The sequence below is a fragment of the Balaenoptera ricei genome, chromosome 11 (assembly GCF_028023285.1).
Source record: "Balaenoptera ricei isolate mBalRic1 chromosome 11, mBalRic1.hap2, whole genome shotgun sequence".
In the NCBI taxonomy this organism is placed as follows: domain Eukaryota; kingdom Metazoa; phylum Chordata; class Mammalia; order Artiodactyla; family Balaenopteridae; genus Balaenoptera; species Balaenoptera ricei.
This window is the reverse complement of record NC_082649.1, coordinates 94,168,698-94,457,055: the sequence shown is the minus strand read 5'-3', so window position 1 is coordinate 94,457,055 and position 288,358 is coordinate 94,168,698.

Sequence of the window (288,358 nt, the reverse complement as noted above, 5' to 3'; positions counted from 1 at the left end):
GATAGTTGTAAGGATTAAATGAGTTAATGCATGTAAAGCTGTTAGACTAGTACTTGGCACATAGTAAGCATTAAACAAATGTTACCAATGTGGATGAAATATATCAGCTGTTGAATACAAGAGTTCATTTTTTACCCCAGTACAATAGAATGAGAATGAAGCTCACAAAATTTTTGCTGTGTAAATGCTGCAACGTATCTGCTCCTTTAGGCAGAATAAAAACAGTACTATTGAGGCTTCCGATGTGTCAGGCCCCAGAATGAACACTTTATGAGCTTCATCTCATTTAAACCTCTCAACAATCCCTTGAGGTCAACACTATGTATCTTTCAGAATAGGGTAGGTTATACTGTAGTAGCAAATAACACCAAAATCTCAATGTCTTAATGGAACAAAGATTTCTTTCTTGTTCACAATATGTTTCCAGTGCAGATAGATAGGAATGTTTGCTAATCACTGTTATTCAGGAAGATAGGTTGATGGAGGATGGTGCTGTCACCTCAACACAAATCTTTAGAACCAGCCATGGCAGGGGAGAGAGCCAGGAGAACGGAGTGCTGACTCTTCAGTACTTCTACACCAGAGTGACACGCGCCACTTCTGCTTGAATTAGCCAAAGTCAAATGACCGTGTATAACATCAAGGGGTAGTATGCCCGAAAGAAGAGGAGAGACAGAAATCTTGATGAGCACACACTGATATTGTTCCTATTTTTTACATAGGATAAGACTTCGAGGGGAAAAGTAACTTGTTCAGTGTCATGTAGTAAGTGGAAAACCATCATTCCAATATTAGACTCTCTGACTCTAAAAGCATTGCTTCTCCTCATTGCACTTATTGCCTGCCTAGGCCAGTGACATTCTTGTTGAAGCCTATTGTGGGTTGAATTGTGTGCACCAAAAAGTCTAACCCCCAGGACCTCAGAATGTGATCTGATTTGGAAATAGAGCCTTGGCAGATGTAATCATGTTAAGATGAGGTCATACTCCTTTAGGGTGGGTCCTATTCCAATATGACTGGTATCCTCATAAGAATAGAAAACAGAGACACAGACCAACACACAGGGAGAATAGCACGTGATGATGGAGGCATAGTTAAAAACGCCGAGGACTGCCAGCAGCATCGGGAGCTAGGCAGAAGCAAGGACAGATGCTTTCCTGGGGCCTTCAGAGGAGGCTGTTGACAGCTTGATTTTGCACTTCTAGCCTCCAGAATCGTGAAAGAGGAACTTTCTGTTGTTTAAAGCTACTCAGTGCCTGGTACTTTGTTACGGCGGCCCTAGGAAACAAATACAGAGCCCATTCTATAATTGTGTGATTTGGATCTTCATTTTCACATTGTTTGTTTGGCTCATGTGTCCTTTGTAACCAGCCTGGGTCATCTCAGGGGCTGTCTCCAAGAAGCCTTCCAAGTGGGCCCTGTGTCATGTCTCACTCTTTGTGTCTCTAATGTCTCAGATAGTATCTGACACTGAATAGGCATTCAATAAATGCCTATTGAATGAATACAATAGAGGTGTTTATTTTCCTTACTTTGTTTTCCCAGGATATTTATTTCAGACTTGAGAGATATTGAGAGTTTATCAGAGGACAGTTCATACATTGGTTCCCCTTTTGAAACTCTTAAGCACAGGGACCAGCCTTAGCTTCATATACAAAGCCTCTTGTGGTTTGATCCACACTGGCCTCTAAGACTGGATTCTCCAGGAAGCAGACGTCAGATGGAATTTGGGGCTCAAGATCTTTAGTGGAGAGCAATGTCAGTGAAAAAAAAGGAAGGGGAGCAGTATTTAACAAAAGAAGTGAAAGGTCAGTACAGGCCTCGACAGATCTTCAGCCAGCCTACCTATCAGGGGTGTCTGGAGGAGTCCTGCCCATCAGAGTATCTCCTGTCGGGCCGGAGTGACTGGGCCTTTAGACCCTGCAGGCTGCCTCCGGAATAAAACCTCAGACAAAGCACTCTCTGCAGCTGAGGCTGACCCTGGAGTGCTGACAGCTGGAGGCCGGCTGCAGACTGCCCTCCTGCTGCTGAAGAACAAATCTTTCCTTAAAAAGCAACCTGAGCAGCCCATCTCCTCATCTCCTACATCCACCTCTCTGGCTTCATCTCACACCACTTCTCTTTTCCCACCGTCACCTTCAAACCACCTCTCTTCTCCCAACCCCCCCACATCAGAGTAACCACTTGCAGATCTTAAAAAACTCCTGTTTTCCACCTCCATGCCTTCACATTACCTTCCCCTCGCCCTGGATTGCCACTCCTCCATCTCTCTTCCAGCAAACTCTGTCTTAGTCCCCAACACTCCAGATCCTATCTTTTTAGGATGGCTTTGCTGACCTCACCTCTTTTTCTTCTTTATACTCCTTAATATTTTGTAACCCCATCATAACTGTGCTTATCACATACCAGCACATCAGCTACTCATTGAACCGTAAACTGTCCCAAAAAAAGGACTTTGAATGCCAACGCCATGGCACTTGCGCCTAGTCTGGTGCCTGGCATATATAGGCAATTAATACATATTAATTGGTGATGGACTGACTGAAACATACAGGATGAAACACAAGTGGCCTTGTGATATCAAGAGAGGGATCATTTGGCTTTACTGTAGAAGAACTCAAACTAAAATGAGGTATTTATTATCCTCTTCCACTTGACTTCAGACCAGCCAGTGCCAGCATCCTGTGAAATCCAGTTTTAACACATCAGCTCCTCACAGACCTGAGAACCCACACAAGAATACTATGAGACGAACAGGGAAGATGTGTAACTTATAGAGGATCAACTTACCCAATGGATGGGTAGTGTAAACCAGAGTCTAACTGCAGAGCGGAATGTACCCAAAGGACTCTTCCCTGGAATAGACTGGCTCTTTAAGCTGCTAAAAGGCTCCAAATGTAGCTGCATATCAAAAGTCAGGGTTTAGAGAGACTTAGTTGGTCTAATAGACATCTTCTGCCTTTGTCTATATAGTGCCAATTTATCCTTTATCTGAAACAGCCCCGGTTCTCCTTTTTCTTTCTTTCTTTCTTTCTTTCTTTCTTTCTTTCTTTCTTTCTTTCTTTCTTTCTTCCTTCCTTCCTTCTTCCCTTTCTTTCTTTTTCTTTCTTTCTTTCTTTCTCTTTCTTTCTTTCTTTCTTTCTTCCTTCCTTCCTTCCTTCCTTCCTTCCTTCCTTCCTTCCTTCCTTCCTTTCTTTCTTCCTTTCTTCCTTTCTCTCTCTCTTTCTCTTTCTTTCTTTCATTGAAGTATGGTTGATTTACAATGTCATGTTAGTTTCAGGTGTACAGTAAAGTGATTCAATTACACACACACACACACACACACACACATATACATACAGATTCTTTTCTCATATAGCTTATTACAAAATATTGAGTATAGTTCCCTGTGCTATACAGTAAGTCCTTGTTGATTATCTATTTTATTTTTATATATAGTAGTGCGTATATGTTACTCCTCAATTCCTAATTTATCCCTCCTCCCCACCTTTCCCCTTTGGTAACCATAAGTTTCTTTTCTATGTCTGTGAGTCTATTTCTGTTTTGTAAATAAGTTCATGTGTATCATTTTTTTAGATTTCATATATAATTGATATCATATGATATTTGTCTTTCTCTGTCTGACTTATTTCACTTAGTATGATAATCGCCAGGTCCATCAATGTTGTGGCAAATGGCATTATTTCGTTCCTTTTTTATGGCTGAGTAATATTCCATTGTATATATGTACCACATCTTCTTTATCCATCCATCAGTGGACATTTGGGTTGTGTCCATGTCTTGGCTATTGTAAATAGTGTTGCAATGAACATTGGGGTGCATGTATATTTTTGAATTACGGTTTTCTCCATATATACGCCCAGTAGTGGGATTGCTGGGTCGTATGGTAGTTCTATTTTTAGTTTTTTAAGGAACCTCCATACTGTTCTCCATAGTGGCTGTATCAATTGACATTCCCACCAACAGGGCAAGAGGGTTCCCTTTTCTCCACACCCTCTCCAGCATCTATTATTTGTAGACTTTTTGATGATAGCCATTCTGAGTGGTATGAGATGATATCTCATTGTAGTTTTGATTTGCATTTCTCTAATGATTAGTGACGTTGAGCATTTTTTCATGTGCCTTTTGGCTATCTATATGTCTTCTTTGGAGAAATGTCTATTTAGATCTTCTGCCCATTTTTTGATTGGGTTGTTTGTTTTTTTTGATATTGAGCTGTACAAGTTGTTTGTATATTTGGAGATTAATCCCTTGTCGGTTGCATCATTTGCAAATATTTTCTCCCATTCTGTAGGTTGCCTTTTAGGGAACTATTCTTCTCTCATTTGCATCCAATCCTCAGGAGACTACCAACCAAGGACTCTACCCTCCCCCAAATACAATGAATAGTTTTGCAGAATCTAGTCAAAGCAGTGGGCATCAGTTCTGGGAAGGAGAACTTGTATCCTGCTAGTCGTTAGGAGGATAGACGGTAAGATGGGGGCTGCTGGAGGTCATCAGGACACCAGGCAAGTAGAGCTGCTTGAGAGGAAGGCAACAGAAAGAACATCAAAGACAAAGGATGGAAAGAGAGAAGTTCTCAATGACATCATTAAGAGCATCGGGATTTAGACTTGCTTGAATGTAGCATAATCATCAAATTTTTAATTAGCAAGACAGTAAGTCCCCATTTTTGGTTACAGCCAGTTTGAACCAGGTTCCTGTTCTTGAAGTTGAAAGTTTCCTCATCAGACACAATCTTGTCTTTTCACTTAAATTTTCAGGTGAAGTGAATGGGACTCCAGAGTGAGAATCAGTGTTTGGTCTACTATATCTTTGACTAAGCTCCGTACTTCAGAACGAGAACAAAACAACTATTTTATGTCATTTGCAAAGTGAATTTTGTCCCTGAAAGTGACAAAAAAGTATACGAGAGGTTTTTTCTGTCCTCAAGCAATTCACAGTTTAGCTGGGGAGATAGGCTTAGAATACGAAATACGGAAATATGCAAACAGGACAATATAAAGGTTTAAGTCTCAGTAGTCAGGGCACAAATTCCGACCTCTGGTAACCTTGGCACTTACCCTCTGGTAGGGCTGGCAGCAGACTCATAAGGTTTGTATTTCCACCAACGTGGTTGCTAGGTAGCTTCATCTGGAGTGATAAGTGGTGACTCCTTCAGCCTGGTGATTAGGTTTTTCCAGCCTGGGGTTTAATGGAAATTAATAAAGAGGTATATTGGGGTGCCTTGCCTGGCCTTGTCAACAGGAGCACAGTTCCTGGGGGATAGATTGCTCAGAACTTCAGGGTTTTCAGGATTGGGCTGAATCATTCATTGGTTATATTGTTTAAGAAACAAATAATAAAAACTTGGAAAACATGGGAAATGGTTTAGTTTTTGGAGGATTTTGCAGTACAATCAAGGAACTCTAGGCTTGTTCAATAGATAACATAGCTTTTTACAGCTACCATTTATTGTACATTTACAATATGCTAGACACTGTGCTATGTACCTTACATGGATTATTTCTTTTAATTCTCATAATAACCTTATGAGGTATGCAATTCATCCTCCTTTTGCAGATATGAAAACTGTGGTTCAGAAAGATAAATTCACCTTCCCAAAATTACAGAACTAATGACCATGGGAGTCACGGTCTGAAGTCAGTTTCACAGCCTGAGTCTTAACACTACCTGCCCTGCCTCCCTAGCTAGAGTAAAGATCCGGGGACCCCAGGGACTGGTGAAGAACATCAGTACACAGAGAGAGGTGCTACACAGTAATGGGACCCTGGATTCTGAGAGACCAGCCCAGAATTTGCTTCCGTTATCCCAGAACAAAGTAAAGAAGGTCTGGACTCGTGTGGTTGCAAGAGGAGAGACGAGGAGGGTGACAGTGCGAGATTTTGCCAAGGGACATTGTAGGATTTTGTTACTGGGTGGAGAAAAAAAAAAATGAAAGAATAGGGAGTCAAAATATATCAGAGTATCAGAGTCCATTTTAAATGCAGGTATAAAATATCAGCATCCAAAATAGTAGCTGTCAAGAGATTACTTGTAATGTATTCCGGGAATGCATTTAGTTTTCGTGGTAGAAAGCTGTGTTGAGGAAAAAAAGCTATTCACATACACATTTATTGGAAGCTCATTAGTCTATTTAATGTATTTTAAAATTTTTATAAGACCATTTGCCGCAATTGTGTCTGGGCACATATTCAAGGAGGGGGGAAATCAATGTTGAATTTTACAAATAGATGCCCGTCTCTGCCCTCAGTTTATCATTCCCATTAGGCAAATGACAAGTCAACATTGTGCAGAGTGGAGTTGTTAACAGGCTTGAAGAAAGTCCCTAAAATCGAGTCCATTTTTTTAATAGAATTGCTTTATCCTAGTTTTTCTTCAGTTTTATTTTCATAGTGACTCACACTGTGTTTAGTTTCTTAAGGTTCAAGTTGAGATAGATGAATAGGAAGGATAGCAACTGTGTTTTCCCATACCTGCAGGCTGGGGTAAGGATATAGCATGGAAATGTCCATTAAATACCAGAGAAGAAATAGCACTCAGGGCCTGAATGGCAATAAACCAGCTATTAGTGACCACAAAGCCAGATTACAAAGCCTGGTTTAATTTGCTTCGTGGTTCAGAAAGCTGGTCAGCCCAACTCACCATCCTCAGCACGTGACACACTGCGTACTCCTTACAATGCCATCAGCATTTAGTACCAAAAGAAGCGTGTCAGCCTTTCCCTTACCTCCTTCCTTACAGTCACGCCTCTGAGCCATTCCACATTGACCAAGGAGCTTGCTGAAAGTAGTAAAAGGAGCTATGCAGTTCCTCCTCCTTTTGCAGATATGAAAACCGTGGCTCAGAAAGATAAATTCACCTGCCCAAAGTTACAGAACTAATGACCATGGGAGTCAGGGTCTGAAATCAGTTTCACAGCCTGAGTCTTAACACTACCTGTCCTGCCTCCCTAGCTAGAGTAAAGATCCGGGGACCCCAGGGACTGGTGACGAACATCAGTACACAGAGAGGGGTGCTACACAGTGATGGGACCCTGGATTCTAAGAGACCAGCGCAGAATTTGCTTCCGCTATCCCAGAACAAAGTAAAGAAGGTCTGGACTCGTGTGGTTGCAAGAGGAGAGACGAGGAGGGCGACAGTGAGAGATTTTGCAAGGAACATTGCAGTATTTTACTACTGGGTGGGAAAAAAAAGAAAACAGGGAGTCAAAACATATCAGAGTATCAGAGTCCATTTTAAATGCAGGTATAAAATATCAACATCCAAAATAGTAGCTGTCAAGAGATTATTTGCAATGTATTCCAGGAGGCCAAAAGACTGAGATGGAGTCCTAGCTGTGTGGACTCGGATGTGTCACTTCCCTGTGCTGGGCCTCAGTTACCTCATCTATAAAACAAGCAGATGGGACAGTGTGACTCTGACAGTTCCTTGGAGCTCACACAATCTGATTGTACTCACATGGAACACTTCTAAGACACATAAAGTAAAAGAACATGGACTTTGGGGGGAAATAATGTAACAAACTTAACTCTTAAAATGAATGAGTATATGGTGACCTGAGTTGATTTTGGGTGATATGCAGATAAACATTTTAAATTTTGAGTCACTCATCTTTCTTAATGTGTATTAGAAAAGGTATGTCTGGCATATCAAACCTGTGATTACCTTATGTTATTGCCTACAATAATAGTAAACTTATTTAAGGTCAAAAGTGAGTTGATTTAAAAGTGTTGTATAAATGATTTTACTGGCCTTTGTCCCTGGTTCCTGGGAAGTAACCTCTTAATCCTTGGAATTGCCAAGTGTGATAGAAGTGTTTCTGTTCTTCATATTGGGCTTTTCCTGAGTTTATACTGCAAGGTAACTCGTGGTGGACCCCTAGATCATTTCAGGATAGAGGCCAGCCATGCTGGAAACACCCACCATGTGATTCAAGGGTTGGGGCTTTGAGCCAAGGGACATCAACCTGACCTCTGGGGAGATTAGAGATTGAGTGTAATCAAGTACTGAAACCGCAAGAAAAATACTGAGCTCTGATTGAGTTTCCTGGTTGGTGATCAACATTAACATGCTGGGTGGGTAATGCATCCTGAGAACATGGAAATTTTGTGTTTGGGACCCTCTCAGATCTCACCCTATGTGTCTCTGCATTTGGCTTCTCCTGACTATATCCTTTATAATGGAACTATAATCATGAATATAGAAATCTCCTGAGTTCTGTGAGTTATTCCAGGAAATTATCCAACCTGAGGAGATAGTGGGAACCCCTGAATTTGTGGGTGGTCTGAGGGTCCTGGAACTTGGTTCTGGTGTCTGAAGTGAGGTTAATCTTGTGGAGAATTGTTCCCTTCACATTTGAACTTTGACCTAACTCTAGGCAGTAAGTGTCAGAATTGCACTGCACAAAGGCAATATTAAGTAAATAGCAGTATTAATTATTTAATACTAAGTTGGTACACAGGTATATAGCCCAAGTCCTATACAAGGTATAAAAATGACCAAAGTTTGAGGAACTCTAGTATCATGTTCTCTGTAGTGAGATTAACTACTGTAAGCCTGTTATATATAGTTTATAATTGATTTCTCACAAAACTCTATGAGGTAGGTAACTACTAATATTCCCAATTTACAGATTAAGAAACTGAGCCCTGGAGGGATTAAATAACTTGCCCAAGGTCCTGTCACAAGCAAGTGGCAGTGTTGTGGTACAGACTCAGGCAGTCTGTCTCTAGAATGCCTTGTTTTTAGCGTGTTCATCATCATACTATTAAAATTTCTACCTTGTGGGATCACTGGGAAGATTAAAGGAAGTATTATACATAAAGTTTATTGAAAAACTCAGTGAATATTAGCTTTTACTGTTCTTGTTGTAATTAGAAATGTGTTTCTGTATTAAGTAATATCAGTCCTTAAAATAAATTAGGGGACTTTTAATTTGATCATACCCTATAACATTGTCTAGAATCAACTGAAAGTCATATGCTTTGTTATATATGAAAAAGAGAAGTTTTATGATTGTTAAGATAGAGAAAGTACAAGACTTGCGTCATGCACTTTTCTAGGCATGAAGCAATCCCTTTTCCAGTGAAGGAATATCATTAAGTCCAAAGGTAGAGTCAGCATGATAATAGACCTGGCTTTTACACCCTTTTCTTGGTGTTATGTAATTCTTAGTCACATAGTAGAAGACAATGAGAAATTTTTGCTAACACAGCAAAATGTGGGTTTTGAGATTCATTTAAGTGACTACAGTGGCTTAGTTAGTTAGAATGCTCTAGACTGGTAATTTATCTTTATTTGTCAGCTCCCAAGGGTTGAGTTCTTTTGTTTTTAAGGGTTGAGTTCTTATCAAGGGCAAAAAGTGAGTAGGAAACAAAAATAACTGCTGGTTTCTGACTAGTGATTGTCCTCAGATATGGGGTTGATACATCTGAAACGCTTTTGTTGGAAGAAAACTTAAATCCTCCCTTCATACGTTAAATGTATAACTTGTCAGGAATTGGTAAACATATTAGTAGTTTGCATATTTTCTTTCACATAAACACATGATGATAATAATATTGGCTGGGAATATAATACCTAGATATATTAATTTAAGAAAAAACACAATTTGTTAGAATGAAGGGGCTTTGGCATTATGTAGGAAACATTTTGACATGAGCATTTTTTCTGGCTGTGTCACTCAGTGAGACAGTTATGAGCTTTATGAGAAGTGATTCTGTGAGTTTCCATGAAGGGAAAAAAGCTTTGTCTTTTACCCTAAAGGAACAACAAAGGGAGGGAGATCCTATCTCCTTTGCAAATTTGTTAATTCCCCACAAGAAGGAAACAGTGAAGGACACTGTTTTAGCACAGTTGGGGGAAAATAAACAAATTCATCTCCAGAACTCAAAGGAAAGTGTAAGTGGGTTTCTAACAGCCAGCTCTATCCTGGATGGTCCATTTCCAGTGGACATAAATTACATGTGTTTTTCTTGCTTTCTACATAGGCCTGATAAGTTGGGCACTTAATGATTCCATTAAGGCAGCTGTAATGCTGATCAGTGTATTAGAAATTCTGTTTTCTCATATGTCCAGGAAGGGGCTACACTATTTTGGTTAGCTAAATATTCTGATTAATAGAGATTATCATATATGTTGTGGCAGTTGGCAGCTGTGGTCCTCATTCATTCACTCACTCACCCAGGAAATGTTTACCTAGTGTTTTCTGTGTACTTGATACCATTTTAGATACTGTGGATATAAGATGCTTGTGAATACGACAGATGAGATCCCTGCTGTTTTGGGATCTCATAGTGGGAGAAGACAACCTGTACATTCATAAATGAATATGACGATTTCAAATAGTGAAAAGTCCCAGGGTCCTGGGATTAGACAGTGGCTGCGGGAAGGTAGGCCTGATTTAGACTGGGTGGTCAGGGCAGTCTTCTCTGAGGAAGTGTCATTAGAGTTGAGATCGAAACAAGAAAGAACCAGTATTGTAAAGTTCTAGGAGACCGTCAACATACAGAGAACATCAAATGCAAAGGCCCTGAGGTTGAAGCAGGGTAAATGGGTTTAACGAGCAGAAAGAAGGCCAGTGTGAGGTGGAGTGAATGCTGTGAGCAAGGAAAGTAGGGTGGAGCGGTCAAAGTGGTTGGCCGGAGCCAGATAATGCAGAGACTTGAAGCTCTGAGGTTTAAAAAGCCTGGGATTTTACTTCGTATGTGATGGGAAACCATTAGAGGGCTAAAGCAGAGAAGTGACGTGATATGATGCATATTTTAAAACATTACTGTAGCAGCTATTTGTACAATGGATTGTTGGAAGAGATCATTGAGAGGACGTGATGGCTAGTTGACGTGCCAGCTGGACTTGTGCGACTGGAGGCTCCTTACCCCTCCCCTGTCCTTGGAATGTATGTCCTGCCTATTATTCCCCTAGTAGCAGTTGTTTCAAGGAAGTAGCCTTGAAAGAGTAAGATGTTGTTGAGATCATCTGGGTGGTATGCGTGACTGAACCCAGTTAAGGCCTCTATATAAACTTTTAAGATTTCAGCGGGTGGGTGCAGAGATCTGATTGTCTCACGGCCGCCCAAGACCAACCTCTTATGCGAGTTCCTTGCTTCTTAAACCTGCCCCCACCAATCTGGAGTGCTCTGCCTCTTTCTTCAGTTTCTCCCTGCCCTCCGTGTAGGGTTTCACATTTCAAATTTTACCCAGGGAACTCCCCAGCTTGTGAACCAACATAAATTGTATGGGGTGGGGTGGGGTGGATAAAAGAGTGGACCCATCAGTGCTCCTAAAAGTCAGAGAAAATTGGGAAGAAGGAATGCCATTACCTAGCAAATGGAACAAACAGAGTCTGAGTCAGGCCTGGCTCTGTCACTCGCTTGCCCTGTCATCTAGAAAAGTCCCTTGCCTCTCTGAGCCTCGGTCACATTAGTGGAGAGAGAAAAAATGGTCTTTAATACTAGATTCCCTCCCAAGTGCTCTTGCACACTGACATTATATGGTTGAGTGATCTAGGCCTCTCTGAAAGTAGTACAATTTCCAAGACTGAAATCATAAGCTATAACCAACACCAAACTTGAATGATGAAAACCAACAGGGTGAAATGGATTCCTGGGCTGCCATCAGTTCACATGGTCTGGAGTTTCTCTCTTTCTTTGCATGAGTTCAGCACACATTAACTGACTTTCATTTGGTGGCTCCACATCGTCCTCATTTACGTGGTTATCTTTGGTATTTGCTGCCTCTTAATGCTCCTTGGGTCCAGCATTGCTCCTGGCTGCATCATGGCTGGATAGCTGGTGGACTTGTAGCAAGAGAAAGCATATCTGATATCTTTTCACTTCTGATTTCATTAAGATATATATCATTTTGGTGAGTCTGGGGTGTCAGCTTTGACACTTAAAAGTAGAGAAAGTTGACATGAAGTGAACTGTGCAGTTCTCAGTGCTTCTGCAAATCTGTGATTGTTGCAAACCAGAGCAAACTGAGAAGCTTAAAATTCCTGCCTGACATCATGCCTTCTTCATGTAGACATCAGAGCCTAACTGAACTATAAGATGGTACCGTAAGAGGCATTACACCATTGGACCTATTCTTCCCATCTTCATCCCCACAGAAAGGAGTTACTTTTTCCCTGAAATTGACATTTTCATGGTTTAATTTCTCTGAAATCCTTCATCAGGATTTATTATTTAATCATCTGATTTTGACCTGCCTGTAATATCGTATTAATTTTTTTAATGTAGTGACTTGGAAATAAAACTAAAGAAATACTAAGGTGTTTTAGAAAAGAGTGTAGATAAACACACCATACTATTTATCAAATATGATTTGAATATTTCTTGAGTAATAGCACCTGATTATATCACTAGATTAGACATTTACATACTTATCTCTTCACTTTGTATATTAGTTTCTATTGCTGTGTGACAAATAATCACAAATTTAGCAGCTTAACACAATACCCATATTTATTCACAGTGTTATAGGTAAGAAGTCCAGGTGGGCTCAGCTGGGTTCTCTGCTCAGGGTATTGGAAGGCTGATATTAGTATGTTGGCTGGGCTGAGTTCTCATTTGGAGGCTCTGGGTAGATACCTATTTCCCAGCTCATTCTTGGAAAAGATGAATTCTTGGGAGAATTCAATTCCTTGTGGTTCTAAGACAGAGGACCCTGCTTCCTTGTTGGCTGTCAGCTCTCAGTTCCTAGAGGCAGCCTGTGTTCCTTGCCACATGGCCCCCTCCATCTTCAAGACAGTAAAGGTGCATGTGCTAAATCATTTTCTTGCATCAAATCTCTCTGACTTCCTCTTGTGCAACGAGCCAGAGAAAGCTCTCAGCTGGTCTCATGTGATTAGGTCAGGGCTGCTGGGTAATCCTGTTATTGAACCTGGACTTGCATCCACTGTCCCATGCAGTCAAGCCAATCTACTGACACCAGGTTGTGGTGCAGGAAGGTATAGCATTATTGCAGGGTGGCAAGCAAGGAGAACAGGCAGCTCATCAAAAGACCCAAACTTCTCAATGACTTTCAGGGAAAGGTTTTTAAAGGCAGTGTGAGGGAGGAGGCTTCAGGCTGCATGATCAGCTCATACACAATTCTCAGGTTGGTTGGTATCAAGGTGAAGTTTCAAGCATCACCAATTTTCAGGTTTTAACTGGTCTGAGGTCTACGTGCTTGTGGTCAGCAGTTTTCACTTGGCAGTGGTCTGCTTCCTTTAAAAACAACTTAGGAATGTGTGCTGGACCTTTATCTATATCTTTCACAAAACTAGGAGTTCAGTGACTCTGCTATGTGGCTGGTTTACAGTCTAAATTGTTACCTGTTTCCTGGCTCAACAGCTGTTCTTTGTTTCTACATCTTCACATTTCCTAATCATTAACTCTTGAGTCTTTTGAGACTCAGCAGAGGCCTGGGAGACTAAAGCAAAAGCCTTTTACTTCAGAGGACAGGGACACAGGGGCTTATATGCAATTTCAATCCCCCCTTTTCTTTGATACTGCTCAGTCTTGAGGGGAACAGGTTCCGGACAAGAAAGGGAATAAAATTTTGGATAGAGAAGTTAATCATAAACTTGGCAGAGGAACTCAGTTTTAGGGGGACTTGGTTTCCATCGCCCTATGTGAAGGTCAACTGTGTCCTAAAATATAACCTAATCATGAAAGTAAAAGCCATCATATTCAGTCTTGGGGATTGTTCAGGGTATGTATTCCATGGGGTGGGAAATCTTGGGGTCCATCTTATATTCCACCTACCACACTTGGTTACATACAAAATTTAGTTAGGATATTTTTTTAGTTTGAGTTATCCCAAAAGCATGTGCAAATTTGGGCACAAGTAGTTTGTTTAGGAGGTGGTCCTATTTAGCACAGTGAAAGAGTAGGAAGTAAGTCCCAGAAGGGAAGAAAGGCAGGAAAGGATGCCTGAAGGAGTCAGTTACTACTTCAAACAACGAGTGCTCAGTCCTTATGGGACCCTCTAAGAGTGGGTAGCACATCCCTCAGAACTGCTCATATCTACCCACCACCATAGGTTGAAAGAAGGTTGTCTCAAGGGACAGTGATTCTCCAACATTTCTGGTTTGTGCTACATGAGGGCAAAACTTGGTTCAGAGGCCAGAGAACACTTGTGGCTGAGACTCAGGACCTTACTGGTGTGTCAGCTCACTGTCAGCAGTCACTGAGGGCTGGTGCCAGTTGGAAACCTCACGTTTATGATCTTTTAGTTCCTCAGTTTAGTCCAGGGAGTGGGAATGATTGTTGTCATTTTTTCATTAGGAGACTGGAACTTACGTTAAGGTGGTTTGTCTAAAATTATTCTACTAGTAGGTAGTGGCCTATATTTAATCTACATCATCCAACTCACCCATAGCATGTACAGGCTAAAGTGGAGGAGAGAGGCCACAAGCCATTCCCCTGCCTTCAGGTGATGTTCATTGTCTCTTTGAGTCCACTTTTTAAACAACCTGGGAATAAATAAGTGCCAAGGAGATTTTGAATAAGCGTTATCAGAATGATGATAATCCATGAAGGCTGATTGGAGAAAGTTGCCACTAGTTCTGAAGGGAAAATACAAGGCTACCTCACATTTGTATACCTCTATCGTAGACTATTAGAAACCTATGCTTACTAAAATCCCCTATGATGAATGTGCTTTAATTTTTGAAGTGCTTTCCTATTCAGGTTGCCATTTGCTCCCCCTATCTACCTTTGAGGTCCGTAAGAGAGGTGTTATACTGCTGTTACTATGAATTTGGGTTTTGGAGTCAGACCCGCCTGAGTTTAAGGCCAGGCTTGGCCACTTTCTGTGTGATCTTATATAAACTATAGGAATTCTTCTGGCCTTGGTGCCTTCTTCAAAGAATTACTTTAAAGGCCAAATCAGATGGCATACTCAAAGGTTTAGCATTATAAAGTTCTCAGTATATGGTAGCTTTTCTTATTATTATTATCATTGACATATGAAAAAACTAATGCTCAGAGAGAAATGACTTGCCCAAGGTTATCTGCTAGATGGTGGTAGGATTAGGGTTAGAACCCCGATCTCAGGGCTCTAAGTAAGATCTGTCCTCTCCTTGATGGAGAGAAGATAAAAATCTTCCTTTCTCTTCTCTGAGATGCAGGTTAGCATCCAAGTGAATCATCTGGTCTCTTTTAAGACCCACTTTGGGTGTCCCAGGACAGCCAATTCTCAGCTCCAGGTACAGGGCTCTGTGTCCAGGGAATGGAATGAATGTGGTATCTTCTTCCCTTGGGAAATCCTTTCCATAGTCTCTCTAGACACCTGGTTCTCAGTATACTGTTCCAGGACTCCGTTAGAGGCAGAGAATTGGTTTCCAATAGGTGCTGGGTGGGGGTGGTGGTGGACCTGTCCATTTCCTTGGTGGACCTGAAGGATTTTGTGATTTGAAGGGGTTTTAAGGCTCACTTCTGTGTATTGCAGGCAACACAGGCATCTGATCTTATGGTGGCGCCTCCTGCTAATCAATTTTTATATGAAGAGTTACTTTTTTATTGAAGAATTATTTGTGAGCAAATACTCGTGGCTGTTCTTCCTTGTCTACCCTAATAGGCAAATTGAAACCTAGATTTTTCTATAACTATTTTCCATTCAGTCTTTCCTTTACAATTCTATGACTTCAATTCTTTATTTCAATATTCAGTATTGAATGTCTCCCATATACTAGGTGCTCTTCTAGTCCTTGGGGTTAGAGTGGTCAGCAAAATATACAGAGCCCTTGCCTAATGGAGATTATATTGTACTGGGGGAGGGGGAAATTGGCAATGAACAAAATCAAGTAAAGTAGGTAGTATGTCAAGAAAATAAGATAGGGAAAGGAAGATAGGGAGCCCTGGAGGTTTATATGAGGGCGATCAGGGAAGGGCAGTCTCAGGAGGCGATAGGTGAAGAGGGCTGGAGGAAATGATGTAGAGAATCATGCAGATATAAACATGGAGGGAAGGTCTAGCTGGAAGCATGTTTGGTGTGTGATTTGAGCAATAGTAAGGAGGCCAGCGTGGCTGGGACAGAATGAGCAAGGTAGAGAATTGTGGTAGACGAGGTTGTAGAGAAATAGTCAGGAGCCATAGTTTGGAGGGACTGGTGTGCCATGATGAGAACTTCAGTTTTAACTCCACTGGCTCACTCGGGCTGTGTGTGTGTGTCTGGCCTCAAAGTTTGCTTCAAAATATAAACTAGCATATCTAAAAGAAACGTTGAACTAATGATGTTTAGATATAATGATGTTCAGATACAACAAAACAGGCATTTCAAGCAAGGGGGTGTTTGTGGAAAACATTTCAAGTCCCAGTACTAAGAATGGGAAGAAAGATCTTTGGGATAGTCCTTTGATAACTCCATGGGGCTTTAACAGTGGGATCCAGCTAAACTGTGTTTATTCCGGAACTTTGAGTTTTGGTTTTCTTTCTTTTTTATTCTTTCACATGTTTGGATGTTTTGAGGTAAAAATCTTTCTTTAAAAAGAAAATTTTACAAAGGGACATCGAATGTACTAGCAACATTTTAACTTTCTAACATCAATCCCTCACTTGGAGATCAAATAATTAAAATCAATTCTTATGCTTTTTGCTACTACCATGACAGGATATTCCTGTCAGAAAGCTCCTCTGGGCTCCAGAGTACGTTTGCTAATGGGATTGGCCCATCTACAGCTAAAGCAATTTCAGCAGAAGAAAACGAAACCATAAAGCTCCAATGACACAGACTATTCTTCTAAAAATTCTCCATGGTGATTCTATTGAGTCAAATTACAAGAAGCTAAATTGTATTATTAAAATAACCATTTGACTATTATTATTTTTTTCTTTTAACTGTTGGGGGAAAAGAATCTCATTTAAGACATCCTCAGAATTTTTTCCTTCCAAGAATTTTCTCTAAAATAGTGGATGGCAGGACAGCTACAAGACTCTTTGCAAGTAATAATGGAGCAGTTTACTGTGTTAAGCAGTATACAAATACTAAGTATGTGAGCTTGAAAGGAATGTACTGAGATTGTGGTGTAACTGTCATAAAGTGCAGAACTTGTAAAACACACATTTCTGTGCCCCACCCCCAGAGTTTCTGAATCAGTAGGTCTAAGTGGGCCTGAGAATTCACATTTCTCACAAGTTCCCAGGTGATGATCATGCTGCTGGTCTGGGGACCTCATTTTAGGAAGAACTGTTCTAGGGCCCTGCCATGCCATACTGCATTAGCTCCTGGATTTTATTACGATGGTTAGTGTTTGTTCTCATATGAGTGAATCCTGATATTAGAGATTTCAGAACTTTGCTTTAATTCATTCTCAACTGTAACAAGTGTCTAAAACATGATCTTTAGTACAGCAAGGCTTCAGAATTGATTTGAATAAGGTTTAAATCTTCAAAAAGAACATGATCAATTTTAGAGTGTTTCTCAATCAGCTGCAGCTAATTATTTCAAAACCCATTCTCTACCTCAACTGGTTTACTTTTTGCTTTGGGCACCCTCTTGATACATCATGGTTTTACTTATTCTGTTTTCCCACCCAAAAAGGCTTTCTACCTTGTTCTCTGTCCAAACAAACCTGGCTTAAGGCCTGGGTCAAATCCCAGCTCTGATGAAATCTTCCGTAATGCAGTTTCTTCTGAGACCCTATAGCTTTCATTATTCAGACAATTAATATGGAATGACCCAGTGACATGTTTTTCCCCTAAATTATTAGATAAACCTTGTATGGTTACCTAAGTTTTTGTAGGAGTATTTTGACCTCTTCAACTATGCTGTAAGCCCCCTGTGAGCAGAGATTGAGGCTATCATGCAGTTGATATACTGATATGAATTTGATTGAAGGCACAGATTCTACCAAAGTGTGTACTATCTCAAATATAAGGAAAATAGTTATCATGTATGTAGCACTTGTTATGTATCAGGAATTTGTATTCCCTATAATAACTGTATGATATTGATACCATTATTATCCTTGTTATACCAATGAGGAAATGCAGAGTTAAAGAAGTGAAGTGACTTGCTTAAGGTCACACATCCAAGAAGGGTAGAGCTGGGATCGGAAGCCAGTCAGACTTCAAAGCCTGTGCCTTATCCTTTGCAATATTACTGAGCCATAATCCTTTTCCTACCCTCCCATTCTCAGCAGCCCATACCTTCAGTTCCATGGACTACACAGTACAAAGCTAGCTTCTCTTCTTTCTGCCCCAAATTCACTTGAAACCACAGAAACCACATGAAAAATGGAGTCTGGCCACCTCCAGTCTATGGATCCCAGACCTCTTGTTCTCTAATGATTCTCCATCAAGTGCTATAGAAGCCACGGCGGCAATAAAGGACTCTTGTATCAATCTACTTTGAAATTACAGAGGAAAACAAATTATCCTGAGCTTTTTTATTGGCATTGAGTGCTAAGTCCAGACAGATTCTAGAAAAATTTAGCTTTTAAGGTTTAATTTAAAAGTCCCTTACAAGCTACAGATGCTGGAAAATGAATCATTTTATATTAGGAAATAGGGAGATAATGATGATAAATGCCTTTTGAAAGTTTTGGGTTCTGACATAAGCCCTTCTCTAACAGTTCATCAGAGTTGATTAGAAGCTCTAAAAATCTCATTGTGTACCAAACTGGTAACTCCTAGTTTCCCTTTGGTGGAAAGATTTGCTGTGATAATATCCAAATAATATTTATTGATTGAATAATATCTATCCTATGTTATTGTGTTGTGTACATGTTAATAATTGGATGCTGAATAATCATTTTTTGGCTATCATTATTAAGTAAAACATGAATCCAATTTTGTTTTAGAGAGTCAAAGATTACAGACATATGTCTAAACTAATTTGAAATTCTTCCTTCAACATTCTTTTCCCACTTGCCTCAGCCCACCCCTATTCCCAGCTGTAGCTGCAGTCAGTAGATGAGCATAAATCTTTTATCCTCCTGCTACACACACATGCATGTATATATGCATGTACAGAAACAAATGTAACTTTTTTCCATAAATAGAATCATACTATAAAATTTGTTCTGTGACTTCTTTTCCACTTGAAATGTTGAGGAGATCTTTCCATTTTAATTTAATACAATGCTTCTATTTCTTTCTTTTTAAAGATTTTTGAAGTATTTCCAAATACCCTGGTGCTATTTGATTTAACATTGTTTTAAAATGTACCTGGGATATTGTTTTTATTCAGATGTGGTGAGGTCAACAGATCAGGAGACAACTGCCATTGAACAGATAGTTTGTTACTTACAGTTCCCAAGATGAGGGGACACACTGTGCCATGCCATGCAGGGCCACATGGGGAAGCACCAGGAGTGGTCAAGAAGCAGAGGGAGGGGCTTCCCTGGTGGCGCGGTGGTTGAGAATCTGCCTGCCAATGCAGGGGACACGGGTTCGAGCCCTGGTCTGGGAAGATCCCACATGCCGCGGAGCAACTAGGCGCATGAGCCACAGCTACTGAGCCTGCGCGTCTGGAGCTTGTGCTCCGCAACAAGAGAGGCCGCGACAGTGAGAGGCCCGCGCACCGCGATGAAGAGTGGCCCCCGCTCGCCGCAACTAGAGAAAAGCCCTCGCACAGAAACGAAGACCCAACACAGCCAAAAATAAATAAATAAATAAATTAAAAAAAAAAAAAAAGAAGCAGAGGGAGTGGAGGAAAATGTAGTTTTTATTGTGGCTTTTGTGGAAAGGAATGGACAAGGCAGGGTAGCTAAACTAAGCAAGCTTAAAATTGCAGAGTTGAAATAATGTCAGTGGACTCTGGGTTGTAGGATAGTCCCTAATTGTCTGGTACCTGGCCTTGGAGTGATTTAGGGCAGAGAGATTATTGGCTCAGTGTTCGAGAGTTAGATAAAGGACGTAGTTGGAGTATGGGCTTTGGATTGGTTGGTTTGCATATGAAAGGAATACTTGCAGGCAAGTTGTTTGTAATCTCCAAGCATTAGCTAACCCTGGGAGGGACAGTCCATTCCTAGATTAACAAGGTCCCAAGATGTTAAAGCATTATAAAATATAGAGAATAAAAATGTCATTAATATAAGTATCTCTCTGTTTGCTGAAAATTTTGCTGTGTCCACTTTGTAGTTGTTGTTCTTATTCTTCTGCCTACCTCACAAAGTGTGAAGATCAAGCAAGACAATGGATGCGAAAAGAGTATCAACTGAAAAGTGATATGGGACTTCCCTGGTGGCGCAGTGGTTAAGAATCCACCTGCCAATGCAGGGGTCACAGGTTCGATCCCCGGTCTGCGAAGATCCCACATGCCGTGGAGCAACTAGGCCCATGTGCCACAACTACCGAGCCTGCGCTCTAGAGTCCGTGAGCCACAACTACTGAAGCCCGTGCACCTAGAGCCAGTGCTGTGCAACAAGAGAAACCACCACAATGAGAAGCCTGTGCACTGCAATGAAGACCCATTGCAGCCAAAAAGAAAGAAGGGAAGGAAGGATGGATGGAAGGAAGGAAGGAAGGAAGGAAGAAAGAAAAAGAAAGAAAGGAAGAAAGAAAAGTGATATGCACATGTACGGGATGTTAATATCATCTATAGTAACCATCATTGAATATGCTATAGCTACAGTGTTCTATATATTATCATATTTTATAGGCCTTTATCTATATAGTTATTAAGATGTGTGTGAGAGTTTAAGTTAGCTTTGGATGAGGTTGTGAAGAAAAATAGCTTATGTTCATTTTACGTAGTCCCCACAATGATGCTATTTGCTAGATTTTATTCTCATTTTACAGATGAACACTTGGAGGCTTTGAAAAGTTCATTTGTCCAAAGTGTCTCAGTTCCTGAGATAAAAAGCCAGCTATGGTTTTTACCTTAGGTTTCTCTGGCTCTGCTATTCTTACTATGCATGTCTGACCTTACCCGCTTCCAACACTCTTTCTTCTCTTTCTCCCACATCTAGGAGCTAACTGACCCCCATCTGTAAGTCAGCCCTGCCTTTGGCCTCTGGGCTCTGTAGTGGAGATGACGCCATAGGAACTTGCTTGCCACAAGAGCCCCTCTAGTACAGAGGTCCTTATGAGATTTCACAATGTCCCTGCCAAAAGCTGAGGTCACCCTGAACCCTGGTCTGTCCCTGGGATCCTACTGCCTGCCCAGAGATTCCCCAGATGCAGACTACCTCCTGGATTCCCTTTGGTGATTCTGGCCAAGTTTCCTCCCCCTCCCAGAATCCCAGGTGCCTGTTGCTTGCTTATTCCATGACCCAATTTTTTGCTGAGCCCTTTGAATACTCTGCGGTGCCTGCCAGGCTGGGTTTTTCCTCAGTTTCTGCAGTTGCTCTGGCTCCCGGTGTCACTCTAGCTCCAAATCCAGCCCCGATAGCCGAACAGGCTGTGTTCAGCCTTGTCTGTGGCTATGATCATTGTCGTGCTCTCACCTTGACCTTTTGCATTTTCCTGTCTCCCAGTTGCCCACCACCTCAGAGGTCAGATAAAGCCCCTTGCTCTTAATTTTCTTTTTAATATATCATTTATCTATATCCTACTCCCTCGGGGATCCTTTTGTCTTCAGCAGTCCTGGTAAAATCACAGTTATGATATGGATAGCCACCATTTATTTGTCTCCTACTATGATTTAGTCAATAGATGACACACTCTATAGGTAGTATCTCATTTGATTTCAAAGGCTTTCTAGGTGGGTGATATTAGCCCTGTTTCATAGAAAGCCGCTGTGCCTCAGAGAGGCCACCCTGTCTGTGCAGGGGAAACTATGATTGCCACTCATCTTTAGCTGACTCTGAAGTCCTTATTCTTCACAGAACTCTCTGTCTCCTTAAGTAAGCACACTGACTTGTGGTCACGACAGGCCGATGTGTCGGCATTGTACTGAAGCTGGGGGATGTGGACGAGGACCGTCAGGACTCACAGAGGCGAGCCTGCCAGAATCTGTACTCTTAGGGCAAGCAGACCTTGGTGAGCCTCCCATATCGTCAGTCTTACTTTCACCCAGAAGACTAGCTCTGGCCATCCTGTGAATTGAACCCACATCTGGGAAATGTGGAATTTCAAAGGATATTGCATTATTTGAGCAGCTGGGGGTCCTCATCAGCACAGGAGAGAGGAGGGGAGGCAGAATTAAGGTATAAAGACACTGAGCTGGGTGCCGCAGAACTTGGATCTTAATCTTACTTCTGCATCCTCATATTTAAAAACTGGGGAGTAGCTGGGAAGGGCATCTCTTGTTTCACATCCTGTTGCCTGGGTAGCATTGCCTGGAGTGTGGGCTAGGAAGGTTGCTCAGGCCATATCTAGGCTCAGTGATGTGTCTATGGGTTTGGGTGCTGTGACAGTGGTATGAACACCAGGGACTTCCTTCCCTGGAAAGTGTAACATTCGAACTTCAGAAACTATCGTTCTTCACTTCATCTCTATGGGGCCCTAACATAGGAGACTCCAGGACTTGTCAAAATTGAGAAATAGCATGTGTTTCTTCTACACTGATCTCTTCCAGGGCTCTGAGCAAATGTCATACAGGTTAGCTGGTTAGCTGTGCTGAAGGCTGCTAAGAGGTCACTTAAAAGGAGGACTTTTGCTTGAAGACTTAAGAGGCTTGACATCCCTTAAATTCTTGAGGCACAGTCCATGTTCCAGTTTTCTCTGTCCCTAATCATTGCCAGAGCCATATTACGCACATACCACATAGGCTGGAAAGACATTCATCTCCTTCATGGGAGAGACAAAAACAGTGGAGTTGAGGAGGGTGGTTTCCTTGCTGTTGTCAGTACTGTTAGTTGAAAGCTGAAGCCCATTTTGTGGCCCTAGAAAGTGTTTGCTTAGTCTTCCCTTTAGCCTTTGGTCAGGCAAAGGGCAAATGTATCCTGGGATACATTTTTCCATTTTTCAACTTTTAATTTTGAAATAACTTTCAACTTGGAAAAAAAAAAAAGTGAGAAAAATAACACAAAGAATTCCCGAATACCCATCCCCTAGTTTACCCAAATGTTATCATTTTTCATGCCACAGAGAAATGATAAAAATAAGAAAGTTAACATTAGCAAAAACTGTTATCTGATGCACAGTCCTTAAGTTCATCAGTTCTCTGACTAATGTTCTTTTTCTGGTCTAGAATCCAGTCCAGGTCCACGTGCTGCATGTAGTTGTTTTGTCTCCCTTAATATGGAACAGATTTTCAACCTCTTTGTCTTCCATGACCTTGACATATTTGAAGAGTACTGCCCATTTCCATTTTATGCAGGTCCTTTCTGCTATAGGGAGACAATTCATGCTCCATGACCTTGCATGACATATGAAGCCCACATAGCAAAGCACAGGGGAGTAGTTACGCTCTAACTGGCTTGGGCACCCCAGGGACCCCTCCATGACAATTAGACGCAGCAGGAGCCAAATACGGAAGCCAAAGTACAAGTTATAAAGCCCTTGGTAATCTTCCATTTAAGCTGCGTCTTCTTTACAGACAAGTTATTCTCCATTCCAGTCCCTTCTGCTGTGTTTGGTGTCTGCGCCTTTGCATTCTAGTCAAATGCTCCTCTCATGATAAGAAAACCACAAGTTAGCCCTAGCATCCCTTCATGACACTGGGTTGGCAGTTCTGTTTTGGGCTTCCCACTTTCGGCCTTGTCCAAGACTTACTCCCCCATTGCTGTCACCAGTGGCTTTCTACCCTATCAGTGCCGGGTCATCAGTGTCAAACCATATGAAGTCACATTCTTACATGTTTAGCAGTAGCAATAGTAAAGAGTTGTGGCAACTGTTACAGTTCCTTGTTGGACCCACCATAAATAATCCGCGGGGACCCACAGGTGATAAATGGGTCTAGGCTTCCGGGACAACATCTGTGCTTAAGCTGCTCCTTTATCTCAGGACCAAAGTCATGGACACTGTAACACTTTACGTCCCTAAGCTTTTTACAAAACTCCTTGTACTTCTCTGTGGAACTTTTTTAGTTCCCTCTTACTTTTTTCTTCCTTGTCTCAATTTTTATTGTCAGAATGTGATTTCTAGGAGGCTCCGATTATGCCTGCAAATTATTGGAAACATTCTCCACCATGTTATTTCTATATCTGTTCTGATCTCTGTTGGATCCATTTCTTTCATGCATTTTTCTTTATTCTCCTGCTCCTCACTTCCTCACCAGCTTAAAAATTCTTCCCTCTGTCCACTGCCTGCTAATCAGCGTGGAGGTTGACCTGGAAAAGAGACTGCGGTGGAGTCCGGAGCTGTCCTCCGTGTCCTCTTTGGCAGCTAATTCCCCTTCTCTAACATGTTTTCTCATCTGTAAAATGAGAGGATTAAACTAAATAATCTCTACTTTCCTCTTCCATGCTATCTTGTGATTCTAGATGATTCATAGGTAGTAACACCTGAAATTTATTGAATGCTTAACGGGTGCTGGTCACGGGGATCACTGCTTTTCTTGCATACAAAGGAGATATATACAAACTGCACAACATCCCTAGGATGATGATTATAATAATGGCAGTAATAGCAGACATTTAGGGGATGTTTCCTATGGGTCAGGTACTGTGTTAAGCACTGTCTGTGTATTATCTCATTAAGCACTCACAGTGATCTTTTTTTTTTAACATCTTTATTGCAGTATAATTGCTTTACAATGGTATGTTAGTTTCTGCTTTATAACAAAGTGAATCAGCTATATGTATACACATATCCCCATATCTCCTCCCTCTTGCATCTCCCTCCCACCCTCCCTATCCCAACTCTCTAGGGGGTCACAAAGCACCGAGCTGATCTCCCTGTGCTATGCAGCTGCTTCCCACTAGCCATCTATTTTACATCTGGTAGTGTATATGTGTCCATGCCACTCTCTCACTTCGTCCCAGCTTACCCTTCCCCCTCCCCGTGTCCTCAAGTCCATTCTCTACATCTACGGCTTTATTCCTGTCCTCACAGTAATTTTTATGGGTTTTATTATCATGCCTACTTTACAGATGAAGAAACAGAAATTCAGAGAGATTTAAACAGCTCATCTAAGATCATGCAGCCAGGAAGTGGGAGTGCAGGAATTTGAATTCCAAGCAGTTTGACTCCAGAAGCCAAGATCTTTTCTGGGTTAAATGATTCTAGTAGTTATTTCCATAGTGAGTGGCAAGGTTGACCTTGATTACTACAACTGAAATATATTTCAGGAATGTGCAGCCAGAGGATCCCCCAAATATTAGTAATGTGGCAAGGTAAAGTATAAGGCACAGAGAAATAAAGCAGTTGGGGAAAGAGGTAGCAGGAGAGGAAATTCAGTTCTAAGCAAAAGCAAACCTGGGAGGAGGCCTTCCAAAAGGTTATGGAGACAAGGAGGGAATAATTGAAATTAAGAAGATTATAAGCCCTGAGGGCACTGGTGACCCTGAGCCACTCAGCAGGGACCCACAAAGACTGACATTTCAATGGTCCATGAAATCAAAAGACAATTAAAGAAGTTAGCCAGTCCTGTGCCGTGGGAGGAGGTAATATAGTTCAAAGTTAGTTCACCCCAAGATACAATATAATTAGAACACTTCAGAATCAAATCTTCAATTAAAAAAATTTCTCAAAATAAAATATTGAATCAGGTATGGAAATGGGAGAGGCAATTAAGTCAAATCAGTGCACTTTTGAGTACCACCCGTTTCCAAGTTCTTTAGAAGCCCATGCTGTCAAGCTGAGGAATTAGGATTTAATCCCTTTATTCACTCTCTATTTTTAACAAATTCTTAATACATCACATCTGTTCCTTTGATATTTCCAACTTAGGAGATGCTCACAAGAGGTGAATCACTATAGGATTTTTGTAGTGGGGGCTGAGAAAAAGTAGACAAGATGCTTTTGAATTTAAGGTGCATGAAAATGACAGAAAACAATACATGAAAAATACAACTTAATTCTTTAGAATGAGGGCACCTTTACAAGGTATGTCTCACACTACAGGCAGACCATCTACTGAAAAAAGGAGCATCTTCCCATCTTTTGCCACAAACAAAACACCATTATAAAGGTTATGTCTCAGTGGCCTGTGGGTTACGTGGCTGTTTTCAGTAGGACATTCTAATAGCAACGCCCAGTCTCACTCCATCCCTCTCTGAATGTATCTGTTCTCTTCAAATGCCTGTTTAATACCTTTTCACTGCAGATATCCTTAGTGGAGAAAGATGAGAAAAGCACTAGTAAATCTTTGTATTGATTATCAGTTTGATCTAAAAGTTATCCCCTTTTATTCCACTATTCCTCATGGACATTGATAACCAAACATTTGCTCATACCAAAAACCTAAGGAGTTTTCCTGCATTTCTCCCTCTCCTTCACCCCTCACATCCAATCAAGCAACAAGCCCTGTTGTTGGTATTTGTGAACTATAGTCCAAGTGCACTCATTTCTCTCCATCACTGCAGCCACCACCCTTGTCTCCTGGACTGTTGCAGTAGCCTCTATTACTCTTCCTGATTTCATTTTTTCCTACTTATAGTGTATTCTTCAAAGAGCAGCCAGAATAAACATTAAAAAACAAACCCTTCTCTCACACAAATGAACCCCCATAAGGCTATCATTGGATTTCTAAGCAGAAACTTTGGGGATGAGTGTGGGATGATATATTCACAGTGCTGAAAGAAAAAACTGCCAATCAAGAACACTTTCCCTGGCAAAGCTGTCCTTCAGAAATGAAGGAGAGATAAAGAGTTTCCCAGATAAAAGCTGAGGGAGTTCATCATCACTAGATGTGTCTTACAAGAAATGCTACAGGGAGTTCTTCAAGCTGAAATGAAAGGACATTAATTAGTAACATACAAAGGTATAAAACTCACTGATAAAGATAAGTATACAATCAAATTCAGGATACTATAATACTGTAATGGTGGTATATAATCACTTAACTATGGTATAAATGTAAAAGGACAAAAATATTAAAAACAACTATAGCTACAATAATTTGTTAATGGCTATACAATATAAAAACATGTACATGCTGACATCAAAACCAAAATGTGTATGTGTGTCAGCGGGTAAAAATATGCAGATTTTGTATGCAATCAAAGTTAAGTTCTTTTCAACGTAAAATGGAATGTTATAACTATAAGATGTTTTGTTTAAGCCTCATGACTACTACAAAGCAAAAACTTATAGTAGATACACAAAAGATAAAAAGAAAGGAATCAGTGTATACCACTATGGAAAATCATCAAATCACAAAGGAAGACAGCAAGAGAGGAAGAAAGAAACAAAGAAACAACAAAACAGTCAGAAAACAAGAGGGCAATAGTAAATCCTCACCTATCAATAATTACTTTAAAAGTAAATAGATTAAATTATCCAATCAAAAGGCAGGGAGTGGCCGAACAGGTTAAAAAACAAAAAACAAAACCCAAAGGTATGGTTGCTCACATACAGTTTTACTCACTTCATCTTTAAGGACACACAGGCTGAAAGTGTAGGGATAGGAAAAGCTAGTCCATGCAAATGGAACCCAAAAGATAGTTAGAATACCTATACTTCTATCAGACAAAATAGATTTTAAGTCAAAAACTGTAACAAGAGAAAAACAAGGTAGCTATAGAGTGAACAAGGGATCAATTCATCAAGAAGATATAACAATCATAAATATATATGTACCCAACATCAGAGCACCTAAATCTATTAAGCAAATATTAATAGACCTGAAGGGAGAAATAGACAACAATGCAAACTAGTAAGGAACTTTAATACTCCACTTTGAGCAGCAGATAGATAATCCAGACAGAAAATCAATAATGAAATTTTGGACTTGAACTATACTCTAGACTAAATGGAACTAACAGTCATATACAGAACATTTCATCTGACAGCAGCAGGACACATTCTTCCAAGCACATATGGATATTCTCCAGGATAGGTCATGTGGTGGATCACAAAACAAGTCTTAACAAATTTACGAAGATTGAAATCATATTAAGCATCTTTTCTGACAATGGTACAAAACTAGAAATCATAATAAGATAAAAGCTGGAAATTTTACAATATGTGGAAATTAAATAATTTACTACTGAACAATCAATTGGCCAAAGAAGAAATAAAAAATATCTTGAGACAAATGTAAATGGAAACACAGCATACCAAAACTTATGGGATGCAGCAAGAGCAATTCTAAGAGGGATGTTTATAGTGATAAATACCTATATTAAGGCAAAAAATGATCTCAATCTAACTTTACATCTCAAAAAAATAGAAGAAGAAGAACTAAGACTAAAGTTAGTAGAAGGAAGGAAATAACAAATATTGAAGCAGAAATAAATAAAATAGAGACTAGAAAAACAATGGAAAAAAATCAATGAAATTAAGAGCTAGTTTTTTGAAAAGGAAAACAAAATTGATAAACCTTTAGCTAGGCTAAGAAAAAGAGAGAGAAGACTCAAATAAATAACATCAGAAATAAGAGGGTACATTACAACTGGTTGGCAGAAATACAAAAGGTCATAACAAAATGAAGGATAAAAATCATATGGTCCTCTCAGTAAGATGTTGAAAAAGCATTTGACAAAATTCAACATTCTTTCATGATAAACACTCTCAAAAAATAGATATAAAAAGAATGTACCTGAACATAATAAAGGTCATATATGACAAGCAGCTAACATCATACTCAGTAGTAACACCTGAAAGCTTTCTTAAGACCAGGAAGAAGACAATGGTATCCACTCTTGCCACTTATAGTCACATAGTACTGGAAGTCCTAGCCAGAACAGTTAGGCAATAAGAGAAATAAGAGGCCTCCAAATTGCAAAGGCAAAAGTAAAATTGTTTCTGTTTGCAGATGACATATTATATTATATATAGAAAATCCAAAATACTCCACCAAAAAACTGTTAGAACTAATAAGCAAATTTAGTAAAATTGCAGGATACAAAATTAACGTACAAAGATTAGTTGCATTTCTATATACTAACAATGAATTATCTGAAAAAGAAATTAAGAAAGTAATCTCATTTACAGTGGCATCAAATAAATAAAATACTTTTAATCAAGGAGGTAAAAGACCTGTAAAACTGTAAGGCATTGAGAAAAGGAATTGAAGAAGACACAAATAAATGGAAAGATATCGCATGTTCTTGGATTGGAAGAATTAATATTGTTAAATTTTTCATACTACCCAAAGAGATCTACAGCTTCAATGCTATCTCTATCAAAATTTAAACTGTGTTTTTCACAGAGATAGAAAACAAAATCCTAAAATTTGTATGGAACCATAAATGACCCCAAGTAGTCAAAGCAATATTGAGAAAGGAGAACAAGTTGGAGGCACCACACTTTCTGATTTCAAGCTATATTACAAATCTATAGTAGTCAAAAGAGTATAAAAATGTGGCATGAAAACAGACACATAAAACAGTGGAGCAGAATAGAAAGCCCAGAAATAAACCCACATATCTATGGTCAACTAATCTTTGACAAGGGTGCCAAAAACACACAATGGGGTTGGAAAAACTGGACATCCACGTGCAAAGCAATGAAACTGGACCCTTTATATCTTATATAACTCACAAAAAATTAACTCAAATTGATTAAAGACTTAAATGTAAGACTGAAAAACATACAACTCCTAGAAGAAATCATAAGGAAAAGCTCCTTGACGTGGGTCTTGGCAATGATTTTTGGATATGACACCAAAAGCACAAGCAACAAAAGTAAAAATAAACAAGTGGAACTACATCAAACTAAAAAGCTTCTGCACAACAAAGGAAGCAATCAACAATATGAAAAGGCAAACTATGGAACTGGAGAAAATATTTGCAAGCCATGTATCTGATAAAACATCAATATGTGAAATGTGTAAGGAACTCATACAACTCCATAAAAACCACAAAAAATAATCAAATTAGAAATGGGTAAAGGACGTGAAAAAATACTTTTCTAAAGAAGATGTTAAATGGCTAACATGTACAAGAAAAGGTGCTCAACATCACTATCAGGGAAATGCAAATCAAAACCACAATGAGATATCGCCTCACATCTGTTAGAATGTCTATTGTAAAAAGACATGAGATAACAAATATTGAGGAAAATATGGAGAAAAAGTAGACAAAACTGGATGGGGACGTCACAGGTGGCATTTTGCAGCGTTATCTTCTGAGTGTTAATTGCAAGGAAAGTGAATCCAACATCAGCTTAAGTATTCCAAAATATTTCCTCTAGCCAAATGATGACTGATTTCTAAATTTGGCAACAGTGCAGCAGTTGCAGATGTGAGAAGGGGCTGCCCAGAACAAAAGGACCTGTACCTGCCTGTGCTCTGAGGACTACGGAAACTGATAAACCATCAAGATTGGTAGAGTGTGTGTATGTGAGTCGGGGTGGGGTGGAGGGGGTACATATGAAGGTGATTATCAGGATATTTAAGCTTAGGAAGTAGAGGTTGTGGCTGGTGATTACCAACAAGGTCTTCCACATCACTGAGACTTGCAGGATAATTTTTATATTTGAGTTTAAAGAAAATACACACACACACACACACAAACACACACGCGTAAAGGTTTATGCTTCAGTGTCTCAAAATGGGGTATGGTATGCCTAAGGAATGTATTTGTGCTTATTTCTTTTTCTGTCTGTTAGCTTGGGATATTAATGTTGCTGTGGGAATTGTTACCATGGTTGTTTTAGGAGCATTTGCAAAAGTGTACAGATATTCCCCCTTGATATTTTTTCATCTCTAAGATTAGCATCAGCACCAACAGAATAGTCAATATTATCCATTTGAGTGGAACAGTTGGGATGATATATGAGTGTCTGTTAAGTGGTTTTTCGGTAATGTATTACATTTTCAGTCCTAGAGGATATTTTAAAAAGGTACAAAATATATGGAAAGATGTCTAAATGTGAGCAAGACCAAGTGTGGGTCACTTTGATTGGGATATGAATTCTGTTTGGGAGAAGGAGCATCCTTTAGAAAAGACTTTGAGCTGAATTCCATTGGACAACTTTTTTTTTTTTTTTAATACATTTATTTATTTATTTAGTTTTAGCTTCAGTTGGTCCTTGGAAAAAAAATAAGAATGAAAATATACATAATGAATAGATTAAGTGCCTAGCAATTGGGTTACATTGTCTCCCTAACTCAGTGGGGCTCAACTAATCTTTTAGGAAACAAGTTCCTTAAATACATTGTTAGACCAGCTGGAAAATTAACTAAGGTGTTGACTGGAGAGATCTCATTCTATGCTAAAATTGGCCAAAAAGAAATGGATGAAGTGTCCAACTACTAGTTTTTCAAAACATGTCTCCTGTTGCTAGACCTTTTAATATAAATTATCTGTTCCAGGGAAAGGAGAAGAATTTAAAGGGTTCCCTAGTCACTAATAAAAATCAAAATATTGAACAAGGTTGTGGTTAGCTCAAATGACAACTTTTCTAAATAGCTTACCACAGTCCTGCTGGCCAAAAAAATTTACTCAACATTTAGTTTTCATAATGGCTTTATGCCTCCCTAACCTAACTCAAACTAGTTTAGGGGAAAAAGGGAGAAATATTGATATATATACCTAAAAATCTCAGGAGTGACTGATTCAGGCACAGCGGGAAGCAGATCAAAATATAACAACTGCATTCAGTCTTTTGTGCTCTACCTCTCACTGGTTTCCTTGAATTGACATCTGTCTCAAGGCTCTCTTCTCATTGTAGAAAGATGGCTACTAGGAGCTCTAGGTTCATGTTCTAGCCTCTCAGTAACTTCCCTCAGAAAGAGACATCTCTTTCCCAATAACTCCAAGAAAATTCCTAGAATTTAATCTCATTGGCCTGGCTTGGGTCACATGCCTATCTCTGAACCAATGACCGTGGCCACAGTGGATGGAACGCTGTCATTGTGCAGATCTGAGACTGATGCCACACTTGGGAACTGGGAGGTAGAGCCAACCACACAGGGACCAAAAGTGAAGGAAGAGTGTTTTTGTAAAACAGAGTTAAGGTGCCTTTTCCAAAAGTAGGAATGGATACAGAACAGACAGTAAAAGAGATGTTTGCTGGGGTAGACTGCATCAGTAACCCCCACCTGTATCCATGAGCTTTCCCATGAGACTTTCCTGTTCCTTCATTGAGAAGGTGGAGAATATTTCCTTGCCCCTTAATTCTGAATTCTTGACTTGCTTTGAAAATAAGTTTTAGCAGAAATGACGCAAGCAGAGAGATGAAAAGTACCTACTGATTGGACCTGCCTCTTGCACCTGTGCTACAACTATGAGGAGACTCTCTCACTCATCCCAGAGGAAGAAGAGAGACATGCAGAGCAGAGCTTCCCCTGAAGCAACTTCAGCTAAGCCCAACCCATTATAGAGGCCCCAGTTGACTCAAAAACACATGAGTGGACCCAGCCAAGATGAATTGAACCATGTGTCAATTGTGAAGCATAATAATTAATGGCCATTATTTAAAGCCAGTGTCTTAGAGCGGTTTTCTAGGCAGCAGTAGCTACCTGATTTATTATCTCTGTTAATATTATTCACAAGGTTGATAATCAACTGGTGTATGCTAATTCTATGTACCAGTGGCTATAGTATTGAAATGCTTTTGAATCAGTGGGTAAATAGTTTCTTTCCAAACTCCCTGAGTGTTCCCTAACCCTGGTTCTCTCCCAGCACCCTTGGATCTCCCTATAATCCAACAACTAAAGAAGTAATGCCTGGCCCGATTAGGATCCTCCAACACCCTGATCCAATTCTATAGCAGAAATCTATTCTGATTGGTCAGGGTCTGCGATTCTTTTTCTGTATAAATTTAAGGTGTATAGCATCATGACTTCTATACGTCATAAAATGATTACCACCATAAGTTTAGTGAACATCCATCATCAGACTCTACTATTTAAGTATTCTGAATATCACTTCTGTTCACTTATGGGTCTGACTCATCTCCTCATTAGGCTGTTAGCTTCCAAAGAGTAGTCTCCATGACTGAATCATCCTGAGTACTTCCTTTGGGCCTTGCACGATAAATATTGGTTGAATGAATCCTGGATAGAAATATGTACTGGAGGAAACAGCTATAGTCGAGTGTGGTTCCCAAAAAGTTTGAAGTCATTCGCTGCACAAGTTATGCCCAATGGATTAGCAAAAATCCACTGAACCTGAGATGAGAGAGAACCGTTTCAGGGCATTTAAATTTGTTCTCGTTTTGAATAACAAGTAATTTCTGAGCTAGTGCCTATTTGGGCTTTATTTTTCAGTATATCTAAAACTGAGTAATGTCTCAAGCAGAATCGCCATCTTTCCCCTCTCCCTCAGTTCTCATGAAATCAATTGCTATAAATTTTCATTCAGTGTGCCCAAAGATCTTTCAATCATTCATACTCAAAAACTAAAAATAAATCTTTATTGTGCTGTGTTAGGTACTGTGGAAACAGTGACTGAAGCAGACAGGAGTTCTGTCTTCATGGAGCTTGTAGCACAGTCTCTACCTACAAGGGCTACTTGGAGACCATCTTGACTCTGGTTTCTTCCCTGCTCTGTTGTCTGATCTGCCACCAGCCAGAAGACTCTTAACACTCTTTCCTCTTCAACGCCTCACATCTGTTCCTTCTTTTACATTCCTGATGCCCTCAGCTTAGGAGGCTCTTGTCATAGTGTATACTGACCTGTGTTGGTCCCCTAGTTGGCCCCCCTAAACCTCTGCAGGATTCACTTTGTTTCCCTTTCAGGCTTCCACAACTTTTAGATTCCCAAGATGGGGCATAGAATGGAGGTAGAGATTGATGTTGAAAAGAAAGTCTCTGCCTGGAAGCTATGGGTTTACTCCACATTTTGTACACTCTAGGAAAGTGTGGCATTGTTGCCCAGAGGGCTCTGTGGCTTGTTCCAAGTTGTCTAAAATGCTGAGATTTTTCTTACCTAACACCACATTTCCAGTGTCCTCATCCTGTACTGCCATCTCATATCTGCCCTCTCCTCTCTTGCCCATAACACTGTTGCTTCATGGCAAGAATCCCAGCGTCTTAGTTGGAATTATATACCTGGGGCTTATTCCTTGAGAAAGTGTCTTAGCCTATTTGAGACTTCATTTATTTATATTTAAAATGGGGGGGGGGTGGGTAATAGTGAGAATTAAATGAGGCCATTTATGTAACACATCTAGTATAGTGTTTGGCACATAATAGAAATTACTATCGTTTTCATTATCCATACCATCTCTCCCCTTCATTAATGCTTTCTGTTTTAGAGGAAGTCTGCCTGTGTATTAGTCAGGACTTTCCAGAGAAACAGAACCAAGAGGCGATATCTATAGGAGAGATTTATTTATTATGAAGAATTGTCTCATGCTATGATGGAGTCTGAGAAATCCCACAATCTGCCATCTGCAAGCTGGAGACACAGGAAAGCCAGTGATGTAATTCTAGTCCAAGACCAAAAGCCTGAGAACTAGGGCTGCCGATGGTGTGAATCAGTCTAAGGGCAGGAGAATACACATGTCCCAGCTCAAGCAAGCAGACAGGAAGCAAAGAGGGGCAAATTCCTCCTTCCTTCCCTCTTTTGTTCTGTTCGGGCCCTCAATGGATTGGATGACACTAGGGCCATCTACTTTACAGAGCATACTGATCTGACTGCTAATGTCATCCAGGAACACCCTGAGAGACACACCCAGAGGTAATGTTCAATCTGGGTACCCCATGACCTAGTCAAATTGAGACAAAAAAAAAAAAAAAAAAAATTAACCATCACAGCCTGTTCTCCTTTGACTGGCTGAATATGGATTTGAAAATCCTACTAATAGTAACACCCAACTTTATCTACACTTCTGTTAAAATATGCAAACCAAACCTGGCATTCTGTTAAACTGTTATTTTCAAGTTCAGTCTGCTAGAGTGGCAGGCATGTTTATTTGGGGCAGAGAACACCTGCATCACCCTCCAAATCAAACTGCGGCCATTTTTTGCTGTTTGTGCGTGCTTTGGCCTTACTTGATGCAAGCCAGCTCCTGGATCAAGACTGTTATCCAAGGATAAAACAGAAAACATTGGCATCAAAGAGATGGAAGGAACCTGGAAAGTCATCTAGATTCTAGTGTATCACTCTATTGGATGTTTGATTCTCTTTTACATCCCCAGGGCAAAAGTTTGTTCCACTCTACTTGAGCATAGCTTCTTGAAGCAAAAAGTCCATCTTTTGTCAGCTCTGATGACTGTGGATCATTCTTTCATACTCTGAGTCCAAATGAGCCTCCCATTTAGCTTCCCTTCTTCTGCAAAGAACTCTTTCTATATGGTTTGCAGAACTAGTGTGAGAACAGCTTTTGTGCTATAGTACAGTCCTCACATTAAAACCTTAGCTTGAGGTGAACTCTGCAGGAAAAGAATTGGGCTCAATAACCATTAGTTATTCTAAAGTGAACAATGCTTAAGGCATGGGAAAATTGTCAAATGAACTTACAGTCAGGAGAAATCTCTAAATAGGTACTCATACTGAAATGCGTGACTTTGGGATGGGTTTTGAGCTTGAATGGTTCCCAACAGGAATATTTTCTGCTGCTTTGAGTTTTCAGAATTTTCCTTTTATCTTTTACAACAACATGGCAGAGTGTATCCTTGGATCCCTCCTGAGAGTGTAGCAAGTGGTGTTCTTATGGATGTGTCTGTCCTTGGCACCAGACTTCAAGAAGGTGTGAACGCAGGAGTTGTTCTGAACAACCCAGAACTCCTTGGAGAGTCAGAGAGAGGCAGATAGAGAATCACTGTAGAACTTACTCATGTGGAAAGGTGGAAGAACTTGAGCAGGGAGAATTAAAACCAAGGCTAGACTGAAAAACCCTTTCCAAATCTTCCATTGGAACCCTGTTGATCTCAGTGGTGGCCAGATAGTCTCAAACTACTTCACACCTCACCTCTGACCCTCTGAGTCCAAGAGGCTGGTATCTTGTGCCAAAAAGCCTAGTTGGTCAGAAACTCTTGGTAAATATAAGACCATCCTTATCCATCTTTAGCAGTTCATGCTGGGTCCATCTGTGCCTTTTAACAGCTCACTGTTTACAGTGTAAAAGATGGATGTCTTAGTCCTAGAGGGACTTAGCTCTTTTAGTCTGTGGATTTTTTTTATCTTTTAGTTGTTTTGTTTTTGCTTTTGATTTTTTTCTACCAGGTCAGCCTTAGGACAAATTGGAAAGTAGAAGATTAACGACACTTCACTTGTGTGTTACACTTTATAGATATTAAAGTGTTTCCACATCTCATCTATTACTTGATTTTATCAGGTGCTGACAAACCAGGGAAGGCAAGGCTAGGTGCTCCCTTCCTGCAGTTTGTAGACGAGCTGGCTGAACCCCTGGCTGCAGCTAAGCAGGCTGCCCAATAACACACAGCAGATTAAATGCAAGTGGGAAATAGAAGCCAGGGATTTGCTTTCCTCGTCCACTGCTCTTTCCACTTGGCCTCTTCTTTTTTTTTTTTAATTAATTAATTTATTTATTTTTGGCTGTGTTGGGTCTTCGTTTCTGTGCGAGGGCTTTCTCTAGTTGCGGCAAGTGGGGGCCACTCTCCATCGCGGTGAGCGGGCCTCTCACTATCGCGGCCTCTCTTGTTGCGGAGCACAGGCTCCAGACGCGCAGGCTCAGTAGTTGTGGCTCACGGGCCCAGTTGCTCCGCGGCATGTGGGATCTTCCCAGACCAGGGCTCGAACCCGTGTCCCCTGCATTGGCAGGCAGATTTTCAACCACTGCGCCACCAGGGAAGCCCCATTGGCCTCTTCTTTAGGTTGCCATTTTCTTTCTTGTTCTGAACATTCCCTACCCACTCATCCCCAGCTGTGTAGCACACTCCTTCACTGAGGCCAATCTAAACCACCAGGGCAACCAGGCTCTTTTCCTGAGCTTTTTCCCCCATCACAATTTCATGCCAATGTATCGTTTCTTTTAGGCCCATTCTCTGCTAACAAATGATTTGAAAATATATAGATACCTAAACGAATATTTCTAGAACTAGGCCATCAGGGGTAAGGGACAGCATAGGCTACAGACTCAACTGCCTCCGGGACCAGTCAGGACATGCTCATGAGTGGAACCATCTTGTTGTCAATGCTAGGGAGTGGTAGGGACTGTGGCAAACCAGAGAGCTGGTACCCTGTCTCAAGGGGGTAGCTGCTACTCAGCTCCAGCTGACTGTGGCATGGGGAAACGCAGGCCTAATGCTGCCGGATCTTCCCATCTAGTCCTTCCTCCGAGAAAAACTGAAGGTCTGAACTTTAACGTGTGATTTTCCTATATTTTAAAACATTGGGCAAGCCTCACAAAAGACACCCATGTGTGTAACTGGGCATGTAGTTAGCCACTTTGTGTCTTCTGGTCTGGAGGACCAGAGAGGAAGGCCTGCTCTACTTGACCTCCATGGGATTTCAGAAGAATAACAGCCAGTCTGGGTACCATTGACTCAGAGGGACATGGACCAACAGGAACGTATTTAGAGACACAGGATCATGGTGGCCAGGAGACTCAGACACATATGAGGAAAGGTGAAGGAACAAGACACATTTACTCTGGATGAGAGAATACTTTGGGTTGTCAAATAGAAGATGGTAGAAAATTATTCTGCACAGTCCTAAGGGCTACTGCTTGTGTTACACCACACACTACATTTTAGACACTAGGCTTGTTCATTTCTTCCCTCCACCGTCTCTCCCCTTTTCTTAACCATACTTTACGTATTCAGGATATATGGATTTAATTTTTAAAATTTTAATGTCCTAGGGTAGGGGCAGGCAAATGTTAGTTATAAAGGGCTAGACAGTAAATGTTTTAGGCCTCTGAGCCACATAGGTCTCCACTGCATATTCTTTGTGGTTTTGTTTTTGTTTTTACAGCTGTTTATTAGTGTAAAAGCCATTGTTAGCCCCTGGGCCATGTATAAACAGATGACTGGCTAACTTTTGTTGTTTGCTGACTCCTGGCCTAGATGGAGTGAATAGTTAAACAGATCAGCTGGGTTATTCTTTTAATTCTCCTAAAATAGCAACTCCTAGACTCTTCTCCCACAAATATCCATAGGTATTGTAAATAAATTAATTCTTGTGTCAAATAAATTTGGGAAACACTGAGTTAAGCCAAGTTAAAAAGTTTTTATCCCCCAGAACCTTTTATATGCTAATGTGAATGAATAATTTCTAAGAAAGACTATTTCCAAAATTGACCATGGAAACTTTTTCCTGAGGATCTTAACACCTTCCAGGATATTTGCTTGGGAAAGTGAAACTATTCTTTAAAACCAACCAAACCAAACCAAAACAACAACAATAACAAACATTTTTTTTTTAAGCCAGTCTACCTGAGTTATAGACAATACATTTATTTAGAACCTTTCATATTCTAGAAGGCATGAGCGGTACAATTAATATTCTTTGCAGGGAAAGGGCAACCAGCCGAGCTGGAGAGAACAGGGGGAATGTTTGGATTACTTTCCACCTAAGGGTGATTTCTGTGAATTCCTAAATGCTTTAAATTACTCTGTTACTAACCATTTATCTGTGGAGCTCCCACAGCCACCAATAGTCAATTACTTGGCCATTTTGATTAAAAACGATTACCAGAAACTTTGTTTGCAGCCAACTGCTAATTTCCCTGAAGAAAAATATCTGCTTAAAATGTAAAGACTTGGCTGTAAGCTTTACGAGGCAAAACACCTTGCCTGTTTTGTATAAGGAGTTAGGCTGAGTGTGTGATACAAAGAGATACACACTCCTGCCCTGGTAAGTCCTCTTGCTTACTGGGTACAGCACATGAACACTTCTGCAGTGACGGGCACACTTTGAGCCAGGCCCATCCATTTGAGCCCAGCCCGACCTCTTCACCGCTGCCTGTCCTGACACCTAATTTAAACTTATTTGATTCTCAGTGTATAGTGGAGATAGTAAACTTATTTTACAGAACTTTTTATAGTGTTTGGAGGGGCACACAAAGTCGTTTGCCCACAGTAGACACTCAATTGCAAGTAGCTGCGACAAGGGTAACAAGGCGATACAGGAAGTCAGGGGAAGGCAATCCCGCATTGCTGCAGCTGATCAAGGCAGCTTCTAACTTTATGCTCTGTCATCCTTAACGTAAATCTTTCTGCCTCTTGGCTGCAAGAGGGCTGCTCCCCATCTAGGCATTTTGGCTGTGTTCCAAGCAGGATGAAGAGGGGTGGTTGAAAAGAGTCATGCCAGTTGAATTTGGCTACTTTCTATCAAGAAATCAATAGCTTTCTCTGAACCCCACATAGTTTATTCTGCTTATATTTCTTTGGCCAAAACTGGGTCAACAAAGCAACTCTTAGGTGCAGGGGAGTCTGGAGAGGAGAGTAGTTTAAAAAGTCACCTTGGTACCTGAATAAAGCTGAGAATAAAGAAAATAAAATAAGATGAAACAATAAGGGGAGAGTGGATAGCATGACAGGGTAAAAAGTGGAGTCTGCCCCAGGGATTTCACTCACACCTCCCAGTCATCAGCTGAATTTTGACCAGTTGGCTCCAATTTGTACCCTAAGATACAAAAACGCTGACTGGTTTCTTGTCTTTGGCCCCAGAGGAGATGGTAATGACAGCTCTCAACTGTTGAGCATTTACTACTCTGTTCCAGGTCCTCATGTAAGTACTTTACATGTATGATCTCATTTAATCCTCAGAACAGTCCTGGGAACCAGGTACTATTATTATCCTCCTTTTACAGAGAAGAACTGTGACGCACAGAGAGGTTCAGTAACTTGCCCAGGCCACACAGCTTCTAAAGGGCAGAATTAAGGCTCCTCCCCAGGTGGTTTGGATCCACAGTCTGAACTCTTTAAGCACTATTCCCTATTGACTCATTTAAAATGAGTGAGCTTATATTTATCATCAATTCATTTGCATCAAAGGGGCAAAGGAAATTTAGTTGGGGAAAATTATAGTCTTTTAAACAAATAATGTTGAGACAATTAGGTACGTACGTGGAAAGAGATGAATTTAGATCTTTAAGTCTCACCGTACACAAAAATAAAATCAAAATGAATCAGACTTAAATGTCAGAACTAAAACTTAAACTTTAGAAGAAAATCTTTGTGACTTTGGGTTAGGAAATGACTACTTAGATGCATCATCAAAAGCATGATCCATAACAGAAATTGATAAATCAAACTTGATCAAAATTAAAAACTTTTGTACTTCAAAGGACACAATTTAACAAATGAAAAGATAAGCTACAGACTGGAAGAAAATATTTTCAAAGAATGTATCTGATAAAGGACTTGTATCTAGAATATATAAAGAACTCTTACAATTCACCAGTAAGACAAATGACCTGATTAAAATTGGACAAAAGATTTGAATAGACATTTTATTAAAGAAGAAACACAAATGAGTAATATGCATATGAAAAAATGTACCACATCATTAGTTATTAGGGAAAAGAAAATTATCATCACAACGAGATTCTACTTCACATTCACTAAAATGGCTTTAATTAAAATGATAGACAGTAATGTGTACTGGTAAGGATGTGAAGAAACTGGATTCCTTACATCCCTGGGATGTAAAATCCTATAGCCATTCTAGAAATCAGTTTGTCAGTTTCTTAAAAAGTTAGATATAGTCTTACCATTTGACATAGCTATTCTGCACCTAGATAACTACCCTAAGGAAATGAAACCTATCGTGATATAAAGACTACAAAGATTTGCACACAAATGTTCATGACACCATTATTCGTAATAGCCAAGAAGTAGAAACACACCAGATGTCTGTCAACAGGTGATCAGGAAAATGTGCTATATCCATACAGTAGAATACAACTCAGCAATTAAAAGAAACTAAATACAGATATGCTACCACATGCATGGTCCTCAAAAATATTAAAGAAGCCAGAGCAAAAGGCTACATATTGTATGATTCCATTTAGGTGAAATATCCAGAAAAGGGGGAAATCTATAGAAAGAAAGCAGATTAGCGGTTGCCCAGGCAGGGAGTGAGACTGACTGCAAAATGGCCATGAGAGGTCTTTTCAGAGCGATAGAAAAGTTTTGAAACTGCATTATAATGATATTTATACAACTCTAAATTTACCAAAAGTTTTAAATTGTGTACTTAAAACAGTGAAGTTTTATGTTATGTAAACTGCACATCAATAAAGCTAGTTTTTTTTTAAGTTGTCTCAAAAAAAGAGAGAGGTTGTATTCTAGATACCCCTCTCAACTTTGTGTTACTAATGAATTTAGAATGAAATGCATAAAACTGAGCAGTTCCTGACAGAATCCAGGCTGGATTTCAATGCCAAATGTTGAGTTGCATTCTGTACCCATTCACTGCAAGTATTTCATTGACTAAGCCTTTACTTTACTCAAGCTTCCAGCCCCACAAGAAGTGCATTCCAAATAAATAATAAGTAGCAGGTCTATAGAATATTATCATTGACTTTGCCCACTTTTGCATCTTATACAAATTCTTTTTCAGTGTGTGCTATGGAGTTAGGATTAACAGGGAGTAGAGATTCTGGGGTGGGTCCTTGTGCACGTCAAGGTCCTTTGATGGCTACAGTGTCTCTTTTTGAAGTGGTCATTTGTCCCTTTGTCATAAAACCTTATATTAAATTACTTTTAAATGACTTTTTTGGTACAGGATCTGGCACAGTATTAAAATGTGCATTCTGGAAACTGATCTAATTTTAAAAGATTTTCACAATTGAAACAAATCTTCAAACCATCAAAATTTGGCATTTCTGTCAAACTGAAGTTTCACCATCTCCCTTGGGTAAAAGCTGTATTGTGTACAACTTTGAAGTATTCGGAAAATATATTTTTGATGTTCCAATTGTGAAAAGCTTTATAGAGCTGGCTGACATTATTCCAAGGATGTAGCATTTCTCTGTTCTTTAATTAAGAACATTACACTCTGCCTTTTAAAAAAATTTCAACTGTGACATGTTTTCTCTAGACCCCTTAAGAAGAATCATATCGCTTACACAAGTCTCAAGTTCTGCCTTAATGCCACAAAAGAAGATGAGATTTTTGTTTTTAATTATAGAGGCCCTGCCTACATTGTTTTAAGCCTTGGAAGCAATTTATGTCGCACCAGGCAGTTTGTCCTCAGATCCCCGTCTCCACTTCAACTGTGTTACGGCAGCATATGGTGTCAGAGCTGGAGGGACCTCAGAAGATACACGGCTCAACCCCCTTACTTTACACATGGGGGACGAATGTCCGGAATGCCCAGAGAGGTTCTGTAACTTGCTTCATCCAAAACCACATAGGCAACTGGTGGGTCCCGGCCCCGTGCTTGTCCTGTCAAACTGCCCTCTCAGAATCTCAGAATTGCAGAGCCCGAAGAGGCCTTTGGACAATGCCAGCCAAAACTCGTCCTCAGAGAGAGGCAGCTGACCACAGAGATGTGAAATAAGTTCTGCAAGGTGGTCTCAGAGCTCTCTTCCTCTTTGATAGCATCCTTTTAGGATGTGGTGCTGTTGTTCTGGAGCATTTTTAAGATTCATATAGGTAGGGCACAATTCTAATAGTGCAAGTTATTTTCAGTATCTTGCTACTGTAGCAGGCTACCGAGAGCAAAGATGAGTGAAATTGTTTTAGCCTGTGTAAGTGAGTATTTAAGGAAGACCTGATGGTGAGAAGTGGTTGGGAAGTAAATGCATTTTATGTTTATTAGGAATGTAATTTATAAATTGATTCACTTTAACATGCGTTTTGGGCTTATTTTAGAAAGTCCTTTTTTGTTTATAGAGTGCTTTCGTATTTATTATTACCTTATCACATCATCCTAATAGCACCATGAGGTTGGTATTGCTATTCCAGTTCAACAGATAAAAGTATAGAGCATTAGAAACTGTTGGCGGATTGCCCAAGGTCACACTGCCATTAACTAAACAGAGACGGTGTTTAAGGCTTGGTCTTTTCATTCCAGAACATATATGTTCTTTCCAATCTATCTTACTACATTTAGGAATTTAAGATATTGTTTTCCTGTAGTTTTCAGTCTCCTGATAAAACAGTTTATTACAGACTGTATCTGTAAGCAGGCTAGTTTGAGAAAATTTAATACAACACAGAGGCTGCTGCTGTGACTATGTTGTTGTTGTTTCCAAGTCATATTTTGTTGTTAGAAGAGTTTAACCTTAGATTATTTTCTTCTGAAATACAGAGACTCACGAGAAGCATTCCTTGCTTTTAGAAGGCAAGATATTCTCAAAGCTGAAATTGCAAAGCAAAGGAATTAGGAATGGTTATGCATTTCATATGCATTCACTTTATTAAAGATTTACCAAAAGAATCCTATAAATATGCAAAAGTGTTCTTTATGCATTTCAAATATGATTCAGTTGACCAAAAAATTTTAATCATTTTGTAATCAATTTTTCCAAGAAATGTATCTCTTGTTCTTTGTTAACTATATTTTCTCATTTCTCAAAAAATTTTCTTTTCATCTTTGAACAGTGAGATTGGCCTCATCCTGTGCCCTCAAAATTAGTGATGAGTAAAGAATTCCAAAGAGATCAGGGGAAATACTTAATACTGAACTTGGATATACAGCAACAGGAACTAACTTGGAATTCCTGAATGATAGAGTGTTATCTACTCTGCTGTTATTGAAGTTTCTCCTGTTCTCATATTTGTAGCCCAAGAGGCAGGTCCATGTGGCTTTCAGTTTAGGTGAAGAATCAAGAGCTTCATTCCTGAGGGAAGGAAAAGCAGCAAAGAACTTCAAGGTTCATGGTGTGTGCACAAGCACTCTTTGATTTATTAATTTATTATTTTTAGTCTGACCATAAAAGCATTTCTCTTGTAACTATGTTTGTTGCCTGAGATGAAACATCACTGATTTTTAAAATCTTTGGGTGAAGACTCTTTTTTCTGGAACGTGGGGAAGGCATGGGGGTAGGGCTGGGTATTTGTGAGTTGAAAGAAAAGAGGTTGGTGGAGAACAGATGGCCTCCTCCAGCCATGCATATTCATGAGTGCATTTATTTCATTATGTCGTCCCCTGGGAAACCTTGTACTTCAGCTTTTATAAGTTTGTATGGCCATCAAATTGAGCAGTCAGAAGCCCTCTGTCAAACACTGTGTTGCTGCAAACTTTGAAGAAAAGTATGTGAAAGCCTTCACTTCTCACTTTTGTCTTGACTTTTCATCGCTGAAACACCTGTGATTTTGAGAGCTAAGACAAGAATGTCATTGAGCATAATAAATGTTAAGTGTTGATAGCTGAGCTGACACGTTGCCTTAATCAGATGGCGGCCTGTTATGTTTAGAGTATCACTAAGCACATTGTTTGCTAATTTCATAAGAAACATGAAATTAAAACATGTCTGTGTGTCTGTTACAGCATCTCCAAAGTTCATGCCAGGCCCTCCTCATTTGTGGATCTGAAATGGGTCACCTCATGGTTTGGAAACTGTTCATGATTGAATTCCCTGGGTATCTGACAACTTGGCAAGGAACTACCTGTTATGTGCTTCGTCAAATTCCTTTCCACTGGACCGAAACACAGAGACAACTGTGAGCAGCACAGATTTTTTTTTTCCCCTTGCATTATAAGCAAGCTTCTGGCTAGTGCTTAATGAAAGCATCTCAATTGCCTTTGCTTTAAATGCATTACTGTCTCCATGCAATTCCACATGCCTTTACCTCAAAGAGGAATAAGAGCATTTGTCTATTCCCCTTGTTGCCTGGCCTTGAAGAACTGTTGATGTATGATAAATTGTTTTACAGGTCTGTCAAGATTATTACTTGTGAATTTCTCTATCAGGTGATGATAAGATGTCCTCTGCTCTGAGAATCTATGTGGAAATTGAGGCATGCGTGAAGTCTACCCACTGGGATGAAGCAGGTCATTCATTTTCTTAAAATCCTTAATAACCATGATGGATTTAATAATAACAATAACAGTAACAAGAACATAACCTAACATTTATTAAGCATTACTATGTGGCAGGCACCACACTAAGAATTTTACAGAAGACTTATGACAGTTATACGATTAGTATTTGCCTTTTGCAGTTGAAGATACTGATGTTTAAAGAAGTTGGGTATCTTTTGTATATTGTGTCAAGAAATATGAGAGCCTTTTAAACAAAATGTTGTCTCATTCAATTCGTGTGATCTCTCAGGAATAAGAGATCACAAGAATCATAAGAAGCTGAAAGATCCCATGAAGTCTAGGCCTGAGTAGATTTCATAACAAGAAAAGTCACTTGCAAATGAGTTATTGGGCATCAAAACCATGGGAGAGGAAACTATTTTGCAGAGATGTAGAGGACAGGGAAGCATGTAGTTGAGTGGGGGTGGCTGAGTCTCTGATAGTTCCGTAGCTTCCACCTGCATCTCCCAGGAGCTCCAACTGCAATTCATTTCCATGTGTGATCTATAGTCTTACCGTAACCTTCCCTAGACTTCAGGTAGCTTCAGTGGGTTTCTGTTCCTCGCAACCAAAAGTTTGAACTTGCAAATCATGGAACTAAGATTCAAACTCTTGCTTTTAGACTTTAAACCAAAGCCCACGCTTGCTCTAAGTCATCCTCTGTTTTTCTTCCACACTGGAAGAAAAGGGCCCAGTGAGTGTGGCCATGGAGCAGCAACACGTCTCTTTAGAGCTACCAAGTGAGGAGACAAAAACAAATACATAAAGGAGGAGGCTGTGTAGACAATGACTTCTGGTAGAACGGCAATAAATCTAAGCAATAGATAATGCTAGTCTAAGACTACCTTTATTAAAACACATTTTTTTTGTTTTTAAAAGGTTATAAAAATGAAAATGCTTATTAAAAGTTCTTATTATAGTAAAAGTTTATGACAGGAATACATAAAGCAAAAGCTAAAAGCCCTCCTCTTGTTCTCCCACTCCAGTCATCAGGGACCCCTTATGCATAGTTTGGTATGTGTCTTTTCTATGTGGCTTTTCTATGGGCAGACCAGATACATGCATATAATGGGGTTGTGTTCAAACACTTCATACCATTCATACTTGCTTCTTATTGATTTTACATTATACCATGGACGCCCTGAGGTATGAATACACTCAGATTTGGCCCATTTATATTCAGAGCTACATGGCATATACCATGGTGCACCAGCTCTCTACTGATGAGCATTTGATTGTCTCCACATTTCTGCTCTTACATACCAGACTTCAGTGAACAGAAACAATTCTCTTTAAAGTACCTCATTTACTCATTTTAGACCATATTTCAGAAACACTGCTAGGAGGACTAAAAATGTAATCACCCACCCTTATAAATCCTAAAAGGCAGGTAAGTGTAATAGGCATTCATCTTCAAGTATCACCTAAAAATCAGTTTGGGAGACATTTATTAAGGTCCCATGATGCTAGCCATTAATCAGAATTCCTCTGGGTTTTAGTGTGATTCAGGGGAGGAAAGGGTATCATTGCTATGCGTTTTGTCTATCTAAAAAAGGTTTTAAAACATTAAAAAATAACAGTGATTAACCACTGACTCTCGGGGCAAATATGGGATTGCTCTCTGACTAATTTACCCCTGACTGCTAGAAAACCACCTAGTAAGCAAGTATTTATTGATCACCTATGAAGTGCCCAGTACAGATACAGGAAAAGATCTAGGATTTTTTTTTTAATCCTTCATTCAAGAACCTATACTCTATGAGCAAGTAGAGCTGGAAAAGATGAATGGGCTAAAGTAATCACACGTTGTCACTGATATTTTAGGACTTTGTATGTATGATTTCAGAAACAAGGTAGATACGTGCAGCACAGAGAATATAACAATATTGAGAATATTTAGAAAACTTCTGCTAAGGTTTTATGAAATATGAGGATTTTCCTTACCAAGAATGCAAAAACACATCAGTTAAAAGCTGTGTTTTCTGAATATTTACTTCCTTCCAAAGTCATAGTAGATAAGGAAATCTTCAAAATTAGTGAAGCGATATGTATGATAGCTATCTCCATACTTCTTTTTTTTTTTTTTTTTAATTTATTTATTTATTTTTGGCTGCATTGGGTCTTCGTTGCTGCACGCGGGCTTTCTCTAGTTGCAGCGGGTGGGGGCTACGCTTCGTTGCGGGGCGCGGGCTTCTCATTGCGGTGGCTTCTCTTGTTGCAGAGCACGGGCTCTAGGCACACGGGCTTCAGCAGTTGTGGCTCACGGGCTCTAGAGCGCAGGCTCAGTAGTTGTGGCACACGGGCTTAGTTGCTCCGCGGCATGTGGGATCTTCCCGGACCAGGGCTCGAACCCGTGTCCCTTGCATTGGCAGGCAGATTCTCAACCACTGTGCCACCAGGGAAGCCCCATACTTCTTTATTGAGAGCCAGTTAGGTGAAAATACCATGTTTAACACTTCAGAAGATGTCAAGACTGAAAAAAACACTATCGCTATGCAACAGGAACTTAAGGTTAATGCTGTATAATAAATAGCTAGAGTACACATATTTTTAGCTTAAGAAATGTAAGAGTTATTATTAAGGACCAATTTGTTTGATGTTTTCATCAATTTTTTCTTAGAAAAAATTAAACAGCTATGTACGATTTTCCTAACAATACTCTTCTGTGCCTATAACTACCCAGTTCAAGTGGTTGGCTTTGCTTTGTTGCTAGGTGAGTCGAGACTTTTATTGTGATGAGTAATTACAACTGACATTTATTGAGGGTTTACTAGGTGACCAGCACCATACTACAAGATTTAGGTGGATTTTTAAAATTCTTCCAGCAGGCTCTTGTGGGAAGGTGTTTACAAATGCAGAATCTGACAGCTATTAAATGGCTGAGCCCGGGTCCCGGGCCAGGTTCTGTAGCACTCTGTACTGCTGTGCCAATGTTTACCAGTCATTCTCAGTACACTTTGCAATGTTTGCCTTATCTCAATACCACCCAAATAGTACTTTCTTAATGTTTATCCTAAATCAACTCACTTTTTTATACCTGTTACTTATTCTAAGCATTTTGGGCCAGAAAATTTGGGGGTTTATTGTACTAGTTATATGTTTTCTCTGAAGGGTCGTCAAATAAATAGATAACCATGTAAACAAAAATGTCTGTCCATGTGCCACCTGCAATGATTTTGTTTTATTATGCCTGTTACTTGTACCACACTTGGGGAAACTCTTCACCCTGAATTATTATTTTTAGCTTTTTCTTTTTTATTTCACCATATGCTCTCTGGGTACATGTTCATTAGAGTTCTCCACTTCCTTACAAAGAAAAGTGACTGTGTAAAATTAGGTTTGCATTTCAAGCCACCATGAAAGCAGATGTTTGTGTATGGAGGAAATAATTAATCCAAAGGGCTCATCTCACATAAACTGAATACAACAGGAAATACGCTTTCAGAGGTAATCCTAACAGATATAACTTTACAGTTAAAATTGTCAGCTGTCTAAAGATACCAGAATATACGCTCACCAGCAAAGTCTTGCCATGTAGGACATATAATTACTCAATTATTCTGGCTTTCTTTAAAAGGTATCTTCAAAATGAAAAGGAAAAAAAAAATAACAGAAGAAAAGGGTTATGTGCCACCATTTGGATTAATTGATAAAGTGTGTCATTTAATTAAACTAGTTAATTCTTATTAATATTGCTGTTATTATGATTATTGTTATTATTATTAACTTTATGAAAAAATCAAGAGAATATATTGTTCCAAAGGGTATTTAAGGTCTTTATTCATTTTGAGTAATCAGAGGGTCAAGTATAACTTACAGAGCAATACATCTAATCAGAAGAAGCAATTGCCAAAAGAGAAAATATTATTTCCCTGCTTGTAATCAACCAATTTTTGACTTTATAATCCCACATAGAAAGATTAGTTGAGAAAATCATAGTGATAGATAAAGCTACCCTTTCAGAAAATTACCTTTCAGGACCATGCAACAGACAAAAATTAAAATGAATTGAAAAGGGATCAGCAAAAATTTTTTACCACATTTTGGACTCCTCCCAGTTAGGACAAAGTCCTCATTGCTTATTCTGAACAGGGAAACCCATTAATTTCTGCAATGTGGGCAGAATATAAAACATCAACATTCATTGGTTTTTAGAATTTTAGAAAAAGGCAAAAATCTTCATTAATTGTCTCATCCTGAGAGGTAGATAGGTGTTACTCAGCTTTCTCTCTCAGTAATTTGGAAGTTGAAGCAAAATGTTAAATTGCTTGGTTCTGTTTTCAAATTTTCCACTCTGCCTTTGATTCAAGCAGGTGGCCAGTGTTTGCATTCAAGACCTGGGATCCTGCAGCTCAGGACCTCAATCAGTGGTTCAAAAATAGTAGCATCTTATCTCCAGGGGGTATCAGGAGCACCCCCAAAAAGACTGCGTAGCTGTGTGCTCAGTGTACCAGTTTTGTACTTTGGAAAAAGGAGAGGGTCTCTTTCCCAAAAGCCCATATTCAGAGGGAGCACAGCAATATGGTACAGATGCAAACTCTGCTGTGCCGCTGCAGTGCAGGCATTTGACTTGGAGAGAGGAGTAGAGTTGGAAAACTCAGGACACTAGATCTGAGGGTGGGGCTCTTGATGTGGTTTTATGTCAAAGCAAGTCTAGGTTTCACCCTGACTTCATTTTAGGGCCTACATTCGAGAACACGTTTTTTAGATGGGAACGGGGCACCCAGAGAGCCCTGTGGGCGTTACGAGTATGAAATAACAGACCTGCAAACAGACTGTGTTCTTTCTCTTGAATTCTGAATTTGCTCTTGGATATTTACCCCTAAGGCATTTCCTATTTCCTGATAAGGAGGTATTTTATAGTAAAAAGAGCCATGAACTTAGAAATGAGAAAGCCTTCAAGAAACTGAAGGTTATTTTTGTTGTTTGTTTGCTTGATGGGGGAAATCATGGCCATATGGTGAAAACTTTGCTTTACATTCCAGCAATCTGCTTCTAGGATATAATGGAAAAGTAGCCACATAGTTGACCAACAATAAATAACAAATACACAGAACTTAGCATAGTGCCCGGCAAGAAGGAAGCACTAAAGAAATGTTCCTTTTATTTCCTTGCTCTCATTTCTCTTTTGAACCTTGAGAATGGAATATTCCATATTCCTTCTGTTCCTGTCTGGGAATTATTTACTCACAGTTACATCCCTGCTGGATTGTGAGTCCCTTCGAGGGCATCAAATGATGTCTTATTAATTATACTACCTCTCATTCCCAACCTTATGGGGTACTTGTAGCACTTACACACAATAGGTGCTCAATAAATGTTAAAAATATAGTTGAGAGGAAGTACGGTGTTACAACTGGAGGCTTACTTCCTGTGTTCAGTATTATATTTCCTTAAAAGGATCTAAATCGCTTGTTTGAGAAAGACTACCTATAGGAGATTTGTCAGCGTGGACTCATTTGGTAACTTGAAAAACTTGGTAGATTAGCTTTACGTGTTAGGCTCTTGGATAGTTTTCATGGCACCCTTATTGTGTTGCTTCCCACTTTGGGTTGAACGTCTGTCCCTCAACCAGAAGTTTCTTGCTTCTTGCTTCACTAGAATAGCTCTTGACTTGATTGCAAATTAAAACTCTTGAAGGGGTAGCTCACTCCAATGATTTTTTCAACCACTACACTGTTAGTGGGGATTTGTGATTATCGCCACTGCTCCAAACTTCTATAAGCATTTGCATTTTGAAATGATTAGGATGACCATTCACTGAGAATGTGATATGTAATTTTCTTCTTTTGGTGTTTTTGAAAGAAGAACAATGAGGAGAGAGTAAATTGTTATTGTATCCATTTGGATAGAAGCCCATCTCAGGGAGATTTTGGGGACATGGCTTAAACTTTGGCTCTTACTGTAGCCTTTTAGAAGCATTTCCTCTTGAGTCATTGAAGGGCTCTTAGAGCCTCACAGCTTTCCAGAAGCTATGAATTCTTAATGAAAGATGAAATTTGACTTTTAGTTGGAGGTATTATTATTAGTGCTGCAATATGAGAAGATGTGGGGAGACAGAAAGCAGAATACACCTTTTTTTTTTTTGAAGATTAAAGTTGCAGTTCTTTCCCTCCCTTCCTGTTTTCCTCTGTCTCTGCCTTTTTTTTTTTTTTCTTTCTCCCTCCCCCATAATTTGAAATAGCAGCTGGGAGAAGTAGTGCTTGAATAGTATTACTCAAAGCATGGTCCATTTATGATGATCATCAACAGAATTAGATGGGATGTTTATTAAACATTCAGATTCCTGACCATTACACCAAACCTACCAAATCATAAAAATCTCCACGTTATGTGGATTTTTTTTTAACAAGGTTTTTTTTTTAAACAAGATTTTTTTTTCAACAAGTACCTTATTTTATGCTCTTAAAGTTTACAAACAATTTGGGCTGTGTGGTTGAATTCAGGGAAATAAAATCAAGCCCAATTTAAAAAAATCTTTTCTCAATGCCTGAATACCTTATTTTTATAAGTAACTTATAAAAATCTCATTTTGAAAGATGCTATTTCGCCTATTATAAAATATGAAGGTTCATGGCTGGCACTTCTGTGGCAGTCCAGAAGCAATGGAACGCGTGCTTCCTGGGTTGCGTTTCACAGCTACAGTGGATAAATTGATGCAGTAAAACAAAACCCCACAGAGAAAACCTCAGCATCTTCTTAAGTCTTCATTATGTACAACAGCATCTCCATGGCTCCTCCTTAACTGAGATCGTATGTGACTTCATCAAGAAGATGCCCCATTTCTCTATCCCTAATGGAGAAAATGGGTTTTATATAGCATGTAAATCATACTCCCTCCTCTAAAATGATATTGAAGTAACCAAATCTAGTACTGATCTCCTGCTTAATATGTTTTTAAAAGCAGCAAGGAAGTCCAAATTTCAATGCCAAAATCAATTCCTGTCATTCCACAGAACTGTTAAAAGGTTTCATTCTAAAATCATATTTCTGTCTACCAAACCCTGACATTTGAGTCGATGAAATTGTTTACCCTTGATTTTTTTTTTTTTAAATCAGTTTACTGAAATGTTTTGACGGATGCTGTATAATCATATCCTCTATTACCAAGTATCGTTCATGATTCTTAAATTTGATTTTAATCCATTTTACATATATAAACTATCAAATAAAAGCCAGTAATGCTGTGATGGAAATTCAGCCCCATATGCATCTGGGGGATAACTTTTTACTTCTTTTTACAGGTTCCCTGCTGACAAGTGCAAAACAAAGCACGACCGTGAAAAGTGGATTGGAGGTGAAAATACTTGATGGTAAGAAAGGAAGTCACCAGAGTGGTCACAAATGTATCTCAGGGTGAGGTCAGGGGTGAAACAGGAAGAGAATGTTGAAGAGAAGGACACCACACATTTAAGTGACTATAAGAAGAACAGAAAATATTAATGATATGACAAGGAAAGAAAGGAATGATATAATTGAGCAGTGTGAGGTTAAGGGCATAGTAGACAGAAAGGTCCCTAAAGATGTCCATGGTCTAAAACCCCAAAACTGGTAGTATGTTACATAACATAGCAAAGGGGACTTTGCAGATTGAATTAATGTTAAGGGCCTTATAATGAGGAAACTTTTGTGGACTATCCACATGGGTTCAATCTAATCACAATAGTTCTTAAAAGCAAAGAACTTTCTGCAGCTGGAAGTAGGAGAGATGAGGCAGGAAGGGAAGTTAGAGCAGTTCAAAGTGTGAGAAGGACTCAACCCACTACTGCTGACTTTGAACATGAAGGGCCACAAACCAGGGAATGTGTAGGCCTCTCGAACAACCCCTGACCAACAGCTGGTGAGAAAACAGGGACCTCCATCCTACAACCACTTGAAATTGAATTCTGCCAATATCCTAAATGAACCTGTAAGCAGATTCTCCTCCAGAGCCTCTGGTCTGTCTGAGACCTGGATTTTGTTCTTGTGAGACCAAAGCAGAGAAGTAAGTCCAAGCACCCTGGCACTTCTGACCCACAGAACTGTGAGGTAGTAAATGTGTGTCACTGTAAGCTGCTAAATTTGTGGTACTCTTATATGGCAGCAATAGAAACCCATAAGAAAAAGGCAATGGGGTTTTTGCAGGAGAGATGACAAACTCAAATCTAGAATGGACATGGGGAGAGAGGCAGTAGTGGTAATGACTCTGGGCTTGGATGAAATAGTGTTCAAATCCAGCTGTCACTTACTAGCTGAGTGTTCTTGTTACTTAGAAGACCACACCTTTATAACAGTTGATTTCCTCCTCTACAAACTGGAAGTAACAACAGCATCTCCTGCACTAGCTCATAGTGAGGCTTAAATGAGATAATGGATGTATGAGCACTTAACAGTGCCTGGCAGAGAAATGGCACTGAGGAGAGTGGCTTTTCCTAAAACATACAAAGCATTCTCTTGTCCCTCAAATCCAAGGACAGGTGACAATGGACAGGCTTTACTTGAGAGGATTTGCAAAGTAGAATCATCAAGGGAAAAGCCAGGTTCCAGCCAAGGCCTGGAGATGGAGACATTGTGCTCAGAAAAGGGTCTGGAGCAAGTGGTGAGCCAAAAGTGACTCAGAGCAGCCATCTCACATTAAAATATGCATAAAGATCACCCAGAGACAGAGGATTCTGGACAGATGGCAGAGTAGGAAGCAGTGGGAATTTATCTCCCCACCCAGACAACAGTTGCACTGGCAGAATCTTTCTGATATAACTATTTTGGAACTCTGGAGTCTATCGAAGGCTTCAACTTTCAGGGAAAGGCTTGGGTGATAAATTGTGTTTAATTTTGGTCAATTTCAGCTCTTAGCATGGTACCAGCTACCCATCTCCCACTCATTCCAGGAACCATGGGCAGTCTTAGTTGTTGTACCTCCCCCCTGTTGTTGTAAGCCCCTCCCTCTCTGGCTGAAGTGACCTCCAAGTGATTTAAAGGAATGGCCCCCTTCACCATTTCCTTCATTTTACTCTTCTTTCCCCTCTTGGGAGACAAACATTAAAAACTGGGACATTTTAAAACAACTGCACAAATGAAAATATTAGGAAGCGACATGTGCTGTGCATGTCCAGGGAAAGGTTCAGAAAAGACCTATGAAGACCTTAAGTTTACACCACAGGCTGATCCTCAGCACAGAGACACCCTACAACAATGCAAAAAAGACAATAAATAAAAACAAGAACAAAAAGCCCAGCAAACCCTGAGGAAAGGGAAGAATCTGATTTCCAGAGTTACCGCATTATAATATATTATATATTATTATATTCAAACACCCAGTATTCATCCAAAAAATCAGAAAGCATATAAAGAAGCAGGAAAGTATGGTCCATTCAAAGGAAACAAATAAATCAACAAAAGCTGTCCCTGAAAAAGACCTAATGGCAGATATACTACACAAAGACTTTAAGACAACTGCCTTAAAGATGCTTAAGGAACAAAAGGAAGATGTGGAGAAAATCAAGAAAACAAAGTACGAGCAAAATGGATATTTCAATAAAGATATAGAAAACCTAAAAATGAAACCAACAAGAAATTGTGGGGTTGAAAAGTACAGTAACTGAAATAAAAATTTCACTACAGGGATTCAAAGACAGATTTGAATAGGCAGAGAAAGAATCAGCAAACTTGAAGATAGGGCAATGGAAATTATTGTTTCTGAGGAACAGAAAAAAAAAAAGATTGAAAAAAAGTGAACAGAGTCAAAGGGACCTATGGGACACGAAGTGGACCAACATACTCACTGAGGAGTCCCAGAAGGAGAAGAGAGAGAAAAGGTAGATAGGATATTTGAAGAAATAATGGCTGAAAACGTCCAAAATTTGAGGAAAGATATAAATATAAATATCCAAGAAGCTTAATGTGCTCCAAGTAAGATGAATTCAAAGAGACCCACACCGAGACATATTGTATGCAATTTTCAAAAGTCAAAGAGAGAATCTTGAAAGCAAGAGAGAAACAACTCATCACATACAAATGGTCATCAATAAGATTATCATCAGATTTCTCATCAGAAACTTTGGAGGCCATAGGTAGTGAGCTGATGTATTCAAAGTGTTAAAAGAAAAAAATGGTCAACCAAGAATCTATCTAGCAAAACGGTACTTCAAAAGTGAGGGCAAAATTAACACATCTTTGACGGGAGATGTATTACGGTCACAGGAGTTAGTTTCTGCAAAAATCCCCCAGTCAATAATGTGTTAAGACATTCCTAGCTAAATAAAAGCTGAAGGAATTTGTTACCACTAAACCTATCCTGCAAGAAATGATGAAGGTAGTTCTGCCGGGTGAAATGAAAGGCCGCTAGAAAGTAACACAAAGCTATACGAAGAAATAAAAATCCCAATTATGGTAAATACATGAGCAATTATGAAAGCTAGTATTATTGGAACATGGTTTGTAGCTCAACTTTTTGTTTTCTACATGATTTAAAATACTAATATATTTTTTAAAAAGCTATTGTTAGCCTAAAATCTAATATTATTGTAATTTTGGCTTGTAATTGTAAATTTTGTTTTCTACGTAATTTAGGAGACTAATGCATTTAAAAAAATTATTAGTTTGTGTTTCTGGGCATATAATGTATCAAGATAAGAAAATCAATCAATGTAATGCACCATATAAACAGAATGAAGGAAAAAACCCCACATGATTATCTCAATTGATACAGAAAAAGCATTTGACAAAATTCAACATTCTTTCATGGTAAAAACACCCAACAAAACAGGAATAGAAGGAGGCTACCTCAAGATAATAAAAACCATCTGTGAAAAATCCACAGCTAACATCTGACTGAATGGTGAAAGACTGAAAGAAAAAGATGTCCACTTTCACCACTTCTATTCAACTAGTACTGGAATGCTAGCGAGTTTAATTAGTCAAGGAAAGGAAATAAAAGGCACCAAATTGCAAAGGAAGAAGTAAAATTACCTCTATTCACAGATTATATGATTCATATGTAGAAAACTCTAAAGATTCCACAAAAAAATCTATTAAAGCTAATAAATGAATTCAGCAAAGTAGCAGGATACAAAGTTAGCACATAAAAATCAGTTGCATATCGATACACTAACAATGAACAATCTGAAAAACAAATGACAAAAACAACTCCACTTATAATAGCATCAAAAATAATAAAATAGTTAGGAATTAACTTAACCACTGAGGTGAAAGTCTTGTACGATGAAAACTATAAAGCATTATTGAAAGAAATTTTAAAAGATACAAAAAGAAACACATCCAATGTTAATGGATTGGAAAACTTTATATTGTTAGATTGTCAAAACTACTCAGAGATCTACAGATTCAATGCAATCCATATCAAAATTCCATTGACATTTTTTGCAGAAATATAAAACGCATCCTAAAATTCACACGGAATCTCAAGGGACCCTAAATAGCCAAAACAATCTTGAAAAAGTACAAAACGGCAGGGCTCATACTTCCTTATCTCACAACCTACTGCAAATCTACAGTAATCAAAAGAGTGTGGTACTGCCATGATGGCAACCACAGAGATCAGTGGAATGGAATGGAGTGGAGTGGAATGGAATGGAATGGCATAGAACAGAATAGAGAGCCCAGAAATAAACCCTTGCATATACGGCCAAGTGATCTTTGACAGAGCTGACAAGATCAGTCAATGGGAAAGGACAGTCTTTTCAACAAATGATTCTGGGAAAAGTGGATATCCACATGCAAAAGAATGAAGTTGGACACTTATCTAATACCATATAAAAAATTAATTTGAAATGGATCAAAGACTTGAATGTAAGACCTAAAACTATAAAACAGAAGAAAACATAGGGCAAAATCTTCATGACTTTGGATTTGGAAAAGTTTTCTTGGATATGACACTAACAGCACAGGCAACCAAAGAAAAAATAGACAAATTGGACTTCATGAAAAATTTAAAAATTTGTGTAACAAAAGTTGATATCAATAGAGTAAAAAGGGAACTCAAAGAATGGGGTAAAATATTTGCAAATCAATTATCTGATAAGGGATTAATATCCAGAATATACAGAGAACTCCTAAAATTCAACAACAAAAATACTTTATTCACAACTGGGCAGGACTTCCCTGGTGGCGCAGTGGTTTAGAATCCGCCTGCCAATGCAGGGGACATGGGTTTGAGCCCTGGTCTGGGAAGATCCCACATGCCGCGGAACAATTAAGCCCCTGCGGCACAACTACTGAAGCCCGTGCGCCTAGAGCCCATGCTCCGCAACAAGAGAAGCCACCGCAATGAGAACCCCGTGTCTCGCAACGAAGAGTAGCCCCCGCTCACCACAACTAGAGAAAGCCTGCGCACAGCATCGAAGACCCAATGCAGCCAAAAATAAATAAAATAAATAAATTGGAAAAAAAACTGGGCAAAGGACCTGAAAAGATATTTCTTCAAAGAAGATATACAAATGGCCAATAAGTACATGAAAAAATGGTCAAAATTACTGATCTTTAGGAAAATGCAAATCAAAACTACATTGAGATACCCTTACACCCATTAGTATGACTACTATCAAAAAAATAAAAATAAGTGTTGGTAAGAATGCAGTGAAATTGGAACCTTTGTGTGCTGTAGGTAGGAACATACAATGGGTACAGCTGCTATGGAAAATGGTATGGCAGTTCCTCAAAAAATTATAAATAGAATTACCATATGATCCAGCAAGTGTAATTCTGGGTATATACCCAAAAGAACTAAAAGCAAGATCTTAAAGAGGTATTTGTACCTTCATGTTTATAGCAGCATGATTCACAATAGGTAAAATGTGGAACGAATGGACAAGCAAAATATGGTATATGCACACATTGTAATATTATTCAGCATTAAAAAGAAGGAAATTCTAACATACGATACAACATGGATGCACATTGAGGACATTATGCTAATAAATAGACCAGTCACAAAAAGACAAATACTATACAATTCCACTTATCTGAGTGAGATAGTTAGAGTTGTCAAAAGCATAGAGACAGAAAGTAGAATGGTGAGTGCCAGTGGCTAGGGGAGGGAGAAAAGAGGAATCATTGTTTAATGGATATAGTGTGTCAGTTTTGGAAGACGAAAAGAGCTATGGAGATGTATGGTGGTGATGGTTGCACAGCATTATAAAAGTATTTAATACACTTGAATTGTACACTTAAAAATGGCTAAGGTAGTAAATTTTATGGTATATGTATCACAGTAAAAAAAGTAGAAACAAAAAGATCACGTGGAGATCTGGGTACAAAGCAGATTCTGATTCAGCAGGTGGGGTGGGGCCCAAGATTCTGCATTTCCAACACGTTCTCAGGTGATGCAGGTGCTGCTGGTCCACGGACCACACTATGAGTAGCAAGGAATTAGAGCCCCTGAGAGAAGGACGCTCACCATCTCCCGTAACACCGCTGGACGGTCATGAGAGATGAAGCGAACGAAAAGCAATGAGAAGGGTTTGCTGGGCTGGTGAAAGCAGGACTGAATGGGCAGGCGCAGCTCAGCTGTGCGGGGAAGGCCTCCCCGCTTTGTCCGTGCGCGTTCCCGGTGCTGGGCGTGGCCCACTTAGACACAGCTGTGTGTGTCTGTGTATTGTCAGCACCTGCAGGCAGACAACTCCTCAAGCTTCGCTGTTTCCTCACGGTCTCTTTTAGGAAGCCCACACTAGTGAGAAAACTCAGGAAGCGGGTCCTGCGGAAAGATTAAACCCAGTCTCCCTTCTCCATGCGCCAGAGGTGAGGTGGAGAGCAGAACTGAGACAGGTAGGACATTTTTCAACAATATTCTTTTAAAAAAGTAAGGTCTCGGCTACGTATGACTTATGCTTCCCTTCCTTTTCAGTCATTTCGTTTTTCAAGGTACTTTCACATCTCATCTTGTTCTCACCGTTTTTTTGTTATTAACCTCTAAAGGTGTTCACGTGCAGTACCTAGGTGTGGTGTTTTGCATTCTCATCTGAAATGAAATGTTGGTGTCCCTGCAGTCTTAGAACACAAGGTAGTGAATCTTTTCTCCTCCATATTTCTGTTGTCTTTTACATAAGGACGCGCTGTGCTCATTACAGCCTCAGAGCAATCAAGTTCTGCAGGCCTGTTATGGCCTCCAGCCTGAGGAGTCAGGAGAGTGGACTGACTTCCTGTGAAGCTTCCTGGCTAGTGCCTATGCTTAAAAGACTGGCTGTGAGGGATTAAGCTTTTTTGGTTTTTTGGATTAATTTTGGGTTTTTTTCTTTTTCTTTTTTTTTGCTGGTGTAAAATGTATTGAACTCTTATAGTAAATATTTTATGTAAACTATTCTCTTGTTCCTGTAAAGCAGGGCAAAGTGATAGTAAAAGTACAAGGAGGCAAGGTATATATTAACATTTTAATATATTCATTACTGTTGATGTTTTTGTTATCAGTTTCAAGACTGACTGATACAGTTACTGACTGAACTTTATGATCTAATCCTCAGGGATGCAATGCCTGAGTGAATTTATTAACTTCTTTGGGTTTAAGTGATTTAATGAAAAATGAATTTTTAAGGAAAAAGATCGCAGGTAATAAATACGAGCTACTTCCCACCTGCTTCTGATATGCAATGCAATGGTAGTTCTATTAACTTAAGCAAAAGGTAGATCACTTTTAGCCACACCAGAAATAACCTTCCCTGAACTTTGTGAATGGCAATCAGAGAAAGTAGCCCAAGGTCCCTTGAAGTTCCTCACCAAGATTTTGTCTAAAGTGAGATTTTAAAAGCGGGAGGGACTTGGATATTTAAAAAGACGCTTATTATTATGAAGGGGTTAGACTGCAAGAAATTTCCAGATTAACTAGTGCTTAGTCAAAGTGAAAATTAAGAATTTTGACTCTTGATGACGCTACTGCTTAAAAGGAAGGTTTGGTACGTTTCTTTTTTATGTCCAGGGCTTCATTGCCTTGGACACTTCACTTGTGTAATTTGGGGCAGCCAAGTCTTTGAAACACAATGGCTGAGGAAAGAGTTCAGCTGTCTTTACCTGATACGAGTTATGTCAAGATGTATTCAGTCAACTGCCAAATATTTTAGTGCTTCTTGTATCTCAGGCACTCAACTAGTCACTACCGAAGCAATGGTGAACAAATCGCGCATGCCCCCTATGGTGATAGTTCTGTCTGGGGAGGTGGATGGTAAACATATACGGACATGAATATTGATAGGGATAAATGCCATGAAAGAAATAGAGGGGCGTGATAGGGAAAAATGGAAGAGAGAAGCTCTTCTTGCTAAGAGCTAGGAGGACACTGAGATCGTGAACGCACTGCGGGGCTGGAGTTCTCAGAGACCCCTCTCCAGCCCTGCCTCCGTCTCTTACTCTGGGCACCCACTTTGAAGAGATTGCCAGCAGAATAAAAACACAGAGTTTTAGGATCTCCCCAAGGTGGCAGTTATTGAGCCAGTGACACCTTCACACAGTGGGTCTCAAACTTGGTTGAACTTGGCAATCACATAGGGAGTTTGAAAAATAACTGATAACTGATTCCCACCCCCAAAGCGTCTGCTGTAATTGGCGTGGCGGGCTGCCTGGAGAGTTCGAGAAGCTCCCCAGGTGATGCTCTTGTAAAGCATGGCTGGGGAACTCCTCAGGCAGAGGTTCTCAGCCACTCAGGTGCATCAGCATCACCTGGAGGGCTTATTAAAGCACTGATTGCTGGACCCACCCCCAGATTTCTGCTTCAGTGGGGCTGGGGTGGAGCTCAAGAATTTAACTTCCTAACAAGCTCCCAGGTGATGCTGCTACTCGTCCGAGTGCTCCATTTTGAGAGCTGTCCCTGTAATCCACATAATCGCGTTACTTGCTGGAAGGGCGGCGTATAGTGGAGTAAAGTTAGAACCCTGACGGGCATCACGGTGTGCTTCTTCCTCCCCCCTCTCCCCTTGGAGAGAAACACAGTACGAGTTAAAAATCCCCACTTCTATTTTCAAAACATGAATTTTACTTCCTGTTCTCCCACCATTCTTTGCGACATAAGAAAGTGGAGAACAAAGACTGTTCCCCCAGTGGGAGACCATTTTGCCTTTTGTGTCTTTGTACCCAGCAGTTAGTTTAATCAGAATTTAATTGCCCAGGTAGAAATCAGGTAATTTTGTAGCAGAGTTTATTAAATTCCTCTCCTGGTGTCTCCTACCACTTTCCTTTGCAACTTTTCCATCTCAGGTGATATTATAAAATATCTAGGCTTCATGCTACTCTTGGAAGTCTCAGCCAGGTAATCCTCCCTAAGTGGTGTTTTCTGTGAACTTGTTAACGTATGACTTAAATAGTGATGAATGGTAGAGACTTACACGAAGAGGAAGAAACCAGCTATGAGGACTGAAGAGCCTATGGGGCAAGACATTAGGCCTTCTTCACCTTTTGGAGATGGGAAAATGATTTAAAAGTTCTATTTGAGAACTCTGTTCCAGGTGATATCCCAACTCAAGGAAAATAATCAACTTCTGGGCTCCTTACCTGAAATCTGGGGATGCATCTAGCCAGCATCAAGTACCTGGATCCAGGGGCTCACACAGTCTCTCACCACCCCTAGACTTGGCTTTTTCTGTGTTGTCTTCAGTTGCCCATTAGACTCTTCCACAGGGGTGGCTAAGATGGTGCCCACCAGCCTCTGCTTTTATTCTACCAGTTACATCCCAGGGGAAAGCAGGTGCCTTCGTCTCAGTGACTCCAGCAAAATTCTCAAGGCTGAGTCAGGTGGCACACTCTGTCCCTTAACTAGTCACTGTATGCTGTTGACATGGAGGGCATCCTGACTGAGATGAGGACTAAGGTTGTCCCTAAAGTAGAGATGAAGGGAGAGCAAAAGGCATTCAAGGCTGGCATAGGGGGAGAGGAAAAGAAAGAGTGTAACACATGGGGAATATTCACGATACTTAACAACCTCGATAGCATGGGAACTGTCCAATGAGAACAAAGGTCTGTGGGGTTCTGGGGGACCCAGCAGAGAGAGTTGCTGGATCAGGGGATATCCTGGGGCTCTCAGGGGTAGGGATAGGAGAAGCTAGGAGTGACAGCAATTTACCAGCCACTATGCAAGTATTTCAATCTTTTATCAACCAGTGTTGCTGTTATTGTGTATAACACCAAATACCAACTCTGGTACATAGTCAAAATAAGAGTCCATGCTATAGGGCAGAAAGAACCCAAGAACACTCTCAGAAATCCTTTGGAATAACTGTGCAGTAAAAGTACCTTGAATTTGGAGACCATTTATTTTTTACTTTTAAAGTTCATTTGCATATTAAGTGTGTTTTTAAAAGTGAGTGAACAAACATCACCTGAGTGCAAGTAGCCAGCAGTGGACTACTGAATGTGCAGAAGAAATTCAAGTCTCACATTCATCCAAATTTTGTGTTCTATTCTTTACTATGTATTTACTCTCCTTACTGAAATAATATTTGAAGTGTTCCACTGGGAAGAATGTAGTTTTATACTTGTAGGTTATTGGCAAGATGTTGTTTTATTGAATCTACCCATTTGTGACAATTGAGTCAAATTAGAGCAAATTAAACATCACCCAACACAACAGGTTCAATGTTCAGACAATTTTCTTCTGTGTCTTGGTGCCACGTCTTTCAAGAGTCCAGAATCGTGTAATTATATAAGTATAGATGATGACTGTATTTTTTATTGTATTATAAACTTCAGTAAGTTTGAGTTTCAAAAACTCATCACCGAAGAGCCGTGCTCCCAGGTAATACCCATAGGTGATCAAGCACATTTTCAGGCTCCAGTGGCCATTCTAAACACATTTTCAAGGGGGTACTTGTATTATTGGTAGATTGAAAGGTCTCTGTTGTGGTCAACCTCTTTGATCACCTCTGGGGAATACTCATCAAAGGAATTTTTGGGTGAAGAAAAATGGTGAATGGCAGAGGCCTTATTTTACCACAAATACCTTACTTTTATACAACTAATTTACATAAAGAAACGGGATTTTGTGGTAAGAACACACATCAAACTAGTTTGTGGGCATCAAAAAAGTCCCAAGTGGCCACTCTGATGGATACTTTTAGTTCTGTCACTGCCAGTGATTCATGTTTAATCTGTTCTCATGGAAGTGGTTTGTCTAATACGTTGTTGACGCTATGACCATTGACTTTCTTGAATTCCAAAGTACATTTTCCCATCAGTCACTGCAAATTAATATTTTGAGTCTTTGAGCTTGTTCTTCCTTATACATACACATACACTCGAAAGAAAAACAAAACAAAAAATAGACTGGCGCGGAAAAGCAGTATTTTGCCTATTGTGTAAGGATTTGAGTAAGGTTTGTGAGGCTTTGTAAGGCAATGTATTGGAGTGATTTTTATTCTATAACTTTGTAAGAAATGACACATTTATTTCACTAAACCAATATTCAACTCCTCTGAGTGCCTAGTTTGCCTGGCTAGTGGGAAATTTAGTTTTAATCATTATTGGGGTTCCTTGTCCCTTAGAGCTATCTAAAGGTCCCAGAATCTTATATTTTCCACTTTGAGACCCTGTGGGTACCTAAGTTTTTCTGTATGAATATCTGTCCCTTTATCTTCTTCGCCCCACTGCAAAGAATCTCTTCCATTTCGTGGGGGAATCCTTCTTCCTCTCCTTATATCTATCCTCTCTTTCCAGCTGGCTCAGTTAACATAATCACCCTCAACATTTCCTTTTGTGTGTGTGTGTGTGTGTGTGTGTGGGGGGGGACAAAAGTGAGCTGCTATTTTCACTCACCAACACATATACTCCTGAGGTAAAGGAATAAAAATGTCAAACTTCTTAAATGGGCAGGGGTTAATGCAGAAAGACCAAAATCAAATTAATAACTTTCAAAAATTATTCTGAGTATAAAAATTCAAAATTCTTTTCCCCCTGAATATTCTTGTAAAATCAAACCTCTGAGTAGCTGTGCTGCATATTTTGGTTAGCTTTATGTAGCCTTAGGATTCCAAATTATTCCCCAGGGCACATGTATTATAGCTGGAGAAATAGGGACATAAATTCTCATTTGATTCTTCAAAACCATTTGGGTTGGTAGCCATTATCTCCCTTTCACAGGTGAGAAAACTGAGGCTCAAATAATTTGGGACCTATGCTAGGTTAGTGATTGAGTCATTCAGCAAATTCTTTGAGTATTATGTGTTCCAGACACTGTTCTAGCTACTAGGGATACATTTGTGAAGTAGAATGACCAGCTCTCTTCTCGTGGGGAGCTTCTATTGCAGTTGGGAGGGTAGAAAACAGGGGAGAAGCAAGCAGTGAATAAATAATTTCATATTATGGTAATATGAATAGTTAAGAATTATTGAGTTGTCAGTTTTTGCCAGTCCCAGGTATAAATGCTTAACATGTATTATCATCTAATCCTTAAAAAAAAAAAATCCTTTGCAGTAGGGAACGTTTTACTGTTTTAGATGAGGAAACTAAGGGAGGCCCAGAGAGGTTAAGTGACTTGTACATAGTAAGCAATGGATTCAATCCCATGACTATATCATGCTGAAAGTAAAAGAGGTCATGGGGTGGGAGTGGGGTGGCGGAGGGATGGAGGGGGGTCCTTTCATAAGGTTGTGACTGGCCTCTCTGGAGTTATATGTGAGCTGAGAGCTGAACTGAACGGTGAAGATAGCAATGAAAACATTTGAGGGGAGGAGTGTTCCTGTGCAAAGCCCCTGGGGTAGGATGGGACCAGTTGAGAGGTCCATGTCTATTGGAGCCCTAAATTCAGTGATCTTTCTGCCTTATAAAGAGGAAATCACTAACTGTGGGGCGTCTAGCAAATCAAAAACGAAGCCTTTGTTACAAAAGGACAGCAATGGCTAACAGAGGTTTTTAACCTGCTTTCTGAGCACTCAGTAGGTGTTAAGATTTCCTCAACAGCCTCATTCAATTCTCAGTTTAGGCGGCTAGCTGAGGACACCAGGGGTATCCAGAAGTTCACACTTTCTCTCAGTAATCGCTTTCATAAACATGGGCCAATTTTTCTGATCCTTTCTAGCTCTTAGTTTTGAATCAGAATGATATTTTAGAAATAGCTATTCCTAGTATGTTGCTGAAGAACTTTCCTTTTTGTTTTTTGAAGTTTGGAGAACAGATTTATATTTTGTCTCCTAGATTTATCCTGGTTAGCTAAAGTTGTCAGCAGCCACCTGACCTCTTCACCTTTGTGAGAAGTCTTTCAAGTATAGAACAGTGTGATGGATGGTCTTCTCCCTAGATGGAGGATTGGTGTTTGTCAAAGTGCTATGTTTCTGAGAGCACAGGGCGAGATTTCCCAACCTGGGAGGTTAGGCATCCCCAAAAGATATTCTGGTTCCAAGGTTGAGTGGTGATATCCATGGACTGGGTCATTTCACTTCCTAAATTGTTTATCCCGGAGGTGACCAGAATTACCTATTTCCCAGCTGTGCCAAGTAATTGCAGACTATTCAATTATTTCTTCAGTCACCAGTGTATGGAGAGAATATTGTATAATGTCTGCTGAGCCCTATTCCTAGTTCTGCCTTGAACCAGCAAGGTAACCATCACTAAGTGAACTTGCATCTCTGAAACCGTTTCTACATCCATAAAATGAAGGGTTATGGAATGGGAGAAACTGAAGTAGTTAAGGTCCAGTTTACTGACTCCTTGAATATTTCAATACCTGGCTGCTTAACATACTTCGCATTCCAGAGAATGGGAATGACACCAGGCAAAGTAATGCTTTTGTTACTAGTTATGCCCTTGGCCCCCAAACCGTGTGGAATTGTAGTTGTAGCTCCTCGGCTGCCTCATTCCCTGTTGACCTGACAGGTGCTGCTTTCACGCATGCTCATGCCTAGCTGGGTCTACAAGCAATGCAAGTCTAAGAAGTCAGCTGATGACTTTCCCCCAAGTTCACGTTGATGCTTAATCCTCTGACCTTACCACTCTAGTTGCAAGAACAGCCCTGCTAGGAAGAGCACATCTTTCTATGAGACAAATCATGCCCAAGAAGAGAAGACCTGGAGCATGAGGGGATATATCTCAGTGCCCAGAATCTCTCAGCCCCTGAGGGTTTTTTTTTTTGTTTCTTTGTTTTTGTTTTTTTGGGTGGGGGGCAGGTTCTGATAGCTCAAAAGCAGAGGCACAGCTTTCTTAACTTGCCACAGGAAAACAAAATACCAGGAGTGGACCTTCTCAACTGACTTGTTACTCCAGTAAATACCTAAAGGGAATTTCCCCCAAGTAGGCCTATTTATGTATTTCTGCAAAAGCTCTAACACCCTAGAAAATACAGCTTCATAATTGGCTTTGAACTTGATCAATCAATGCCCGTTGTCCTGGCATTGTGGTGGCAGAAAACATAAATGATTGAGGGTAGGAATAGAGAAGTGCTGTGTCCTACCAGAGACAAAAAGTGGGTCAAACTATGTGATGTCTAAGGCATCTTCCACTGGCAATTTGTGACTTAAGCTAAAGGTCACAAACCAAGACATGCAGGTGGCCTCTAGAGCCTGGGAATGGCCCTTAGTCCGCAAGGAAATGGGGACCTCAGTTCTACATCACAAGGAACTTAATTCTGCAGCAACCTGAATGGGCAGGAACACAGATTCTTCCCTCACACGTCCAGAAAGAAATATAGCTCTGCCAACAGCCTGATCTTTAGCCCGGTGAGATGCATACCAACTTCTGATCTGTGGAACGCTAAGATTATAAATTTGTGTTGTTTTAAGCCACTAAGTTTGTGGTAGTATACTACAGCAGCAAAGGAAAACTCATACCTTCAGAGAAGAGGAGATCAAAACACTTATTTAATGATTAAGAAGGGAAATAATAGCAACAAAAGTGTGGTAAGACATCATGGTGTCTGAGTTAATTTCCTTTTCTGTCAGGATTATGGGGAGTAGCAGGGAAGGCAGGTTGAGGGGTTGATGCATGAATGAGATTTCAACGCTCAGCCTGAATGTCTGCTCTGAATCCCATTGACAAAGGTGCATTGAGGCATCACCACCAGGCATATTCTCTCCTTTCCCTCTGGAGCTGGGTAAACATCTCCTTACTTGTGTGTCTCTAACCCTGCTGAGCCAAACCTAAGTAGTATTTCTTGAAACAGTGTCAGCAACAATTTTGCCTTTGGGAAATAATTCTTTGAAGTTATGGTTTGCTTCTAAAAGCATTTCTGCATAATAGAGGACATCAACATTTGAATTTTATCACTTTTGAGTAGAGTTGAAGAGATTATTAGCCCTTGCCCCCAAAATATCAATTTGAAGTAAAATTATATTGGGGGCATGAGTTACAAAGAAATGAAAGGTCCACTTCATCATCATGATTCAAAAGAAAAGCATACAGGATTTCTACAGTTTGCTTTGGACTTAGTGGAAAGACCTCATTTGTTACTTCATCAAACAGCCTGCTATCTGATAAGTGGTGCCGTTGATGTCACTTTGTAAGCATTTTGTTTATTTCTGGAGGTAGAAGCGGTAGGAAAAACAGCTAAGCCCTTTAGAGAATTAAGACTTGAAATGGAAAGTTCAGTTCAGTCCTTAGTGGCAAGCTTCCTCTAAAAGCTGTTTGAAGATGAGGCTCTCACTTATAAATAAACAACTTGGAATCTGATCCTACTGTTGACTGGCTTTCCAGGAGGAACTTCAACTGCTCACATTCTCTAGGGGATTAATAAAACGACCTGCTGGGATCCAAGTTGTCAGTTTCCTCTTTGGAAGTCTGACTGCTGATTTTCTACTCTTCCCCCTGTGAGTGGTGCACGGGATGAGTGACAAAGGATGGGAGCACTGTGATGACTGCTTCCCTGCAACGACAGACATGGCATGGCTGGGCTCCAGGGCTCCTCGCCACACTTGCTGAGGCCCAGCAGCCAGGTCTCAGGATGAGACAGAGACAAGCCATTTTTCTGTGCTGTGATAGGACAACAAGGCAAAGGAGAGTAATTCGTTAATAAACATAGTGCTTAATAAAAAATAGAGCATCATAGAATTAGCAGGGAACTTGGAAGTTTTCAAGTCCAACCCATAGTACAAGGAAGAAAACTCTTCAGAGTATTCCCGAAAGATAAGATTGAACTTCACAGTGACAGAGACTTGTCACCCTTCAGAAAGCTGTATTTGTTAGAGATCAAATGAGGATGATTCATCTGAGTTATATGTTGGATTTTAGTTGATTAATAACTGTGACTTCCAGTGTCCTGAATACTTGTGACAATTTGTATAAGTGAGATATCAGCCTTGTGTTTTAGCCAGTCTGCATTCTTGTAAGCATTATTTTAGCTCACCATAAAGACCACAAGGTTTCAGCAGTTACAGTTTATCAAAAGTATTGTGGGTGCTCAGTGGGGACAATTTTGATCCTCATGTGACATTTGGCAGTGTTTGGAGACATAGTTTTTACAACTAGTGTGGGGATGCTAATAGCATCTAGTAGATAAGAGACTAAAGATGGCCCGAAATGTGAAGAGGGGCAAGCTTGGGAAATTCTGCTTTAAGGTCACATTCCCCTAATTTGGGAGAAAGGAAAATTCAATTCTACACAGCTATTCTGCTGTATAATATTAAGCAAAAAGTTTGACCTTTCTAAACCCAGGGGGTTTCTCATTTGAAAATAAGCTGTTGAATCAGGTTCAATTCAGTGCATCAAAATATAGGTGCCTATTATGTACCTATCACCATGCTAACCTGAAACATAGAAAAGTTCCTTCCCCTTCAGAAAGGTGTGATGATCTGAGTCAGCTGTAGTCACCATAATGCTATGTAATAAACCACGTGAAATTTGACTGACTCAAAACGCCATCATACATTCTCAATCATGAACAGATTGGCTAGGCTTCATCAGATGTAGGCTTGGCTTGTCTCCTCGCTACGGTCCCGTTCTGATGCTGCATGTGACTTTCATCCTTCTAGAGCAGGGTCCTCTCATGGAGATGGCAGAAAGCACAGAGGGGCAAATAGAAACATCCAATACCTATTAAGACCTGAGCTCAAAACTGTGTAACTATCCTTCTCAAATACATTATTTTGGCCAAAGCGTGTCATATGGCTAAAACCAGAATCAAAGAGGTAATGAAATATACTCTACTTCTAGTGAGAAAAAATTGAAAAATCACATGTCAAAGGGCATGAACATAAGAAAATGTGAGAATTAGGAACAATAATGCTATCTATAGAGAGAACTTCTAACTTAAATGTGCAGTAGTTTTAAGGCTATTTTTTTTGTCTGTCATCTCTTGAGATTTTTGATTTATTAAGTTGAATTCAATAATTTCTCTTCATTTAAAGTTAAACTTAAGCAAAATATCCAATTTGGCTTCCAAGATGCACCTAAACTTCCTTTGCAACCATTTCTTTTCATACAAAGACCTTCCAGCCAATTTTCTGTCCCCAACTTTATTTGGCCTGATTATTACTTCCACCAGGGAGGCTTGCTACAGAAGGGGGTAGAACTTGACTCGTGCAGAAGATAATTTATGATTCCCTGGCCGTGGAAAGAAAAGGAACAGATGGTTAGCGTCATCAGTACCATACAGTGTGTCAGCTGAGTGATGTGTCAGATGTTCTTCCTCCGCAGTGGGTGACGGCTTCCTCTCAGTTACTGCTCCGTGAATTTGAGCACCCTTCTATTTCATAAATGGGTCTATAAAATGTTTTGAAGAATTCTCTAATACTGTGACCATGGGCTAGATGCTTTACAAACTTTACCTCTTTGCCTAATGCCAATGCTAAATCTAAGTACACAGATCTGATTTTAAAATATGTATCGTTTTTATCATAAATGGGTGTTAGATTTTGTCACAAGCATTTTCTGCATCTATTGAGGTGATCATATGGTTTTTGGTCTTCAGTTAGTTAATGTGGTGTATCACGTTGATTGATTTGCATATGTTGAAGAATCCTTGCGTCCCTGGGATAAATCCCACTTGATCATGGTGTATGATCATTTTAATGTACTGTTAGATTCGGTTTGCTGGTATTTTGTTGAGGATTTTTGCATCTATGTTCACAGTGATATTGGCCTGTAATTTTCTTTTTTTGTGGTATCTTTGTCTGGTTTTGGTATCAGGGTGATGGTGGCCTCATAGAATGAGCTTAGGAGTGTTCCTTAAATAAATTTTAAAAATATGTATCGTATAAATGTTTGTTTTGTAAATGCATATAGTATCTCCAGAAGGGAACTCATGAATTGGTTAATGGTTGTACCAGAAAGAAGGGTTGAGTGGCTATGAGATACAGGAAAGAAGAAGAATTTGTTATATGAATCCTTTCTTTTACCTCATATATTTTGTATTATGAGCATATATTACCTCTTCAAAATATTCTAATAAAATGAAGGAGGACACTAGTATCCACATTTTACAATTAGGAAAACTGAGTAAGTTATTTTCCTATTGGGAGCCTCAAACCTGTAATCCTAGAAAAGTTGCAGAGCTGACATTTGAATACAAGTCTCTGTAACTCAACAAAAGCTGAAGTTTTTATCCTGCTGTAAAGTGATTTCTCAAAGTTTTTTTGAAGATGGATAGATGTGCATAGTTTTGACTTACTGTTTAGGAGACATGCGTTTTCATCACTAATGTCTCCATTAGCAACATCATTAAGTTGCTGCTTGCCAGGAGTTCTGTTTGACAGGCTCTACAAAGCCCATTAAGCAGGCTAGATTATGATGATCTCCCACCTCAGTGTGGAGTCATCAAGGCATAAAAGTTAGCACAGTATATGAAGTCATCCACTCAGCAAAGCTGAGAAGTCTAGTTTACCAGCTCTTGAATTTTTATTCTCTTTGCCTATGAAAACAACTAGTAATGACATTTGCCCATTAAGACAACTAGTAATGACTACTATTGATCACTTGCGTCTTGTGGGAATAAAATTTCCTAAAGAATTCTTCTAAGCCCAGCTAACCCCTGAAGACTCTTTATTTTTCCTAACAGTAGGAAATGAGCATTTGAGAGCTCAAAAGAGAGATGTCACTAAAGGACAAAATTTCCCCAAAGTTCATGAACTGATTTTGCACCAAATATCCGTGCAATCTACTTTTCCCAGAAACATGTTATGAGGTAAAGATTATTAAATAAACTAAGTTAGAGGAATGGGCAGTGATTTGTCCTCCTGAGAGCATTTGCCCTGCTGTGGAACAGGCATTTATAAAGCCAGTTATCCTTCATAACAGTTGTTGATTGGTTTTCAAGAGGAGCTTCTATCAACACCTGTAGTTTTCCTTTAGCCCCCTGGAGGTTTGGGGCATTTTGTTCATGTTTGTTTTTTTGCTTTAATCCATCTTTATGGATAAGAGAGGACATGATATCATGGATAAATCATGGACTGGGAATTGGGCCCCTGGGACTTAATATCCCTGTTCTTCATCCAGGCTGCCGTGTGACTCTCACTAAGTCTTTTCTCTCTTCACCTCAGTTTCCCAGGTCAAAGAAGAACCAGACTATTCTCTGTAAGATCTCTTCTATCCAACGTGTGATAATCTCATGATTTCTTTTTCAGGATATGGTAACTAAAGACCGTGTTTCTTGCCTGAGGTAGTCCTATCTAAAGTTGTCTGTTTGCATTTTCTTTGGGATTTTATTTCCCTGTGCTGTGTGTCTCCTCCTTTTCCCTGCTTCCTCCTAAGTATATACTCTACAGCAAAGGCTGTTGGTATCATCCAGCTACCAACTAGGGCAGGAGAGTGCAGTAGAAAAAACAGCAGATTTGGAGTCAATCAGGAGCTGGTTTTATTGCCTCATGTTTCATGCGCTGTGTGATCTTAAATAAATCACTCCACTTCATGAGCAGGATGGCAGAATGACCTAGATAATCTTGGTAATTTCTCCTCAGCTTTAAAAGAGTTATTCTAAACCCTGCTCAAGTAGCAGTATACAATGTTGCTTCCCCTGAACCCGTTAGGCAAGCCTAGGTAATTTTATAGAGTGCATGTTTTTCTCTCGATTTCAATTTATATATCAAATAGCAAAAAAAGGAAACCTGCCATGTAGTTCCTCCACCCTGAAATGTTAACTTTTTTCATTATCCCATGGATTCTGGTTTGGGTTGGGCTAGGGATCTGATTCACTGTAATATTCAGTGGGAGAGTAAACTTTTGTTTAGAACTTTCTACCTAGCCCTGTCAAATCACTGTATGAGCATCTAGTTTATTGTAAGGAGAATATATTTTTTGTCAGTAAGGTGAACCCATCTCTAGCTTTGTCTCCTTTAAGAGCACAGTAAGACAGAACAGCAATTTTGCAAAAATTTTTTATTGAGATCCACAGTAATACATTGTGATTTATTCATGCACAAATATGTACACAACTGAAATATTTTACAAAACAATGAGTATTGTTATACATACAATGCCTATATATATAGAATATATATTCATATATATATATGTATATATATTCTAATTTCTTAAAAAAAAACCCCACCCAAGTCATAACCTACTAAACTGATTTCACAGCCCTCTAATGGATCTTGACCTGCTGTTTTGGAAAACAGTCACAGCCAATTTACCATTTAGTCAGGATGACCTAGGGACCCAAAACCATCCTGGCTAAGCTTTCAGCAAAGAAGTAAATAGCATCTTTTAAATAGTATATACTTGATTGAGCGTGGTACAGTGAAGAATTTCTCACATGGTGGTACCCCATCATCCTCACACATAGGTAAATTGTGTCAAAACCGTGCAGTATCTTATTAGGGTTGTCATTCTGCTCTATGATACATGTTTTCAAGGTGTTTCTTGTTGTAAGAATGACATATCATGTAACAACAAGAAAATTCACCATCCTGAAAGGACTTCATTGCTTAGGTGGCTTGAGGCCCTCCAGGCACACTGCCCCATATCCCTATGTTATGGCAACTCCACGTGGAGACACATACAGCATTGGTCCAGAGAGAAAATGACTGAAGTTCTGACAAACTAGCTGGGAGATAATTGGGCAAATCATTTAATCCCACTGCAGATTAGTACCCAATGGTAAAACAAAGCACCTGGAATAAGGTCTTTCACTGAAGCCCTTTGGCATACATGTTTATCAACTTGAAGCTTTCAGTTGGCTTCTAGAAACCAACCATATCTCCCTCCTTTCATTCCTTCCTTCCTCCCTCCCTCCCTCCCTCCCTCTCTCTCTCTCTCTCTCTCTCTCTCTCTCTATTCAGATAAAATTGGTATATTACATTATAAAAGTTTCAGGTGGCATGGACATATATACACTACCAAACGTAAAATAGATAGCTAGTGGGAAGCAGCCACTAGCACAGGGAGATCAGCTTGGTGCTTTGTGACCACCTAGAGGGGTGGGATAGGGAGGGTGGGAGGGAGGGAGATGCAAGAGGGAAGAGTTACGGGAACATATGTATATGTATAACTGATTCACTTTGTTATAAAGCAGAAACTAACACACCATTGTAAAGCAATTATACTCCAATAAAGATGTTAAAATAAAAAAAAGTTTCAGGTGTACATCATTATGATTTGACACCCATGTTCATTATAGAGTGATCATCACCAAAAGTGTAGTTAACTGTCCTTCACCATACAGTTGACCCCCTTCACCCATTTTGCTCACCCCATAACTCCCTTCTCCTCTGGTAACTATCAATCTATTCTGTGTCTGTGAGTTTGTTTTTGTTTTGTTTATTTGTTTGTTTTTTAGATTTCACATATAAACAAAATCATATGATTTTTGTCTTTAAGCTTCTGACTTACTTCATTTAAGATAATACCCTTTAGGTCCATCCATGTAGTCCCAAATAGCATGACTTCATTCTTTTCACAGATGAGTAGCACTCCATTGTGTATATGTAACAAAAAGCTTTAGCCATTTATTGGTGAACATTTAGGTTGCTTACATATCTTGTCTACTGTAAATAATGATAGAATGAACACAGGGCTGCAAATATCTTTTCAAATTAGTGTTTTTGTTTTATTCAGATGTTTACCCAGGAGTGACATTGCTGGACCATATGGTAGTTGTATTTTTAATTTTTTGAGGAACCTCCATACTGTTTTCCGTAGTGGCTGCACCAATTTACATTCCCACCAACAATACACCAATGTCCCCTTTTCTCCACATCCTCACCAACACTAGTTATTTGTTTTCTTTTTGATAATAGCCATTCTGAAAGGTGTGAAGTGATATCTCAGTGTGGTTTTGATTTGCATTTCCCTGATGATTAGTGATGTTGAGCATCTTTTCATTTATCTGTTGACCTTCTCTAAGTCTTCTATGTAAAGATGTCTATACTGGTCCTCTGTTGGGTTTTTCAATTGGATTGTTTGTGTTTTTGATGTTGAGTTGTATGAGTTCTTTGTATATTTTGGATAATAACCCCTTATCAGACACATAGTTTGCAAGTATCTTCTCCCACTCAGTAGGCTGCCTTTTCATTTTGTAGATAATTTCCTTTGCTGTGCAAAAGCTTTTTAGTTTGATGTAATCCCATTTGTTTACTTTTGCTTTTGGTTCCCTTACTTAGGAGACAGATCCAAAAAATATTGCTAAGACATATCAAAGAACATACTCCCTATATTTTCTTCTATGAATTTTATGGTTTCAAGTCGTACATTCAAGTCTTTAATCCATTTTGAGTTTATCTTTGTGTACAGTGAGAGAAAGTAATCCAGTTTGGTTCTTTCACATATAGCTGTCTAGTTTTCTTGACACCATTTATTGAAGAGGCTGCCTTTTCCCCATTGTATATTTTGCCTCCTTTGTTGTAGATTAATTGCCCATGCAAATATAGATTTATTTCTGAGGTAGCTATTCTGTTCCATTGACCTGAGTGTCTGTATTGTGCCAGTACCACACTGTTTTGATTACTGTGGCTTTGAAGTATAGTTTGAAATCAGGGAGCATGATACCTTCAGCTTTGTTCTTCTTTCTCAAGATAGTTTTGGCTATTTTGAGTCTTTTGTGGTTCCATACAAATTAAAATTATTTGTTCTACTTATGTGAAAAATGCCATTGGAATTTTTTTTTTAACATCTTTATTGGAGTATAATTGCTTTAGGAATTGTATCTGTAGATTGCTTTGGATAGTGTGGACATTTTAACAGTATTAATTCTTCCCATCCATAAGTGCAGAATATCTTTCCATTTATTTGTGTCTTCATGAATTTACTTCATCCGTCTTTTAGAGTTTTCAGTGTACAGGTCTGTCACCTCCTTGTTTAAATTTATCCCTAGGTATTTTATTCTTTTTGATGCATTTGTAAATGAGACTGTTAATTTATCTCCCTGATAGTTCATTATTAGTGTATAGAAATGTGAGCAATTTCTGTATATTGATTGTGTATTCTGAGACCATAGTGAATTCATTTATCAGTTCTAACATTCTAACAGTTTATTGATTTTCAGTGATATCTTTAGACTTTTCTATATAAAGTATCGTGACATCTGCAAATAGTGACAATTTTGCTTCTTTATTTCCAGTGTGGATACCTTTTGTTTCTTTTTCTTGCCTAATTGCTCTGGCCAGGACTTGCAAAACTATGTTGAATAAAAGTGGTAAGAGTGGGCATTCCTGTCTTGTTCCTGACCTTAGAGGAGAATATTTCAGCTTTTCACTGTTGAGTATGATGTTAGCTGTGGGGTTGTCATATATAGCCTCTATTATGTTGAGGTACGTTCCCTCTGTGCCCACTTTGTTGGGAGTTTTTATCATATTTGGATGTTGAATGTTGTCAAATGCTTTTTCTGCATCTTTTGAGATGATCTTATCATTTTTATTCCTCATCTATGTTCATTGAGGATATTGTCTGTAATTTTCTTTTTATGTGGTGTCCTTGTATGGATTTGGTATGAGGCCAGGGTAATGCTGATGTTATTAAATGGAGTAAGTTTGTGTGAGAGGGCTTCAAGAGCAGAGTCTCTGTTTCCTGGAGCCAACTGGCTCTCCCAGATCTAAGTCCAAGTGGTCTTCAAAGCCAGTTGTTTTGGGGTCTTGCCTTTCTGGTGCAGGTCCCTTGAGCTGGGGTGCCCAATGTGGGACTTGCACCCCTTGCTCCTCAGGGAGGAGCTCCATTTTTGTGCTGTCCTTTCCACTTGTCAGCACATGGCGGGTGGGAGCCCTGGCAAGGCTGTGTCTCTGTCCCTCCCACCTGTCTCAACAAGGCTTTTTGTTGTTGTTGAAGAGCTGTTGTACTAATCTTGAGGTCTTTTTTTTTAGAGAGAATTGTTATGTATGTAGTTTGTAGTTTTGGTGTGTCTGTGGGAGGAGGTGAGCTCAGGATATGCCGCCCCTATCTTGAACCCTCTCACCAGCCATCTTTTGAGATCTCTCTTAAGCCAAAATTCTCATCATTTTTGTACCTGGAAGTTATTTCCTTTGCCTCTGTTGTTAAGATTTCGGACAGAAGAAATCCTTTAAGATAGATTAGTATTTGCAAAAATGAAGTAGAGGATTGAGGATATGCATAGTGATTTTAAAACTGTAGAAGCACAGTGATTCATGGAAAGTAGTTTAGATTTGGGAGTCAAAATAGGGTTTCGACTCCTAGAGTTTTCTCAGCATGTTTCAAATACTCTATGTCATTATCTGTCTCCTTCTGGAAGATATGACTTGGATTGCCTTGGATTTTGGAATTACTTTATTAAAAATCTTAACTTTTTAAGAAAAATCCCCACTGCCATGGGAATATTTTCAAGGTATATCGCTGACTGACAGAAGCAAGTCACAGAATTTTAAGTATAGGCAACCCAGTGTATGAAAGAAGAAATTATATATGCATGCATTTGTGTATGTGTAGTATTCTAATTACATTGATTGAAACACATACAAATACTTTAGGAGACAGAAGTAGAACACATTTGGGGAGGGTGAGAAAAAACTTTTACCTGTCTTTTATGGCATTATTTGAAATTTTTACGAGTATATTCTACTTTTGTAACTTAAAATTTGAATCTTAGAATCAGTGGGGAAAATGTATGATTCATTAATGGATTGATGGGATAAACTGGCTTGCATTTAGAAAAGCAGGTTTAATTACTACCTCACACCATACAGAATGATAAGTTCCTCTAGAATAATAATTATTGATTGCTTATGTTGTGCCAGTCACTATGCTCAGATTTTTCTATGTACTGGTTAATTTTCACAACGAAGAGAATGTGCAGGGCAGACCGTTCCATTTCATAAGAGTGAATCTAAGAAAGGTTACATATGGTAGAGCTGGATCTACAGTGCACATGCTCCTTTCTCTTTGTGCTTGCCTACGTTTGTGCTGGCTTGCATTTCTCTTAAATATGTAAGAAAAATATAAAGCAGTTTTTAATGAAATACAATACATCCTACTGAGTTTTTTCTAATGACCTGGGAAGAATTCTTAAACTTCCTTAGAAAAGATAAGAACGAGGAAAATAAAGCTCATACTGTTTTCCTCATACTCTCACCTTGCTGGTGGAGTGCAATGTATTTGCAATCATCTGGGACTCAGTGACAGAAGATTCTGATTACCACAGTCTCCGAGTGGGAGATCTAAATTTGATTCTGATTTTGAAGCCTTCAGTCATGGTGTTATGACATGAAATCAGAATGCAAGGTCATGCAGTGTTCTGCAAATAATCCTGTAATTACATCTTCCAAGCTCTTTTAAACTATGATTGTTTTCCCATGTGGTGACTTGTACTAGCCAGAATACCCAAATTATTTAGTTTTTTATTATAAAAGTAATGTGTGCTTAAACTTAGGTGTTTTGATAGGTATAGTTACTATCAACTTTCAAAGTAGAGGGACTTACTTTTAAATGTCTGTCTCTCCCATTAGTTAAAAATCGAGGATGGCAGGGACCAGGCCTGTGATAGTCGTTTGTCACTACCTCCACAGCCAGGATTATAGTAGTTGTTAAAAAAAATTAAAGTGAAAAATGAGATGACACTTTTTGCTTTGCTTTTTACCCTGGCAATATACCCGTCATAAGTCTATAAGAAATAGTTTAATTACATCTGTAATGTCTTTATTATCTCTAAGAAATTATTTATAACCCTCATGTTAGACAGTTAACACCAAAAACTTATGTCCTTTTTCTGCCTTGCCTGTTCATGGCATAGTTAATACTTTCCCCTCAGGTTTGAGAATTGTATATCTAATTAAGAGAGATCAGAAGGTAATGAAAACAAAACTATAAATCTGAAAATGAGATCAATCTCTGTAAATCTTGCCCACTCACCCTGTGATGTCAGTGGTAACTTCTATGAGACCAGGATCTCTATTTTATGCACAATCTACCTCAAACTTGCCTAGCACATAGGGGTAAATTGGACATTGTTGACCCTAAAAAGGAAATTAAAAACCAGTTGTGCCTTACATTTCTTACCTAAGAGTAGGTGTAGTTCTTCATAATCATACCTAAATTTCTAATAAAGAGGTTGTCAAATGAGATAATGAATGGGTGAAGTCCTTTGAAAAGGAATGGAGCTTTGTAAAAAGTCGTGTAAGCAGGCTTGGAGCCTTTTCTAATAACCTCAACCCCATAGCCAAAGAAACAGACTTGTCTGTAGGGTACTTAGAGCTGTGCCCCAGAATGTAAGAGAATCTCTCTGTGGCTACCATATCTTGCTTCCATTTTGAGCCCCCTCAACTCAGATTTTGTGACCCGGTTTCTTTCCTGAAGTCTGTGTCTCCCTCCCTCAGGCCTTTGTCTTGGTAAGACGTTAGCTCTGATACAAGTTGAATTCCAGTTCCTCCCCCACTTCACCTATTAACATTTTATCTCTGACAACACCCTGCCTGTCACTCCCTTCCTCTTTAGCCTGTGCTTCATTACACCTGCACCCAGGCCAGCACCCCAGACTCCCACAAAATATAATAAATTGTTATTAAACTGGGTCCTCCACCAAAACTCTAAGGGTAATGTTTAAAATCTATTTGTCAGTGCAGAGACATTCCACAGGGGACGATAGAAAGAATAACATCAATTCCACTGGGCCTTTCTTGCAATGCTGGTCTAGCAGCTCTAGCTATTGAATCAACACGCGTGACAACTTGCGGAGCCTCCTGGTGTTTCTGTTAACCATAAAGGTCTGATTGACCTGGACCTTGAGCACTGACTTTAGGGGTAGGACACAAAAGATTTATTTACCTCTGAATACTTTTTGACACCACTTTTTCTGGCACTGTTACTTTTTTGCCACTAAAAGATCACACAGGTCTTGAAATAAGGAGAAGTTAAGGATTCTGCCTTTCACCTTTTGTAGCCAAGTGCCTTCATTTGATTTTAAGGTTAAGACATGCAGTGATTATTCTTTCTTGGCAGCAACTTTACAAAAATTTATTTTGGACCTGTTCTACTAGTTATGTGGGTCATAACTTAAAAGCACAGGCCTTAAAGTGTTTTTGCTTTTGTATGAATGCCTTGCCTGAGCCTTGGTTTTATCGTCCATAACATGAGGATACAGACTATCACCAAAATTTACAGAGGGTTTGCTCTACTAGGTCCTTGCTCAGCACTTTACAACAAAGGTAATTCTAGCTAGAATTAGAAGGACTTGTCTCATGAGGTCATTATTGCCCCTGCTGACTCTGAAGGGGCAGGGATGACATGGGCTAGGAGTCAGGGTTTGGCTTACCTATTTAACACTATTATCAAGTCTCCTGACTCTCAGAGCAAAGATGCATGATCTTCAAGTAGCAAAGGTGGACTTTTTAAAGAAACAAGGGCGATAGGGAGAGGCAGGGAAAGCAGTCGTTATTTTCCATTTATAATTGTGTTCGGGGGGCTGATTCTCATTCCTTCCCTCATCCCTGTCCAAATGCGCATTCCTACTTCTTCCATGTTCTCCAAACACAGCCCTGGTACAACAGTGAGCATCATTTGAGAGGCCCATACAACACAGAGTTTTTTCCTGAAGCTCCAGTATTGATGGGTGAAAACACACAACCCTCATATTGGAATTATCTGGTTTTGATCTGAACCAGAAGCTAAAACTGACCCGACCTATTTGTTGACCTTTTTCTTCTTGAACACATAGGAGCCTGTATTTATTTTTTTATTAAAGATGGAAATCTCTCCTCAGAGTAAATCAAATGCAGCATTAACCTGATTATCCTGGACTTTGAACATTTTCTCAGAGCTTTGAAGTTTAAGTGCAAATCGACACACAGACTGTAGCCGGATCCGCTCCAGAAAGCTATTTCCTGGAGAAAGAAGCATCACATGTATTAAGAGGAAGACGAGGCTCACAGTACTAATATAGCAAGGTGACTCAAGGGATCCAAAGCTCTCTTACTGCTGCTAGCATTCTGCAATGAACAGTACAGTAGTTCACAATAAAATACATTGCTCTATGGAGAATCCTTTGATAATGATGATAGTGGTCCACAGTATATGTAGATATCTACAAAGGTGTGGTCACAACCTCAGGATGTAACCCTTATTTGAAAATGGGGTCTTTGCAGATGTAATTAGTTAAGCTAAGTTGAGGTCAGACTGTATTAGGGTGGGCCCTAAATCCTAATGACTGATGGTATTTTAAGAGGAAGAGAGGCACACAGAGATACAAATCGGGAGGAATGCCATGTGGCAGAGTTTGCAGGGATGCCCCTGCAAGGCAAAGAATGCCAAGGATTGCCTGAAGCCACCAGAAGCTCGGAAGTGACAAGGATGGTTGCTTCCCTGGAGCCTTCAGAGGGAGTACGGCCCTCACAACATCTTGATTTTGGACTTTTAACCTCCAGAACTATGAGAGAATAAATTTCCATCGTTTTAGTAGTAATTTGCTATGGCACCACTAGGAAAATAATATACAACAAATGCAGCCTTCAAACAAATTTCATAAGTCCACTTTGAGTCTGAACCTGACTCCCCTAATCATGAGCCAGAGTCCTTGGGCCATTCCTACTCCCTCCCACAGCGCACCACCTCACCTGTAATGGGGACTGTGGTAGGGATACCAAGGGTGCTCTGGAGAGGAAAGGAATGACATGTGAAAGGCTCTTAGTGAAATGCTGGGCGTGAAATCAGTGCTCAACGCAGTACTAGTAGTAGCTGTTACTGTTCATTGTGACAATAATGCAGATGCAAAAGGACCAGAGATTGTAATTACATCCTCTCACTAGGATTAAGGTGAGAATTATACCTCTCCTATAGACCTTAAAACCTTCTCCCTGAGTGATAAAGTCAACAACAACAACAAAAAGAAAACAGGCCTTTGTCATTCTAACAGGTTAATCTGAATCATTTGTCACAATCCATCTCAAACTCTGAATTCACTCTTATTTTCTGATACCTGCTGTATGACATTGATATTTACTTTTGTTCTCAGGATTTTGATTTGTCCCTGACTTGTGACATAATTTCTGTGGTTATAACATCTAGCTGCCCATCTGTACTATACTGAGATGGTCCCTTTGGTAGGTATGTTTCATTTCCATGCATGTCATACCAATAGCAGGTGGTAGAGGAAGTCAGAAAGGCAATTAGAACTTACTATCAGAAATAAGGCGGCAGCTCAAGGAAGCAGCTGTGGAAACAGACTGTAGGGAAGGTGACTGCAGTTTTTGGGGGGATAATCTGTAACCATTAGGTAGGTGTTGTGAAATATTATTTCTGATCCCTTGGGCTTCAGGTAAACTGAAGACAAAGTAGATGGATTAAATAAATGGATTTCTATGGACATATTGAGATGTCATTTCATCATATAGTGTAATTTATAGAATCAGTTTGAATGGACTCAAGAAATCATTTAGCCCAGAGATTCTTAACTAATTAAATTTAGGTATCCTTTCTTTACTGTAATGCTCACAATATATGCACATAAAATTAAACATACAATTTTTCATAGACTTACTGAACTTGGAGATCTGACCTCACAAAAAGAACCCCTGACTAGACCCAATTATATTTAGTATGTTTAAATGAGGCAGTAGAAGTCTAGGCAGGATACATAAGCTGCCCAAGATGGCATGGAGAGTAATCAACAGTGCGAAGACTAAAACTTAAATCCCGCAAATTCTGACTATCCAGAATATTGATAGAGAAAGAAAAAAAGATGGTGTTGATGTCAGTTAAGAGATTAGACTGAATGAACCAGAAGAGCAATTTTAGGTGGTGGAGGGAGGGAATTCAAGACTTAGGTTCTGAAGTAGATAGTGATGTGGTAAATCAATTGTCCTGGCAGTTCTTGAAGGAATGGTCCTTGTAGTTCCTGCAGACCAGTAGGAATAGCCAAGCATACACACTACTAGAAGTCCTCATTTAAATTCCTGCATAATCTAAGGCATGAGAACTTAGTGTTTTGGGAGAAAGGCATACTGTGAAAATAGAAATGGTTTCTCATCTTGTTTTTTTCATTAACTCCCTGACTATCTTTAAGCAAATCGCTTAACCAAGTCATCTGTGAAATAAGAGGCGTTTTACTGAGGAAACCTATGGTGCCTCCTAGTTTGAACACTAATGACATAATGATCTCTCTACTGTGATTTAAAGAGATCTGAAGCTGTGCTTGTCTTTTCCTGTTGATCCATGTGAGGACTTTTGTCTGGGAGATTGTGATTTTTGCAGCAAGTACAATGCCAACTGGGCTGAATTTCTCCCCTTACTGGAGCTTGCGTTCCAGAACTGTGAGTGTTGTCACCTTGCTTGATTATGACTCTTGTTGAGGATTTTTGCATCTATATTCTTCAGTGATATTGGTCTGTAATTTTCTTTTTTTGTAGTGTCTTTGTCTGGTTTTGGTATCAGGGTGATGGTGGCCTCATAGAATGAGTTTGGGAGTGTTCCTTCCTCTGCAATTTTTTGGAAGAGTTTGAGAAGGATGGGTGTTAGCTCTTCTCTAAATGTTTGATAGAATTCACCTGTGAAGCCATCTGGTCCTGGACTTTTGTTTGTTGGAAGATTTTTAATCACAGTTTCAATTTCATTACTTGTGATTGGTCTGTTCATATTTTCTGTTTCTTCCTGGTTCAGTCTTGGAAGGTTATACCTTTCTAAGAATTTGTCCATTTCTTCCAGGTTGTCCATTTTATTGGCATAAAGTTGCTTGTAGTAGTCTCTTAGGATGCTTTGTATTTCTGCGGTGTCTGTTGTAACTTCTCCTTTTTCATTTCTAATTTTATTGATTTGAGTCCTCTCCCTCTTTTTCTTGATGAGTCTGGCTAATGGCTTATCAATTTTGTTTATCTTCTCAAAGAACCAACTTTTAGTTTTATTGATCTTTGCTATTGTTTTCTTTGTTTCTATTTCATTTATTTCTGCTCTGATCTTTATGATTTCTTTCCTTCTGCTAACTTTGGGTTTTGTTTGTTCTTCTTTCTCTAGTTTCTTTAGGTGTAGGGTTAGATTGTTTACTTGAGATTTTTCTTGTTTCTTTAGGGAGGCTTGTATAGCTATAAACTTCCCTCTTAGAACTGCTTTTGCTGCATCCCATAGGTTTTGGGTCGTCGTGTTTTCATTGTCATTTGTCTCTAGGTATTTTTTGATTTCCTCTTTGATTTCTTCAGTGATCTCTTGGTTATTTAGTAACGTATTGTTTAGCCTCCATGTGTTTGTCTTTTTTACGTTTTTTTCCCTGTAATTCATTTCTAATCTCATAGCATTGTGGTCAGAAAAGATGCTTGATATGATTTCAATTTTCTTAAATTTACTGAGGCTTGATTTGTGCCCCAAGATGTGATCTATCCTGGAGAATGTTCCGTGCGCACTTGAGAAGAACGTGTAATCTGCTGTTTTTGGATGGAATGTCCTATATATATCAATTAAATCTATCTGGTCTATTGTGTCATTTAAAGCTTCTGTTTCCTTATTTATTTTCATTTTGGATGATCTGTCCATTGGTGTAAGTGGAGTGTCAAAGTCCCCCACTATTATTGTGTTACTGTCGATTTCCTCTTTTAGAGCTGTTAGCAGTTGCCTTATGTATTGAGGTGCTCCTATGTTGGGTGCATATATATTTATAATTGTTATATCTTCTTCATGGATTGATCCCTGGATCATTATGTAGTGTCCTTCCTTGTTTCTTTTAACATTCTTTATTTTAAAGTCTATTTTATCTGATATGAGTATAGCTACTCCAGCTTTCTTTTGATTTCCATTTGCATGGAATATCTTTTTCCATCCCCTCACTTTCAGTCTGTATGTGTCCCTAGGTCTAAAGTGGGTCTCTTGTAGACAGCATATATATGGGTCTTGTTTTTGTATCCATTCAGCCAGTCTATGTCTTTTGGTTGGGGCATTTAATCCATTCACGTTTAAGGTAATTATCGATATGTATGTTCCTATGACCATTTTCTTAATTGTTTTGGGTTTGTTTTTGTAGGTCCTTTTCTTCTCTTGTGTTTCCCACTTAGAGAAGTTCCTTTAGCATTTGTTGTAGAGCTGGTTTGGTGGTGCTGAATTCTCTTAGTTTTTGCTTGTCTGTAAAGCTTTTGATTTCTCCATCAAATCTAAATGAGATCCTTGCCGGGTAGAGTAATCTTGGTTGTAGGTTCTTCCCTTTCATCACTTTAAGTATATCATGCCACTCCCTTCTGGCTTGCAGAGTTTCTGCTGAGAAATCAGCTGTTAACCTTATGGGAGTTCCCTTGTATGTTATTTGTCGTTTTTCCCTTGCTGCTTTCAATAATTTTTCTTTGTCTTTAATTTTTGCCACTTTGATTACTATGTGTCTCGGCGTGTTTCTCCTTGGGTTTATTCTGTATGGGACTCTCTGCGCTTCCTGGACTTGGGTGGCTATTTCCTTTCCCATGTTAGGGAAGTTTTCGACTATAATCTCTTCAAATATTTTCTCTGGTCCTTTCTCTCTCTCTTCTCCTTCTGGGACCCCTATAATGCGAATGTTGTTGCGTTTAATGTTGTCCCAGAGGTCTCTTAGGCTGTCTTCATTTCTTTTCATTCTTTTTTCTTTAGTCTGTTCCGCAGCAGTGAATTCCACCATTCTGTCTTCCAGGTCACTTATCCGTTCTTCTGCCTCAGTTATTCTGCTATTGATTCCTTCTAGTGTAGTTTTCATTTCAGTTATTGTATTGGTCATCTCTGTTTGTTTGTTCTTTAATTCTTCTAGGTCTTTGTTAATCGTTTCTTGCATCTTCTCAATCTTTGCCTCCATTCTTATTCCGAGGTGCTGGATCATCTTCACTATCATTATTCTGAATTCTTTTTCTGGAAGGTTGCCTATCTCCACTTCATTTAGTTGTTTTTCTGGGGTTTTTTCTTGTTCCTTCATCTGGTACATAGCCCTCTGCCTTTTCATCTTCTCTATCTTTCTGTAACTGTGGTTTTTGGTCCACAGGCTGCAGGATTGTAGTTTTTCTTGCTTCTGCTGTCTGCCCTCTGGTGGTTGAGGCTATCTAAGAGGCTTGATGGGAGGCTCTGGTGGTGGGTAGAGCTGACTGTTGCTGTGGCGGTCAGAGCTCAGTAAAACCTTAATCCACTTGACTGTTGATGGGTGGGGCTGGGTTCCCTCCCTGTTGGTTGTTTTGCCTGAGGCAATCCAACACTGGAGCCTACCCGTGCTCTATGGTGGGGTTAATGGCAGTCTCTGGGAGGGCTCACGCCAAGGAGAACTTCCCAGAACCTCTGCTGCCAGTGTCCTTATCCCCACAGTGAAACAGAGCCACCACTTGCTTCTGCAGGAGAACCCCCAACACCAGCAGGTAGGTCTGGTTCAGTCTCCCCCAGGGTCACTGCTCCTTCCCCTGGGTCCTGATGCACACATTACTTTGTGTGTGCCCTCCAAGAGTGGGGTCTCTGTTTCCCCCAGTCCTGTCAAAGTCCTGCAATCAATTCCCACTAGGCTTCAAAGTCTGATTCTCTAGGAATTCCTCCTCCCGTAGCCGGACCCCCAGGTTGGGAAGCCTGACGTGGGGCTCAGAACCTTCACTCCAGTGGGTGGACTTCTGTGGTATAAGTGTTCGCCAGTCTGTGAGCCACCCACCCAGCAGTTATGGGATTTGATTTTACTCTGATTGCGCCCCTCCTACCATCTCACTGTGGCTTCTCCTCTGTCCTTGGACGTGGGGTATCCTCCTTGGTGAAGTCCAGGGGCTTCCTGTCAATGATTGTCCAGCAGCCAGTTGTGATTCTGGTGCTCTCGCAAGAGGGAGTGAGAGCACGTCCTTCTACTCCGCCATCTTGGTTAATCTCTATGACTCTTCATATAGATGCAACAAGATACAAGCAGTTTGATTTCCAGGGTGGGGTTCCTTCTGTATTTAGGATCCCAAGAGGACTTATAAAAGAAGGATTCTTGAAATATTAGTCCATATAGATGGGAAGAATTAATAGCTCAAACCTTGCAGAGTAAAACGGAAAAGAACATTAAGGTGATCTATAGTCATTTCTCTCCAAAGTACAAGTGTCTTATTGGAATCGAATCCACTACTGTGATATCATAAATTGCTGATGGAGGAACCTATGTTTAGTGACTTTGGATCCAGAAAGAGGCTCTTAAGGGAAGCCAAAACAGAACTGTTGGCTGCTCATTTGATATTAATGAAGTGTAAAGTTCATAAGCTACACACAGAAATTCTCCTACCATGAACTTTTTCTGTGATGACCTGGAAGCACAGATATAGTACAACCCTAAAAGCAAGGGCATAAGAGAGGAGTTTATCATATTTGTCTTCATATAAACTAAAATCTGTTTCAGTTATATATATATATATATATATATATATATATATATATATACACACATACACACATGTATCCATTCATCCATTCTTACTCTTACCTCTTAGGAGAGGCCTTTCTGCTTCAGCTGTCATTGACTCAGAGATACCCTGAATGTTTAAAGCCTGGTGGGACTTTTGAAATCATCAGGCCCACCTGCCTATTTCCCAGTTGAGGGAGTGGAGCCAGGGGAAGTTCAGTAACTTGCTCAAGGTCACCAAGAAGTGGCAAAGGTAGAACTCAAACTTGGGTGCCAGTCCTGGGTTCTGTCACCCATGTCTGGCTCTCCCTTGCTTTATATCTGTTATGCCACCAGCTCTTTGTTGCCATCACTTTGTTTTTTTTTTTTCATGTTCACTTGTTTGCCTTAATGTGTCATTTTCTGGGCTCTGAGCCCAGCTTAGTTTAAATTTTATTATTTGTTTAACACCCCAGATTCTGTTTGAAAAAGGATTTCCATATTACTGTTACCGAGTTCATTCTTTATTTTAAGTGCATGGGGCAGATAAAAATCTGAATTTCAGCCCAAGGAAGCTTGCGTAATATGAGTTTATACAATGAGATAACAGCACCCTATTGCTGTGAAAAGGCAAAGAATATAATTAAGTGCTAGTCATCTTTGAGAACTCCCACCTGACCCTTCATTTGTCAAATCAAACGTTTTCTCTAAGACCTTCCTGACCCCCCTTGTAGAGATGTCACCTCTCCTCTGTGTCCTCACAATACTCTGCTCAATTATAGCACTGGCCACATGGTTGTAATTATCTCTTTTCACGTAAAGAGGCCCATGCCGTTCGCTGCAGTGGCTTCCCACTGTAGTGAGGATAAAATAGATCCTCTTAACCGTGCCATGCAAGGCTCTCTGCCGTCGGCTCTCTGTCCACCTCTCCAGCTTAATTTAGTGCCCCTGCCTTTCATACAGCGTTCTGTCCACACTGACCTGTAATTTCTATCACAACCCTTTTTCTTTTTGTAGCACTTAAGTTAATTTCTATACGTTTATTTCAATGATTATTTACTGATGCTCAAGAAGAAGGTGATTCTTGAAAGACCATACCCAACAAGATGGGTCAAGATGCTGTGTCCATGGCTAGGACAGAGGTGGAAGGAGACTGTGCAGAGGTGCAGGTGGGAGCCTGGTGGAATCCTGTCTGATAGCTTCTCTTGACTCCATGAAGTACAAGACCAAACGTTAAAGAGAGGACATGAGGATGGGGGAGAATGATCGAATGTTTACTCAGATGTGACTCAGTTTCTTCATCCATAAAATAGATGTAATAATAGGACCTCACTCACGGGATTTTATAAGAATTAAGTAAAGAATAGATAGATTTTATCCATCTATTAATCATCTGTGTGTATATCTATAAGTTCTTAGAGCATTATACATATATATATAAGGGGATGAGGGGCACAGTATTGCATAGTACTGTGTATGTTATGGGTTGAATTAGAATCCCCTAAAATTTATATGTTGGGAGTCCTAACCCCCAGTACCTCAGAATGTGACCTTATTTGGAAGTAGGGTCATTGCAGACGTAATACAGTAAGTTAGGATGTGGTCATACTGGAGTAGAGTTGGGCCCTAATCCAATATAACTGGTGTCCTTATAAAAGGGGGAAATTTAGACACAATCACTGATACAGAAACAATGCCCTGTGAACATAAGGGTAGATATCAGGGTGATGGATCACCTGACAGCCAAGGAATGCCAGAGATTGCCAGCAACCAACCCTACTGACATCTTGATCTTGGACTTTTAGCCTCCAGAACTGTGAGACAATAAGTTTCTTTTGTTTAAGCCACCCAATCTGTGGTACTTTGTTATGGCAGATGTAGCAAACTGATAGAACATGTGAGAGCAGAGGCTTTGGAGAATGACTGGCTTGATTTGAATCCAGGCTCTATCATTTAGTAGCTATAGAACATTAAGTCATTTAACTCTGTTCTCGTCTGTGAAGTTCGGATAACAATAGCAAACATTTGGTGAGAGCTTCCTCTGGGTGCTCTTCTCCTGTATCTCAGAGTATCTCATCTCACACTATGTCCCAGGTACTAGTCTGTTCTCCCATCTGCTCTTCACAGCCCTGGAAGTAGGTCCCCTCAGCATCCTTAGTTTATGGCTGCAGACGCAGTGCTAGTAAGGTATAGCAGGTGGGAGGGATGGGATTCGAACCAGGCTCTCTGCTTCGGAGTCCACCCTCTTACCACTCCTCTTTCCTGCTTGCCTAGTGCCTCCCTCATAAGTGAGCTAGGAGGGGATGCTTATGAAGTAGTAAGATCAGTGCCTGGCATGTAGCAAGACAGCAATAAAGGTGAGCTATTTTACTATTTAAGGAGAATGAGGAAGGGATATGACAGTTGTTGTGGGTATCGGGACAGCCTTCCTACTAGAGAAAAATGGGAAGATAACGATAACTGGACAGTCCTTATTGTCCATCTGAGGACACATGGTTAGATTGCCTAACTTTTCTCCCGTAATGCTTATATTTCAGAAGGGCATTTAGTTTCTGTACGAGCCTGGTGGCATGAGACAGCAACTTCATCCTTTTCCTTCTGGATATCATACTAAAGCAAAAAGATGAATGAGGAAAAAAACCTGGTGACTCTGTTTTCAGTGAAAGTAGGTGACAGCTAAATGTACTGAGTCAAAAGTGCCTAAGGGCTGCCAAAAGCAGCTAAGATTACCACAGAAGCCACGTGGAGTGAATGCACCCCAAGCTACATCGGGAGGGTAGGGCGGGGAGGTGGGGAATCAAAAGTGAAATAGAACGGGGAAAAAAGAAGATATACACTGATGGTAATAGCTGGGAGTGAAAGCCGTGATTATTTTCATAGATGTTTAATACATTTGACAAATTTAACTGTTTACAATGGGAATAGGTAAATGCATTTTTAACGTTATGAAACTACATTTATCTCAACTCAAGTCCTGGCATCAAACTCAATGGGACAACAGTAGTCTCATTCCTGACTAAAGGTAGGAATAAAATCAGGAATCCCCCTTTTATCATTATTGTTTCACATTTACTGGATGAACGCTTAGACAAGAGAGAGAAAGATGTTACAGCTTAACCAGGTTTAAAAAGAGGTGGTAAGGGTGAATGTTATGGTATGTGAATTGTATCTAAATAAAGCTGTCTTTAATACAGAAAGTGGTAAAACTCATACTCTTCTGTAGACGATATAGATAATATGATCACATACCTGGAAAATAAAAGGGTAACTAAAAAAATGAAACTATCAAAAATTCCATCAAGTACTAGTGTATGCAGTTAATATGCAGGTATCAAGAGCTTTCGTACATATAAGCAGCAAACAAAAGACGCATTTCATGGTGGAGGCAGGACGGTTGCAGTGCAATGGACTATGCAATGCAATTGGTAAAACTGGGTAGCAGTCCAGAAAAAAAACCAAAGTTGAATCTATCTCTTACACCATGTATTGAGAAAAAAAAAAAAAAGATTTAAATGAAAAGAAGAAATTATAAAACTGGAGGAAGAAAACATGGAAGAACTACATTATAACCTTGGAGCAGAGAAGGTCTTACTAAGTATTTCTCAAAAACTAGAAGCTATAAAAGATTGATGAATTCAACTACATACATGCATTAAAAAACTTTTACATAGCAAAAATCAACATAAGTGTAAATACAAATGACTAAATAGGAAAAAATGTTGTAATTCATTTATAAAGCCTAATATCTGCCACTTATCTAAGAGCAAGGGTTATATCAATAACTAAAACTGACAAAATGTCTGCTTTCTTGTACCTCATGTTTTAGTTAGTTTACCACTTGTGCCTTCCTCATGTATGGAGACATCTAGAAATTAAGAATAAGACTGACAACCTAATAGAAACATGAGAAAAATTTACAAACAGTAGTCACACAAAGAAAATTCAAATGGCTCTTAACCAGTAAAGCAAATTTTTAAAAAATTGACTTTATTCATAAGAGAGATATAATTAAAACTATACTTATGTACCATTTTTCATTTATCAGTCTGAAAATATCTAGAAGCTTAACACAATTTGCTGGTAAGTCTGTAGAGAACAGGCTTACTCACTCTCTGGGAGTCTAAATTAATACAACCTCAGTGGAAGACAATTTGGAATATCTATCAAAAATATAAAAACAAATACCCTTTTAACAAAGAAGTTTCTTTTGAGGAGCTTAAACTCATGTTTTTACAGGTGATAAATGTCATATGTACAATGCTAGCTATTGAAGCACTGTTACAACGAAGGTTAGAATCAATCCAAGTGTCCATCACCGTGGGATTAAATGATGGTACATCTATCCCAGAGGTCAGCAAACTATAACCCACAGGCCAGGTCCAGCTCAACACCTGTGTTTGTATGGCTCACAAGCTAACAATGGCTCTTTACATGTTAAGTGCTTTAAAAAAAAATCAGAGGGATAATATTCTGTGACACATGAAAATTATATGGAATTCTAGTTTCAGTGTTGGTAAAGTTTTATTGGAACACAGCCATACTTGTCAGTTTACATATTATCTGTTCTTGCCCTAAGGAGCTGGCACTGTAACAGAGACCATATGTGCCTCTCTCATTGCTTCCCACTGCTGCTTGACTCACTATAAATTGCAGTGACACAGTTAGAATTTAACAGTGTTTCAAGTGCCACATAGCTAATATGTAGAATTTCATGACCTAAATATAATAATAAACATGATAAATCTCCACATATGCAAACGAAATTTTTATTTGGAGGTAATACTTAAATATTCAGGACCAAAGACTCCTGGTAAAAACAGAGTTGCAGAAAAATAATTTTCTATCATTTGATCATTTTCTAGAACAACAAAAATCAAAGGATAAAATATCACTTTACCATAATGTTGATTTCTAGACTGTTGTTTCAGAGATATGTAACATACTTACTAGAGAAGGAGGAACTCATTGGACATTTTCAGTTGATTGGAGGGAGACTTCTGGACCCATTAATGAACGCATGCACTGACTCTTAAGATTCAAACACTTGAATGACATTTTTCACAGTGCTGAGTCTCACAGAATACATTTATATATGTTGCAAAACAAAGATTTTTCCATTTCTGCCAAATTAAAAATAAGCTCCAGCAGTTGCTACCATGGCATTTTTATTGGACTTTTCATCCTTTAATTGGCATTTGTTATTTTATTTGTACTCTGTGGTTTTCATGGAAACCACTCCTAATCTCTCCTGAGTCATGTGGTGTCTGCCTTTCAGGTGTAACTCAATTAACACCCTGCTAATTCATCAGTGGATTGTATAATTGTTAAATAATTTTGGTCGGAAATCCTCCCCTCCTCTCTCACCTAAGCAAGGCAGTCAGAGCCATTTATTGGCCTTAACACATCAGTTTCTCTATGTGCTTGCTCTTAAGAGGGTTTAATACTCTGATGGGGAAAAAATAAAATTTCAACAGGATAGTTAATGAATCAAAACATGCTCAGATTGAATGATTAGAAATTCCCAGTTAATTACTAGGACGGAAAATAATTAAATTACATTTCAACTTTTACGTAGGTTACTGGAGTGAATGCTAAGAAGGACCCTTTCAATCATTTTTCCATTGAAAGAAAACAGGGATATTGAGAGATGTAAATTTCTTTTTTTTACCCTTTCCGAATTATATCATTTAAATTGTGTTTAATGTCTCAGTTGCTTATACAAACAACTCTGTGTAATGTTAATTGGCTTCTGAGAGGAAGGCTCAACTTATGTATATACTAAGAAACATAGGGAATTTCTAAGTAAATATTCAGGTTAAAATTTATAGACATCTTGATTTCCTGGTTATATTGTGTTATCTCAGAGTACTTTAGAACTTTTAGTGGAATTTGGTCACTCTGAAGGGGACTTTAAGACACTACCTGCTCTGTAGCTACCAGGATAATCATAGCTCAGAACTACAGTTAAATTGTTTAAAATAGCAAAGAAGTTTTATTACTTTAAACCTAGGTATGAGGTAAGTCAACAAAATCTCTTCATATATTTTTAAATCTTGCTGTGCAATTATTTCATAATAAATGATTAAAAGATGAAATGGAGAAATAAAGGTAGATGTAGATGAAAGTAAATGCTTTCCTCTTGAAATTAAGATAAATGTGGGAGAGAAATTCTCAGAACTCTAGACCAGGGCCAGCCTCAAACATGAATCGCAGAAGTTTGCCTTCCATCATGGGGTATAGAGATGTAAGACAGATGCCCCAAATCCCAGCATTAGAATGTTACCTTCTACTGAAGCTTACTCCCTGCCGGCCATCCTCTTTGAAGTGTTAACGTTGCTAGGAGAGATAATACTTGAGGTTTTCCTTGTCAAAATGGGTGAGTTGGGAACTCTGGCCATGTGAGTGGAGAGACCGGGAAAAAAGGAGAAGAGGAGGACTGGGGAACATTGATAGGGAATTGCATTTTTGTAGTTTGATGACATAATTCAGCTATATTCTTAGATCCCCTTTGTTAAGGCCACCAGCAAGGTTAGTGGTATGAGTTAGTATGTAGTATATCCTAATAGTATGGTTCTCAAACTGGAGCATGCTGCAGAGTCACCAGGAGGGCCTCTTAGTTATAAAGCCCCTTTCCAGAATTTCTGACTCAGCAGGTGGGGGGGAGACTCAAGAATCTGAGAATTTCCCAGGTGGTTCTGCTGCTCCTGGTTCAGAGGCCACACCTGGAGAACCACTGTTAAGTAAGCAACTGACATGCATTTGGGAGAAAAGTCGGAGGGTGCACAGTCCCCTGAAAAAGGTAAGGATTGTTGCTGGTATCACATAGGCCCTCAGATTTTTTTCGTTGCATGAAGGTTAAATTGAAAGAAAATGGGAAGGTTGTGTTTGAGAGAATATTAGCAACTTACAGAAAATGTTTATGCTTTACAAGCAGGAGAATTATATTCCTCATGTTTTGTGCCCATTTAACTGACTAATAGCAAAATAATTTCTGTATTCCTGCCAGTATGTACTATCAAAACGTGGTCCTTATTAATTTCACTATCCCAACTTCAATCCGTGAGTGAAGAGACCAAGGTTCACAGTAAACTAACAACCATGATATATTCAGAAATTCTCCACCCAGTAATAGGCCTTAGCTTGCTTAGTTAAATCTGTCTACTGTACAGCCTTCAATGAATGGGACATCAGAATGGCTTCAAGAAGAGGTGAAACTCAAATTTTGAAAATTACTTAGAGATTAATCTAGTGATTGATTCTCAGAGTTTGTCTGAATCAGAACTACCTGAAGCAATAAGAAAAAATACAGAGCTCATTGAATTAGTCTGGTTCCTGGATCTCTTGCTTTTTACCAAGTTCCTTAGATGGGTATGTAGCAAGATTTGATACCCTCTGGTTGGGAGCTGTGCTTCTCAAACTATCTATAATGAAGAACCAGATTTTTAAAAAAATTTCAAACATCATAAACTGATACTTTTGTAAAATACAATAAAATTAACTACTAAAAAATGAAACTTAAAGATAAATACAAAATATAGGCCCCAGGGAATGATAGATTAAGATTCTACCAGTTGGTTCCTACCACAGAAATCAGTTATAAAATGCAGAAGCAGTAAAGAGTGAACAGAAGCAGACAGATTCTGGTGAGGGGTATGCGGTTGCAGGAGGGAAAGCAGGGAGCTATCTGAAGTGAGTTCCCCATTTTTGTAGCTTTTCCCCTCGTGCTAAGGGTAGTTGTGTTTTCATGATTCTTGTTTGTGAAAGTTACATGACTATATCCAACTTCCAAAATTCATCAAACTACACCTAAAATGAGTGTACATATTATTGTATGTAAACTATCCCTCAATAAAGCTATTACATTCCATACAATAAAATGGACTTAACTTTAAAAATGAAACATTATATTCCAAGGAAGTTAGAAAATGATAAAGAAATTGAATAGTTTTTCAGAAACACAAATTGGTTTTTGTTATATTTATCTTCCAAAATGAAAATAGAATAAAATATCAACATAAGAAGATATCTCATCCAACATCCTGGTTTTCACAGTTTAGGTAACTGAACATTGGAATTTTTACAAAATGATCAGTGTTGTGATGAGAGCTAATGTAATACTTGGCTTAGTTTTAAGAACTTTTCAGAACTGATGAATGTAGGTAAATAAAATATTCATAATTCATCATTAATGTCAACTAAATTAGTAATAAAAATACAAGCCTCAATATTTTATTTTTATATTCAGTAGGCATACATTTACATTCTAATATTTATACACATTTCTGAACACCTATTTCTGTCTCTATCTCGCTGAGACTAGTAACACACACTTCACAAACCTACCCAGGTTTGTGGACCATAGTGTGAGTAACACTGGTCTAGAGAACTGAAGTCGACCATTTGTCCCAGACAGTAACCAATGGTGAATTAATAACCTCTCCTTTGGGGCGTTGCACGTAATTCAGTATAATTGGCCAGTATCCAGTTTGTTGCTACAAAGCTAAGGCTACCAAATAATTTTTGTGATGCATTTTATGACTTATTTGAGTACATATTTGTCTCCATTAATAAACTGTAAATTGCTTGAAGCAGACCAATTACCTACTCAACTGTCCCTCTTGAAGAATTTAGCACCGTCTTAAAAATAGTAGCCACTCAGTATATTTGTAGAACTTAACGTTTGTTGAAAGAACACCAGCTGTGTTTTATTTATTTTTTATTTTTTATTTTTTTTTATACTGCAGGTTCTTATTAGGCATCAATTTTATACACATCAGTGTATACATGTCAATCCCAATCTCCCAATTCAGCACACCACCATCCCCACCCCACCACAGTTTTCCCCCCTTGGTGTCCATATGTCCATTCTCTACATCTGTGTCTCAACTTCTGCCCCGCAAACTGGCTCATCTGTACCATTTTTCTAGGTTCCACATACATGCATTAATATATGATATTTGTTTTTCTCTTTATGACTTACTTCACTCTGTATGACAGTCTCTAGATCCATCCACGTCTCAACAAATGGCTCAATTTCGTTCCTTTTTATGGCTGAGTAATATTCCATTTTATATATGTACCACAACTTCTTTATCCATTCGTCTGTTGATGGGCATTTAGGTTGCTTCCATGACCTGGCTATTGTAAATAGTGCCGCAATGAACATTCGGGTGCATGTGTCTTTTTGAATTACGGTTTTCTCTGGGTATATGACCAGCTGTGTTTTAGATCTTCATACCATCACTGATGAAACTGACTTAGACTTAAAGCAAAGTGATATTTTCAACATGACAGAAGATTTTGATGGAGACAGACCAAAACAGAGTCATAGTTTTGACATTAATTATCAAAGGGAATAGCAAAGAAAGCAAACCTTATTTGATAATACCTGTGAACTCTGATGTTATGAGACAGTGAAATATAAAATTGAACTCTATGGGCTATTGCCACAGTATATTTGATTCAGTATCATGGATAAGAAACCAAGACTATGTCAAACAATAGCCTATAAAAGTAAGTTATGTAACTCTTTAACAGAATAGTAAATTCTTGTCAGCAAACCAGATATTTTGCTGCTTGGAACATGTCCATACATCAGCTTGCTCTTTATTCAGAAGATATACTTCAGGAATATACACCAAGAAACTCAATAAAGAATATAATTCAGATAGAGCTAAATCAAATTTGAAAATTGAAGGAACATTCAAGGGAAGTCTGGAAATTCACATATTGCGAGCTATCTTATAAGTAGGATGTACTTTCAGTAATATATAATGATAATATTGATTATGTTATTTAAAGCAAGATTAGTAGTCTCTGACAAAATACAATTTTATTGATTCCATTTGGCATCAGAAGGCAAATTGAGGTCTATGACCAAGATGGGATTGTTAACTGGGCAAGTACCCTAAAGCCAGCCGGAGTACGTTTCTGGAGAATGGGAAAATCAGGGAAGAGAATGAGAGATAATCCCTTATAGGGAGGTATGGGGAGGCCAGAGAAGGAGGAAGGTCGTGTAAAGGCAAGCAAAGAAAACTGGAGACACATTGTGGCAGAAGACATCAGAACAGTAGCCCTGACTTATGTAAAGACCCAGGAGCATGTAAATGCTTCATTCTTGGTTCATATCCCAGCTTTACTTATCAGTTTGTATAACCCTGGGCAAGTCGCTTAACACCTCTGTGTCTTAGCTTTATTATGTATAAAAAATACCTTTTTAAGGTGAGGATTAAATAGGATAATACCTGTAAAATATTTTAGAAGAGTGTCTGTCTCGTGATACACACCCACTGAATGTTAGCTTCTCGTACTGGTGATGTTTATTTCTTTGCTTTAATTTCATTTTATTGTGATTGGGCACATGTTATGTACTAGGCATATTCACTAAACAAATAAAATGAACCATCATGTCCTTTAAATTTTTGGCAAATGGTATAAAGGAAATAAATTGGATGCTGGGAGAGGAGATGAGTGGCATGAAGTCATCTAGGAGCTCATCTAGAAAAGAGCGACTTCCTCTCTCCAGGCATAAATGGGGGGAAACTATAGAGAAGAAATGGATGTTTAGACATTTAATTGAAAGATAATAGACACTTTTGTGGGCGGGAAGAGGCATTGTTCCATACAAGTGTAACTTAGGACCAGAAAAAATAGGGCAACAGGCTACTTTACGAACCCTCTCATTTGGAAGTATTTGAGCAGTGTAGGGGCAAAATGGGTCAGATGTTTTATAGCAGGGATTCTGGCATTGAATCAAACATTGAACTCTCTCTCTTGCATCTTTGGTAATCTTGGAGTCTGTGTTCTCCTTGTACTTCATTTATCTGCTGTCTTCGTAACTATACCTCTTTGAGTTATTTTTGGTAGGTTTTCTAGTGGTTACTATATATATATATATATATATATATATATATATATACACATACATACATACACACACACACATATATATATGTATATATATATATCCTTCCACCATCAACTCAGATCTAATATTGTATCACTGCACATGAAATGAAAAGAACTTTGCTACTGTTTAGCCGTATTTACTCATTTCTCCTCATTCCTTTTTCTCTAGTTGTCATATGTATTTATTTCCTCTAGATACATTTTAAACCCCAAAATACAGTTTCACAATTTTTGCTGTAAATCACATCATATTTTTTTAATTAGAAGGAAAAAAGATAATCTTTTATATTTACCCACATAGTTAACATTTTTAGTACTCTTAGTGCCTTTCTAAAGATCCAAGGAGCATTTGTCTTCAGCCTAAAGAAGTTCATTTAGCGTTTTTTGTGATGCACATTGACTAATGACAGATCTTAATTTTCATTTAACTGAAACTCTTTTGCTTTTATTCTCGAAGAATATTTTTGCTAGATACAGCATTCTGAGCAGATAGTGTTTTTCTTTTCCTTCTAGCACTTTAAAGATGTCATTCTACTGTCTTCTGGACTTAACTTTTCTGATAAGAAGTCATTAGTAAGTAATATTGTTGTTCTCCGTGTAAAAGTGTTGTTTTTCTCTGGCTGGTGTGAGGTTTTGAAATCTTTAGATTTCAGTAATTTGATTAAGATGTGCCTACGTGTGGTTTTCTTTGCATGTATCCCTCTTAGGATTTGCAATGCTTCTTGAAATCTGTAAATTTATGTCTTTGACCAAATTTTGGACAAATTTTGCCTTTATTTTTTAAAGTATTTATTTATTTATTTATTTACTTACTTATTTATTTATGGCTGCATTGGGTCCTCGTTGCTGCGCTCGGGCTTTCTCTGGTTGCAACGAGCAGGGGCTACTCCTCGTTGTGGTGTGCGGGTTTCTCATTGTCGTGGCTTCTCTTGCTGCAGAGCACGGGCTGTAGGTGTGTGGGCTTCAGTAGTTGTGGCACGTGGGCTCAGTAGTTGTGGCACGTGGGCTCAGTAGTTGTGGCACACGGGCTCAGTAGCTGTGGCACGTGGGCTCTAGAGCTCAGGCTCAGTAGCTGTGGCATACAGACTTAGTTGCTCTGTGGCATGTGGGACCTTCCCGGACCAGAGCTCAAACTTGTGCCCCCTGCATTGGCAGGAGGATTCTTAACCACTGCACCACCAGGGAAAACCCCTGAAGTATTTTTTGTATCCCTTTCTTTATCTTCTGGAATCCAATTACCTTTATATTAGACCATTTTATTTTGTCCCATAGGTCTCTGAGGCTCTGTTTTTTTGAACCCTTTCTCCTTGCTCTTTTCTTGTGATTAGATGTTTTCTATATATTTATCTTCAAGGGTACTGATTCCTATTTCACCTCAATCTGCTATTTTACCTCATCGAATTAACTCTTTATTTTCACGTTTTGTATTTTTAGCTCTCAAATTTCCATTCAGTTCTTTTGTATACTTGCTATTTCTCTGCTGAGATTCCTTATTTGTTTATTTACTAAGTGCATATTTTCCTTTATAACCTTTAGCATAGTTATATTAGCTATCTTTTAAGTAACTTGCTCATATTTTTGCTCACTTTGCACATATTTTTCAATTTTATTGATATGAAAGTATATAAAACAAGCATAAAGTAGATTTTATTTACTATGTTGCTTGATTTATATCTTTTAAATATTTATATACCTGGTATGTGGCCTTTTTTTTCTCTTTTCTGAGGCCTCGAATAAGGGGGTTATAGAAAATAAGGTTGAAGGCATTAGCCAGATGGTAGATGAATAAAACTTTAGGTCATTCTAGGTTTGAATGTTATTTTCAGACTGTGTTGACTTATAATAAATTTGGAGCTGTATGGTACCGTATTTTTTAAAGAATGATTTAGTAGGAAGTATGAAGGAAAGATCTGAGGAAGATAGGACTAGAGAAGGAGCACAGGCAAGACTCGATGTGTGAAATAAGAAAGGCTCTAAGTGGTGACAATGTAAACGTAAATTTTAAAAAGAACAAGAAAATGCATTGAAGGAAGAACTTACATGTGTCCCTTGGAAATATGTTACGGAACTTGGACAGTTAGGGCTGCAGATATTGGCATTAAATGAGAGAGTGGATTTTTTCAAACCACCACCTTATGGTAAAGGCATGGCATTTGCAAAGAAAGTCCTTGAAGTAAGTGCTAGTCTCACATTTCAGCTCTCTGTGAAATTTTAAGCACATCATTCAAATTCTTCAAGCATTAGTGTTTTTTTCCAGCCTTATTGAGATGTAATTGACATATAACATCGTTTAAGATGTACAAAGTAATGATTTGATATATGTATCTATTGCAAAATGATTACCATAAGTTTAGTTAACATCCATCAGCTCTCAGCTATATATTTTTTCTTGCAATGAGAACTTTTGACATTTACTCTCTGAGAAACTTTCATATATATAGTACAGTACGGTTAACTATAGTCAGCATTCTGTATAATGCATTCCCAGAATTTATTTATTTTTAGAATTTTGTACCTTATGACCAGCTTCACCCATTACCGCCACCCCTACCCCCTACCTCTGGCAATCACCAATCTGTTCTCTGTTACTGGGAGTTCAGGTTTTTTGTGGGGGGTGTTATGTTTTGTTTTTGTTTTTTTAAAGATTCCACGTATAAGTGAGATCATATGGTGTTTGTCTTTCTTTGTCTGATTTACTTCAATTATCATAAAGCCTTCAAGGTCCATCCATGTTATCACAAATGGCAAGATTTCCTTTCTTATAGCTCAGTAATATACCATTGTATATATACCATATTTTCTTTGTTTATTCATTCATCGATGGCCACTTAAGTTGCTTCCATGTCTTGGCTATTGTAAATAATGCTGCAGTGAACAGGGAGAGGATATATCATTTTAAATTAGTGTTTTTTATACTTTTTTTTTTAAGTATGATGTTAGCTGAGTATGATGTTGGTTGTGGGTTTGCCATATATGGCCTTTATTATGTTGAGGTATGATTCCTCTATGCCACTTTCTGAAGAGTTTTTATCATAAATGGATGTGGAACTTTTTTTCCCAAAAAGAAAGAAACACCTTATTTATTTATTTATTTATTTATTTATTTATACTTTTTAACACCTTTATTGGAGTATAGTTGCTTTACAGTGTTGTGTTAGTTTCTGCTGTATAACAAAGTGCATCAGCTATATGTATACATGTATCCCCATATCCCCTCCCTCTTGCATCTGCTTCCCACCCCCCCAACCCACTCCCCTGTCCCACCCCTCTAGGCAGTCAAAAAGGACCGAGCTGGTCTCCCTGTGCTATGCAGCTGCTTCCCACTAGCTAACTGTTTTACATTTGGTAGTGTATATACGTCAATGCTACTCTCTCACTTCGTCCCAGTTTACCCTTCCCCCTCCCCACCATATTTATTAGTTTAACATTTCCCCTCATTGGATGTGGAGTATTATCAAAAGCTTTTTCTGCATCTATTGAGATGATGATATTTTTTTTTTATTCTTCATTTTGTTAATGTAGTATATCATATTGATTGATTTGCAGATATTGGAAAACCCTTGTATCCTGGAATAAATCCCACCTCATCATAGAGTATGATCCTTTTAATGTATTTTTGGAGTCAGTTTGCTTACATTTTTTTGAGGACTTTTGCGTCTGTGTTTATCAGTGATATTGGCCTGTAATTTTCTTTTTTTTGTGATATCTTTGTCTGGTTTTGGTATCAGAGTGATGGTGGTGTCATGGAATGAGTTTTTATTGTCTTTGCATAAATACGCAGAAGTGGAATTTGTTGATCATATAGTAGTTTTAATTTTTTGAGAAACCTCCATTCTGTTTTCCCTAATGGCTACACCATTTGCATTTCCACCAAGAGTGCACAGATGTTCCCTTTTCTCCACATCCTTACCAACGTTTGTTATTTCTTGTCTTTTTGATCATAACCATTCTAACAGGGGTGAGGTGATACCTATTGTTGTTTCGATTTGCATTTCCCTGATGATTAGTGACATTGAGCACATTTTCATGTATCTGTTGGCCATTTGAATATCTTCCTTGGAAAAATGACTATTCAGGTCCTTTGCTCATTTTTTGATTGGATTGTGTGTGTGTGCGTGTGCACGCGCTATTGAGTTGTATGCATTCCCTGCATATTTTGGATATTAACCCCTTGTTAGTTAAGTGGTTTGCAGATATTTTCTCCCATTCTGTAGGTTGCCTTTTCATCTTGTTGATCATTTATTTTACAGTGCAGAGGTTTTTTAGTCTGATATAGTTTCACTTTTTTTTTTTTATTTAAGAAGGATAGGTGTTAGCTCTTCTCTAAATGTTTGATAGAATTCACCTGTGAAGCCATCTGGTCCTGGACTTTTGTTTGTTGGAAGATTTTTAATCACAGTTTCAATTTCATTACTTGTGATTGGTCTGTTCATATTTTCTGTTTCTTCCTGGTTCAGTCTTGGAAGATTATACCTTTCTAAAAATTTGTCCATTTCTTCCAGGTTGTCCATTTTATTGGCATAAAGTTGCTTGTAGTAGTCTCTTAGGATGCTTTGTATTTCTGCAGTGTCTGTTGTAACTTCTCCTTTTTCATTTCTGATTTTATTGATTTGAGTCCTCTCCCTCTTTTTCTTGATGAGTCTGGCTAATGGCTTATCAATTTTGTTTATCTTCTCAAAGAACCAACTTTTAGTTTTATTGATCTTTGCTATTGTTTTCTTTGTTTCTATTTCATTTATTTCTGCTCTGATCTTTATGATTTCTTTCCTTCTGCTAACTTTGGGTTTTGTTTGTTCTTCTTTCTCTAGTTCCTTTAGGTGTAAGGTTAGATTGTTTACTTGAGATTTTTCTTGTTTCTTTAGGTAGGCTTGTATAGCTATAAACTTCCCTCTTAGAACTGCTTTCGCTGCATCCCATAGGTTTTGGGTCGTCGTGTTTTCATTGTCATTTGTCTCTAGGTATTTTTTGATTTCCTCTTTGATTTCTTCAGTGATCTCTTGGTTATTTAGTAACGTATTGTTTAGCCTCCATGTGTTTGTCTTTTTTACGTTTTTTTCCCTGTAATTCATTTCTAATCTCATAGCATTGTGGTCAGAAAAGGTGCTTGATATGATTTCAATTTTCTTAAATTTACTGAGGCTTGATTTGTGACCCAAGATGTGATATATCCTGGAGAATGTTCCGTACGCACTTGAGAAGAACGTGTAATCTGCTGTTTTTGGATGGAATGTCCTATATATTTCAATTAAATCTATCTGGTCTATTGTGTCATTTAAAGCTTGTGTTTCCTTATTTATTTTCATTTTGGATGATCTGTCCATTGGTGTAAGTGAGGTGTTAAAGTCCCCCACTATGATTGTGTTACTGTCAATTTCCTCTTTTATAGCTGTTAGCAGTTGCCTTATGTATTGAGGTGCTCCTATGTTGGGTGCATATATATTTATAATTGTTATATCTTCTTCTTGGATTGATCCCTTGATCATTATGTAGTGTCCTTCCTTGTCTCTTGTAACATTCTTTATTTTAAAGTCTATTTTATCTGATATGAGTATAGCTACTCCAGCTTTCTTTTGATTTCCATTTGCATGGAATATCTTTTTCCATCCCCTCACTTTCAGTCTGTATGTGTCCCTAGGTCTAAAGTGGGTCTCTTGTAGACAGCATATATATGGGTCTTGTTTTTGTATCCATTCAGCCAGTCTATGTCTTTTGGTTGGGGCATTTAATACATTCACGTTTAAGGTAATTATCGATATGTATGTTCCTATGACCATTTTCTTAATTGTTTTGTGTTTGTTTTTGTAGGTCCTTTACTTCTCTTGTGTTTCCCACTTAGAGAAGTTCCTTTAGCATTTGTTGTAGAGCTGGTTTGGTGGTGCTGAATTCTCTTAGCTTTTGCTTGTCTGTAAAGCTTTTGATTTCTCCATCAAATCTAAATGAGATCCTTGCCGGGTAGAGTAATCTTGGTTGTAGTTTCTTCCCTTTCATCACTTTAAGTATATCATGCCACTCCCTTCTGGCTTGCAGAGTTTCTGCTGAGAAATCAGCTGTTAACCTTATGGGAGTTCCCTTGTATGTTATTTGTCGTTTTTCCCTTGCTGCTTTCCATAATTTTTCTTTGTGTTTAATTTTTGCCACTTTGATTACTATGTGTCTCAGCATGTTTCTCCTTGGGTTTATCCTGTATGGGACTCTCTGCACTTCCTGGACTTGGGTGGCTATTTCCTTTCCCATGTTAGGGAAGTTTTCGACTATAATCTCTTCAAATATTTTCTCTGGTCCTTTCTCTCTCTCTTCACCTTCTGGGACCCCTATAATGCGAATGTTGTTGCGTTTAATGTTGTCCCAGAGGTCTCTTAAGCTGTCTTCATTTCTTTTCATTCTTTTTTCTTTAGTCTGTTCCGCAGCAGTGAATTCCACCATTCTGTCTTCCAGGTCACTTATCCGTTCTTCTGCCTCAGTTATTCTGCTATTGATTCCTTCTAGTGTAGTTTTCATTTCAGTTATTGTATTGGTCATCTCTGTTAGTTTGTTCTTTAATTCTTCTAGGTCTTTGTTAATCATTTCTTGCATCTTCTCAATCTTTGCCTCCATTCTTATTCTGAGGTGCTGGATCATCTTCACTATCATTATTCTGAATTCTTTTTCTGGAAGGTTGCCTATCTCCACTTCATTTAGTTGTTTTTCTGGGGTTTTTTTCTTGTTCCTTCATCTGGTACATAGCCCTCTGCCTTTTCATCTTGTCTATCTTTCTGTAACTGTGGTTTTTGGTCCACAGGCTGCAGGATTGTAGTTTTTCTTGCTTCTGCTGTCTGCCCTCTGGTGGTTGAGGCTATCCAAGAGGCTTGATGGGAGGCTCTGGTGGTGGGTAGAGCTCAAGTTTCACTTGTTTTTGTTGCTTGTGCTTTTGGTATTAGCTATTTTTAAATGGTTTTCTGCTAACTGAATATCTCAAGCTCAATCTAGATTAATTTCCTTTTCCTTGATTATATACCATGTTTTCTTGTTTCTGTGTATATCTAAATTTTGGATTTTATCCTTGATTTTGTCAGTACGTTGTAGAAACTCTGTATTCTGTTCTTCTGATGCATATTGAAAAAAAATTTAGCAGTCGACATGACTCAACTCAAATTCTGAATGCCTATCTCCTTTGTGATTTTAGTAGCTAGAATCCCTGTGCAGCTCTTTTTCTCTTAGTTGGGCTCCTTGGAGTCTGTTCCACTCATGGGGTCAGCCAGAGACTTGGGCAGAGTTCTTGCCCAGAATATGGGATTTTTCCCTCTCTGACTATATTTCTTTAGTAGCATTCTCACTACCTTGTTGTGGGCACTTCAGACTTCATCCTCTGGTTCTTCATGCCAGTAAAACTGCAGGTTCATATCTGAGTTGTAGTACCTCACATAGTATTGACTGGGGCCTGTCCTCTGATAGGAAAGGTGTAAAAACAGGATCCTCACTGTGTCATTACCTTCTTCCAAGTTTATATTCCCGAGTTTGCCTATTCTTTGTTGTTCTCCAGTGCCTTCAGGTAATTTTGCTCAGAATTTATAGTTTTTCTCTGGGGTCTGATAGAACCTACACCACTGTAACTGGAAGCAATATTCTCTCAGTATACTTGAAAGGATGCGGATAACATTGCTTTATAGTACTGGTTTTAATTAATCCACAAATCTGTGATTGTAACAAGATTTCCTTCATTATATTGTTACTGAATTTACTCAGAATAGAATAAATATGTATCCATAATCCAGATTGATCAAGATCAAAATGAAAGAGCAAAGCATATGTAATGATACTGCATTTGACACTAACTCTACTACTTTCCAAATTTGTGATTTGTTTTCATGTTATTGATTTGCTTTCATGTTATTTCCTTTCATGTTTCATATTTTCTCATAAGATAATTACAGCCAAAGTATTATAATGAAAGTGGTATATAATGTGGCACTAGCATAAGCTTCAGCAGGCAAGAACAATGTGAAATAGTTTAGCGTCAATTACTCTGCTTTTATTAAGAAAATGCATCTTCTTTTAGGATTTTTTTTGAGCTTAAAATGGCATCCTAAGAAAATAAATCAAGCTTGAAGATATTCATTGGTTTCCTCAGGAACATAGTATAGAAATTTACCTAAACAAGTGAAGGGACTCAGAAAATAATTTTTATATTTACCTGATTTAAATCAGTAATTCTATATCACTAGAAAATAGCAGGACAGCTCCCAAGCTATATTTAATTTAGAGGTGGCCATTTTGTGGAAAATCCAATCAGTCTTTTTCTCTGCCCTGCTTACAATGATGATAGCTAAGATTTGGAAATAGTGCAAGAACGGAAAATCTTACATTACAAATGTTCTCTCCTGAAACTCCCCAGCTAACTCAGGGACTAGAGATTGGTTTAGAGGTCACCATATCTTTCCTTGATTTTTTTTTTTTTTAAATACCTTAATGCATAAACCTAGAACAGAGTCCATGACAAATGCTTTTCTTTTATAGTCTATTTCACTCCATAAATTTATTGCGGAATGAGGGAGAATAGAAAATATGAAAAAAACCACATACATTTCTCCTCTAAAGTAAATGGTGATATGTGGCCCCACTGAAATAGCAAAATAAACGAGACTGTGAAGGTAAGGAAATTAGAGCTATTCCTTTTATCTTAAACAAATGCTGTTTGAGGGAAAGCAAAGGGTTTGCTTTCTTTTCCCCTTGTTTTTCAACTTCTCAGTATAATTTGGTGTGTCCTTAGGACTGATTATTTCAGAATTGCACAAATAGATTTGTAATAAGAATGTCATTACAAAAAAATTCATTGCAGTCTGGATAATTTTTGGCCTCTAGGTCTCCATATTGACTAGATTAATGACTTTATATTGATTTTTGCATGTGTGTTGCTGTATTTAAAACATGATAATCTGTTGTTTTATTGATCATCTTTTTCATTAAAGATGTGAAATTACTTTCCAGACAAGTTATAGACATAGAGAGATGTTTTCAGTATGCTCATATAAATGCTAAAATCTTAAAGAGTGTACTAAATAAGATTTAGAATTTCCCACAAGGACATGTTTGCTGTTGTTTTTCTTGTTTATTTGCAGAGCTGCCAAACTAAATGATGTTTTCAAAAGTCTTTTGGGGGAATTCATCTTCATGACAACTGCCCCTTAGGAAAAGATACTGACAACCAAATGAACAGGTTTTTCTTGGGGAGCAGTCACCAAATTACACAGTGAAAATATTTAATTACATGATATACTTACCATTTGATGTTTAGTTAAATGGTTGTGAAACATCAGGAAGCAAGCCAGACCCAGTGTATCATGTGGTTAGGGGTGCACACTCTGAGCTACTTTTGTTCAGTACTGGCTCCGTCACTAACTGAAGGGCAGTAGGCAAGTCCCCCAACCTCCCTGTACTTTTGCTTATTCATCTGTGAAATGGGGTTAATATTAATATTACCCACCTCACAATGCCATTGTGAGGATTAAATAAATTAATATATGTGGAGAGCATAAAACATGGTGATAATCAATAAACGTTGGCTCTCATTATTAGAGGCAAGTCCAGAGGATAGCTATGGAAAAATAATACTGTTCTCTTAAGGGTCAGTTACCTTTACAAGGATTAAGCTTGGGACCTGCCACTCTGTCAATTATTTCTAAATATGAGCCAGAACTAACTAGTAGTCAGAATGCATCAGTTTCACCTGGATCACAAAAAAAAATCACACAGGTTTACCTATGTTATCTTGGTTGGATTTCTTTTGTTTACTTTCCATATCACTGTAGATTCTCCTTAGTTTTGACTGTGAGATTCAGATATGGGTGCTTAGGGGGAAAAACTGAGCTTTTTTCTTTTTCTCTTTAATACATTCCATATGTCCTGGAAAATAAAGGACAGTGACCCTAGGTAACTCAGACAGCTCAGTGGTATGAAACACTGATTTTAAAATTGTCATATGGTATTCAAGGAACAATATTGCACTTTTAAAAATCTTTTCTTTAAAAGAACAAATTGATCACCAGATAAAAGACAAAACTGATAAAAAGTAATTCTGAAGTTCTACCTGAAAGGATCTGCAATTGTTTAATGTTTAACCATCCCCCCCACCCCCTCAAAAAAGAAGCTATGTGCCAGGTACAGTTAGGAATTGAGAAGAAAGAGACCAAGAAGCTATATTGATGCAAAGACTCTTTCTGAATTGGCTGGATTTCTCTAGGGCCAGTTCATTACTTGGCATCCCACATTGCTTATGTATTCAACGTGTACTGTGTGATTTCACACTCATCGATGTGTTCATTTGTTCTTAAGTATATGAAGAGAGAGCTCATCACAGAGGAAAAACCATGAATGAGCTGTGGAATCCAGAAGTTTTTAGTTCTGCTTCTAGTTCTAAAACGTTTTAATTCAGTTGTTTAGTTCTAGTCTCTTATTTACAATTTGAGAAAATAATTCCTATCTCCCCCAGATGGGAGGTCTCAATGAAATAATGAATGGATAGACATGTGTCTCATGCAGAGTAGATACTCAACAATTGGGCGTCATTGTTTTATCCCATTATCCTAGAGGCTGGCAAACTTTTCCCATAAAGTGCAGATTGTAAATATTTTAGGCTTTCTGGGCCAAATGGTCTTTGTTGTAACTTACTCATCTCTACTGTTACAGCATAAAATCAGCCTTAGATACCGTATAAACAAATTGGTTGTGTCCCAATAAAACTTTATTTACAGATTTTGAATCTTGCATTTCATATCATTTTCACATGTCATAGAGTAGTACTCTTCTTTTGGTTTTTTTTTAACCATTTAAAATTTAAAAATCATTCTTCTTCAGGCAGTATAAAAACAAGTGGCAGGATGTAGTTTGCCAACCCTTGCATTACTCAGAAAATTATAAAGAGACTACAAAATGAAATTCAGGAGAATTGTAAGAGTGGTATATTTTTGTGACTGTGGAAATTAAAAGATGCATTTGGGGAAATAATGAGAAATAAGACTGGATTAGAGAGATCTATAGCTGAGATGAGTTTTTGATTAAACATGTAGAAAAGTAGAAAACTGTTGAAAGCTTTGAGTGAAGGCCTTTCCTTACGGTATCTGGGGGAAAGAGATCTGGCATATGGCAAAAGAGACCTCAGCAAAGCGAGCCAGCTGCTATTGTTATTGGGGTGTGAGGAGGTGAGCAGTGAGAACAGACAAGGAGAGAGCTTTTTTCAAAGTATCTTTTTTACCTTTATTTTCCTCCAGAAGATGGTGTAGAGGAGGTATTCAGTTATTGTTGCCTTTTCACTCACTGTCTGACTGTCCATCTGGGTAGGTTGTAACCATGGTGTAGGCTGCAGCTAAAGCCCCCTTCCAATTCAAAGTATTTGTTTATTTCTTCATTGAGTTCCTCTAACATGTCTGGTATCTTGCTAAGTTCTGAGGTGCCAAAATATATAAAGCGTGTGTCCTGTAAAGACTTCACGCAGTGGTTAAGAGTATGGGCCCTAGAATTTGACCAGCCGGGATCGGAATTTCAGCTGGCTTACCCTCAAGTGGTGCAAACAAGGGCTGGTGCACTTCTCTAGCTCATGCTGCTCTTCTCTAATATAAAGCCAGTGATGATGTAGTAGCTGCTGGCACCGAGGCTTGGGCAAGATGTTGGACAGGGAGGTGGTGAAGTGGATCGGAAGGCCTTATGCTGCCTGGGAAGCGAGGGCAGCATTCCCAGCAGACACCCAGGCACCCTTCTAGGAGGAGGAGTGGAAGATAACCAGGAAGACTGGCCAGGGGGTAGAATGGGGGGTGCTCTTGATGAGGGCACCAGATTTACTGTTTAAACAATGAAAGATATTTGCACATTTATATAATATACAAATAAAATGTGGTTAAGGTTTTGCGTTTTATTAAATAAATTATGCAGAACTGATCTCTTCGAAAGTTCAAAGTCTGAATTACTTCAGTTTCAAAGGTAAAGCAGTGCCTCATAAATTTTTATTTCCACTAGGCTTCCAACAAGTTTATTATAATATTGGCTAAGTGTCCACAGGTAATAGACTGCTTGCTAGAGAAATAATGTGTGATGAGAGAGCCTCTTACTTATCTCCGATGTTTCTCCAAAGATATTGGTAATTCTACCAAAACACTGATGAAACAGATTTTCATCTCAGATTTTTGTTTATCAATATTAGACAACACATTCAAATTCGCTAAATATTGGCATCTCTATTTCCATAAAAGGTCTATGAAGATATATGGAATCTGAAAAAAAAAAATGATCATGAAGAACCTAGGGGCAGGACGGGAATAAAGATGCAGACCTACTAGAGAACGGACTTGAGGACATGGGGAGAGGGAAGGGTAAGCTGGGACAAAGTGAGAGAGTGGCATGTACATATATACACTACCAAACGTAAAATAGATAGCTAGTGGGAAGCAGCCGCATAGCCCAGGGAGATCAGCTTGGTGCTTCGTTACCACCTAGAGGGGTGGGACAGGGAGGGTGGGAGGGAGGGAGATGCAAGAGGGAAGAGATATGGGGATATATGTATATGTATAGCTGATTCACTTTGTTATAAAGCAGAAACTAACAGACCATTCTAAAGCAATTATACTCCAATAAAGATGTTTAAAAAAAAAAAAAAGGTCTATGAAGTACTCTCAAACATGGAGGGCAGATTTCAGATATCTTAATCATACACCGTAGCACTAGAATCTGACCATAAACTATATTTTACAAGCTTATGAGACACTGTGTCCTTTTTCTGTCATTCTCCCAATTAATGGAACAATGTAGTGGGAACATTGTGCTATAGACCCAAACACACCTATGTTCAAATCCAGACTATTTTTTGTAAGCTGAGAGCTTAAGCAAGTCTTTTAAACTACGTAACAGTCAGGTTCATCTTATACAAGATCGGAGTAGCTCGACTGTGCCTAATTTACAAGGCTATTGCGATGATTCGAGCACTGTGTGTGAAATGCCTACGGGGCATGGTTTATAGTACACTTAGGTGTTTTCTAAATGGTGACCGTTCTTGTTGTTGTCATCGTCATCCTCATTATCATCATTTACTATTACAAATAGTGATGTCATTTCTCCTTGAGTCATTAGAAGTTCATCCTGGCCCCTGGGGACCTGGTTAGAGAAGTATAATTTACAGATTCCCTGGCACATACGCTGTTCAAACATTTTCTCAGTCTCTGAGCATCTTGTCTGATGCTACATGGGAGGGGACGAAGGAATGAGCAAAGACAATCTCCTTTCTTATTTCCAGCTGCCGAATAATAGTTTTCTATAAAAAATGTTTAGGTTATACCTAAGTTCCTATAAATATTCCCCTATTATGGAAGAAGGAATTCAAGGGAGAGGTGAAACCCAACATGATAATTATTTTCTTTTTCTAGTCTTCCAAATTAGACCGTCCATTAGAGCATTTTATCATTTGAAAATAAGGACCACTGCCCTAGATGAAAACTTCACAGCTGTTCCTAAAATAGCTTCTCAGTGTGTTTCTGTCATCTCTACTCCCTCCGCCAATCCATCCCACACACACCTGCCGGAACAGTCTTCCATAAATATCATTTTCTTTGTATCTCATTCCTGTTCTGGAATCTACAGTTCCCCCCTGTTATTATTCTGTATCTTAATTCAGATTTCCAATGTCAGCAGCAGCTTCTCCTATTCCTTCCTTTCCTACTTTGTCTAATTATTCCTTCATAAAACAAATCAGCTCTAAATAAGCCAATCAGTTTGCCATGCCCAGTAAAATTCCTGAACCCACCCTTTCCTACAACTTTATAACTGCCATAACTTTCACTTCGCCTATTCCCAGAATCAAATTATTTATTAGTTATCTTCTACAAAATATGAACCAGAACTCAGGCCCAAGAGTCATTTTTTAGTTCCTGCCTCTTTCTATCATTTTTTTCACAGCTGGATCCTCTGGTATTTCCCTGAAAGGTCCTCATTAAAATATAGATTAATTAATTAATCCTTCCCCTGGAGGGTTGGTATGGGATTTTTGAGGTGGTGAATCTTTGTATCTTAATCAATTTCAGCTTCGTATGCAGAGTGTCTAGTACCATTACCCGTTTCCAGTAAATGTTTATTGGAAAGAAGCAGGGACAAATTTATGGCATTAAATGACTTTTGCCAACCCTACGCCAGCTTCAGGACCAGAGTCACAGTAACAATGACTAAGCTTCTAAGTTAGCGTCTTAGAGTCCTACTTACATAAGAATCTGTTAGGCCCACAGAAAGTTCTGGGAGGCTATGTAAGTCACTTTACTTAACCTTCACTACGTACCATGTTGATTCTGCTGTTAGAACTCAAGCATGCCTTGCTTCTCCTCCTTTCTCCTCCCATACACACATCCCAAGAATGGAGTCCTGCCATGATTTCTAGCTCCTCATTGGGATTCCGGAACACACAGCTAGCGCTTGCTCGTGTCCATCCGCATTGCTAGATCAGACCCCCTGGCCCTAGCTTGCTGAATGCAGTAGCGCTAGATTCTCTGCCTTCTTGTCCAATACTCATTGACAGAAAATAAGTTTTTGCACTGTTATAAGCACTCTTTTCCCAAAGTAATTAATCTTTGAGAAGTCAAAATAATTCAGAGATGACATCATTGAAAATAAAAGTTTTGACTATTGGTTTGGAGTGTAAATCCAAACTTGGTTTTCTTATAATGATCTCGTAAATTACTCACCTTCCTTTAAAATGTCCATCACATCAGCTAGGTGTCTGGGAGATATAGAGCCCTGGGCACTGATTCATTGACAAGGATCCTCTACTTTATGAAACTTTGAAAGCACATCTGCCCTTGAACTCTTAGGTTTCTTCCCCAGAAGCAGACCTCCATCGTCCCTTTGTTGTGCTGAACTTGCTTTCTCATAAAAGATAAGGGGGAAATTATTCATTCATCCAACAAATACTTACTGAGTACCTACTATGTGTAGGACTGTATAGGCTGCATTAGGGAAAACTCCCACGGGGTCTAAACCAGAAGGCTGCCAGCTATTTAAACATCTTTTATGTTTTTGTATCCAAACTATGATGTTTTAACTAGTTGTGGCCTTGGACTCTGGTAGCCCCTACAGATGGATTAGTTTCCTTGACCATTGTCCTTCTTTCCCAAGTGGGTCAAGGAGTCCTGGTTTTCCATCCATCCACACTGGCTCCATGTTGCCTCAAGACTAATAAGTAACAAAGATTCCTTTATTCACTTGCTGATCCGAAACTATACTTGATGTTTCCAAATCACAGAACCATAGATTTGCAGACCTGGAGGTTGCACTCTCATGGGACAGTCCCTGAAATTGATAGCAGTGAAGGACAGTGATTTGGCCAAGGACAAGCAACCTTCTGAAACCTTATGTATATGTTCCTTTGCCAAACATCAGATAATTATTTTCTGAATGTAACTTAATTTAGAAATACTTGTTTTCAGAAGGCATGGTAAAAATTGTCAAGATATTTCAAGTAGGATTTTTAAAATGTGGCTAGAAAGAGAGTTTATTAAAGTGTTATATTTAATAATGCGTGACGTCATACATAATATCTTCTTTCAAGCGTTGTACTGATTCAAAATATTTAAATCACAAAGGCATTTTTGGGAGGGGTGAGAAAAATCTTTGTGGCTAGTGATAAATATCTCTCCAAGAAAATATTCTTTGATCACATATTTACTGGGTGCTTCAATTTGTGCCAAGCAATGTTACAGGTACTGAATGGTGTCACCTGGTAATGAAAACTCTTGGTTTTGAGTCAGGCAGAACTGGATACAAATGCCAATTTGCTGACTGTATGATTCTCAGTAAGTTACTCAACCTCTCTAACGTCAAACTCCTCAAGTGAACGGTGAGAGTAATTATATATTTACCAACTAGTTTTGGAGACTCATGCATGCAGAGTGTTTAGATTCATTCCTGAGATTTAATGAACATTCAAGTGGTGGCTTTAAGAAAAAGTCCATACCAAAAGGAAGTACTCAAGTTTCTGTTGAAAGTGTTTTGTCACTTTCAAATTGGCTCGAGTTTGTATCAGGGCTGGCACATTCTATTTTACAGCACTGCTTGCACATGTTGGTAGTCAAAAATTGTGATTTGTTCCTTTGAAAGTATTCTCAGGTTGGTATATGGCTGCCAGTGCAATCAGACAGCAAGCTTCCTAAGGGCCAGTATTACATTTCTTGTTTGTTTCTTCCTTTGTGCCTCCTTCCCTCCCTCTCTTCCTTTTTGTAGTTGGTACTTAATAAATGCTTGTTGCTTGTCCAACTGGCTGTTTATAGTAAAATAATTCCTTAGCGCTTCCCAGCCTTTCCACAGAAAGCTAGGTGACCATCAAACGCAGATATAAGAGAACTCAAATAAGAAATAGTAGGAACCCCTTGAATTACTTCCACAGTTGGAGGAAAAGGCATTCCTGAAGGAAAATCCTTTTAAAATTACATGTTTAATCTTGCACAAGCCAATTTAAGTTCCCCCAAGCCATGTTTGTCTGTGTACTGACTGCTTTTCATGTGGGCATTTAATGCGCAGTCAAGCAGTGAACAGGATGTCAGCTTCTCTACACTGCGTTGGCATTATGAATGCTGTCGTGTTTGCCGGGAAAAAGTTTGGTAAACTGTGAACTGGATTTTAATTGTGATAAGATACTCTCTCAAAAAAAAAAAAAATCGGCTTCCCTGGTGGCGCAGTGGTTGGGAATCTGCCTGCCAATGCAGGGGACACAGGTTCGAGCCCTGGCCTGGGAAGATCCCACATGCCGCGGAGCAACTGGGCCCGTGAGCCACAACTGCTGAGCCTGCGCGTCTGGAGCCCGTGCTCCGCAACGAGAGAGGCCACGACAGTGAGAGGCCCGCGCACCGCAATGAAGAATGGCCCCCACTCGCCGCAACTAGAGAAAGCCAAAAATAAATAAATAAATAAATAAATTTATTTAAAAAAAAAAAAAATCACTGCACAGGGAAGAATATAGAAGTTTCCCTCCTACACTTGGCTCTTTAGTTAATCACAGCGACAAACTCTCAGCAGAAAGATGCCTGTATTTATCAGCCGCTTAAAACGCGTGCTCATCCTGGTGGCCACAAGGAGGTGAAATCACTTCGGGATCTGGGAAGCGTGAAGGGTGAGATGTGTATGAAGTCTTACAAGTCATCCAGAAGCTGGAAATGAAAGATTTTCATTTGCATTTGTGCCTTAAATATGTCATTAACTGGTTGAAATTTTATACTTGGCACTGAGATTTGGGGAACAACTATCAATTTTTAGGAAGTTGCTTATCAAGGGCCTAAACTAAAATTTGGAGACTAGTGGCCAGCATATGTGTTTAATTTGAAAAATTGGCCTATATTGGGCTTCCTAACATTTTTAATTAGTCCTTCCCCACCAAAACCCCATATAAATCCAGAGTTTTTGTTTCTGCTTAAAAAATGGAGAACTTGCAAAAGGGGGCCTGAGTTGCTCTATGGCATCAAGTGCCACGAGCCAAGTAGCATCTGCCCCCTTTAACTGGGGCTTCAGTGTTCCAGTTTTCCAGTCTTCACTGTATCCTATTGTATGCCTGATGCCATGTTCACATGCCTTTTATCTGTGAACCTGTGCTGATTTTTTTTTTGTAAAGTAAAATTCCGTCAATGTCTGAAAATGTTTCAAAACAAAATATAGACCAAGAGAGTTGCTTGTGTCAAGAAAAATGGAGGAGAACATATCTTTTGGTTAAAGAAAATAACCTTCCCAGGTGTTTTAAAGAACAAAGTATACATGTGTTAAAAATTGCATTAGTCTGTTTTGTTTATATTTCTTCCTCGTCCCTGTATAGTCAACCCCTGGAATAATTTTTCTTTATTGGTTTTCGTTACTTGACTAAAACAGATTATTTTGATATTACATAGAAAACTACTATGCAGAGATCATAAGTTAGCATTAGCAACGCTCAGCAGACTTTATTCTCTGCTGTTTTCTTTTTCTTACTCTTGTTCTGTTTAGGTCCCGGGGAGATAACATCTACTCCTATGGATTCAGCTAACTGATACTGATGCCTCCTAAGTCCTATCCACATTTCTCTACTGATTGTCTCCTTGACATCTCCATCCTAATGTCCCACTACCACTGATTGAGCGTGGCCACAACAAAGCTCTTCCTGTGTCTCCCATCAACGCACGTCCCTAACCTGTCTCCCCCACTAGCTTCCTGTTTTAGTCAATAGGGTTATCTTCCGCCAGTTTCCTAAGGCAGAAGACTAGGCTTCTTTCTTAGCCCCTCCCTCTTCTACTTCATGCAGAAAGTCACTAAAATATGTAGACTTACCTCTTTAATATCTTTGGGATTCATCCCACTCTTTCAAAACCATTGTCTGAGTTAACACCCTAATTATTTCCACCTAGATTATATAACATCTCCTAAATGACCTTTCTGCTCTAATATCACCCATCTCTGGTGCCTTTCCTTCCCTGCAACTTGGATGATCTTGTTAAAATGTACCTCTGATCCTGTCAGTCTCCAAATCCTTCTTTGCTCATTAAATTATAAGTAGAGTCTCAATGTCATGAAATGGCACCCGAGGGTCACTATTACATGTCCTCTGTCTGCCTCTCCTGACTCACCTTTCAATACCGTGTCCCAGTTACCTGCATTTGCACTGTATTAATTGACTGGCCCTAACCCAGGCAAGCTGTACTTTCTGTAGCTTCTTCTAGTGGAAAATGTTGGTCCCCTCCTTTTCACCTGGCTAATTCTCACTTCCCCTGCAGAATTCAGCTGAGATATTAACCTCTCCAGGAAGTTCTCCTGACTCTCAGCTCTACACACAAATTTTGGGCAGAAGTAGCTCTTTCTTTTTTGCTCTCACAGTTCTATGTGCTGCATCGTAGTTGCATTTTCATTGACTGTCCTCTCCTTTGTTCCTACCACTGTAACCAGACTGGGTGCTCATTAAAGGTAAGATTGCCTGCCTTACTTGTCTTTGTAGCTTAACACACACCTGGTACGTAGTAAGTACTTAGTAACAGTTCGTTGAATGAATGAGTGATGGAGGAATGTTGACATTAAAGAATATAAAAGGTGAAATTAGGATCTACAATTTATTTAACCACTCAACAAATAAGTGTTGAAAATTTTGAATGTTTTAAAAATCTCTTACAGACCCACTCTCATCAGCATTTACCATTTTACTTTCAGCAGCCTCCCCTAAAAATTTTGAACATTTTATTAAGAGAAATTGGGGGCATGTATCTTGCTAGTTAGGTACCGTTGAGATCCACAGCCACAGAAAGAATCTCTGACTCTAACCAGCTATATCATGCTTGAATTAAGAAGGTGTCCTTGGTTTATGTGTGGATTAAAAAAACAAGAGATTGGGAATATTCTGGAGGGCAGAATAGAAATACCAAGGTGGCAACAAACCAAAGGTATAGACAGAATCTGACAGGATAAGCTCCAGCCTAGACTTTGGATCTTGAGCGTATAATACCAACTATAAAATGAAGGATGAAGAAGAAATAGTACATTAAAGTGCAGCAGCGCATCAAAGGGGTTTTGTGGTCTTGACAGTTAACTCAAAAGACAGCTGTGTGATGTGGCAGTTCAGGATAGTAGTACACTCTGGGTGACTTGGATACAAGCATGGTTTTAGGAATGAGAGAGAGAAAGTATCATTCTTTGCTGTTCTAGAGTGTGAGGGAGTAATCCTCATACCAGAGCTGAGCTTCTGAAGTAGGTTTTACGCAAGAGAACTTAAAAATGAGGTATAAAGCAGCAAGAGCACTTCAGAAGCATATGAGCATTAAATCTTACTTTGGGAGGAGTGACTGAAGAAAAGAGAGATGCTTAAGTTAAGAAAGGGAAGACTTAGGGGCACATGATGGTTGAAGAATATGTGGAAGTTAGAGAGGGGCAGAAAGTGTTTTTTAATAGCAGGAGCAAAAAACCATGTATGTGTGTGCCTCTGCATGTCTTTTAAACAAAAACTTCTTGGTTTAGGCAATTTCACCAGTTTGAAATCACAGGATGTAGGACATTTTACTCACAAAATATCCCAGTGGCCTTATGCAAATTGATCCCTTACCCATCAGTGACCAATGCAGCCTACTCTGGGGGGTCTTGTAGGGACCTACCTTTGTCATGATATGACAACTCTTAATTATTCTCACTTTTTAGTGAATCTTCCTTTAAAAAGGATGGGTCTGTCCAAGGTGACCCTGCATGCCTCATGAGCAGGGAAATGCCGTGACAGCTTCTGAATGATCCAAAGATGGAATGAACACCCTTGGAAGGCAATGAATTTTCATTTCTAGGAGGATTCCTGAAAAGTTTGGCTGGAATATTTTAGGGTGGTTCAAGCATCAGCAGTTGCTTGGACTTGGACTTCTAAGATCCCATTGGTTCACAAAAATCCCGCCAAAGCCCCGCACATATAATGCCCCATGCCTGAAATAACACTTGCACTTCAGACCACGTGCCCCGACTGACCACCTCATATGAGAAGAGATATCTTTTCCAATTTCTAGAACAGAAAAAGCATGTTTTATCAGTTTATTGTCCAGTTAATTTTTTTCCATTAAATGGAAACTGAGGTTAAGATGGCCATTACTTTAACGCAAGAGGCAATGTGGTGTAACAGCTAGATATGGAAACAGGGACGCTTGCTTTGAATTCTGGCTGCATGCATACATGTAAGTTTTGCTTTAACTTGCCTAGCTTCAGATTCCTCATCCACAAAATGGGTAAGGTAATGGCCACCACATGGGTTACTGTTTAGGATTAAATGAAATAATGCATATGGCACACTTAGCAATACACCTATCATCCAGCAGGCACTTCGTCAATGATAGCTGCTACTATCAGACTGTAATAACACTTTTTAGCACTACAAATGTTACTAACACTGTTGACTTACCTCTGTTTTTTCATTTACTACGTGTTTCTTTGGGACTACATGCGTCTCCAGCCCAATAGCGTTTTTACTCGATAGAGAGAGACTGCTCTTAGATTGGATCATTCAAAAGGAACATGGCTCATGCAAACACTCGGTGGTGCTCATGAATTAACAGGAAAACCGTTTAGTTTGTGAAATTTAAAATATCTTTGATGAGCCTCCTGTAGGAAAATAAATTCCTTTTGTTCTATAAGGAAAAGTAGGTTAAGAAATTGGTTGTTAGTGGAGGTAAGCAGAATGAGAAACAAGACTTTCTACTTAATTTTTTAATCATTAAAGCATACAGTTAGATAGTAAATGTGACTTTGCACATGGGAAGTAGTACAAAAAACCAAATCCCAGTATTTCTTACCAGATTGCTATGACAATGCATTATCAGCAGCTTCTGTCAACAGACATAAGAGCGAGAACTCTCAGCTATCATTAAAAATGTAACGTTTAGAGTGTTGAAGTGGGCGTGCAGGAGGGCTCAGGCGGCTACCTAATTCATGAGCTTCCAGGAAGCTAAGCTGAGAAAGGGGAACGCGGTCTCATTTGAAGTTGCTATTCCCTTCAGATAGTAAGCATGACTTCCAGTGATAGGGTGTCTCCAAGAATCAGAAAATTACTTCTTTCAGAAAGAACCCATACATTATTTGATTAGCAAGCACAGTCGTTTCCTTTATCACAAGTGGCAATATTCATACATGTTTTGAAAGTACAAGCTTAGAAGTCTTCAATCCTGTAGATTGACTTCCTTGTTTCATTGGGGGTTTTTTTATATATCTTTATTGGAATATAATTGCTTTACAATATTGTGTTAGTTTCTGCTGTACAACAATCAGCCATACGTATACATATATCCCCATGTCCCCTCCCTCTTGAGCCTCCCTCCCACCCTCCCTATCCCACCCCTCTAGGTGGTCACAAAGCACCGAGCTGATCTCCCTGTGCTATGCGGCTGCTTCCCACTAGCCATCCGTTTTACATTTCGTAGTGTACATATGTCAGTGCCACTCTCTCACTTCATCCCAGCTTCCTCTTCCCCCTGTGTCCTCAAGTCCGTTCTCTACGTCTGCGTCTTTATTCCTGCCCTGCCACTAGGTTCATCAGCACCCTTTTTTTTAGATTCCATATATGTGCGTTGCCATGCGGTATTTGTTTCTCTCTTTCTGACTTAACTTCACCCTGTATGACGGATGCATCTGTCTTATTCCTTGTCTTACCTCATCTTCATAGCTTCCTTCTTCCCTCCCCATCCCTGAGACTGCCTTAAAAGGATACACTGTGCTGTGTTGCATCCCAAGAGCTTGTCAGAGAGAATAGTTTTGTCATTTGCAGAATGTGTTCATGAGGCCGTGACAGATTTGCCTGCATCCTTCCGGTACAGCGCCTGAGATGTGATATATTCAGAACACCCTTTCCTTTCCCAGATTCCCTCTACCTCACCCCATTATTTTAGAATTCTCATTAGCCTTAGGGATTACCAAATCTGAAAACTTCGGTTTAGGAAGTGACCTTAGGGGGCAGCTTTGAATCCTGCAGTTCCCAGTCTTTTCCTTTTAATAGAAAACGTTATTTCCCATGGAAATTTCTTTGTACCATCATGTAAGCAGAGTAGTTAAGATGTTTTAAAAGAAACATGATGCTAAAATGAGTCAAACTTTATAAGCCAACAGTTACTAAAGACATCTAATATTGTACAATGTTCTCAATCATAAACATATCACACTTTTCAAAGGATGTTTATTTGCATTAAAGTTATGAATAGGAGTAAAAAAGATGTCAACTACCTAACAAGGTTGACAGTTCACAAACATCATGTCTCAATTTGGAAACAGAGATCTGGTTCATGCTATGCTCTTCCCACACCTCTCACCCGCCATGCTGTGAGCCCCTGTCAGGTGTGCACAACCCAGGCTGGCCTATTTTGATTTAATGCTGCCCTCTGTTTCCTTGTTTATGCTGTCTCTGATAACCAGTTCTTCAGATTCTGGTTGACCATATCCACCAGTGGAAGCCTCAGTACCTCAAGAGAAAGTTGATTTGATGGGGGTAGCTCCAAGAAGTGGAATGCTTTATTTCTATTTTTTATTTTTTGGACTGTCTGTGCTTTATTTTATTTCTTCCAGTTTTATTGAGATATAATTGGCATACAGCACTATATACGTTGAAGGTATAGAGCATAATGATTTGACTTACGTACACCATGAAATGATGACCACAGTAAGCTTAATGAACATCCATCTCACATAGATATAAAATTAAAGAAACAGAAAATATTTTTTTCTTGTGATAATGACTCTTAGGATTGACCCTCTTAACAATCTTCATATATAACACTCAGCAGTAATAATTATATTTACTATGTGGTACATTACATCCCCAGTACTTAGTTATCTTATAACTGAAATTTTGTACCTTTTGACCACCTTCATCCAATTCCCCCTCCCCTCGTCCTCTGCCTCTGGTAACCACAAATCTTATCTCTTTTTCTATGAGTTTGCTTGTTTGTTTTTGAAGTATAATTGACCTACAACACTATATTAGTTCTTATTATATATGAGTGATTTCATGCTTCTGTACATTTCAGACCACGATAAGACTAGTTACAATCTATCACCTTACAAAGATATTAATAATTTTTGACTGTATTCCCTACACTGTACACTTCATATCCATGACTCATTTGTTTTGCTACTGCATTTTTTTTTTTTCACTTTATTTTTTTTTTTTTTGAACATCTTTATTGAAGTATAATTGCCTTACAATAGTGTGTTAGCTTCTGCTTTATAACAAAGTGAATCAGTTATACATATACAATATGTTCCCATTTCTCTTCCCTCTTGCATCTCCCTCCCTCCCACCCTCCCCATCCGACCCCTCTAGGTGGTCACAAAGCACCGAGCTGATCTCCCTGTGCTATGCGGCTGCTTCCCACTAGCTATCTAGTTTACATTTGGTAGTGTATATATGTCCATGACACTCTCTTACCCTGTCACATCTCACCCCACCCCCTCCCCATATCCTCAAGTCCATTCTCTAGTAGGTCTGTGTCTTTATTCCCGTCTTGCCACTAGGTTCTTCATGGCCTTTTTTTTTTTTTCCTTAGATTCCGTATATATGTGTTAGCATACTGTATTTGTTTTTCTCTTTCTGACTTACTTCACTCTGTATGACAGACTCTAACTCCATCCACCTCATTACAAATACCTCCATTTCATTTCTTTTTATGGCTGAGTAATATTCCATTGTATATATGTGCCACATCTTCTTTATCCATTCGTCTGTCGATGGACATTTAGGTTGCTTCCAGGTCCTGGCTATTGTAAATAGAGCTGCAATGAACATTGTGGTACATGACACTTTTTGACCTATGGTTTTCTCAGGGTATATGCCCAGTAGTGGGATTGCTGGGTCGTATGGTAGTTCTATTTGTAGTTTTTTAAGGAACCTCCATACTGTTCTCCATAGTGGCTGTATCAATTTACATTCCCACCAACAGTGCAAGAGTGTTCCCTTTCCTCCACACCCTCTCCAGCATTTATTGTTTCTAGATTTTTTGATGATGGCCATTCTGACCGGTGTGAGATGATATCTCATTGTAGTTTTGATTTGCATTTCTCTAATGATTAATGATGCTGAGCATTCTTTCATGTGTCTGTAGGCCATCTGTATATCTTCTTTGGAGAAATGTCTATTTAGGTCTTCTGCCCATTTTTGGATTGGGTTGTTCGTTTTTTTGTTATTGAGCTGCATGAGCTGCTTGTAAATCTTGGAGATTAATCCTTTGTCAGTTGCTTCATTTGCAACTATTTTCTCCCATTCTAAGGGTTGTCTTTTGGTCTTGTTTATGGTTTCCTTTGCTGTGCAAAAGCTTTTAAGTTTCATTAGGTCCCATTTGTTTATTTGTGTTCTTATTTCCATTTCTCTGGGAGCTGGGTCAAAAAGAATCTTGCTGTGATGTATGTCATAGAGTGTTCTGCCTATGTTTTCCTCTAAGAGTTTGATAGTGTCTGGCCTTACACTTAGGTCTTTAATCCATTTGGAGTTTATTTTTGTGCATGGTGTCAGGGAGTGTTCTAATTTCATACTTTTACATGTACCTGTCCAATTTTCCCAGCACCACTTATTGAAGAGGCTGTCTTTTCTCCACTGTATATGCTTGCCTCCTTTATCAAAGATAAGGTGACCATATGTGTGTGGGTTTATCTCTGGGCTTTCTATCCTGTTCCATTGATCTATATTTCTGTTTTTGTGCCAGTACCAAACTGTCTTGATTACTGAAGCTTTGTAGTATAGTCTGAAGTCAGGGAGCCTGATTCCCCCAGCTCCATTTTTCGTTCTCAAGATTGCTTTGGCTATTCGGGGTCTTTTGTGTTTCCATACAAATTGTGAAATTTTTTGTTCTAGTTCTGTGAAAAATGCCAGTGGTAGTTTGATAGGGATTGCATTGAATCTGTAGATTGCTTTGGGTAGTAGAGTCATTTTCACAATGTTGATTCTTCCAATCCAGGAACATGGTATATCTCTCCATCTATTTGTATCATCTTTAATTTCTTTCATCAGTGTCTTATAATTTTCTGCATACAGGTCTTTTGTCTCCTTAGGTAGGTTTATTCCTAGATATCTTATTCTTTTTGTTGCAATGGTAAACGGGAGTGTTTTCTTAATTTCACTTTCAGATTTTTCGTCATTAGTGTATAGAAATGCAAGAGATTTCTGTGCATTAATTTTGTATCCTGCTACATTACCAAATTCATTGATTAGCTCTAGGAGTTTTCTGGTAGCCTCTTTAGGATTCTCTATGTATAGTATCATGTCATCTGCAAACAGTGACAGCTTTACTTCTTCTTTTCCGATTTGGATTCCTTTTATTTCTTTGTCTTCTCTGATTGCTGTGGCTAAAACTTCCAAAACTATGTTGAATAATAGTGGTGAGAGTGGGCAACCTTGTCTTGTTCCTGATCTTAGTGGAAATGGTTTCAGTTTTTCACCATTGAGGACAATGTTGGCTGTGGGTTTGTCATATATGGCCTTTATTATGTTGAGGAAAGTTCCCTCTATGCCTACTTTCTGCAGGGCTTTTATCATAAATGGGTGTTGAATTTTGTCGAAAGCTTTCTCTGCATCTATTGAGATGATCATATGGTTTTTCTCCTTCAATTTGTTAATATGGTGTATCACATTGATTGATTTGCGTATATTGAAGAATCCTTGCATTCCTGGGATAAACCCCACTTGATCATGGTGTATGATCCTTTTAATGTGCTGTTGGATTCTGTTTGCTAGTATTTTGTTGAGGATTTTTGCATCTATGTTCATCAGTGATATTGGCCTGTAGTTTTCTTTCTTTGTGACATCTTTGTCTGGTTTTGGTATCAGGGTGATGGTGGCCTCGTAGAATGAGTTTGGGAGTGTTCCTCCCTCTGCAATATTTTGGAAGAGTTTGAGAAGGATCGGTGTTAGCTCTTCTCTAAATGTTTGATAGAATTCACCTGTGAAGCCATCTGGTCCTGGGCTTTTGTTTGTTGGAAGGTTTTTAATCACAGTTTCAATTTCAGTGCTTGTGATTGGTCTGTTCATATTTTCTATTTCTTCCTGGTTCAGTCTTGGCAGTTTGTGCATTTCTAAGAATCTGTCCATTTCTTCCAGGTTGTCCATTTTATTGGCATAGAGTTGCTTGTAGTAATCTCTCATGATCTTTTGTATTTCTGCAGTGTCAGTGGTTATTTCTCCTTTTTCATTTCTAATTCTATTGATCTGAGTCTTCTCCCTTTTTCTCTTGATGAGTCTGGCTAATGGTTTATCAATTTTGTTTATCTTCTCAAAGAACCAGCTTTTAGTTTCATTGATTTTTGCTATTGTTTCCTTCATTTCTTTTTCATTTATTTCTGACCTGATCTTTATAATTTCTTTCCTTCTGCTGGCTTTGGGGTTTTTTTGTTCTTCTTTCTCTAATTGCTTTAGGTGCAAGGTTAGGTTGTTTATTCGAGATGTTTCCTGTTTCTTGAGGTAGGCTTGTATTGCTATAAACTTCCCTCTTAGCACTGCTTTTGCTGCGTCCCATAGGTTTTGGGTCGTCGTATCTCCATTGTCATTTATTTCTAGGTATTTTTTGATTTCCCCTTTGATTTCTTCAGTAATCACTTCGTTATTAAGTAATGTATTGTGTAGCCTCCATGTGTTTGTATTTTTTACAGATCTTTTCCTGTAATTGATATCTAGTCTCATAGCGTTGTGGTCGGAAAAGATACTTGATACGATTTCAATTTTCTTAAATTTACCAAGGTTTGATTTGTGACCCAAGATATGATCTATCCTGGAGAATGTTCCATGAGCACTTGAGAAAAATGTGTATTCTGTTGTTTTTGGGTGGAATGTCCTATAAATATCCATTAAGTCCATCTTGTTTAATGTATCATTTAAAGCTTGTGTTTCCTTATTTATTTTCATTTTGGATGATCTGTCCATTGGTGAAAGTGGGGTGTTAAAGTCCCCTACTATGATTGTGTTGCTGTCGATTTCTCCTTTTATGGCTGTTAGTACTTGCCTTATGTATTGAGGTGCTCCTATGTTGGGTGCATAAATATTTACAATTGTTATACCTTCCTCTTGGATCGATCCCTTGATCATTATATAGTGTCCTTCTTTGTCTCTTGTAATAGTCTTTATTTTAAAGTCTATTTTGTCTGATATGAGAATTGCTACTCCAGCTTTCTTTTGATTTCCATTTGCATGGAATATCTTTTTCCATCCCCTCACTTTCAGTCTGTATGTGTCTCTAGGTCTGAAGTGGGTCTCTTGTAGACAGCATATATATGGGTCTTGTTTTTGTATCCATTCAGCCAGCCTGTGTCTTTTGGTGGGAGCATTTAATCCATTTACATTCAAGGTAATTATCGATATGTATGTTCCTATTCCCATTTTCTTAAATGTTTTGGGTTTGTTATTGTAGGTGTTTTCCTTCTCTTGTGTTTCTTGCCTAGAGAAGTTCCTTTAGCATTTGTTGTAAAGCTGGTTTGGTAGTGCTGAACTCTCTCAGCTTTTGCTTGTCTGTAAAGGTTTTAATTTCTCCATCACATTTGAATGAGATCCTTGCTGGGTAGAGTAATCTTGGTTGTAGGTTCTTCTCCTTCATGACTTTAAGTATATCCTGCCACTCCCTTCTGGCTTGCAGAGTTTCTGCTGAAAGATCAGATGTTAACCTTATGGGGATTCCCTTGTGTGTTATTTGTTGTTTTTCCCTTGCTGCCTTTAATATGTTTTCCTTATATTTAATTTTTGACAGTTTGATTAATATGTGTCTTGGCGTGTTTCTCCTTGGGTTTATCCTGTATGGGACTCTCTGTGCTTCCAGGACTTGATTAACTATTTCCTTTCCCATATTAGGGAAGTTTTCAACTATAATCTCTTCAAATATTTTCTCAGTCCCTTTCTTTTTCTCTTCTTCTTCTGGGACCCCTATAATTCGAATGTTGGTGCGTTTAATGCTGTCCCAGAGGTCTCTGAGACTGTCCTCAGTTCTTTTCATTCTTTTTTCTTTATCCTGCTCTGCAGTAGTTATTTCCACCATTTTATCTTCCAGGTCACTTATCCTTTCTTCTGCCTCAGTTATTCTGCTATTGATCCCATCTAGAGTATTTTTAATTTCATTTATTGTGTTTTTCATCATTGCTTGATTCCTCTTTAGTTCTTCTACGTCCTTGTTAAATGCTTCTTGCATTTTGTCTATTCTATTTCCAAGATTTTGGATCATCCTTACTATCATTATTCTGAATTCTTTTTCAGGTAGACTACCTATTTCCTCTTCATTTGTTAAGTCTAGTGTGTTTTGACCCTGCTCCTTCATCTGCTGTGTGTTTTTCTGTCGTCTCATTTTGCTTATCTTACTGTGTTTGGGGTCTCCTTATCACAGGTTGCAGGTTTGTAGTTCCCGTTGTTTTTGGTATCTGTCCCCAGTGGCTAAGGTTGGTTCAGTGGGTTGTGTAGGCTTCCTGGTGGAGGGAACTAGTGCCTGAGCTCTGGTGGATGAGGCTGGATCTTGTCTTTCTGGTGGGCACGTCCACGTCTGGTGGTGTATTTTGGGGTGTCTGTGGCCTTATTATGATTTTAGGCAGCCTCTCTGCTAATGGATGAGGCTGTGTTCCTGTCTTGCTAGTTGTTTGGCATAGGGTGTTCAGCACTGTAGCTTGCTGGTCATTGAGTGATGCTGGGTCTTGATGTTGAGATGGAGATCTCTGAGAGATTTTTGCCGTTTGGTATTACGTGGAGCTGGGAGGTCTCTTGTGGACCAGTGTCCTGAAGTTGGCTCTCCCACCTCCGAGGTACGGCCCTGATGCCTGGCTGAAGCACCAAGAGCCTTTCGTCCACACGGCTCAGAGTAAAAGGGAGAAAAAATAGAAAGAAAGAAAGAAAGGAAGGAAGGAAGAAAGGAAGGAAGGAGGAAGGAAGGAAGGAAGGAAGGAAAGAAAGAAAGAAAGAAAGGAAAGAAAGAAAGAAGCTATAATATAGTGAAGTAAAATAAAGCTATTGTAAAGCAAAGCTATACAGGCAAAATCTCCCCCAGAAGCATATACATATACACTCACAAAAAAAAAAAGGAAAAGGGGAAAAATTAATATATCCTGCTCCCAAAGTCCACCTCCTGAATTTGGGGTGATTCGTTGTCTATTCAGGTATTCAACAGATGCAGGCACATCAAGTTGTTTGTGGAGTTTTAATCCGCTGCTTCTGAGGCTGCTGGGACAGATTTCCCCTCCTCTTCTCTGTTCGCACGGCTCCTGGGGATCAGCTTTGGATTTGGACCCGCCTCTGCGTGTAGGTCGCCTGAGGGCGTCTGTTCCCCGCCCAGACAGGACGGGGTTAAAGGAGCAGCTGCTTCGGGGACTCTGGCTCACCCAGGCCGCGGGGAGGGAGGGGTACAGAGGAGGCGGGGCGAGCCTGCGGCGTCAGAGGCCGGCGTGACGTTGCAGCAGCCTGAGGCGCGCAGTGCGTTCTCCCGGGGGATGTTGTCCCTGGATCACGGGACCCTGGCAGTGGCGGGCTGCACGGGCTCCCGGGAGGGGCGGTGTGGAGAGTGACCTGTGCTCGCACACAGGCTTCTTGGAGGCGGCAGCAGCAGCCCCAGCGTCTCACGCCCGTCTCTGGGGTCCGCGCTGATAGCCGCGGCTCGCGCCAGTTTCTGGAGTTCGTTTAGGCGGCGCTCTGAATCCCCTCTCCTTGCGCGCCGCGAAACAAAGAGGCAAGAAAAAGTCTCTTGCCTCTTCGGCAGCTGCAGACTTTTTCCCGGTCTCCCTCCCAGCCAGCTGTGGTGCGCTAACCCCTTCAGGCTGTGTTCACGCCGCCAACCCCAGTCCTCTCCCTGCGATCCGACTGACGCCCGAGCCTCCGCTCCCAGCCCCGCCCGCCCCGGCGGGGGGAGCAGACAAGCCTCTCGGGCTGGTGAGCGCTGCTCGGCGCCGAGCCTCTGTGCGGGAGTCTCTCCGTTTTTCCCTCTGCGCCCCTGTTGCTGTGGGATCCGCACTGTTAGCTGCGGCTCGCGCCCGTCTCTGAAGTTCGTTTAGGTGGCGCTCTGAATCCCCTCTCCTCGCGCACCAGGAAACAGGGAAGAAAAAGTCTCTTGCCTCTTCGGCAGCTGCAGACTTTTTCCCGGACTCCCTCCCGGCTAGCTGTGGTGCACTAACCCCTTCAGGCTGTGTTCACACCGCCAACCCCAGTCCTCTCCCTGCGACCGAAGCCCGAGCCTCAGCTCCCAGCCCCGCCCGCCCCGGCGGCTGAGCAGACAAGCCTCTCGGGCTGGTGAGTGCTGGTCAGCGCCGAGCCTCCGTGCGGGAAGTGCGGGAATCTCTCCGCTTTGCCCTCCGCACCTCTGTGGCTGCGCTCTCCTCCGTGGCTCCGAAGCTTCCCCCCTCTGCCACCCGCAGTCTCTGCCCGCGAAGGGGCTTCCTAGTGCGTGGAAATCTTTCCTCCTTCACAGCTCCCTCCCACTGGTGCAGGTGCCGTCCCTATTCTTTTGTCTCTGTTATTTCTTTTTTCTTTTGCCCTACCCAAGTACGGGGGGAGTTTCTTGCCTTTTGGGAGGTCTGACGTTTTCTGCCAGCGTTCAGTGGGTGTCCTGTAGGAGCAGTTCCACGTGTAGATGTATTTCTACTGTATCTGTGGGAAGGAAGGTGATCTCCGCGTCTTACTCTTCCGCCATCTTCTCTCCTCGCTACTGAATTTTATATCTCTTAATCTCTCTCACCTATTTCTTTCCTCCCCCCACCCATTTCCACTCTGGCAACTGCCTGTTTTGTCCTCTGTTATCTATAACTCTTTCTGTTTGTTATGTTTGTTCATTTGTTTTGTTTTTAGGTTCCACGTATAAATGAAATCATACAGTATTGTCTTTCTCTGACTTATTTCACTTAGCATAATACCCTCCAGATCCATCCAAGTTGTTGCAAATGGCATCATTTTATTCTTTTCTATGGCTGAGTAGTATTCCATTGTATATCTACACCATATCTTCTTTATCCATTCATCTATTTATGGATCCTTAGGTTACTTCCATGTCTTGGCTATTGTAAATAATGCTGTGATGAATACAGGGGTGCATATATATTTTCTAATTAGGGTTTTTGTTTTCTTCACATAGATATATAGGAGTGGAATTGCTAGATCATACAGTAGCTCCATTTTTAATTTTTTGAGGAATTTTATACTGTTTTGCATACCAGCTAAACCAATTTAAACTTCATTTTATTTTGAACAAAATTCTAGCTCTCCACAACTCCCTTTGAGTCATACACGACACATAGGTCCCTTTTCCATGTTACCATCTTCTCCATGAAAATCAACCATCGAGGGAGTACTTACTGAGTGGGAGGTGAATCTGTATTAAACAATTACCTCATTTTAACCATAGCACTACCCTGCAAGGTAAATATTTTTATTCCTGTGTTGCAGATGAGGATTCTAAAGATGATCAAGTTTAAGTAATGTGACCAATGTCATCCTTTTAGTAGTGGTGGAGTCGGTATTCAAACCTATGGTTGTATGAACTCTAAGATAGTTCTTCTACTTCAGAGTCTTAATCTGAGATCTGTGAATAGTTTGGGGATCTGTAAATGGGCTTCAAGTCTCCATCGGCCCCCTGATATTGAATCCCAAATTTGGTTTGTTACAGGCATGTTACGGTAAAACAAGCGATAGACCTCCCTCATCAGATTTTCAATTAGGCATGTAACCTCAAACAGTATTAGTACCCATGTTTTGCATTCCCTCCTTTTATTTTGCTCAGTCATTTACATAAAAACTCTATACTTTCGTTCACATATTAGTTTTGCCTCCTTCATTCTGTATTTTTTTTCGTTCTCTCCTTCTTAGGTCTAAGTGTAGAACTTAAACCCTATTTCTACTATAGTCTTACTAAGTTCACCTTTTTCATATCAGCTCATTTCAAGCTCTTGGGATCCTGATTCTGCTATCTAGTATTTTTATTACCCATCTCTATTTCATGCCATCTGTCAATTTATATCAAAAAGTAAAAACCAAAAAAAAAAAAAATGACACTTTTTCACTTTTCAGCCCACTTTTCTGGGCTATGGGCTATTGCTAACCTCTAAGGATCCAGGATGGAAATACTATCTCTTGCTCTCAGGCTTCTGACAAAATTATTCCTTGGAAATAGCCTCTTGATGGTATTAACCTCTCTAGCTCTCTTTTTTTTTTTTTTTAAACATCTTTATTGAAGTATAATTGCCTTACAATGGTGTGTTAGCTTCTGCTTTATAACAAAGTGAATCAGTTATACATATACAACATGTTCCCATTTCTCTTCCCTCTTGCATCTCCCTCCCTCCCACCCTCCCCATCCGACCCCTCTAGGTGGTCACAAAGCACCGAGCTGATCTCCCTGTGCTATGCGGCTGCTTCCCACTAGCTATCTAGTTTACATTTGGTAGTGTATATATGTCCATGACACTCTCTTACCCTGTCACATCTCACCCCACCCCCTCCCCATATCCTCAAGTCCATTCTCTAGTAGGTCTGTGTCTTTATTCCCGTCTTGCCACTAGGTTCTTCATGGCCTTTTTTTTTTTTTTTTTTCCTTAGATTCCGTATATATGTGTTAGCATACTGTATTTGTTTTTCTCTTTCTGACTTACTTCACTCTGTATGACAGACTCTAACTCCATCCACCTCATTACAAATACCTCCATTTCATTTCTTTTTATGGCTGAGTAATATTCCATTGTATATATGTGCCACATCTTCTTTATCCATTCATCTGTCGATGGACATTTCTAGCTCTCTTTTGTCAAGGGTGAAAGTGGGTGTACCAGGGACCAGGATGAATGGAGACAAGTGGGCACTTCAGACAGTCTAACCATATGGGGATACTCCTTCAAGCTGATGTTCTCCAAAGATGTACTTAACATTTATTTAAGAGACACTAAAAGAATTGGCTTTTCTATTGACAGGTTATATACATTTCTGGCCAACTTTTTAACTTGGTTGAAATTATTTGTCTTTCAGGGCTTTTTTTCAATCACCAATAACTGGATATTAGCAGTCACCCATAATCACAAAGAAAAGAGGTAACTTACTTAGGTAAATGTGTTACATTTTGTTCAAATTATAACCCCAAATTCTAATTTTCTGGCCTTCAGGTTGACAAATCATTTCCTACCTTTCACAATTCTTGTTCTCTCTTCCAATTTATATTTAAGTTTTTGAAACAGAGTGTTTCTTAGGGGCATATTCCAAGGGTTGAAATTTAGATAATGAGCTAAATCACTTTTTTTAGATTAAAAACCAAAAAAAAAAAGAAAACACTTTGTCATGCCTTAGTCAGTTTTAAAATGTCAACTGACTCTCAGCTGGCCTGTCTCAAGGCTACTGGAGCAGCCTGTAATTGCCACGTGCAATTTGCAATCACGCTTTGCAAGTAACTCAACAGAGCAAGTTCAGCACCGGGAGAAGTGTTTTCACAATTTCCAGTTGAAAATGTTGCCGACTTTTGCCAATTATTTTAGTGGTCTCATGTGGAAGCCTGAGTTAACTAGGATCGTATTTACACTATATCCTAGGGATGTTTTAATGTGCCTGCACTGATGTCCCAGGCAGCTGTCCAGCTGACTCCCTCCTTAATTTAGCTCTATAGACAAGAATGCAATAAAGACTAAACAAATATAGCAATCAGACATTCCAGGCACATAGTAAACGCAGACAGTCTCCAGAAAGGAGTTTTGACTAGGCTAGTTTGAGTAAATTCTTTGTTTCTTTGGAGAAAAAAAATGTGATTCATCACGTCCTCAACTTCTGGCTCTTTTTCTGAATTCATAGTGTTAGTGTAGGAAATGATTTATCAACCTGATTAGGTCAGAAACTTAGAGTTTACATATTTCCAGAAATTTTTTCAGCTTACCCATGTAAGTTACCTCTTTGGAGCCTGCTGGGTACACACTGCTTCCTTCCCTCTATGACTTTCACATGCTTCAGGAATTGAGAGGAGCCAAACATGAAGATCTTTCTCTGCCATACTTTGGAGTTTAACTATTACCCTGAAGAATTTTAAGCAGAAACATGATGTATTTAGGCAAATGACAGTGGAGTAAATTGGTTGGAAAGAAAAGTCCCCAGGGCCAGGAGACCAACTCCTAGAGCAGTACTCCAGATGAGGAAGAATGTGAAAGTGAGCTAGGGCAATGGGGAGGAGAGAGTTGATTTCTGAAGGAAACTCCCACAGCTTCTCTCAATTAATGGTCATTCCCCACACAGTAAGAATCACGGAAGCGGACATAGACAGCGAGGATAATAGGAGAAAGGTTTTAATTATGCTTCATTGTTTTTCTGACTGTGCAATAGGGAGTAAAATGAGTTTCCCCAGTTTTACCCTGGGAAACTGACACACTCCTTGATTTGACTCCATACCTTGGGTGATGCCAGGAGCAGCCCGCCACCATCAGACATCAGGCTCCAAACCGAATTACTAGCCAACACGAGTAATAACTTTATTCTCCTGCACCTGAGCCCATGGGGAGAAAACTCATTTTTATTCTGCCATGGTTTAATGATATTTAAATGACTGAGATGGTTTTTATCAATGAATATATTACAAGGTTCATGTTCAAGAATTGTCATTAAACCATAATGGACTTTACAGTTTATTAGTTCATAACTGCCACCTTGTTATTAACAACACAGGTAAAGCAACTTTACAAAAGATTCCGTTATCATCCATTGAATGAAACATTGAATGTGTTGAGCTGGAGTTTTAGGCATTCCCGTGTCACCCTCGTAATTCAACTTTATATTGAGGCTCATACGCATAACCAATATGATGTTTTAGACTCTTCAAGATTCCAGGTTCATGTAAAGATAAAATTCTGAATTAAACATCGAGAAATGCCCTTTAGAAAAGCAGCATGGCCAGAGAGAAGTATGGTGACTACATACAGAAGGCAGTTGTGTCCCCAGCATGCCCTATTTGTGAGTGTCTTTTGGGAACCATGGTTTGGTATTTCTCCTCCCAAGTATGTGGAACAGCCGTGTTCTACTGCATTTTAATCATTTCAGTAAGGCTAAGGGAGGGACTATGCATTGGCTTGTCAATATTCTTCTCCTTTTTCAAAATTCCTAAGACCAGGTCATATTCAGATGAACATGAATCATCCCGAAAATGTTATGTTTCTGTAAATCTTTAAATGTTACATTAGAAAAAAAATTGTCAACTTTATTGAGAGGCTTTACTTTAAGACACATTAATAAATATTTGGCATGTGAAGGTGTCAAAATTGTAAGGATGTAATTTCAAAAACACACTGGAATTGGTATTAAAGCAATGAAATTCTCTGCTAAATGTTCAACTGTCTGTATTTTTTTTAAAGAAGGTAATTCTGGAAACAAGTTTAGTGAAAATCCATGATTCAGTTTTCTCATGACATTAACAGATTTTTACTTCGTGTTGGCTACACCGATGTGTTCAGCATCAGGGCCTTTGCCCTATTCATGGTCTGCCTCTCATCTACTTACCCCATCAGTCATTCATTAAGAATGTCCATTCAATATAAATATGTTTACAAGTCCTAGATGCCAGGCACTGTACCAGGAACTGGAAGGGAGCTGTAAGTTAAAACTGTCATCCAACTGGGGGGGACACATATTACACAATGACTGCACTTGTCATGAGACATGTGAAGGGAAAAATACTCCAGGCTCAGCAACTATAATGGGGTCCCCAGTTGTTCCAGAGAGAAAGGGAAGGCTTCCCAAGGAAGTTATTAACTGTTGCTCAAAGGCCAAAAGAGATGAATAAGTAAGAGTTGAGCAAAAAAGGGGTAGTAAAAGCATGCAAGCAGCAGGAGCAGTGTGTGTGTGTGTTGGGGGGATGTGCCCGAGGCTCTGAGATGTAGAACTTGGCTAGTTGGAAGAACAGAAAAATACAGAGGGACCAAGCACAGAGAATAATGGAGGAGATGGCATGGGAGGTCAAGATCTAGCCCTCTCCTATCCTTCTTCAGTCTTGTTAAGGCTCTTAAGAATTTTTAGCCACATTCATTGGTATTGGATAATTAGGTAAAAGGAATATCATTTGGCCTTCTATGGTACATGCCTTATTAGTCTACTGATTGTAGAGCTACAAGGAAGCTCGCAATCAATTTCTCTTTAGAGATACTGAATTATTTCTATTCAGCCTGCTGTGATTTCTATTGGAAACCAGATTAGTAAACCATTGGCTACTTTTGTGTCTGTTTAATTAGGCAATGTTAAAATAACCCAGGCACTGTGGTCCAGGAAAGAGTTAGACATTTTGAAAGTGGTGACTAGGCTTTAAATATAAACATACACACACAGCATTAAAAAGGGGTTGTTTGTTGTACTGCAGGCAGAGGTAGGGGAAAGGGTTGGAAAAGTCTCCGATGGAATGTGGGATGCAGTTTTGTTCGTGAAAAATATGGCCATTTTCTCATTTGCCCAGAGCTGTGAGAGTAGGGGCTCTTGGAAAGGAGCCTTGGCAGAAGCCTTACAGAAAAGCGTCTGCGCTTCCCTCGGGGATGATTGCTTGTCTTTGGTCTTTCCCACGCAGAGAGCCCCACCCCTACTGTACCTTCCTCTGCCTGGTGAATCTTTACTCAAACCATCTGTTTTTCAAATTTTTTAACCATCAATGTAACTGAGATTTGAGTTCCAATTACAATCCCCAATAATCAGCTGTACTTCCTTGAGGCCATATGTTTGGGCAAGATGCTTGAAGAACAGGCATGTGCTGTATTGGCCCGACACACTCAAGAACCCCATCTGGGCCTTGTTGGAATGCAAACCGTTGAACTCAGATGGACTCGTCTTACCATCTGGTTGCAGTTTTGGTGCCTGAGCCCTGAGTGTATTATTCCTCCATATTTGAGTTAACTCAAAATAACCAATTTTTTTTTTTTTAAAGGGAGCCAGAAACTTGTCAATGCATATACTTAGTTTAACTATTTTGCCTGTTTAATTCAACTAACTTTTAAAAGGACATGACTGTATTCCTCTTTCTAGAGTATAAATATCAGATTGTGTGTTAAGCCTCTTGGCAAAAGATGCATGTTCTGCTCTTGGTTTATCAGGGCTAATTTTAACCTGTGTAGAAAAGTCTCAGTTTACCATGACTTTCAAGTTCAATAATGTTTAGCTAAAGAATGAAAAATAATTTCCTTATTTACCAAGTTTTATTTTTATTATTAATATAGAATAGTTTGTCTTGGAATATTTTGAAAGAGGGATTTCTTTCTCAGTGCATGACACATCTTTTAAAAATCTGATCCTGTCAGCACATGTTCATGGGGATGCAGGTGTTTTCAGGAGTTGAAGCAGGGTAGGTTTGAAGGTTAAGTCTTAAACTGTTTTGCTCCCCAGTGCATGCTGGGAAACCTGGTAGGTGTAGAAATCCAAGCCCTCTTTCTACCCTCCTGCCATAGGCCTCTTCTTGGATAAGGCTGAGGATAGAGATGCTGAGCTCCGTCAGCCCCACTATCTCCAGCTCCTCTGTGTGTGTTTCTGGTCCACATTTAGGATGAATAGTGAGGTTGTGGTGGTATTAACTACTAATGACCGAGTATTACCATGTGCCAGGCACTGTCCAAAGCGCTTTAGATACATTGAATTAACTTAATCTTTTAAAAAATTTGTGAGTTAAGTATCTTTATTACTGCCATTTTACAGATGAGAATAATGAAGAGTTTCAGTGACAGAGGCTGAGAACTCCCTCTCCCTTATTTCCTGTATTTCCACCGCATCCTCCCTTGAAACCATTTCAGGAGCATTTTGTCCTGCTGGCCACGTGTCATGGGAATAGACACAAGGTGAGTTTCCACTTCCTTGGTGGGAGACAAAGATTTGTTCTCTTCTCACCTGCCTCTCTTCAGGGAGCCCTTCACAAGCTGCTCTGGCTTCCTCTGTACTACACAAGTCAGATAATCTGGTTCACTTCATGCTAGGATTTGTATTTAGTGTATTATGCTACTTAGTGTTTTTCTCTTCATCATAAAGTTGACTTCAGGTTTATTGTAAAATTATATAAAGATAAAATATGTGTGTAATGACCATCCTCAGTTGCTATAAAAAGAAATCTCTATTTACTAATTTCATTCAACGGCCATTTATTAACCAACTTCTCTGGTTAGAATGTAAGTTTATGGAATGCAGGAATGAGGTATCAACTGCCCTGGGCTGTCCAGGGCTGAAGGGTTTCCTGGAATGTGAGACTTTTAGTGCTAAAACTGGGAAAGTTCTGGGCAAACTGGAGGGAGCTGGTCACCTTTTGCAAGAATCAGGTCTAATTAGGTTTACTTTTATATTACCTGCATGGCCAAATTGCTTGATGCATAACAAGTGGCTAATAAATATTAATTGAATAATGAATGGATGCTAGGCTTTGTTCTAGGGCTTAAGAGTAGAAAGATTTAAATCCAGCAGAAGGCATTGCAGACAGAGAGAATAGTATAAGTCAAGTTCTGGAGGTGGGAGACCTTAGTATATGGTTGTGTAAGCCCAGAAAACCCCATGCAGGAGGAAACAGAGCAACAGGGAGGCATGTGCTATAAATGAGAAAGGTATGTGTGATCCAGATCATGGAGGACCTTCTGTTTAATGTGAAGGAGTTTGGTTTTTGTTTTTCATAAGAGGGAGCAGCCCTAGATTTTTAAGCAGGAGCATGATATGGTTATATTCCCACAAAGGTAGCTTTGTAGGCAAGATGGAAGGTAGATTAGAAGGATGGAGAGAAGAGAGTGAATGTGATGGATAGAGGGAGCAAAAGCAGTTAGGAAGCTATTGCACAAATGCTCGCAGAAGATACTGAGAGTTTTAACGAGGTTGGTAAAGATGGTGATGGAGAAAGGGCAAACAGGAGGAAAGTATAGGTTTGGGACCCAGGTGGTGGTGAAATTAATTGAGCTTGCTCACCGGCTGTCCAGATGGAGACAGAATGAGTAAGATACCTGAGGTGATGTCCAGGTTTCTTTCTTGTATGGCTGGTGGTGTGATGGCACCACTCACCAAGAACGGGAATGAGGATGAGGAGAAGGTCTGGAGAGAAGGTGAACTTCCATCCGTTTGGAACTGATTGAGCTTGAGTTGACTGTGCAACAGTCAGATTAAGATATTTGATGGGGTAACTGAATCATCAAAGAAGCATGAAGCTGTGTTCAGGATATGAAACATTACCCCCAATATGACAATAGCATTGATGTGTATTTCCTAATGTAAAGATACACATTTTTCAATGGGAAATATTTATGTTTTTCTGCATTTTTAAATAACAAGGTGAGCATAACAGAGAATCTTATTCCCATATTCAGAAGGAATCATCATTAACATCTCGGGAAACATCATTGCAGATTGATCCACCCATCCGTCTCTCTCTTTCCATCTTACTGAGACCACAGGAAGTTTCCTTAACCTCTCTCTGTGCCTCAGTTTCCTCATGTATTAGATGGTTATTGGTATCCACCTATAGAATGAGGAGTCAATGAGTTAAATGTTAAGCCCTCAGAAGAGCGTCTGGCCTATAGGAAGCACCATCAAAGCACCATCGAATATAACATAGCCATCTTTTAAAAATAAATGGGCTGTATTTCATGCTGTTTTGTAATCTCCTTTGTTGAATATTATCATTCGTTAATGTTCACCAACTCTTAGTTAATGAAAAATATCTTTCTACCCCATTTCTTAGCACTTTAGTCCAAAATTAATTTTCATTGCTAACAGTCAAAACAAAAATGAAAACCAAACAAAAATAGAAAACCACCATCATGACAGCAAAGCATGTAACTAGGTCAGTAATTGAAAATGCTTTGGCTTGGCCTTCAACCAGTAGTGACAGTTACAAGAGACAATTTGGTACATCTATATCATTATACTTTGTGATGAATAAAAGAAATCACCCCAAAGAGTTTTGCTTTTTGGGGCTTTTCTTCTGTCCTTTGCTCTTCTGCCCCCACATTAATCATTTTTCTAACCTTTACTGCCTCACTGATCACCTGTCAGGTGAGATTTCTACCTCTCATCCTGGCAGTATCCGTGTGGTGCTAGCTTTTCATTTATCTTCACTATGTGCTATTAAGATCTAAATTGGTGTCTGTGCCTAAATAGGGCAATTTATACCTTTAACCCAAAACACTTCTTTTTATTTTTCAATAAAGACAAAAAAAAGAATCCAAATGACTGAAATTCTTTATCAGGGGCACTTGAAAAATCAGTTTTTCTCAGGACTGACAGCGAGAGCACAGAGAATTTTGTTACTGTATTGGAATTCTAACAAACTCTTCTGTCATCCTCTAGAACTGGCTTGGTTAAAAAAAAAAAAAAGGTCATGTTATGATAACCTTTAGAAAGTCAAGTGATTGAAGTGCAGACATTCTGAGAGAAAATATAACCTCTAAAGTATAGGATGTGGGTAAAGCAATTTTTAAATTATGTGGTGAGGAGGAGGAGGAAAAGAAATTAACATTTCTTTTACAGCATTTGATGTATCTTTGCAGGCATGCTGTTCCTTCTGTTAACTGGGGAATATCTCTTTTAGCACAATTTATATTGATACTTTGCATTTATATAGCATGTTTTGGGCCTTGGGCATTTTACAAGCATTAAGTGTAAATAGTGTGCCTGCAAGCTAGGTAACTGAATATTCTCATATCACAAATGGGGAAGCACCAGTATAGAGAGCTATGTTACTCTGGGCTCTAAGTCACTGTGAGGAACTGAAATTACAGCTCTGAATAGTTTTCAATGTTGAGAAACAATTAACCTGGCCTAAAAGTTTAAGTTGTTTCTGCCTGCTTAGAATTTGGTCTTCTGGAAGCAGTAGCCTGAGTTTTCTGGAGACTTCTCCCACTTTCTGTCCTCGTATTTTGGGTGAGTTTGATCCCCTGACTCTAAGGGTGAGAATATGACCCAAGTGTGGCTCTTGGTGTTGTCCATTTTCTTGACTACTGTAATGAGGGCAATCCTGGAATAATGGATAACCATGGTTTGAGCAGTTAGACCTCTTGCCACTGGTGCTATAGGCCTGGTGCTGCAGAGGGCAAGCGGTGAAAAACATTCTGAATGAAAGCAAAAGTGGTAAGCAGAATCAAATATGGTAGGTCTTGAGGCTATCTGTTGACTCCTGGATCAAACTGTACCTGAAGACAGAGCCCTGGAATTTTTAGTTAAATGAGTTTATGAATTTATCCATATTTCACCCAATAAAGGTAAATTTTCTTTATCAGTGAAGAATCGTTGTACAAGGTTATTAGAGTCTTTAAAAATTGATCTTTTAGGTTAGAACATAAAATAATTCTTAAACCTTTTGTACCCTGATGTGCATTTCAGCAAAGTATCAAGAATTATCCGTAGGCAGTTCCCTGGCAGTCCAGTGGTTAGGACTCTGAGCTCTCACTGCCAAGGGCCTGGGTTCCATCCCTGGTTGGGGAATTAAAATCCCATAAGTGTGGCCAAAAAAATAAAAATATAAAGGTAGTGACAGCAAGAGCTTGCCATTATATAGACACATTAAAAAAAAAAAGTTATTCATAAGGAGAAATTCTGTTAATTAACAGAAGGCAGCTTGGATATAGTAAAAAGTAGAATATTTTTTATTGATTTCTGAAAGATATAGAAAATGCATCTCGAGTATATTTTTATAAGTATATTAATATAAGTATATATTGTGTTAGATTTTTTTAAAGAATTCATTTTGAGAGATTCTTATTGATTTTTTTTTTTAATTTATTTATTTTTGGCTGTGTTGGGTCTTCGTTTCTGTGCGAGGGCTTTCTCTAGTTGCGGGGAGCAGGGGCCACTCTTCATCGCGGTGCGCGGGCCTCTCACTGTCGCGGCCTCTCTTGTTGCGCAGCACAGGCTCCAGACGCGCAGGCTCAGTAATTGTGGCTCACGGGCCCAGTTGCTCCGCGGCATGTGGGATCTTCCCAGACCAGGGCTCGAACCCGTGTCCCCTGCATCGGCAGGCAGATTCTCAACCACTGCGCCACCAGGGAAGCCCTCTTATTGATTTTAATCATGTTGCTCCCAGTGATGTAGCATATCAATTGCTGCGATGTCAGAACTGGAGCTTTCATTGTCAGTGTGTATTAGCCTAGACTTTGTTTTTCCATGAGTGTTTTTTAGATGGACTATTATTTTATAAGGAGGTGATGTAAATTCATGTGTTGCTTAGTTATAGGCAGGTATTTGGCAGAAGTACCCTCAAATATTTGTGTTTTAAAGGTCAAGGCTGAACAGAGACAGGGACAAAGAATAAGCTCTGATTATTTCCATGAGGTAACTTCCCCCCGGATGGGGGTGTTTCTGGGCCTTCCATCAATGTCTTCCCAAGAAACCTAAGAGAGATGGAGAGTTCATGTTTTTCATTAATCCCAATCAAGTATAAGACTTATTAGGCTAATGATTGACCCTGAATAGCATGAAAGGTATGAGAATTGAGTTTTCCATTTTAGTCACTGACTGAATTTTGGTCTTGAGTAGGTTCATTCTCTTCTTTTTTTCTCTTCTATGTGAAAATTACAAAAGTGTACTGTTAGCTACATGCAGGTCCCTCAGCATCCCGCAGTCAGCTGTGTACGTCAGTCCTACTCTCTCCTGAAAGTCAAGGAAAGGGTGCTGGGATGGGGAGTAGGGGGCAGGAGAGGACTAATATGCCTTTGTAATGCCGGGACCGATATCAGAACAGACAACTTGCAAAGGAGGTTTTATAACTGTAAAGGAAGCAAAGTAAGATGAAAGACCATACTTTTAGAGTAGCAACTTAAAGTGATTTGAAATGCAATAAAGTGGAGTCAGAAAAAGTCTTCCCTATAGGTATAAGGATGGCAAGCCTTTGGATGCAGTAGTGGCACCATTGGGCAGGGGTCGGGGGAGTAATTAATGTAACTACCACTGATTGAGTGCTGATTGCATGTAAGACATTGATATTTTAAAGGTGCTATCTCATTCCATTCTCACTGCAGTGCCATGAGGCATATATAGATACTTCATCATACCCATATTACAGGTGAAAAACTGAGGTTTAGCAAGATTTAATTCATGATAGCAAGATTAGCTCATAATCATAGTCTACGCTCCAGTTCATACCGTCGGTACGTGGCTGAGCTGACAACAAATGCTGGTCTGTCTGCCTGTTTTCTGAACCACTCTACTTCACAGCCTCAGTCCACTTAAGGAAGTATAGGAATACCACTGCTTCTAAAAGAATGGCAGTCAGTGAAATTGTAGACTGAGTAGCTCATTGAGCAACCTGGATGAGAAAAAAGAAAATCAGAAATGTTCCACATATTGTCATTTCAATCACAGAAATTGATGTTTCCTTTTTGTAGCCTTTGCTTCGTATTCATACAGACTGGATTTCTTGTGCCCCCTTTTACTATGTGTGTTGTGGAAGGATTGGGGAGATAGATGTTCCTGTACACAGGACTGTGGTGCAGGCTCTGTGCGTCATGCAGGGGGGCTTTGGCAAGTTATTGCAGCTCTCCATACGTCATTGTTCTCATCCACAAAATGAGGGCCCTAAATACGCACAGCTCTTTCGTTCAAACAAGCTGTGCTTTGATACTGTCACACTGTAATGAGGGCACTGAGTCTCTCTTCCTCTGTGCTTCTTCAGAGATGAGCTTTGTTAATTTTTGGCTGGATTCATTGTAGTAATTAAACTGAACTCACAGCACCTCTGGACCCATGTCTATAGTTGGCATCCATGCTGATTAGTTACTGCGCGGCTGGGCTTTACCAGTTGTAAATATTTACTGTTATTTTTAAAAATTTATCCCTTATTTCCAGTCTTTCAGCCATCGGTTTTGTTGTTATTGCTGTGTTAAAATTTGCCATTTTAACATTTTCTAAGTGTATTATATTAGTGGCATTAATTACATTCACAGTATTATGAAACTGTCATCACTATGTCCAAATCTTTTTCGTCACTCTAAACAGAAACTCTGTACCCACTGAGCAATAAAGTTCCCGTCACCACAACCCTCAACTCTGGTAATCTTTACTCTACTTCCTGTCTCTACAAACTTGCCTTTTCTGGACATTTCATATAAGTGGTTTCATACAAATTTGTCCTTTTGTGTCTGGCTTGTTTCACTTAGCGTAAGTTTTTAAAGTTCATCCATGGTGTAGCATATATTAGAATTTCATTCCTTTTTTCGGCTGAATAATATTCCATTGTATGTATATATCATATTTTCTTTACTTCTTCATCTGTTGATGGATGCTTGGGTTGCTTCTACCTTTTGGCTGTCGTGAACAGTGCTGCTATGCACATGTCTGGATATGTATTTGTTTGAGTCCATGGTTTCAGTTCTTTGTAGTGTATGCCTAAGAGTGGAATTGCTGGGTCATAAGGTAATTTTATTTAATTTTTTGAGGAACTGCTAAACTGTTTTCCACAGCAGCCACACCATTTTATATTTTCACCAACAATGTATGAATATTCTAATCTCTCCAAGGCTTTGCAAACACTTGTTAATTTCCATATTTAAAAAATTACAGCCATTGCAGTAGGAATGAAGTGGTATTTCATTGTGGTTTTGATTTGCATTTCCCTAATGACTGATGATGTTGAACATTTTTTTCAAGTGATTCTTGGTGATTTATATATGTTCTTTGGAGGAATGTCTATTTAAGACCTTTGCCCATCTTTGAATTGGGTTGTTTGTCTGTTTGCTGTTGAGTTGTAGGAGTTCTTTGCATACCCTGGATATTACAACCCTTATCAGCTGTATGATTTGCAAATATTTTCTCCAAATCTGTAGCTTATCCTTTTATATTGTTGATTATGTTCTTTGATGCACAAAATTTTGTTAATTTTGATGAGGTCTCATTTATCTTTTTTGTTTCTTTTGCTTCTAATTCTTTTGGTGCCACTGCCAAATCCACTGCCAAATCCAAGGTTATAAACATTTAACATTTTTTTCTGACAGCTTTAAGGTTTTAAATCTTATATTTAGATCATTGTCATATTTTGACTAAATTTTTGTGTACGGTATGGGTGAGGGGTCTAACTTTATTCTTCTGCATGTTGAAATCCATTTGTCCCAGCATCATTTGTTCAATGGACTTGGCACTCTTGTCGGAAATCAATTGGCCAAAGATGTATGGGTTTATTTCTGGACTCTGAGTTTTATTCTTTTGGTCAATATGTCTATCCTTATGCCAGTACTACACCTTTTTGATTACTGTAGCTTTGTATCAGTGATTGCTTTTTGTTGCTTTGTATCAGTGATTGTGCTTACTCTTGGACTTTTGCTATCCCATCTCACATTTGCTATTTCTGATCTATGTGACTTAAAAACACCAGTCAACCAAGTTCATAATACCTGCATATGACTAGAGTTATGGAGCCTGTATTAAAGAATAAACTGGATTTGGTACACTGGCTCTGTGATGTACAGCCTAGGCCAGTGACCTGTTCTCTCTCTGACTCTCTCTCACCAGAACTTCAGATAATTCATTAGGTAAAAGCAGAAGTGTTTAGTTTGAAGGGCAAGGAGGTAAGGTCCCATGGGCCCAGTCTCCCCTGAATCCACGCGTTCTAAAAACTGTTAGGGCAGGGGCAACACCATTAAAAAACCTTTAGCGTCAAGGAATTTCTAGTTTATTTTTCTATTAAGTTTTGTAGGATTATAGTTTTCTAAAATTCACCCTCTGGATAATCTGCGAATTATGCGAACTGTAAAAAACCCCTGCATTATTATTGATTTCTTCCCTTTATTACTAGCTTTAGGGAAAAAAAGATGTTTACATATATATTTACACATAATTATAATCTAGGGTTTGCATATGCCACAGAGTCGCCTTTTACTAAAGCATCTTAAAATAGTTAGCAATTCCTGTTTGACTGTGAAGCCGGTCTCGCCCCATGGATCACCTTGAGCATCATGTGTTAAATGAGAGTACAGACCACCTAACACATAGCCATGGCTCAAGTTCATCCTTCCCGAGGACGTGCACTTTAAGTATCACTGGATATGCAAAATGACAAACCAGTAGTTTGTGCTATCACACAACAGGACCAAAATTACCGTTGTTTCAAATAATGTTACGGTATGCTCCATATATTCACTAAGGTGACCCAGGAGTGTTGATTTGAATTTACTTTAGCCTCACTTACTGTCACTTAACAGAGTAAATGAGAACTGATGGCTCTTCAAACAGTAATAGTAAATTACAGTTATAGTGAACACAAATGCCTCATTATGTCTAGTCAAGGTCTGTTTCCCTTTTATAGAGCTAACTGGTGGAAAGCATTGTTTTTAATTTACTAATGAATATGCATAGGAATCTTAGTTCTCCTGTTTACATAAACCTGATAGACAGTTAATCTTCAGCAAAGTACGTAGAGAAGGCTTAGAAAATGTAAACCATAGCTAAAGTAAAAAACATAGTTCCAAAGTATCAAATGCTTTAAACACCAAAATGCCACTTTTATTAGCCTTATATTATCTCACTTGTAAACATTCAAAACCAGTAATGGTTTAATGAGATTATAAGGCAAACATGCACTTGGATTAAATATATTAATAAAGCAATTCATATTGGTTAATTAAACACTGGAAACGTGTTTAAATGTTTGGACCCTTATAAGGCATTCTTTAGGGGGTTTATAAACTTAGCTTAAACTTTTCTTGAAATTTGTGCTGTTAGGTCAACACAGTTTAGAAAGGATTTGTCTATAAGAATGGGGCATGAGAGAACTTTGGGGGTGATAGAAATTTCATTTACTTTGATTGCTATGTTGAGTAGACAGTTGTATACATTTATTAAAACTCAATGGATTGTATATTTAAGATTGGAGTGTTTCACTTTAAGTGTGTATGTATATATATATATGTGTGTATCTATCTTTACACACACACACACACACACACACACACACACACACACACACACACACACACACACACACACACAGAGTCCTGAAAATGTCTTTGGAGCCAGCCATCCCTGTAGCTAGATTCACTGTCCTACAATTTGGGTACACGTATCTATAAACTCCCTTAGGTGTAAATCAGTTTGCATAGTGTCTTTGTCACTCACAGTCAAAAGGATCCTAACGCTTCTACCTGAAACCCTTTTGGATTGGGGAGAGGGGTTACTGTCCTTGTCTCCACGAATGTGAATAAGACCCATTTACTCCCATGCCCCAGGTAGAGATGAACTTGCTCACCTCACTCAGAAGCTGGATTTTGTGAGAATGGGGAAGAAAGGGTGTGGGGAAGAAACCTGATATTTTGAAGCAGAGCTATGCTGACTAGCAGTGTTAGTAGCAACTTTGTATTTGATAAATCCTGTCTCTCAGAGAATTGAGGTGACGCCCTTTACATCAATACATACTTCACTTTCAGAGGATATTTCTTTCACCCAAGATCACTGGACTACTCATACAATTCTAAGCTCTAGAATGATGGTATGAGCCTTTCTTCGTGCCATGCCATCCAGAGACAGACCTTAGACTACCATTAGCAGTGTCTTCTTCCATGTAGTTAGGAACATACTATGATGCCATAGCTGTTGCCACTTTTCATTTTCTTTTAAAAGGCTTGCTCTTACCCCATGGGCAATGAGAAGAGCAAAGACCAACAATCTCTGTACAGGAAAAGCACTCAGCAGCAATTCAATCTTGTACTTTAGTCGATTCACATATCCACAGACTCTTCAGTACTTAGGCTGGAGCTTATAAGGACAGGAAGGTGATCAATAGCTGCCTTGGGTTCACAACTCAAATACTTGCAGTACCAACGTAGAAGCAAGATTTAGCATAACTAAATTTGAATAGATAATATTTGATTTCTACCCAGAAGAAGCAAACCAAATTGTAACAAATGTCTGCTTATTATGAGCACAGGGTCCTTAATCATCACAACAACTCTACAAGAGTTTGATTATTACCCAGGGTTTCATAGACTGTAGGCCCCATAAGAGCAGAGAACATGTTCATTTTGTCCAAAGTAGCATCAAGTATCATTTGTTAACTGATAGTGTCAGAGAAGTTAAGTAATTTATCTGAGGGTCATGGTATAGCGTCAACTTTAGGAGAGTCTTTTGTTTCAGTTAAGGTTAAGATTAAGGTTTTAAAGTAAGAGAATATTGCCTTTGGCCTCATCAACCTCCCCGTCTTTCACTTCTTCTGTCTTTACGTGCCTTCTCTTTCAGATCAAGGACTTGGAGGCTTAGTTGTTGCTGTGGGCCAAAGACAGGCAAGGTCACTGGAGACAGGTTGAAGCAGCAAATTACCAGCACTCTCCCAGAACAAATAGAGTCCTTAGCCAGAAAACACTGTGGTCAGAAAACAGAAAGGAATTTCTAGAACAAGGGAGGTATCCAGGTAGAAAAGTAATTAAGGTGAACCAAAATTATAGCCACATAGAAGAAGGTCAGACTAAATAAGAACTAGGAATCCAGAGAAAACATAATACTTATTAAGGACTTTATCCCTAAAGGCAGAATATCTGCATTCACATCCTATTCCTGTCACTTCAAGTTAAGTGGTATTAGATAAATTACTCAGTTTCTGTGTCTGTAAAGCATGGATTATATACTTACCGTTGTTTTAAGGATTAAATAAAATAATCTCTGTAAAATAATTTTGTGATGTCTGGCACATAGTAGGTACTCAATAAATTCTTGATGACACTTGGATGCAAAAAACCATAGGTAATGAACAATTAATAGAGAAGGAAGCAATGAATTTTAAAGAGACAGATCAGCTTTGAGAGTCCCCATTTTGTGCCCCCTAGCTTCTTAAGTGACAGATACGCAGAACTGACCCTGGGAAATCCATCTGATATCTCCCTCTCTAGTCTGTAGATCCTAAGAACTCTCAGGGTTCCCAAAGTGTCCCCTACTCTATTGACCCACTCAATCCTTTTCCACTTAGAGGGCTCACATGTTCTTTATCCCCATCAAAACTTTCATTCCCTCAACGCAGATACGCTCTCAAATAGGTGTTAGGGGTAAAGTTCTCATTAAATTAATTACCTTAACTGTATGAGTGTTTAATAATCATTTATTCCTTCTAGCTTTGGTTTTTTTACTTTAAAAGATGTGAATGTTTCTGAATATCCTTGTATTTTTTTTTTTTTTTTTTTTTTTTTTTCTTTTTTGGCTGTGTTGGGTCTTCGTTTCTGTGCGAGGGCTTTCTCTAGTTGCGGCAAGCGGGGGCCACTCTTCATCGCGGTGCACGGGCCTCTCACTATCGTGGCCTCTCTTGTTGCGGAGCACAGGCTCCAGACGCGCAGGCTCAGTAGTTGTGGCTCACGGGCCCAGCCGCTCCGCGGCATGTGGGATCCTCCCAGACCAGGGCTCGAACCCGTGTCCCCTGCATTAGCAGGCAGATTCTCAACCACTGCGCCACCAGGGAAGCCCTATCCTTGTATTTTGAGAGTGCATTAGTGAGGCAAAGTGAAGTATAGTGAGTTTCAGATAGTATGGAGTGGTTTTTTCATGAGAGGTTGAAATCATATCCCATGTATTTATAGCCAACAGAGCCTTAGTAATTTTCATTTCTAAATGTTCTGGGCAAACAGCTGAACATATTTTTATTACAATCTACTTTCCAAATTATTGTGAAGTCTGAGACATGTGTGTGTCTTTATATACACAGCCAGCCGAATCTCCTGATTAATTATAAGTTAATTTGTTATACAGCCCACTTGAAGGAGGCTTTAAAAAGTAAGTAATCCTCCTTTGGTGACAAGCTTACTATCTAACTTAATCTGGCACTCCTCTAGAACTAACAGTATAACTGCTAAATCGGACATGTTAGCCATCCACCTTGATCATTGCATGAAGTTAGTTACACTGTTCATGAAAAGAATCATGGGTTTAAGCTGTGAGGGCTGTGTTGTTTCACCCACTGGCCTTCAGCACCATGGAGAGAGGCGAAAGCCCCTTCTTAAGTAATTGGCTTTTCCTTCTCCATCAGAATTGTTGCTTTACATGTGACTGGGGCACTCACTCTGTACATTGCAAGCTATGTGATTGTTGTGAAAATTGACCTATTTGATCTACTTATTTTCTTCTTTTGAAAGTATTTTCCCTGTTTTCTTGATAGTACATTTGTTCTTTGCACTTTCAAAGAATCCCTTAGAAGTCCAGTTACATGTGTCTTTGAAGACAGACAGTTGAATGTGTTCCCATTTCCCTTTTCAAAAGTTGTTCTTTAGATCAAGAATTGCTTCCTTTTCTTAACTTAATGAAGATATTGCAGAGCCGTGGACTTTTTTTAAGCCATCCACATCAAATCATCACCATAAAAGATGCAAAAGAAGTTTCTAAATCTGCCATGAATATTTGACAGTTTGCATTAATAGTTCCAGTGACTCTTTGCTGGGAAGGGATTTTCAAGTTTCCCTAATAATTGGTTCATACATCTTTCACAAAATTTACTAATACCTTACATTTGTATTGAAGACCCTTGACATTTATGGATTTAATATGTGATTTTGACTATTTGCAGATGACCCGACAGTCCATGACATGCCTTGATTTGAAATTTTGCTGAGGTACATATTCAAATTGAGCACACAGACAGGCTGATGTGTGGGAAGAAGTCTTGTAGCTAATGGGTAATTCTAGCTCTCTGCCTGACACCCACATCTCAACACACATATTATTCTCTCTTCACTGAATATATGGTAATTTCTCCGCAGTAATTGAAACCTTTGCTTCTTTGTGAAAAATGGCCATAAATCAGAGAAAAATCTTCAATAAAGTTTAAAAGGTCAATGTACATTGTGAGTACATGAAAAAAGAATATCAAAATGAACATGATTCCAGAGGAACTCAGGAATCTGTACAAACAAACATTCACAAAGTGAGGATTTCTGAAGGTAATGATAATTCCATCCAGAATTTTAAGGGTTTATTTCAGGGATGGAAGGCATGATACCAACTCTGACTGACTTATGAGGAAGTCCACTTATTGCATTATGTCTTATATTGTAATTGTTTGTATGTATCCTTACCTTCTTCCCTATCCTCGTGCAAAAATAAATGGCAAAGTCAATGTAGAAGATATTGTCAGTTGGTTACCCTACATCCATTTCTTTTCTTCTCACTGCCTAACAGAATCACAATTTTATTTCTTTATCTAGTCCTCCACTAAACATCCACATTCTTTCATGTGGTGGTGGGGAAACTGATTATTCTAAGCCAGTGCCTGGCATGCCTCCTAGTACCTAGCCTTAGCGCAGAGCAACGGTGTTAAATTGGCCCCGCCAAATGAAAGGTAAAGGCTTACATTCGAAAACTGGGGGAGTTTTTCTCTCTATATTTTTGTGCTCTTGTCTTCTCCCTGCTCAGTCTCTCTTGTTCTCTAGCTCCCCTGAATCCTCCTTCCTCATTCATATATTTGCTCACAAATAGTAGATATCAGCAAGAGAGGTTAAAGTCCTAATTGCCCTAACATCCACCTTGTAAGCAAAAGAGGAACCTACTTTAAGGTACAGCTGATGTTGAAGATATCAGGATGAACAATCTGGAGAACTGTGTCTTTAGTGTCATACTTAAGTCATTTATTGAATCATACCAAAAAACTGCCCTCTCTTTAAAACTCCAGTTATGTGAAATAATACATTCTTTTAAACCTATTTGAGCCCAAACAGTATTTTCTGTTTCTAGCAGACAAAAGTTTCCTACCTGGTATACTCACTGAAGGTAGGAATTTTATTATTTTCATTTTGAGGGCACTTGTATCTAGACCAATGTTTTACATTAAAAATGTATTTGCATGTAAATGTAAAATCTCTATAAACCTTGATCTAGGTACATCAATTTCTTTATGAATAAACTTACGTCTTGCGCCAAGCCTGTGACCCATCTCTTTACTACTCCATTTCTACTACTTTACAGTAATCCTCTTCACCAGTCCTCCACAATATCCAGAACATTTTGGGAAATGTTAGTTTTAAATTTGTATAAACAAAGTTCACAAGGTTAAGAAGTTTAGCCAAAACTTAATTGCAAATATGAAAAGAAATCAAACAAATCTTGTTGTCTATAAGGTGACGCATAGAACTGTTGATTTTCATTGTGGGTTTGTCCATGCAATACCCAATAACCAAATCTGTTCAATTCAGTTAAACAACTAATTGATTCACTAGAGAAAAACAATATACCTCTTATCTGACTGGATTGATCAGCCGGTTCAGTTGAAACAGTAAATCCACCATTCCCATGGAGGTAAAATTGACTGGACATTTTTTCCCCAATAACAAAAGGAGAGGGTTTTACAAAATCAACTGAATCACTTATTCTGTTGTTTTGGAGATGCAGCCTTATTCAACATTTGAACACCAGTGCCATGCTTCCAAGCGTGGTAAAATTGAAAGTTTTTTTAAGTTTCTGAAGGAGAAGATAAAGAGAATGGACTTGAAGAGAAAATGGCTGACCCTTCCAGAGTTGATGAAAAGAAAGTTTCTTATGACATTCAAGAAAGTCATGTAAGTAGATCTTGTTTATGTGAAGAAAAAAAACATTCCCAAGGTTCCTTTCAAGATGAGGCCAGGAAAGGTTTTACCCATAGAAATCCAAGAAGGAGTAGTATACAGCATAGTCAAGGAGGGTATTCAGAAGTCACAGGAATAATACTTCATGCCTATAGGAAGAAGTAAGATTTGAAGTGGAAAAAATCCTGATGTCTGGAGGCAGAATGTAATATAAGAGATTGGGACAAACTGCCGATATAGATGCTTTTAACAACCTGGGCATACCAAAGACCTATGAGGTATTTTAACGTGTACCCAGGTGTTTTACCATTTTACATCCTCACTAATCTTTTTCTAATACTTTCTTCTCATTCAAAACCTCACCTTCCCTAATTTCCCTTTTCAAATGTTTTCCATCTCTTTTCCTCCTTTCTCCTTCTCTGTTGTTTCTGATGAAGAGGTATTCCTCTTGAGTTTCAAATCTAGCCCTCTATCTTCCTGTTCCTTTCATTCTTTTGCGAGGATTACAAGCTCAGAAATTTTCTTAACCAGATAAATAAACAAAATGGCCTGATGGAATATACAAAGGATTTGTAAGGGATTTGAGGGGACTGTGGTGGAATAGAAAGTATATGCACCAGATAAAAATATTCAAATATTGAATAATTTTGTGCTAGCTGAATATGCACAACTCTTGGCAACGATGGTCAGCATTTTGTGACTTCTCCTTTCTTAGATTTGAAAATTACTCTCTCCTTCTTTCTTCTTCTGCCGACAGGACTCTCTGAAAAATGTAGTCTTCCTTCGGTTGCTACTAACTGAAAACATCTTCCTTTCATAGCTATGTCTGTCCTCATCATTCTTTGTTGTTGTTGTTTATTGTTTTGGGATTTTTTTTTGTTTTTATTGGAGTATAGTTGTGTTGTCCTCATCATTTTTACTTTCAAAGCATATTTTTTCTTTTTTATTTCCACAGTTATCATTAATTTGAAAAACAAAAGTAATTGAAAAATATTTATAACATAAGTACTATAAGCAATATAACTTACTCTTTTTTTTTTTTTTTTTTTTAAATAAATTAATTAATTAATTTATTTATTTTTGGCTGTGTTGGGTCTTCGTTTCTGTGCGAGGGCTTTCTCTAGTTGCGGCAAGCGGGGGCCACTCTTCATCGCGGTGCGCGAACCTCTCACCATCGCGGCCTCTCTTGTTGCGGGGCACAGGCTCCAGACGCGCAGGCTCAGTAGTTGTGGCTCACGGGCCTAGTTGCTCCACGGCATGTGGGATCTTCCCAGACCAGGCCTCGAACCCGTGTCCCCTGCATTAGCAGGCAGATTCTCAACCACTGCGCCACCAGGGAAGCCCAATATAACTTACTCTTGTATATCTATTGTACACACTTAATAGGTGCTAATGTTTTTCCAAGTTTGATTTCTATAAAGTTTTTCTTTAGGAAATAAACTTAAAACCTCACCCCTGTTCTTCTCTTTCCCTTCTTAGAGGTAACTACTAAGTTGAAGTTTATGTGTATCATTCCTATGTGTTTTCAAAAATCTTTACCATGTGTGTATGTGTGTGTATATATGTATACATATATGTATACGTATGTGTGTGTTTATATATAGTCATAAACAACATATGGTGGTGTTTTGTGCTTTTATCTATATATACATTTTTTCATGTTGAATGTATCCTTCTGAAACTTGAAAAATTGTAATTTTTCACATTTATAATTGTTATAACCATTGTGCATTTATACATTAATTTTGTTCTTACAAGTGAGAGTATCTCCAAAGTATAGTTCTTTTTTTTTTTTTTTAATTGGGGTATAGTTGTTTTACAATGTTCTGTTAGTTTCTACTGTACAGCAAAGTGAATCAGTCGTATGTATACATATATCCCCTCTTTTTTGGATTTCCTTCCCATTTAGGTCACCACAAAGCATTAAGTAGAGTGCCTTGTGCTATACAGCACGTTCTCATTGGTTATCTATTTTATACATATTATTGTATATATGTCACTCCCAATCTCCCACTTCATCCCACCCCCACTTTCCCCCCTTGGTATCCATATGTTTGTTCTCTCCGTCTGTCTCTATTTCTGCCTTGCGAACAGGTTCATCTGTACCATTTTTCTAGATTCCACATATATGTGTTAATATATTATATTTGTTTTTCTCTTTCTGACTTACTTCACTCTGTATGACGGTCTCTAGGTCCATCCACATCTCTACAAATGACCCCATTTCATTCGTTTTTATTGCTGAGTAATATTCCATTGTATATATGTACCATATCTTCTTCATCCGTTCATCTGTCGATGGCCATTTAGGTTGCTTCCATGACCTGCCTATTGGAAATAGTGCTGCAATGAGCATTGGGGTGCATGTGTCTTTTTGAATTATGGTTTCCTCTGTCTGTATTCCCAGTAGTGGGATTGCTGGGCCATATGGTAATTCTATTTTTAGTTTTTTAAGGAACCTCCATACTGTTCTCCATAGTGGCTGTATCAATTTACATTCCCACCAACAGTGCAAGAGAGTTCCCTTTTCTCCACACCCTCTCCAGCATTTATTGTTTGTAGATTTTTGGTGCTGGCCATTCAGACTGGTGTGAGGTGATACCTCATTGTAGTTTTGGTTTGCGTTTCTCTAATAGTGATGTTAAGCATCTTTTCATGTGCCTCTTGGCCATCTGTATGTCTTCTTTGGGAAAATGTCTATTTAGGTCTTCCATCCATTTTTTGATTGGGTTTTGTTGGGGTTTTTTTTTTGATATTGAGCTGCATGAGCTGTTCGTATATTTTGGAGATTAATCCCTTGTCTGTTGATTGGTTTGCAAATATTTTCTCCCATTCTGAGGGTTGTCTTTTCATCTTGTTTATGGTTTCCTTTGCTGTGCAAAAGATTTTAAGTTTCATTAGGTCCCATTTGTTTATTTTTGTTTTTATTTTCATTACTCTAGGAGATGGGTCAAAAAAGATCTTGCCGTGATTTATGTCAAAGAGTGTTCTTCCTATGTTTTCCTCTAAGAGGTTTATAGTGTCGGTCTTACATTTAGGTCTTTAATCCATTTTTGTTTATTTGTATATATGGTGTTAGGGAGTGTTCTAATTTCATTCTTTTACATGTAGCTGTCCAATTTTCCCAGCACCACTTGTTGAAGAGACTGTCTTTTCTCCACTGTATATCTTTGCCTCCTTTGTCATAGTTTAGTTGACCTTCGGTGTGTGGGTTAAAAGTATAGTTCTTAAGTTGGAGGGTTTATAATTTTTTGAACTCTGCTGGATGTCAACTGAGTATAATAATTCCCATTTGTTAAATCTTTACCAACACTTGAGGTTTCCAGACTTTTAAAATTTTGCCAGTTTGATTCATGTGAATTTGTATCTTAGTGTTTTAATTTGCATTTTTAATTAAATTGAGCAAGTCTTCATGTATATATTAGCCATTCACTGTCCCCCTCTTACGAATTACAAGTCCACAGCCTTTCTTTTTTCTTATTGGCTTACTCATCTTTACTTGTTTTGATTTGTAGGAGATCTTTATATGTCCTAATTCTGCCACTTGCTAGCATTGTGACCTTTGGTGACTCACATAATTTACGTATGATTCAGTGTCCTCCTCTGTAAAATGGGAGGAATACCTAAATAATTATACCTAAAATTTGTTGTGAGGATTAAATGGTTTTGATAAAAGGTGCTTGGAGAAGTGTCTGGCACATACTAAGTAAAAGTTTTTGCTGCCATGTTTTTATTCTAGGTAAATAATCCATTATTTATTTGTTCACTGCCATATTATTTCTCTTATTATTATTATTACTAAACCTTGGTTGCCTCATAGTGTTACAAGTAATGTTCCTAGTCTGCAACTTGTCACTTAACGGTGTTTTATAATTTTTTTCATATAAAAATTTTAATGAAGACAAACGATGTTCACCATTATGGTTTGCATTTTTTGTGCCTTGTTTAAGAAAGTATTCTCTAGTCCAATATACAAAATATATTCTGTTGTATTTTCTTCAATTCTTTTCATTTGGCATTTCTAAATTTAATCCATCTGGAAATGCTATGAAGTAGGGATCTAATTTTATCATTTTCTACCTGAAGAGCAAATTTCCCTGGTATCATTTATTGAATCAGTCTTCCTCCTCCATGATTTGCTATTCCTCCCTCCTCTGTCATATTCCATGTTCCCATTTATTTTCTGATTATTTTAAGTCTGTTTTGTGCCATTATCTATTTGTCTATTCTTACAACTTTTCAGCCTTTGATCTTTGCAATTTTCTTCCTTATGAGCCTTCAAAAATCTCTTTTCTGTTGGCAGTTTTTGAAACTCTTTTGCTTTCCAAGTGACAGAGTTATCTTCCTTTATGAGTGTAAGTTCCATGAAGCTGGGAACCATTTATATCTCTTGGGTGTTTATAATCTTATCTTGCTTTTTTAAGGGCTCAAATATCTGGGGAAAGAAATTTTAATAAAGAACACATTTAGTTAAAATTTATAGTATGCTATAAGCCTTTAAAATCTTACAGGGCCTATTTGTTGCCTAGAAAAATTCAAAAATATAACTTTTTTGGTATTAGTAATTAAATTTCTTAAAATGACCATGTCACTTTTCCTGTTTAGGGCAAACAGTACCAATCTATTTCAAGGATCATTTATATTGTCACATTCCCATTCCTTTTTGGATATAAAAGAATGTATCACATTTCATGGATTTGAGTCTGCAATAGATTGATTTGTTGCCATGGACTTAAAAAGGAAGGAGTCAGAAATAGTGAATTAATTTGAAATACTTTGTTGGTATGGATGAAGTGAGAAAAGTATTTATAAAACCATTAATCATACTTCAAAGTATGCTTGAAAATGATCAGAAGACAGATGTAATAACAGTATTTTCATTTTGTGGTCCCCTGGAAAGTCTCAGCACTTTGGAGAGCCTTATTTAAATGTTGCTGAATACGACTTGTTTTTCCATTTCCTCTGTTTTGATAAATATATCTTATCATGGAGCCATCTGTGCCACCATGAGAAGTAGATTGTCACCTAACATTAGGTCTGCATCTAGTTTAAATGAATAAAAAAATTAAAAAACCAATAATGCTCAGAATCATAAATCAGGTCAAACATATTTCATAACATAAAAGGGCTTTATGAAATCACAGTCCCTATTAGTTGTTAGTTAATATTCCAAACTTTCTATAAGTGCCATTCTTTGGTTCTTCAAACTACAGTTACAAAGCTGCCATCAATATAAGAAAACGTTTCAAGATTTGTAAGACAAACACACATGGTGAGCTTTAGCTTTATACGGCAAAAGAAATCTTTAATTTCTTCTAATGATGAGAATAGCAAATGCTTTAACTAACTACAGATTAATTTTCTTTCATAAGGGAATAGCACATTGATAATGTCTTGAATTAATCTATAGGTTTTCCCCTGTATTTCGCTGTATGTTTCTAATTAACGTTTCAGTTCCCAAAGCTAGAATCATATCTCATAATTCCTTGGTGACAAATTCTTTGGTATCTTTACAGCATCTGGAATAGTGTGCCTACACAATAGATACTTAATAAATGTCCTTGGAATAAATGAATCCGGTGTAAAATAGTTGGTATTATGGATCAACTGTGGTTTTTAAACAGCAATATCTAAAAGGCTAAGTGAAATATTCAGTGCTGCTGTGATCACCCTAGGATGACCATCCATCCAAAATTTTGTTCAAGTATTGAGACTGATGGTTCCACAGATGCTCAGTGAGGATTTCTGGGGGACAGGGCAGGCTCCCACGCAGGTATGAAAATGGCTGGAGGGAGCAGGGCAGACAGAGGAGCTTGCGGTTTTGTGAGGGTTGGGACGGGGACTGGCGTGAAGGCTCCTTCACAAGGGCTTGGAAGCTGAGGACTTCCACAGGTGCTAAATGTGCAGCCAGCTTTCTTATTAGCATGCCCTGAGAAGGGGCAGAAGGGGAAGAGGGAGGTGATACTTGAAAGCTGTCGACAGTCGAACAATAAAAACGGAGTTAGTATCTTAATTACAAACACATTTTTATACAGTTTGGAAATGTAGAATTTCTCTTGAGCAACTGTGTATTCATTGTGACATGTACTATAGGACCTTAAAAGCATTTGTACTTTACATTCTCGTGGGAAGCATAGGTCAAGAACACAGTTTGGCTTAGAAGAAAAAATTTGTGATTTCTAGGCAGATACACATTTTAGCCACTGTCTAAATTTTTAACTTTGGGAAACTTATTTGACATCTCTGAACATCAGTTTTCTTGTCTAGAAATGGACAATGCTCTTACCTCTTAGAGTTGTGAGGATTTAACTAGCTAGTTTTTGTAAAACATTTAGCACACGGTATGTCACATTGTAAGTATTAAATACATGGCATTTAATTGATACTGCTATTACTATTATTACTACTATTATTCGGAGAGGATGTAGAAAATAAGGTATTAATAGAGCAAGATCTGAATAAGTAAGAGACCTAAAATCATTAAAATTTTAATCCTTCTCAAATTTATATATATATTTAATACATTTCCAATAAGAATCCCAATCAGTTTTAGGAAGGATAAACAAAATTATTTTAGAGATTATTAAAGTATAAACATGTGAGATTGCCATGAAATTTTTGAAAATCAATAATTAATAGGAACTTGTCTATAAGTTGCTAAAACTTAACGTGTAACGTAATCAAAAATGAATCTGGCATGGTGACTAACACATAGTGGAATGGACTAGGTGGGGTTTTTAATGTAAGTTTTGACATAATGTGTTTTCTTTGTATATATCTCACCTTATTCATTTAAAAAGATTATAATGAGGTTTGTATAAACTTCATCAGACGGCCAAAGAGATAGCTGGCACAGTGAAATTAAATTAAATTAAAAAGATTAAGAACCCTCTAGAAACACCAAGTAGAAATTGATGAACATATTAGTGATCTACTGCTGTATGACAAATTACCTAAGAACTTAGTGGCTTAAAACATTAACGTTTATTATCTAACAGTTTCTGTAGGTCAGCAGTCCAGGTGTATTTTAGCTGGGGCCTCTGCCTCAGGGTCACTCACAGGCTGTGGTTTTTTTTTTGTTTTGTTTTTTTGAACTATAACTGATTTAGAATGTTGTGTTAGTTTCAGATGTACAGCAAATATATAGATATATTCTTTTTTAGAGTCTTTTCCATTGTAGGTTATTACAAGTTATTTAATATAGTTCCCTGTGGTATACAGTAGGTCCTTGTTGTTTATCTATTTTGCATACAGTAGTATGTATCTGTTAATCCCAACCTCCTAATTTATCCCTCCCGCCCTTTCCCCTTTGGTAACCGTAAGTTTGTTTTCTACGTCTGTGAGTCTTTTTCTTTTTTTGTAAATAAGTTCATTTGTATCATTTTTTATATTCCACATATAAGTGATATCATATGATACTGTATTTGTCTTTCTCTGTCTGACTTACTTCACTTAGTATGATAATCTCTAAGTCCATCCATGTTGCTGCAAATGGCATTATTTCATTCTTTTTTAAGGCTGAGTAATATTCCATTGTATATATGTACCACATATTCTTTATCTATTCCTCTGTCAATGGACATTTTGGTTGCTTCCATGTCTTGGCTACTGTAAATAGTGCTGCTCTGAGCATTGGGGTGTATGTATCGTTTCAAATTAGAGTTTTCATCTTTTCAGATACGTGCCCAGGAGTAGGATTGCTGGGTCGTATGGTAGTTCTATTTTTAGTTTTTTAAGGAACCTCTCTACTGTTCTCCATAGTGGCTGCACCAGTTTACATTCCCACCAACAGTGTAGGAGGGTTCCCTTCTCTCCACACCCTCTCCACAAGGCTGTGGTCTTGCCTCAAGGATTGTGTGAGGAAGGATTCACTTCTGAGTTTATTCCAGTGTTGGTTGACAAGACTCAGTTCCTTGCAGACTCTTGGACTGAGGGTCTTGCTTCCTCACAGGCTTTTGGCCAGAGGCCACACTCATTTCCTTGCCACACAGCCCTCTCCATTAGACAGCCTGCTTCATCAGAGTGTGCAGGCAGAGAGAGGGCCACCAAAAGGGAGAGAGCGTGAAACGAAAGGCATAGTCTTTTGAACCTAATCTCAGACGTGACACCCCATTACTTTTTCCAAATTCTAATCATTACAGGCAAATGACTAAGTCCAGCTCACATTCAAGGGGAGGCGATTACACAAAACATGAATATCAGACGGGGGGATCATTGAGAGCCTTTTGAGACGCTGCCTCCCACGGTGAAGTTATCATTTCAATTCCGAGGACATGGGATGGGTTGTTCAGTACCTAGGTTTTGGACACTTGGCTGTCAAATTGGAATGATACCAAACTGTGTTCCCTGTCTTAACCATATATAAAAATAACTTCCAGAAGAACAAAATAGCTCATTTTAAACAGTGAAACTTTTTAAGTGTTAGGAGAAAATGTAGAATTGTAGATATAGAACTTCAGCTTGAAAACTAAGTTAGGAAGCTTAGGCCATCCTAAGTAAAACAGGAAAGCCAGAATTGGTTAAGTAAGTGATGGGTTGATTAGGTATAAACTGTGGGAGACATTTACATAAATAAGTCAAAATGTAAAAGTCATACTTGGAGAAAATATGTACCATCTTGTAACATATAAAAGATTAAGTATCTTTATATGTTAAAATCCTATAGATAAACAAGAAAGAGACAACCCTGTAAAAATTTTAAAAGGGCAAAAAAAGTAATGATCCGTTTATAGGTGAGCATATGCAAATGGACCATGAGTATTTGAACATACTGACCTTTAGTAATAGTTACATACATTGGGATAGAATTTTTCACCCATCAAATTGGCAGAAGTTTTCAAACCAGTAACATACAGTGCTAGAAAGGAAGTATACATTTGTGGAGCTGTAAAATAAAAAATGCTTTTACCCTTTAACTCAGCAGTTGCACTTGTAGAAGTATATTCTATGAAAACAAAATGGTTTTTCAATGGAGCACTATTTAAAAAACAATTTAAAAAATTCTAATTGTTCAATAATAGGCAAATTCTTAAATTATGGTACCTTGATAATATGAGCTATTGTATATTTTAATAATTTAAAAGAATTATATATGTATAAATGTGGCATAATGGCTAAATGTTGTTAAAGGAAAAATGCAGGATTCAGATCAATATCAATAACATGATTTTGTTTAAATACATACATACACACTCACATATATATCTATTTATGTTTGTATAGTGTATTCAGAAATAAAACTGCATGAAATTAAAAAAAATTAGAGTACCATAATTCGGGAGAAGTATCAATGGTTACTTCTTGGAGGAGGTGGGGAGAGATAAGCAGAGTGTGCAGAATTTCCATCATCTCATAGTTTAGATCACTTTTTAAGTTGTGAGTTCAGGATGATAAAAATACAATACAAAATACAATCATAGAACATGTGTAGCCCTTAAATTTTCTCTCAAACAAGGCAGGATATAAATAAGTATATGTGATGCCTGGGTTGTTTTTCCAAAGCCTTTATTTTTGACTAAATGAAATGCTAAAATATCCCAAAATTATGAAGTTTATTTAAAAAATATTTTAATAATAATAAAATTATTATATATTATATAGTATATAATTATATATTGTATATAAATACACATTAATATATAATACAGTTGCATGTATTTATATAATATAATTATATAAATATATATTGATACATATTCTATAATATTATTATAGAATAATAATAATGATGATGATGATTATTACATCACTTGCTATTTGAAACTCCTAACCTTATCACCCTATAGCCTATTCATTTGAATGCAGTTTAAAGTGGGTATTTTGTGACAGTGATCTGAAAGAAACTCTTAAATTATTGATATATTCCTAGTATTACTTAATCTATTAATGCATTAGAGGTTTGTTGTTCTTGGGATATAAGCACCAAGGTTCCCTTATAGATGAGGTGCCTAGAACTCTGCTTTATTAAACATCCACTTTCTCCTTGATGATGCCACCTTAACTCATATCCCTAACTGTGTGGGAGGTAGGAACTACATATTTCCAAAATTTAAATACTCATGAAATCATTTATTAAAACCCAAACTAACACACACCAATACCACACACTGATTCTCACTTCACTTTCCTAGGGCATGAGAGGCAAAACACGGAGAAAAATAATGGAGGGTAATAAATCTGGGAGGTCTTTTACCTTGAAGATCGAAAGTGTAGTCTTGCTATATGTCATATATGCTAATTGTTCCATATGATTATCCAAAGTATGCATGGTTTAATGAAACTTTCACTGATATCCTATTTCCAAATACTCAATGAAATTATTTGCTAAAACTTATGTTTCTGCTCATTAAATCAGATTGTTCAAATGCCTTGGCCTTACAGAGTCAGAGAACAGCAGAGCCTTAGCCAGAGTATGTAACTTCAGCCTTCACCTTGTCCGGCCTCCTTACTTTATCAACGGGGAGACTGAGGCTCAAAGAAGGGAAGAACTTACTCAGGGCCCCGTACCTTGGAATGGCAGAGGGAACACTTTTAAGTCAGTTTCTATAACTTCACTCCATTGTTATTTTCATGCTCTTATTCTGTCATGGTGGTACTATTTTTTTTCCTTAAGAAATATAAAATACGTACAAAATAAAATGTGTGACTACATGTAAGTGCAATTTAAAGATGAAACAAAACAAACATCCATGTACTAACCAACCAAGTTTATGACCACATATCTCAGAAGCCTCCCAGTTGCATCTCCCCTCCCAGATATCCTAGAGTTACTCACTATCCTGAATTTATGTTTCACTCTCTTGCTTCCATTATAGTTCTTTTACTACTTCTGCATGTATACTTAAACATATATTTTTGTTTGTTTGGAATGCTGTTAAGTGGAATCATACGACGTTTTGTTTCTTGACTCAACAATGTGTTTCTGGGATGTATGCACATTGATTTGTGCAGCTGGAGTTAATTCATATTCTTTGCTACATAATATTCTGCTACATTAATATAGAACTTCTTATTTATCTCTTCTCTTGTTATAGGACATTTGGATTTTTTTTCCATTTTTGGTTCTGTGTATGTGTTTGTAATCACATTTTTATATATGATTTGTACACACAGGGAAGAGTTTTTCTATCTTTTATACCCAGTGGTGAATTTGCTGGGAAATAGAATGTGCATAAGTTTCATCTTTCCTCACCCCCCTTCATTTTGATAGTTCCTGTTGTTACACCCCCTCACCAATATTTAATATTTAATAGAAAACCCTTAGGAATAAGCATAGTTGGGGGTGGGCATGTGAATGAAGATATAGATTTGAAATGCTTACTAGCAGGTAAGTAAAGATGCTGAGTAGGAACTGAATATGAGGGTGAAGTTTAGGGGGAAGTGGAGACTGGAGTTGAAATTTGGGATACATCTGTATGTATAGTACATTTAAAGCGTGGGACTCAATGAGATTGTCAAGGGGGTGAGTGTGAATTGAAACAAGGACTAAACTCTGGGGTCTTCCCACGTTTAGAAATGGGAAAGAAAAGAGGACCTAGCAGAGGTGAACGAGAAGGAGCAACCAGTGTGTTGGAGGAAAATAGGATAGGGTGGTCTACCAGGAGCTCAGGCAACAAAGCATTTCGAGGAAGAAGTAAACACCTGCATCAGCATCAAATGCTGCTGAGAGGTTGAGGAAAGTGAGGATCACAGCATGGTTTCTGAGTCTGGTGACTGATACACATCAAAGCATGACTGGGGTGGGTTCAGGAAAGAATGGTGGGGGTTGAGGAGGTGACACAGTGGGAACTGCATATACACAACTATTTCGGGAAGTTTTACTCCAAAGGCAGCAGAGAGACCATGCATGGCTGGGAAAGGACATAGAATCAAGAGGATGTGTGTTGAATATGGGAGTTATTCCAGCAAGTGGATGGAAAGATAGGGATGGGGATTAACGGTGTACAAAAAAAGAGTGGCTGGAGCGCTGTCCTTCATTGGAGGAGGCGGGGACAAGTGAGTCTCCTGCACGAGTCGAGGCAGGAGAGTGAATAGTGAATCCATTGCAGTAGGAGGGAAAGTAGACAGTTTGGTTAGAGATGCAGGTAGGTTGAGAGATTTCATAGTAAGAGGGTGAGAAATTTCTCTTCTGATAGCTTGCAGCCAAATCCAGCTTGGAGACCTCATTTACCAAAATTAGTGAGAAGATGAAAAGTCCTGAATCAGTCCTGCCCTCACTCCTAAATCTGGGGTGATACCAGAACTCAGAGATCAAGGCAGCTCCTAAAACTTAGAGAACAGACTTATATATCTGTCCACTGGCCCAGGGCGTCACGTGTTTCTTTTGCACATGGTGCCCCTGAGGAGGGCTGCTCCCCCACTGACAGTGAGGCTTTGCTGCTACCCCAGCTGCCTCTCACAGGGGGTCTTTTCACTGACCACGTTCCCAAGGCCAATAGGCTTACCATCCAGCCTCAACATGTATCCTAAGACCATACACCACCTGAAATCCTTCCAAGTTTGGGTCAGTGTCCTGTGAACAGGACACAGGTGTCTGCCTTTCCACAAACACAAAAATCCCTATCCCTTTTCTCATCTGATTCAAACCTCAGGGTTTGGGAAATTTCCCTCAGAGCACTATAACCTCCGTCCTCTGTCCCATCTGGAATGGGAAAAAGATAATGCCTGTTGCTTTCCCTGACCAAGGGACAGATCCATCTAACATCTATCTTAACTATATTTTTAACTTTGCTTATTTTAATTCTTCTCTATAAAAGTGTAAAATTGTAATGTGAGAAAAACCTAGATTAGTTAACCTAGATGGGTGGTCTGAATGATGGAGGATGGGTGGAGCTGACCTTGACCTCTGGTTCTGGCAGTGCCCACGATCTCAGGCTGCTTCTCTCCAGGGCAGAAAATATTGGGTTGGCCAAAAAGTTCCTACTGGTTTTTCTGTAAGATTATGGAATTTACAGAAAAACTTTTATTGTACCGAAGGCACCTTTTGGCCAACACAATACTCCATGGTTCAGAGTTGCCAATGGGTTCTTTTGCAATTTACATAGAACAGAGGAAGAGAAAGTCAGTCAGGGATGCTCTGTCCCTGTTAGAGTGTTAAACCTCTAGAATCTCTACCTCATTTACCCAGTAGATGGAGAGTGTGCTATCACTTTCTCCCATGTGTCAAACTGTTGTCCATTCATTAATTATGTACATCTGTATGCAGCCCAGTGCTGAGTCCTGGGAAGGCCACTGCTCTTAAGGGTCTCACAGTTTTAAAAAGTTTTTGAGACCATGCCTTCTTGGATCAGGGCTGTGATTCTTCCCCTCTCCGGGCTGCTGCTGTCTCTCCCGGCCAGCGCGGATGTGAAGGCTCGGAGCTGAGGCGAGGTCTGCCAGGTGTACAGTGCCAAGGGATTCAGCCTTGCGGACATCCCCTACCAGGAGATCGCAGGGTTTGGTGCTCCGGCCAGGTGTCAGCCTGAGCCTCTGAAGTGGGAGAGCTGAATTCAGGACACTGGTCTACCAGAAACCTCCCGGCCCCTCGTCATATCAGTTGGTGAGAGCTCACCCAGAGATCTCCATCTCAACGCTAAGACCCAGCTCCACTCAATGAGCAGCAAGCTCCAGTGCTGGACACCCCATACAGACAGCTAGCAAGACAGAAACACAACCCCACCCATTAGCAAAGAGGCTGCCTAAAATCATAATAAGTTCACAGACACCCCACAACACACCACCAGACGCAGTCCTGCCCACCAAAAAGACAAGATCCAGCCTCATCCACCAGAACATAGGCACCAGTCCCCTCCGCCAGGAAACCTACACAACCCACTGAACCAAACTTAACCACTGGGGGCAGGCACCAAAAACAATGGGAACTACGAACCTGCAGCCTGTGAAAAGGAGACCCCAAACACAGTAAGTTAAGCAAAATGAGAAGGCAGAGAAATAAACAGCAGTTGAAGGAGCAAGGTAAAAACCCACCAGGCCAAACAAATGAAGAGGAAATAGGCAGTCTACCTGAAAAAGAATTCAGAGTAATGATAGTTAAGATGACCAAAATCTTGGAAATAGAATGGAAAAAATACAAGAAATGTTTAACAAGGACCTAGAAGAACTAAAGAGCAAACAAACAGTAATGAACAACACAGTAAATGAAATTAAAAATTCTCTGGAAGGAATCAATAGCAGAATAACTGAGGCAGAAGAATGGATAAGTGACCTGGAAGATAAAATAGTGGAAATAACTATTGCAGAATAAAGAAAAAAGAATGAAAAGAATTGAGTACAGTCTCAGAGACCTCTGGGACAACATTAAACGCACCAATATTAGAATTATAGGGGTCCCATAAGAGAAAGAGAAAAAGAAAGGGACTGAGAAAATATTTGAAGAGATTATAGTTGAAAACTTCCCTAACATGGGAAAGGAAATAGTCAGTCAACTCCAGGAAGCACAGAGAGTCCCATACAGGATAAATCGAAGGAGAAACACACCAAGACACATATCAATCAAACTATCAAAAATTAAATACAAAGAAAACATATTAAAAGCAGCAAGGGAAAAACAACAAATAACATCCAAGGGAATCCCCATAAGGTTAACAGCTGATCTTTCAGCAGAACCACTGCAAGCCAGAAGGGAGTGTCAGGACATATTTAAAGTGATGAAAGGCAAGAACCTACAACCAAGATTTCTCTACCCAGCAAGGATCTCATTCAGATTTGACAGAGAAATTAAAACCCTTTACAGACAAGCAAAAGCTAAGAGAATTCAGCACCACCAAACCAGCTTTACAACAAATGCTAAGGAACTTCTCTAGGCAGGAAACACAAGACAAGGAAAAGGCCTACAAAAACAAACCCAAGACAATTAAGAAAATGGTAATAGGAACATACATATTGATAATTACCTTAAAGGTAAATGGATTAAATGCTCCAACAAAAAGACATAGACTGGCTGAATGGATACAAAAACAAGACCTGTATATACGCTGTCTACAAGAGACCCACTTCAGACCTAGGGACACATACAGACTGAAAGTCAGGGGATGGAAAAAGATATTCCATGCAAATGGAAATCAAAAGAAAGCTGGAGTAGCAATTCTTATATCAGACAAAATAGACTTTAAAATAAAGACTATTACAAGAGACAAAGAAGGACACTACATCATTATCAAGGGATCAATCCAAGAAGAAGATATAATAATTGTAAATATATATGCACCCAACAAAGGAGCACCTCGGTACATAAGGCAAATGCTGATAACCGTAAAAGGGGAAATCGACAGTAACACAATAATAGTAGGGGACTTTAACACCCCACTTTCACCAATGGACAGATCAACCAAAATGAAAATAAATAAGGAAACAGGCTTTAAATGACACATTAAACAAGATGGACTTAATTGATATTTATAGGACATTCCATCCAAAAACAACAGAATACATTTTCTTCTCAAGTGCTCATGAAACATTCTCCAGGATAGATCATATCTTGGGTCACAAATCAAGCCTTGGTAAATTTAAGAAAATTGAAATCATATCAAGTATCTTTTCCAACCACAACGCTATAAGACTAGATATCAATTACAGGAAAAAAACCTGTAATAAGTACAAACACAAGGAGGCTAAACAATACACTACTAAATAACCAAGAGATCACTGAAGAAATCAAAGAGGAAATCAGAAAATATCTAGAGACAAATGACAATGAAAACAGGATGATACAAAACCTGTGGGATGCAGCAAAAGCACTTCTAAGAGGGAAGTTTATAGCAATACAATCCTGCCTCAAGAAACAAGAAAAATCTCAAATAAACAACCTTACCTTACACCTAAAGCAATTAGGGAAAGAAGAACAAAAAAAAACCCCTGAAGTTAGAAGAAAGAAAGAAATCATAAAGAACAGATCAGAAATAAATGAAAAAGAAATGAAGGAAAGGATAGCAAAGATCAATAAAACTAAAAGCTGGTTCTTTGAGTAGATAAACAAAATTGATAAACCATTAGCCAGACTCATCAAGAAAAAAAGGGAAAAGATTCAAATCAACAGAATTAGAAATGAAAAAGAAGTAACAACTGACACTGCAGAAATACAAAGGATCGTGAGAGATTACTGCAAGCAACTATATGCCAATAAAATGAACAAACCTGGAAGAAATGGACAAATTCTTAGAAAAGCACAACCTTCTGAGACTGAACCAGGAAGAAATAGAAAATATAACCAGACCAATCACAAGCACTGAAATTGAAACTGTGATTAAAAATCTTCCAACAAACCAAAGCCCAGGACCAGATGGCTTCACAGAGGAATTCTATCGAACATTTAGAGAAGAGCTAACACCTATCCTTCTCAAATTCTTCAAAAATATAGCAGAGGGAGGAACACTCCCAAACTCATTCTATGAGGCCACCATCACCCTGATACCAACACCAGACAAAGATGTCACACAAAAAAGAAAACTACAGGCCAATATCACTGATGAACGTAGATGCAAAAATCCTCAAGGAAATACTAGCAAACAGAATCCAACAGCACATTAAAAGGATCATACACCATGATCAAGTGGGTTTTATCCCAGGAATGCAAGGATTCTTCAATATACGCAAATCAATCAATGTGATACACCATATTAACAAATTGAAGGAGAAAAACATATGATCATCTCAATAGCTGCAGAAAAAGCTTTCGACAAAATTCAACACCCATTTATGATTAAAACCCTCCAGAAAGTAGGCATAGAGGGAACTTACCTCAACATAATAAAGGCCATATATGACAAACCCACAGCCAACGTCGTTCTCAATGGTGAAAAACTGAAACCATTTCCAGTAAGATCAGGAACAAGACAAGGTTGCCCACTCTCACCACTGTTATTCAACATAGTTTTGGAAGTTTTAGCCACAGCAATCAGAGATGAAAAAGAAATAAAAGGAATCCAAATCGGAAAAGAAGAAGTAAAGCTGTCACTGTTTGCAGATGACAGGATACTATACATAGAGAATCCTAAAGATGCTACCAGAAAACTACTAGAGCTAATCAATGAATTTGGCAAAGTAGCAGGATACAAAATTGATGCACAGAAATCTCTTGCATTCCTATACACTAATGATGAAAAATCTGCAAGAGAAATCAAGGAAACACTCCCATTAACCATTGCAAAAAAAAGAATAAAATACCTAGGAATAAACCTACCTAAGGAGACAAAAGACCTGTATGCAGAAAACTATAAGACACTGATGAAAGAAATGAAAGATGATACAAGCAGATGGAGAGCTATATATCATGTTCTTGGATTGGAAGAATCAACATTGTGAAAATGACTATACTACCCAAAGCAATCAGCAGATTCAGTGCAATCCCTATCAAACTACCAATGGCATTTCTCACAGAACTAGAACAAAAAAATTCACAATTTGTATTGTGAAAAAATTCAAAATTTGTATGGAAACACAAAAGACCCCGAATAGCCAAAGCAATCTTGAGAACGAAAAACGAGCTGGAGGAATCAGGCTCCCTGACTTCAGACTATACTACAAAGCTACAGTAATCAAGACAGTATGGTACTGGCACAAACACAGAAATATAGATCAATGGAACAGGATAGAAAGCCCAGAGATAAACCCACGCACATATGGTCACCTTAAAAGAGGCAGGAGTATACAATGGAGAAAAGACAGCCTCTTCAATAAGTGATGCTGGGAAAACTGGACAGCTACATGTAAAAGAATGAAATTAGAACACTCCCTAACACCATACACAAAAATAAACTCCAAATGGATTAAAGACCTAAATGTAAGGCCAGACACTATCAAACTCTTAGAGGAAAACATAGGCAGAAGATTCTATGACGTAAATCACAGCAAGATCCTTTTTGATCCACCTCCTAGAGAAATGGAAATAAAAACAAAAATAAATAAATGGGACCTAATGAAAATTAAATGCTTTTGCACAGCAAAGGAAGCCATAAACAAGATGCAAAGACAGCCCTGAGAATGGGAGAAAGTATTTGCAAATGAAGCAACTGACAGAGGATTAATCTCCAAAATATATAAGGAGCTCATGCAGCTCAATATCAAAAGAAACAAACAACCCAATCCAAAAATGGGCAGAAGACCTGAATAGAGATTTCTCCAAAGAAGATATACAGATTGCCAACAAACACATGAAAGGATGCTCAACATCACTAATCATTAAAGAAATGCAAATCAATACTACAATGAGGTATCACTTCACACCAGTCAGAATGGCCATCACCAAAAAATCTACAAACAATAAATGCTGGAGAGGGTGTGGAGAAAAGGGAACCCTCTTGCAGTGTTGGTGGGAATGTAAATTGATACAGCCACTATGGAGAACAGTATGGAGGTTCCTTAAAAAACTAAAAATAGAACTACCATACAACCCAGCAATCACACTACTGGGCATATACCCTGAGAAAATCATAATTCAAAAAGAATCATGTACCACAATGTTCATTGCAACACTATTTATAATAGCCAGGACATGGAAGCAACCTAAGTGTCCATCGACAGAGGAATGGATAAAGAAGATGTGGCACATATATACAATGGAATATTACTCAGCCATAAAAAGAAATGAAATTGAGTTATTTGTAGTGAGGTGGAGGGACCTGGAGACTGTCATACAGAGTTAAGTAAGTCAGAAAGAGAAAAAAACAAATACTGTATGCTAACACATATATATCGAATCTAAAAAAAAGAAAAGAAAAATGGTTCTGAAGAACCTAGGGGCAGGAAAGGAATAAAGACGCAGATGTAGAGAATGGACTTGAGGACATGGGGAGGGGGAAGGGTAAGCTGGGACAAAGTGAGAGAGTGGCATGGACATATATACACTACCAAATATAAAATAGATAGCTAGGGGGAAGCAGCCTCATAGCACAGGGAGATCAGCTCGGTGCTTTGTGACCACTTAGAGGGGTGAGATAGGGAGGGTGGGAAGGAGACGCAAGAGGGAAGAGATATGGGGATATATGTATATGTATAGCTGATTCACTTTGTTGTACAGCAGAAACTAACACACCATTGTAAAGCAATTATACTCCAATAAAGATGTTTAAAAAGAAAAAGTCTTTGACCAAATATGTGACACCACCAGCACGAGGGCCTGAAATTAAGGCATGGGCCTTTTGCTACTTGGATGTCACTCTAAGAATATGCTAGTTGGTAGCTTCTATCCATCCCAAGCAATATTAAGTGAGTCTGTTACAAATGTAGGAGATTTAAATGAAGCCTTAAAAATAAGAGAAATGGAGAGCTATGCATTATATGCAAGAGGGATAAAAGGATAATCAGTATAAACAAGATCAAATTAAATATTGATAGCACTAGGAGGTTATAAATTTCTGATTTGAGTATTGAAATCTAAAACCCTAAGGGCTGATGATAAGAATTAATTATGGTTTTCATTTGGGGTTTCTGGCTGTAACATTTGCCCTCTCAGCCTTGAATCATCTCTGTATCCCCACCTGACCTCATGTATTCACATGACTGAGCCATTGATTAGCTGTGCAACTTTGGACAAGTGGCATAACCTTTCTGGTCTAAACATGAAATTCTTCATCTGTAAAAATGCAAGATTTGAATAACACACACTGTAAAGTTTTCTCTATTATTATTCAGCAAAGCTAAGAATTTCCTTTTATTATTTTTATCTTTTATAACATATATCTTAATTTTACCTGCATCAACATTTCAGTTAATAGCTATTAATAAATGTACATAACCAGACAGCAGGAAGAGGAGTAGCACTGGTGTTTCTAAGAAGTCCAAACATTTCTAGTCTTTTATTCTGTGTTGATGGAAAATTGCATCCAGAAGACCTTCAGCCTTATCCCCTGTCTAGACTTGGACTGATAATCTCACAAAGGCACCTGTGTTTCCAGGGCTAAGGTCGCAGCCAAGGCAGGAAAATGTGGGAATAGCCTTTCTCTAAACATCGATCCATATTACCTGCCAAATGCTTTGTGATTTCCAATTGAACTTCCTAGCCAGCCTTCCTGGATACATAAGCATCCCTGTCGTGCTATTAAATGTGTTGTCTGAAGCCAATAGAATAAAGAATATAAGAGATTGCACCTTGGCTGTTTGCATCTTAACGTGCTGTGCTACATGAGAAGTTCTACTAAAGTATTCTTGGGTGTTTTTGTTTTTTGAAGGGAAGTGTTTAGGAAACGGAAGTAGAAACACATATTTAGAAACATCTGTAAATCTTTCCTCTCTGTTATGTTTAAGGCACAAAGGTGTCCCCAGTCTTCTAAAATAAGTCAGTTGGACCCTTTAAGTGAGAGAGTACTGGCATTTGTTTCAATAGACTTACCGATGTTTAGTGCAACTCCCTTCCTTTCTCTGGTGTGAAATACCAACTACATGTCATAAGTAGTACATGTCATACATCGTGGAGAATGTTTTTGATCATCAACAGTAGTCACAGAATTTTTTTTTTTTTGGTCTTTTTCTAGCCCGCATTGGGGGCAGGCTGCTGACACGCCAGCGCCGCCTGGCAGCATGCTGTGTGAGCGGAGGCAGCAGTGCCCTTTGTCCTATCAGATAACCCGGCTTTACTGCCCAGCCCCTGGGTGTACCCTGCCCTGTGTCAGAACGTTAGCTCAAGGGAAGATAGTGATAAAGATCATGACTTCTAATTCCTTGATTTGTTCCTGAACATTGGCCTTAATGCATAATTTAATAAACACAAATAATACAGGGAAAAGATGTGATTTTTTAAAACTGCAGGTCTACCTGGGCTTTCCTGCATTTGTTCTGTGAACTCGTAATCAGTGCACACATTTTGCAACAGCAAAAAATATACCCCTGTTTCCCATTTTCAGTTGGGAGTTAATGATTTGAGGGGTGTGTATGTAGGGAGGCCGGGAGGGAGGAGAGGAGGAAGGACGACAGACTACGACTGCATTTGATGTGTATAGGCTGTCAATCTTGAAAATTCTGAATAGATCTTTCTATTTCATCTCCATTTTATCCTCTTTAATCTCCTCTCCTGTTTCTCCACACAGAACAGATGCTCAGGAACTTTTCTCTTACGAACACCTCCCAGTCATACCTTTCATTCAGGCTACCTGGCTCTCATCTTTTCTCCCCCTGTGTCCTTTCCTTTCCATTTCCTGTTTTCTGTCTGTCTATCTGTCTCTCTCTCATCTTATGTTTCTCAATTTCAAAATCAAGGAACCAGGCTAGTACAAGAGAGTGGATGAAGGGGGAAAGACAGTGAACAAAGAAGAAAGTCTTACTTAGCATGAAGAGGGAAAAAAAGAAGCCTAAGTCCCTTCACCAGTAAATATTTTTGATTGGTGAAGGTACTCAGTTTGTCCACAGATGAAGGTAAAAGAGAGAGATCCCTTTTGGCTCAGAGCATAAGAAAAGAGGAGGAGTCAGGGGAAAAGAGTAGTAACCGTAGTAACAACAGTGGTAATTATGATCGTAATCAGTAGCAGCACCGTAACGGCAGTTGTATGTTGAGCTTTTCCTATATTCCAAGCACTGCCCTGAACACGTTGTATATAGCTTCAGTTAATTTGCACAACAAATATGGCATGGGGTGGGGGGGAGGAAGGTACTGCCACTTCCATTTAGCAGATAAAGAACCTGAGGCCTGATAAACTCTGTGCTCTTTCTGCTAAGCCGCGTTGCTTCCTGAAGTGAGGCGTTAGAACAGGGCTGGTATGGCTGACGGTTGTGTTGGTTACGGTGGCTCAGTATTTACACCTTATTTCAGTGCGTTCCCTCCCCTTTCTTTATGGAAAGGACCCTTCCCACTCCATGTGGTACCTGTGACTGAAAGGGACCCATGTGGCCCATGCCTGGCCTATCATAGTGACCTGTGCCAATGATGTACAGGTTACTATGCAAATCAGGCCAATCAGAGTTCTTTTTTGACATTTTCTTATTTCTAGACGCTGAAAGCACCCTCTTCTCCACAGTCACTAGGCTAGGATGGTAAAACTTGGATCTGCTTCGTTTCCATACTCCCCTTGAGTGCCTGCCACCCCTGAATGTGCAAGGAAGAATGGCCACTAAAGGACAGAATGAGGCCAATACGCAGGAAAAAAGGAAACAAAACACAGAGCTGCGAGAGCCTGGGAGATACAGAGTGGACGAGCCTTCACGTGTACTGAGCCCAGCTATCCCTGTATTTTACTTAAGCTCATTTGGGTTGGGTTTCTACCCCACATAACTGAGTCATAATTAACACATCCTTTAAGAATGAGAAGGCCTTTGAAGGGAAGGACAGTTGAGACAGAGGGAAGGGAGTGAAGGGAAGAGGTAGGGAAGCTCAGGGTCATTTCAGGGAACAAAATGCTTTAGTTTAGCATTCGTGTGAGTTCATGAAGTGCAGGGACGGGAGTGCCATCTGGAGAAGTAAGCTGGGGGGAGAAGATAGCTGGGAGTTACAAGCTGAGTCCTCAGGAAAATAGTGCTGTTAATACTGAGTATGTGAAAATTCAGGATAAGGAGAAGCACAGCCCAGAGGAAGTAGGAATGTTGTTGCAATTTAGCAATGAGCCCATAGCTATGTTGCTTATAAAATGCTTTTATGTTTTCATTTGAATGTCTTTAGGTCAGGCACACACAGTTTCCAACAGTCCCGAGCACCTCTTTTTTTCTCAGACATAACCTGCTTCCCTCATTTATATTGTCTGCTTAGCCTCTGAAATCACATATGGCACCTTCTCTGTGTTCTGTCTCTTCAGTGTCCATCATTCTAGTTTGAGGAAATGATGTTGTATTACTCCTCCAAGTCCTTTACATCACATCGTACAGTGTTTCTTTGCTAGGAGGGACCTGTCGCTCTCGTGCATCAGTAGATTTAGGTGAACTTCTACGGTTGTTGCGTTCACTTTGGACTGAGGGACGCCTTGTGCTCTCCTCTCTGTCTTTCTAAGGCCCACCTAACATTCACAGTTTCCTCGAGACAGCAGGTCCACCAGGCACCTTCCCTGATTCCATCCCCTTGTCTTTCCTCACCAGCCCACCCTCCACTCCCAGCTGGCAGTTTGTTTCAGCAGCTCAAGTTGTTTCAGCAGCTCAAGTTCACAAATTTAGTGCTTACTAATACTTTTTATTATTTGTTTCCTACATTTAATTTATGTCTATTCAAGGAGATTGTAAACATCTTAAAGTTAGGGATTGTTAGTCGTCATCTGCTGTATTTTTCCGTGGTGTTGAGGATCCCGTGGGAGCCCCCAGTACACTTCATGGTTTATGACAGTAAGCCAAATAATCCCATCTGTCAATAAATCTCAACTTTACACATGAATCATTTGGAGAAAATTCGTCTCCTCCCATCTTTTAGTGTTTTGTCGTAATGTTCTGCTGTAATTGTAGAATCGAATTTTGGTCAAAATTCAAACTTTCTTTTCATTAGCCTGAGATAGAGTGTTATAGTGAGCACGACTGACCTCTAACTTGGATGCAGCTCCTCCAAGTCAGGGAAATGGGACATTCTGAGCTTCTGAGGGTGTGAAAAGCCTGAAGTTGAGCCAAAGTGAGGCATAACTTTGAACTTGTCCTCTACAGTCTACAAGAAGTCTTTATACAACGTTATTTAAAGCGAAGAAAATGAGTTTTGATCTAATAAAACCCATCTTCAAAGTACTTCTGTCTGTTTTTTCTAGGAAAAATTTTGGAAAGGATATTTCCAATTTTAATTATCTTTGAAATGAAAAGGGACCTTAAATATAATATGTTCCAAATAAAAGGGGAGACTTAGTTCTAGGAAAACAACCACTTTCCAAAGCACTTGCTCTCTCATCTTTGTCCTGTTCATCCCTATTCTACTGATTTTGAAGGCCCATCTCAAACCACTCTCCACAGTATATTTGCAGGCACGACAAACCCTCTGTAAAGCAGGTTTATTGCTATGACTGTGTCCCTCAAGTGTGAATGACCACACATTGGTGGATTAATTCATATTGTGTAGAAAATAGCCTAATGTCTGACTCCTCCAAGGGGTATATTTATATTCTAAGTGGCAAAGTGCCTCAAGAGGGATTGCACGTTGGAACTTCAGGCACAATTGCACTTGTACAGAGAAGACATTTTTTAAAAAGACGAGCCTTTGTGATACTTTTCGCAAAGCCCATGGTTGAGGAGTATCACTCGAGCAACTGTTCAGAGTCCCACCCGGGTAAGCACAAGGCAGGCAGGAACACTCAGCCTCTGTGGAACAAAGGCCCTCACACCTCACTGAATCCCTGCGCGTGTGTTATGGCCACAAATTCCTGACTGCAGAAATAAGACTGCGGATTCCAGACATCTGCAGGCTGTTGCCTGAGGGAAGCAAAGCTTACAGCTCATAAGTCTGTAATAAGCTTTTTACCTTAAAGCGTTTGCTCGTGCACTCCAGCTATTTTAACAAGGGCTATCGTTTCACACACTGCTGTTCCCAAAATTGTGATAGTGTTTGCCCTGCATTTAGATGGAAAGAGCTCACAACTCACACGTAAGTCGTGATAGGTTCCAGTATTAAAATATTTGCTTCACCAGTCTGGTGACTGCGGGCTTCACCATCATTTCACACACCGTTCGTTGTCTTGGAAACGTGCTGGTGTTTGTGGAGCAGTCACTGCATGTACTCTGAGACCCAGTCTTGCACTCCATCTGACACGACAGGATAAGAAGGGTATGTACTTTCACTAAGAGTTGATTCGTAATGGATTCTTTTTACAACACTGCTTGACCGCCTGCAGGGAAAAGCCCTCCAGTGCTCTTAGCAAGGCTGGTGGGCCTTATTTTCCCATGTATTCTAAGGATCAATTTGCACAAGATCCTTTGGAGGCACTGTGGGTATTAATGTACTGGGAGGAGGAGTGTTTTGGTTTGCGGCAATCAGACATAATCTGATATCCCTCCATATATAGGTGACTTCTGAGACTCTCGTCGTAATTATAGTTCATGAATTCCTACTATGTGTTAAGCACTTCACAGTTAATCTCAGCAAACCCAGGAGGAAAGTGACAATATGCCAAGTCTAGCCAGTAGGCAAGGTCATTCCTTTAGAACCAAGATTTAAACTGAGTGTCCAGTCAAAGGCTTTCTACTATATTATATTGTCTGTATCCGTTTATGTTGTTGTAAAGCACCAGTTCTTTCCAGAACATAATCTAAAAGATAATCACACTTAAAAAGGGAAGTACCATTCAAATTGTAGAGGACACAGCATTGAAAATGCAGTCGGACAATCTCATTTTGCTCGCAACTGGCTGTGTCATCTGGGACATGTCATCTGACCTCTCAAAATCAGTTTAATCGTTTTTATCTTTTATAAAATGAATTCAGTTAGATAATATTTAAGTGTGTTCCATCCCCTGTGAAGGTTTGTGATTCCATGAGGTGGTTTTAGTTTTCTCTTTAAGGCATATTTTTAAAACTTGGATTTCTAAGAGGAGATATTGTATTTATTTATGTATTTTTAAATTTTATTGAAGTATAGTTGATTTACAATGTTGTGTTTAATTTCTGCTCTACAGCAAAGTAACTCAGTTATACATATATATATTCTTGTTCATATTCTTATCCATTATGGTTTATCACAGGATATTGAATATAGTTCCCTGTGCTATACAGTAGGACCTTGTTGTTTATCCATCCTACTTATAATAGTTTGCACCTGCTGATCCCAAACTCCCAATCCTTCCCTCCCCCACCCCACCTCCATCTTGGCAACCACAAGTTTGTTCTCCATACCTGTGAGACTGTTTTTGTTTTGTAGATATGTTTGTTTATGTCGTATTTTAGATTCCACATATAAGTGATATCATATGGTATTTGTCTTTCTCGTTCTGACTTATTTCGCTTAGTATGATAATCTCTAGGTACCTCCATGTTGCTGCAAATGGCATTTCTATTCTTTTTAACGGCTGAGTAATATTCCACTGTGCATCTTCTTTATCCATTCATCTGTTGATGGACTTTGAGGTTGTTTCCTTGTCTTGGCTACTGTAAATAGTGCTGCTCTGAACATAGGGGTTCGTGTACCTTTTCAAATTATAGTTTTGTCTGCATATATGCCCAGGAATGGGATTGCTGGATCATATGGTAGTTCTATTCTTAGTTTTCTGAGGAACCTCCATACTGTCCTCCATAGTGGCTGCACCAATTTACATTCCCACCAACAGTGCAAGAGGGTTCCCTTTTCTCCACACCCTCTCCAACATTTATTATTTGTAGACTTTTAATGATGGCCCTTCTGACCGATGTGAGGTGGTACCTCATTGTAGTTTTGATTTGCATTTCTCTGCTAATTAGTGATTGAGCATCTTTTCACGTGCCTATTGGCCATCTGTATGTCTTCTTTGGAGAAATGTCTCTTTAGGTCTTCTGCCCATTTTTCGATTGCGTTGTTTGGTTTTTTGTTATTTAATTGTAGGAGCTGTTTGTATATTTTGGAAATTAAGCCCTTGTCAGTCACATCATTTGCAAATATTTTATCCCCGTCCATAGGTTGTCTTTTCATGTTGTTTATATTTTCCTTTGCTGAACAAAAGCTTGTAAGTTTGATTAGGTCCCTTATGTTTATTTTTGCTTTTATTTCTATTGTCTTGGGAGACTGACTAAGGGGAGACATTTTAAAAAGAGATCATAGAGCGTGGCCTCATTTGTCATTTTTCACACAGGAGGTTTCTCCTGAGGCTCGTCCTGGCCAACCTATCTAAAATTCTAAAATGCCGCTTCTCTACCCTCACCCCCAACATTTCCTGTCCTTTCCTTCACTTTTCTTATAGTATGCTAGACATTATATACCTATATATATACACAATATATATATAAAGAATACACATACATATATATGTAAATGTAAATAAATTATATATATATATAAATTCTCTTGTATTGCATATTATATATTTATATATTTTAGGTAATTTTTCATCACCTGTCTCTCCCACAGTATGTAAGTTCCATGAGGGCATGGTTTTTGTATGTTTTGTTCACCACTCTATCTCCAGTGCCTAGAACAATGCTTAGCACATGGTTTGTGCTCAATAAATTTTTCCAAAAAATAGCAGCTGTGGAGTCTTATCACCTCCCCCTTAAAATATGCAGCTTCCTCAAGCCATCCGAGAGAAAAGTATATATTTATGAACAGTTGATATTTTCTCAGTACTATGTTTAACACACGAATAAAAGCATCTTTAGTAAACTTTGCTGTTTTTTATATTCCCTTCAATTTGAAAACAGAAATAGCAACCTTGTAAATAAATAAGGTACAAGGATATATTATACATCCCAGGGAATATAGCCAATATTTTATAGTAACTTTAAATGGAATATAGTCTGTAAAAATATTGAATCATGATGTTGTACACCTGAAACTAACATAGTATTGTAAATCAACTATACTTCAGTAGAAAAATATAACATCTTTGTGTTGCAAACACTGTTGATAAGTTCCTAGCCCCCTCTCCAACCAGTCTGCAGCCATCATGCCCTCTTCCATAGAAATTCTGGGACTGCTACTGTGAAATAGTATTTGCTCCTGTTTTATACTTAACCTTGAAAGGAGAAAGGGGAATTGAGGGGGAAAAAATAAGACACCCTGCCACTCTAACACTAACTACAGAGTTAGTGTTATAAAGGAAACTCAGTTTCCTTTATGTGGGTAATTCACTGAAAACACTTAATCCAAGCAAAAATTTACCCTTTAAACCCTTATTTGACTCTCCAAGTTGTGAGCAAGGTCATTCCTACCTAACTTTGAGAAAGTGACTAGTCTTAGACCACTAAGTGCTCAGCATTCAATAAAAAAATGGTCTCAGTGAACTTCTCACAGTGTGAGCTCCAAATCTTACTTGTTCTAAGCGAAAAATAATCTTTTGAAAAATGAAAGCCAAGAGACCTATGCGTTTTATAAATTTTTCAAGAGCTTTAGATGGATAATGAAAAAGGGCAGAACATATTTCTCCTTGGTAGTAGGTTCCCCTCCCTAATTAAAGTATAAAATAGGAATTACTACCCCAAATCATAGACAAGTCTTAAGAATAAAATGGCTGCTACATTTTCTTAGAAAATCATTAAAGTTCTCTTGATACTTAATCATTCATCTTTGCTGATTTTACTAGATAGTATATAAAAGTCTTTGCCCCCACTGACTGATGTACTTCACCTATTTGATCTAATACAGAGTAGATATATCTCTTACCTTAGGATTCCTGCTTTATGAGTGAGAGTAAATCCGAAAATCGTACAGTGGTTTAAGACTGCCCAGTGCGGTTAGCTGGGTGAAGGGGGAGGGCTCCACACCACAGATTTACTCAGGGACCCCAGCTCTTCCTACATGTGACACGGCCCTCTTACTCAAGTGGCTCTAAGGTGCCAGAGGAAGATGGAGAAAGGTCATGCAGAGAGAGATTGAGTGGTCGACCCCTAAAAGGGACGAGCATTGTACCGGTCAGAACCTGCTCACATGGCCCCCCTGGCTGTAAAGGGTTGGAACAAAGCTGAGCTGTTGACTGAGGCAGATGGCGGAGAAATGGGCCCTCGTACTAACTGGTGGCTTCTGCGGCAGTGTAGCCTTGTGTCTGTATTTCTAAAACTTTGACGGTGGCCTTGACACAGAAGTCCACAAAGCAGTCTTCCGCGGTCTCTATCAGCACTTCGAGTGGTCTAATGCTCAGATAAGAAGAAACACTATATTTATAATTGTGTTGCCTTAACACAGGTCATAGTGGTGGGAAGAAAAACATTGGACAAAGGAAAGGTGGTTGAATTTAGAGTCAAAACCCTAGATTCTACTAACTTTTTTTGGCCAAACCACTTAGCTTCCCTGTAAAGTTCTAAGATTGTAATGCGAAGATTATCCACTACACAGCCTGTAAAAGTAGTCCCTTTTCTCCTGACTGCAAATTCAGGCCTGTTTGCATTTTCTGATGACATTTGTAAAATGGATCTGTGACATTTTGTGTTACAATCTGGCCTATATATCCAGCATAACGAAGTATTCCTATGCTTAAACTTCCCCATTCTGTGGCACAAACATTTCACTGATACAGGAGTAACCATTGTGATGAATGGAAACTTTCAGTCTCCCCAACTCCTTGTGAGCACTGAACATTTGTCCCTCTCATTCCTTTGAGTGGTTCTTTCCAAGAGTCTTGGGTACATAGTTCTCTCACACACATACCCTGAGTACTGCTCTGCTGAATACTCAACAGGGACGCTTGGCCGTTTCCCAGATGTCTCTCTGTACAGCCCTCTGCTCTTCAGCATCTGTCCTGTGGTCTCCCCTGAATCTCAGCTCCATCTCCTTAACCCAGGATGTCCCCCGGACTCTGCCTGTTTCCCCTTCCTGTATCGTGACCTGGAAACTCTCTTGGGCAGTAAGCAGGCATAATCTTAGGGCTCACCTCATTTGTTTCCTGTCTTTCAGAGATCATTGTCCTTCATTGCCTGATGTCCAGGATCTTGAAAATTGCTTTTGTGTGTTTTGTCCACTTTTTGATTGTTTCAGGCAGGAGGGTAAATCCAGTACCTCCTGTTCCATCTTGGGTGGAAGCAGAAGCCCCCCAGTTGCTATTTAAATATGGTGAACAAGTTACCTACCCTTTTAGAATTTAGTGGGATTTTTTTTTATATATATCAGATATGATATTACTTTATAAGCCTGTGTACGTCGCCTTCTGCCTGGCAGGCTCATTATTCCAAATGGCTTTCTTCATGTATGAAATTGTCAATTTGAAACTACAACGTGTCAAAGAACTTACATTCTCTTTTGTTTGTTATACTTTTTAAGAAGCGATAGCAATCATTTCTCAACATGTCCTTTAGATAGTAACACATCTTTTGAACACACTTCTGAGAATAACCCAAATAATCATTTGGGCTCTCAAATGCACTGAGAAAAAGTAAAGATGATACCCAAAGTCTTCTCACTAAAGGACTCCCCTTGTGCAAGTGCACCCCCTAACATAGTTAATTCTGTCTCCAGTCTGGATGGTGAGCAGAGGCCAGAAATAGCCCTAAAGGCTTTTCTGAGCCATGGAAAGATAAGACCAACTGCACAATGTCTTCTATTATGAGATGCCTGCATCACTGGGTGTTTGGTCTTCCACCCAGAGAAATGTGTTCTTCATATACACAGCCTGGCAGACAGACAATCTTGGTCAAAGACCTAGTCACAGCATTTACTGCCTGCTTGTAACAATCTGAGATATTACCAACAGAGAGAGTCCCAGCTTCCAGTGAGAGACAGAAATGCAGTCCTCGATGACTATGAAATAATCCTAGAAAACACCATCTTGGCAAAGTGTGTTTAAGAAATTTGTTTCTCTAACTGATAAAATTTTAACTGTGGCCATTTGAACATCACCTGTAGATTCAAAGTGGTTTCATTTCTGCCAAAACAAAATTGCTATGGAACACATTTAGTTAATTTAGGAAACTGTTTTGTTAGGCTGATTCTCAGGTTGGTAACCTGGGAGGCATGCCAATTACAGACACTGTCTCCATAAAGAATTTGGGTCACCGTTTCATAGTGGAAGAATTTGAATATCTATCAAGGAACCAGCTCTTTAGTGCGGATGTAAAATACTTTGATACATAATTTTTTGCAAACAGCTTTTCCAGAAATATTCCCATGATCTACAGAATAGTGTATTCATTCAAGACTTTCCACATCTGAACCCAAATCTACCTAAGAGCGTCTTTCTCATTCATGAGCATGTATAAATCTAAAAATCCCTTTTGCTGTGGAAAATATAAAATCTGGCCCCGGCTGTGTTTGTCTGCCCAGCCCTCTTTCGCAGTCTCTTCTGCTAAGAAAACAGTTTCCCTCTCTAGTCAACACCAGGGTTGACCAACTGTTATACCCATGTCACAGAGAGTAGTGATTGGCTTAGAGATGGACACGTGACCCACACTAGGCTAATCAGAGTCCCTCGTCACTTCTCTTGTGAAAGGAACTGTCAGGAAGAGTCTTTTTCTTCTCTGTCTGATTAAGATACACTTTCATGTGAGGGAGCCTGTCCATAGACTGAGAGAGTAAAGCCAGCAAGCTGAAAGAGATAAACAGATGATAAGAAAGGGTGCCAACTGCAGTTCAGTCCTTGTTTTCATCCCTTATCCTTCTAGAGCTTTGGAAGTAGAAACCAACAAATGATCATATCTTACTCTTGAGTTTTTGTCACTTGACGATACATTAGAGTTCTGACTGATACAGCTAATACAGCAGATGAGATTAAAAATATGAATTTATGTTTTCATCTTGATTACACTCATCACTAACAATTTTTAAATAATTTTTACACCAAAGATAAACCATTCATCACTCAAATGTAAGAGATTTGGTATTTTAAACAAGGGAGATGGTTAAAGAGTTTTAGAATTTTATTGCAAAAAATAAATAAGTGAAACACATGAAAAATGAATAAAAGCCAAATATAATCTTTTACTTATTACTATTTGTATTTTATCTTTTATTAATATAAAAAAACTTCTTATGGTATAGTGTTGTGTCTGCTATTTTATCTTCTTTTGGTAAAGGGCCTAAAATGGCGTAAAATTTTAGAAAACAAAAATTGCTAAGAGAAATTCTGTTTGCCTGAGGTAGAAATAAAAATAAAATGACGAGCCATGCAATGTCAAAGCTCAAAGGAGAAGAAACACACCCTCTGGGCAGTTGAAGGTCATGCCTGAGATGTCTTACTGATTTTCAAGGCTGCATTTCCAATTTTTCTCCCTCTTTCATTGCAAAGCCCCTTCACTCCTGCCGTCTATTCTAGCTGCCAGGCTCAGTCAGACGGAGGCTTCCCAGACCACCAAGGTAGTTGTTTCTTTAACTCAGAGGAATTATTGATGCTGACTTGGTGCTCCTTCTTAGCTTTAAAGTAAGAATATGTATTGAGTTTTCCCATTGTAAAAGAATGCCAAAAGCATACAAAAGCACTCCGAAAAGAAGCAGGAAAAAATAATCATCCACGGTCTCATATCCTAGGGAAAACTGTTAAGAGTTTGGTGTATTTCCTTGCATGGATTTTGTTACTATTTAATGTAGTGGTAATCTTACGACATACAAGTCTGCATCCCCCTTTTCCTCTGAACATTGAAGCAAAAGTATTTTCTTATGTTAGCCTTAGCTCTTCATGCCCATATTTTATTTCCTGGCTGAAGAAAAACATTGAATCATATTTCCCCTTTTGTATGAGTATAGATAATATCATAGCGAGATAGTCACCTATGTGCAAAAATTTCTGTTAATATTAACGCCTGAAAGTATTTATGCAGACTTTTAGAAATAGAATTGACATGGAAGAAAGCCTCATAACATCAAATTTCTTCTATATGATAGAAATTATAAAGAGAGCAGAGTATATGAAAGAACTATTTTTTTAAAAGTAATAAATAATATATCTGGTTTACAAAAAGGACAAGAAACTTTATTTTTTTAATGTTGATCAAGCTTTCCAAGCACTAAATAAATGAATGTATCATAATTCTAGTAGAATTCCTGAATTCTGAGATTTTTTTTTTTTTTAATGTTTATTCAGGCAAGGAAAACAATTGAGTGGCATCAGAATTCTAGCATTTAGTGTTTCAGGTAAGGCAGTATTAGGAGATTGTTCAGTAAATAATGTTTAGAAAAGTAGTTTTTTATTTTAAAAATACAGTTGACCCTTGAACAAAGTGGGTTTCACCTGCATGGGTCCACTAAATATGCAAATATTTTTCAGTAGTAAATAGTACGCTACTGCAGCGTACTTGGTTTGTTGAATCTGCCGATGGGCAGGAATCAAGGATACAGGGTGCTGACTAGAAATTATACCTGAATTATTCCCTTTGTTGTTCAAGGGTCAGCTGCATGTACCAAAAAAGAGCTTAGGTTGGTTAAGAAATTTAAGTAGCAAAAGTTAATCTAAAAAAATATTTTTAATAGTGGGTGGGGAAGGGGGCTGAGAGAGTCAAGAAGACTGAATGATCTGACTACATAAAAACTATAAACTTGCGCATGGTGAAAATCCCACCACATAAGCACCTAAAGTAAAAGTCTGTACTTGTAAGATATAGTACTAAGAGAAAGTTAATATCCTTAATACATAATAAGGTTATATGTCAATCAATAAAAATGAAACTCCACCCCAAATGAAAAATGATCAAAATAGATACGCTGACAGTTGAGACAGAGAGAGAAATAACCAATAAATATATGAAAAGATATACAGATAAATGTCTTTTAGAAGATGAAAAAATATCTTTAACCATTCTGTTCAATAAATACCTTTATAATTATATGGCCAGGATAATGTTTCTCAAACATAAAAATAGAGATTCTTAGACTCAGCCCGTTTCAGTTACTATCTAGTTGGCTGGTTGTACCTGTATCAGTGTCTAAGGCAGGTGGTTCCTCAACTGTATTTTGAGAAACACTGGCCTAGAGGTTTTAATAGTAAGAGAACAGGTCCTCTTCTGTGATCTTGGTGAGTGTGTAATTTTTTGTGACCTTCTTGGAGGTCCTCTCTGTTAATATGTGTTAAAATTTTAAATGTGCATACCCTTTAAGAAATTGCTTCTTATAATTTTACAACGGTATTTGTTTAATATTTAAGGAAATTTTCTAATAATTGTGTTGATATATATAATATGGTGATTGTCAATGCGTTGTTTATAATAGCACAAACCTAGAAACAACCCAGATGCCCTTTAGAAGAGGATTGTTTATTTTAAGTTACATTGATCCAAAAGGATACTAAGCTACCATATAAGGAATGAGGTAAATCTGCATGAAATAATATTGCAGAAATAACCATGATGTGTTATATATGTGTATGTTGGTGAGGGGAAGGCAATACAAAACAGTATGTATGGTTTGATTCAAATTATGTTTATATGTTTAAATATACATAAAAGTCTGGAAAGCTATGCACAAAAATTACTAATGGTTCTCTCTTGGGATTTTTTTATATCTATTTTACACACTTGAATATTATATGATTTTTAGAAGTTTGTGTGTATGTGTGAATAAGCAATAAAATATTTAATTTGTTGCGAGTAGTTCCATTCCAAGAAAAAGTAACCCCAGACTCCATTCAGAGTTGAAAAGAAACATTTGGGCAGTTGACAAGTTTGGATAAACTTGTCTCATGTGGACAAAGTCAAATTGAATTTATGAGGAATGACTCAAGCTTGCATCAGTGGGTAGAGTGGACCAATTATATTACAAAGTAGGTACCTCGCAAATTAACATGATTTTTCTAGAGATAGGCTTCAATCATAGTTTTTTACTGAATTTAGAGTTTCTCAGAGGAGAAAAATATTCAGTTAACTAGAATTGTAAAGCTTAAATCAAAGTTTGTCAGAGATGAAATTAGAACATAGATTACCAGGAAATACCTATGCAGGAGAGAAGTTTCTCTATGACTCTCATAAAAAGAACATCATAATAAAGCAAAATTAAACATTGATAATCTTTTTCAAAAAAAGGCTGCATGGTGAGATGCAGAAAATTTATTAAAGTTTTTAAAGTACAGCAGATTTCATTAAAAGCTACATCTCTAAGTTCAAGAGCAGAAAATGTCTTCAGCTTTTAAAATTTAATTTGGTTTATTATGAAAGAAATAATTAAAATGTAATTTGAAATTACTGTTTCATTTTCTTAAAGTCAAATAGGAGCGAGATGGCTTGAGGGAAATATGAGGGCCAAGAGGCAAACACTAGATATAAAATTATTCTTAAGGGCTTACAAACTCATAAAAATTAACCTTTTTTTGGGAATTAGGACATAACTCCCATTCCAAAAATGAAGTGTTGAATTTAAAGTGGCAACTAAATAGGGTAATGTGCTTATTTCAATGTATATTACTATCCGTTACAGTAGAGTTGTGGTAGTGAGGAATCATTTAGTTACAAGTGACAGATACTCAAGTCAAACTAACTTAAGAAAATAAAAAGGAGGAGAGGAGAACTTACTGTGTCATATAAGAGAAGCAGAGCTTGTGCCTTGTAATAGATTCGGATACTCAAATGATGTCTTCTGTATTCTTTCTCCCTCCCTTGGCTCTGCTTTCCACCCCGTTGGTTTTATTCTCACTTGGGCTTTGTCCACAGGGTAGAAACCAGACCGTCAGCAGCTCTAAGCTACATTGTGCCCCCGGCTAGTATTCTAAAGAAAGCTTTTGCTTGATAGTGTCAACCAAAAATCTCAGGAAGAGCTCTTACTGGCCTGTCTGGGTATCATGTTGTGATACGATTTATAATAAGAAATGTATATTTGATCTTTATTTCTGCTTCTCAAACCTTTGGAATCTCTTAAGTGATGAGAGTGATAAAAGGTGACTTTTGTTACGTTAATGAGGTGTCATTCGGAAAGCACCTAAGGATGGGGGTTGGTTGCCAAGGGAACCACCCCTATGATTAGAAGGTTGGAACTTTCAGTCTCCCAGTCCCCCACCTTTGGGGAGGGGTGAGGGGCTGTAGACTAAGTTCAGTCACCAATGGCCAGTGGTTTATCAATCATTCCTGTCTACTGAAGCCTCCATAACCCAAAAGGAGAGGGTTTGGAGAACTGCCAGGTTGATGAACACATGGAGAAGTAGGTCAGTGATACATGTGGCGAGCATTTATGCTCCATGCCCTCCCCCCATACCTTGCCCTATGCATCTCTTGGCTGTTACTGAGTTATATATCCTTTTATAATAAACCACTAATCTAGTGAGCAAAATGCTTCTCTAAGTTCTGTGAGCTCCTCTAGGAAATTAATCAAACCAAAAAAGGGGGTCATTGGAACCTCCAATCTGTAGCCAGTCAGTCAGAAGCATCGGAAACAACCTGGGATCTTGACTGGTGTCTAACAAAGTGGGGTGGGGAGAAGTTTTGTGTGACTGAGCCATTAACCTGTGGTATCTGACACCATCCCCAGGAAGATAGTGTCAACACTGAGTTGAACTGTAAGACACCGAGCTGAGGTTGGAGAATTGCTTGATGTGGGGAAAACCGCACACAGTAGAATCAGAATTGGAGTTGACGCATGTCCAACCCTAAGTTAGGAAAGCTGGGGCCATATGAATGACTGCTCCCAGCTGGCAGAGAAGGGACAGTTCCTCAAATGAGAACTTGCTAGATATTCCAAAGGTAACAGGAGTCCAACACATCTATCAATCAACCTTTATGTCTTAAAGAATTTTACTGCATACTGGGCAGTCTGCTAAGCATCAAAAGAAAATGTAAAACGATGTTAGAGAAGGTTCAAGCATTTTCTCCTGAACATTAAAGTTAACAAAGATACCTAAAAATGATGCTAAGTGCAAAGTGCGTTGAGAGTTTTGTTGAGGAAACGAGATTTGAACCAGAGCTTAAAGCATGACTAATGCTGGAACAAGTAGAGGAGAGTAAGGAAGTGTCAAGGGCAAAGGTTGAGAGGTTGCAAAAAATATTTTTAATAGGTTTGTTCAACAATTTTGACCATTGAGTTGCTCTTGGGTGACAATGGCCCCGTGACTGCTGATGTCAAGGTCAGTTTTGCTGTTGAGGACAATTCAGGGATAAGCACTTTAACATAAAGAAAAGCATGCTGCTGCAAAAATAAACTTTCCTTCTGGAAATCATTAGCCACATGTTTCAAGACAGATTTTTGTTTGTTTTTCAATGTTTTTTTCCCCCTTTAATCCAGTTATTCCACTTGTAGGAATCCATCCAAAAAAGAATCCAAAATGCAGGCAGCTGTTTGCACATTTACTGTAATGTTGTTTGTATTTTGAAAACTTAGAATGCTTTAAGCAGCCAATAAAAGGGAAGTATATAGGTTACATTACACTTATATATTAGAGTATGCAATTATTTTAAAATGCCTTTCACCAAAAAAAAAAAAAAAACCCTTTGTAATGGTAAATTGCTCATACTATGGTTACCTATAAAAAAAACAGTATGCAAATTTTCATAGGCCTTAGTAAGGTTTTATCAAATGAATTATCGTAATTAAGTGGATGTGTGTGAGCGTGTATATGTGTGGAGAGAGAGGGAGGAGTGGGGAGAGGGAGGGGGGAGGGAGGGGGACAGACAGGAAAGAAAATAAGAGTGCCATAGTACTTATTCATCCTTTCTGCAACCATTTATCCAGCATCTGTTTGGTAGGCATCGTGGGCACAGTGGTTGACACTAGAGGTCAAAAGAACAGCAGCATCATAAGGGAACACAGAAAGGAAAGAAGTAATTAGAAAGCTGACCTGTACAGTCAAGGAGAAATACGTGGTGCAAGGAAGTTGCATAAGGTGACGCCAGCCTAGCCTGGAGATCAGGAATGCCTTCTCCGAGGAAGAGATGATTGAGCTGAGAATTAAAGGTCAAGGAGCTGGAGGTGAGAAAATGTAGGATGGCAGGTGGTAGGACAAAGATGAAGGTACCTAAGGTAGAAACTTGAGGTGGGTAAGAGCAGGGCACTTGGAAAGAACTCAAACCAGGTCCTTATGCCTGAGACTTGAGCGGCGAGCATTGTGAGATGAAGCAGGAAACAAGGGCAGGGGCAAAGCCTGCAGAGCCCCAGGTAGACAGGGTTATTATCACTACGTAGTGGGGTTATTGGTGTATTGGTGTATTTCTCTCCTTTTTTGCCTACTTTTTAGTATATTTCACAATTTTTTTTTAACATCTTTATTGGAGTATAGTTGCTTTACAATGGTGTGTTAGTTTCTGCTTTATAACAAAGTGAATCAGTTATACATATATATATATATATATATATATATATATATCCCCATATCTCTTCCCTCTTGCGGCTCCCTCCCTCCCCCCCTCCCTATCCCACCCCTCTAGGTGGTCACAAAGCACCGAGCTGATCTCCCTGTGCTATGCGGCTGCTTCCCACTAGCTATCTAATTTACATTTGGTAGTGTATATATGTCCATGCCACTCTCTCACTTCGTCCCAGCTTACCCTTCCCCCTCCCTGTGTCCTCAAGTCCATTCTCTAGTAGGTCTGTGTCTTTATTCCCGTCTTGCCCCTAGGTTCTTCATGACTTTGAGTATGCATGCTTCTATAATTAGGGGGAAAAGAAGTAATTAGGAGAATAGGGCTCTGAGACACAGAGGAAAGAACACTGAGCTGGGAGACAGCACTGCGCCACCTGACCTCGCTGGGCCCTGGACTCTTTGTCTGTAAAATGTGGGGACTGGATGTTGGTTTCCAAAAGTTCCTTTGCCTCTGCAATCGCTTGTCTTGTGGATGCCGGTAAGCACACAGGAGAGCCCACTCCCCAGCTCACCTCTGCCTGTGGTGTCATTGCCCCTGGGGGTCCTGCTAGAATGGCTGGTGTTTCCTTCTCACTGTGTGCACTTTACTCCATAGCGTCCTTCTGTTTGAGACAGGAGCCCCTTAAGCCGTTTAAAAAATTAATCAGTGAGGCAAACCTGAAGTAGATGAAAAGGGAACAAAGGGGGAGAAAGACTCTCAACCAAGCAAACATTATTGAGTAGTTTCTATTTAAAAGGCACTCGAGGGGCTCTGAATGATAAATGTTTGGAAAGATGGGGTCCTTGCTCCAAAGAGGTTGATAATCAGAATAGAAAAGTCAGAGACTTACCAAACATTAAGTAAAAATACCTACCACCTAGGGGTAAGAAATTATAAATGAGAGAAACAGACAAGGATAGACGGTGAAAGGTCATGGGCTTTAGAATCAGAAGGAAGTGGCTAAACCACTCCCAGCTATATTAGAACAAGGACACTGTGGCTTTCTGAGCGCTCTTTTATCTTCATTTTAAAGAGAATAGTGCCTTCTTCACCTCATGACAAGGATTAAATTAGATAATACATACTAAACACTTGACCCTTAATGGATATTTAGTAGATGTCAGCTCCGTCCCGTGTGACTTCAGAGGGGCCTGGGAGCCAGCTGGAAGGTAAGAAAATTCCATGGAGCTGTTGGGATTTGAACGGACCCTTTAAGGTTAGGGTATTTATATGGATCTAGAAGAGGATGGAAGATACTGTCATCAAGGGTGGGGAAGGAGGTGGGAAAGAAAAAGGCAGAGATAGGAGAGGCAGCAAGTATTCAGAGAACGCTTATGAGGACAGAGCTTCCAGAGGGAATTTTTAGTTTCTTTGGAGAGTGGTGGCGAATGAGGTGAAAGCTGTGCTTGGACAAGAGGTTTGGAGCCCGAGGTTCCATGCGAGATGGCGCAGTGGTGGGAAATCTGTTCCCTCCCTCTATGCTTAAGTCCTTCCTTTTATGGGCCAAGGGCTGAATCTACAGATATTCAGGAGAGTCTCCTTTCCTTTTTGTAAGTAGCGTGATACCTGGCATGTGGAAGGAGGCATTCCCCACAGGTTTGTTAAGCTGAATCGAAACAAAGTTTAACATATTTGTTGACTGAAAAAGTTGCATTAAAATGCAGTTACATTTTAAAAAATTACTTCTTGGTCCTTACATATTCTTCACTTTCTAGAAGCATATCTATATTTATGTAAAAGAACAGGACAAAAGATTGTGTGTTTAGCCTGTTCCCTTCATAGAGAGCCTTCCAGAACACTGTAATAATAGAGGGAAATGAATTAGGTCTGCATACTTTGGGCAGCATTCCTGAGTGTTAATTTCTTTTCAGGCAGCTTCTCCATGTTGAGAAGAGTTGTGATGTGACGTAGCATTTTGTGAAATTGTTTCTTCGTCATCTTGCTTTAGATGACATCTGGTAACTACGGAACATTATGACTGTTCCCACAGGGTTTCCATGACAGTCAGTAACTCCCATTGAACATACTAGAAGTGTCACAGTCATAGCTCTGTTTCGTTTTTTTCAATCCACATTTTTAAAAATGACTTTTTAATGAGTCATATACCACATCGACACAGGGATAGTATGTCAACCAGGCTATGTGTGCAGTGTCTCTAAAATGTCGTCAGTGGTCTTAACTTTCAGGATCTTTCCAAAATCCACAAAGCCTGAAATGAATCTCTATTTGCTCTGCTGCGACCAGAGAGGACGTGAAGCAGAACTCTCTAGATTGCTTTTCTTCTTTTTCTTTTTCCCCCATACTAGCATGAACATGCTGAGCTCTGGGGCCTGATAGAAACATACATTAATCTTTTCCCTCTTACTGTGCTGGGGCCAGTGATAGGTTGGAAACAGTAAAGTAACAAATCTGAAATCCATGAGGTAGCTTAGCTCAGGGGTGAGATTCTCTTCAGAGTTTTTTAAGTGGAAAATGTGAAAGGGGGAACAGCAGAGAAGGAGGAGATGGTTTGTATGGCAGGAAATAGGATTAATTATAAGCCCCCCTCAAAAAAAACCAAAATATAATTAAGCTTGTTGTTAAGTCACTGAATTTATAATTTTAAAAAATCCGTTATTAAAGGGTCAAAATTATAGTGATGAAGCAGTTGCTGGGGTTAAGGTTGGGAGGCACCTGTGACTATTACGGGATAATCTGAAAGCAATTCTTTGTGGTGATGGAACCATTCTGTATCCTGGTTTTGGTTATGGTGGCTAGCACTGACGTATGTGATAAAAATTTCCTAGAGCTGTACGTCATGAGTGAAAGTGTATGCAAACCTGGTGAAAGCTGAATAAGTTGTATATTTAAGTTAATAGTATTGGACCAGTGTCAGTTTCCTGGTTTTGACCACTTACTATGGTGTGCTGCAAGATGGTATCTTTGGGGAAGCTGAGTGAAGGGTATACAGGAACTTCTTGTGATTCGTATTATTTCAAAATAAAAAGTATTTTCTAAAAGCCCACTCTTTTCCCATGATAAACTATAAAGCTCAGCTGTTAGCTCATATTTCTCATGAGGAAACTGAGCTCAGCTATAGATGTAAGCTGTTCAAAATCCCTTAAACAGAGTGTAAGTTTGTGGCCCCATCATTATGCTTACCTTCGTATCTTGAAAGACTGACCTTAACGTCAGTAGAACAGATTCTGATTATGAGATTTCCTCCCCCACCAAGCACTGGGGATGGGATACTAGACAGGAGGTAGTTGCTCTCCTTTAATAAAGAATAAGAATACTTTTTCAGGTATCTTTGCTAGGAGACCTAGAATTGACACATTTAGCTGTTATTTTAGGAACTGTAGGTAATTTAGCCACAGTCAATAAATTATGCTCATTTTAGTTTGCTCTAGTTTTTCACAAAGCAATGGGCAGTGCTGTTAAGCAAGATTACCAAAGCCCATTTCGAGTTTCTTCTGTTCTATTCCAGTGTGTGGCATAGTGCCAGGCAAGCAAAAGATGTTCGATAAATATTTGAGAGGGGTACAGAATGGAAGCCCACTGAGGTCAGGGAACTGGTCTTACATACTCCAGAATCACCAGCACCTAGACATGGGTCTAGTAGACACCTAGACACCTAGACAGAAGGAACTCACAAACGCATTTCATTTGAAGAGTTGCATTCTGTTCTTTAGACTCTATCATCCAGACAGCTTTCATTCTGCCTTTGGAATGGTCCTGAGAGTAACTAGTAATAAGTGCAGGGCACTCAGAAAGAAAAGAACCAGCCAGCAATCAGTAAGTCGTGCCTGTGACTTTTACTCAAGTTTGGGTATAACTATTAATTATGGTAACTACAGTGTAGGGGGAAAAAAAAGGACTTGAAGCTGAATGTACAATCTGACTGTTTCTGAAATCTGAAGGACAGCACAAAAGTCTGAGCTGTCCCGGCGGTCCGCCCATACTCAGACCCCAATTCATTTTTATTTTATTTTTTTTGAAGTATAGTTGATTTACAATGTTGTGTTAATCACTGTTGTACAGCAAAGTGACTCAGTAATACATATATATACATTCTTCATATTCTTTTCCATTATGGTTTATCACAGGAAATTGAATATAGTTCCCTGTGCTACACAGTAGGACCTTGTTGTTTATCCATTCTGTATAAACCAGTTTGCACCTGCTAGTCCCAAACTCCCAATCCATCCCTCTTCCACCCCCCTCCCACTTGGCAACCATCAGACTATTCTCTATGTCCGTGATTCTGTTTCATAGATAGGTTCATTTGTGTCATATTTTAGATTCCACATATAAGTGATATCATATGGTATTTCTCTTTCTCTTTCTGACTTACTTCACTTAGTATGATAATGCCTTGTTGAATCCCTGTTGCTGCAAATGACATTATTCTGTTCTTTTTTGTGGCTGAGTAATATTCCATTGTATATATGTACCATATCTTCTTTATCCATTCATCTGTCAATGGACATTTAGGTTGTTTCTATGTCTTGGCTATTGTGAATAGGGGTGCATGTATTTTTTGAATATAGTTTTGACTGAGTGTATGCCCAGGAGTGGGATTGCTGGACCATATGGTAGCTCTATTTTTAGTTTTTTAAGGAACCTCCATACTGTTTTCTACAGTGGCTGCACCAACTTACATTCCCACCAGTGGTGTAATAGGGTTCCCTTTTCTCCACACCCTCTCCAGCATTTGTTATTTGTAGACTTTTTGATGATGGCCATTTTGACCGGCGTGAGGTGGTACCTCATTGTAGTTTTTTTTTTTTAATTGTTATTTTATATTGGAGTAGAGTTGATTAACAATGTTGTGTTAGTTTCAGGTGTACAGCAAAGTGATTCAGTTATACATATGCATGTATCTATTCTTTTTCAAATTGTTTTCTCATTTAGGTTATCACAGAGTATTGAGCAGAGATTCCTGTGCTATACAGTAGGTCCTTGTTGGTCATCAACTATAAATATAGCAGTGTGTATATGTCAATCCCAAACTTCCAATCTATTCCCCCCCTCCCCCCCAGAAACCATAAGTTCATTCTCTAAGTCTGTGAGTCTGTTTCTGTCTTGTAAGTAAGTTCATTTGTATCTTTTGTTGTTGTTGTTTAGATTCTGAATGTAAACGATATCATACGATATTTGTCTTTCTCTATCTGACTTACTTCACTTAGTATGATAATCTCCAGGTCCGTCCATGTTGCTGTAAATGGCATTATTTCATTCTTTTTAATGGCTGAGTAATATTCCATTGTATATATGTACCACATCTTCTTTATCCATTCATCTGTTGATAGACATTTAGGTTGCTTCCATGTCTTGGCTATTGTAAACAGTCCTACAGTGAACATTGGGGTGCATGTATCCTTTCGAACCATGTTTTTCTCCAGATGTATGCCCACGAGTGGGATTGCTGGATCACATGGTAGCTCTATTTTTAGTTTTTTAAGGAACCTCCATACTGTTCTCCATAGTGGCTGCACCAATTTACATTCCCTCCAACAGCGTAGGAGGGTTCCCTTTTCTCCACACCCTCTCCAGCATTTATTGTTTGTACATACTTTGATGATGGCCCTTTTGACTGGTGTGAGGTGGTATCTCATTCTAGTTTTGATTTGCATTTCTCTAATAATTAGTGATGTTGAACATCTTTTCATGTGCCTCTTGGCCATCTGTATGTCTTCTTTGGAGAAATGTCTCTTTAGGTCTTTTGCCCATTTTTAAATTGCGTTGTTTGTTTTTTGTTGTTGTTGAGTTATATGAGCTGTGTTTATATTTTGGAGATTAATCTCTTGTCATTTGCATCATTTGCAAATACTTTCTCCCATTCTGTAGGTTGTCTTTTTGTTTTGTTTATGGTATTCTTCGCTGTGTAAAAGCTTGTAAGTTTGATTAGGTCCCATTTATTTATTTTTGTTTTTATTTCTATTGCCTTGCAGACCCCTTTCTTTGTCTTATTTCCTGTCTCAAGATCTCTCTTGTCTTGATAGTCTTTTCCGTTCCCTCCTTTCCCAGAACCCTCAAAATAAAACCTTCAAAAGTCACATTTCTGTGACTTTATTTTTCAGAAAAAGTCAGCTCCTTTTTTTCCTAACAAATCAACACTGCGTTTAAGAACCTCATCTCACTTGTCCGAAATGGTCACCCAGGTGTTGTGCCGAGCAGGAGAGTTGCCCGCCTGTGGGGTGTGTGCCGCCTCTTCCCTCAAATGCAGAACAGGGTATTTCAAGTGTGGAACAATGTGGAAAAGACATAGTGTCACAAAGAACATGTTATGTTTTAGAGACCAGCAGGTAGAATTGATGAAGGGAGAGTGCTTTCTGGGGCAAAAATGGCCAGAGAGGTTGGTCAAGTAGATTTGGGTTAGAATGCACGTCAAAAGATGCTAAGATTGGGCTTCCCTGGTGGCGCAGTGGTTGAGAACCTGCCTGCCGATGCAGGGGACAAGGGTTCGAGCCCTGGTCTGGGAAGATCCCACATGCCACGGAGCAACTAGGCCCGTGAGCCACAGCTACTGAGCCTGCGCGTCTGGAGCCTGTGCTCCGCAACAAGAGAGGCCGCGATAGTGAGAGGCCCGCGCACCGCGATGAAGAGTGGCCCCTCTTGCCACAACTGGAGAAAGCCCTCGCACAGAAACGAAGACCCAACACAGCCAAGAATGAATAAATAAATAAATAATAATTTAAAAAAAAAGAAAAAAAAAAAAAAAAAAAAAGATGCTAAGATCAACCCAGTAATGGAGACCAGCAGTGAACAACAGGAAAGCATACATACCTTATGAGGCACTGTCTGGTCTGAATCCTCCCTTCTCTCCAGCTTCATCACCCACAGCCCCTTGGCTCTCCGCTCAAACAACACCAGGCTTCCTTCATTTCCTCTTACTTGTCAGGCTGTTCCCACTACATTTTTGTTTTGTCCAGTTAGTTCTTTTATTATTGTGATATAATCCACATACCATAAAATTCATCCTCTTAAAGTGCACAATTGAGTGATGTTTAGTATATTTACAAAGTTACACAACCATAACCACTAATTTCAGAGCATTTTTTACCCCAAAAAGAAACACTGTACCCCTTAGCAGTCACTCTTCACCCTCCCCTCCCCCAGCCCCTGGCAACCACTCATCTACTTTCTATCTCTGTGGATTTACCTATTACGGATTTTTCATAGAATGCAGTCATACGTTAAGTGGCCTTGTGTGTCTGGCTCCTTTCACTTAACGTAATGTTTTCAAGATTCATCCATATTGTAACATGAATCAGTACTTCATTTCCTTTCATGGCTGAATAATACTACATTGTATGGATAAACCACACTTGGTTTATTTATTCCTCAGTTGATGGACATTTAGGTTTTCCTCCTTGGGCTATTAGGAATAATGCTGCTATGAACAGGTGTGTGCAAGTTTTTGTGCAACATGTATTTTAAATTCTCTTGGGTTTTGTCTAGTTAACTCTTATTCATTCATCAGACCTGGGCCCAAGCCTCCCTTTCCTCAGGGAAATCTTCTCTGATGCAACATATTAAATCACTCCTTCCGATTATGTGCTCTTGAGGTGCCGTCTGCCTTTGGTATTTATCATAGCTGTGCTTTACATTATTTAGTGGGTAGATGATCAAAACCAATAAATACTTATTCAGTTAATTTAAATGGTCCAAGACTGAAAACACAAACACTAGCTTGCCCCACTTTATAGCCTCCAGTCACATAAATTCATGTGTTTGATGACCTCCCAAAGACATCAGCAGTCCATAAAGATAGCACCAGTGTACAGGACATGCTTGCCTGAGTCCATCTGTAATCTAGAGCTGCTCAAAGAGTTTTCCCCACTTTACTGTGATGTTAAAATTTTGTATATAACTAAGAAGAAAAAAGCTTGTAAGTGGGAAAAGATTAACCACTTATATAATGCTTCCCACACTTTTTAATTTATCTGAAAAAAAAAGAATTAAATGCTATTAAAATGTGTTCTTGACAAAGGCATTTGTAATAACAACACATTGTAACTTTCAACATTTGCATTTCTCTTGGGATTGAAACAAAACCATCAGAGAAAGTTAACCCTAGAAAAAAATTTAATTTTTTCTATACATTTGATATCTTAAGTTCTGTATCATATAACTAAGTACTCAAAACTTCTCCCTCAATGCTCAGAACATAAAATTAGCTGTGGATATAACTTACTTTCTAATTTGGATCCTATCATAGCCAAACTTACTGATCATGTGGAAGAACTAGTTAAAATGTTTTCAATATTAAAAAGTAATCTGGTGTACCAACTATAATTGTGTCTGGCAACTTGAGGAATCTGAAGCCACAAAACCTTCTTGGAAGTTTTCTTTTCCTATAAATTATTCCGTTGTGCATGTGTGTGAGTGTGTGTATACTGAGTTTTATTTTGTTTTTGTCTTTCTTTCTTCTCCTTCAGACCCTTTGCATCTGTCGTCTTTAGGCAGCCAACCTTGTCCTAAACCACAGATCCTCGTGTTTTTCGAGGCTTACTACACATGACAGCTAACGCTCTCTTTAGAGACATGGGAAAACCTCAGTTTTGCTGAGACTCTGTTTTGTTATTGTTATCTTGAACATCTATTTTCAAATGATTGCAGATTCACAGGAAGTTTCAAAAATAGAAATAAAATTTTAAGTCCCAAAATTCGGTTTTGAAATTTAACATTTCATCGAGATCATTTAAAACTATAGTTTTCTAAGGATATATTCATGGCTTTGCATCCATTTAACCAATATTTATAAAGCACCTACTCTGTACCAGGCACTTTTCTAATCAGTGGGGATACAAGCAGTGAGCTATTAACCTCTAACACAAACTCTACGAAATTACAGTTTCTTCAGGGTATAGTTAACTGGTTCTCCTCAACAATCTGGTGAGCTACCCTGGTAATACTGTGTTCTTTTTAAAGATAAACAAAATAAGGCTCTGGGAGGTTAAGGAGGTTGTCTGTGTTGAATACCTGACTTGGGACAGATCCAGAAACAGGACCCAGATGTTCTAACTTCCAGGCCAAAGTTCCTACTGTTACTGAGTCCAAGCTCGTACTGCTTGCTGCACAACAGGTCAGTAAATCTAGAGATGAGGTGTTGGGGCAAGGAACAGTGACTCTATTCAGAAAGCCAGCAGACCAAGGAGATGGCGGACTAGTGTCCCAAAGAACCATCTTACCCAAGTTAGAATTCAGGCTTTATTTAGTATATACTAAAAGGGGAGGGGGTGTGGTTGATAGTTGCAAACTTCTTGGTGTCAGAATCCTTTGTTCTTGCATCTGTCCACGTATGTCAGTTCACGATGGTCCTGTAAACTGCCAACAAGACAATGTTATTCTCTGTTCTGCAACTTTTTATCTCTATATGAATGGAAAAGTGTTACACCCTTAAAGGTCAGAGCCTTGAGAATGGGCTGTCCTGTATATTTCAGGCTGTAGGCAACATCCTTAACTTGTAGCAAAAGCAATAAAATACAAAGGTTAAAGTAAAGTGGAGTCAGATAGGAAGTCAGATTTGTTCTTCCCTATTGCACTACCACAGCTGAGGCCTGCCTTCATCTGTGCAAACACTGTTTACACAGCAAATGAAGCGTCCAAGAAGATTTAAAGGTAAACGTTTCCCTGATTCTGAGAAAGAAACAACAACAAATTCCTTAGAAACATTATTTAAACAAAACAACTAGAAGACCATTTAAAAACTATGTTGCTCCTTTTCTTAAAGAAGAACCCATTTCAGAAAATATTTTCTTTGACTCACTCCCAGGTGGATATATGCTTAGTGTATGAGTATACCCACAGGGATTGAATCCAGTTCAAACTTTGTGTACATTTATTTTTCCAAAATTTTTTCTCACACCGACTGGCCTACCTGGCAGTGACTTGGGAAATAGTAATGCTTTGTACCTTTCAGAAAAATTGAGCGCCTCACTTGGCTTGCCCTTTTATTTGACATTAAGAAATCAGTGGGCATAAGAATAAGGTAAGCCAAATGAATTCATCTGGTCATAGGGCAAAGCAGTGGACTGCAAAATAAGAAAGTCTTAGCAAAAAGGCTGAATTACAGCCTGGTGACTGGAGTGAGACACTTTCTGTTCAACTTTGGAGATTTAATAATAGCTTTATGATAGTCACTACCTGAGGCATGGCTGAAATACTCTGGCCTGGGAGCTTTCAGGGAGTTTACAGAATCATGCACTCCATGGTTAAGATTTTCAACAGAAATTGAAAATGGATTCTGTTAGGAGTTGAATTGTGCCCCTCCCCTCAAAAAGTTACATTGGAGTCCTAATCCCCAGGTGCCTCAGAATGTGACATCATTGACAGGTAGTCAAGTTAAATGACGTCATTCAGGTGGGTCCTAGCTCAGTAGGACTGGCGTCCTTATAAAAAGGGGAAATTTAGACATAGAGACACACATACATATATAGGGAAGATGCCATGTGAGCATGAAGATGACTGTCTACAAGCCCAGGAGAGAGGCCTAGAACAGATGCTTCCCTCACAGCCCTCAAAAGAAAGCAACCCTACCAACACCTTGATTTCAGACTTAGAGCCTCCAAAATTATGAGACAATAAATTTCTGTTATTTAAGCCACCCAGTTTGTTACAGCAGCCCTGGAAAACCAACACAGACTCCACGCTCCTTGTTGCCTTCCATAAAGTGACCCATCAGTCAGCATAATTTAATGAGACCCTATTGTGTGCATACCCCTGGGATAGTAGAAATACTAAAGAAATGAAAAGCACAATCCCTACTCCCGGAGCTTGATGGTCTAGTTTGGGTCAAAAGAGGTAGGAAATACAAAGTAACAACACAGTGCAATCAATATCCAAACAATATTTGATTAATTAAATGAAGTTGAACTGTACCCTTGTGTCCCTTAAACCCAAGTGATATAGAGACTTTTTTTGCTGAATTTGTAAAATAACCTTATTGAAATGTAATTCATAAACCATAAAATTCACCCATTTAAAGGGTACAGTGGTTTTTAGTTGTGCAGAGTTGTGAAACCATCACCATTACCTAATTTTAGAATATTTTTAACACCCCAGAAGAGACCCCCTGTGTACCCACTAGCAGTAACTCCCTACGCCCCACTTCTCCAGCCCCAGGCATCCATTAACCAACTATCTATCTCTATGGAATTGCTTATTCTGAACATTTCACATAAATGGGATCATGCAACATACGACATTTTGTGACTGGCTTCTTTCACTTAGAGTAATGTTTTCAAGGTTCCTGTTATCACATATATACTCCATTCCTTTTTATAGTCAAGTAATATTCCATTGTTTGGCTATACTTATCCATTCATCAGTTTGTGGCATTTGGCTTGTTTCTACTTTGCGGCTATTATGAATTGTGTGGCTATGAATGTTCCTGTACATGTTTTTGTGTGGACACACGTTTTCATGTCTCTTGGGTATATACCTAAGAGTGGCATTGCTGGGTCATAGGGTAACTCTCTGTTTAGCATGTTGGAGACAACTTATAAAGGAAAAGTATTACTTGTCTCTAGTGTTGTCATGTTATTTTTGTTGTGCTTTCTACTTAAATATGTTCAGGTATGTGTTCAGACGGGCCCGCCCTGTCTAAAGCAGCTCCCTCTAACCAAAATCACTGTAACACAGCATCCTGCTTCCCTCCTCACAGCATTTGTCACTCTCTGAAATTTGCTTACTTATTTATTTCCATCACTAGATTTTTATCTGTTGCCCATTACTCATCCCTCACTAGAATCTGAGCTACATCAAAAACCTTGAATATTTTGTTCATTTCTCTATTCTTAGGACTTATCCTTGAGTCTGGCTCAAAGTAAGTGCTCACTAAGTGGTTAATACCAAATAACAAATTAAAACGTAAACCTTCCCAGATAATTTGGGGATCCTAAGGATTCTTAAATTCCAGTTTGAGAAATTCTTATATGTATAATGTGTCCTATGTAAGAGGTTCCCCAAAATGGAGGAAACAGGCTCATGGAAGAAATAGAACTTGGGTTGAACCATAAGAATTCAATGGACAGAAAAGGATTTCAAACAGGGAGAGCAGCATGACCAAATGTGTAGATGCGAGAGTCCACCTGAAGCATTCAGAGCCTCACTGTTGCATAGTTTTCATGAAACAGGTAAACTATGGATTATTGATTAGACCTCTTTGTGTTGCATGTCACAGGATCCAAAGTCAAATTCACTAAAAAAAAAAAAAAAGCTCATTTATTGGTTCACTTGCCTATGAAGTTCAGATTAACTAAATCTCAAGCCCCACTGGACACAGAGACCTATATGACAGCTTCAGAACCTCGACTCTTCCTCTGTCTCTCAACTCTGCCCACCTCTACGCATTGACTTCATTCTCTGGCAGGTTATTTCCGTCTGTATGGTGATATGGCACCTGATAACCCCAAGTCTATATCACTAGGGCTGATGACTAAAAGGAAGAGATAGTCTCTTTCTCCAAGTGCCCATGTTGCAAATCTCTGGGAAGCTTATTATTAACACCGTAAGTCATGTGCCCATCCTAGCAACCCATAGGATGGAGTGTTGCGGGCTGAGCGTGGGTCAGGTTGGAGACTGAGCATATCTTGCATGTCACTTGGTGGAAAGAGTTTAACCTCACTCAAACCAGATGGAATAGATTCCTATTCAAAAGATGCATATTGTTCTCAGAAGAAGGGTGGATGGTTATGGAAAGACTAGTAATAACAACAAAAATAACAATGACAATTAGGATAACAGAACAATTATGTGGTGAAATAGGCAAATAAAACTTTTCTGGGCTGGAGAAACTGTGTTTTTAAGAGTGTATGACTATGCTAGGAAACCATTCCTTAAGATTTTTCTTTAAAAACAGATATTCCTAAAATCCGGCAGCAAGGTTTATTTTTAAAGATGAAAAGACCTGCACGTGTGCTGCAAATTTCTGATTAACTGAGCACAGGATTTGGTAAAGAGTTCTGTGTTCATTTTGTCTACACGTTTTAAAAAATGCGAGTCTCCCTAGAAGCACTCATTTTTAATCTCTCTGGGCCTTGAACGTAGGAACATCCATTTCTCACGGGAAAAGTTCACAGTCGCTTTTCCATCTGAACATCGCTCCCTGGAGGAAGCTGGTGTTTGAGAATCTAAACAGTTTTCCACCGTGTTGCTTTTAGGCTGTTTGTTTTTCTTTGAGAACCAAAACAAGAAACACCATTAATGGGAGCACCAATTAGGAAGCTCCAGTGAACAAAACGAGATTAAAAAAATAATACCCATTCTGAATATTAACTTCACTCTCCAAACTCTGTTCTCAGCTGGAAGTTAAATAAAAGGCCTGTTGTTTTAGTTCGCCCAATGAGCAGATATTTTTTTTAAAAACTAAAAAATAAACAAACAAAACCTAAATATTTTTTCTAAAGCTTGGGTGGCTGGTCATGAGAATTCAGTCCCTTTAGTAGTAGGCAAGTAACAATGCTTTGGTTTGGATCTGTCACCTTCTTTATCTTAAAAAATGCATTTATCCTATCATCTTTAAAAACAGGTATTAAACACTACTTTCCTTTCCATGTTAAAAGATGAACACATAATTATTTTCTTTGATTACTCAGACTTTATCTCAAGGAATAACTGATCGCAGAGGAAACCAACAAGAAAATAATTAACACAAGTGCAAAATAGAATTTATAAAGTGCTTTAGTAGAGGTATATGTACCATGATGTAGGAGCACATGAGCAAATAAAAATGAAGCAAATATAATTTTGAAATAGGATGATGGGTTAAAGCTTGGCTAAGTGGGTGGCATTTAAGCTGGAATTTGCAAGATAAACTGGTTTTTAATAGAGGAGTCAATGTTTTCTCTTCTTCAGTGTTCTACTCATTCATTCCTGGTTTTCCTTAAACTATTAGGTATGATCATTGAGGAGATTTTTGTCTTGATCTCTACAACTCATTTTATTGATTAGATGTGCCTCCCCCATCAATTTTGGTGGCTCTTCTCGTAGCCGAAAAAGTTCATGGGCGACATCTGCAGCGTCTGCAGAGTCTGAGCTTCTCACTCTGTGATAACGCTTCAGGGCGGCTGCCCCTGCAGTCCAGGCACTAGCGCCAGAAGTGAGTCAAGGAGCCTTTCATCTTTGTGTAAATGAGGGCGCTGATTTGTCATTATTCTGCAGGGCAGTGTGTGACTTGCAGGCCACAGGGTGATGCCTGCATCTGTCTGCACTCAAAGTCCACGGCCCAACCTGCAGGTCCTTAAGTAACTGATTGAGCCCAGGAAACATGTGTCCCCCACTCCCCCAGCCCCTCCAAACCTGGGCCGGCATGAGCTGGGCTGGGCCATCTGTGCCCAGGCCAATTGTCAGCACATCATGTTAGAAATCACCCCTTAGGTCCCCTTTCCCGTGTTATCGGTAAAGCAGTGTCAAGACTTCTGGTGAGGGGAGATTCAGGCCCAGGTCCCCCAGCTTCCCCTGAGTGGTTTATTCAGAGATGCAGCCTTGTGGTGGAGAGTGATGTGCATCAGAGAACTTTTCGCCCGACAGTATAGTCAGCCTGGGCCACATTTTAGTGTCATTAATGAGGTTTTTTCCAAAAGTTAGGTACAGTAGCCTACAAAGCAACAAAATTTAAAATCTTCCATGTCTGCCATTCACGGGCTTGTCACTGCTCCTCTGCGGAGGTCTGTCTGCACTTACATTTTCTCTCCTGGTTGTTTGAAGTGACTTAAGATGCTTAGACACAGCGGGTCTTCTGTTCGTGCAAATGTATTCTTGCTTTCCTCGCGATTAAGTTGCTTGCATATGCCCGACAGAAGGTCGAAGGTCACTGTAATTGGCAGATGGAAGAAGTTCCATCCTATCAACTTTGAGGAAGTCCCTGGCTGCCTTCACTGCTTGACAAAGCAGCGAGTGATGAATTCTGCTTAAAATGACAAGGGGCTGCATAACAAACAGCACAAGCCATCAAGCGGTATTTTTAACCAACATGCATTATTCCCTTTGAAAAGCCAAATCTCCTCTTGATGTTTCCCCTCCTTCAAAGAGCGCACTTTCCCCTCCCTGGAAGTGGCTTCTCTTCCTCTCCTAGATGCTCAGCCTGGACAGTTATTGCCCTAGATGATGGATGAACTCACTCCCCAGCAGGTCTTCTCAGCCCCTGTCAGCAGCCCTGGACAGTCTGGCAAATCTCTTCTGGTGTGTGGGGCTCTTGGAGACCTGCCGCTGGCTCCTCTCGGCCGAGCTGGAGTTAGAACTCTTGCATCTCCTGGCCTGGCTTCGGCCCTGCCCCCTCCCTGCCCGTCATTTCTCCTTAGCCTCCCTGATTCCCCTGCAGAATCCGTTTCTTCAGAAAGCACTGGGTAGTGCTTTGGGGCAGCTGCTACCTCCACATGACTGCTCGCCAGCACAGCACGTTTCTGTAGCTGGCGCTACCAAGATGCACAGTCTATTCCTCAGTCGAGCTGCATTCTAGAAAGGGATTGTGTTCTCAGTCCTTCCATAAACAACAAGTACCATTTAGACTCAAACTGAGCTATGAAAATCTCAAGTTGGAGACCACATACCACTCTCAATAGGTCCAACGCAACCAGATTTTCCTCCAGGCTTGGAACACATTGCTATTTCCTCATTTGGACACGAGAGGAATTAATTTGTTTTTTAATTTTAGTAGCCATCACGTAAAATCATACCTAGCGTGCCAAGAAGCTCACACTGTATAAGAAGCAAGAGGGAATGAAACTCAGCTGCGGTAGCAGCCTGTGGACGCTTCACCCTCACGCTCACCTAGGACTCACGCTCACACCATCGAGTGGCCCCTGGATTATGTACACTGACTGACCTCTCTCTCCCCCGCTCTCTCATTCTTCCCCCTCTCCTTCCTTTCTTCCTGGCTCCATATCACCATCTTTTCTCTCTTTCTCTGTGTCTTCTCCATTTTATCCTCCTCCTCCCCCCACCCCTTTGTTCTCTGACACACACACAGGAATCATTGAATTTAACGTAGGATGTCTTTTTTAAAAATTAATTAATTAATTTAGTTATTTATTTTTGACTGCTTGGGTCTTCGTTGCTGTGCGCAGGCTTGCTCTAGTTGCGGTGAGCAGGGGCTACTCTTCGTTGTGTTGCACAGGCTTCTCCTTGCGGTGGCTTCTCTTGTTGCAGAGCACGGGCTCTAGGTGTGCGGGCTTCAGTAGATGTGGCACACGTGCTCAGTAGTTGCGGCTCGCGGGCTCCAGAGCGCAGGCTCAGTAGTTGTGGCTCACGGGCCTAGTTGCTCCGCCGCATGTGGGCTCTTCCCGGACCAGGGCTCGAACCCGTGTCCCCTGCATTGGCAGGCAGATTCTCAACCACTGCACCACCAGGGAAGCCACTAACATAGGATGTCTTCATGTACATGCATTAAAAAGTCAAATCATCCTGTTCTAGCCTACCTCGAGTCCTTAGTGCTCATCACTGAAAGCTCCACCTTAACTTGCTCCACTGTTTTCCTGTTTTCATTTCCACAGTTCCTCCCTCCTCCCTCTTCCATGTGGTCCACCCACATCATTCTTACTTTCCATCTCTACACTCTCAGAGGTCTTGATCTCCTTTCCCATTGTTTTAGCTACTACAACACTTGACTAACACACTTGAAGTAGATTATTAAGTGATTCCAGGGCACAATTTGTCTTCTATGCCCCACTACCCTGGGGTTAACTTCTATGTGACAAATATTGGCCGAGCATCTGGAGCGGAGGAGGCCTTCCCTTCCAGCAGAGCCTACTTCCTGCTCCCCTGCTCTGGCAGAACAACTCCTTTCCCCATTCGGCACCTCCGTCAGCCTCAGAGGTACCTCACCCTCCATCCCTTAGAACTTAGCCTACATGTGGTGCTTCACAGACTGTCAGTTCCAAAGTTGATCATCTAGTGGCTACAGTGACACTGTCCTCCTTAATTTTTCCCAACTTGATCCATCCGGTCACATTTCCTTCGTCACTAGGAAGATGTCTTGCTCATTCCTGCTGGTCAGAGCTTCATCTCACACACCTTTCCTCTCGCCTCAGAGGCCCCCTTCCCCTCTGCCTATCATTCCTTGATGATTAGTGATGTTGAGCGACCTCTCATATACTTGTTGTCATTATGTATGTCTTCTTTGGAAAAATGTCTGTTTATTCGTGGCTTTTGAACTAGTGTGTGGCCCATATATTTTGCCCACCGTGTTCTCTTTCTTTCCTGGGAGGAAACAAAATGTGATGGGAAAACTACCAGGTTTTAGAGACAAACAGACCTGGATTGAAAAATCTAACTGTTCTATTTATTAGTAATAGTTGAGATGATACCTGAAAGTGAAGGAGGAATTGGCTGAATGGGGATGGGGAGAGGCCTCAATAATGAAAGGGTCAGGATGTGCAAAGGCACAGAGGTGAGTGGAAGCAAAGCTCCTTCGGGAAACCTAGAGAAGGTCACAGTGGTTGGAGCACAGAGAGTAAGTATGAAAGTGGCATAGGGTAAAGCCAGAAGAGTAGGTAAGGGCCAGAACATGCTGGGCCTTATGTGGTATCTTGTGGATATTTGTTATCCTAAGAGCAATGGCAGAAGATTTTACATTGTCAGGCTTTGAACAAATGCGGGGGGTGGGAGGGGAAGGGGTCAGCAAAGAGAGGCAAAGAGATCTGATTTACCACTTAAACTTATCACTTCTGCTTCAGCGAGGAGAACAGGGAGAGAAGGCAAGAGTGAATGTGGAGACACCATTTAGGAGACAAAGGCAAAGGAAGATGGTGGCTTGATATTGGGTGATGGTGATGAAGGCAGAAAGAAGTGGGTTGATGGGAACGATGTGTGGGAACTTAAACCAACAGGACTCGTTGATTGATTGGGCAAAGTCGGCTGCTAGGTTCGTTGTGGTGTAACTCTGTCGCCTGTTGCGTTCGGTCCTGTGCTGCAGACATGGTAAGTGCTTACCGAATATTTGCTGTTTGATGGAGAATAGAGAGTGATGAATAAGGAGCTGGAGCCTTTCATCCCCCCAGCTCCAGAAAGAAGAGCATTTCTAATTCACCTCACCTCGCAGAGCTGGCAGACAAAGAAGAAGCAGGTGTGTGCCCCAGAGCAGAAGCAGTCTTTTTGGCAAGGGAAGACATTATGCTGGGGCTCCAGATCCATCTTACTGACCTTATACAATATGTTCTCCTGAGCAGAGGGGAAGAAATAAGGTCATGGGATAAAGGCCAGAAATGATGTAATGACAAAACCTCTTGAGACACCAGTTCTACTCTGGCTAACTGGCAGTGATCAGAAAGTAAATTTAAAAGTCAAAGAACAGTTTCTCTTTTATCCCATTCTTATGTCTAAAACCTGGCTTAACCACAGCCAAGCTCTCTTATTCAGTTATATTTCTTGGGTGACTACTCTATGTGCCAGGTACTGTGAATTTATGGAGTTGAGCTCTTCTTGGAAGAGAGAGGCATTAATCAAATCTTCCCACAAATAATATATAATTGCAAATCTTGAAGTGCTCGAAGGAAAGGTATACAGTACTATAAGAACATCTAGGGGAGTTCTTGATCTGGGCTGGAGGGTCAGGGATCTGAGCTCCACAGAATAAGATTCTATGTTTCACTTGATTAGATGTGGGTGAGAACACAGAATGCTATAAGTGAGTAGCATTGTAGGATCAAGGCTGTGAATGAATAACAGCTTTACGTTCTGCACGTTTCTGTGACTGCTGAGAATGACCTCATGCTTCATTCCATTGGGTAGTAACTCAGCAAGGACTGAAATTATGGCTTATTTTCTTATGCAGGCACAACATGGGTGACAGGAATGTTAATAATGAATAGAGGCAAAGGTCAGCAGCCTTCATTCTGTTGCCCACAGTAACACACCTATTCTCCCCCATCCCCAATATGTAAGTTTCCTGAGGAAGGACACAAATGTATGTGTCCTTGATTTCTTTTTTTTTTTTTTTTTTAAAACATCTTTATTGAAGTATAATTGCCTTACAATAGTGTGTTAGCTTCTGCTTTATAACAAAGTGAATCAGTTATACATATACAATATGTTCCCATTTCTCTTCCCTCTTGCATCTCCCTCCCTCCCACCCTCCCCATCCCACCCCTCTAGGTGGTCACAAAGCACCGAGCTGATCTCCCTGTGCTATGCGGCTGCTTCCCACTAGCTATCTATTTTACATTTGGTAGTGTATATATGTCCATGACACTCTCTCACCCTGTCACATCTCACCCCACCCCCTCCCCATATCCTCAAGTCCATTCTCTAGTAGGTCTGTGTCTTTATTCCCGTCTTGCCACTAGGTTCTTCATGGCCTTTTTTTTTTTTTTTTTTTTTTTCCTTAGATTCCGTATATATGTGTTAGCATACTGTATTTGTTTTTCTCTTTCTGACTTACTTCACTCTGTATGACAGACTCTAACTCCATCCACCTCATTACAAATACCTCCATTTCATTTCTTTTTATGGCTGAGTAATATTCCATTGTATATATGTGCCACATCTTCTTTATCCATTCGTCTGTCGATGGACATTTAGGTTGCTTCCAGGTCCTGGCTATTGTAAATAGAGCTGCAATGAACATTGTGGTACATGACACTTTTTGACCTATGGTTTTCTCAGGGTATATGCCCAGTAGTGGGATTGCTGGGTCCGTCCTTGATTTCTGATTCTTAATTACCTAGCAAAATGTTAGACCCATAGTTCTATTTAATAAAAATCTGTTAGTAAATATTGATATTTTGAATTTTTATTACTGTTTTAGTATATATGAAATTAAATGAAAATAGGATAACTAGAAGTCACTTTTCAAGTTCATTCTCTTTGTGAGAATGAACACAGTTTCAGTTTGCACTGTCATTTTTACATTTCTGCACATAGCACAAAGCGCAAAGCAAGGAATACCTGTATTTTATTTGTTTTACAATAAACTTTTATATTTACCTACAAATTATGAATGTAAGCCTAACCCCACCCAAATCAAGAAGTAGCACGTTACCTGTGTCCCAGAAGTCTGCCTTGTGGTCCCTCCCTAGCGGTCAGCCCTGTCCTGATTTCTACCGTCACAGATGAGTTTAGTCTGTTTTATTTGTTGTTGTTGTTTTTGTTTTATTGGGAAACAGTTCTCCATGAGTCTCTCTCTTTCTGGAAGGCTTGCAAACAAGGGCACTGGCAGCTTTTGTTCTGGATTATCTTTCCCAGAATGTATGGACAGCCCCGGATGGTAGAGAGTGTTTCCCTCTGGAGCAGATGGCAGATTTAGCTACTGTTTATTATACTGTGTAGTATAATAAATATTTGTCCTTCCCGTGCAAAGATCAGACAGGTTTGCTTGCAGCCCATTATAAAAGATTAGGGTCTCCTGAACTTGAGGATCTTCAGCTGGGATGCAAATCCACTCCGTGCACAGCCTCCACCTAGGCTGCCTTGCGTTGCCCCCGTGCATCTTGGGGTAGGGGGCAGGGCAAGGGGAACTGATGTGAAAACGAGCTGAGCTGCTGGCTGTGTCAGCTGTATTAAAGCTGCTTTGTCTTTGACCCAGAATTCTCATATCTGCCCGTATCTGTGAACCGCAGTAGGCTAATTAACCACCCAGCAAGGAGGGATCCTGAGTTTCTGAATTTAGTCTGTTTTTGAACTTTGTATAAATGGAATCACTCAGGAGGTACTACTGTTCTGTCTTTCGTCATTCAGCGTTATATTTGTGAGACTCATCCATGTGGTTTTGTTTGGCAGTAACTCATTGATTTTAACTGGTGGTTAGAATCCCATTGCACAGATCTGCCTAATCCATTCTACTGTTGATGATCACTTGTGATGTTTCCAGTTTGGGGCTATATTAAATAATGGTGCAATGGATATTTCAGTAAATTTGTTTTGGTGCACATATAGACACATTTCTTGTGTGTATATACCTAGATGTGAAATATATAGATCAGAGGTTTTGCACATGTTCAGCGTTTAGCAAATTTTGCCAATTCGTTTTCCAAAGTGGTTGTACCAGTTTTCAACCCCATTTAAAATATACAGTTGCTCCAAATCCTCTTCAACATTTGATATAGTCAGATGGCACTCTTGGTGATTTGTTTTGTTTTTGAAGGTTATGCTGGTGGATCTAGAGTGATACATCATGGTGATTTTATTTGCATTTTTCATTGACTATTGAAATCGAATACTCTTTTATTTGCTTATTGGCCATTTGAATATATTCCTCTGTGAAATATTTTTCACATATTTTGTGTATTTTTTTATTGGGTTATCTATCTTTTTCTTAAATATTTATTAGATTTCCTTATATTTTATGGATATAAGTCCTTTGTTGGCTATTTGATCTTCATCAGTTTACTAAGAATGTCAATTTTATTAAGTCTTTTCAAAGAACCACCTTTTGGGTTTGTTGATTGTAACAAATTAATTAACTAATTAATTATATTAATAATTTTTTGTACTCATATTTATAATATCCCTCCTTTCCTCATTTTTGCAGAGTATTAATTTGTTGTTCCTTGGACAGTTTCTTAAGATGTGTATTTACATAATAGATTTTCCTTCTTCTCTTCTATTATAAATAGTCCAGGCTATATATTTCCCTCTACTCATGATTTTAATTGCATCTCACAATTTTTATAGTTTGTTATTTATTCAAATCAACATAGTTCCTAATTTATATGATTCCTTGTTTTACTCATTGGTATAGTTTAAAACTTAATTTCCAAACATTTAGGGAGTTCCTCATTATCTTTATTATTCACTCCTAGTTTAATTCTACTGCAGTCAGGGAAAATATGCTGTAGGTTTCAGTCCTTTGAAATGTGTTGATTCTTGCTGTATAGCCCAGAATATGCTAAGTTTTGGTGTGTTTTGCACATGCTTTAAAATAGTGCATATTCTGCAATTTTTGGAGAAACATTCTCTATATGACAATTAGATCAGTTTGTCAATTGTGTTACTTAAATATTTTATATCAATACCTTACTCATTTGGGGATTGTCCTGTTATATACTGATAGAGGTGTGTTAGTCTCTCACCGTGACTGTGGGTTTTTTTTTTTTCTCCTTTTGTTCTGTCAATTTTGGATAGTTTAAGACTGTTTTATTAGGTACCTAAAAATCTAGAATTCCTACAATTTCCTAGTGGATGGACTCTCTTCTGATTATGAAATACCTCTCTTTATTTCCACTAATGCTTCTTCCCTTAAAGACTATTTTGTAATCAGTAACACTGTAATGCTTATTGTTAGATACAGCTCTTTCTAAATTGCATGGTATTTTTTTTTGCCATTCTTTTACTTTCAGCCTTTTAAAATATTTGTATTTAAGGCATGCTCTTGTAAGCAACATAGAACTGGACTTGTAAAAATTCAATTTGACAATCTTGTCTCTAAAATAGTTATTTTATTTACCTTTAATGTAACTACTGATATACTTGAGTTTAAATGTACCTTCTTACTATTTGTTTTCTATTTGTCACATTTGTCACAATTCACAGTAGACCTGACTTAGACGACAGGGTCCTAGACTTGAAGTTGATGTCATAATAAGAGGAAACTTTGGGGGTCTAAGTGAAGAGACAAGTATATTTTGCAAGTGAGAGGAATGTGTACAATTTGTAATCTCAGAGGGAAGATTATTTTTAAAAAATAGTAACAAATGCTTTGATAATTCTATTGAGTGGTAGGCTCTATGTATCCTCCTCTTGAGTCTGAGCAGAGCTGTGACTATGTCAGCTAACAGGTTAGAGCAGAAGTGACACTGTGTGACCACTATGGCTAAGCCAGAAAAGGCTTTGCTGCTCCCACTTGGTTCCATTGGGACACTTGCTGTGGGAGAAGCTAGTTGCCATGTAAGAAGTCTGACTACTCTGACACCATTATGCTGGTAAGGCCCATAAACGGGCTCTTTTTAACGGCCCCCAACTAAGCTCCTGCCCACAGTCAGCATTACCTGCTATCTGTATGTGTGAGCCATATTGAATGTCTAGTCCAGTTGATCGTTCAGCTGAGTGTAGTTTCAGCCAACACTCGATTCCAGCCATGCCAGATACTCCAATTGAGAGCATCCTATCTGAGCCCTTCCTAAATTCCTGATGCACAAAACAGTAAGCAAAATAAAAATGGTTGTTTTCAGGCCACTACATTTTGTGAGAGTTTATGTAGCCATAGTAACCATTACACTAGGTGTAGGTCCTGGGAATCTACATTTTAATAAGCATATGTAAGTGATGCTTTTGCATTCCGCAGTCTATAATTTGTACCACAGATTATTATGTGCCCTGCCTTGCGTTTCTTTCTCTTCTCCTTAACACCTAGCCGAAGAGGCCAGAGAACAAAGATTTCATCCCAACCTTAGCCTCTGGAGGTGAAGCACAAACCATCCAGTACCTGGCTACGGAATAATCTCATGACTAATGGAGAAGGCAACTCTCCGTAGTGTCCTGGGAATAGATGGTTTTCTCTCACAGCCTGCATCCCCTGATGTTACCTTGAAATATCTAGAGCGGAAAAAAATCTTACTCCTTTCCTTTTCACCCCTGCTGCTTCCTGGGCCAATGAGAGAGCAGGAAACAGGCTTTGAGTTATTCATTATGCAAAGCGGTGCTGTGTCTCTTTCTGAGGAAAAGGCGTTCATGAATGGAGTTATAACATTAAAATAGTCTTCCAGGTACATGAGAAGTTGAGTTATATATTAGCATTTACGTGCAGAAAACTCAGTATTTTTCTAATGTTTTTTAATCATATGTTGCTTATTTACAATCATGTGGATTGTGTGTTACATTCATTCATTAGTTCTTTTTGATGAACTAGCACACCTGGTACCTTTCAGCCCCAAACCTCATTGCTTTATTTGCTTTCTGCCAGTCATTGGAGGTGATAGGGAAACTCAGGAGAAAGAAGGTATATGTCAGATAAAGAGAGACCAAATGCAGGTGGTGATGAGATATGAACTACACACCTGGGCTCGTTCATCTCCCTCTCTTCTGACTTTAAGGGGAAAATAAAATTTTAAATCTCAAAGGTAGTGCTCCTTTTCAAAATCTCTAGTTCTCCGACCTGGTGCTAATTTTCTTGAATGACAGGAGAGGGAAAAGATGGGGAATTGAGTGTGTTAACAGTATCCACTGTCTTCAGTGTTATGCCCTTATTAGTGAGTAATTTGCTATATTTAACTTTCCATCTCTAGAGACTTGAGTATGTATAAATCTACCAAACTACTTACGTGCACAGCAAACAATTTAGGTTCTTTTAATAGCATTGATCATTTAGTTTAACAACTCATGTGTAGTTGCATTTGTTTCCTTCTTTTTTCTTTTCCTCCCAAGATATTTAGGCTTGTCCTAATCATACAGAAATAAAGAATATGGAATTGGACATAGAAAGAAGAATTCTGCATTGATAGAACAGTAAACCTTTTAATCAGTCTAATTTTTAGGAATAACCCTCCACTATCTACTTTATTCACCCTGAAAATACTTGAACATAATTCTAGGAGTAAAATGATTTCTTTAAAACTGCTTCTCATATTTACATTCAAAACTTAAAGTGTGACAGATCAGAAGCAAAGTTTGGAAAAGAATGCCAACTTTAGAATGTCTTTGAAAAATTATTGTTTTTCATTATTTTAAATATATATTATTAAATATATAAAATAAAATGATATCAATATTATGAAATATGTCCTACAGAGTTAAAACATCAAGTCAAGAAATAGATGGGTTTGCTAATTATTTATTCAGCAATAAGAAGAGGAGCATTTCAACTTTGGGGATTTTTTTCCACTTTTCCATAACTTGGCATTTTCCTATTTATAAAGATATTTGTCTAGGATTTTCCAGATCACAGAACTACTTAGTTTACTTAGTGAACTCCAAGCAACATTACAAATCTGCCCACAAGTGCGAAGGTATAGGATAAAATGATTTGCTCTCTTCTCAGTGAGCTTTCTGGTTTGCACCTATAAATATCCATTCAGACCCTGCACAAATATAGAAAGAGATAATGAGAGAGTAATTATATTTTGCATAGACTAATTTAAAAAATTAGAAGAGAATTCCACATCCACAGAAAGTGTGTAATACGTAAGAAATGCCCCCATGAAGATTATAGAGAATTATAGGGAATTGAATCATGATAAGTAGAAACACCACCTGATTCTACACCAGTGGCACAGGGTTGCGTATTATAGGAGGAACACCACTGGAATAGGGGTCAGGACACCTAACTCTTCCAGGTCTAGCTGAGTCAGTGACCTTGGACATACTGCTTCAACCTCCTGCAGTCTTTATTATGAAACTGCCAAGTTGAATGACATAATCTAATCTTTTCAGTAGATTTGTGTATATTGATCCTAAAAAAACACAAAAGATTAACTGTATAATTATTTAGTTTGCAGGACATTTTGTAAATAATTCTAGAAAGCCAAGTAACAGGTCCAATTTGGATATATAGATTGAGGCCAGCTTCAAATGAGACCCTGAGGGTGCGACTAAACAGTGGATTGTAATGGGCAGTCATTTTCTATTCATCTCTTGATTAGTCTTGGATGGAGGTAGAAGCCAAGCTCACTGCCAAGATTAGGATAGGGGCAGTTGGCAAGCAGGTTGTAGAGAATGCTATAGTTTTGGAGTGTGTGTTAAGCTGAGTTTTCTAGAACACTTTATTTCAAAAGGGATAAGTGAGATCATATCAATACTTTTGTACTTTCCCTTCATTGGAATAACTGAGGTATAACCAATACTGTCTCCAGAGGTCCTCTGCCATATGCCCATGTTTCCCATTTATGAGACTCTACTGGATTTCACCCCATGTTTTACCTCCCCTTGCCCATCCTGCTTCTCTACCACCCTATGGGGTTTTACCTCATTAAATGTCCTGATCCCTCACAAATTCTCACCTTAAGTTCTGCTTCTAGAAAACTCCATTTATCCACATAGTAAAACTGCATATACAGGCTCCCCGAAGTTTAGAGCTTTAGATAATAGATATATAGAATGTGATTTATACTTGACATCTGATGAAAAAAATCCTACCATAGGAATAAATAGTACAAGAAAATACATTAATAGAAGGGAATATTTACATAAAGGAAACAAATTTTTTATATACTTTAAAACCATATATTTGCTTAGCCATAATGGTAAATCATTCTTAACCATAATTTTATTCAATTTGTTCAAATACAGTGGAAGGTCTTCCGGGACAAGCACCATGATTGTTTCATTTGTTGGTATATTTGCAGCAGCAATAAATTGCTAGCAAAATGTTTGACATGAACAGATTTTCACCAGCTGAGCAACATATCTGAGTTAAAACTCATGCATGTCAGCTGTTCCTCTACAGAATCTCAGTTTTACTTTTCAATGATAATAGTTTACAGTTCTAAGTTGTTTGAAGGAAAAAAGAAAACTACATATCGTTGGCCACAGGGCAGGTCTGGAGATTGTATTTAGCAGAGCTTTGGACAGTTGTTTCAGAGAGGCCTACTTGACATCAGCTTTATCCTTCCAGAGCTCTCAAGAGAATAGAAAATTAACCTGACACCCTGAATCCTATTAATCTCTCATTTCTAGACCCACTACCAATTCTTCTCACTTAATCCTCATACTGTTAACTCCCGCACTAGTATGTTGAGACACAGAAAATTGGAAGAAAGGAAAATAACTTCCCATTTAAAAAAAATATTTATTTATTTATTTATTTGGCTCTGTTGGCTGTTAGTTGCAGCACCCGGGATGTTCATTGCGGCATGCAGGATCTTTCATTGCGGCACACGAAGTCTTTGTTGCAGTGCACAGGCCTCTCTCTAGCTGTGGCACGCAGGCTCTAGAGCACACGGACTCAGTAGTTGTGGTGCGCGGGCTCTCTAGTTGTGGCGTGCATGCTCCAGAGCACGCGGGGTCAGTAGTTGTGGCATGCAGGCTTAGTTGCCCCACGGCCTGTGAGATCTCACTTCCCCAGTCAGGGATCGAACCTGGGTCCCCTTCATTGGAAGGCGGATTTTTAACTATTGGACCACCAGGGAAGTCCCTAAATTCCCATTTTTCTACTACCCACAGATAATAATTTTAACATTTTAAAGATTTAATTAATATAATATGCATAATATTCCTAATGAAGAGGAAAATTCTCTTAAAAAGTCATTGTCTCTCTGTATTTTCAAATCCAGTTGTGTTTTTCCTCTGGATTCTTACAGTGACCATCTTTTCAATTAGAAAAATAAATTACTATCAATATTTTCTCTTTCCTGGGACTTTAAGATAAGATTAAATTAATGCCTTCAATATTCTGTAGGCAAATGGTAAAAAGCACATCTTTCCTTTCAGATCAGTAGCTCCATGCCCTGTGCCGACTTCATTGGGCCTTTGGAAGGGAGAAGTCAGAGGACACAGAAGCAGATCAGGAAAACATTAAAGGATTGAAATATTTTCACTGAGTTTCTTTCACTTGAAATAATGGTCATTTTGACATTTTTATCCAAGCTCTGAAATCTCTTCTGACACTACTAAAATAGATTACAAAATGAGAAGCAAGTTTTAGTAACTAAGGCTATTGAGCAATGTTTCTGCACAGCCAGAAGGATACATTTGGAAATATTCCACAGTGACCAAATGTTCCAGAAGCAGTGTGTGATTTCTCAGAAGTCAGGGTCAAATCACAGGAAAACTGTTCTGTACCAAAGTAAGTCCTAACAAGACTTCATCTTCTGTATCCAGACTGCTGTTATCTGCTAATATAGCCGTAAATTTTGATCAGCTTAGGTTGGCAAAAAGTGGGGGAAAAATTGGCTTGGTTGGCCTTGTATTTGATCAACTGTAGAATGAAACAACAAGGCTGTTTGCAAAAAAGGAACAGATTACTTAACATTGGTTGATATTTAGTAAAGTTGTGTCCATCACCAGAAACAATCATAGACTATTTTCTGGACGCTGGATGATTTAAATAGGTAAAGCCCACTTTGTATACCTAACTCCACTCTTTGAAGGAGGGCAGAACCTGTTGGAGAGGAGAAGAGAGGCAGTGATCATGGTAATCCTTGTGATAGCTCATATTTATTGTGCTTTTATTATGTGATGGGTATTATGCTAAGATTTTCATGTTAAATATCTCATTTAATTGCACAGTACTATGTATGTTCTCCCTGGGGTGCAAAAGTGATGCTCTATATTTCAATATCACACAGCAGAAATGTGTAAAATATTGAATAGGTACAACAGATCATTATTCTCAGAAATATAAACTTGAACAAAGGCACTATGCCTTCAGCATTGTGTCTTCTGTATGGTGTTAGCACATTTGGACCCACCAAGAACACAGTCTTTGTCAAACTGTGTTAATCTTGGTCCTATGAGAAACATATATCATGATCTAGGTCTGGCCCTTGTGAAGGACAGAGGGAAGGAAGGTGGTATGGTAGAATTTGGCAGGAACCTTGGGGAGTCCTCCAGTCACTGCCTCCTATCAGAAGATCCTGGAATGAGACTGCCTTAGTACCCCTGTCATGATCATCCATTGGCTGAGAACCACCCAGGAGAGGCATGACCTGGATGCAAGCACAGTGAAGGGTTTCAGAGCCCAGCAGCTGGGACTTTCCATCAATTATGCCACCTACTATCCATAGTCAAGGGGCTCATTTTCATGGCAACTACAGAGACCAAACACAGATATCAGTTTCAGCTTGGTATTTACCACAGAATTAAAGATAGCACAATTCATTTATTCAACAAATATTCATTGTGTATGTATGTGGAAGAGACCCTGCCAATTTAATAGTAAAGTCAAACATAAATCAAATAATGGCACAAGTAAATGTAAAATTAGAGCTGTGATAAGTGCTATGAAGAAGTTTCACAGAGATATCACCATATGTAATAGTATAAATACTATGTATTTATACTATATGAATAATATAAATCTAACCTAGTCATGGATTGGGAAGGGCTTCTCTGAGGAAATAACATTTGAGCTGAGGTCTGAAACATAAGTAGGCAGTAACTAATAAGTGAAGAAGGAACATGCCGAGGGCAACATGTGCAAAGGTCCTGTGGTAGGAAAAAGAAAGACAAATATGAAAGGTGAGGGAGACTTTGAGTTCACTCTTAAACAAGTCGAGTTGGAGGCATCTTTGAGACACTCAAGAGGAGATGCAGAGTAGAATCTTGTTGTTAGACGAGCACAGAGACTGTACATATAAATTCACAAGTCACCTGAATATTGGTAGTAACTAAAACTGATGGCATAAAGCAAAGTGGTTACAGTTCACTGCATATGTACATCTTTTCAACTGTATGTTGTAAAACCTCTTATCCTCTCTTTGGGTGGTAGCAACACCAAACTTTCCTACTGTTTTCAACTTAGATATGAAAATAGTATGGAATTATTTTTTAAGCTACTACTTTCTGGAGCTCAAGGCATCAGATACTTCTTTGCAGACATTTTATGAATATGTTTCATGGTGAAAAAATATTCTTAATTCTTAAAATAAGTAGTTCTTTGTCAGTTTGTAATAGGGAAGAACAAATCTGACTCCATATTGGATCTGTTTTTGTTTTACTTTAACCTTTGTATTCTCTTGCTTTGGCTATAAGTTAATCACTGAAAGAATATTGCCTATAGCTTGAAATGTATAGGATAGCCCATTCTCAAGGCTCTGACCTTTAAAGGTATAACATTCTTCCATTTAGTAGAGAAAGAAGTTGCAGAACAGAGAATAACATTTGTCTTATTGGAGGTTTATAGGAACAGCAAACCACACCCGCTCCCCTTTCAGTATAAAAGAAGCCTGAATTCTAACTCGGGTAAGATGGTTCTTTGGGACACTAGTCCACCATCTCTTCCATCTGCTGGCTTTCTGAATAAAGTCACTCTTCCTTGTCCCAACACCTCATCTCTCAATTTATTTTCCTTTTGTGTGGTGAGCAGCATAAGCTTGGACTCAGTAACAAGCTTTACTATTCTATTTATAGCATATAATTTGTAATAACCTTTCAGAAATTTCCTCTACGGAGTCAGCACAATGTGAATAAATAAAGAACAGCCAAATGAGAAATATTATACTAAAAATGTTAGTAACAAACTTCTCATTTTAGAGCCTCTGTTCTCCCAAATTTAGGTTTTGTTTTGAAATTTCCTGTACTGAGTTCAAATGTGGAGTCTCATTCTGGTAGCTGAATCAAATGTGAATGATGACTGCTTGCACTTTGATACATTGTTTATATCTTGGGATTTCATAATGAAAGCTGCTGTCACCATTTCAATGTATTAAGGGACAGTTATGTGCAGATGGTATGCATTGTCATTCCTTGAGTGTACAGGAGCCTGGGGTAAGTTATTCGTGATTTAATGATTTTTATCAGAATGAAATAAGCATTTGAACTTCGGATTTGATCAACTGCTATCTGCAGCTGTGCCCCAACTAGCAATTACTTCCTCCCTGGGCTCTTTACCCAGACAAATGGGGTTCATCCTTGTTTCATGTCTCAGTGACTTCCCTGATAACAGACATAGTGACCGCTTGAGCTATTGCTGCCTCTGAACTGCAGAACTCCGAAAACTCAAAGACGGGTTTTCTCCTATCAGGATTTTTTTTCCCCCAGCACAATAAAATGCTTCCTTTAATCATACACTTTGAGGGCCAGTTAATTTTCTACCCATCAAAACTTAAAAGCAAAGTTTTGAGAAGTGTCCTTTATCATGAGATACAACCTAGTATAACCGTTTTATTTTTTAAAAAAGATTCAGAATCACGATGGTGGGAGTAACATGCAAATCTGCTTATTTGCCTCCGTTTTCCTGAGATTACTTCAGTAGTCATGGTTGGCATCCAACGTCTTCTACAGCTGCCAAGCATGTTTGGCTTAAGGCAGACACCGAAATAATTTTCCTGCTCTTTTCTTATTCCTTCCATGTTATTCCTTCCATTCCTTCTTGTTATTTACTGCTCAGTGTTGAAGAGCACCGTTTCTGTTTTAGTGTACCATTTTGCCCTTCTGTGATTGTTTTAATGTAAATGTGAATGAAACAAGGCCTATGACGCAGCATTTTTCATGTGCATGTGGTGGTTTCTGATTTCAAATGGGACATATTAAATAGATTTAACTTTACTGATGGAAAAGTTAATAAGGTACATGCAGTATTTATCTTCTTTTTCCATGTTCGTTAAAGCCCATCTGTATTCTGAATGACATAATTTCACAACCTTCCTCATTAAAAAAAAACAGCATACATAAAACGGTAACTACCCAGTCACAACAGATAAATTTGTTGCCAGCCGAAATCTTGTATGCAGTTAGTTGATAAAATGATTCTACTCACCAAATCTTATTAGTTATCTGGTAAAATGACTCTAACTGCTCTCCTTGTTTCTATGTAGTTAGCAGATTAAGGCCTGGAATCTTTAATCTCAGAAAATTAAATCTGCCCCTGATTGGCACATTGATGGAGCATCTGTTGTTCCAGGAGTTTGCCTAGTTTTTAAGAGCTGTGAAGTGAGCTATCTCACAGCTCGCCTGCATAGGTGAGAGTCTTCCCAGAGATGCCATGCTTCAGGCTCCAATTTGATGTATTTGCAAGACTTGCAGAGAGATAGTGAGCCATGTAGATATGTCACATGTATAGACTACGGGTGTTTTAAATGCATGCACAGGGGGATAGAGTTGTCGCCAACCCAAGCAAAATAGTCATTTTAATATCCCAGCAGGCTGACGGAAAAGCACAATAGGAGAACCAAAGAAGAGTTTCATAGGTCTAGAAAGTTAGATCTCTGGTCAATAAATATTTGATTATCACTGATAATGTTTTAGCATAGCAAAAGGCTAACTGGGGAATATTTTATTATATAATAAAGTTAAAAAAAGTAAATTAAGGTCTGATAGGTTGCATTTTTTGTAGGGTATTATTCAGGAATAAAGTTTGAAATTTCAGAATTAAGTATTTCATTATTTTAGTGTAAAATTTGTTGAATTATATATGTGCACACATATCATATGTATATATGCACACATATCATAAGTGCACAGGTCAGTGACTGTTCCCAAAGGAAACACATCCACAAAATCTCAGGAGCCCCTTCAGGCCACCTTCTAGTTACTACCCCCAGCCATAAGATTAACCCCTATTTGAACTTCTAATAGTTAATCTGCTTTGGCAGGGACAGGAGTAGGAAAACATTTTTGAACATTTTATTGAATTATTATATATTTATATAAAGTATGCAAATGAGAAATGTATAACTCACATTTTCAGAAAGTGAACATACCCACAAGTCCAAGTCAAGAGACAGAATGTTACCTCCCAGAAACCCTTTCATACCCCTAGTAACCCCTGCTCCCCACCGAAGGTCACGCCTTTCCTGATGTCCACCAGTATCACTTAGTTTTTCCTATTTTTGAACTTTACGTAAACTGAACCACGTGGTGTGCACACTTGTGTCTGACATCCTTCACTTAACATTGCACTTGTGAGATTCATCTATAGTGTTGCACATAGTTGTATGATCAGTGGTATATTCTGATTCCATAGTGTGTCTGTGCCGCAATTTGTAGACGCATTTACTGTTGGTGGACATTTGGGTGATTACAAATAGTGAAAATTCCACTTTTAGCCTTTCTCTAAAGTCAGTATGAATTTTTTTTTTTTAACTTTGGGTTTATTTATTTATTTATTTATTTATGGCTGTGTTGGGTCTTCGTTTCTGTGCGAGGGCTTTCTCTAGTTGTGGCAAGCGGGGGCCACTCTTCATCGCGGTGCACGGGCTTCTCATTATCATGGCCTCTCTTGTTGCGGAGCACAGCCTCCAGACGCGCAGGCTCAGTAATTGTGGCTCACGGGCCTAGTTAGTCCGCGGCATGTGGGATCTTCCCAGACCAGGGCTCGAACTCGTGTCCCCTGCATTGGCAGGCAGATTCTCAACCACTGCGCCACCAGGGAAGCCCAGTATGAATTTTATTTCTGTGCATTTTCTGATAACAGAGGAGAAAAGATCTTTTACTTGCCCGTAAAATTCTCCTGTCATACTGGGAGCTGCTCTTTGTCCTCTGTAAAGTATATTGAGCCTTTGCTCCCCAGTTAAAAGAAGGTCTAGTCCTCTGATACTGGGATCTGAGAGGTATTAAGTATTTCTCTGGACATTTAATTGATGAATCATCAAAGAATTGTAACATTTTATAGCAATTAACTACCACCCATTTGCTGAGTCAGTTCAATTTATTAGGATAAAATCAGGATCTTTAACTTCTCCATTATTGCCTTCAATAATTGGATCTTTCTTTCCCACTCTTAGACCCCATAGTTTTCTAACATATAGATATTAAAAAGCCTGGGCCAGTCTAAATCAAAACTTCAATCTCTTGATCAATTAAAGCTTCTCTCCTCCCCCAGCACAGGCTTAACTCCCTTGCTCAGCGATAAAATTGGAGGAAGAAGGGCACTGTCTGCCACTGCCTGTTCTTTCATGTTTCCTGCTCCTTAACTCTCTCCCTCTCTCTCCCCCTCCCCCTCCCTCTCTCTCTCTCTCTCTCTCTCCCTCTCCCTCTCCCTCTCCCTCTCCCTCTCCCTCTCCCTCTCCCTCTCCCTCTCCCTCCCTCTCTCTCTCTCTCTCTCTCTCTCTCTCTCTCTCTCTCTCTCGGCCGGAGGGGGTTGGTGGTGTGGGGAGGTCTCTGAATCTTCAAAGGTTGGTTTAATGGAGTATTTGGGAAAGGGAAAGGAGACAAAGAGTGAAAGAATGATGGAAGGAAAAGAAGTAAAAGCTTTCTTACTCATCCTGTTGTGTTTCTAGTTCTCTCTTGCTTGTCAAATTCTGTCTTGGCAGTCACCCAAATTCTGGAGTTTCTTGTGGGGTGCATAAATGTGTTCTTTGGAGATTCCAATGACTTCTGATCCAAGTGACATATTCTCCAGCTGACCTTTTGAAACACCCCCTGCTGTGATATACTCACAGTTTCAATTCTGTGAGGTCCCCTCACTTTGGTGGGCAGATCTTGGTTAACATTTTTTTAGCATGGTGGAGTTCACTTCGTTCTCAAAAATTTATACTTTTTGTCCCTCCAAATCATGGAAATATGCCTGCTGGCCCATTTCCTCTGCCTGATACAATGGGCAGCACCAGCCAATGAATAAGGTACCTTTCTCACAGGTACTCCAAATACTACAGAAGGGAAAAGACAGGAAGTACCTCCATCCCCTGTTTTCCCACTCACATGAATTTCAAAGAACCTCTTCCATCAATCTCTTGCCTTCTTCTTACCAGCTTGGATGGAGTGGTGGTCACTAGACTGGTTTTGCTCTCTTTTGATACTATCTCACAGGGAAGCACCAAGCACCTCTCTTTAGAATGTGTGCTTATTACCAGTTGAGCTTGGTTTTCAGACCTTGGCCAAAATTGTAATAGGAAGAGACCTAGGTAACATCTTGTTATCTAAGAACAGAGACAGGTTTAAGTTGGTCTTATTCATGAAATGGCTACACTGCCTGGAGCCACTTCAAATACATTTGGAAAATAAGATGGGTCTAGCTAGCTGGAAAGAGAGGTAAAATTTCTTTATACCCAACACTGTTCTAGGCCATATGGAGAATATAAGACATTTGGACTCTCAAGGAGCTCCTCATCAAGTTTGAAAGGCACAATTTGCATTCTCCAAACATTAAGCTCACCAAGATTGTGCTCTGTAAAAGGCAACATGAAATGGTAACAGATAAACCATTATCCAGAAGTTAAGCTGAACACAGGGGAGCATTAGCCATCTTGCCAACTCATTACTGAGAAGCTGCTGCTTTGTACCCTTGGGTGTTGTTTCAAACGGCCAGAACAGCTGACTGGGAGCAATCCCCCATCAGGGCAACACTATTTCCTGTATTGAAACATCAGGAAGCAAACAATCAACACAACAGGAGAACCACAATATTGAGTTGATGGAGGAGAACCTTCCTGGGTTTCTGATTTAATCTTTACCACATAGGATTGTTCCTTTTGATCATTTATCTGATCTACCTCAAACTTTTTCACCCAATAATCTGTAAGGGCAAAATAGTACAGTCGATTGATTACCCCCCCACAGTTCTGGGGACCTAGCTTATAGCAGGCTATGACCAGTTTGAAACATCTTTGACAGTTTTTATTTTATTTTTAAAAAGTCATTTGAACTTTATATTCAACCTATAATGTGTTTTTGATTGTTTTACTTTTAAAGCAATGACACATTTCCATGAAATAAGACTGTATCTCTGTATACCCTCAGGCGCATTCCCATACACAGAAGCACCTCGTTTTATGGCACTTCACTTTATTCTGCTTTGCAGATATTGTGTTTTTTATAAGTTGAAGGTTTGTGGCAACCCTGCGTTGTCAGATAATGGTTAGCATTTTTTAGCAATAAAGTATTTTTTAATTAAGGTATGTACGTTGTTTTTTTAGACATAACGCTATTGCACACTTAATAGACTACAGTATAGAATAAACATTTATATGCATTGAGAAACCAAAAAATTGATGACTCATCTTATTGAGACATTTGTTTTATTGTGGTGTTCTGGAACCGAACCTGAAGTATCTCTGAGGTATGCCTGTATCCTAAGGATTGTGCTTAGTCCAGTTCAAGAAGATAAATACTATTCTCTTGGGTTAAGGATAAGTTTCTCGGCTTCTTTTACATATAAATAATTCACTTCATGATAGTTATGAAACTTTATTGCTTTTAAAAGTGAGCAAAGAAGGCTCAATCCCTATAATCTGGAAGCACATTTTAATTATAAGGAATGTAAATATGAGTATCTCATGAAAAATAGTATAATATTACCTGACATTTTTTTAAAAATAAATTTATTTATTTATTTATTTATTTATTTATTTATTTATTTATGGCTGTGTTGGGTGTTCATTTCTGTGCGAGGGCTTCCTCCAGTTGTGGCGAGCAGGGGCCACTCTTCATCGCGGTGTGCGGGCCGCTCACCATCGCGGCCTCTCCCGTTGCAGAGCACAGGCTCCAGACGCGCAGGCTCAGTAGTTGTGGCTCACGGGCTTAGTCGCTCCGCGCCATGTGGGATCTTCCCAGACCAGGGCTCGAACCCGTGTCCCCTGCATTGGCAGGCAGATTCTTAACCACTGCGCCACCAGGGAAGCCCCTTACCTGACATTTTTAAATGTTGTTTACCTTTATTGAGGTATGAGTGACTAGTAGAATTGTAAGGTATTTGAAGTGTACATCATGATGATTTGATATAGGTATACATTGTGAAAGGAATCCTCTTATCTAGTTAAATACGTGAGGTCACGTATGTACTAATTATCTTATTTATTTATCATTTTGGTGAGAACATATAAGTTCTCATCTTTTAGCAAATTTCAGTTATGTGATACTCTTATCAACTGCAGTCACCATGTTATACATTAGATCCTCAGACCTTATTCATCTTATAGGTAAAAGTTCATAACCTTTTACCAACCTCTATTTCCCCCACCTACCAGCCCCTAGCAACCATCTTCCACTCTCTCTCTGAGTTTCACTTTTGTTTTAGATTCCACGTATTACTGATACCATGCCATATTTGTCATTTTCTGTCTGGTTTATTACACTTAGCATAATACCTTCAAGGTCCATCTATGTTGTCACAAATGGCAGGATTTCCTACTTTCTCATGCCTGAATATTATTCCATTGTGTGTGTATATAGACAAAGATATCACATGCATATCTATAAATATCACACATACGTACATATATATGTATACATACATACATATCACATCTTCCTTATTCATTCATCCCCTGACAGACACTCAGGTTGCTTCCATATCTTGGCTAATGTGAATAATAATGCAACGAACATGGTAATGCAGCTTTCTCTTCAAGATCCTGTTTTCTTTTTCTTTGGATATATTACACCCAGAAGTGAAATTGTTGGATCACATGGTAGTTCTAGTTTGAATTTTTTGAGGAACCTCTCTGTACTGTTTTCCATATGGAGTATACAAATTTACATTCCCACATGTGTACAAGGATTCCCTTTTCTCCACATGCTTGCCAACACTTGTTATTTCTTGTCTTTTTGATGATAGTCATTGTAACAGGTGTAAGGTGATAGCTCATTGTGGTTTTGATTTACATGTCTCTGATGATTATTGATGTTGAGCAACTTTTCATGTACCTGTTGGCCATCTGTATCTCCACTTTGGAAGAAAGTCTCTTCAGATCTTCTGCCCATTTATTAATTGCATATTTTTGTTTCGGAGTTGTTGTTGCTTTTGTTTTTTGTCTTTTTGTTTTTGCTGTTGAGTTCTTTATGCATTTTGGATATTAACTCCTTATCAGATATATAATTTGCAAGTGTTTTCTCCCATTCTGTAGATTGCCTTTTCATTTTGTTGATGGTTTCCTTTGCTGTGCAGAAAATTTTGATGTAGTCCCACCTATTTATTTTTTCTTTTGTTGCCTCTGCTTTTGGTGTCAAATTCAAAAGGTCATTATCAAGACCATCGTCAAGGAGCTTACCCCCTATGTTTTCTTATAGGAGTTTTGTGATTTTAGGTGTCAAATTTATGTCTCTAATCCATTTTGAGTTGATTTTTCAGTATGGTATAAGATAGGGTTACAGTTTTATCTTATACATCTGCTGTCCAGTAATGCCAGTACTAGCCACTGAAGAGACTATCCTTTTCCTATTGTATATTATTGGCTTCATTGTTGTAAATTAATTGACCATGTATGCATGGATTTATTTCTGGGCTCTCTGTTCCAATGATTCATGTATCTGTTTTTGTACCGATATATTGTTTTGACTACTGTAGCTTTGTGACATAGTTTAAAATCAGGATGCTTGATGCCTCTAGCTTTGTTCTTCTTTCTCAAAATTGCTTTGGTGATTTGGAGTCTTTGTGGTTCCAAACAAGTTTTAAGATTCTTTTTCCACTTCTTTGAAAAATTCCAGTGGAATTTTGATAGGTATTGCATTGAATCTGCAGATTGCTTTGAGTTGTATGGACATTTTAACAGTTTGGGTTGTTCAAATCCATGAGCATGATAAATTTTTCCATTTATTTGCGCCTTCTTCACTTTCTTTCACTGATAGCTTACTGTTTTCACTACATAAAACTTTGGCGGCTGAGGTAAGGAGATTGTTTTCTTAATTTCTCTGTTAGTTCATTGTTAGTGTATAGGAAAGCAACTAATTTTTGTATATTGGTTTTGTATCCTACAACTTTAGAGAATTTGTTTATTCTTAAGGTTTTAACAATTTTTTGGTATTCTTTGGGGTTTTCTACATATAATACCATATCATCTATAAATAGTAACAGTTTACTTCTTTTCCAATTAGGATGCCTTTTATTACTTTTTCTTGCCTAATTGCTCTGGCTAGGACTCCCAATAGGAGTTGAATAAAAGTGGTGATAGTAGGCAACCTTGCCTTGTTCCTGATCTTAGAGAAAAACCTTTCAGATTTTTGTCTTGAATGTGATGTTAGCTTTGGGCTTGTCATATATGACCTTTATTATGTTGAGGTATGTTCCATCTAAACCCACTTTGTTGACAATTTTTATGATTGGATGTTGAATTTTGTCATAAATTGTTCTGCATCTATTGAAATGATCATGTAACTTTTATCCTTCATTTTGTTAATGTGGTGTATCACATTGAGCGATTTGTGTGCATTGACCCATCCTTGCATCCCTGGAATAAACCCCATTTGATCATGGTGTGTAATCCTTTTAATGTACAGTTGAATTTGGTTTGCTAATATTTTGTTGAGGATTTGGTATCTATGTTTATCAGGGATATTGGCCTGTATTTTCTTTTCTTGTGGTGTCCTTGCGTGGTTTTAATATCAGGGCAATGCTGGCCTTGTAAAAGGAGTTTGGAAGTGTTTCCTCTACTTTTATTTTTTAGAAGCAGTCGTTAATCGTAGTCTCTTATGATCCTTTGAATATCTTTGATATTAGTTGTAATTTCTCCTCTTTTCTTTCTAATTTTACTTGAGCCCTCTCTCTTTTTTTCTTGGTAAGTCAAGGTAAAGGTTTTTTTATGTTTATTTTTCAAAAAATAAACTCTTAGTTTCATTGATTTTTTTTCTGCTGTCTTCTTAGTTTCTGTTTTATTTATTTCTAGTAAGATATTTGTATTTCCTTCCTTCTGTTAACTCCCAGCAGGAAAGAGAGAGAAAAGGGCAGAAATATCATTTGAAGAAATAATGGCTAAAAACTTCTGTAACCTGGGTAAGGACATTCAGATCCAGGAAATTCAGAGAGTTCCAAATAAGATGGTCCTTAAGAGACCACCCCCCCAACAAGACACATTTTAATTAACATGTCAAACGTTACAGACAAGGAGAGAATATTAAAAGGAGCAAGGGAAAAACAATTTGTTACATACAAGGGAACCCCCTTCAGACTAACAGCAGATTTTTCCAGTTAATGCCTAGATGTAGGCTGATTAGAAGCTGGATCCAGAGGCAGCAGCTGGGAAAGTATGTAGTTAGGGCACTTCCAAGGAGAAACTGGGAGATGGACTTTTATGCTTGCCCCTCTGCACTGGACCTGGGTGTATAGCTGCAAGGGGTGCTCCTGTACCCATTAATAACTTCTTTGTTTGCTACAATCCTGTGAGACTCATGGATTCAGGCCTCATTGGCTATCAAGCTAGGTGATCTAGGGGCCCATCCTTTGGGCAGCAGCTGAAAAGCTGAGGTGCAGGCATGTATACAGTCTCTTACCAGGGAGATATTGGCAAGTGGTAACAGGCTCAAATGAGAAGGTGGAGGTAGTGTCTGCTGGCTTTCTAAGTCTTTGGGGAGGATTGCAGTGAGCCCCTAGATGCCTGCTAAAGTACGTTTTAAAGTGTAAATAGGCATCTTTCAGGGAAAGATTGGAAGATGTGCATTTTTTGCCTGTTTCCTTTCAGAGCTAAGTGTTTAGGGAGCCCATCCCTCAGATGGGTGTCTTGAAATTAGGAATGCTAGATGTGGGGTCTGAAGCCTTCACTTCTCAGAGAGAAGCTTGGAATTGGGAGTTCCATCCTGACTGTGTGGTGCTGTGTCAAGGATGGGGTTTATGGCCTTTCCTCCCTGTTTCAATGTGGGTGATATGGGTATTTTCTCATTGTCCTGATGTGTAGGAGTTGATCAGCTAGTGTGTGGATTTCTTTCAGAGGGAATTGCTCCATGTATTACTATAGATTCATTGTGTCCATGGGAGGAGGTGGATTCAGGAAACTTTTATGGTGCCATCTTGGACCAGAACTCACCTGACATTTTTAATGGACTTAGATTTTCACAACACAGCCACATCCTAGTCCTCATGAATATATCTCATATTTATCATCATAGTTCTGTTAAGTAGAGCAGGAATTATCATCATCATTTGAGAGGTAAGCAAAACGATGCTTAGAGTGATTAAGTGACTTGCCTGTGATTACAATTGAGAACTCACTAGCCTGTAAGCTCTGTGAGGGCCAGGACTTCATTTATTTTGTTTACCACTTTGTCTTCAGTCTCTAGCACAATGTCTGGAAAACAGTGGGCACGCAATAAAAGTTTCATAAATTAATTAACATCTAGACTTCTAGTTCTAGCTTTCTTTCCCTGTACAGAGTACTGAGTAATTCTCACCAGAGTAAAAAATGGCAGAAAGAAGCCAATTGAGAAACAAACCAAAATCAGTCCTGTTTTCCAATTTTCTAAAGACTTGTCCTGAAATCTTTTATAAGAAAAGGAAGCAAAACTATAACATTGATTTTCTCTTCTAGAGCTAAGCTTTTTCAGCCGAGTTTGTCTCAAGTCTTTTTTTTTTTTTTTTTTTTTTTTTAATGGCTTCCCATATCTATGACACAATAGTTAGGACTAAAGGTACATGTGCCAATGTGGGCATGAAAAAGAATGACTTTGTAGGATTTTGAGTGTTTCTTAACACTTGGATTTCAAGTAGGGCATTCTACATAATGAACTCAAATACATCTGTATGAGGGTCAGCCTTGAGAGTAAACATTCCAAGGTCTGAATTGCTTATTAAAACTGAACTGCTATTGTATAGCACAGGGAACTGTATTCAACATTTTGTTATAACCTATAATGGAAAAGAATCTGAAAAATTATATATATATATATGAATCACTTTGCTGTATACCTGAAACTATTACAAGATTGTAAGTCAACTACAACTAAAAAGGGAAATGAAAAAAAAGAACTGAACTGAGCAACAAACTCTTAGAGACTTTGACAGAAAATCAGCATAGATTGTGCTTCCATGTCCCAGATTTGTCACTGCCATCCAGTGCTGTAACTGTAGCATAATGGCAAATGTTGAGGTGGAGTTTTAAGGAAGAGAACAAAAGAGCATATGGAAAAACGAATGATTTTAAAAAGATCAGAAAGCAGAAGGGAGTGAATTTATTGGGTTGTCTATCATTTTATGATTGGGAGTCTTTATATATTCTGTAAATGAGTCCTTTTCTGTTGTATATTTAACAAAGATCTTCTACCACTCTGTGGTAGTTTCCTTCTCCAAAGTCATGAGGATAGTTGTCTAAATTATCTTCTAATTATTCTGCAGAGTAATGAGGAAAGGTGTTCTTTTCAATAGTAGGACAACTGGATACAGTGTGGGGTAAAAAATCCTTGACCTCCACCTCATATCATACAAAAAAAAACCAACTATAGTGGATTGCTGATATAAACATGAAAGTTAAAACAATAAAGATTTTAGAAGAGGATGTAGATGACATCTTCGTGACTTCAGAAAAGGGAACTGTTTTTTAATAAGGAGACAGAAAGCGCTAACCAACAAGAAAAATGTCGACAAATTGTACTATTCAATACATTAAAATTAAGAAATTCCATTCCTCAAAAGACACTAGTTCTCTCTTTAACTGGGTCTAATCTGCTGTTAAGTGTTTCCACGAAATTCTTAATTTTAGTGGTTTATTTTTTTCATTCTAGAATTTCTATTTGATACTTTTGAGATCATCTCTGTAATTTATATAATATTCTATCATCTGTCTATATAGTCCATCTTTTAGGTCCTTGAAATAGTAAGCATGGTTGTTTTAAAGTCTAGCTCCAGTGTCTGAAGACTCTGTGGATTGCTTTCTGTTTTCATTTTTGCTTTTTCCCCTGGTGATCATCTTTCATGTTATCTCAATAACTTGTGAGTCTTCTTTGATTGTATGCCAGCCATTGTTTCTAAGAATTATAGAGATAATGTGTGGTCCATGGTGATGTTATCTTCCTCCATAAAAGATTTTTGTTTGTTTCTGCCACATGTTTGGAGGCTGTAGTGATCTGAGATTATTTTAATTCAGTTCTAGAGGTGGTTAATTTTCTAGATTATCCATATATCTCCTAGCTTACATCAGTTTATGTGAGAAACGTTTTACTTGCAATTTATTCTTCCTCCTAAGATACACACATTGAGGGCCCCATCATAAATTGCATTTATCATGAGCTCCCTCCATAGAAAGCCCTGGGCTTCTATCCCTCCCCAGAAGCTTTCAGATACATGGCTCAGACTCTTAGCTTCCTCCTCCAGAACAGCAAATTCTGAACACTACATCTCTAGAGTACTGTCTTCTCCTATCTATCTTAGCCCAATAATTCTTCCCTATTTTATTAGCATTGCAATACCTTTATTTTGTTTTTCTATTTTTTCCAGCCTTAAGAGTTATCCTTATCAAAGGTTTGGTCCATATTACCCTGTCAAAAATTACCAGAAGTGGAAAGTCCTGTTCTTCACTTCTCATAGCATTGGGTAGAACTAATTTTATAGAGGAATTTTAGCTATTTTAGCTCTTTAGCTAATCAATGGTATTTTCGTGTTTTCTGATTTCCAGGTTAAAAAGCTATTTGGGTCTGTCCAAAACTTTTGCAATCCTTTCAGAGTTTTAGAATTCAGGGCGCTAAAGTCAATAAACCCAATTAATAGATTTTTGCCTGTATTGATTAAGATCCTTTTTACTGTAACAGAAACCCAATTCACACTGGCCTTTTTTCAAATGGCCAGATTCTATTAGTTTCTTTAATTCAAAGGGATATAAGCTTCAAGAAAGTTTCTTCCAGCAGCTCAAATAATACCATCAGGACTGGTTTCAGTCTCTCTCTCATTTCACTTTTCTGCCATGTTGGCAGAAGTTCTCAACTTCTCTGTAGTGGCCCATGGTGACTCTACATTTATATTCTTACCCTCTTGAGGCCAGCAAAATATGTCTAAGTATCCTGGAAATCTAATTATATCTCACTGGCTCTGTTGTGTCATGGGTCCATTCATGAACCAATGGCTGTGACCTGGGGAATGGGATGTTATGAGGGGCCTCAACTCAGTCAGATGCTCTGACTATGAAAACAGGTGTGGAGCCCAACCGGAAGCACAAGAACTGAAAGGGGCGGAGGATGTGATTTGCTGAAAAAACAAAACAAAACAAAACAGAAAGCTGTCTTTGGTAGAAGGGGATTGGAGTCTAAAAAAAGCAGTACTGATGAACCTAGTGGCCGGGCAAGAATAAAGACGCAGACATAGAGAATGGACTTGAGGACACGGCGGGGGAGGGGAAGCTGGGACGAAGTGAGAGAGCGGCATGGACATATATACACTACCAAATGTAAAATAGATAGCTAGTGGGAAGCAGCTGCTTAGCACATGGAGATCAGCTCGGTGCTTTGTGACCACCTAGAGAGGTGGGATAGGGAGGGTGGGAGGGAGACTCAAGAGGGAGGGGATATGGGGGTGTATATATATACATATAGCTGATTCAACTTGTTGTACAGCAGAAACTAACACACCATTGTAAAGCAATTATACTCCAATAAAGTTGTGGGAAAGAAAAAGAATTATGGATAAAAGAGAACAACAAAATGTCCAGTATACCAGCCCACTGGAAATCAATGTTGTAGTTTTCCTCTGCGGCCTGCAGGTCTCCCATTATCTTAGAAAGCATTTTATTGTTTAATTTATTATGCTGTCACGGTGCACAAAGCTCTGACTTTGCATCTCAGATGTGCTTGATGCTAATCTCTTTTGCCTATTGGTTTCTTAAGGCTGTTGTGCACTTGGGCAACGGAAAAGAGCAGTGGTCTGCCATGAGTTGATTTCCAGAGAAGGAGCTTAATCCAAACACAATATGCCACCTTGATGAGTGTCCTGTGGGATTAAAAGGGGGAATGGAAAGCAAGCATAGGCGGGCAGTTGAGGATCATGCCTCAGAAGAAGGCCTGGTGTTATCTGTTCTGAAACTCAGTGAGAATGAATTGATGAGCAGACAATAGCCCGGGTGTCCAGCTGATGGATCTGTGCAGCCCTGAGCGTCCCCAGGCTGTTTGGCAGCAAGCCGTCTTTCTTCTGTTCTTTCCTTATTAATTCCGGCTATGATAAATGGCTATGCTGACAGCCTACTACAATGAAAATAAAATCCTTGTCAGGGAGTCTTCCATCTTCCAAGAAGCAAAGAAAATCTTGTCCATAACCCTCTTGCGGAGGAATTTTCTCACATAATCTTACTGGTGATGTGTGAGTGTGACAGTGTATGTGTCTGTGTATATGCATATCCTGCTGAATGCTGTGAGTTCACTTCTAGGTAAGAACCACTAAGGTTTATTAAAAATAGACCCCTGCAAACAGAAGCCACCAAGCTATACTTTAGGTATGTCATAAGCAAATCTGAGGAAAGGTAGAGCTCTCAGAAATACCTTGAGATCAACAACACAGGGGAGAAGAAAATTAATACATTTTTTTCCCCTTGCAGTCTTATAAAAGTAGGTAGCAGTTGCAAAGTGTAGAAAGAAGGGATGTTAAAACACTGATCGACCATTGCTGGGGATATTTTACACTATTCAGTTTACCTCCCCTAACCTCTTAAACCCCTCTCTTTTTCCTGATCAGCGTTGTGTGGTACCTCACAACACGCTGCAGAAGTTGGCATGCATTAACTGAGATCTTTTCTTAATCAACAAAGGTTTACATATTCTAATGTTGCTGGAACAGGTTGCTCTATGAAGAGAGCTAAGATTCATAGAGTTATAATGGTCCCCGGAAATCATCAGATGAGGGAACCAAGACAAACGTAGGTGGTAGGTGTTGTTTTCAGGGATCTGTCCTACAGATATATTTGCACACATATCCGAAGATAAGCATATTTTTTTGCAGCACTGCTTGTAATAGCAAAAACTCAGGAGCAATCTATATGGCCAGCAATAGGTAAAGTAAGATAAGATAGATAAACTCAAAGGAATAACCATTAGAAAGAACAAGAAACCTCTGTATGTGTCAATAGCAACAGTTTTCAGGGGAAAAAAGTGTCACAGAAGAGTCATATGATATAATTTATTTTCTGTTAAAACAGGAGAGAGTAAAAAACATGTATATATGTTTGCATATGCAAAGAAAATTTCAGGAGGAAATAACTGAGAAATATAAAATGTTGGTTTTCTCTAGGGAAAGGCACTGGGAACTTTGGAATAAGTGGAAAATTCTTGTAGATATTTTTTGCAGTTTGAATCTCATTTTTACCATTGTGTATATACTATGTTTTCATAAAAATGTAATACCATTTCTAAAAATTTTTTTCTGGTTCCCAGTCCAGTGTTTCAGTTTGTTAATCTGCCTTCTGAAGGTGTATACAAACATTGCCTGGTTACAGGCTAAGATCACTTGGGACAGTCACTTCCAGATACTTCTCTCCATGCTGTAAATTGTTCCAGGGCCACTGGGGCAGGAAGCTTGTACTTCTCAACAGTGATGCCCTGAGAATAGTCTGCAGTGTAGCCCCCTAGTTCTCCAGTTCTGACATGAATGAGCAGCGCCTAGAGATCCCAACTAAACAGATTCCTAAGCCCTTCCTCCAGAATCCAGAAGTTCCAATTCAGTAGATCTTGGTGCAGCCTATGAATCTGCATTTCTAACAGGCTCCCAGGCTATGCTCATGCTGCTGGTCTACAGACCACATACTGAAGTTCACATGAATGGAGCATAGGTATAATTTGATTTCAGAAGACTGTCCCTCCCTCAAAAAAAAAGTTTATTATTTAATGAATCGTCATCATCAATGCTTTAAATACCACTGGGCTGGAGGAGAAGCAGTGGAGATGGGCTTGAGATCCATTTTGGAGGCAGTGCTTATTAGACTTGCATAGGTTTCTGTTATCAGCAATTGAGTGGATAATGATGGTGATGCCATTTATCAAAATGCTTGAAACAAGTGAGGCAAGAGAGTAAGGAGAACAGGTTAGGTTGCAAGTCAAGGGTTCCGTTTGAGACTTACTCTCTTTGAGATGCCAGAAATTGCCGAGAGAAGATATTATCTAAGCAATTGGAGATGAGTAGCTGAAGCTCAGGAAGGAGGTCTGGGATTAGGGATATAAATGTGGGAATGGCCATAATGTAGACACATTTAAAGCTATGGGGAAGAATTGAATCACATTAAAAATGTAGAGACAAAGCAGAGGAATCTGAGCAGAACCGTGAGGAGCTCCAGCATTTAGGGGTCTTAGAGAGGAGAAGCAGCACTAAGGAGAGTAAAAAGGAGCATCCAGTGGGGCAAGGTGAAAACCGAAAGAGTGCATGATCACAAAAGCCATGAGAGGAGATGTGTGAAGACAAACAGAGGGTCCACCTGGTTCAGTTGTGCTGAGGGACTGAGTAAGAGGAAGATAGTTACACTTAGCAACATGGTTCCCATGCCTTTGGTTCCCATGCCCTTGGCAAGGGTATTTTCTTTGGAGAAGTTAAGGGAGAGCCCAGACTGGAGTAGGTTGAAGAAAGAATAGAGATGTGGAAGTGGAGCTATGTGAATAGAGAACTCTTGATAAGTTTGATTCTGAAAGGATCTAAAGCAGTGGGACACGAGCTGGAGGAAGACATGGATTCAAGGAACGTGTTTTAAAGATGGGAGATAGCAGCGCCTGTTGATGTACTCACAGCAAAGATGCAGTAGAAAGGGAGCCATAGATGGGATCATAGAGTAAGGATAAACAAAGGAATGAAATACTAAGAAAGCAAAGGGGTGGGATCCAGGGCCAGTATAAGGGCGTTGGATTTTGATGGGAAGAACCACACTGCCTTTATCAGGAGCATCCAGACATAGGCAGGTGTGGGAGTGTGGTGTGGGGAGGTGATGAATGCTTCCATCAGTGAGTGTGGCATGATGTACCAGTGGAGAACAAATGGAAAAACGGGAGTTTTGCAGAGAAAGAAGAAAAAATGGGGAGAGTTAGAATAATTGTTTCGGTGAAGAGGCAGCTGATATCATGGAAAAGCAAAGGATTTAAGTCCTGGCTTTACCCCAGTTTGGTATAGTGGCCAGGGATGAATCTCTTAACTTGCTCTGGGCCTTGGTTTCTTCATCTGTAGACTGAGAAGAATACCCATCTTATTTTCATGAGACTCAAATAAAATAAATGTACAGAGATAAATTTTAAAGCCCTATACAAACATTTGTGACTTCATTTTTATATTTTCAAAATGGAGATAGCACTCATACATACCCAACAGAGTTGTCCTATGATCAAATGAAATAATACTGTATAAAGAAAGCCTTCTCCCTGGTTCATATTAAGTTCTCATAAAGGGTAGCTATTTATTTTGTATGCGCTTTTACTTAACTTGTCTATTTGGTGTCGATATCTGTTATCCCCATATCGATTCTATCATCTGTGAAAGGGGAACAGCCTGCCCTTTGCTGTAAGAGTTGTCAGTAGAACCTGAAAATGGATGAGAAAGTCACATTTGCCATGTTCAATCATTCACTTGCTTTCAATCAACTTGACATTGTGCCCAAAAGATCACAGAACTTCAGAGCTGGAAGAGCACTTAATCATCGCATCCAAATTCTACCCTTTAAAAAAAAATTAATAGGGAGTCCAAAGCTCAGAGAAGCTCTCAGGGTTTCAGAAAGTCACTCAAAGCAGGACTAGACTCAGTCTGGTGCTCTTTCCACTTTCCCCACGATCCCTCCCACTTTGCTTTGTCATGCATCCACCGTGCGGTGCTCGTTCAAAATTTGACTTAGACTTCTTGGGAAAAGTTGACCCATTTTGTCTTCAAAAAGAGCAAAACTATTCAAGGTAAACAGCCTAATAGCAAGCCAATATGAACAGTATAGAAGATTCTAATTGTGCAAATGGCATGTTAGAAAAGCTCTGATCAGCTAATATGAATACTCCTGGGGAAGTGACTCTGGCATTTACTGTAACCTAGCTAGACGGGCAGTATTCATCATGACCAGCCTTATTTGATACCTGAGCAGATCCAGTGCCAATCACAGAACTAAGGCCGCCCCTGCTGCTGGGGATCTGTGCATCCTGCCCTCAGTTCCTGTCCTGTCTCTCCCCATCAGTGTGAACTTAGACAGCATTCACTCGCCACTACTGTTTACTGAGCAATTACTCTATGCCAGGTGCTATGCTGTGTTTGAAATATGTTCTCTTTGATTCTCACAAATACCCTAGAGGTAGCTATTATGGTGTTCCCAGTTTAGAAAAAAGGACACTAAGGCTCAGAGAGGTTAAGTAACTTTCCCATGGGTCACGCAGCCAGGAAATGGCAGCAGCAGAGTTGAGGTGGAGGTCTCTCGGATTCCAAGTCTAGCTCTTGGTCACTATGCTGTTCTACCTCTCCAAGTCGCTTAATATTTTCTTGCCCTATCTTCGTCAAATGCAAAATGAGGCTGTTGGTATAATTTCTGAATAGGCTTCCAACTCTCCCTTCTCTGAGTCTATGAGATGAGATTTAACCAAGTTTGAAAGAGGGCCACAAGTTTGCTCCCACTACCGGTGGAATGTGCAGAGAAAATGTTTCCTCATTTTTGTCTGCAGCGGATTTGTCTTCCTCATGTGCTCCGCTTAAACTGGTACTCCAATCTATGACCTAGTCCCGTGTAATATTAGGAAGTTCTTTATAATCTCTGAGTCCTCTCTTCTCCCTTTGCTTCTCTCTAAAATGGTGTCTGGGGGAGTCAGATAGCAAAGCTTACTTGACCTTGAGGATTTATGGAAAAAGGGTTCTCTGCCCTTACGGGTTTCTGCGGTCGTGTCCCCTCAGCTGCCCAAGCTGTTGGCATTGGAAGACTGGTACACTCTGTCAGCTTGGTCAGGGTCCAGTAGTCCCCTGACAGTGAGACATCTCCCCCATTCCCACTGCCATCGTCTGGCCACGACTCTAGTTTGGCACAGGCTGGGGCACCCGCTCTGCAATGACTTGATTGCAGTGTCTCCCTGATCCCATTACAGTGAATTCCCAACAAGTGTCCCAGCCAGATTCCTGTTTATTTCTGGGTCCCCTTGATATGAGCTTAGTGTAGCCAGGAGAGCTGAGTGTCATGACCCTTCTCCTAACAAGGAGTCCGGTGGGGTTTACTCTGATGTGGCTTCTTCCAGACCCCTGTGGGAGGATCCCTTGAGGTTCCTCAATCATCTGTTTCTTATGCACCTAAACTATCCTTATGCATCTAACAAATTAAATGTACAAGTGTGGTAAACTTTGTCACCTTAAGTGTTCCCAGTGCCGTGTAAAAATGTTTAAGATTTGAATCTGAAATCCCAGTTCTATATCAACTGCTGAACTGCACATTTTACTGTGGAATTTTAAGGCTAACTTAAGAGGACAAACTCTCTTAAATGTTACAATTACATAAAATCCCCAATTATATAAAATGCCAAATGCACAGACTTCTTAACTCAAAAATATTAATACTTTGGGTCTTATAAACATTTCTATATTTAATTTGAAATCTTCTAATGGTTAAAATAAGTCTGCCCTCTAAGAAAACTATAATTTTATCCCATGCCTTTGGGAAATTATTTGAGGTAGAGAAATGATTGGTAATTTCACCTTAGCCTCCTGACTGAGTTCTGCGGGCAACCCTGATGGGAAACACCAAACACTATTGGTAATTGTCCGTCAGTGACTCTGTAAGTCACAAGGGAGTATGGACATATAGTCTGTGGTCTGGATTCAAGTAATACCCTACCTGATACTTCTTTGACAAAGAAGTGTGAAGCCCACCCAAGCTCATCACTTTATTCATTGGTTTGAGCATATCTCTAGTCTTCTTTTGACTGATATTTCCATCCAAGTTGATAGTCTGTGTGCCAGATAGAATAGTGCATTTTCTCATATTCTTAGAACCTTAAAATTCTTTGGGATATCATCATGTAATGATGCCTAGATGGCTTGGGCTGTCTTGTGGGGCTTCACCTGACCATTTGATCACGATATCCAAGGACCCTACACAGGCGCCCGCTGCTCCAAGCCACACGTCTCCTGCACTTCCTCCAAATGCCATTACACCTTCTTACATCTGTACCCTCCTCACACTGTCCTTCCTCACCTAGAAGGCTCCTGTCACTCTTTCTGATAGACAGTTAATGGAGGGGTTTCATGAGAATCACTCGGGAAACTTTTAAAAAACATAAATTGTGATCTGATAGGTCTAAACTCAAACCCAAATTTTATATATCTATCTGTCTGTACACACAGACACACACACACACACACACACACACACACATACACACATATACATATATAATTTTTTAAAGGGTCATAGTTGTGTTTTGGGAACCAGTGGTCTAAAAGGGCCCAATTCATGTCCAACCTCCATCTTTCAGAATAACAGAAAATGGTCGTACTCTAGGAATTAAGAGATCTGATTTCTAGTACAAATTCTCCCAACTAATTAGCTCTGTAACCTTGGATAGGTTACTTCACCTTTGTAGGCATATATTTCTGCAAGAAATTTATCATTTTGTTTACTGCAACAATTCTTACTTGCATTTATTGAGCATTTACTATGTGCCAGGCACTATACTAAGATAAATACATTGTCTCGTGTAGTCATCATAGTCATACTATCAGCACTCTGGTTTTTAAACCCATTTTACAGGTGAGGAAACTGAAGCTTAGAGAGTTTAACTAAATTGTCCTAGGTTAGCTCTCTAGCTGGTAAATGGTCTAGACTAAATTCAAACCCAGATCTGCTGACTCTGCAGCCCTTGACCTAGACTAGTTATCAACTGCATCCCTTGAGTCTATGAAATAAAATTTACTGGTCCATTTCAGGAGAAATACCTTAATATCTGTTGAAATATTAGGGCCCATTGCAACTGAACTACATTTTTTTTTTGGAAAACACTTCTATTATTTATTTATTTGTTTATTTTTTGGCTGTGTTGCATCTTCGTTTCTGTGCGTGGGCTTTCTCCAGTTGTGGCAAGCAGGGGCCTCTCTTCATCGCGGTGCGCGTGCCTCTCACTATCGCGGCCTCTCTTTTTGCGGAGCACAGGCTCCAGATGCGCAGGCTCAGTAGTTGTGGCTCATGGGCCTAGTTGCTCCGCGGCACGTGGGATCCTCCCAGACCACGGCTCGAACCCGTGTCCCCTGCATTGGCAGGCAGACTCCCAACCACTGCGCCACCAGGGAAGCCCTACATTTTTTTTTAATACAGTCCTGCTCAGGATTTGGAATTGCTATGGAAACTATAGCTAGAAGACTGTAGGATTTTTGTTGTCTTTTGTTTAAAGGGGATTGGATCATCTTTCATATATGGCTCCAAAAGGCTCAGAAGGTAAAGGAGGTAGTCACTTTAAGCTTTTGAGTTCAGTAATGTATAAGAAGGCCCATAGGGAATCATGTTAACAAGTAAATCCCAACCGCTGCCCCCCCAAGCCCCACCCCAGAACATCACTGTACACAGTACTGCCCACTGTGCTCTCAAGAGCATAGGGCATGCAGAGAGAGAGAGTCGAGGATAACAAGAGACTCATTTAGTAAGATGCCCCAACAATTTTCCAGCTGAGCTGCAGTGACATTTTTTCTTTTGCCCTCCTTCGGGTGCGCTACAAACTGATGGGCATGGGATAGCTTAATTCCTGCCTGCCCTCAGATGAATTTTAATCACATTTCTCTGTTTACTTACTGTTCATTTTGCAATAAAATAAGGTGTCCCTCTTCATACTTCAGCACCTGAAAGGGAAGAAATTATTTGGTGAGGACAGAGCTGTACTTTAGTTTGCAGAAAATGTTTGCAGTCTTAGGAATGGTTCAGCCTCCTTTACAGACAAGGGTGAGAAATTCCACAGGGCTTATATTGTGGCTTCAGGGGCTGTGTTTGCAGGGATAAAACAAGACCATACATTGCCCCAGAACTCAGCCCTTAGTGCAGCCGCCCACCTGCACCCCTGCGATTTCCAAGTGCAAAGCAAGACAATTCATTAGGAGCAAGACGAAGGGGGCTTTGGTTGTTCTTCCCACTTAGAAAGTGGTTCAAGTCATGGGCAGTCCGATGCTTAGACTGCCCATGTAAAAATAAAAACAAAAACTCTTGAGTCAGAGTAGTATAAGAGCGCGGTGTTGTCTCTTGCCACAAGATTAATGCACATGGATAACGCCCCCCTCCTGCTCATGTCAGGAAGGTGGGGGAAATTTCAACTCAGACTGTACCTTGCGTCCACTGATGCTAATTCCTACGCAGGCAGAAGAAGCCAGGACAGTGGTTGGGGGTCTATAAAAGAGAGAGAATTAGTGCAAAACTGTACCTGGGAAAACAGCCCAGTAGAAGAAAAGGCATACCGTTAAAATGTTTTAGAGGAACTGACCTCTCTAACCACCGAGAATTACGTCTTATGCAGGGGAATCTTCAAAACATTCATTGTTACTTGGGTTACAGAATCCGCTTCCAAGCCCCTGCGTTCCCCGTTTGTCATGGGAGGAAGTGCTGAGGACTAAGGAGAAGCTGGCCTTACAGAGCGAGCCCAAGGACAAAGGTGCGGGCAGCTGTGTGTGTCACAACTAGCGGCTTGAGGACATGTCATCAACCACAGTGACTATGGGGTAGGGGCACCAGTCACTGAGTAAAACCTGCTTTTGAGGGTCAGGCCTAGAAGGGGGCGACAGACCCAAGTCCTCTACTTGGGCTACTCTCGTGGTGGTGGCACGAGGCCCTTTCACGAAGCTCTGTCACTTCCATCAGCTCCATCTACCCAGTCAACCTGGACACACACAGCTGTGTAAAACTACGAGTCAGCCCCAGAGCTCTGGGTTGAGCTGATTTCAGGCATCTGATTCTGTAGAAGCCATGGCTCTTGTCCTCATTCTGGCCCTGATTTCCTTTTCTTCTCCCAGGAATTGGGTAGCTCTTCTTTTAAGCCTTCAAAGTTCAAAGGGTCGCCAACTATTTTCTTTTCGTGTAAAACAGGACGAGCCCTTCTGACTCTATCCTTCAGAGGGAGGCTACTTCTAGGATTATAAATTGCTTTCTACCTTTCTAAGGGTTATCATAGTCGGTAACACTAGGAGGAGGTTGATGCTAGTGACTTGCACGTGGTTTTCTGGTTCCTTCTTTACTGAAGTACTTAAGAATAAATGAAAAAGAAAGTCCAGTCTCTAGCAGGGCACCCCCCATTAAACCAGGCTCTAGTTAGGTTCTAGGTAACAGATAAGAAAGGGGAAAACACATTGAGCATTGTGTGCGAAAGACCTGGGTTCATTTGCGGCTCTCCATCTGATTTGCTGGGGTAACTTGGACAAGCCACCTCGTTTCCCTGAGTCTGAGTTTCCTTCTATATGAAACAAGATAAAAATAATGCTCCCTATCTGCCTCAGAGCAATAATAGGAGAGTAGGATGGAATTAATTATTGCTTTCTGTCTTTTTCTCTCTCGTGTTAAGACTCAGAATACATTGGCTGGGAGAAAGGGAAATATATTACATCCTTGATTCAATTAAGGAAGGGCTTTGGTGTGTGGGCAGGATTTAGAGAGGGGTCTTTTGTAGTATTTATGTTTGGAGGTAGGGGTTAATCTCCTACAAGGATGTATTGTCTGCTAATAGTCACAATTACTACAGCGCTAAAGTCTTTGGTAAATTGATGAGAATAATAATAATAATATTGGCAGTAATAATAATAATAAATAGGCACTTAAGCTGTCATAATGAATAAAGCATGAAGATCTCACTTAGACTTAGCCACTAACTAATTGAGCCCTTTCCTGTATCAGGGTCTAGGTTAAGTGGTTTTTGTGCAGTATCTTATTTAATTCTTATTATAACAGCAAGATAAACTGTTACTTTAGTTAGCCTCCAAGAGTCCACGATGATTTTTACCTCTAGGTATTTATGTCCTTGTATAGTCCCCTCTCATAGTGTATCAGGATTGGTTGTGTGACCAATAGAAAGTGAAAGAAATGATGGTATGTGACTTCCAAGGCTAGACCATAAAAGACATTCTGGCTTTCATCTTGTTCTTTCTGGGATCACTTACTCTGGGGAAAGCCAGCTGCCATGTCATGAGGATACTCAAGCAGCCCACTGGAGAGGTTCTCATGGTGAGGAACTGAAGCCTCTAACCAACAGCCATGTGAGACATCCATTGTGGAAGTGGATCCTCCAGCCCCTGTCAAACATGCAAATCACTGCATCCCCAGTCTACACCTTGACTACAGCCTCATTAGAGACCTTGAGCCAACAGCACCCAGCTAAGCTGCTCCAGAATTCCTGAGTCTCTGAACCCGCCTAAGATAATACATATTTGTTGTTTTAAGCCACCAGGGTTTGATCATGTTTATGTAGCACTAAATAACTAATACACAGAATTGTACAGAAATGGAAACAGAAGCTCAGAGAGGTAAATTAAGTTGTCTGAAACCATAATCATAGTAAATAGCAAGCCAAATACAAACCTGGGCCGTCGGGCCCTAGGGCCCATGGTGTCAGTCACTGTACTTTGTTCACTTTTCACAGGGGAGAAAATGATCATAAGAGTCTCTTGCTTATACTTTACACACGTACCAGGAACTTACCAAAAAAAAAATCATGAATAATACTAAGTCATTGCCATTTTAAAATAACTGTTCTAAGTATTTTTATTGACAATAAATATACTTAGGCTTTTAAAGTATTTATAAACTGGAACTATTTTCAAAATTTGGAGAGGGCTCACTCAACACATACTTCTATCACATATTTCTCATCTTGAGACTGCATCAGTTTTCCAAATTCATTGACAACTGCACTTTCAGTCTCCTCTGTAATCCTTTCTCCTAAGGGCTCACTCTGTTCTAAATATCCAGTGTAAACCTTTAATAAATTCAGAAATAAGTCTTGAACAAGTTTGAAGAAGTTCAGAAGTAATAGGTAATTCATATTCTTGCTCACAGCTGCTTCTCCCTTCTCCTTTTTGTGCCCATTTCTTATCATTTTATCTTAACAAGTTACTCAAAAATGTCTAAGCTCCAGTGAAGTCATCGATGCTAACCAGAAAATCAAAGATTGGTCTATGAACTGTAATGCTTGTGTTTTAATTTACAATAGAGACCCAATAAATAAAATATTGTATTCTAGCCTCTATGGCACACCCTTATCTTTATGAACTTAACTAGTAAACCAAGTTAGTTTTCAGAAACCTTCAAAGAAAAAAGCAAAAGATTTTGTTTGTTTGTTAATGATCTGAAGGAATATTTCACTGGGCCATGTAAAACCTCTGCAGTTATTATAATCCTCTTATCTTTTACCTTTGGACAGATCTTCTTAATATCTCTTACACATTTTAACTCTGTTAGTCAAGTCACAACAACTGAGTATAGCACAGCTTTCTGTGAGGCACTTGGAAAGCAGTCAACACAACCTGATAATCTGCCTTTGTTATCTTGATTAGATTTCAGAGACACTGAAGGCTCCACAGGACCGAATTTACAAATGATCTGCATACTTCTACAGTCAGCTAATCTCATTCCTTTTGTGTTGATTCTTATTAGTTGCAGTTGCAAAAGGAACCCATTTTATGGTCTGTTTCCCAAAATCAGGACTTAGAAGGGATCTTTAGGGCACCCCATTTTCTTTTTTTATTAGGGTATAGTTGCCTTACAATGTTGTGTTAGTTTCTGCTGTACAATGAAGTGAATCAGCTATACGTATACACATTCCCCTCCCCTTTGGATCTCCCTCCCACTCCACCCCATCCCACCCATCTAAGTCACCACAGAACACCGAGAGCTGAGCTCACTGTGCTATACAGCAGGTTCCTACTAGCTATCTATTTTACACACGGGAGTCCCTTTGGATTATTGTTGAGATGAATGGGTAGAAGACAAGATGGTCCTTCATGTAATCAGTTGAAAGCACCCCGTTTTCAACTGATTACATGAAGGACCATCTTGTCTTCTACCCACTCATCTCAACAATAGTCCAAAGGCACTCAACTGTATACCAGCTTCCATGAGAACCCCAACATTTTAAGAAAAAGCTGAACTTCCATGTGGATGGGAAAAGCAGCAGGAACCTATATTAGCAGAATTACTCTAAGACCCTACTGCCCAACCTACACCTTGTCTGAAATCCATTTCTTTATAATGGCGGTTTTTACTGACTAAATTTGTACCAGATACTCTGCTAGTTGTGTTACATACATATAACATTTAATCTTCACAAAATCTGCAAGATGAGTGGGAAAGCCTTTTTTTTAAGTGAGAAAATTGAAGATCAGAAAGATAAAGAAATATGTCCACAGTCACGGTGATGGAAAGTGATAGAATTAGAAGCTTCTACGTCAGTCTGACTTCAAGAACTGGATTCTTTCTACCACATCACAAACCTACCTTATTTTCATTGGGCTTTCTTGAGCGTTTTTACCAGGCCAAGACACTGGTCCACCTAAACGGTTATTAACTGCTAGTTGACAATACTTTCCCACCATATGTTATACAGTGTTTTCCTACATGGAATGATGTATCATCTAAACAGAAGCCCTATGAGAGAGGTAAAATTATTATCATTTTGCAAATGAGACTCCAGCTGAGTGTGAGGCGTCAAGTGGCTTGTCCAAGATAGATGGGTTGTGGAGCTCTGGTGGACAAGGTAACTAGCTCTTCTGTTCCTGTCAGCATACCACCCTGCATCTTTTTGAGTGTCTTTTACTTCCCATTTTCAGTGTTTTTTGTTTGTTTGTTTGTTTTCTGCCTTGTCCATTGCTGCTTATTGGAGTCCATCATCAGAGGCAAGAAGAGACTTGCCGTTTACCACAGAGGGTTGAGCTGAGCTCTTCCACGGCGGAGGGAGGTTGTGGGCTGGGGTTGGGGTGGAGGGAATCCTGAAGAGGACAGGCCAGCCCTTCATCCTGGACACACTCGATCCCACTTGAGTTTAAAATGAAATACATCATAAGTAAATTTTGATTGAGAAAAAGATAGAGGGACATTTAATGTATAGTGCAAGCTATTTCCTTTAGCATTGGGAAAGGGCGTATTAAGAAGTAACCACGTGGGGGCTTCCCCGGTGGCACAGTGGTTAAGAATCCGCCTGCCAATGCAGGGGACATGGGTTCGAGCCCTCGTCCGGAAAGATCCCACATGCCGCGGAGCACCTAAGCCCGTGTGCCACAGCTACTGAGCCTGTGCTCTAGAGCCTGTGAGCCAGAACTACTGAGCCCGCGTGCCACAACTACTGAAGCCTGCACACCTAGACCCCGTGCTCCGCAACAAGAGAAGCCACCGCCATGAGAAGCCCGTGCACTGCAACAAGTGTAGCCCCTGCTCGCCAAAACTGGAGAAAACCCACGCACAGCAACAAAGACCCAACGCAGCCAAAAGTAAAATAAATAAATAAATAAATAAATAAATAACCACGTGAGAATACAGGGCTCTTTGCTTACACTTCTTTCTGTAATTCTCTTACAGTTGTTTGAAGTAGATTAAATGATTCTCTTTTTGTAAATATAGAAATGGAGGTTCAGAGAGTTTAAGCAGTGTGTCCTTGCCCAAGTTCGTAGACATTTAAGACCAAAACCAGGATTTCAATCCAGGTCCCTGTGTCTAGAACCCACGCTCCCTCCACCACCCTCTGGGAATGAGAGGAAGGCTGTACAGACCACCAGGTTCTCAGTTTCACCATAATTTATCTCTAGATAGACACACTTTTCCCCTTCTTGAAAGGACATAGTCAAAGTAAGAGTTTTTCCCCTTAAACTGTGAGTTACTTTCAGAAGGTCTGTTTTAAAAGGTAAGGAATAAAGAAGAAGAAAAGTTGCAAAACTTTGTTGCGACAGAACAGTTGCAACAGAAGTACTATTTCCTGTTCTTTCAAGGGAAAATCAATTATTTTGTTCAGTACATTTGAAGCTACGTTTGTACATCAAGAGCCCCTTCCTGCTCTGCTTCAAATAGAGGATACCTTTTTTTTTCACATTAGTAGAAACAGGTGCCGATCACAGATCTTTTCAGGTCTTTAGTTTCTACTTCCTGAACCATGCAGAAGCCGAGTTTGAAATTCTCATGGTATTCCAAGTAGAATAAGTCTCCCTAGTACATAAAATATGAAGGGAGCAGATTTGGGTTCTCATTCAATTAATCTATCGAGACTAGATGATGAGGGCCTCTTGCTGGAAAACAAGGCCTACCTATGCATCAGTAGCTGTTGTTTTGTTGTTCTCTCATCTATCAAATTTTGTTACATGCCAGTGTAACTTAGCATTAATTGTGATATACACCAGATTTCATAAGTAATACTTAAATATATTAATATGCTATGCTATTAAGTACAACATAAACTCTTTCTCTTCCATACAACTGGAGGAGTAGAAATATTTTGCTAAGTTGTTATTTTGTCATTGGAAGTGTAAAAAGAAATGTGTTTGAGTGATTTTTATTTGTATTGGCACATTTAGGGCCTGAATTCATGATGGGTGGGTGTATGGATGGATGGATGAGAGGGGAAGGAATGAGCATATTTGAGCATGTTTTATGTCTCAAACACTGTTATTGGCATTTTACATTTTTTCTGATTGAATTACTGTTCTTATTGATAACCAGAACCCTAGGTGTTAGCCCATAGGTAAGGCTCTGTTTAAGCCTTTCACATCCACTCAGGTTGTGAAATAAGGCATTCTTTTGGTGCTTTGCCACTGCAGTTTTCAAGCATGTTAATTTCATTCCCAAAGGAATGATTGTTAAGAAGTGGCATTTTGAAAGTTTATATAAGTTATATTTTTGCAATGCTTGAGGAAATATACTTTTAGATCATAGCAAGCGTGATGAATTCCCCTGTTACTATTAGGAAAGAAGATGCCAGTGCTTGTGTGTGTGTGTACGTATATTCATGTTAAGTGAACCACTCTATGTGGTTTCCAGCAAATTAGGATATCTATTTTCTAGTACAATTGGTGAAAATAACCCTATCTTTGGGCTTTTTTAGAGGCAACTGATAGTATCAAAGTCATGTTGTCAAAATTAGGATACTCTTTTTTTTTTTTTTTTTTTTTTTTTTTTTAAACATCTTTATTGAAGTATAATTGCCTTACAATAGTGTGTTAGCTTCTGCTTTATAACAAAGTGAATCAGTTATACATATACAATATGTTCCCATTTCTCTTCCCTCTTGCATCTCCCTCCCTCCCACCCTCCCCATCCCACCCCTCTAGGTGGTCACAAAGCACCGAGCTGATCTCCCTGGGCTATGCGGCTGCTTCCCACTAGCTATCTATTTTACATTTGGTAGTGTATATATGTCCATGACACTCTCTTACCCTGTCACATCTCACCCCACCCCCTCCCCATATCCTCAAGTCCATTCTCTAGTAGGTCTGTGTCTTTATTCCCGTCTTGCCACTAGGTTCTTCATGGCCTTTTTTTTTTTTTTTTCCTTAGATTCCGTATATATGTGTTAGCATACTGTATTTGTTTTTCTCTTTCTGACTTACTTCACTCTGTATGACAGACTCTAACTCCATCCACCTCATTACAAATACCTCCATTTCATTTCTTTTTATGGCTGAGTAATATTCCATTGTATATATGTGCCACATCTTCTTTATCCATTCGTCTGTCGATGGACATTTAGGTTGCTTCCATGTCCTGGCTATTGTAAATAGAGCTGCAATGAACATTGTGGTACATGACACTTTTTGACCTATGGTTTTCTCAGGGTATATGCCCAGTAGTGGAATTGCTGGGTCATATGGTAGTTCTATTTTTAGTTTTTTAAGGAACCTCCATACTGTTCTCCATAGTGGCTGTATCAATTTACATTCCCACCAACAGTGCAAGAGTGTTCCCTTTCCTCCACACCCTCTCCAGCATTTATTGTTTGTAGATTTTTTGATGATGGCCATTCTGACCGGTGTGAGATGATATCTCATTGTAGTTTTGATTTGCATTTCTCTAATGATTAATGATGTTGAGCATTCTTTCATGTGTCTGTAGGCCATCTGTATATCTTCTTTGGAGAAATGTCTATTTAGGTCTTCTGCCCATTTTTGGATTGGGTTGTTCGTTTTTTTGTTATTGAGCTGCATGAGCTGCTTGTAAATCTTGGAGATTAATCCTTTGTCAGTTGCTTCATTTGCAAATATTTTCTCCCATTCTAAGGGTTGTCTTTTGGTCTTGTTTATGGTTTCCTTTGCTGTGCAAAAGCTTTTAAGTTTCATTAGGTCATATTTGTTTATTTGTGTTCTTATTTCCATTTCTCTGGGAGCTGGGTCAAAAAGAATCTTGCTGTGATGTATGTCATAGAGTGTTCTGCCTATGTTTTCCTCTAAGAGTTTGATAGTGTCTGGCCTTACACTTAGGTCTTTAATCCATTTGGAGTTTATTTTTGTGCATGGTGTCAGGGAGTGTTCTAATTTCATACTTTTACATGTACCTGTCCAAAAATTAGGATACTCTTGTCAAGGTTGCCAGTAGTTTGGGGAAGAGAAGGTACCTTACTATTATGACTGCTGTTGCTGTGACTATTGTTATAAATGACAACAATAATAATAGTAGCTAGCATTTATTGAACACAATATGTGCTAAAAATAGTGCTAAGTATTTTGCATCATTATTTCTTGTTCTACAAAAACAAAGGCTAAGGCTAAGAGATTAAGTGATTCATCTAAAGTTGCACATATAAGAAAAAGGGAGAGAAAGCAAAGAATAATCCCAACATATTCTGCGTCCTAGTCTTGGGCTTTGAAGTCAGGAATCTTTTAAGTAAAAGCAATACAACTCAAACTGATTTATGCCAAAATGAGGATTTATTGACTCATGTAATTGAAAAATCACAGATAACTATATCTTCAGGTAAGGCTGTATCCAGGAGCTCAAATTGTGTCTCATTCCCCTCTCTTCTCTCTCTCCCTCTCTATTGTTCCCCCCAATTTGTCCATCTTTTGGCTCTGCTTCTTCATTGTCTTTCTTCTCCAACAGAAGTCTAGCCACCAACAACTCTTAAGCTTATATTTTAGTAGCTAAGTCAACCAGTGGAAACAGCATTTTATCCCAATGGTTCCAGGGAAAAGTCCCAGAACTGAATTTTATTGGCCTGCCTTAGTTCACATGCCCATCCCTCAACCACCAACTGTACTGGAGGTGGAGTGCTGTGATTGGCCAGGCTTCGGTCATGAACCCATCCCATGGGACCAGCACTACCCAAGCTAAATGGACTAAGAGTGGGAGAGGATTGTTTCTCCAAAGAAGAACAATGTTTTTCTTTTTTAATTAGAAGGGTAAATGGATGTTGCCAAACAAGACCACAGATGCTTACTACAGCCACTTAGACACAGAAACTGCCATCTCTCAGACTTGAGACATCACGGATCAGCCTCATTCATGAGGTTGATGGTTCAGTCACATTCATCCTGGAATCATCATGTCAGTAGGTTATCTAACTTACTCTTTTAGAAAAGTGTTGAAAAGCTTCCAAATGGCAAAATGTACAATTAGAAGGTATCTTAATTTTGTAAAGTGACTCTTTCCCACTGAAAAGCTTCCAAATGGCAAAATGTACAACTAGAAGGCATCTTAATTATGTAAACTGACTCTTTCCCACAACTACTAAAGCTTCCAGAATCATGAATACGAAAGGACCAGAACTGAGGTTAAAGTATTGATAGTTCCTACCAGTGAACAAACCTAAGATTATAATTACAATGGGTATTTGGCCAGTTCTGAAATGTTTAACAGTAAAGATTCAAGTCACATTCAAATCTAAACCAGAATAAGGACAGGACTTATTTAAAGGGTCAGATTAGGAGCTGGTGATGAAAAGATAATGTAAACAATGATTTTAAACAAAAGTTAATCTACTTTTATACCATTTGTTTTTCTGTATATTTTTTTCTCCCTGAACTGGCTCACTCCTGAAACAGCTGCTTCTGGAGTTTATAACAGCACATGGTTGGGGAGGGAGAGGACTGCCAGCTATAGAAACGGCAGAATAATGACTAAATGGAAAAACAGCTGAGTGCTATAATCTACAGATGATATGACCGCATCAAAACCAGGGAAATGAGGTGTCTCCACTTAATCGTCTCCAGACTGCCATCTCTGGTGGTGCATTCTTCTGACTTTACAAGCCAGCTCTGCTGCATTCAAGTCCAGCCAGAAAGAAATGAAGGGAGAAAGGACCTCGCTGTCCTTTTTCATAAACTGCATTGAGGTGTCTCTGGCCTCCCCTTTTGGGAGCAAAGGCAATGCCAGTATATCCGTAGAGAGACTGGCTTTGCGGCTAAAACCCTTAGCCAGAAAAAATTGAATAGATGGTTAATGGACAAGAATCTAACTTCTGGAGTAGTGAATATTAATAACGAGAGACTCTGACATCATGTGAAAAATCAGACGTGAGGCATCTTTTATTTGAAACATCCGTGTGTCATTGTGGTTTTCAGATTGAAAGCCCCTGCTTTGTCACTATTTCTTCATCTACTCCAGGGACACTTGTGGCCATAGCATAATTTTTTGGTATTTAAAGTGCAGGAATTACTTGCTACTTAATGCTACTAGAGCAAATGCAGCTGCCTCAGATTCCATTTTTATTCATCAGGATGCTTTCTTTTTTGTGTCCCTCCTAGCAATTTCCAATCATACACAATTTTTTTTTTTTTTTTAGAGATGAAACTCACTTTTTAAAAAAATTTTATTTATTTATTTATTTATTTATTTATTCATGGCTGTGTTGGGTCTTCGTTTCTGTGCGAGGGCTTTCTCTAGTTGCGGCGAGCGGGGGCCACTCTTCATCACGGTGCGCAGGCCTCTCACTATCGCGGCCTCTCTTGTTGCAGAGCACAGGCTCCAGACACGCAGGCTCAGTAGTTGTGGCTCACCGGCCCAGCTGCTCCGCGGCATGTGGGATCTTCCCAGACCAGGGCTCGAACCCGTGTCCCCTGCATTGGCAGGCAGATTCTCACCCACTGCGCCACCAGGGAAGCCCCATACACAATTTTAATATTTCATGGTTGTGTCATTATGAAACTAGCAAACCCAGCTGCCATTTCTTGGTGAGATAACTAGTTGTATGTATGCTTGAGTTGTATTTTATGCTTGTCATAAAAGACACTCATATTTCTTGCAAATTTCCAAGAACATTGTTAAGGCACAATTGTATACTTGCCACTCATAATTTCATTTAATTTAATCCCCATAGAATCCTTAAGAGGTAGGCACTATTTCCTATCTCTCAATTCCACAGATAAGGAAGGAAAAAAGTGAGACTCCCAGCGGTTAAGTAACATGGCCAAGGTTATGTAGCAGTAACAGAGACAGGATTCAACTCGCTCCCTTCTCACAACAAAGCCTATACTTTTCCCAGTCAGATTCCCAGCAACCTCCCCTCTTTTCATTGACATTCAGAATGCCTTCAAATTATCTTCATCCATCCCTGGATTGAAACCTGCTCTCTGGGCCCTTGCACACTGAGATGCCAATTACTACTAACACAGTCTTTATATGGGACTCATCTTGTTTATTCCAGGCATAGTCACATTTTAATATTTCTCAGATGTCCCAACATTGCCGTGTATCAAAATGACTGCAGAGAAATTGATTGCTGGGTTTGTTTTCAGTAGAAATGCACCAGCCTCATCCCTGTGAGCTTGCTAACTCAGTAAGGCTAAAGAGGGTCCAATTTCTAAAGGGCCAAAAGTGATTCTGATACCCAGCCAGGGTAGAGAATCATTCATTTTAAAAGGATCAAGTTTCATTGGTGTCCTAAGGTACAGCAGCCTAAAACCAAAGGAAATTTGAGGAAGCTGGTGATCCGTAACTTATTAATTCAGTGTGGAGTACCAAAGTTCCTGATTTTTCCTGGTTCTGGGTTATTACATGTGGCCTTGCGCAAAAGAATATTATTCCAGGAATCTTGATAATCTGCTAAGCACCCTTGCCAACAGATGTGCCAGATTTTGATATGGTATGGTCTGATTCTTCCATGTTCTATAGAATTCCCCAGGTAAGCCTTTCACACACATTCATGTGTCAATAGAAAACCAAGCACATTAGCTTTATTTCTTGGGAGTGTGCAGTCAGCAGTGCAAAGTGGGCTCAAGCCATGAAAGACTGGCATAGCCATTGGGTCATTATAGAGATTTTCTTGTTGACCCTTTATTTGTTGTTGAAATAAGAGATTTAAAAGTTAAAGTCCTTGTGATTCTCAGATGAGGAAGTTGAAAATAATTAACCCCATCTGTTTCAGGTTGTTACTGTAGAGCAGTGGTTCTCAAAGTGCAGCTCTTAGGATGAGCAGAATAGGCATCACCTGAGAACTTGTTAGACATGCCAACTCTAGGTACCCACTCTAGACCTGCTGAGTCAAAAACTGTGGGAGTGGAGCCCAGCAATCTGTTCTGGAACAAGCCCTGATACATGCTAAAATGGGAGAACCAGAAAATCACTTTTGTATTTGCTGTTTTTACACCTTTCTTGAGATATAATTAATATACCAAAAACTGCACATATTTCATGGATAAAATTTAATGTTTCGCCATATACATGCACCAGTTATACCATTACCACCATCAAGATCACTTTGCATGAGAAGGGGAACCATGGGACTTTGAGGAGAAAAGTGGCATGTCTGATATTTTAAAAGGGCCAGTCATTGTTTTATATTCTAAATTCTAAAGGAAAAGGGAGGAAGGGGGCAACCAATTTGGAGGACATTGCAGTAAATCTGAGAAATGATGGTGGCTTAAAAAGTGGTGAAAAAGCATGATAGTGCCGGGGAAGGAAAAAGTGGTCAGATTTGAGTTATATTTTGAAGGTAGAGTTAATAGGATTTGCTGATGGATTAGATGGCAGGTGTGAAAGAAGAATCAGAGGTGACTCCATGTTGTTTGGCCTGGCCTGGGAGAATGGAGTCACCATTTACTGAGAAGGGAAAGACAGTCAAAGGATTAAGTTTGGGGGGCAAGTCATAAACTTAATTTTTCTGCATTAAACGTTTGTGTAGAGATGCCAAGTGAACAATACGAAGTACAGAGGCACGATTTAGGCTGGTTAAAAAAATGTTGAAGACATCAGATTTTGGTTATATGAGTTTGCTATTGCTGCTGTAACAAGTACTGTAAATGTGGTGGCTTAAAACAGCACTGATTTATTATCTTAAAATCCTGTATGTCAGAAGTCTGACACAAGTTTTACTAGACTAAAACTGAGATGTCAACAGGGCTATGTTCCTTTCTGGAGGCTCTAGGGAAGAATTCATATCCTGGGCTTTTTCAGCTTCTGGAGGCTGCTGTATTCCTCTACTCATGGCCGCCTTCTTCCATCTTCAAAGGTAGCAATGGTGAGTGAAGTCTTCATCACACAGCATTGATCTGACCTCCTCTTCTGCCTCCCTCTTCCAGTTTAATGACCCTTGTGATTACACTGGGCCCAGCTGGATAATCCAGACTAATCTATTTTTAGGACAGCTGACTGGTCACCTTAATTCCATTTGCACCCTTAATTCCATTTTTGCCAGGTAAGGTCACATATTCACAGGTTCCAGGAATTTGAATGAGGACATCTTTGGGGATTGGTGCATTATTCTGCCTATGACATTTGTATATAAGTTGATACTGAATGAGATGCCCTAGCATGTGAGTACAGATATGGAAGAAGAGCAGTCCAGTGCCTGAGGCTGGGGAGGTGAGGTGGGACCAGCAAAGAAGACTGAGTAGAAGAAGGGAGAATGGAAGGAGTAAAAATAAGGAAAAGGGGGGTGGAGTCGCAGAAGCCTAATGAAGAAAATCTTTCAAGGAAGAGGGAATGCCTTGCTATCACAATGCACCATAGATCAAGTAAATGAAGGCTGAGAATGGAACACTGGGATTGGTGAGTGTAAGGCATTGGTGACTTGGACAGAAGGTGTTTGAGTGATGAGTTGTATGTGGGTCTGTTTACTGCCTTGCTCACTAACACTATTCATATGATCAGTTTCACAAGCACCTGAATGCAGTAAAGTTGTTTATTCCTTGTAACCAGTATCTTCCATCTTTAAAGAGCCTTATTTCCACCATCCTATTTTTCTTTTCCTCTCCTAGCAACATTTCTTTATAACACTATCTTTGCTTCCTGGCTTCTGACTCTCTCTGGCACCCGTTTCACTAAAGCTTTTGTCCCCACCTCTCCACAGAAACAAGTTTCTAAGAACGGAAGATTGGCTTAGTGCTGCTAGGGGTTTGTTAAGAAACACCCTGTGGCAAATAATAACCAGGCTGCGCCTAAGATGGAAAAACCAAGTTGTAAAGGAAAGAGTGATTCGTCCTCTTGTAACAGCACAAGGTGGAAAGTTTTATCCTGATTGTGAAAAAGGGAACAACAGAAATGTAGTTCTGAGGCCTCGGCACTTCTGCATCTTCCTGCTTTGTAGTTGTTTTCCCCATTGTCTTGCTTGTTAAAGCTGTGCTGAAGGAGGGAAGCAGATATTCTGATTCCTTGTGACTTGTGTCACAACAGCTTCTCTGTGATTAACTTGGAAGGAGTAAGGAAGGGCACGCTTGCTGGAGTAGCTTAAATTATTGACTGCTGAGATGTAGGCAAGCTGGGAAGGGCTTTGATGCCAGGGGCCTAGGCCCTGGACCGTGTGCCAGACTCCTGGCATCTGAATTCCAGTGTGTGTTGTGATCTGTTTGGCAGAGTTCTGTCATATTCACAATACATTTAAAACGCTCAGAAGCAAAGCTCAAGGCAAAGCTCTTTCAGTAACATTGCTACCTCAAATAATATTTACATTAACTGCTTTACAGGGTACCAAGAAATTTTGCAAGGAGTAGAAAAATCACTATATGTCAATAAAAAATTTTTATTGATGTATAGTTGACTTACATTATTAGTTTCCAGTGTATAACATAGTGATTTGATATTTTTGTAGATTATACTCCATATAAAGTTCTTATAACATATTTGCTATATTCCCTGTGCTTTACATTACTTCCTTGTAACTTATTTGTTTTATACCTACTAGTTTGTATCTCTTAATCCCACTCAGCTATTTTGCCCCTCCTCCACCCTTCTGTCTGTAACCAGTATTTTAATGCCCATTTAGAAATGAGGAGACAAAGTTTTTACCCAAGATTTCACAGCTATCAAGTGACTGTCTTGGACAGGTACACAAAGCTTCTCTGAAGCTTGAAACTAAAATTGAAAAGGGAAATAGTAATTGTTCAGTGATCTAATTCAGTAGCATAAAGCTTAGGAGTCGAGATGACATTAAACATACTATTAGAGAAAAATAATTAACAGTAATTTAACTGGGAAAATATGGCAGCCATAGGTTGGTATGGAACTGAAAAACAACTTTCTCAGATTTGGAGAAAATCATCATATAGGGCAATATTTGATACATGGCTGGCTACCATATTTGCATTCTGGGTCTTTTAATACCAAAACTCAGAAGACCTTGACCCTTACCTCATACTATGTTAAAAAAAAAATACTTCAGATTGGATCACAGACCCAAGTGTAAGGTAAAGCCATAGCATATCTAGAAAAACGAAATAGGAGAAAGATCTTTGTAACTTTGGGTTAGGCAAAAATTATTTTATTAAGACTGAAAATATAAATCCTAAAGAAAAATATTTAAAACTTCTGCTCTTAAAACATTGAACAGATACGTCACAGACTGATAGAAAACATTGGCAAAATACCTATTTGGTAAAGAAATTGTATGTGGAACAAATAAAGAATTTCTAATCTCAATAAAAAGACAGAGAACCCAATGAAAATGTCAGAAGATTTAAATGAATACCTGTCGAAAAGAGATATGAGTTGCAAATGAGCTGATGAAAAGAACCTGAATATCATTAATTATTAGAGAGATGCAGATTAAAACTACGATGAGGTACCACTGTACGACATGGAGTAACTGGAACTCCATACGTTGCTGGTGGGAATGCAAGATGGTACAGTCACTTTCGAAAAGAGTTAGCAGTTTTCTTATAAAGTGAAACATATACAACATATGACCCAACAATTTTCCTCCTAGGTATTTGCCCAAGAGAAATGAAAGCATATGTCCTCAAGATAACCTGTACACTAGTGTTTACAACTGCTTTATTCATAAGAGCCAAAAATTAGAAAAAGTAACAAATGCCCATCAGCAAGTAAACAGCTTAATAAATTGTGGTACATCTGTACAACAGAATATTACTCAGCAATAAAAAATAAAAAGTTAATAATACATTCAACAACATTCTGGAAAAGGCAAAACTATGGTGATCAATAGTAGATCAAGGCTACCGGAGGCTAAGGGTCTGCAGAAGGGCACCAGGAAACTTTTGGGGTGCGAAGGAAATGTTCCATGTTTTAATTGTAGTAGTGGTTACATGACTATACATTTTTGCCAAAACTCATCAAACTGTACACTTGAAAAGGGTGATTTTTGAGGTGTGTAAATTGTACTTCAGTAGACCTAACTTAAACGAGTCAGAGGGAAGACTGAATGTAAAGTAAAAGAAACTTAACTCAGGGAGACAAAAAGGGGTAGGTTGTATTCTAGCTAAGATAAATAAAGAACAAGAAGTCTTTTTTTTTCTTTCTTTTTTTTTTTTTTTAAGGAATTTTCCAAATAGCCATCCATGAATTGTAATTCATCCCATTGTCATCTTTTTGGTGAGCACTGTATTGGCTCACACTGTGTATAAGTGAATGTTTTTAATGACTTAGCAACACCTAAAACACACAGATTTCACATAAAAACCTACTTTTTTTACTCTTTTTGTAAAAATGATCTGAAGACCTGGTCACATTGAAATGAGATTCCAATTCGGAGAAACCTGGCTGAGCCAGTGGAGAGATGGAGGAGGTGGGGACAGCTTCTCTCCTTTGCCTGTCTGGCTCCCACAGGCATTTCTGTTTGCAAATGTGGCTTTTCATCCCTAACAGTGCAACTAATGCCGGTCTCTAAAGGCCACCTTGTTGAGTAAGTGTAGGTAATAGATTTGGCATGTGCAGGCCAAATGCCAAGCCTTTACACCACCAGGAATCTTGAATATATTGTAGATTTTCATTTTTAAAAATCTACCTTAGTTAAAAAGTACTCAGTTGTATTTAAATAGCTGTTCTTATTTAAAACATGTTTTGAATGGTATTTTAATGTCAGGCTTAATCAGTGTCATTGCTGATATTTTAAGAATTATTATGGGGGAAGGGGAAAACCTTTCCAGGATATCAATGCTTAGAGCAATTCTAGCTATAGAAAAAAGCCCTCATTGGCAAATCCACCTCCTAGAAGTACCTAAAGAAATCCCAGACCTAGGGCCTAAGAATATTTTAGCAGAATTTAGTGTATACCTTGCAAAGTCAATATTTTTCAATGATATTCCAAGTCACAACTAGGAGTCACAATTAGAAGGGAACATTTGATTAAAAACTGTTAACTGTAAATAACTAATAACAGTTCAAAGATGTGTAAGAAAGGAAATTTTTATCTAACTTTTTTCCTTTTTTCCTTCATATCTTCCACAGTAAAAATTATCTTCTTACTGGTTACATATTGTTAAAGTTCAGATGTTTTAATACAGACGTGTAGATGAGATTAGTATAACAGGTTACACAGAAAGGATCAATCTGTTACCTTATAGTGACTAATCATAGGAAAAGTTTCTAACAGATGGAAAAAAAATAGCACTTTAAGGAAGGAAAGCTCCTTTCCCCTCATCCCATGTCACAATAGAGAATATTTTCCTGCAGGGCTAGAATGTTCTTTTGTGGATGGAAAGTTTGAGGGTTACTCCTACCTTTCTTTACCGTGATCCCAAGCATGCCTAGGGATATTGTCACTCTATAATAATGAGGGGACCATACATAAAAAGGAAGAACATTGTGGAGGAAGGCACAGAGGCTTCTGACATATTTGATTCGGAAATCCAGAGTTTAATGTTTTGACTCTTCTTATAGGAAAAAAAATTGTTTGTGGTCTGTGGACCCACTCTCATATGACACAGCTTTAAAGCAAGTGATCAAATAAACTCTGGAAAGATTTAATGTAAGGAAATGTCAAGCTACTAACGCAAATTCTGCTTTCTGGTTTAAATGCTGCTATTTGCCCCACAGAAAACACACACCTATGAGTATCATGAGCAGTGTTATTTTCAATAACTGAGCAATTTTCAGTAGATAAACATAGATGCTCATAATTCAGGCTATGTGCTTTTTTGTTATCTTTGACATAGTACAGAGTTACTAGGCGTCATACAAAGATAAATGCATATATGAGGCTTGCAATTATTCCTCCGTCTACTGGCATTTTATTTATGCTTGTGTACCAGAGCATAGTATAATTCATATCTGTCACATGTTGCTGAGAGTCATTTTAAACCCATGAGGTAGATGAAAACAGGAGGATACCAAGATTTGTTACCGAGACCCTGTCTGGTTCACAGAAGTCATTGCCCTTGCTAGTGGATAGAGAGCTGCAAACGTTAAGAATAATGACTCATAAAAAAGGTCAGAGTCCAAAGCTGCTCCCTTTGGAATCTGTTTGAGCAGTTTAATAAACTGCTCAAAATGAAAAAGTACACAGGACTTTCTTTCAGAGTGTGAAAGATTTAGGAAATGGAAAATATCACTTAAAAGAGAAAATCCTAGCAAATTAGCGCTCTCCTCAGGGAATGCTTGGGTTTTGTGCGCATCTGCTTCCTGACCTACTCACCGAGAGTGCTCGTATAATTAGTTTTCCAGACAAGTGAATGCAGGCAAAATTGGCCATTCCTTATAACCGATATTAACAGGTTAGTTTTAACAATGACTCCAAATAACCAGATTTACCAGCATAAACTGTCAAGAAGGACTATTGATTTCTTTTTAAACTCCACTTCATTGTGTGAGCTGAATTGTTTTCCCTTCCTTCTTTCTGTCACCCTCGCTTGCCTCTGTGAGCTTGGCTTTGCTTGAAATGCGTTTCTCATTCCATAATCTAGAAACTTCCAGGAAGCCTTCCCTGACCCCTGAGTCTGAATTATGCTCCATGTCTGGGCTCCCGTAGCAGCCTGCAGTCATTGATTACCTTAGCTGTCTCCAGCAAAATACTCCTACTTTAGAACTGTTACCACGGCATTTGATGTGTGGTTTGTACTTGATACAATGTACAGAGCAGGAAGTCTGGAGAATGGAAGAATATAGCAGAAGCCACTTCAGGAAGACATCACATAGGTTTTAAGTTTGTTTGTTTGTTATCCTTTATGCAAGGATCTGTCAAACTGCAGTAAATGTACTTTTAACAGAGTAGTTATGTCTACACCACATACACACTGACAACTCTTGCAGAAGTTATGTTTATATCAGAATAGCCTGCCTACCTTAATGTTCCCATCTGTAAAAAAAAATTATTCAGACACAAATGAAAGTACTTCACAGGAGCTAGATATTTGCAACACGTTTTGAGGTTTGAGAAGACGTGGCATGTAACCGTTGGGAATCTCTCATTTTCCATTAAGTTGAAAAAGTAATCATATTCCTGAATAGCAGATCAATAGTTCTGGGATAAAAGAAAAGGAGATGAAAACATTCCTTTGTTTTTATGTTCTCCCCATCCAGTCTGGTAATCCAAAGTACTATTGAGACACAGAGAGAGAAAAAGGGATTTCTGTGTTTTTTATGCTTATTGTTGCCCAATTATTTAGGAAAAGAAGAAATGAGAAGTGATCTCTCAATAATCTGTTTCTATCCTCTACTCCTGAGATGAAAGAGCAATGCACAATGGCACAACACTTTGCATTTAAAAACTAAATATGACCATCAGCTAATTGTCCTCATAAATGAGTTTCAGACAATTTTAGAATATTCCACCAATGCTCAGAGCCTAAAGTAGAGATTGACAGGAAAGGTAGGAAGGAGGCAGGTGGTGTAGGTCCCATGAATGATGGGGGTGGGGCATCTGAATTAATGAGTTGGGCAGTGTCTTCAGCTCTAAAATGAGGTTGAACAAAATTATCTTTAAAGGATTCTTTCAGCTATAAAATTATATAGTGTTATGATCCTAAATCAGCCATGCTCTTCAGTAAGAAATGAAAATCATCATGCCTAACCTTTGTGCAGTGCCTTACAAAGGATTTTCACATTCTTTACCAAATGCAGTCAACACTTATGTTGAAAAGACCTACAGTTTTTTTCTTGAATGATTATTTATTTATTTATTTTATAAACTCATTTATTTATTTATTTTTGGCTGCATTGGGTCTTCATTGCTGCACGCACGCTTTCTCTAGTTGTGGCGAGCAGGGGCTACTCTTTACTGCAGTGCGCAGGCTTCTCATTGCGGTGGCTTCTCTTGTTGCAGAGCACGGGCTCTGGGCATGCACGCTTCAGTAGTTGCAGCACGTGAGTTCCGTAGTTGTAGTTCGCAGACTCTAGAGCGCAGGCTCAGTAATTGTGGCTCACGGGCTTAGTTGCTCCACAGCATGCGGGATCTTCCCGGACCAGGGATCGAACCCGTGTCCCCTGCATTGGCAGGCGGATTCTTAACCACTGCGCCACCAGGGAAGCCCTTGAATGATATTTACATGCAACCCATTCATTCACTTATTTATTCCACAAATGGATCATTGGTTTCTACTCTGTCCTATCCAGTGTGCTAAGAGCTTGGGAAACAAAAGTGAACATAATTTAGGCCTTGTTTTTATGACGTGTACAGTCTGTACTTCATAGGACAAACAAATATTTAATATACATATACAAATATATACATATTGATATATATCTAGAAATATATTTTATATAATTGTATGTAATTATATGTATAATTATTTATACAATTTTATTTATACAAATGTAATTATAAGTTGTGAAAATCACATAAGCGGAAGAGTTAAATGAGTGAAAACACCAAGTTGAAATATTTTAGATAGGGCTGTCCAGGACGGTCTGAGGGGCTCACATGTAAACTGAGACCGGAATCTTGTAAAGGAGGCAGCCTTTCAAAGAACAGGGAAGGAATGCTCCAGGCAGGAGGAATGGCACGACGAAGGCCTTATGGAGGAAAGAGGGGAGCGTGTTGATGTCACTGAACACAGGGCAGTGTGGCTGGAGCAGGAAGAGCAAGGGACGGGGTGGGGGGCAGAAGGTAGGGTGGAAGGGGTTTACAGGGGTCATGTCTCCTAGGCCACAGGAAAGAGTTTAGATTTTCTTCAGAGTGCAAGGAGAAAACAGGAACGCATTTCCCATAGGGAATGTTACGGTCTTATTTATTTAACAGACTTCTCTGGTGTCTGGGTGGAGAGCGGTTTACAGAGAGCAAGAGAGGACCTTAGCCCTTGTCCAGGTGAGGGAAGATGGCGGCATGGGCTAGGCAGAGGGGTGGGGGAGGGGCATATTTGGGGGGCAGGTTAGAGGTTCTACCAACAGGGCCTGCTGTTGGGACACAAGAGAGGAGGTGACACCCCAGTTTCTCTCTTAAGCGTCTGACTTGCTTATAGTGTCATTTGCTCCGACTAGAGTGATTGAGGGAGAAATAGGTGGAGGAGGGGCAGTAGAAAGGTGTGCTTCGGGTCCTGTTAACTCGGAGGTACCTGTGAGACCTCCATGTGGACACCTCCAGCAGGTGATGGGACACATGTGTCCAGGAGTCCCTAACAGAAGTCAGGCCCAGAGATAGAGCTTGCAGGTCATCTGCATGTAAAGAGGATTTAAAGTCCTGGGGTGAAGGTATATAGAAAGCTCTGAGGCAAATGGTTCTGTTCTTTGTTGGGAAACTAGATAAATCAAGATTCTCAGCCCATCTTTTTTTTTTTTTTTCAATTTTTAAAATTGTGGTAAAATATTTATAACAAAATGCATCATCTTAACCAACTTTTATAGGAATATCTGAGAAAATTCTTTAATAAACTATATCACTTCACATTATAGCCATGAGTACTTTTTTTCCCATTTTAAAAAATTGTAGTATAATGCACATAAGATACAATTTACTATCTTAACCATTTTTAAGTTTACAGTTCAGTGACTTTTTTTCCCCCACGTCTTTATTGGAGTATAAATGCTTTACAATGGTGTGTTAGTTTCTGCTTTATAACAAAGTGAATCAGCTATATTTATACATATATCCCCATATCCCCTCCCTCTTGCGTCTCCCTCCCTCCCACCCTCCCTATCCCACCCCTCTAGGTGGTCACAAAGCACCGAGCTGATCTCCCTGTGCTATGTGGCTGCTTCCCACTAGCTATCTATTTTACGTTTGGTAGTGTATATATGTCCATGCCACTCTCTCACTTTGTCCCAGCTTCCACTTCCCACCTGTGCCCTCAAGTCCGTTCTCTACATCTGTGTCTTTATTCCTGCCCTGCCACTAGGTTCATCAGTACCGCTTTTTTAAATTCCATATATATGCATCAGCATACGGTATTTGTTTTTCTCTGTCTGACTCACTTTACCCTGTATGACAGATTCTAGGTCCATCCATCTCACCACAGATAACTCAATTTTGTTCCTTTTTATGGCTGAGTAATATTCCATTGTGGCATTAAAACATTTTTATTGCTGGGTAACCACCACTTCCGTTCATCTACAGAACTCTTTTCATCTTGCGAAACTGAAACTACGTGTACATTAAAGACTAACCACCCCCCACCCCCATCCCAGGCCCTGGCAGCCACCATTCTACTGTTTTTCTCCATGATTTTGACCACTCTAAATGCCTCATGTAAATGGAATCATGTAGTATTTGTTTTTTGTAACTGGCTTCTTTCACTTAGCATCATTTCTTCAAGGTTCATCTCTGTTGTAGCATATGTCAGAATGCCCTTTCTTTTTAAGGCTGGACAATATTCCATTATATGCACATACCACATTTTGCTAATACATTTAACTGCTGAAGGATACCTGAGTGGCTTCCATGTTTTAGCTGTTGTGAATAATACAGCCCACCTCATTTTTAAACTCCTGAACCCCACATATCCATCAGTCTGCTGAAAGATGTTTATTAAACATCTATTATGTTCACAGCACTGTGACAAGCAAACCATAAACTGCTGATCTTAAAATTACTAGTGATGAATATTCTGATATGCTATTCTATAGCAAGTTAAAACTCCTGTATTTGGTATTGTCTGAACTGATTTTGTTTTGTGTTTTATATGAATTCATCAGAATCCCTGTAACATTTGTGGAACTTAATTAGAGAATACTACTTATAAAGTAATTTTTCTGGGTTAAAGTCAAATTCTGGTTCCTTTGGTGTGCTTTTATGAAATAGAGTAATGCAAACATAATTTTTTAAAAAATGTATATATATATATAGTGCCTATCACATTTAAGGTGACTCATTTACATTTATTCTCCCTTTTTATAGGAAGACAAAGAGGAAAGAATGTGTACAATCAGCAAATTTTCTCTGAAAGAAATAGGTCCATTACCCACAAATAAGATTTATTGCAGAATTATACATGAGAAATTGTAAAGAAAGTGTTCACAATTGAAACTTCACTGTAGGCATCTATTAGGGAGAAATGTTAGCTAGAAACCCAATTTCCTTATAAAGTAACAACAAAAACAACTGGCATTTCTAGTAAGCAAAGTCTTAAAGTTACCACACGCCAAATTTTGGTTCATGAATGCAAATTTAGTACATGTTTTTGCCTTCAGGGAATGTTTACAGAACAGAAGGGACAATGCTTTAAGCAATTCAGTGCATAAGGAGAGATTGTGTTTGTGAAAAAGAATATATAAACCTTGATATACGAAGGCTTTAAAATATATTAAATGATTGTGGTGACTCTGGAGAATTGTATTTATTATGCAATTTTTCCTCTTTCTTTCTTGAAAATTGATATTCACAGTGTCTTTTGCTGAAACACTGTTTTATACTAGAAAATCCATACTTACTCCATACTAGAATGAGTGAGCACGTTATGGCAGTATTTGTATGAAAATGAGTGTTTTCTATGTCAGAAGGTTGTTCCTCAGCATCTTGCACTTGGCCACAAGTCATGAGCCCTTTAATCCCAGAAATGGAATCTCTGTAATGAAAAAAAGTTCCATGGCTTCATTTATTGATGACATCATCTCAGTGTTTTCTCCACAAGGTCATAAACACATAAATGCATTGCTGATGGGCTGTCGAATCGAAATATGATAATGTTGTGCTCTCCCCTTCTTGGGATTTCAAGACACTTCCAGTCAAAGCATCGGCTAGGTCAGCTGTATTGGACTGGTCTTTGGTTTTCCTTCCTCTCACAGATTCAGTGGAACAGATTCTCACCTTTCCAAGCAATCACACCAAAAATCACTTCAGAGGGGGCACCAGAGTAGGGAAAGAAACACCTTCCATAATGAATAATATTGTTGATACCAGTGTTAATCATTTGAACGAGATCATTAATTTTTTAACACTGAACAGGCCATCACTGTGTACTTCAGTTTTAAGTTTATAACTAATGGAACCCAGAAAAATATGGAGATGGTCTGATAGGAGCGTTGCAGGATAGGGAGTTGCATTGGGCCTACAGGTCAAGTCAGCTCCATGAATCACCTTCTCAGTCCACAAGCTTTAGGTAAGCCAGCCTCACACCTGCTCAACTCCTTGATTAGTATGTCATCTCATTGCCCAGAGAGAGCATCTCTGAGAAGCTGGAGCTGGGATACAATTTACTGGATTTTTAAGAGAATAAGTATAACACATCTATAGGGAGCCCCTTTCCTTTCTAACTTGTTTCCTCTCTGTCTTAGTTTACGTAATTCCAGGCAATAAAAAAATCATACATCTTGGTAATCACAGACTAGGTCTCTATTTTCCCAGGTAGGTGTGATTTCCACCAAATCCCCTAAGGATTTGTTTTCTCCGTTTTGGCAGTCTCCTTCCCCCCCTCTTCTCCCAATCCTCTTGACAATTCCTCTAACATTTACTCCAACTCTGATCCATTTACTCAGTGTTACATCAACATGTAAAGTTTCACATACCTATTATGCAGAGAGATTTCACTAAATGGAGAAAAATGCACACCCTGAATAGGATGGAAGGGTAAGGTTACTATGGTTACTTCAGATACCGGGCTTCTACTTATGTAAATTGTCTTCTGTGGAAAAGTACGAAAGAAACTGGCCTCCCAGAACACTTAAACCAAAGTCCTCACAAGACTTCATTCAGAGCCTCATTTGCAGCTGAATAAAACCTTGCCTCTTTTCTCTGCTTCCCCAGTTATCTTTTTAAGTCACTTTGTTTATATTTGAATATTCTCCTTGTCTTATTCCTTTTCCCTTTGTCCCCTTTGTGAACTGGTGAGATGGACGGGATTGAATCCTAACTAGAAATCTTTTTGTATCTGACAGAATGTTACCAAAGTCGACTGACAGTTGACCATTGTAAAGAGATTGTAATGGGCGGGCTGCATGTATGAAATGACCACCCAGAAGCCCAAGCATATAAATTAATGAAGAATAATGTGGCCGTGATTTCTGATCAGTGAATTAGGGGTATTAATTTCATGACTCAGACTGTCAGAAGTCATACCATTCAAGTTGTTAACTTCTTTTAAGTCAGTGTGTTTCCGTGTTGGCCAGAATTGTAGAAGGAAAACTATATGGGGGTTAGAAGCCAAAACACCCTTTAGAAATATATAGACTATTCATGGAAAAAAACCATTGAAAAGAGAGAGGAAGCTAGCCACAGTCCTGAAGAAGATACTAGATAGATAGATAGATAGATAGATAATCTGACAAAGAGTTCATATTCAATATAAACAATTCCTAAAAATAAATAAGAAAAGTCAGGCAACATATTTGAAAAATGGGGAAAAGACTTGAACTAGATATATAAAAGAGAGATTGCCAAATGGCAATAAATAGACTACAACATCATTAGCAGAGAAATGCAATGTAAAACCACAATGATATACCGTTACACACACACCAGCATGGTTTAAGTGAAAGACAACACCAGGTATTAGCCTGAATGTGAAACAACTACAATACTTAGGCACTGTTACTGGTAGTAAAACTTGATATATTGTTGGAAAACCATCTGGCAGTATCCATTAAAGCTAAACATAAGCATGTCCCATAACCCAGAAATTCCTAGGTATATACTGAACAGAAATGTCTGCGATGGTCACCAAAGTACTTGCACAAGAATAATTATAACTGTGTTATTTCTAATAGCCCTGAACTAGGAATTACCCAACTATCAGCAGTTGATTAGATAAATAAATTGAGTTATACGTTGGAATACTACAGAACATTGAAAACAAACTCCTGATGCTTTTATGAATTAATTTCACAAACATAATATTGAGTGAAAGAAGCCAGGCACAAATGAATACACATTGCATGATTCCAGTAATATAAAGAAAGTTCAAACATAGACAAAACTAATCTGCAGTGTTAGAAGTTAGGTTATGCTTACCTGTGGATAGGCTTAATCCCTAGAAGAAGATAGAATGTAGGCTTCTAGGGTTTGAGTAATAATATGGTTTTTTTTTAATCTGGGTGCTGGTGAGTTGGGAATTAAACACTTATATTAACTCAGTCCACTAACAAAGAGCCAGTCTTTTAACTCCCAGACTGACCAGAAAATTATACCCAAGGAAAGCTGGTCAGAAACCAAGGTGGACCCTTTAAATTAAGGGAAACTTAATTATTTAGGGGAGTGGGGTGAGATGGATGTGTAGACCAGACAGAACCACTTAACACAAACATCAGATGTTCTCACCACCCCTCAGGTTTTCCTGGTTTTGTATGACCCAGTGGAAGAACGCTCTTCTATGGTAGCCCTTGAATCCAGTCATGATGGTTTTTTGAAGACTTCCTCCATAGCACCTCAGATCAGAGTTGGCTTTTCCTCCTTCTCACCCCGTTACTTAGTTTCTTGGTCATAAACACAAATCACTTTGGCCATAACATAGTGGGTTTGAGATTCTGCCCAGCCCCAAGTGTGAGAACTTTGCCAAGTGACTATGGGAAAGTAAAGAATCTGAATGATTTTGGCTACTTTTTGACTTCTCTAGGATACCAAAATAAACTTGCCTAAGTGACACTTCAGACAAGATCTTTTAGTTCAGCAGCAGATTGACTAAACTTCTGAAAAGCAGGAGTTAGAAATGGCAGTAAATGGGGATCAAATGAGAAGAGAGCCATCAATGATACCGTTTGATGCAGAAATTCCACCACTAGGTGTAAACCTTCCTTTGAATATGTTACACTGATAAAGATGACAAAAAATAAGTGTATTCTTTTTCACCACGTTCCCTTGAAACCCTACTTGAAAGTGGTTCTCAAATTGTGGTCCTCAGACCAGCAGTATCATCATCACCTGGACACTTGTTAGAAATGCAAATTCTCAGGCCCCAGTCACACCTGAAGCTCTGGGGGTGGGGCCCAGCAACTTGTCTTTTAAGAAGCCCTCCAGGTGAGTCTGGCACATGCTAGAATTTGAGAAAGTGATATGTCACCTTCATACTTCAGTGTCTTTGTTGGAAGGGGAAGGACATATGGCTTACATAGTCTTCACTTTGGGTTTTAGGGGAGCAGTATATATTAAACAAAACAATTAAGGCTTTTCAAAGAGTGCTCAAGGCACCCCCGGCTTGAAAGGGGCCTCTACTGGGAAGATCAGCAGTTCTTAATTCAAGCTGCACACTAGACACACCAGAAGAGATTTTAAAAAATCCTGTTCTGGGCTCATCCCCAGAGACTGTGATTTAACTGATCTTGAGTGAAGTCCCATACATCAGTATTTTTTTTTTTTAAAGTGCCTGTAAAATAGCAAAAAGCCAGAGTTGAAAACCAGTGATTTGGTTCACCAAACTCCTATGTCTGAAGATGCAATTATTCTTGTTTTTGAAGAGTTGCTTCCCCCAGGCTACCGGTTTCACTGTTCAGTTTTCTGTTCGTCTTCATGTCTAATCAAAGTCTCTCTTTCTGTGGTTTGACCCATTTGACTCAATTGCTTTTAAAATACTTGTTGATTACCTGCAGTGCAGCAAGTAGGACTGTGAAATACAAGTAGCCTTCACCTCCCATCTGGCCCATGTGGTTCTCATCTCGTTCTTCAAAAATGTCAAAATGTTTTTGTGTGTAGTTCAGTAGGTGGGGCTCTGCGGTCCAGCAGCTCTGAATGTGAGTGCCAGCCTCAACCCTGATTTTGAAAGAAGCTCTCTTGAGCAATTAGCTTTGCCTCTAAGAGTCTTGGTTTTCTCATCGATAAAGGAGGCTAGTCTAGTGCCAAATCACAGTACATTATTGGGAGGATTAAATGAGGCAGTGCAAAGGAACTCTTAACACAGCACCTGGGATACTGGTAAGCCCTCAGCGTACAGTCTTCATTACTGAGGGCCCATTTCTGGCCATCTGTCACATCCTCACCAACTGTTCCAGAATTGAATGTCAGAGTTCAATCCCAGCTCACTCCTCAGAAGCTAATTGTATGACCTTAGGTGTGTCATTTAACCCCTCTAAGCCTCAGACTCCTCATCCATAAATTGGGGATAATTTTAATACCTCATGTAAAAACTGCATAAAATAAGCACCAGAGATTATTTAGCCCAAGGCAAATCATTGTTTGGTTATTACAATAGCGTAATTTCGTAGACTGAAACTGATTTTAAAATCTTTTCAGGACAATTATTTAAGAGGTTTCAGCATTAGACTCCCAGATAATTGGTCTTCCATTAAGTTAATATTTGGGTTGGGACTGGATTTGGATTAGTGTTGCAGTTAGTGTAAGTATTAAACACAATTAATTATGTGGCCAGGGGGTTATGGTACAGAAGGAAACCAGCTGGCTTTACCTCTTCCCAGTTTCCAGTCCTCCCTGAAGCCTCCTTCTCTTCCCTCCAGGGCTTCTCACCTCACTTCTCTAAGAGCCCTCCTTCCTTTCATCACCCATGTAGCTCTCACCAGCAGCACTGAGACTCACAGCCTCTCTTCAGCAGCAGACAGACCTGATCCACAGTCTAGCGTCAGCCTCTCTTTCTCTTCCCCCCGCTGAGGACTGAATCCTCCTGATGCTCAGGAAACATACCATGCTCAAACGTGGTTAAATTCTTTCAAACCCGCTAAAAACTTCCCCTTTCTAATGGCTTCTAATTTGAGAACCAGTACCAGTCATTCTTTTGTCTCCGGTGCTTGGAAACTAAAATATCCTTAAGCCCATCTGTGAAGCAACCAATTCAATTAAATTTTGAGATAAGTGCCCATAAAGCATAATTGAGAAAAGACAAGAGAAGCTTGCCGTAAGAAATGATGAGTTCCCAGTGACTATAGGACTACTTACGTTGTGATTCTCCGCCTTCCAAATGTGCCTGCTATTCATGAGTCATGTAGTCTTGTGCCAGTTTGTGCAAACCATTGTCAGGGCTGCCAGGCTGATTTCCCTGTCTCTGTGCATGAATGGCAGTTCCATGTGTTCACTGATTAGAGAAGCGCTGAGGGAGGAATTAAAAGGATTATCCTAAATGCATCCATTGAGAAGATTTGAAAGAAGTCAAAAGTCTGGTGTGATTCAAACAGGAACCAACTTTTTTTTATTCCCAAAGGATACTAGTGCTGTATTAGGAAACATTTCATTGCTAATCAACTACTAACTAATCCAAGTATGTGTTGTCAACTTCTTGGGTTTCCATCAAAAACTGTCGTGTCTTAAAGCAGCCTCTCCTAGTGGTCCAGACCTTACTAGGCTTCCTAAATTAGTTGGGTTTTCTGAGTTTGTGGGAGTTGCGTAGGTCATGAAGCCCAGCACTTGGCTAAGCATGAATTCACGCTCTAAGAGCTCTGGAAGTAAACATTCAGGCCATTCTGGAAACCTCGTTTGCCAACTCTATTTGAGGTCTTATTAAGGGATAAATGCCTCTGGTCTGAGAAGATTCATGTTGATTAAAGCACAGTGGCTCTTCCCATTCAACAATCACGTCTATTGATCCTGACTTCAGTGTTTCCACTGGTGTGCTCCACCTTGCCAAACTCTGAGTTCACTCCTGCCCCAACCCCACCATGAGCCTTTAACACTTTTGTGGAATAAGTCCTGGATGCTCTCCATTCATGCTTTGGTTCCTCTGGACCCTGCTCTAACTGCGTCCTGCCCTCCAGCCCCACCTAGGTGGCGGAAATAATAGAGCTATGATAACAGTGTTGTCTCTGTCTTATCTTAGGAGGACCAGCCTCATCACATCTTACAAGTCAGCTGGTAAATCTCCACTACCAGGGAATTCATCACCATGAGGGCAGCCTTCAAAGCCTCTGATTGTTAAATATTTTCCCTAAAACTGAGCTGACATCTGTACCTTTACAGTGGCAAGATAGGGTGATTAAGTACCGGGGTTCTGATGTTAGCTCCACCACTTACTTGATTGAGCCTTTACCAAATTGCTCAGTATATCTAAACCTCACTTTTCTAGTCTCTAAAAGAAAAATAGTGGCAGTAAGCATTGTGTAGTGTTGTTGGGAAGATAAATGAGGACTTTTATAAAACATATAAAATATGTTTATAAAGCATATACGTGCCAGCACAGTGACTGTGCTGAATTTGATGTGATAAGTTCAAATCTTATAAATAATAGTCCTTCATTTGTTTGAAGGCAATTTTCATATCCCACCAAAGGAATTTTTTCCAGAATATTCTTGCTATTTTAACCATTTATTTTGTAAAATGGATTTGAATCCCATCCCTAAAGCATAGTGGGTCAGAGGATCAGAGCATACATATGGTGTAGACTCAGGAAAGATGGGTTCAAATATAATCTCCACTTCTTGTTAACTACAGGACTTTAACCAAATCAGGTACCCTCTCCTCTGATAAAGGTAGTCTTTTTAAAGTTCTTTGTTAAAGGCAGTCTGATGCTGAATTGTGATTTGGGGGGCATTTACACTATAGTGTTTCTCACGTTTAACTTACCATCAAAACCCCAGGTCTTTGTCATTTATGTGATGTACTTGTGCAGTTGGTGTTTATTTCAGGGGGGTGGGAAGGTGAAATGAGAGTGGCAGAGAGGAGGGGTAATCTTAGTGTGGAATCCCATGAAGGGAGCAGGAACATGGAAAAGGCAGGAGGGCATGATGTATAAGAGACAAAAAGGTGGTGTGATGTCCTGCTGGCCTCTGCAGAGAATCAAGCATGACAGTTACATAGATTTTGCACATCACCATCTTCTGAGAAGCTATGTAAATACCTGTTTCTCAGGACCATGATGAAAGGATGTGTATTGATCTACTCATGTCAATTTCCATTTTCAAGGGATAAGTTCAAGTTTCACTTGCATGGACGCTGAGCAGATCCTCAGGTGTCTGACTCCCACAAGGAGGCAAGAGGTAAATGAGGCAAGTAAGAGACAAGGTGCAATTAGTTGTGTCCATCTGAAGATGGTCACCTGAGCAGCAGCAGGCCAGAAAAAGTAACCAAGACCCTGGAGACCAATGAGGTCAAGAAAACCAAGAATGCATCAACCACGGGTTGTGTTACACTCATGCAGTTGATGTTTTTAACCTACAGCAGGACTTTGTATGTGTAACTATTACATGTCCTCTTGTTAATCGGTCCCTCTTTACAACTTCATGATGTCTTGTTGGGTCTGTCATTCAGTGTAGTCGCTATGGCTAACATACTCATTGTCAGACATAATTAAATCAATCAGTATTCCATCTGGGTGTTCAAGATATTGAAAAAGAAATTGAATGAGTAAAGGCCCCATCAGGTATTCTACCTCATTGTTTTGCATCAGGTTTCAGTGTGTCAATGGTAATACCTCCCTTCCTTGAAATCGGTCCTAACCAGATTTGCCAACAATTACTCTTTTCCTCTGTTAGAGACCGCACACACAGCACCAGCTTTAATAGAAGGAAACAGCCATTAAGCTACCAGAGTATTTAGATATTCTCTCAAAAAATGGTTTATCTTTTGTCCCAAACATATCCACTCTTTGCCTTTCAGTTCCATGGATCAACTAAAGTTTAAGTTGCCTAGAGAAGTTTCATGTAAATAAAGCAGCAAACTGAGTAGACAATAATTCCTACTTTATATGCTACACATCCTCTATGTTTCATCTAATCCCTTTCTTAAAGCTTCAGCAGCAGAAACAAAGATACCATGGTGCATACAAGGCTAAGTGCATTGAAAGACATTTAAACACATAAAAATCCCCTATGACATATTTATAGACATTTCCAATTAATTTATATTGGGGTATTCAAATAAGGGTTCTCATTTATTAATGCTCAAATTTGCCATTTTTAATAAAAAACTAAAAGGCCTGAAATATTGGAGATCCCATTTGTTGGGACTATATTGTCAGTCAGTTCTACAATGGAATCAATGATAAAGAAATAATTTCATTCACTTCATCTCATAAACATATATAACTATTTTATGTCACTATTTTTCCCCTCTTAGCTTAACTCAGTTTGAATTCAAATATTGAGAGAAGCATCTTCTTCAACAAACATTGTTTAAAAGCTAAAGGCAAAAGCACAATACTGATGTCACAAAATGAGATTCAATCTTACTATCATCTTTTCCATGAAAGAAAATCAGATTCCTTTCCAGGAATGAGGATATGTCCAGGGTGAGGAAGGTAATGAAGTGAAGAAATAAGAAAGCATTTTCTTACATTCCTCTTGCATAAGTTCAATATAAGTTGGCATGGAGTCCTTCCAGATCAGTTTCCATTATGTGTCAACCTATTTTGAAGTTCTAGAAGAGTAGGTCCATATCCATAACCTGATTGGCTCTGAACGGTACCTAGCCATCCACAAAATGCATTAATAAATCTTTTGAAGACCACAATCAATGTAGAGACTCTTTGTCATTTTATTTTAGATCTATAAACATCTGTTCTGTTTGCTTACATTTGACAGATCTCTTTTATGTGCATTATCTCATTTGATCTTCACAATTATCTGGTGATGTAGGCAGGGAAAATACAATCTTTATTTTACAGTTGGTTAATCAGAGGTTAGAAGAGATTGTTGTGTTCATTGCAGTGGGGGGGGGGGTGGAGGGTGGACTCCTTATTTAGATGGGAATATTTGGGGTATTATAAATATGGGAAATTTCAGCAAAGATGTATAAGTACATTCTGGGATTTAAAACTGAAATTATTTAATTTTGTATTTGTTGCCTTAAATACACTAGAAAATAGAATTAAGATACTTATTTTCAGTGTGTAATAACTGTGAACACAGAGTGAACCATATAAGTGGGTTGTGTATGTATTGTCTAAAAAAAAGCTTTGGTTAATAGAATATGGCCAAGAAAATAACATTAAATGAAAGATGTTTCTGACACTTGAGGTAGATTTGTAAGATATCTTGTGAGGGAAAAGTCCTAAAGAAATAATCCCATTTGTAAACCTGACCTCTTCCCTCAACTCTTATACCTAATGGGGTGCTAGTGAATATTTAACAACCAGCTGCCTGGGAAAAAAACAAAAGGCCTGACATGGGCATTTGTGCATTTATGTGGTGTAAATACTCCTACCACAGCTGATTTCAAGCTACCAGTAGTTTAATAACTTGTTTATAAATCTCATGGAATTTCTATAGTTGGTTTTCATAGCTTGTGCAAGCTGGCTCCAGCACACCCTTGTGTAGAGTTGTGTAACTTACTACTCAACATCTCTACTCACATGTCTGATAATTACCTCAAACCTCACATGGCCAGAGCTGACCTTCTGATCTCCTTTTGCCTCGCAGTCTCTTCACCTATAGACCTCTTCTTCCTGTGGTCCTCTTTGTCTCAATTAACAACAACTCTATCCTTCTAATTGTTCATCCCAAAATCCTGGGTGTTATCCCTGACTCTTTTTCTCACATGCCGTTTCAAATCTGTCAGAAAATCTGGTAGCCACTACATTCAAAATATATCCAGGTTCCAACCACTCTTGACAACTGCCACTGCTCAGTCCCAGATCCATGTCATTATGATCTCTTGCCTGACTTACTGTGTTAGCCTCCTGTATTTGTCAGGGTGAAGCTCTCTAGGTGCTGTAACAAACATCCCCAACCCTCAGTGGCCTAGTGTAATAAAAGTTTATTTCTCACTCACCTCATTGTTTGGGTAGCTCCCCTTAAAGTGATGCCTTGGGGATCCATGCTGCTTCCATCATGTCTTTACTATTCAAGGGTTAACTTCCAGCCCCACAGAAAGTAGAAAGAGAGAGCATCTAAAGGCATGAGATCTTTCAGGAACCAGGCCTGGAAGGAATATACATATATCTCTTCTACTCACATTCTGTTGTCTTGAACTGGGCATATGGCTCAGATACCCAGATACAAAGGAGCTATTTGGCAGTCAGATACCTTCCTTTAGTACAAAAGACATTAGTTTTATTATCGGCTCTATCACTTGCTAACTCTGTAGCTTTATGTAAACCATGCAACAGCTCTGAACCTCAGTTTCCTCATCCTAAATAGGCCTAACCTTCCTCTTGCTGAAAGCGAAGGCTGTAAAGGTGAATAACCAATTTCTGAAATTTTTGTGAAATTCACAAGGTAATACAAATATGAAATTCCTATTAACAGTTTATTCATTCTGCATATATTCAGCAATATTTTTACAGGTTGCTGGAAAAACAGAAACAGGATTTTGTTGGGTAGAAACTGTTCTTGCTGTTATAAACAAGTTACTTTCTATTTGTATGTTGTGACTGATTGTTTTTGAATGGTCCATGATAGAAGAAAGTACCGGCCTTCTGGAGGCAATGAATGGTTATAAAATCAGCTATTAATTAATGGTCTTACAATTGCAAAGTGGGAATAAATTTAATACCCCTATTAGTTTGCACTCTCTCATGAAGTTTCACAACATGAGAGTCTGAACGCTAGCCAGAATGCTAGGCCACAGTCAGGTTTTTCTGATATATGTTGAAATCTCAAGTCATCAAGAGGAACAAATTTTGGTAGAATCAGTGGCATCGTTTTTGTTTATTCTCTTCAGAAAATAAAAGTCAGATTCTTTTTCAAAAAAAGGGGCTGGAAAATGTAGTCTTCCTGTGCACTAGGTGGAAAATGAAGCTGTTTGGGTCAACACGTAGCACTGTCTGTGTCATGTCTCCTCAATGGTGTATCTGCTCCCACCCTTGAATCCTCTAGTCTATTCTCAACACAGAAGCAGTTAAACAATCAATTAAACTATAAGCCAGCTTATACACTCCTCTGCTTCAAACCATCCAATGGCTTATAACTCATGAAAGGTGAAAAACCAAGGTCCCTGTGATGACTTACAGGCCTTTCATGGCCTGGCTCCAGTTTCCTCTCTGGTCTCACTGCCTACTTCTGTCCTGCACGCTCATTCTGTTCCAACCACATCAGGCTCCTTGCTATTGCAGTGACACGTGAGGCACACTACTGCCTCGAGGCCTTTGCACTTGCTCTTCTTTTTGTTTGGATACCTTTCACCCAGATATCTACCTGCCTATCTCCGTCCCCTTCCTCAAATATTCCTTAAATGTCACCTTCCTTGGCCACCATATTTAAAATGTCAACTCTCTTGCTCAGTTCCCTTCATCCCTACTGTATTCCTTTCCCCTTTCTGTTTTTTCTCTATAGCACCTTCTAATACATATGTAATTTACTTATTTATTATTTTATTATTGTCCCTGTCACCCTACTCTAAGGGAGCTAAGTGTATTTTTTGCTATATCCCAGTACCCAAAACAGTGCCTAGAAGATAATAGGTATTCAGTAAATATTTGATTAATACATAAATTAATGAGTGAAATTAAGATTTGTTTGTTTTGTTTTTAAAATTTATTTATTTATTTTGGCTGCATTGGGTCTTTGTTGCTGCACGCGGGCTTTCTCTAGTTGCGGCGAGCAGGGGCTACTCTTCCTTGTGGTGTACGGGCTTCTCATTGCAGTGGCTTCTCTTGTTGTGGAGCACAGGCTCTAGGCGCGTGGGCTCAGTAGTTGTGGCTCACGGGCTCTAGAGCGCAGGCTCAGTAGTTGTGGTGCACGGGCTTAGTTGGTCCACAGCATGCAGGATCTTCCCGAACCAGGGCTCGAACCTGTGTCCCCCACATTGGCGGGGAGATTCTTAACCACTGCGCCACCAGGGAAGTCCCAAGATCTTTTATTCAGTAATCTGTTTTGAAAATATGAAGGATTCAAAGTTCTTGCCTTTATCAAAACCCTTAAAATTGAAGACAAATGATATAATTTAAACCTACAATAATAATAATAGTAGAGTGCCAGATAGTGTGCAAAGTATTGTCTCTAGGTTATATTATTGAATCTTTTCCAAAATCACTATGAGATCATTAATTTTTCCCCATTTTATGGGTCAGGACTAGAGCACATAAAGGATAAGTCATTTGCCCTGGCTTACATGCCTAGTGAGAGGTTGGGTGGAGCTTTGAATCCAGGCAATTTGACCTGAGTAGAGGAATTTAGATACCAGGAGTGAAACATTTCTAGTCTGTGTTGAGGGGAGAAAGACTTAGTTTAAAGTGAATCAGTTCTGCCACTAATTAGCTGTGTGACCTTGAACACATCTGAGCCCCTTTGTGTTTTTGGTTTTTTCTTTTTTGTTTTTTTATCATCCAATGTGTGAAATCTTTATTTTAAATTAAATTTGATTATTATAATATTATTAAAACATCAGAATGAGAAAGAGAATAACATAACAAAGACTCATCATCTAGATTTAACAAATATAAGATTTGGTCAAATTTGCTCCAAAATTTTTTTTTTTTTTTTTGTAGTATAGTTGATATACAGTGTTATGTTAGTTTCAGGTGTACAGCAAAGTGATTCAGTTTGCTTCAAATTTTTTAAAGAAATAAATATTACTACGTATGTGAACAAATGCATAAACATTTGTAACTAATCAAGCTTTATTTGTACAGGGTAGTTAACTTGCTTATTTTGTTGTGAAAAATAAGCAAACCTTTGTTCTGTATCCAGTGCTTACCTTTAGTCAATTTTTTTTCTTTCACCCTCCAAAACTTGTCATTCACACAGTCCCCATTTCTCTTAGTGGCAAAATCATTTGTTAAAATCTAATTGTAAGGAATGAGCCCCTTTGGATCTTAGTGTTTTCATCTGTAGAGAAGATACCGATACCAGATCACTGCACAAGTCCCTTCTGGCTTAATGAACCAATAACTTGCCACAAGCAGTGAACAGAAGATCCACTACTCAAAGCCCTGTCTTTTGAGCTCTCCCAGTGACTTTTCTACCCTTATGGTGTCTGCCACGAAGAATATGTCGGACAGGTAGAGGCGCTGTTTGGCCGAGTAACACTCCCCACGTGTAAATAAAAACCAAGTCATGGCACAAAATATATTCAGACAATGGATGCCATTGCTGGTTTGTATCTTAAATGAGCTCCTTTTGTTGTGACTAACCATTATAAGATTAACATATATTAGAGCACGAGGTATTTTTAATAACTTTACCATGATTTAAATGCTCACGTGTGTAAACTTACTTAATATTTACAACAACTGTGGACCTAGTATTTTCATCAATTCCTCTTTACAGTTAAAGAAACTGAGGCACAGAAACATTAAATATTTTGCCTGTGGTCAGCAGGTGAAGCAGGACTGGAATCCAAATTAGTCTGACTCGTAGAAGCCAAGCTCTTAGCCCCTCTCCCGTGCTGACATTCAATACAAAAATATCCCTGCACAGTAGGGAGGAAGTAGAAAGAGAACAATAAGAGACAGCTGCATCACTGAATGTGGTCATATGATGAAGTTCTTTTCCTCTGTAACAACACTTCTCTCAGGCTTTTTTCATTGTATAACATGAAACAGACCCCATTTAAAAGTGCATACATGTAGAAATGCGTGACAACTTAGTGGGCTAAGAAAAAAACAAAATACCACACGCTAATTCCATGATGACATCTTGCAAACAGAGCCCATGATGTTTATTCTTTTTCTGGTCATTTTGCAGTAACTGTATCTTCTTGAAACTGGTCACCTGATTTCAAAAAATTAGGAAAGGGGAAATGTGGGTACTGTAGATCAGATATAGAAGGTGCTGGAATTGGAACTGTTTTGGATAGCCAACCCACTCTCAGATTAACCTCCGTGTTTGCTTTCCTAACACTGTTTCGGGAAAGTCTTAAATGGTGAAACAAATGTTCGAATATCATGTGTTATGGAGCTCTTGAGAGCAGGGATAGTGTCCCCTTAGCCTTGTATCTCCAGTAACTATCCTTAGCAGATGCTTTATAATTACTTGATGGGTGCGTGATGGATAAATGGATGGATGGATGATGGATGGTTGGACAAATGTTATCAACAAAAGAGTAGATGGGTGGATGGAAGGGTGAATATAATGAACATTGGACTAGTGGTCAGGAAACCTGCGTTCTAACCCCAAATGTTTAGTTAGCTCGCCTCTAATATTGGATAAGATCCTTCTCATTTCTAGTTCTCAGTTTCCTCATTTATGAAATATCTATGATTCCATTAGATTCAAAATATGACTGAATATATGACCCAGCTCCCTCAAGGTGGCTCTTAAACATGCTCCCGCCTGGAAAAGAATAATTTTTCCCATGTGCCATCTGTCTCTCTTCTCTCAGCAGTAAGACCATTTAATCAGAGCAACTGAGTCTTGGACAATAAGATGGCATTGAATACAGTTTTAATCAATGTAATCAATTAGGCCAGTTGATTACAGCCAATCAGTTAGGCCCCATTTTACCATGAGGCCTAATGGTTGATTGCAGGAATTTCCTGCTGCAAAAATTTTTATTAGCTTTCTGCTGATGAAGTTGTTGAGTACTTGGTCATTTGCCTGAAAGTTCTAGATTCACACTCAAGGAGTAGTTAAGTGATAGTGAAGCAGAGAGAGGGCACAGTTGACTCTAAGAGCAGTGAATTTGGGAGACATCATCAACATCAGTCATCATCAAAAAAAAAAAAAAAAAATCAGTCATCATCACTGGGAGGCAGTTGAATGTGGTTGTGAAGAGCGAGAGCCCTGTTCAGAATTACAAATATTCAAATCCTGGCTCAGCCACTTGCTATGGTTTCTTGGGCAAGTGAGTGCAAATGAAGATAATAATGAAACCTATCTGAGCATCATTACCATCATTTTTCATGATAAATTGGGATGGAAGTTACTAGTTTCTGAGGGCTGCCATAACAGAGTACCACAATTGGATGGCTTAAAACAATAGGAATTTATTATCTCACCAAATTTATTCAGGAGGCCAGAAGTCTGAAATCAAGGTGTTGGCAGGGTAGTGCTTCTTCTGAATACTGAAGGGGAGAATCCTGCCTTGGCTCTTCCTAGCTCCTGGTGGTTGCTGGAAGTCCTTGGATTCTTTGGCTTGTAGCTCCATTTTTCTAATTTTTGCCTCCATTTTCACATGGTGTTCTCCTCTCTGTGTGGGTCTGTGTCTCCACATGGCTTTCTTATAAGGACAGGACTTACTAGATTTAGGGTTGACCCTAATCCAGTATGATCTTGTCTTAACTAATTGCATCTGGAAGTCCTATTTCCAAATAAGGAAATAAGTCACATTCTGAGGTTGTAGGTAGACATGAAATTTGGAGGGACACTCTTCAATATAGGCAATTCAGATTCGTGCTCTAACTTCTTCATCTCCTCCCCTCACGAAGTTTCTACCCACATCCATCTCATGTACCTGCTAGAATGTCCATATCATTCTAGAAACTTCCAATACTATTGAGAGTTGAAAGAGGAAGCATTGGCATCAGTATTCTAACTTCAGAGGTTTTTTTTTTCATTTGTAGAATGAAAGATTTAGAACTGTAACCCTGAGATCCTCCCCAACTAGCCAAGTGTAAAATGATCTTTTCTTCACTCCAAATATTTCTGAGTATTGGGAGGGACACTAATTTCAGTAGTGTTGATTGCATGTGAAAGGAACAGGATTGCAAATACCAAGTAAGCATTTTCAATTTGTTGATAAATGTGCGAAACTCCTATGGCAGGTGCAAGAGAAGGTGCCAATTAAAAATTAGCTCCCATCCACATTTATAGATTGTGTTGTTGACTCCAGAAGTTTGCTGTTGCCTATTAAAGCAGGAGTTGACATGTAAATTTCTTCTGCTGGATTTTTCTATAGGTCAGAGAACAGTCCTGCACTGCTTTTGGAATCCATCCAAACTGTTTAATGAGTCCTTCCTTGGCTGTAGATGTTGTAATTCAACACTTTTGCTTTGTTAAAAACTGTTGTTAAAAGTGTAGCTATGACTTTCAGTGGTGTTCAGGAATCATAGAAATGCACACTTTCCACTGAAAGGGATGGCAAAGGTCACCTGGTCACTCCTGTCGCATTTAAAGCTTGTGTCCTTGCTACATCCCTGTCAGTGTGTCACCTGCGGTGCTATGAGTACCTCATTTCTCTAGGGGTACCTCTGACTTTCAGAAATTTCTTTCTGTTAATTGTTAGAATAAATGAAAAATATGTAATTCGGTCCTGTCAATATCAGAATCATTTTTAGGTATTTGAGCACCATCTTAAAGAATCTTGAAGTCCCCCTGATCCAGCTCCAAGATAGCTGCCATTTACACATCCCTCCTCACTAACATGTGTTCGGATTCCAGTTTGAGAGGGATTTTACCTGCAGTGTAACCCCACTCTCAGGCATTCATAGGGCTCTCACCAGCCTGTTAATGCAACACTTGCCCTCCACCAAATGGTGACCTCACACCTGCCGACAAGTGAGAAGCAGCTTCTCACCAAAAGGCTGCAGACTCATTTAGAGCAGTGATTCTCTAACTTGAAAGTGTATACGAATTACCTTCGATCTTGATGAATTACAAATTCTTATTCTGGAGATATAGAGCCTGAGATTCTTCATGTCTAACGAGCTCTCATGCAGTAGTAATAAATAGTAATAAGAAAGTGTAGATTGTATTAGGGTTTTGGTTCCAAACTAAATAAAAACAAACTTCTGTATTTGTACTAGTTTCCTGTGCTATTACCAATTATAACAAGGGAAAAAAAACAGATTATGACAAATATGGCATTTGAAAACAACAGACATTGATTGTTTTACAGCTCTGGAGGCCAGAAGTCTGAAACCAGTCTCACTGGGCTAAAATCTAGATGTCGGCAGGGCCATGTTCCGTCCAGAGGCTCTGGAGGAGGATTCATTCTTGCCTCTTCCAGCTTCTGGTGGCTGCCAGGCTTCCTTGGCTCATGGATGCATTGCTCCAATCTCTGCCTCTGCAGTCACATTGCTCTCCTCTTCTGTATGTCTGAAATCTCCTCTGCCTCATTTTTATAAGGATATTTATGATTGCACTGTGGACGTACCTAAATTATCTAGGATTATCTCCTCCCTCATCTCAAGATTCTTAACATAATTACATTTGCAAAGATTCCTTTTCCATATAAGGTAAATTTACCGGTTGCAGGGATTAGGACTGGATAACTTTGGGGGCCATTAAAGACATACAGATGGCCAAGAGTCACATGAAAAGATGCTTAACATCACTAATTATTAGAGAAATGCAAACCAAAACTACAATGAGGTATCACCTCACACTGGTCAGAATGGCCATCATCAAAACATCTACAAACAATAAATGCTGGAGAGGGTGTGGAGAAAAGGGAACCGTCTTTCCCTGTTGGTGGGAATGTAAATTGGTACAGCCACTATGGAGAACAGTATGGAGGTTCCTTAAAAAACTAAAAATAGAACTACCATATGACCCAGCAATCCCACTACTGGGCATATACCCTGAGAAAACCATAATTCAAAAAGAGTCATGTACCACAATGTTCACTGCAGCACTATTTACAATAGCCAGGACATGGAAGCACCCGAAGTGTCCATCGACAGATGAATGGATAAAAAAGATGTGACACATATATACAATGGAATATTACTCAGCCATAAAAAGAAACAAAATTGAGTTATTTGTAGTGAGGTGGATGGATCTAGAGTCTCTCATACAGAGTGAAGTAAGTCAGAAAGAGAAAAAAACAAATACCGTATGCTAACACATATATATGGAATCTAAAGAAAAAAAAGGTTCTGAAGAACTTAGGGGTAGGACAGGAATAAAGACGCAGATGTAGAGAATGGACTTGAGGACACGGGGAGGGGGTAGGGTAAGCTGGGACGAAGTGAGAGAGTGGCATGGATATATATACACTACCAAATGTAAAATAGATAGCTAGTGGGAAGCAGCCGCATAGCACAGGGAGATCAGCTTGGTGCTTTGTTACCACCTAGAGGGGTGGGATGGGAGGGTGGGAGGGAGCTCCAAGCCTTAGCAAGGTGGCAATTAAGAAAATTCAAGCATATCTTCATTTACCCTAGTGGAGTTCTTCATTCTTGACAGTTTGTGAAATTACAATGTTAAGTAAAGACATTGCCAGAATGTTCTTAGCTTATTTGAAAACTCGTTAACTAGAAAATAATGCAGTAAATTTATACACCTAAATAGCAAGAGGGAGGGGATATGGGGATATATGTATACATATAGCTGATTTACTTTTTTATACAGCAGAAACGAACACAATATTGTAAAGCAATTATACTCCAATAAAGTTGTTTTAAAAAAAGTATAAATATATATCATAATCAACTGGAATATATCAGAAATATAAAGTATTGCTAAGCAGTAGAAAATTCATATGATTATGGCAAATGATGTAAAAAAAAAGTTTTTTAAATGGTTTATGCATCTTCAGGATGAATCTGGAAAGTCTCTACCTGGGACACATCCCAGGAAACTCTGACCCGCATTGACGGGATATTTGGGTTACTGAGGATTCGCAGGCAACCTGGGTGTGCATTTTCAGGATAGTGGTGGATTGATCATTGTGGACACACATCCAGGAGGATTTTGCAGGAGAGGAAGCAATAGAACAACTTGGAGAGATCTTTAAAACATAGTAAAAATAGAAAGAAGAAACAATAAGATATCTAACAGTGCCATGTACAGAAGTTGAAAACGCATGCGCATAGAACAGCAGTACACATTTTGTAATAATATATCAAATAGAATGCACATTAACACATTGAAATGTTGAGGGAGGGAAGCATGGGTATGGAGTATGGGTGGACTTAATGCATTAATGATTCAAGCAAACAGCCCAGAAAATCAGCAATCATTTACTCTGAGCTGAAGAGTATGACTAACTCAACCCCTGTACAGGGTCTTACAGAAATGTGATCTCTTTCAGAAATTTTCTCTGGGACTGAGGTAATTCTCTTCACAGACTTTAAGACTACTTGCTTTGTTAAATATTTGACAGGACTCATTTTACACATGGATTATGTTGTCCATTGTTCAAAATAGTGACTTACAGATTTTTGGAATAAAAGAACCAGAGTCATCCTTTAAATGCAGATATCAACAGTTATCTAATGTTCAATTTGCTAAGAAAGGAAATATCTTTTTTAAAAAAGGCTAGGTATTTCCCCATAAGTCCTATTAGCAAAATTGCACGGATTTTCTCTCTGTCTTACCTATGCTATACAGACATATATACATACATGCATAATAATATACACAACCCACTTTCCTTTGGGCTGGGAAAAGCATCCTCACAAACCAGTGTTTCTCAGCCTTGTTTTCATTATCTTTCCCATTCCCCCACAGAGTCTTTTCAGACAATTTTTTCCTAATCATACAACCCCATGAAATTTTAATATAACAGATATACTATATATCTATGTCTTATGGCCCTTGGGAGAGTCACCAACCATTGTAAAATATGAGAATTTTTTCAGCCCCCAAGAACCAATTTTCACCCTCTTGGGAACAATATCACCCCCATTGAGAATGCATACCCTACACTAAAGCCAGTCTGTGAACCAGGATTCAAAACCACTCTCGTAGGAAGTAAGATTCCAAGAAATATTATCCCACCTTTGTGTCTGAAATCCCTCCTTCAGCAATTCATTGTTTTGTGTTCATCACTTTCCATTTTCATCCTGTCTCTCTTCTAAGTATCAAACATGTCAGAGACACAAAATATTAGGAATACAAAACATCATTTTAAAAATTAAAATGGAGGACACCTGCTAAGAACAATATGCTTTGCTAAACACTAGGAAGGATTGAGAGTTGACTCGGCTGCAGTCTCATCTCTCAGAGGAGTTCAGAACTGGTGAGACTAGAGACATGGGTACAAACAAGTGAATGAAGGTGGGAGTGGAGGTAATTAGTGTGGGCTGGAGCCTCAAAGTGAAAAACTGGAACACTCCCTTATCATCATGTCATTAAGTTTATTCAGTCTTTCTTCTGGCAAGTGGAGAGAGCAAAGGAAGGAGCTGATAAGCTTGAGTAGGAGAGATATGCATTCATTCATTCAACAAACATTTACTGAGAACACGCCATGTGCCAGGTACTGTGTGTTGGGGGCTGATTCGGAGACCCAGTGTAGGGCACTGAGTCTTTACCTTCAAGCCCATACTTCTCCCAGGGTGGATGGCTGGGGAGAGCTAACATTCCAGCAATAATAGCAGGAGCTCCTCTGCTTTGTCAGTCACTGCCACACTGGTCCCAGGAACTCCACTCCTGAAACTAGTGTTGTTTCCTTTCTCAGGCTGGGCTGTCAGCAACACGGTAATGAGATGGGCACGTTGTACAACAACCCAGTCTCCCCTGCGACTGCCTGACGGCGCTTAGAACCGTCTGTCACGCAGCTGAACAGTGAGCTCCAAGCCTTAGCAAGGTGGCAATTAAGAAAATTCAAGCATATCTTCATTTACCCTAGTGGAGTTCTTCATTCTTGACAGTTTGTGAAATTACAATGTTAAGTAAAGACATTGCCAGAATGTTCTTAGCTTATTTGAAAACTCGTTAACTAGAAAATAGTGCAGTAAATTTATACACCTAAATGATGTTTACAGTTCTGTGCCGTGTCTGGAGGTTTTTTTTTTCTTACTTTTTCCTTTTTTTGTGTCATTCTGTCTCATTTTTGGTTTGATGCTCTCTGAATTTCAGGAGTTTTTGTTGTGTTTTGCTTTTTCCTTTGATTTTAAGTAACATGCTATGTTTGGTACTGTGTAAAATGAGGTTTACCTTCTGCATAGTCTGAAAGAGACGTTTATGGAAAGTCTAAACTTTGGCGCTAGGCGTTGCTGAGGAGTTTTGCCCTTAATTATTCCCACAAATGCTACGGATCCATGGTGTGGGTGATCTGCAAAGCCTTTCCAATTAGTTTTGGGATACAAGCTAACTCAAAATATTCAAAACCGAGACCTCTCTCCTCAAATGTTGGATGTTATTCTTTGTGTAGCTCATTACAGCTGAATTATATTTTGTTCATTGTGGTACAAAAAGCTGGTCTCTGAAATAAGGACTAGGTCTTAAACCAGCTCTGTTATTAACTAGCTGGGTGACTGTGTCAGTCAGTATAGGCTGATGATGGTGCATTAACAAAGGGCCTCACCTGTCAGCTGACAACAGCAAAGCTTTATTTCTTGTTTGCATTGTTTCAAGTTGGCTGTGGCTCTGCCTTGCTTCATCCTTGATCTGGAACCCAAACTGAAGCAACAGTCCCTATACAGGACGCTGCTGCTCATTGTGTAGAAAGAGGTACAGAATATGATAGAACCACATGATTGTTCTTAAAATTCCTGTGTGAAAGTGGCACACGCCATTTCTACTCATATTTCATTGGCCAAAGTAAATAACGTGGTAAAATCCTATGGCAGAGAAGTGAAGACGTAAAACCATTCCACAGAGAGGAGCAGCAAATATCTTGAAGAGTAACAATCTACAAAGTAACCTTGGGGAGGTATTAGACTTCAGTTTCCTAATGTGTAAAATGGGAGGATAGGATTGGGCATTTCTGAAAATCCCATGCTTCTAATAAAATGAATGTAACATTTGAGAAGCTGGGAAAGGTGCATATTGGGAAATCCAGGCTGAGATTAAATATTGTCTCTGGGAAAATGGGTAACTTCTCTGGACAATACAGTACAGCGTCTACATCACGTGAGATGAAGGAGCGGTGATAGTTGCTTGATTTTTGAAAGAGGGTTTCACACAGTAGCTAAGCAAGCCATCCAAATGGCATGATCTGAGGCATGCTAAATCCTCCCCTACCAAACCTGCCAGATGTCTAATGGACTAAGGTGGCAGGGAACACCATATTACTTCAAGTTCTTGGGGACCTGATGGTGGGTTTGGTAGGTAATTCGCTCTATTGTTTTGGTTACCAGCAAAGTGGTCATTGTCAGCTTTGCACAACATAAAGCGAAGTGTACGTAGGATTACTTGAGGCATAAACAGGCAATATTTGGGCATGTGATGCGGTTGGTTTTAGCACGTCTGTTCAATGATCTCATTCTTTCATATACACTTATACGTTTTACCCCCAGAAGCTGCCTCAGTAAGTGTCTTCAATAGTAAGGGTCAAAGCACCTCCAAACAACCAAGGGCTGAGGACTCAGAGAAAAGAGCCAGGTTAAATGTCCCCAGTGAGCCTCCTGTTGGCCAGCTGTGTCTAGAATGGCCCTTTCTCTGATGCATTGGTCTGTCTGTTCCCACAGCGGTGTCTTGCAGCAGACAGCCAGGTGGCAGTGATCTATGCCTCTGCGCTGGAGAGCAGGTAGAGCGAGAAGGAAAACGAAGGGATTTGCCAAGCACTTTGTGCAGAATAGAGACCTCAGTCAAAGGAAGTGGGAGATGGGCCATTTGTCTTGGACCTATCATCACTGCCTCTTTTCCTGTGTGCTCACGACCCGCCTTGTGAGCTCTGTGTCAGGGCAGTCAGTGACTCTGAGGCAGGGCCCAGGGCCTGGGTTTCTCACCCTTGGCACTGTTGCCACTGGGGGCTGGGCAATTCTGTGTTGCGGGCATTTGCCTAGGCATCGTAGACGGTGTAGCAGCATCTCTGGCTTCTACCTACTAGATGCCAGTAGCATCCATGCCCCAAGTTGGGACAACTAAAAATGTCTCCTGCCATTGCTGGATGTCCCCTTGGGGACAAAGTCACCTCCAGTTGAGAACCACTGATCTGGAGGATGTGGGTTTTGAGCCACTTGAGCCGGTTGATTGTTGACTGCAGCACACGGACCTGTGCCTTGCAGTGATGAGTTTCTGTGCACTTTGTGTTTAAAAGTGTTAAAGAATGATCAAGAGTCTGGCTCTCCCAGGTTAGTAGTTACCTCTGTTATTCATTTCCCAAATCAACCCAGTCAAATGAATCATTTTTATCTCAACCCCTCTGCCATGGTTGACTGATTTTGCTCCCCTCTTGTTTCTAGTTTCATGTAATGTCTGATTACCATAGAGAAGTATTCAACATGGTTCTCATGTAAGAGTCATTACAAATAGGCTTATTCCTCAGCTTTAAGTAGGAATGGACGAAGGGTTTTATATCACTTTATTGAAATAAATGTCTCACTAGAAATAAAATGCTTGAACATTGCACAGATTGATAGAATAATACAAAAAGCCCAAATCAGTCAATACCGGGACCTAATCCTTTTTAAATATACTAACAATGCATATTTCTGATTTGCTTTCATTTACGTTGTACAAATTAGAGCATCAGTTCGCTGGAAAGCACCCTTAAGTGATAGATATAATTCTTCTCACTGGAATTCTTGGAATATATCTGTTGGATTTGTATGGTATTTGCTCCTTTTTGAAAATATATCAGGAGCTCCTGGCCGATCTTGGGGACAAACCTTGACAGATATAAAATAGCGCGTAAGGAATGGGCTTTTAGCCTAGCGAGTGTTTGAATCCCTGGCAATAAATTAAGCCTGTGGATGGCATATCCCCTTGCTCAGCTCCTGCAGGGCCCTCCCACCTACTATGAGAGCAATGGTGTACTGTAATGCTGCCTTTCCATCATGTGATACAACCATAAAATGACTGTCATGAGCTAGTCGGGGAGAGACAGAGGGGGCCCTAGGGGGAGTCAGGAGGGGCTGGTTGGGAGGCATGGGAAGGTGAGGAGACAGCTGAATGCACTACTAGATGGCGTTCAGACTCAAGGGAGGGGGGCCTGGGGTTCTCTTCAAGATCAGGAGTGCTCTTTCCCCAGGACCGTGCTTTTGGTTTTAAGGGCTGAGCCGACAGTTAAGCACTAGGACCCACTATGTTAAAAGAGCCATGATGGGGTGTTTTTCCCAAGCACCATGTGGCCGCACACCTCGTCTGGCACAATTACATGGTAGTTTAGAGCACGGATTCTGCAACCGAACTGCTTTGGTTCAAATTCTGGCTCTGCCTCTTACTAGCTGGTCATCTTGGGCAAATTACTTAATTCCTCTGTGCCTCAGTTTCTTCCTCTGGGAAAAAGGGTGAAGTACTAAAACCTTCCTCATAGGTTTTTGTAAGGATTAAATCAGTCAAAATGTGTCACGTGGCCACAGTCGAGCCTGGCACATAGTAAGTGCAATATGGTGTTGACAGGAATATCTGTAACACTTGGTAATCCCTCTTTTATAAAAACAGTAAGCGTCAACCGAGATCCTTCTAAATAGAGTTTCCAGATTTAGTCAATGTAAATACAGAATGCCCTGTTAAATTTTAATTTCAATACCCCAAATTATAATTTTTTAGTATAAGTATGCTCCATGCAATATTTGAGCATACTTTAACTAAAAAAATTAACGACGGCTACCGCTGTTCATTCTGAGACACCAATCCTTAAGAG